The 288,358-nt window shown below is 36.1% G+C and overlaps 2 long non-coding RNA genes across 11 annotated transcripts; one reads left to right on the forward strand and one right to left on the reverse strand.

Annotated features, from left to right (window-relative positions):
- Positions 1–73,285: 73,285 nt before the first annotated feature.
- LOC129657087 (uncharacterized) lies at positions 73,286–97,011 on the reverse strand. 3 transcript variants are annotated; one of them, XR_008716545.1, is made up of 5 exons: positions 96,875–97,011; positions 95,769–95,812; positions 94,450–94,560; positions 79,945–80,079; positions 73,286–73,782 (listed from the first exon to the last, which is right to left on the reverse strand). It is a non-coding gene; the product is annotated as an uncharacterized LOC129657087 (long non-coding RNA). The 3 variants fall into 3 exon arrangements; XR_008716543.1 differs by lacking the exon at positions 73,286–73,782 and adding an exon at positions 74,128–75,915; XR_008716544.1 differs by lacking the exon at positions 73,286–73,782 and adding an exon at positions 77,636–77,763.
- Positions 96,200–206,461, forward strand: LOC129657101 (uncharacterized). Of its 8 annotated transcripts, none has more exons than XR_008716546.1 (6): positions 96,200–96,631; positions 96,913–97,181; positions 117,791–117,834; positions 126,851–126,961; positions 191,460–191,578; positions 205,411–206,461. It is a non-coding gene; the product is annotated as an uncharacterized LOC129657101 (long non-coding RNA). The 8 variants fall into 8 exon arrangements; XR_008716547.1 differs by having other exon boundaries at positions 126,856–126,961; XR_008716549.1 differs by lacking the exon at positions 191,460–191,578.
- The last annotated feature ends 81,897 nt before the right edge of the window (positions 206,462–288,358 follow it).

The raw sequence follows: 288,358 nt of genomic DNA on the forward strand, positions 1-288,358 counted from the left end.
AATATAATAAAGTTGCAGGATATAAAATCAACACACAGAAATACCTTGCATTCCTATGCACTAATAATGAGAATATAGAAAGAGAAATTAAGGAAACAATTCCATTCACCATTTCAACGAAAAGAATAAAATACTTAGGAATATATCTACCTAAAGAAACAACAGACCTATATATAGAAAACTATAAAACACTGGTGAAAGAAATCAAAAAGGACACTAATAGTTGGAGAAATATACCCTGTTCATGGATTGGAAGAATCACTATAGTGAAAATGAGTATACTATCCAAAGCAATCTATAAATTCAGTGCAATCCCTATGAAACTACCAATGGTATTTTTCACAGAGCTACAACAAATAATTTCACAATTTGTATGGAAAGACAAAAAACCTCACAAAGCCAAAGCAATCTTGAGAAAGAAGAATGGAACTGGGGGAATCAACCTGCCTGACTTCAGGCTCTACTACAAAGCCACAGTCATCAAGACAGTATGGTACAGGCACAAAGGCAGAGATATAAATTAATGGAACAAAATAGAAAGCCCAGAGATAAACCCACGCACCTATGGACACTTTATCTTTGACAAAGAAGGCAAGAATATACAATGGAGAAAAGACAATTTTTTTAACAAGTGGTGATGGGAAAACTGGTCAACCACTTGTAAAAGAATGAAACTAGAACACTTTCTAACACCATACACAAAAATAAACTCAAAATGGATTAAAGATCTAAATGTAAGACCAGAAATTATAAAACTGCTAGAGGAGAACATAGGCAAAACACTCTCTGACATAAATCACAGCAAGATCCTCTATGACCCACCTCCCAGAATATTGGAAATAAATGGAAGAATAAACAAATGGGACCTAATTAAAATTAAAAGCTTTGCACAACAAAGGAAACTATAAGCAAGGTGATAAGACAGCATTCAGAATGGGAGAAAATAATAGCAAATGAAGCAACTGACAAAGGATTAATCTCAAGAATATACAAGCAACTCCTGCAGCTCGATTCCAGAAAAATAAACAACCCAATCAAAAAATGGGCCAAAGAACTAAACAGACATTTCTCCAAAGAAGATATACGGATGGCTAACAAACACATGAAAAGATGCTCAACATCACTCATTATCAGAGAAATGCAAGTCAAAACCATAATGAGGTACCATTTCACGCCAGTCAGAACGGCTGTGATCCAAAAGTCTACAAGCAATAAATGCTGGAGAGGGTGTGAAGAAAAGAGAACCCTCTTACACTGTTGGTGGGAATGCAAACTAGTACAGCCACTATGGAGAACAGTGTGGAGATTCCTTGAAAAACTGGAAATAGAACTGCCATATGACCCAGCAATCCCACTGCTGGGCATATCCACTGAGGAAACCAGAATTGAAAGAGACACGTGTACCCAACTCTTCATCGCAGCACTGTTTATAATAGCCAGGGCATGGAAGCAACCTACATGTCCATCAGCAGACGAATGGATAAGAAGGCTGTGGTACATACACACAATGGAGTATTACTTAGCCATTAACAGAATACATTTGAATCAGTTCTAATGAGATGGATGAAACTGGAGCCTATTATACAGAGTGAAGTAAGCCAGAAAAAAAAACACCAATACAGTATACTAACGCATATATATGGAATTTAGAAAGATGGTAACGATAACCCTGTATGCGAGACAGCAGAAGAGACACAGATGTATAGAACAGTCTTTTTGACTCTGTGGGAGAAAGCAACGGTTTGATGATTTGGGAGAATGGCACTGAAACACGTATAATATCATATGTGAAATGAATCTCCAGTCCAGGTTTGACGCATGATACAATATGCTCCGGGCTGGTGCACTGGGATGACCCAGAGGGATGGTATGGGAAGAAAGGCGGGAGGGGGGTTTAAGATGGGGAACACGTGTACACCTGTGGCAGATTCATGTTGATGTATGGCAAAACCAATACAATATTGTAAAGTAATTAGCCTCCAATTAAAATAAATAAATTTATATTTTAAAAAAAGCACAGATCAATGGCCCAACAACAACCAAAAAAAAAGAAACTTTTTCAAAAACTCATACCAGTAAATAAGTTTTCTTCTACTCTAAATCTCCATAAGCCTACTCTGTTGACAGTCTACACTAAATAATTGATACTGACTAGTTAGATACTTCTATCAACAATGACTTTTCTGGAGCAAAGAAATCACAATATTTATATCCTTGACAAGTGTAGATTTTCCAGACCATGGAGAATGAAATGAACCATTTTGCCTAACATTTGTGGTTCCTAAATTATTGAATCAGAGTTTACTTTAATACTTAATCTTCTTTCCAATTCATTAAATAGGAGACTGTTAATATGTTCTAAGTTCAGATAAGGAAAATATTAGCTTTACTTTTATATAAAATGATCACTTCCCTTTTCCGTAATGTCCTTCTTATTTGATTCATATTCATCGTGTTCGTCCACTTGAACTTCATTGCTAGCAGTAAGAAATTATTTCTGTTGCATTTGATGGAGTCTGACCACAAGTAACTCATTTTTCTAACATAGAAGTGACTGGAATGGATTAAAGGAAAACTTCAGACTATAAGAAATGTTTCATGATTGCTTCTTTCTGACCTGAAGACATTGATATATGACTTCTTAGATGAAAGAAATTTCCTGTTCTCTCTACGCATGGACTTGATGCTTTTTTATTTGGAAGTATGAGTGGTTAATGTTAGTCCTCCAAAGCTTTGACACCTTATTTGAGGTTAGTGATGGTCAAAACTTTGGATATGTGTTCTCTAAACTTTCAATTGCCTAACCTTTTCTTAAAAAATATGTACTTATTTCTTCCTTTCATAACCATATGTGACTTTACTAAAAAGAAAAGATTTTCAATGTATTATAATAATCATAGGGGAAAATATTGATAAAGCTTCCTTGAAATTATACTGTGAATAAAGAGATTTGACAACATTATATTAAATATCAAGTATGGAAGAACTATTTTTACACTGATATGAGGGTCCTTACACCTTACATTTTAGAGTTTCTTGTCAATGTGAAGGAAATACTAAAGACCATTTGGGCAAACATTTTAACAGGAAAAGTAGTGATATAAAAAGTAAATGATTTTAACTCTTAGAAGATTCTCATACACTTGTACTTTGCCAAGACACAAGGAAGTATCAGAAGATTACATTGTTTTATGGTCATTTTCTAAAGTTAATATTGTTTATAAACCAATTATGTTTCTGGGACTGATCATTTGAGTTGAAAGAGCTGATCTGCCCTGGTAAGTGAATCATTTCTTTCTCCTTCAACACTTCACATTCTTATTTCTTAAATATGTACACTTCTTCTAAGAGACTGCTTCTGGGCAGATAAACCTATATTTTCTCAAGATACACAAAATTGCAATCTTCATTTTAAGAACCAAAATAAAATTTAAAAATTGATCTATTTTATACAAAGGCAAAATTATTAATTATTTAGGGTGTTATTAAACAATATATTAACATTATTGTAGTAAAATCAGTTTGGAATGTATAAGAGTTCTATCTCTCCTGATGTCGTTTCTGGTAAAATAAAATCAATTAATTATACTGTTAATAATCCTTCTTAGACTCAAAAAAATGATCTGTCTTATAAAACCCCTTTTTATACAGAGTTGATACAGGGACCTTCAGAAAAATAGTTTAAAACTGAAGACATATTAGATTGGTCTGTTAACTTATTAGGGTGCAACATTTTATAGTTAGGTTAACCCCAGGCAGAGAAGGCAATGGCAACCCACTCCAGTACTCTTGCCTGGAAAATCCCATGGACGGAGGAACCTGGTAGGCTGCAGTCCGTGGAGTCGCACAGAGTTGGACATGACTGAAGCGACTTAGCAGCAGAAACCCCAGGCACTATGACGAACAAACTATAAACAGGTGGAAGCTTAATATAATATAGTGTTATTTTATGTTCATGTAGTAGTCCAAAACATCCAGGCATTCCTAGATAACAAGAGACATTTTATGCTGTGAATCAAATATTTGAGCTCATTTGACATTATGGCTCCATCGTCTGTTAGAAATACATGGTAATCTGCCCCTGTTCTGTGGGAGAGCTCATGTTTGCAGTGGTGGTAGGGGTACACATGTATCTCAAAAATCTTGGCTCAAAAATTGGCACATCAAATATTGGTGCATATTTACTGCTTAAGTACAGTCATGATTCCCATTTAATTCTAAGGGAAGATAGACATAATTTTTAATGAAGAGTTAATAATACCAACCATAATGTGGAATCTTCATCTCTTTATCTATTTGATGATTTCTTTCAACATATAGAACGTCCTCAAATCCTCATACAAGGAAGACAATCTTCTAAAACCATTTAATAACTACATCCAGCTCCAAGTCTACTATTCGTTAGGGATACATATTCCAGATATATATGGTACAAGAACATAGATACTGAACAATATATCCTCAGTACACTCAAGATACAATAATGAAGCACCTCTGAAATAACTGCAATAAAATTTCTGTTCAAAAAAAGAGAAGAAAGGAAATAAGTAATCATGTATTTCATAGCAATTATGCTATTCCACTGGTCAGATAATATGAAGACCCCCATGGAATAGCTATGGAGAAGAGTCATTTATTAGAACTCGAGTCTTCCCTTCAGGAGAAATCTCCTGGACCATTACTCTTGTTACGTTAGAAAATGTGGAGGCCCTAAGATTTTATCCCACTTTCCAGATAACAGGTCAGTCTGACACAGTATTCTGACAGAATGTCATAGGACTCTTGGACCAGCCAGTCAAAACCTGCAGTCATAGCAGCAGTTTTCATTGGTTTTTCATGGACCAAATCTAATAGGCAATACAGTGTGGGTCAGATGTGACCTGCACAGATGGTGTTCAACAGAGGACAGGGAAACCAATTTTTAAAAGATACTCAGCTTTTATGGAGCTGTCAGCACATGACCCACTATCTCTTTGAAAGAGAGCACTTACTTAGCCTAGAATGTAAACACCTCTCTGTGAGGGAAGCAAAAAGGCTTTATCTTTACTATGTGGGAATAACTTTTTGGAGGTAAATCACTAATTCTTGGGAAAGCTATACTACGTCTACCTTCTAAGGCTGTTTTCCTTCAAACATGCCCATTTTCCTAAGTCCCAGACCTTGCAAAAACACAGTCTCCAACAATTCACCATGGAAACCTTTGAAATAGGTATTGGAATTAACTTCCCATAATACTGTAAAGCTTTTGTATTCTATTTCCTATTATACCAGTTTAGTGCTTTAGGATATTAAAGTTAGTACATTCAAAAACACTTTAGTTTCAAATCATGGTTTCTTTGGAAGTAGAACCCTCTAAAATATTTAGTAGTCATCCAAGAGATCCAACCAGTTCACCCTAAAGAAAATCAGTCCTAAATATTCATTGGAAGGACTGATGCTGAAGCTGAAACTCCAATACTTCGGCCACCTGATGTGAAGAACTGACTCATTGGAAAAGACCCTGATACTGGGAAATATTGAAGGTGGGAGGAGAAGGGGACAACAGAGAATGAGATATTTGGATGGCATCGCCAACTCAATGGACATGAGTTTGAGTAAACGCCAGAAGTGGGTGACGAACAGGGAAGCCTGGCGTGCTGCAGTCCATGGGATTGCAACGAGTCGGACATGACTGAGCGACTGAACTGAACTGAACTGAATATGTTTGCTTCTAGTTAATTCTTTGGGCCTATAACCACACCCATCGTTATGTCTTGAATTTAATTTTCCATCCGACACTATTTTCTCACTTACTCTATCCTTGGCACTCCTTTACTGGTGAGCTACATTAAGCCAGGGAGAACAACAGTGTTTGGTGTTCAACTAATTACCCATAGATTGATTTTGACTGAATCTTAATAGGCCCTTGTCTCAAAGACTTTGTCAGTTATATTTCTTACTTGGTAGGTACTGAAACAGTTGGTGTCACAAAATTGTGGATTCTTAATACCTTTAATATTTTTTTTATTTCAGCTTATAGGCAGTTCAGTTCTGCTTCTGCTGATCTTCTTCTTATAACGTCTTACTATAAAGTGCAAAGAACAAGTAACCTGTTATAAGAAACAAAGTCTGTTTAACATTTTGCCTGAAGTTACAGTCTAAAAACTGTAGGCTACTTCAGGTGACAAAGAATGTATTTATAAGAATTGTCCCTCCTAGAGAATGTATAGCATTGTAGGCAATAAAATCTGTTTTCAAAGTCCTGAAAGTGAAAATAAGAGTCTCTCATTTGTGTCCAACTCTTTGGGACATCATGGACTCTAGTCCCCCAGGCCACTTTGTCCATGGAATTCTCCAGGCAGGAATATTGGAATGAGTAGCCATTCCCTTCTCCAGGGTACCTTTCTGACCCAGGGATCAAACCTGGGTCTCTTGCATTGCAGGCAGACTTTTACCATCTGAGCCACCAAAGACTTACCTTTAAAAAATAAAACAATTATCTATATGACTAATTTTGCTAATTCTAGAATGTTAGCTCAATAATGGTAATATATATCTTGGCAATTTGTAATTGTTTTTACATTTTACATTACTTATGCTTCCGATATTGTCTTTCTAGTTCATTACTGTATTCCCAATACCCAGAAATGTATTCATCACCTAGAATGAAATAGTAAGTACCTGATGAATTAAGGAATAAATGCAGGTAATAATGTCAACAATATTGCAACATAATCTGCATTTCAAAAGTTTATGGATGAAGAAATTGGGAAATACAAGATTGATTGTTTAAAGTGAAATGGGTACTTTAAACAGTTAAGTCTAATTTGTGTTAATGAAAACCTTGTGTAATTATTTATAGAAATATGATGATATTTGAGATAGAGGTTACAGAATATGGATATATACATGCTTAAACATTATAAATATAACTAAATAGACTACCTGACTATTATTAGAAAAAAAGCATACATATACTTAGAATTATGGAGTAGAAAATGATTCTAAGATGACATTTGGTCTACCTATTTCATCTTAAGAAATGAACAGAAAGTATAAATAAATATGCTTAAAAACTTGTAACTAGCCTATATATATGTGTGTGTGTGTGTACATGTGTGTGTGTATATATATATATATATATATATAATTACTGTGTTTATCACTAGCAAGTTTAACTATTGTAACTGTTATATCCAAGTGCAATATCACTCTCATAGAGCAAGTGGCATTCCCAGGTAGAGCAAGCTAGCTCAAGGCACATATGCCAGTGACCCTGACACTTTTTTTTTTTACATTCTTGTACTCAGGTTGTACAAAATTCATCTTCAATAAAATGATGTGACTGGATTAGTTGTTTCAAAGAGAGTGAAAATCACTCCATTGTGTCCTACTCTTTGTGACCTTGTGGACTATACAGTCCATGGAATTCTCCAGGCCAGAATACTGGAGTGGGTAGCCTTTCCCTTCTCCAAGGGATCGTCCCAACCCAGGGATTGAACTGAGATCTCCCACATTGCAGGCAGAGTCTTTACCAGCTGAGCCACCAAGGAGTTGTTTCAAAAGTCTATGCAAATTTTAAATTTCTATGTTTCTACTTGGAAATAATAGCAGCATACATGTCTTTATGACTCATAGGTTGGAACCATGTTTAACAAAGTAAAATGTACAAGTATTTCAAAGATTTGTTAAGTGGATGGACTTTTAACGGTACTATTTATGGAAATAATCACATGCTCTTTGAAACTGGAAATTAAAAAAAAAGTCTATGCTGTCAGGCTGTGTGACAAGAATAAGTATTTATTACCCCTGTAAGGACACTTAGAATGCTAATAGAAATGTAATACTATCATATTTTTGTCGCTCCCATGTGTAATTTACTAGCAACTGAATTTAACAGGAATAAAAATAACCAACTGGATTACTAACAAAATTGAAGCAGATGCTATGTTTTAAGTCTTATGTTGCAACAAAATTTTTGAAATATTAATTTCTTATATTTTTGTCTACACATTTTTACTTTACTAAATGAAAGAAACAGCACATAATTTATTAAGGTAACATTTTATGAAGATAATGGAAATACCAGTATAGGAGCAATTTAATAACTTATAAAAATAACATTTCTAAGCCATGCCTGAAGCCTGTATCTATGACATGACTACATATCCTTTTTCTGATTATACAAATCAATCTTCCACTGAAATAAGAAGCTACCTCTAGTTACTTTTTTTTTTTTCTTCATAAATGCATTTGGAGTAGTTTTAAACTCTCCAATGAAATCACTATCATTCATAATGATGGCAAATACAATTTTTATAAAGCAACATACCAATGTATAAGTTTTATGCCTCTAATAGTGAGATCATCTTGAGGGCTGCTTTGAGGCAGTATCCAGTGCATTTTTTACAATAAGAATGCCACATTGTTCTTCATCAATATGACTTTTAAGCCACATTTATATTAATTTGATATTAATGAAATATTATTAAAGAAATGTAAGAAAATCACATTTTATTAATGAAATATAGTTTATTCTCTTAATGCAGAAAAGTGACATTAAAAGATGTCATCTAAGAGCACAGACCTTGAGCAAGATTGTCAAGGTTCAAATACAGACAAGTACTTATCATATAAAAATAGTCAGGGCTTTATATCACTTAGTATTTCAGATTTCCTTATATATAAAATGAGGACAGTTTTTATAAAATGTACCCACTTTATAGAATTGCAATGGTTATGTGATTTAAAATAATGCTTAGTGTATAGTAAATATTGATACTTCAGAAATGTTAGATGATATGAGTAGTATGTCCAAAAAATTACAAAAATAATATTTCTGTGATAGTTTCATAAGTCTGTGCTTGCATGCTAAGTCATTTCAGTCATGTCAGGCTCTGTGACCCATGGACTGTAGCATAGCAGGCTCCTCCGTCCATGGGATTCTTTAGGCAAGAATACTGGAATAGATTGTGTCATGCCTTCTTCTTCATAAATCTACAACCTTTTTTTATTTGCAGCAGTTTGAATCCATGGGGGAAAATAGATAATGTTCCTTTAAAGCAATTGCCTTATATTTGGAAAATATTTAACTCATAGAAAAACGATCTACTTTATGTAGTGGTGAATCTTAAAATGATTAAAGGAATTTTCAAAGACAAAATTTTATTTGATATTAACTTTTAATAGTGTCATGTGAGTGTATGTTCCTCGGTTCTGTCTCGTCACAACAAAGATTTGGAGTGATAGACATTAAAGCCCTCAGTGCGTCACAGCTCTCGGGTCTTGGACAAACCGTGTTATAGCTCTTAGACAAATCAGTGTTACAGCTCTATTTTATTTAGAAGATAGCAGGAGAATCCATCCTCAAAGTGTGAGGGCATGCCAACCCAAAGACGCGAAGAGAAGAGAGTGGAAGAGTGCTCCAGCGCACGGGGGAGGGAGAGAGAGAGAGAAAGAAAGAGAGAGAAAGAGAAAGAGAGAAAGACCGCAGGGAGAGAGAGAGTGAGAGAGAAAGAATGCATGCCCACTGTGGGGAGAGAGAGAGAGAGAAAGAACGCACTTTGGCTTCTCCTTTTATATGTTTTTTTTCCTCCCCCTGGGCCTGCCCTATGCAAATTGGGCTTAGCCAAGAGTGCTGTTTGTTCTTCCTGAGGTCTTTAATCCGGTCCTTGGACCTTCCTTTGACCTTCCTTTGTTCTATTTTCTTGTGCTTTTCCCTTCCCTGTCTTTTAGCCACCACCTTTTTGGACTCCTTTTCCCTATTCTAACTACCTAACAATAGCATGTAGGATCATTTCAAGACCATGAGCATCCAATATTGTATTACTATAGCATCTAATCAAGCTTGATAGTTATAAAGACAATTACATATATGAGAGAGCAGAATTGTTAGCAAAGTTGAGTGTTGGGGTACAGAATGCACTACCTTATTTACAGTTGTGTTTTGAAGGAGCAATTGGAATCAGCCAGGCTATGAAAAGTGGAAGAATTATAGAATATTCCAGGCAAAAAAAAATCTTCACACTATTACAAGGTAGGATGTGCAGGGAATTTTAAGATATTTGATTACTGTGGAAAGTCATGAGAAGGTGGCAGAGTTTTGAAGTATTGAATGTTGTGCTAGAGAAACTGGGCATGGCAACATGAGAGAGCATGTTTGAAGGACTGGTATGCCTTTTGACATAGGACTTAATCAGAAACAACTGTTCACAGTTTTATCTTCATCTTTTTATGTATTATTTCCTGAAAATCATCTTGGAGATTCACCAGCATTCAGCTCAGTCCAGATTTGCCTGATAAATATGTCCTAACTAATACAGTATTAACACATAGGGGAAAAAAAAAAAAACAAACAAACCTTAAAACTGGTTAGATATTTGTTGCACTAAGTAGCTTCAGTTGTGTCTGAAAAGGCATCCCTATGGTCTGTAGCCCTCCAGGCTCCTCTGTCCATGGGATTCACAAGGCAAGAATACTGGAGTGGGTCACCATGCCCTCCTCCAGGGATTGTTAATACTCAGAAATTCTCAGACTAACTGACAAAAATGCATTAGCTAATACTTCAAAATAAAACTATATTAATAAAAATGTCTAAAACTAAAAGTTCTCTAAGAAAACACACTTAATGGACTTTTGCACCCATGAATGGATAAAATAAAAGAATTAAAATTTAATTGCAATTTTGAATTAGAATAGCACTTTAAATAATGGCATATATACATATATTTTAGCTTAAAGAGAATTATTATTTTATGGTCAGCTTTGTCAGAGTATAACTGACAAATAAAAATTGTCTCTGTTTAAGACATACAAAGTGATGATTTGTTATAAATAGAAAATGTGAAATGATTAACATAACCAAGCTAATCAGCACAGCCTTCACCTCACATAGTTACTATTGTGTGTGTGTGTGTGTGTGTGGTGAGAACACTTAAGATCTGCTCTTGTAAGTTCCAAGTATAAAATATAGTTTTATTAATTATAATCACCATACTGAATATTAACCTTGTAACTTATTCACTTTATAAGTAAAAGTTTGAACTCTTTGATCAACATTTCCTCATTTCCTCCACTTCTCAGTCCATCACAACAACCATTCTAATCTGTTTCTGTGAGTCAGGCTCTTTTAGATTCCATATATACATAAGTTTACACAATATCTGTCTTTCTGTGTCTGGTTTATCTCACTTATTAAAGTGTCTTCAGATTCATTCATGGTGCCACAAATGGCAGTATTTTCTTCTTTATCTATGGCTGAATTTAAATATACACACACATATATATATATACACTCACATATACACACATATATATACATACATATGTATATAAATGTGTGTATGTGTGTATATATAGATACATATACAAATATATATACACACATATATATGTGTATACACACACACATATAAACACATATGTATATCGATATACATATACACACATATATGTATATGCATATATATCTATACACACACATGTTATATATATGTATATGTACACACACATATAAACATATATGTGTATATATGCACACACACATATATATACACATATACATGTACACACATATACAATTATATGCACACATATATGTGTGTACATATATACATGTATGTGTGTATATATATATATATATATATATATGTATGTGTGTATGTGTATGTGTGTATATATGCATGCTGCTAAGTCGCTTCAGTTGTGTCCTACTCTGTGCGACCTCATAGACAGAAGCCCACCAGGCCCCCTCCTCCCTGGGATTCTCCAGGTGAGAACACTGGAGTGGGTTGCCATTTCCTTCTTCAATATGTACATATGCATATGTATGTGTGTGTGTATATATATACACACACATATATACATATACACACATGTGTGTATATATACATATATATGTGTATACATAAATATATGTGCATATATGTATATGTATATTATAAATTGTATATATGTAAATTTTAATTGTATATGCATATACACACATATATGTTTGCACATATATGTATATATGCATGTATGTATTTGTATATATACATATATGTGTGTGTATATGTATGTATATATAAGCACTGCTGCTGCTGCTGCTAAGTCACTTCAGTTGTGTCCGACTCTGTGCGACCCCATAGATGGCAGCCCACCAGGCTCTGCTGTCCCCAGGATTCTCCAGGCAAGAACACTGGAGTGGGTTGTCATTTCCTTCTCCAATGCATGATGTGTATATATACACACGTATGTACACACATATACACACCCATATATGTGTGTGTGTATATATACACATGTGTATATATATATATATATATAGACATATATATGTGGGTATATATATATACACACATGTGTATATATGTATACGTGTGTCTATATAAATATACATATATATGTATATACACACACACACATATATGGGTGTGTGTATATACATATACACATCCATATATGTTTATATACATATACATATATGTGTGTGTACATGTGCATATATGTGTGTACATATACATATATGTGTGTGCATATATACACATGTGTGTATACACACATATACACATATATAAATCAAATATATTATATATACATGTATAAATCATAATATATGCATATTAAAATTCCAAAGTTATTTTTCACAGAAAAAAAAGAATCTTAAAAATCCACAGGGAATCACAAAAGATCCTAAATGGCCAAAGTAATATTAAGAAAGAAGAACAAAGTTGGAGGCTTTCTACTTCCTTTTTTAAAATAATGTCACAAAACTATAGTAATCAAAACATCATATTACTGACATAAAACCAATCTCATAAACTAGTGAAACATAATAGAGTCCAGAAGTAAACCACATTCATATGGTCAACTTAATTTTTGAATAGCTTTTTTTTCAGTGTATAGAAATTCAAGAGACAATTTTACATTTTTATTTGTATCCTGTAACTTTGCTGGATTTGTTTATTAGCTTTACCAGTTTTGTTTATTAGTTCTACCAGTTTTGGATTTTTTCTGCTTTTTTTTTTTTTGGTGGAATAATCAGATAAATCATGTCATATAAATCCTGTCATGTGTAAATAAAGACAATTTGATTCCTTCCTTTATGACTTTTATGGCTTTTATTTTTCCTCTTGCCTTGATGCTCTGGCTAAACTTCCTGTACTGTGTTGGACAAAAGTGGCAAAAATGGGCATCCTTGTCTTGTTCCTGATTCTAGAGTAAAAGCTTTCAGCTTCTCACCATGGTTTGTGATGTTATCTGCAGACCTGGAATGTATGGTCTTTATCATGCTCGGGTACATTCCTGCTACACTAATACTTTGAGATTTTATGATAAATGGATGCTGAATTTTGTCAAATTCTTTCTTCGCATCTATTTAAAAAATCATTTAATTTTTTTCTTCAGTCTGCTGATATTATGCATCAGATACTATTTGTGTATGTTGAACCACCCCAGGGATAAATCTCAGTTTAAGGTGTATTATTTGGGGCTTCCCTGATAGCTGATTTGGTAAAAAAAAATCTGCCTGCAATATAGGAGGCTCTGGTTCGATCCTTGGGTCGGGAAGATCCAGGGAGAAGGGATAAGTATTCTAGTATCCTGGTCTGGAGAATTCAGTGGACTATATGGACTATACAGTCCATGGGGTTGCAAAGAGTCGGACACAACTGAGCAATTTGCACATCCTTTTAATGTATCATTGAATTAAATTTTCTAGCAGGGATATTGCAAAAATATTTAATAGGCCTGTATTTTTCTTGTTTTGTCTTTATTTGGGTTTGTTATGAAGATAATGCTGACTTTATAAAATGAGTTGGAAGTGTTTATTTTTCAATTCTTAGGAAGAATTTGAGGGTTTGTCAGTCAGTCAGTCAGTTCAGTCGCTCAGTCGTGTCCGACTCTTTGCGACCCCATGAATCGCAGCACGCCAGACCTCCCTGTCCATCACCAACTCCCGGAGTTCACTCAGACTCACGTCCATCGAGTCAGTGATGCCATCCAGCCATCTCATCCTCTGTTGTCCCCTTCTCCTCCTGCCCCCAATCCCTCCCAGCATCAGAGTCTTTGTATTAATCCTTAAATGCCTATTAGAAATCACCAGTGAAGATGTGTGGTCCTGAGTTTTTTCCTCTTTAAAAAACTTTTGTTTATTCATTTTTGGCCACACTGGGTCTTTGTTGCTGCTCTCAGACTGTCTTTAGTTGCCACACATGGGGCTTCTCTTCATTATGGTGCAGGGGCTTCGCATTTCAGTGGCTTCTATTGTCACAGAGCTGAGACTCTAGCATGTGGGCTTCAGTAGTTGTAGCACGCGAGCTCAGTACTGGCAGCTTACCAGCTCTAGACAGCTTAGTTGCCCCTTGGCACGTGGAATCTTCCCAGACCAGGGATTGAACCCATGTCCCTTACATTGGCAGGCAGATTCTCAACTATTAGACCACAAGGGGTGTCTGGTCCTGAGCTTTTTCTGCTGATGGATTTTTGATTACTGACACAATCTACTCCATATTGGTATGTTCATATTTTCTATTTCATGATTCAGTCTTGGTAGGTTATGTGTTCTAGTAATTGGTTAATTTCTTTTAAGTTAACCAATTTACAGGCATATAATCATTGATAGTGGTCTCTTTTCATCCTTTGTACTTGTGTGGTATCAGTTGTAATGTCTTCACTTTTATTTCTAATTTTATTTATTAGAAACCTTTTTTTATTATTTTTTTCTTTTTTAGTCTAGCTAGCGTTTTCCAATTTGGTTTTTATTTACCTATTTTTTTAGAGCAACTTACTATCATTGATTTTTCTATTGTCTGTTTAGTCTCTATTTTATTTATTTCCTAGATTTCATCATTTTATTTTTGTGATGTGTTTGGGTTTAGTTTGTTCTTTTTCAAGTGCTTGAGGTATAAAGTTAAGTTGTATATTTGATTTTTCTTTTTTATTAATATAGATATTTATTGCTATAAACTTTCCTCTTAGAACTGCTTGCTCTGCCCTGTAAATTTTGGTATATTCTATTTTGGGTTGTTTCAAGATACTTTTTTGATTTCCATTGCTTTATCATCTGACGCATTTGTTGTTCATGAGTGCACTGTTTGATTTCTACATATTTAGGAATTTTTCAGTTTTGCTTCTGTCACTAGTTTATAGTTTCATACCATTATGGTAGGAAATGATACTTATTTGATGGAGTAATGTTTGCCTAAATCTTCATAATCTATATATCCTTGCATTGGTATCTGTACATTTGAGGGAGTAATTGTCATTTCCATTCTTTACAGACTGATTTCAGCAGGTAAAGAAAGACCTTCTCTTGCTGGTTCCCCTGGGCCAGCAATCCCTAATGTAATCCCATTAGGGACTGCCTCTGCAATCACAGTTCATTTGGGTTCAGGTAAGCTCCTGTGGCTGCTGCTGGGTATTTACTGGTTTGGCAAGACTGTGGCCAGTGCTTGGGCAGGTATGGATCCTGTCTGGTCCCTGGGCAGACTGGACTACTTCTAGGTCTATGATCAGCAGGGCTGGTGCTGAGACAAAGGTCTTCTTCAGGTCTGCATTTGATGGGCATATTACTAGGTGTGTGAATGGATGTGGCTCCACCTGGCCTCTGGGTAGGCTCTCACAGGGTCACTGATAGGGTCCCTTGGCAAGGCAAGATTGGAGCTGATTCGTGGCTGAGAGAGGCAGAAATCAAGTCAATGAATTACTTTAGGTTCTGGAGCTGGGGCTGAGGTTTGTAGGCCTTCTTCTGGGGACACGAATGGGCATGTTTCCTGCAAATTTCCTGAGCAAGCAGGATTGTCCCCAGACCATAGCTCAGATGGGTTGAAGTTGAATCATAGGACTGCTTCAGGATCTCCAGGTGGACCAAGATTAGTGGGCTGATATCTTGGGCAAAGGATGGTGTGTCTTCCAGTGGGCCACTTAGGCAGGCAGGATCACACCTGAACTGAGGCAGCTGAGGTGCTGGAGCTGGGTCTTAGACTGCTTCAGGGTACATGGCTGAGACCAAAGTTGGTAGGCCTGTTACTTGAGACTCAGGTAGGCGTGACTCATCCTGGGGGACTTGGCAGACCTTGCTGGTGGCAGAAACAATACAGGGCTGTAGGAAAATGCACACAGAGATTGGGTTGTTTCCAGGTCTGTAGCTGGGACCACAGTTGGCAAACTTGTCACCTGGACATGAATCTGCCTTCTCAAAACTGCCCTCCTTGGTCTTGAGTTTCAACAAGGTTCTGCAACCTTCCTGCCTGAATCCCAAAGCTCCCATAAAGGCATGCTTATCTATAGAGGACTGCCGCATTATTGTTGCTGTGTGGGGGATTAGCATCAGAGGATCTTTTATCCTGCCATTTTATTGACATCACTCTTAATATTTGAATATGCAAATTTGATTGAGGTCATTGAATTAATGCATTAGAAGGTAGCTTGTCACTTTAGACAAATTTCTTATTATAAGGCAGAAATTAAAAAAAAAAAAAGGCATTCCTTCCATAGTATGATCTGTGAATTAAGTTTAAGATGCATTAATATTTATAAAGAATAAAGATTCTAAAAATTATTATATTTGTGTACTCACTTAAAGCTATTATTTTCTGGTGCATTTTTAGCAGGTGTCTGTATCTCTTCATTAAAAAATATTATCAACTGAAGCATATTCTCACAGAAGCTTTGATACACAAAATCCATTGGTACCAAATTACCTGTAATGCTTAACTGTCAAGGTTAATTACCTAAATGCACCTTTTCTTGCAACAACTTTTTTAAGAAACAAATTGACTCAGCTGAGGCAATTAACATTTTAACAATAGCATCGAATACACAATAAACAAACAAAAAAATTCCCTGAAATCATACTTTTTAGCTTGAAAATTATTACGCCAAAACAGGTAAAAAACTGAGATGTATTTAATGTGACCTGTGACATATTACATTCAGTCCTATTATTAGACATTTAAAAATTAACTTTAGTATCCTGAGAACAAACATATCCATATTCTCTAAAACTTTGTTTAATATTTAGGAGATAGGATAACTTCATTAAGTCTCCTTTCTTCTAAAGACTTCAAGATTTTATCCTATTATTTTTTATTTTATTTTGCTTTTCCATTATTTTTCCATTCCTACGTTCACATTGGTCAAAGAGCTTACTGACATAGGTTTTCATTTTTTCTTGGCATTTTCAGGGTTCCTACATTCATTTTGTTCTTACAAATATCGTTGAGTCTGTAAACTGAAAGAATTCCTTAAAGTCATTGACATGGTAGCTAACTCAGAGCATTCTTAAATTTGTTCTGTGCAGTACTTGCCAGTGTATGGTGAAGTACCTGCTGCTGCTGCTGCTAAGTCGCTTCAGCCATGTCCAACTCCGTGCGACCCATAGTGAAATACATGCTGCTGCTGCTGCAAAGTCGCTTCAGTCGTGTCCGACTCTGTGCGACCCCATAGGCGGCAGCCCACCAGGCTCCCACGTCCCTGGGATTCTCCAGGCAAGGACACTGGAGTGGGTTGCCATTTCCTTCTCCAGGTGAAGTACCTAGTTTTATATAAATTCATTGCAACTTTCCAGCTTTCTTCTTTAGCTCACAATAGTTATCTAACTCACCATTGTTTCATTCAATGTACTTCACTTCTGGGTGGTTTCTGTCTGAAAAATATCTAATGTGTCTATGTCTACATTGCCAAGTAACAAAATCATTTAGTATTCTATTTCTTCTTCCAGATCCTATTAATTTCAGATTCAGATGGAAAACTTCCTTTTATTGAACCACATGAGATCATTCATTTTATAACAGTTTTTCTTTTTAAGGCTTAACTTCATTTTATATATTTGTCAATGAAAATTCTGTCCTCAAAAGTCTTTAGGTTATATTATTTCACTATTTAGGCTTTGTTAACTTGACTTTATGTTTAAAATGTGTCTTCTTTTTTTACAAAGTGATATAATTCTGCTGCTGCTGCTTCTGCTAAGTCGCTTCAGTCATGTCCGACTCTGTGCGACCTCATAGACGGCAGCCCACCAGGCTCCCCCATCACTGGGATTCTCCAGGCAAGAACACTGGAGTGGGTTGCCATTTCCTTCTCCAATGCATGAAAGTGAAAAGTGAAAGTGAAGTCGCTCAGTCGTGTCTGACTCTTAGCAACCCCATGGACTGCAGCCTACCAGGCTCCTCCATCCATGGGATTTTCCAGGCAAGAATACTGGAGTGGGGTGCCATTGCCTTCTTCCGATATAATTCTAACTCTATTTAAATGATCATATTTTGATTTTTATTTATAATGAAAAATGAGAAATGAGGCATAGAAGTGTTTGGGTAATGAACTGAATATTAGTTTAGTCCTTCAATAGGCAGTGAATTAATAAGAGGATATATATTTACCATAGTTTATATTTTAAAATACTCATTATTATCCCCTTTTTAAAAATTCTAACTAAACAAAAGAAATTCTATTTTCATAATTTTTTAAACTTTAAATCCCATGTAACAATTTTGATTCCAGCCCACCTTAAATAAATTGTATGTTAAAAATAAAGTGTGGTTGATTTTAGCTGAAGTTTCTATTAGCTTAGCAAAGAGATGGGAGTAACAAGAGTTGAATAAGACAGTTTTTGGTGTAGGAGACAGATTTACAGAAGGTGCAACCAGAGTAGTAAACCTATCTTAGATGGAAAGGTTAGTGAAAGGGTAACATATCTAAGATAATGGGATCAACCAAAGAAGATCCTCAAAATTCAAACACACAAGTTATTGCTATGAATAATCCCGGGAAAATGCCTGAATACAAGCTAGTAGATAATAGAAGAGCCATGCTAGAGGCAATCTGGAATAGGTATGGAGAAGGTGCAACAAGTTATCTATGGTATCGTTCCTAAACCTTTTTGCCTTAGGCTCTGGCCTTTGCTGATACCTGCATATCAGAGGAGGCTAGTAAATAAAAATAAATAAATATATAAGAAAACATGTTGGTGCTACATTACTCAAAACATGATATTCAACACTGGCATAATACAGTATGTAGTCAAAACATTGTCTCCTACCACTGCTGGGTCCTGAGGAAATCCTTCTCATTTCTTGCCACCATGTCTGGATTCCAAGAAGATTTGTTGATTGTTCCTCTGTGGCCATAGGAAAGAGACAGAGTTTAATTAAGAAAAAAGACAAATTAATAAATTTGACAAATTTTTATTAAGTTGCATGAAAAATAAGTTTTTACAAAAAATTGACTAATTTGAAGTAAATTATAAAAATTTAAGTTCAATATAGTGCTGAAGAAGTGATGCTGTAGAACTGTGGTGCTAGAGAAGACTCTTGAGAATCTCTTGGACTTCAAAGAGGTCAAGTCAGTCAATCCTAAAGGAAATCAATCCTGAATATGCATTGGAAGGACTGATGATGAAGCTGAAGCTCCAGTACTTTGGCCACTGATGTAAAGAGCTGACTCATTGAAAAAGACCCTGATACTGGGAAAGATTGAGGATAGGAGAAGAGGGAGACAGAGGATGAGATGGTTAGATGGCATCATTAACTCAATGAATATGAATTTGAGAAAACTCTGGGAGATAGTGAAGGACAGGGAAGCCAGACGTGCTGCAGTCCATGGGGTCACAAAGAGCTGGACGTGACTTAGTGACTGAACAACAACATGACTAAAGTAAAGAAATAATGACTGGAGTAGCATTACAGTATTCCCAGGGAACCTGAATGAGAAAAAACCATTTTTATGACATTGATTTATATTCAGACAACTTTCTGGCCATTATCAATCAAGGTAAATTTTTGATTTTTTTAAATTGAATAAATAAATTTATTTATTTCCTGATTTCTTTATAATACTGTAGTTTCAAAAAATGTAAAAATTCAAAAACTATTATATGACTTTATACATTGCATGAGCTAAGTAATAAAATTAATATGATGAAATGAAAGTATTTTAATAGCAGTGTGATGATAATAGTTTATTATATGAGAGTTCTTTATAATCATTGAATATTATATCTGTGGTTAATGTCTGAATCTTAGGATTCCTTAATGAATTCTATTGATAATTCCAGTTTTTCCTGTTTCAACACAGTGTCTTCAACTTGAATTTATTAAGACTATCAGATTTCAAGGAGACAGGAAACATTTTGCAGTACTGTCAGTTAACCACAAATTATGTTAGAATATCAAGTGTAATAATTTAATGTGGTTTATCTTAAGTATCAGTATATTTATAAATATTTATAATTTATGCTTATTACTTATTTGGACATCTTGGCTCAACAAAGAATACAAACACATGAACAATAATATTTAAATATATATCTGATAGTTTGCTGACTTTCAGTGATAAACATAGTTTTGCATGGATTGCTAAATTTTGTCTTATAGAAGTGTACTTTTCAAGGTAAGAGGATAGATGGCATATAATTTAACAATTTATTTGCTTCATTCATAACTTGTATGTTAGTCTGTATCAGAACCTCCCCAACCCCCTACAGGGGTAGATGTGATTATCTGAAAGAGTAATTTCTTTTGTTAGAAGCTTTTTAAAAAATATATTTACTTATCTCTTGGTCATTCTTTTTATAATCTTTTTTCTGTTATGAAAACAACAACAAAAATTAAATGTTTTAGAGATTTAATCATGGTGTGCATATTCATGTTTTTTCTCTTATCTGCTTTATCAATTTTCACTTTCATATAAACTCATACTCTACAATAGTAGGATGTATTCCATTTTGTTCCTATGTTCCTTTTGACTCTATGAGTAAACTGGCCTTATTTTTTAAACCAAATACATATGAATTACAAAAGAATTGCTGTATCTTATTTAAATTAATTGAAGCAAAATTATATCACATTATAAAACAGTTATGTACACTGAATAAATATATTTTTCTAAAAATAATACAATTTTATGAAATAACAATGGTGTTTTATAATTTGGAGATTTGGAGTTTTAACCCTGATCAAATAAAGTTTTTTTTTTTTTTTCCAAGTCAAACCAATTATTTAGGGTATGTAGGTGACTGTGAAAGATTTGAAGAAAAATTTTGATATAGTGACATTAAGTATACCTGTATATGGCTTTCCTGGTAGCTCAGTTGGTAAAGAATCTGCCTGCAGTGCAGGAGATCCTGGTTTGATCCCTGGACTGGGAAGATCCCTTGGGAAAGGAAATGCAACCCACTCCAGTATTCTTGCCTGGAAAATCTCATGGATGGAAGAGCCTGGGGGTTACAGTCTATGGGGTCACAAGAGTTGGCACGACTTAGCAACTAAATTACCATATCTGTATGTATCAGCACATAAAATCAGAGATAGTCTTTCTGGGAGTAAAATGTGATACAGAGGACATCTACAATGACAACTTGAACTGTGGCAGCTTTCATTTTCTTCTGATGAACAATGCAATGGTTAGAAATAATTTAATAATAATAATAATGATAGGTGGCAATAGTTACTTCTGCCCTACATATGAAACCTCTAAACTCAAATTTAAAATGTTTACCAATTTAAACTGAAAATATATTTTTCAGAATATTTTAAGAAAATGCAGTTAATGTAAAGTGTGTGTGTGCTAAATTGTTTCAGTCGTGTCCGACTCTACGGGACCCTATGGACTGTAGCCCACCAGGCTCCCCTGTCCATGGCATTCTCCAGGCAAGAATGCTGAAGTGCATTGCCATTTCCTCCTCCAGACACTTTAAAGTAATACCCACAAATTTTAAAGTTTGCAGTGAATTATCACTCTAATTCTAAAACTTTGATATTGAATCCAGGAATGGCTTTCCAAACTAGAGTTTCAAGTTGTAATCAGTAAAACAACCACTAATTCACTAAAAATTAAAACAAGAACATTGTTATCATTCAAGCATTTAATTAGAGCTTCAAAAATAGATTAATTGTAATTGAATAAGTAATAAAATATAGCTTGGCATTTTTTTAGAGAAATCTAAATTAACATGGTTAATTAAATCACTTTATTTTTTGCTTTGTCAGTAAACTTAGTCCTTCTCATGTCCTTAGAGTTGAAAAGCAAATAATCTGTAAAAATAAATGATCTTTTTTTTCTTTTAACCTCACTGAAATTGCAAAGTCTATTAAAGCAGGTTTCACTTTTTATAATAACTGCATTTTTAAAATGAACTTTTGATATCTTATTTGTTTTTATTTCTTTCTTTTGCCTACCAGAGATATTTCATTATATAGCATCATTTTTCTCCATCCTTCTTATCTTGATAAACTGACTAGAGAAAATTTTAAATCAACATAACTGTATTAATCTCTAAGTTAATGCCAAAATTAATGTGAATGATAGAATACATATATGTAACATGACCCAACTGATTTATTGTTTAATATATATTTTGGCCAATAGCTGCTAACTGAGCTGCTAATTTTAATCCATACAAAAAAATGTATCAGTTCTCTACTATATTCTAAGCCCTGTTCTAAGTATAGGACACAATAAGACAAACTTTGTCTCTGAACTAAGGAATACACATTTTGTTCTGGAAGCAGTGCATGAACTATAAGCAAGAAAAAAATCACACACAAAACAAATCAGTATCATAAAAGGATACATGTTTTGCTGAAAATATGAGACTACCTGTGATATTAAGTAAAAGAGGTTCAGTTCAGTTCAGTCGCTCAGTCGTGTCCAACTCTTTAAGTATCTTTAAATTGCCTGAAGGAGACTTGGTAGGAGGAGTGATTTTAGATAAAGCTAAAATACTAAGATTGTAATCACTTACAGTTCTGTGTGAGTATTGCAAGCAAAGGAACAGAAAATACAAATGCTCTGAGTTCTCCAAAAGAATATCAATTATATTGGTAGTAACTAAGTGGCAGAGATATGCAGATGACACCACCCTTATGGCAGAAAGTGAAGAGGAACTAAAAAGCCTCTTGATGAAAGTGAAAGAGGATAGTGAAAAAGTTGGCTTAAAGCTTGACATTCAGAAAACGAAGATCACGGCATCCGGTCCCATCTCTTCATGGCAAATAGATGGGGAAACAGTGGAAACAGTGTGAGACTTTATTTTTGGGGGCTCTAAAATCATTGCAGATGGTGACTGCAGCCATGAAATTAAAAGATGCTTACTCCCTGGAAGGAAAGTTATGACCAATCTAGATAGCATATTCAAAAGCAGAGACATTACTTTGCCAACAAAGGTCTGTCCAGTCAAGGCTATGGTTTTTCCAGTGGTCATGTATGGATGTGAGAGTTGGACTGTGAAGAAAGCTGAGTGTGGAAGAATTGATGCTTTTGAACTGTGGTGTTGGAGAAGACTCTTGAGAGTCCCTTGGACTGCAAGGAGATCCAACCAGTCCATTCTAAAGGAGATCAGCCCTGGGATTTTTTTGGAAGGAATGATGCTAAAGCTGAAAATCCAATAGTTTGGCCACTTCATGTGAAGAGTTTACTCATTGGAAAAGACTCTGATGCTGGGAGGGATTGGGGGCAGGAGGAGAAGGGGACGACAGAGGATGAGATGGCTTGATGGCATCACCGACTTGATGGACATGAGTTTGAGTGAACTCCGGGAGTTGGTGATGGATATTGAGGCCTGGTGTGCTGCAATTCATGGGGTCGCAAAGAGTTGTACTCGACTGAGCAACTGAACTGAACTGAACTGAAGGGGCAGAGGTCACGTCAAGATCATAGGTACTCATTTGTGGCTTCCCTCATAGCTCAGTTAGTAAAGAATCTGCCTACAATGAGGCAGACCTGGGTTCGAAATCCCTGGGTCAGGAAGATCACCTGGAGAGGGAAATGGCAATCCACTCCAGTATTCTTGCCTGGAGAATCCCATGGAGAGAGGAGCCGGGGGGGGGGGGGGGGGGGCGGGGGTCCACGGAGTCACAAAGAGTCGGACACGACGGAGCGACTTCACTCACTCACTCACTCATATATCAGTGCTTAACAGTTATCACAGAACAAACAACACAGTGGAAAGCTGAGAGCAAATTACCAAAGCTGATGGTAATGCATCACCCATTAATATGGTGATTTGTTGAAATGTTAAAAGACGAACAGCAAAGGAATGAAGAAATGTCACCCACGTTATGATGGTCTTGTTCCAATATTCTCACCAACTTCACAATACTGACAAAATCAATCTTACATAACTGAAATTGTTAAAAGATAGAATGAATACAAAGCTAAAAACCAGTTCAGTATATACTTGAGAGCAATTGTTCATTGACTTGAGTAATCCTGCCAAACTTCATGATAAAGAAGAACAAAATAAATGTAAAATCAAAATTCATCAGGAATTACAATAAAAAATAACACAGTTTAAACAAAGTTCAATGTCTGTATTATTTAACATATCATGGGCCAAATATCTCAAAGGACATGTTGGACAGGCCCAAAATTTAAGGACCTTTTTCATGTAGATCAAATGTCTCTGTTAGGACCAAATTTTAATAACTTTGGCAATGATACATGTTTGTATTATTCAACAAATCGTGGAACAAATGTCTCAATGAACATTTTGGACAGGACCAATTCTCAAGGGTCTTTTTAGCATGAACCAAATGTCTCACTATGGCAACCCACTCCTGTACTCTTGCCTGGAAAATAGAGGAGCCTTGTAGGCTACAAGGAGGTCCATGGGTCGCAAAGAGTCGGACACGACTGAGCGACTTCACTTCACTTCAAATGTCTCACTCAGGATTGAATCTCATAAAACTTTTGGCAAAGTTAAATGTTTGTATCATTTATCAAGTCATAGAACAAATGTCTCAATGAATGCTTTGGACAGCACCAAATTTCAATGACATTTTTCCCATGGACAAAACATCAATGGACTTTAGGACAGTACCAATATTAAGAAACTTTTGGTGTGGACCAAATACTCCAGTGGATGTTTTGAACAGAACCAAATATCCTTCAAACATAGTCAATTGTTCTTATGATGTTACAGAAACCAAAAAACCAGAGGTACAGATTTCAAAATATTGAGTAGAAAGAGACACGACCTCACAATGCTAAGATGAGTGGTCTTTCCTTCTTAAACTCAAAAAAATAAAAGAAAATATTATCAGGTATGCATGTTAAAAACTAAACCTTTTGTATACTTTCTTTCTAAAATGGAGCATATATATCTAATGAAGAAGAAAAAAACCAAAGGTAAGAATTAAATAAGGCAATTATAAACAATTAGAAGTCTGTTGAAAAAGCAATAGCAAAAATCTGTGGTTATTTTTGTCCATCAATAAAAAAAATGACTATATTAAATATTTCATGAAATAATGAAGAATTATCTGTATTTGATGTAACAGATCTTGAAGTTCTTTAAATAGATGAGATACAGAAAAAAATGAACTGCATTAAATTATTTTATTAACATATTATTCAAAATAATTTTAATTTAATTTTATCAACTAGTAAAATGTAGACTAAAGACATCTTAAAAAATTAAAAATATACATAAGACTGGAGAAGATTTATGAGTATACACAGAGCAACATATATATATATATATATACACACACACACACACACACACACACACACACATATAAGGAAAGATATACCCATTTGAATACAGAGTTCCAAAGAATAGCAAGGAGAGATAAGAAAGCCTTCCTCAGTGGTCAATGCAAAGAAAAAGAGGAAAATAATAGAATGGGAAAGACTAGAGATCACTTCAAGAAAACTAGAGATACCAAGGGAACATTTCATGCAAAGATGGGCTCAATAAAGGACAGAAATGGTATGGCCCTAACAGAAACAGAAGATATTAAGAAGAGGTGGCAAGAATACACAGAAGAACTGTACAAAAAAGATCTTCATGACTCAGATAATCAGGATGGTGTGATCACTCACCTAGAGCCAGACATCCTGGAATGCAAAGCCAAGTGAGCCTTAGGAAGCATCACTATGAACAAATATAGTGGCGGTGATGGAATTCTAGTTGAGCTATTTCAAATCTTAAAATATGATGCTGTGAAAGTGTAGCATTCAATATGCCAGCAAATCTGGAAAACTCAGCAGTGGCCAGAGGACTGGAAAAGTTCAATTTTCATTCCAATCCCAAAGAAAGGCAATGCCAAAAGCAATGCCAAACACCACACAATTGCACTCATCTCACACACTAGACAAGTAATGCTCTAAATTCTCCAAACCAGGCTTCAACAGTACATGAACCATGAGCTTCCAGGTGTTCAAACTGGATTTAGAAACAGCAGAGGAACCAGAGATCAAATTGTCAGCATCCGTTGGATCATCAAAAAAACAAGACAGTTGCAGAAAAACATCTCTTGCTGCTTTACTGACTATGCCAAAGCCTTAGACAGCATGGATCACAAGGAATTGTTCTAGACCACTTGACCGGCCTCCTGAGAAATCTGTATGCAGGTCAGGACTGGATGTGGAACAACAGACTGTTTCCAAATTGGGAAAAGAGTATATCAAGGCTATATATTGTCACCCTGCTTATTTACATATGTTTATTTACATATTTATTAATATATGCAGAGTACATCATGCGAAATGCTGGACTGGATGAAGCACAAGCTGGAATCAAGATTGCAGCGGAAATATCAATAACCTCAGATATGCAGATGACACCACCCTTATGGCAGAAAGTGAAGAGGAACTAAAGAGCCTCTTGATGAAAGTGAAAGAGGAGAGTGAAAAAGCTGACTTAAAACTCAACATTCAGAAAACGAAGATCACGGCATCCGGTCCCATCTCTTCATGGCAAATAGATGGGTAAACAGTGGAAACAGTGTGAGACTTTATTTTTGGGGGCTCTAAAATCATTGCAGATGGTGACTGTAGCCATGAAATTAAAAGATGCTCACTCCTTGGAAGAAAAGCGATGACCAACCTAGACAGCATATTAAAAAGCAGAGACATTACTTTGCCAACAAAGTCCGTCTATCCAAAGCTATGGTTTTTCCAGTAGTCATGTATGGATGTGAGAGTTGGACTATAAAGAATGCTGAGTGCTGAAGAATTGATGTTTTTTAACTGTGGTGTTGGAGAAGACTCTTTAGAGCCCCTTGGACTGCAAGGATATCCAACTAGTCCATCCTAAAGGAAATCAGTCGTGAATATTCATTGGAAGGACTGATGCTGAAGCTGAAACTCGAATACTTTGGCCACCTGTTGAGAAGAACTGACTCATTTGAAAAGACCCTGATGCTGGGAAAGATTGAGGGTAGAAGGAGAAGGGGACGACAGAGGATGAAATGGTTGGTGGTGACTGAGCGACTGAACCGAACTGAACTGATATTGAAGACACCAAGAAAATTTAAAAGTCAAAGCATAAATAAGATGATAAAATATATAAAAGACAGTTTTTATCCGTTTACACATTAAATTGAAAGAATTTAACTGTCAAAATAGAATTCTCCCTATATGAAAAAAGTAAAATCTGCATGATGTTTCAGTTCAGTTGCTCAGTCGTGTCCGACTCTTTGCGACCCCATGAACTGCAGCACAGGCCAGGCTTCCCTGTCCATCGCCAAGTCACGGAGTTTACTCAAACTCATGACCATTGAGTCGGTGATGCCATCCAACCATCTCGTCCTCTGTTGTTCCCTTCTCCTCCTGCATTCAATCTTTCCCAGCATCATGGTCTTTTTCAAAGAGTCAGTTCTTCGAATCAGGTGGCCAAAGTATTGGAGTTTCAGCTTCAGCATCAGTCCTTCCAATGAATATTCATGACTGATTTCCTTTACGTGTGACTGGTTTGGTCTCCTTGCTGTACAAGGACTCTCAAGATTCTTCTCCCACACCACAGTTCAAAAGCATCAATTCTTTGGTGCTAAGCTTTCTTTATGGTTTATAAGTTAAATAAGTGAGGTGACAATATACAGCCTTGAGGTACTCCTTTCCCAATTTGAACCATGGTTAAAATATGGTTTAAGTGGCATTAAAAATAATATGACAGCATATATGTTAAGCAAACAAACAGGTGACCATTTTACTGAATAAATTAAATGATATTTTCTCTTGAAAGTCTTCTTAAAGAATTTAATCCCTGCTTCATTTGAGTTTGTATACTGTACTAGAGACTTTTACATAATTTTATGATGATTAACTATTATTTTTTATAACTATTTTTCTAAATTATCCTGTGAATTAAGTACAATATGATCTTTACTTTAAACATATATAAAGTAAGTTAGTTTATTAATATTCTCACATCCATACATGACTCCTGGAAAAAATATAGCTTTGAATAGACAGACCTTTGTTGGCAAAATAATGTCTCTGTTTTTTAATATGCTGTCCAAGTTGGTCATAGCTTTTCTTCCGAGGAGCAAGCATCTTTTAATTTCATGGCTGCAATCACCATCTGCAGTGATTTTGGAACCAAGAAAATAAAGTCTGTCACTGTTTCCCCATCTATTTGCCATGCAGTTATGGAACTGGATGACATGATCTTCTTTTTCCGAACGTTGAGTTTTAAGCCAGCTTTTTTACTCTCCTCTTTTACTTTTATCAAGAGGTTCTTTGGTTCCTCTTTGCTTTCTGCCATAAGGGTTGTGTTATCTGCATATCAGAGGTTATTGATATTTCTCCCTACAAACTTGATTCCAGTTTGTGCTTCATCCAGTCTGGTAATTTGCACGAGGTAGTCTGCATATAAGTTAAATAAATGAGGTGACAATATACAGCCTTGAGGTACTCCTTTCCCAATTTGAACTATGGTTAAAATATACTTAAAACTAAGTGGCATTAAAAATAATATGACAGCATATATGTTAAGCAAACAAACAGGTGACCATTTTACCAAATAAATTAAATGATATTTTCTCTTGAGAGGTTTCTTAAAGAATTTAATCCCTGCTTCATTTGAGTTTGTGTACTGTACTAGAGACTTTTACATAATTTTATGATTATTAACTATTATATTTTTCTAAATTATCCTGTGAATTAAGTATAATATGATCTTTATTTTAAACATATATAAACTAAGGTAGTTTATTAATATTCTCCAAGATCATACACTTTAAAAATTATGGAGGTGAGATTGAAATCCAGGGCAGATGATTTCAGGGCCCAAGATTTTATTTTTAGTCCTCTCTATAAGGATAAAATTGTCATAAAATGTATGCCCCCTGATTATACTGCTTTTGGTTATAATTTGTAAGTGACAAAAAACAGAAGAAAACAAACATACCTCTTTCAGACATGAAAGAGGCATGTGTTATATCTAAAAACACATTTAGAAAACTGTAAACTATAATCATAACAAACAATAATTCAAATAATGTCAGTGGCACTTACAATTAAATAGATTAGTGAAAACTGTTCTGTTTTAATCCGTGCATTACATACTTTACAAATGTATTTTATAATCACAGCAATTTTTGCTGTAAGAAAAATAAAGCCCAAACCTCAGATGGAAATTGTAGTATTTATGCTGAAGCCAGTATTTGTATACAGAACTATTCTACTTCAAACCCCTTTATGTGAAAATATATTATGTCCTAATAAAATGACAAGGTGGTTTTTAAGATTTTTAAATTTAAATTTTTTTTGCAATTTTATTGAGATATTATTGACATATAACATATGTATGTTTAAGGTACACAAGATGATTTGGGACACAAATTGTGAAATGATAACAACAAAAATACTCGTTAACACCTCTATCCCTTTACATAATTACCTTTTTGTGTATGTGGTGAGAAAAAATAAAAATAAATATAATAAGTATTCAACTTAAGAAATTGGAAAAAGGATAATAAAAAGAAGTGTGTGAAACTATGTTAAAGCTAAAAATGTATTAAATTGAAGATAAAACACAAAATTGACAAATATATAAGATAAATATTTATCTGATTGATGAATAAAAGAAATAAACATCAAATAAAAGTCAATAAGATAATTTTTATAAAAGAAAACACATATAGAGGAAAGAGAATTTACAACAGGCATTTAACCTCAGGAAAAAAATATTTAAAAATTATTTAAAAGAAAGACACGTATATAGTAATAGTGCAAGTCGTTCTATTCAGAAAACTAAAAATTTTAGTAAAGGGAACAATTTTTGAGAAGAACACTACGTTTTCACTTTGACTACAGCATAAGTTAAATATTTAAAAATAATTTATTATTTAGAGATAAATGAATAAGTAAAAGTAATTGAAGTATTATTCCACCAAAGATGTTCTTGATGGACTGCATTGGAGCCTAGATCTATCACAAAGTGTGTAATTTTTTTGTCCTTAAAAAAGGAGAAAAATGAAAGTGAAGTAGCTCAGTCATGTCTGACTCTTTGCAACCCCATAGACTGTAGCCTACCAGGCTCCTCCCTCCATGGGATTCAGAGAAAAATACAAAAAATCTTTCATTTCCTGAAGTAAGTAAAAATCTGACACCAAACAGTAATGAAGGTATTAATACCAGGAAAATAACACAAGTATACTGCCAAACCAAACCACCATTCCAGATGGTGGTGGAATTCCAGCTGAGCTATTTCAAATCCTAAAAGATGATGCTGTGAAAGTGCTGCACACACTATGCCAGCAAATTTGGGAAACTCAGCAGTTGTCACAGTTGGACTGGAAAAGGTCAGTTTTCATTATAATCCCAAAGAAAGGCAATGCCAAAGAATGTTCAAACTACCTCACAACTGCATCATCTCACACTCTAGCAAAGTAATGCTCTTAATTCTCCAAGCCAGGCTTCAACAGTATGTGAATTGAGAACTTACAGATGTTCAAGCTGGATTTAGAAAAGGCAGAGGAACCAGAGATCAAATTGCCAACAACTTTTGGATCATTGAAAAAGCAAGAGAATTCCAGAAAAACATCTACTTCTGCTTTGATGAGTACACTAAAGCCTTTGACTGTGTGGATCACAACAAACTGGAAAATTCTTAAAGAGATGGGAATACCAGACTACCTTGCCTGCCTCCTGAGAAATCTGCATGCAGGTCAGGAAGCAACAGTTAGTACTGGACATGGAACAATAGACTAGTTCCAAATTGGGAAAGGAATATGTCAAGGCTGTATACCATCACCTTGCTTATTTAACTTAAATACAGAGTACATCATGTGAAATGTCAGACTGGATGAAGCACAAGCTGGAATCAAGATTTCACGGAAATATCTATAACCTCAGATATGAGGATGACACCCTTATGGCAGAAAGCAAAGAGGAAATAAAGAGATTCTTGAGGAGAGTGAAAAATTTGCTTAAGAGTCAGCATTCAAAAAAGAAGATCATGCTATCTGGTCCCATCATTGCATGGCAAATAGATAGGGAAACAATGGAAATGGTGACAGACTTTATATTTTGGGCTCCAAAATTACTGCAGATGGTGATTTCAGCAATGAAATTAAAAGACACTAGTTCCTTGGAAGAAAAGCTATGACCAACCTAGACAGCACATTGAAAAAGCAGAGACATTACTTTACTATCAAAACTCTGCATAGTCAAAGCTATGGTTTTTCCAGTAGTCACATGTGGATGTGCAAGTTTGACCATAAAGAAAGCTGAGTGCCAAAGAATGGATGCTTTTGAACTGTGGTGTTGGAGAAGAATCTTGAGAGTCCCTTAGACTGCAAGAATATCCAACCAGTCAATTCTGAATATTTATTGGAAGGACTGACACTGAAGCTAAAGTTCCAATACTTTCGCCACCTGATGCAAAGAACTGACTCATTGGAAATGACCCTTGATGCTGAGAAAGTTTGAAGGCAGGAGGAGAAGGGGACAAAAGAGAATGAGATGGTTGGATGGCATCACCGACTCAATGGACATAGGTTTGAGCAAGCTCCAGGTGTTGTGATGCACAGGGAAGCCTGGCATACTGCAGTCCATGGGGTCACAAAGAGCCAGACAGGACCGAGTGAGTGAACTGAACTGAACTGATACTTCTAAACACCAAAATCTTTGCCATCACTCCCACCACTACCAAATTTGCATACTTTGTGTTTTGCAACTAGAACCATGAAATAATTATTAGTTTGAATTTCTAATATTTAATAATAGTTCTTACAGGTATAGGTATAATGTGTACTTGCTTTACTTATTTCTGAAACACCCCATAGAAAATCCTCCGATAGTTGGTTCAGTTTCTTTTCTTTCCGGGTAAGGGTTAGAATCACTGAACACTAAAATATCCAAGTTTCATTTAGCATTTACTATCATATGCAATATGATCACATAGACCATTTCTTGAAATGTTAGATCCAAATATTAGATTTAATATTCAGTATCTACAGTTAAAAACAAATTCTTAATTGTCTTCTTTTGATGCAAAATCAGACAAAAGGTAAAACCCAGTCATCTTTGTATGTGTATGCTCAGTTCCTCAATCATATCCGACTCTTTGCACACCTGTGGGCTATAGTCCTCCTCGCTCCTCTTATCCATGTAATTTTTCAGGCAGAAATACTCGAGTGGGTTGCCATTTTCCTCCTCCAAGGTATCTTCCTACCCAGGGATTGGACCTACATCTCTTTCATCTCCTGCAGTAGCCAGCAGATTCTTTACCACTAGCGCCACCTGAAAAACCCTGATAATTTTCTTTAGTTGATCTTGTTGTTCAGTTGCTAAGTTGTGTCCAAATATCTGCAACTCAATGAAGAGCAGCATGCCAGGCTTTCCTGTCCTTTGTTATCTCCCTGAATTTGCTCAAACTCATGTCTACTGAGTCAGTGATGCCATCCAAGCATCTCATCCTCTGTCACTCCCTGCTCTCCTTGTGCTCAGGCTTTCCCAGCATCAGTGTCCTTACCAATGAGTCGGCTTTTCACTTCAGGTGGTGTCAGGAGCTGTGTTAGGCATTACTGACAAAATAAAGGCATGGCCCCAGACCCCTCTCCTCATTCTGCAGGCACGGACCCGGGATGAAGGAGTTAGGCCTTGTAATTCTTACTTGTTTTTTCCTCTCCTCAGTTGAGTTGCCTGAAAAGGAATATTAAGGTGCTTATTGTTCTTGAGAGGAGCATGAGAAGGCACAAAGACTTCTGCAGCTGTGCTCAGAGAATAATTCATAAAGTTAATCATTGACATTTGTTTAAGGACTTTTACAAAAGAGTGTTCCAAGATGAGTACATAGGCTGTAGCTTGAGGCCATGGGAGGGATTGCTATCTGAAGCCTATTTGTGAGGAGAATGTTTGTGGCAAAGGAGTTTACTGAATTTAGGGCTTAGCAATAATTAAAATAGTTAGAAGTTAAAGATTCAAGGAATGTTGTAAAGTTAGCATATTTTACTATAGCTTATAGAAGTTAGGAATTTTTAGAGACACTATAGCTAGAAGCTTTTTTAAGAGATAGTGAGCTCAGGATGTTATGGGCAAACAGGATTTAGGAAAATAAGTAGTAAACTGAGGAATGTAGCATGAGTTATAATGTAATCACAAGTTAACTATAGGACACATTAGAGGAGGTAGATGATAAGGCTGATTCCAAGAGAATCACTGAAGCAGGAACTCTGTTTGAAGAGCAACAATGATTTATGGAGATAATAAATCTGGGAGGGGGGAATTGAAAATGTCAAACCTCTGACCTAATGTTTTTGTAAAAGTATAAAAGAGAATCTTAAACTTGAAATAAATAGGCAGTCCAAAAAACTGAGATGCTGTCTCGTTCACCGACACTGTTCATCTCTTCAGGTTGAATCCCTGGCTGCTGGAGCTGGACTCCTGGAAGTGGCGCCCAGAACAGGGGACTCTGAAGAGTAAGTAATTTGAGATTGTAACGCAGGACAGTTAGGATTGTACCTGTGGGTGGCTGGCACCCCTCTGCAATTTAGGTAGGGTGAGGAGGGTACAGAATGAATTGGAGCTTCACCTTCACCATCAGTCCTTCCAATGAATATTCCGGGTTGATTTCCACTGTGTGATCAAGAATAGATATATTCTAAAAGTAGAAAAATTGGGTTTCACTGATAGTTTAGCGGGTAAAGAATCCACCTGCAATGAAGGAGACCATGGTTCGATTCAGGTCAGGAAGATCCCCTGGAGATGGGATAGGCTACCCATTCCCGTATTCTTGGACTTCCCTGAATGTTCAGATGATAAAGTATCCCCTGAAATTCAGGAGATCTGGGTTCGATATCTGGGTTGGGAAGATCTCCTAAAGGGCATAGCAACCCTCTCCGTTATTCTTGCCTGGAGAATCCCCATGGAGAGAGGAACCTGACAGGCTACAGTCCATAGGGCACAAAGAGTCGGACGTGACTGAGTGACTAAGTATAGCACACAACACAGTAAAAGTAGAAAACTAATTGAACCATGCTTTGGCATGTTTGTTCAATGAAAGGAAATGCTAACAGTTATTTATGGCAATAACCACCCTTATGGCAGAAAGTCAAGAAGAACTAAAGAGCCTCTTGATGAAAGTGAAAGAGGAGAGTGAAAAAGCTGGCTTGAAACTCAACATTCAGAAAACGAAGATTGTGGCATTCAGTCCCATAACTTTATGGGAAATAGATGGGGGAACTGGAAACAGTGACAGGCTTTATTGTCTAGGGCTCCAAAATCACTGCAGATGGTGACTGCAGCCATGAAATTAAAAGATGCTTGCTTCTCGGGAAAAAAGCTATGACCAACCTAGACAGAATATTAAAAAGCAGAGACATTACTTTGCCAGAAAAGATCCATCTATACAAAGCTATGGTTTTTCCATGTACAGATGTGAGAGTTAGACTATAAAGAAAGCTGAGCACCAAAGAATTGATGGTTTTGAACTGTGGTGTTGGAAAAGACTCTTGAGAGTCCCTTGGTTTGCAAGGAGATCCAACCAGTCCATCCTAAAGGAAATCAGTCCTGAATATTCATTGGAAGGACTGATGCTGAAGCTGAAACTCCAATATTTTGGCCAGCTGATGTGAAGAACTGACTCATTTGAAAAGACCCTGATGCTGGGCAAGATTGAGGGCAGGAGGAGAAGGGGATGACAGAGGATGCAATGGTTGGATGGCATCACTGACCTGATGGTATGAGTTTGAGCAAGCTCTGGGAGTTGGTGATGGACAGGGAAGATTGCCGTACTGCAGTCCATGGGTCACAAAGAGTCAGACAGGACTGAGTGACTGAACTGAACTGAATAATAATAATGTAAAAATCTATTTGCCTAGCATATTTCTAAATGCTTTGCATACATTAGACCTCATCTAATCCTTATGGCAACTCTATGTAGTAGTTTCCCAGATATAGGAACCAATGCCCAGAGAGGTTTAGTAACTTTTTCTGAGAACACAGCTATTAAGTACATGGATACACACCCTGATACTCTGGATTTGTATGGGTTGTGCTTGCAATCACAAAGCATAAAATATTAACAGTGGAAAGTTAAAGTAGAAATTATCATTATTTTCAAACTAGAAAACCATCTAGAGGAGCAAGTGCAATATCACACCTTCTCTAGCCCTAACTCATCCTGTTCTAAAACTTACAAAGTTCTGTCTTCCTTTGTCACTATTCCCCTTAATGGTGAAAGTGAAAGTGTTAGTCACTCAGTCCGGTTGGACTATTTGCAACTCCCATGGACTGTAGCCTGCCAGTCTTCTCTTTCCATGGGGATTATCCAGGCAAGAATACTGGAGTGGGTTGCCATTCCCTTCTCCAAGGCATCTTTACTACCCAGGAATTGAACCTGGGTCTCCCACATTGCAGGAAGATGCTTCACTGTCTGAGCCACCAGGGACCCATGTAGCCCCAAACAAGATTTATGGATATCTGTAGAGCATCTCGGAGAAGGCAATGGCACCCCAGTCCAGTACTCTTGCCTGGAAAATCCCATGGACAGAGGAGCCTGGTGGGCTGTAGTCCATGGGGTCACTAAGAGTCGGACATGACTGAGCGACTTCACTTTCACTTATCACTTGCATGCATTGGAGAAGGAAATGGCAACCCACTCCAGTGTTCTTGCCTGGAGAATCCCAGGGACGGAGGAGCCTGGTGGGCTGCTGTCTATGGGGTCGCACAGAGTCGGACACGACTGAGTGACTTCACTTTCACTTTTCACTTGCATGCATTGGAAAAGGAAATGGCAACCCACTCCAGTGTTCTTGCCTGGAGAATCCCAGGGACGGAGGAGCCTGGTGGGCTGCTGTCTATGGTGTCACACAGAGTTGGATACGACTGAAGTGACTTAGCAGCAGCAGTAGAGCATCTCACGCTCTTGGTAAGACTGCCCCTCTTTGGCCTGCAGTTAGTCAGCTTACAAAGTGTTCTAACAGATTAATTCTAATAAGGAAGCTATAATTAGAATTTATCACCTAATTTCCCCTAAGAAACCATCAGTACTAATCTATTTGTAGCCCTGTTTACTTCAGAAACAACTAAAATCCTAAATTTTCACAACCACCCATATGGCTCTATACATCCCCTAATTAGACCCAATGTCCTACCATTTCCTGACTCTCCACAGTCACTATACTGTTAATAGAAAGTCCTTTATACCTTTACAAGTTCTTTCTTAGTGTTTGAATATAATTCTTGCTCTTTCAAATTCCATAAATCCTGCTCAACCCCTGCTTTTCCCCTGCAGCATTTTCAAATGTGTCTGCATTTTTGCTTATGTTTTTTTTCTTTTCATGGTGCTCCTTCTATAATCCCTGTACACAGGTCTGGACCAAAGGGAGGGAATTCATTCCTCCTCTGCATAGCCACATCACTGTTTCTCCTCCCTCAGCAATTCAGTCATTCTCTTTGGTTTATACTATCCAGCCCATCTTATTCATGCAATGCAAAGTCTATACACAGTCCTGCTTTAACTCCTTCATTCATTGAAGATTTAATACCAAGCTCATCATCTTTTTATCACCATGGAAAATTGCAATATTTATATATACAGCCTTTCAAATGCCTGTTTCTCATTATTGGAAGTCCTATTTCCATAACCAGTTTGACTTTCAATGACATTTTCTCCTAAACTGCATTATTTCCCATTCCCACTGGTAATAAGTAACATTGAAAATGGGTCCTATCTAAAACAAGTTCTAAAAACTATGTATCAATGCTCATTGTTTGACCTTCACTTATATTTTTTCTTTTTTTATTATATATTTTTGTTAGGAAAAGTCTTAAAAAAATATTTATTTGTTTGGCTGCACTGGGTCTTATTTGCAGCACATGGGATCTTTAGTTGCAGCGTGGCATGTGGAATCTTTAGCTGCAGAACACGGGGTCTAGTTCCCTGACTAGGGATCAAACTGGGCCCCCTGTATTGGAAGCAAGGAGTCTTAGTCACTGGACCACCACTTTGCCACAGGGAAGTCCCTCCACTTACATTCCATTACCTTTTTCTATCTCACTTAGTCTACTAACCCATTTTCAGCAAAACCTATACATTTAGGGACCTCCATATCTTTTTGGTGGTTTAGTTGCTAAGTCAGGTCTGACCCTTGCAACACCATGGACTGTAGCCAGCCAGGCTCCTCTGTCATGGGATTTTCCAGGCAAGAGTACTGGAGTGGGTTGCTATTTCCTTCTCCAGGGAATCTTCTTGACCCAGGAATCGAGGGTCCTCCATATATTTGGGGTTTCTTGCCGGCTGTGGCTCACTACGTGTTTTTTTTTTTTTTTAATTTCCCTTGTTTTACAAAGTATATTCCATGAAACATTACTAGAACAACACTTTTGAACATACTGTCCACCATACTGCTCCATCTTCCCTCCATCCCATTCAAGCTTCACCAGTGTATCTGATTCTCTTTGTAGAGAATAGCTTCACAGTCTAATAGCTTCTCAGGTGACATTAATGGTAAAGAGCCCACCTGTCGTAGGAAGCATGAGACGCAGGTTTGATCCTTGGGTCAGAAAGATCCCCCTGGAGGAGGGCTTGGGAACTTGCTCCAGTATTTTTGCCTGGAGAATTTCATGGACAGAGGAGTCTGGTGGCCTACCATCCATAGGGTCACAAAGAGTTCAACACAACTGAACTGACTTGGCACATATGCAGGAGCTTTTTACAACCCCTTTGAATTGACCAACTTTGACTAATGAAGTATGAATAGACGTGGTAAATGCCACATTTTGGTACAAATATTAGAGAACCAGTGTGTGATTCCTCACGTTTTCTCAGTTTTACTGAGACAGACACAGAACTACATGTTAGTATGGAGGTACCTGACATCAAAGTGACACAGAATATTGAATTACTATAAGGCAGACAGTTGCCCTGGAGAGTTTTATGGATCCTCATCAGCCTTTGTATAAATTATGTTTCTGTTCTTTTATGCCAATAAGATAGTGGAATCAACTGGACTGGTACCTGGAAAATCCCTAACCTGGTTAATCTCAACTCAGTGTATTTGTGCTTCTAGCTGAGAAGCTAAAACATGACAGGAAAAAACTCACAAACTTGCTGACTGGTTTTATTTTAAATTGTGACCATACAACTTAGTTGTTCTTCCTATATTTCCTACTATCTTATCTCTACAATTCTTTAAGATGACCATTCATAATTTTCCCTCTCTCCCAAATCATCCAACTTACCCTATTCTCAGTGTACAGCCTGTGTTCTTATTTTATGAGTATTTAGAAGCTGTGATAAAGTAAATGTCAGATTCCTTCACTCCCAATACCAAATCTACCTATCTACCTAAATAAATACCTATATATTCTGTTTTCAATCATGTTAAAGTAGAACAGCTAATCTTGCTCCTCTCTAAGAAAATCACCTAAAAATACTTGGATCACAGACTCTTCTTTCTCCTGTTGAAAGGCTTTGCTTCTGAAGTTATCTCCTCTATTTACATAAATATAATTTCCTTTTATTGCCTGTTTTCTGGCAACATACAGATATGTAATACATATTGCTTAAAAAATAAAAATTTGACCACCTATTTATTCCCTTTTTACTCTCCTATAATAGTTCTAAAATAATTTATACCTTCACTCCACTGAGACATTTCTATTCAAGCTCACAAGGGAATTATATCTTACCAAAAGAAATGGTTGATTTCAGTCCTCAACTCACCCAACTAGCCAAATTCTTAATTGGATTTTACATATTTGCTCACTCCTTCCAGACACATGTTTTTTAAACTTATATTCAGGGACATCATGACCTTAGTCTCACTTCCAAATTGCTGTTTCTCTTCAGTTTCTGTAGATTCCTCTTTCTTTGCATGAACTCTAAATATTAGAGTATTATAAGACTTATAATACTTATAATACTCTAAATATTAGAGTATTATAAGACTCCTGTCTTCTCTTCTTCATGTACATGTGCTCCTCAGATGATCTCTTTCAATCCTGTGCTTTTAATACATCTATAAAACACTGATTGCTAAATTTTCATTTTTACCCTGAACACTTCCCATGAGTTTCTGAATCAGATACAGAATTTCCTGTTGTATTTCTACATTCAGGTACCCAATAAATATTTCAAATTTAATGTGTCCAAACCACTTTTCACTTATCATACGTATTCCTAAGTATTCATCTCTGCAAAAGGGGCCACTGGTTACACCACTGCTCAGATCAAAATCTGGAAGTCATCCTGATTTCTGTAATTCTCCTTGGACCAGCAAGCAAACCAAAATACTCTCTGATGATCGCAGTGATGGAAGAAAAAGAGTGCAAACTTATGATGCTTCCTAAAGACCAAGCTTGCAATTGGTATTCTGTTACTTCTGCCTACATACTCACCCAATTGTTTTTGGCCAAAAACCATTGATAAGCTTATAGTTAAGGAGTCAAAATTTGGGCCAACAATTTAACCTCCCAAGGAATATATCAACCATTGGTTAGATTGGTTCTGAGTTAAAATATTATTAGAATTATTAGAATTATAAACAATAATAAATGATTTTTTGGAGAAGTTTTTAAGTACTTAAAGCATTTTCACATGCATTGCATAGTTATCCATATTATTTCATTTTATCCTCAGGCAACACAGCAACACAATTTTATTAATGAGATACTAAGGATCATATACGTAAAATGCAACTTCCCAAATCACACAGTTATAAAAAAGCAGTGGAATCCACTACTTAGATGCTTAGATTCTAACCCTCTCTCCCCTCTTTCTCCGTGGCATCATAATGCCTCTATAACTTATTAAAACAAAACAAATTTGGAGTATAACGTACAAATTGCCTACATATGAGCAAATGGTTGCTACTAGTGACAAGTATGTATTCATGTTACCAATAAAACTCATCTTGTAAGTTTCACAGTGATTCTTATAGTCTGCTTTGATGGATGAGGCTGTTACTATTGCATTCAAACCTTTGACAACACCGCTGCCAAATCAATATCCTTTCCAATGGCTCATGTAAGAAGTCTGAAAAAGACTGCAAAATAAAAACACTCCATACTTTCAGAGTAGTATTATGATGATACCTGTGTCTAGAAAATACACAGAAAATGGGATTTGTGTGTGTGTATAGTCAGATGGCATATCAAAATATTAGACTTTGGTTTGCAAAACAAAGTTCTATTGTTATTCTGGTCTTTGTCTTAGTAATTATTTAGCAAAACTTACTGGGCTCCCTTTTTTTTTTTTTTTTTTTTTCCACCACTTGAGGAAGGCATATGACAGAATTTTTCCATAAAGGACATAATTTTCTAATGTAGTGAAAAATGGGAAGGTTGTCATGTTTTAACCACAAAGAAATATCTGTATTTATCATCAAGTCTGCAGCATCATGAAGAAGAGAAAAGGGATCTCTTATCAGTACACATACACTGCTGCTGCTGCTGCTAAGTCGCTTCAGTCGTGTCCGACTCTGTGCGACCCCATAGACGGCAGCCCACCAGGCGCCCCCATCCCTGGGATTCTCCAGGCAAGAACACTGGAGTGGGTGGCCATTTACTTCTCCAATGCATGAAAGTGAAAAGGAAAGGGAAGTCACTCAGTTGTGTCTGACTTTTAGCGACCCCATGGACTACAGCCTACCAGGCTCCTGCATCCATGGGATTTTCCAGGCAAGAGTACTGGAGTGGGGTGCCATTGCCTTCTCCATCAAGGGTGTTGGCCAAGACCTAAAGACAACTTACAACTGTGGCTAGAGACTCAATGGTTGAAGGCTTAAAAATTTGCCCCTAATATTCAGTTTCTTATTTTAAAGTTTTGCTTTCTCTTTTGTTTAAAGCAAACTTCATTCATCATGCCACAGCCTCAGCTCTGCTCCAGAATGCAATTCACAAAGTTTCTTGAAAATTCTTTTTAAGTGTAGTCAAATCCATGATTTGAAGTTTCAGTCATGTTCTGTTTCCTATTATTTTCTCATACCTACCAAGTGTCTGACACTTGGTAAGCAACCGTAAATGTTTAATGAATTAAATCAATTAACTTGTGTGAAGTTTTCATAAGGAATAAGAAATGAGCACAAATGTTGCATAAATTATTATGCTTTTATGAAAAAAATTCTAAAGGAAATAATTTAAGGTTTCAACATCTCTCTTAGATATCATGCATTACAAAAGTTAGAATTCTGAAATATATAAAAGAAATAAACAGTTTCCTTGAAAGAAAATGTAATTACTTATGAAACTTGGAAAAAGATATAAAACATATAACTCTCATAGCACTGTTGTATAAGATGACTCTAGCAGGAAAAAAGAAAACCCAGAAGAAGGAAAAAAAAAATCATAGATCTATTTTATAACAAAATCAATAATAAAGAAAAATGTCTGTAAAAGCAAAGAAAACAGTTTTGAGAGTTGAGTTAATCCATAACAAATGGGGAAAAATTGAAGGAAGCATCAACTTTTCACAGAAATATATATATATGTGTGGATTTACATCACACACAGATAAAATATCTTGTTTTTATAAAGAGATGAGTACTTAATGCTTGAAAACTAAGGCTTGGATCCTATATCAGACACTACTTGATTCAATAATTTATGACACATCCTTTAAAAATCATGAGCTAGACTTTTCTCATGTAGAAAATAAGAGTGAAACAATTAATTTCTAACCAAGATTATACAACTATACAAACCCTTACACAGATATAACTTCAAATTTACTTACTCATTTGAAGATTTCTACTCAAGATTATAATTTGCAGGTGAGATAATACATTTAAAAACAGAAACATGTATAATATTATATAAGAAATGAATCGCCAGTCCAGGTTCAAGGCAGGATACAGGATGCTCGGGGCTGGTGCTCTGGGATGACCCAGAGGGATGGTACAGGGAGGGAGGTGGGAGGTGGGTTCAGAATAGGGAACACGTGTACACCCGTGGCAGATTCATATTGATGTATGGCAAAACCAATACAATATTGCAAAGTAATTAGCCTCCAATTAAAATAAATAAATTTAAATTAAAAAAATTAAGAAATTCAGGAAGAAAAAAAATGTATTAAAATACCAGAAGTCATTTCACAGCCACAATGTAGCTTTATTATTTTGTTATTAAGTAAGAATATTTTAACCTCCATATTTTCAAAGAATGAAGGTGAGCTTTGTTTCAAGAAGCAGTACTATTATCATGGAGTTAAAAGGATAGTTGTCAATGGCTTCTGATTATTCTTTCAATAGAACCTAAACTCCCTACCTAATTTACAGATTCTTACATAATCAGACCCTGATTTCTCTATTTTTCAATTTATAACGTGTCTCTGTTGCTCTATACCTTCTAGAAAAAGTAGTCTTCTCCAGGGAGTCTAAATTATGCTTAACTTATTCCTACTTTAGGAACTTGCATTAGTGTTTTTGTTTTACCTTTGATGGCTGACTCCTACTCATCACCTCATCCCTGGAGAAGGGCATGACAACCCCCTCTATTCTTGCCTGGAGAATTCCAAGGACAGAGGAGCCTGGCAGACGACAGTCCATGAGGTTGCAAAGAGTTGGACACGACTGAGCAATTAACACACGCACACAATCACCTCCTCTGAAGTACCACCCAACAAATCTATCAAGTCATCTTACTTTAACCTTTTGTAGAATACACATCACCACTTGAAATTTTTCTGTGTCTTCATTTATTTATTTATTTTTCTTATTTATTGTTAACCATCTTCTATGATTTATCCTAGGAGACTTACCTTTGTTTTTTTATCACAGAATACTGTATTTAGAGCAGTATCTGGCAGAGTTGATTTTCAACAGATATTTGTAAAATAATCATAGACAACTTCCAAAATGAACACTACTATTGATAGGTTGGACAACAGTTCCAGAGATGCACTCTTTGTCCAGATACACAGCCAGTTTCCTGGATCTGGGTTCTATGACCTGTCTACTTTACCATGCTGATTAGTACTAATTAACTCTTATTGGTTTTCTTGCCACAATGCTTCAAATTTACAATAAGCAGTATAAAGCACGATATTTTTATAAAGTTGAGAAATATTTCCAGTGTTCTAAGAAAAGAGCAGGTGTCTTGCTGACCAAATAAAAAGGAATACTGATAAGTTGATCTGGATCAATCATCACCTCAAGAAACAGAAGCAAAAAGTATGTGTATAAAAGAAGTGCCATCAGCCGGAAGAATCCAAATGGCATCCAAAATTCCATATGGGGAAGTGACATTGGAAAGAGTTAGATCAAAAGGCTTATTGATTTTTATGATTCCAGAGTGTTGTTTCCGGTAGTTTCAAGACAGAAATTAAAAAAGTGAAAAAAGAATGCTCACAGTTTCTGATGGATATTTAAAGGCAAGGTAAAAGTCTATACTAAAAAGATATTGGCTAAATAGTTTAAGGAAAGCAGTCAGCTCGCATAAGGAAGAACCAAAAACAGAGGTATTTATTCATTCACTTTGAGTGTGAAGGATAAAAGGGAAGGTTAACAATCACTAAAATATTTTAAGTTAAGTCTACAAGAGTACTAAACTCTTTCTTTTTTTTTTTTTTGATATCTCATTGCCATTTCTTTTTTCTTTTTTCTATTATTATTATTTTTTACTTTACAATATTGCATTGGTTTTGCCATGCATCAACATGCATCCACCACAGGTGTACACGTGTTCAAACCAAATTATTGTTTTCAAGTTTAATACTTAATCTTTTACAAGTGGTATTTTTATTTCTCTTTTAAAAGATGAAGGTAGTCACTTCAGCTCTGATATATAAAGTTTGGACATTACCACTCCTGTCCTTATAACAAGAAAAAGTTAGTCAATAATAATAATAATAACTCTTCTTGGACCCATCAGAGAGCTAAAGTCATAGAACAAAGAACAACCATAAAACCTGGAGAGAGAGGCACATCCAGAGAGCTCTAAGATCCAAGATTTGCTTATATGGGACAGAATCTGCTGGGCACCACAAGCTGAGCGGAACAGTGGACAAGTACTTAATTAGTAAGTTTGATGAATTCTTGGAAGCTGAGTATAGATCACTGTGTAATTGCACAAATCCTGGGGCAACAATCACAGCTGGGCCCCACACTTTCAATAGTTTACCCTCAGGAACACCACTAGATTCTCACAGCCAGGATTCAAGGATGATCATTCTTGTGGCCCTGGCAGTGGGAAAGGGAGGAGCCAGTGTGAAAACCTCCCCAGTTTTCCTCCCTAGTAAAGGCCTACTTTTCAGGGGAAAGATGCCACCAGCGGGTGATACTGGAAATCCACCCCACTTAGGTTAAGGAAACTCCAGTCCTCTCTAACCTGATACAGTCTTCCCGACTCAACTAAGAGGAAAAAGCCATAATCAGCAATGGAGAGAGATTAAAGTAAATGGGTTAGGAATATTGCAGCTAAGAAAGGAGTGATGGGAAGAGGGTAGCAAAGCTAGACTCCTATGGTGGTGGTTTAGTTGCTAAGTCGTGGCTGGCTCTTTGAGACCCCAGGTGCTATAACCCGCCAGGCTCCTCTGTCCATGGGATTCTCCAGGTGAGCATACTGGAGTGGGTTGCCATTTCCTTCTCCAGGGGATCTTCCTGAGGAAGATCAAACCCAGGTTTCCTGCATTGCAGGCAGATTCTTTATCAACTGAGCTATGAGGGAAGCCACAGAAACAGTTGTGAAGGCTAAATTCCTGAAAACATTCCTCTCAAGAGATTGTGACTTAATCAGAGAATTATAGAAAACTCCTCCTCCCCATACTTCACCACCACATTAACAGTGACATGTTCAAATGATGTTAAATGATCTCTAAAATAGTAACAGTTCTACTTTTAATAACCTAAGGACTAAGTTATAATATTAAATGCCAATGGCAATCTTTACACTAATAAGAAAAAAAAGGGAAGAGGCAGAGGGAGCAGGAAGAAGATGAAGATGACAAAGAAGAAGACAGTAAATATATAAACTAAAATTATCAAGCAAATAAAATATATTCATAGCAGCTAAAGGTCTCATTTCTGTAACATGCCATAAAGACATGGTTTACATTTATCTTTTCATTCTTCTAGTATTAATTTGCCCTCTGTCAGAACTTCCGTTGGTCAGTCTCTTAACCTCTTGTAGTTATATGTATATACCATTTTTACTGGATGTTTTGAATACTCAGTAGTTTTGATGTTTTATGCAACTTTTAATATTTGATATAGAAGTACCCTGCATTTCAAATCTTATCTTTCCTTATACAACATTTCAAGTGGTAAGGAGGAGATACACATTCAATTGTTGGAATTTTTAATTTAAAAAAAAATTACTTTTTTATTGTTTGTATTCTTATCTTGTTCTATAGTTACAAATTTAAGCTTAAAGAAAGCAAAAACACTTTTAAAAACTAATTAATAACAAATGATATCAAAGGAAAAATAATCCAGTAGAGACCCTTTCTCTATCTAATCAAACACAGCAACATCTTCTCTTATATTGATTGAAATGCTATTTGTTTACATAAAGTGAAAGCTTTTTGCACATTTTTTACTTATATTCCAGAAAACTGAGCACAAAATTGCTGACATAATCTTTTTATTTTTGTTTTTCTTCCGTTTAAACATGCTTTTATGTGACAGGTCAAGACTACGGGTTATAGAACAAAATTCCAAATAAATAAAAAAAATGAACTATATACAATTTCAGTGGCCTCTAGAGGCTTTTCAGAATTAAGGTCAACCCCCAAATCCCATCTGTACTTATTACCTCCATCACCCGTTGTTAAAACAAGCTCACAATCTCCTTTTTTCTCTTCTTTCTGCCCTAGAGAGATTGCTATCACTGCACTTTCTAGTCCCTCTCTCATAACGTTATGACTTTGAGGTCCAAAAAGGAGATGATTTACTCCCTTCAACATCCTAAAAAAATCACAACAAGCTTTTCTGTTGGAACCAGTCTCACAGAACAAAGGTCCATCTTGTGTTCTACTGGTCATTCCTACTCTATGCAGCCATAAATTGCCATAAAAAAGAAGAGTAACATCTCCAAAGAGTGACCATAGCAACATGCGGGGGAAAGCAAAGTAAAACACACCCAAGGACAGAAATTAACTACATAAATTTTTGACCTTATATTTTCTAAATGCCTGGTAAGGTGCCTTGTAAGATATATTGGTTTAACAATACTTGTGGATAAGAATTGAGTTGAAATACTGTAGAGTGAAGCTAATAAGTTAATTTTTTCTAGTAATCTATTTCTTTTATAAGCAGTAGGTAAGGAGGAAGGAAAAGTTGAACAATAAAATCATGTAATTTTGTGATAGTCACACTTAAATTCACATAATTCAATCCTTTCAAATTGTGGCTGTGTTTCAACTTACTCTGTATTTTGCATATTTGATATGTCATATAAAAAGATTTATGAAAAATGTGTACCTTTTATCTAGGGCTGAATTTTCAAAATTACTTCACATAAAAAGTACACCCAGTGATATCAGCTTAAGTTCATGATGAAGAAAACATTCAGGCATTCATAAACAGTTTGAGTTTTTGAATGCAAGTTGATAATCATATATGGAGTGAATATTCATATATTTCTCAAAAAGCCTTTAGATGATAACAGCTGTGAGTTGATTGCCCTAAGAATAAGAAGGGTGAAAGGAGTTAAGGAAACACATTAATTACTTTTTTTTCTTTTTATTTTCTTTTTATTTTCTTAGACAATCTGAATGAAGACCCTCTTTCAACAAGTGGTGCTGGGAAAACTGGTCAACCACTTGTAAAAGAATGAAACTAGATAAATCCACACTGGATTCAATCCCTGGGTTGGGAAGATTCCCTGGAGAAGGGAAAGTCTGCCCACTCTAGTATTCTGGCCTGGAGAATTCCATAGACTTGTGTAGTCTACGGACTCCCAAAGAGTTAGACATAACTGAGCGACTTTCACTTTCACTTTTCACATAGTCACCTAATCTATGACAAACGAGGCAAGAATATACAATGGAGAAAAGACTTTCTCTTCAATAAGTGATACTGGGAAAACTGGATAGCTACATGTAAAAGCATGAAATTAGAACACTTCCTAACACCATACATAAAACTAAACTGTAAATGGATTAAAAACTTAAATGTAAGACTGGACACCATTATATTGGATCTCAAATATCTGCATTGCTATTAGTGAGCCAATTTCAATCACAGCTTCTTCTGCCTTCAGCTCTGGTTTACAGAAGACAGCCAACACTGGACTCCACAGTGATGTTAATATTCTTCTCACCAGTGAATTCCTGACCACCTAGGTGAAAGTTTGATTTGGGGACCTGTCCATGGACCATAGTCCTCTGCTGATTCCTCTTGCCTCACATAATATACACATTCCAGCTTGTCTACTTCACTCAGCCTTTTAATTCCTTTCTCTAGTGTATTTGACTAGGCAATGTTAAGCATTTCAACCTCACTCAATATGAGTCATTGCCTTATCTAGGCTGTAGGAGCCATCCTAGCCACAAGTTTGCACCATCTTCTGGGGCTGTTGTTACAAGGTTAAATCCTGTACCCCAAACAAGTGTCCCCAAGTCAATAAACTCTCCAATTACCAATCTTAAAAAAAAAAAAAGAATGAAACTAGAACACTTTCTAACACCATACACGAAAATAAACTCAAAATGGATTAAAGATCTAAATGTAAGACCAGAAACTATAAAACTCTTAGAGGAGAACATAGGCAAAATACTCTCCGACATATATCACAGTAGGATCCTCTATGACCCACCTCCCAGAATATTGGAAATAAAAGCAAAAATAAACAATTGGGACCTAATTAAACTTAAAAGCTTCTACACAGAAAAGGAAACTATAAGCAAGGTGAAAAGACAGCCTTCAGAATGGGAGAAAATAATAGCAAGTGAAGCAACTGACAAACAACTAATCTCAAAAATATACAAACAACTCCTTCAGCTTAATTCCAGAAAAATAAATGACCCAAACAAAAAATGGGCCAAAGAACTAAATAGACATTTCTCCAAAGAAGACCTACAGATGGCTAACAAACATATGAAAAGATGCTCAACATCACTCATTATCAGAGAAATGCAGATCAAAACCACTATGAGGTACCATTTCACACCAGTCAGAATGGCTGCGATCCAAAAGTCTACAAGTAATAAATGCTGGAGAGGGTGTGGAGAAAAGGGAACCCTCTTACACTGTTGGTGGGAATGCAAACTAGTACAGCCACTATGGAAAACAGTGTGGAGATTCCTTAAAAAAACTGGAAATAGAACTGCCCTATAATCCTGCAATCCCACTGCTGGGCATACACACTGAGGAAACCAGAATTGAAAGAGACACGTGTACCCCAATGTTCATCACAGCACTGTTTATAATAGCCAGGACATGGAAGCAACCTAGATGTCCATCAGCAGATGAATGGATAAGAAAGCTATGGTACATATACACGATGGAGTATTACTCAGCTGTTAAAAAGAATACATTTGAATCAGTTCTAATGAGGTGGATGAAACTGGAGCCTATTATACAGAGTGAAGTAAGCCAGAAAGAAAAACACCAATACAGTATACTAACGCATATATATGGAATTTAGAAAGATGGTGACGATAACCCTATATACAAGACAGCAAAAGAGACACTGATGTATAGAACAGTCCTTTGGACTCTGTGGGAGAGGGAGAGGGTGGGAAGATTTGGGAGAATGGCATTGAAACATGTATAATATCATTTTTGAAACGAGTTGCCAGTCCAGGTTCGATGCACGATACTGGATGCTTGGGGCTGGTGCACTGGGACGACCCAGAGGGATGGTATGGGGAGAGAAGAGGGAGGAGGGTTCAGGATGGGGAACACGTGTATACCTGTGGCAGATTCATGTTGATATATGGCAAAACCAATACAATATTGTAAAGTTAAAAAATAAAATAAAATAATAAAACAAACAAGCAAACAAAAAAAAAAAGACCCTCTTTCAAGAAATTTACTCTAACTAGTGGGAAAATATATACATATTAATGATGTATCAAGAGAGTCACTTCTTTTTTTTTAAGGAAATATTTGATAAAATTATGGAGATGTACTCATGATATATCTCTAGCACCACCAATGTTATGCCTTTCTAACTAGGTGTTTTCTTTAATTTCCAGGAATAAATATTGACCCGTCTGCTTTTTGAATCTTCCATAAACATTCAATAAGGTGATCTTTTTTAAAGGGTCTTTTAAATTAAGATTGTTCACAACTTTAAACAATAATCATTATTGCTTTTCACGAAAAATTTGTGGTTCACCTTCTGGGCCGATAGTAGAATTGTTCCCAGTGTAATGGAACAAAAGTGACTCGTGAGACTCCTGGGTAGGGACTTTAAGAATGCATGCATGGATATGTGATTATAAACTTTCCTTTCCTGAGATGCAGTCTCCTGTTACCTGGATCTCTTCTTGGTACAGTTGACCCTTGAGCAACATGGGTTTGAACTGTACGAGTCCACTGATACCTCCCCCCCCCCCCCCAGTGGTAAATACTACAATATGGTTTTTCCAGTGGTCATGTATGGATGTGAGAGTTGGACTGTGAAGAAGGCTGAGTGCCGAAGAATTGATGCTTTTGAACTGTGGTGTTGGAGGAGACTCTTGAGAGTCCCTTGGACTGCAAGGAGATCCAACCAGTCCATTCTGAAGGAGATCAGCCCTGGGATTTCTTTGGAAGGAATGATGCTAAAGCTGAAACTCCAGTACTTTGGCCACCTCATGCAAAGAGTTGACTCATTGGAAAAGACTCTGATGCTGGGAGGGATTGGGGGCAAGAGGAGAAGGGGATGACAGAGGATGAGATGGCTGGATGGCATCACTGACTCAATGGACGTGAGTCTGAGTGAACTCCGGGAGTTGGTGATGGACAGGGAGGCCCGGCGTGCTGCGATTCATGGGGTCGCAAAGAGTCAGATACGACTGAGTGACTGAACTGAACTGAACTGAAATACTACAATACTACACAACCTGTGGTTGGTTGACTCTATGGGTTTGGGACCTGGGATTTAAGGAACAGCAGATGTGGAGGGCTGACTATAAATTATACTTAAATTCTCAACTACAAAGAGGATAGTGCCTCTAACCTCTAAGTTATTCAAAGATTAACTGTATAGACAGTAGAACTTACTGCCACTTATTTTGGGAACATAAATTAAGAGGAAATACATTTTGATTGTATTAAGTAACAAAAATTCAGAGGCTTTATATTTCCAAAATATAGCCTAATCTATTTCAACAGGCATACGTAAAAATCCAATTTGCTTGTTTTCTTTGGAAAATGTTGAAGTAAAAAGGCAGTTGATCATTTTCTGTACCATATGTTTTGCATTTTGGTTAAAAATGAAGGGTCAGGAAGTTGAAATAAGATGAAAGAAGGGAGAGATACTGGAGCCAATAAAGAAGTATATACAATATTTTCTGTAACATCTGTGTTCTAGTTAGTGAGAGCTGATGTGATCTACTGTGATTGTGACGACTAGAAAAGCCTGACACAACATTCAACCATCATTTCCAACCCCTTTCTCCCCTTCCTTTCTTCTTCTATGGCTGTTTCCACTGTGCATGCTTTTTGAACATGTTTAAATCTTTCCATCTTAATGACAGTGATAATTGGATCCAGAAGCACTTTGTAATACACATCTCAGGTCTCCAAACAAAAGACAGTGTTGATAAGGTTACTAGACATGGAGAATGCAATGTCTTCTCAGGACAAATGACTCATGTTTATTTTGGAAGCTTATACCAGCTCCCATTCTCCTGCAGGGAAAGAAAGGGAGAATTTGCTAGATTATAAAAATATTAAAGCAATGCCCAGTAGAAGAATAAAAGTCAAGTTGGAAAGAAGTCTTTGCTGAAGCTGAATCCAGCATAGATGTGATAGCTTTACAAAATGGGGAACTAGCAATAAAATAACCAAAGGAGTCTAAAGAATTTTACATATGGTAATCTCTTCATTGCAGCAGGATTCCACCCACATCCCTCATTTTCTCCCTGTTGGATTTCTGTTTCTCAAATCTGCCACTGCTGAAAGGACACAGCAATAGCTGTTCTTGTATAGATTTTCCACCTCCCAAATTTAATCATTGCCATTTGTTTACAGTGTGTCTAGTAAGCATATTTACTTTCTAATTCTTTCCCTTAAGATATTGTTCTTAGATTTTAGCTCACTGAGTAAATGTTAAGTTATTGATTGAAATAAACACTAAGTAATATTATTTTAAGCTGCAAAGCAGTGAATTATAAAGGTCAAAAGAGCAGTCTCTTTTGTGTTAAAACTGTAGTTGAATGCCTGTTTTAACACTTTAAAACCCTGTACTTTTCACAAGGACTTAAACTTTTTAAGTTTTAATAATAAATTGTCTTTAGGATGATTATGAAAATGATAATGATGCTACTAATATGTACCTCAGTTTTTGATAATAATAAGTAAGGTGCCACACATATGACTAGAGTTGTTAATTAGAACAGAATTAATAGCTGTTAAATTTGAATTTCAGATAAATAATGAATAATATTTTAGTATAAGTACACTCCAAATCTTTGAGAATACTCACATTATACACTAATACAAATATTAATATATGTATATATATATGCACTTTTTAGACATTTTTGTCTGAATTAAAAATTAAGAGAAATTCACTCTATTTTTATATTCTAAATTTGGGAGCTACGTATATAACCTCAACAAAATTTGTAATGTATAATATTAGCAAAGTGACAACTGCTATCACTATTATTATACCAATCCCTTGGAGTGTTCCTAGAATTTTGTATTTTGAAACAAGAAAGATTCAAGATTACCAGAAATATAATCAAGTACCCTCTTCTAAGGCAAATTTAATTCTCAGTTCTTCCCACCTGTTTCTCTACTTAACTATTTGCTCTTTGTATTTCACTTAGAGGTTATCTTCTTTAATACTATCTGTGGCAGATCAACTTCCAAAGTGACCCTCATGACCCTCCCTCTTCACGTTCATGTCCTTGTATGATTCCTAACCTTGAATGTGGTGGGATCTATGACTTGCTTCTCACCCACAGAGTATGGCAAAGATGACAAGATATATGTAATGGTGTGACTGATTAGTATTATGTAAGACTGCAATGCCCACTTTGGAGAAGACAGTGGCAACCCATTCCAGTACTCTTGCCTGGCAAAACCCATGGGACGGAGGAGCCTGGTAGGCTGCAGTCCATGGGGTCGCTGGGAGTCGGGCACGAGTGAGTGACTTCACCTTCACTTTTCACTTTCCTGCATTGGAGAAGCAAATGGCAACCCACTGCAGTGCTCTTGCCTGGAGAATCCCAGGGACGGGGGAGCCTGGTGGGCTGCCATCTCTGGGGTCGCACAGAGTCGGACACGACTGAAGCGACTTAGGAGCAGCAGCAGCAGCAATGCCCACTTTACAGGAATCTCTCCCTTGCTGGCTTTGAGGGATATGTCGAGGGTGCTCACATTCCAAGGAATTGTGGGCAGTTTCTAGGAGCTAGGAATGCTCTCCAGTCAGCAGCCCTTAAGAAAGTAAAAACCTCAGCCTTAAAACCACAAGAAGCTTTATTCGGTCAGGGATCTAGGCACTCTTCCCTGGCTCTCCCTCATTAAGGCATCAGATGAGACTGTAGTCCTGGCCAGTACCTTAAATTGCAGCCTTGTGAATTCTAAAGACTCTCCGCCACAAAAGTAATAAATAAACATAAAGAAGACCCAGACAAGCTATGCCTAGATTCCTGATCTACCGAAACAGTGAAATAGTAAATGTGTTTTTGTGTAAAGTCACTAAATTTGTGGTAATTGTCATTCAGCAGAAATAGATAACTAACATGTTATATTCCAATTGCTTTCCTTGTTCTCTCATCTGAAAAGACCGTATCTGAATTTTCACTGATTGATTTACTTTGTGTTTGGCTGTGCTGGGTCCTAATTGCTGCACGGGCTTTTCTCTGGTTGAGGTGCAGGGTCTTCTAACTGCATGGCTTCTCTTGCACAAAGCACAAGTTCTAGAGTGCGCAGACTTCAGAAGTTGTGGTTCCTGGACCCTAGAGCACGTGGGCTCAGGAGTTGTGACCCACGGGCTTAGTTGCTCCGTAGAATGTCGGATCTTCACAGACCAGCGATCAAACCTGTGTCTCCTCCATTGGCAAGCAGATTCTTCATCACTGAGCCTCCAGGGAAGCCCTGAAAAGACCAGATTTGAATGCTAACACTTGAATGCCTTGGTGAAGTTTTGTGTTAAATAAGGAATCAACTCTTCCTTTGTTCTTAGATAACGTTTGACATACATTATTCTAGTGTTTATTTTGTTTATTTGTATTGGTTTTCATGTTCACATATTATTTTGTCTAATCTATAAAACAGGGATTCTAGCATATATTTTGCTGATTGCAATGAGATATATATATCTAACACTGCCTGGCAACCGATAAATGGCAATGTGTTTCTGTATATTAATATGACTTCCTTGAGGATGAGGACTTCTGGTATATCCAACTTTATATCCTCAGCTCATGGCACATACTAGGTAGTCAAAGTGTACTGTTGCTGCTCCTGCTAAGTCACTTCAGTCATGTCCGACTCTGTGCGACCCCATAGACAGCAGCCCACCAGGCTCTCCCGTCCCTGGGATTCTCCAGGCAAGAGCACTGGAGTGGGTTGCCATTTGCTTCTCCAATGCAGGAAAGTGAAAAGTGAAAGTGAAGTCGCTCAGTCATGTCCGTCTCTTCACGACCCCATGGACTACAGCCTACCAGGCTCCTCTGTTCATGGGATTTTCCAGGCAAGAGTACTGGAGTGGGGTGCCATTGCCTTCTCTGCAAAGTGTACTACTTTAATGAAAATATATTTCTCTAGCTCTCATTGGTTAATACTTTTTAAAATGTGGTTAGATTTTTTTCCCAAAGATTTTCACAACTTTCCTAGCCATGAATCTTTTAACCATAAATCTGTAAGAAATATGGACACACATTGGAGGGAGGGGAGATTTGCAAAATGCATTGCAAACTCCATATCTTTGGTTCTACTATAAATATATTTCATTAATATTTATATCAAATTAAACAAAACTACATATGACTTTATATTGTATGCTAAGAAACTTTCCTCATATTGCTATACACATTAATGAAGAGTAAAATACTTAACCATCTTTGAGTTTTTGCAAGTTTGAACCAGAACAAAATACATCAGTAGAAAGGAGGTGGGTCAAAGCAGAATGCTTTCCAAACTCATTTCTTTCTGTTCCTTTCTTGACTTAATTTCATCTATCAAATCACTTAGCCACCGAATATGAATACATTTTAGTTAGAGGTTATTTTGGAATTTACAGCTTTTACTTGTGGGAAAATATTAGGGAAAATGTTAAAAATAGGATGAAGATACTGATAAGGATTAAATAGTAAGTATTACAATATACCAAGTATGTAAATCTTGTAGAGGATCCAACTACAATATGAATGACTATCCAAGTTATAAATAAAATTAAAAGTAATGTAAGTCACCATTATTAAATATATTATCAGTAACATGACTTAGCAGTGTATTTTAGGTCTCTAGTTAGCAATCTAGTTTCCAATGTCTAGAAACATTACTATTTTTAATGAACAAGACTTTGAGAAATACAGTGATGACATTATACTTTAACAGGTGGTTTGGGATAGCAAACTTGAGTGAGGCAGTAGCTTAATTCTACTGCTGTTTTTCTTAGTTGATTCTTTTTAAAAATGAGCAACAGCAGTCATAGCCATTTTGATCACCTCTTTTCTTTTCCTTCAATGCAATCATCAAATAGATTTTGTGTACTGTCATTCCAATGTTATTAGGCTCATTTTGTATGACTTTTACTTTTTGGCTCAAATTCTTTTTTTGAAATCAGCAGCTTTATCATTTCACTTCATTCAAGAAGAGAAAAAGCATTATTTTACAGAGTTGGCAGCTTTTTTGCTTCAAAGATTCTGTAATTTAGTTGTTTACTCTAATAGGATTAGATTTCATGTATGCTGAATACACCCTTTATGCTTGTGTTACTCCTTAGAGAATTCACAGACAAAATAAAGCAGTTTATTGCATAAGAGATAGCAATTGCATTGACCATTAACCTCAATAACTTGCAAAGTCTGTACAGAAGCTTATAAAACACTTTGTAGTCAAGTTTAAAGTGGTACAAGATGTTTGTTCAAACCAAAGCACTGATAAATAAAGGAAAGTCTTAAATTCTCTCTCCCAGTGAGCAGACCTATCATTTCAAACTTAAGTGTATTTTGTAGGTGTTTACAGGAAAGGGAAAAATTTTTACTAGTTTTTCTAAAGAATTTCAGCTTACAATACTTACTTGCAGTGTATGTGAAAAATATTTATTCCCAGGGCACAATATTGTATTAGATTTTCAGAGTTCTAATTAATAATGAAAATAAATTTTACACAAATAGTAAATTGCCTCTGTTAAGTTTTAAGGCAACTATGTTAAAAATACACAAATGCATGCATTCTTTATATAACTGGAAAATCAGATAATTATCACCAAATAAATATATCATTTATACTTATTCAGCATAAAATAAGAAACCATTTAAACTACACTTTTCTTTAGATTAATAATGTCTAATTAATTTCTGCTTTGCAAGCAAAGGCACATATTATGTTCCAATTGTTTTATATGAAAAACTATTTAAAATTATAATTTTTTAAAATTACACACTTCTGAATATAATATGTATTGATACTAACAACATTTACTTTAAGAGCTATGTTAGAATAGCTTCAATACAGAACTTAAATAAGACTTTAAAATACTGATTAATAAAATAAACCATTAGCAAAAGCAGATTTAATAGGAAGTTAATTTGTAAGTGGAGACGTGTTGGCCAAAAGAAAATGAAAACCACATACTTTCAAATGTGCATTATATAGCATCATTATATTTTAATTTATAAATTAGTGTATGCCCCCCAAAATAGAAACTTAGTAACCTGAGAGCTTTCTAAACAGCATTCTGATTCTTTTTGGTTAGAAGTCACAGAATCATTCATATAATAGAAACTTTATACCATTCTTTTTAGAAGAAAAATTTGAATTTGGCAATAAGATATAAAGGTACAGAAAGGGGATATAAGTAAATCAATATTGTATATATTATTCTAATGTATAATTGTCAAATCTTAATTTCCTCAGAAATGTGATTAAAATGTGACATATAGCAAAGAGGGAGCAAGAAACCAAAATGAAAACATAATATATAGCCACGTTTGCTGCTGCTGCTGCTAAGTCACTTCAGTCATGTCCGACTCTGTGCGACCCCAGAGACGGCAGCCCACCACCTTTAGGATACTTTTAAAGAGAACCTTGATTTTTAAAAGCTGCTCTGAAGAAAAAATGCCTTGGTTTTTAAAGGCTGCTTTGTGAATAAAAGACAAGACTTTGAAACCAAGAAAGGTTTTAAGTCAAAATTCAGAACTCAACATAAAGTTAATTTGCTCAAAGGTCTCTCTGTCATAGATGAATGAGGTCTCTTCATTCATTGAGGAGACCATAAGATCTCCTCAACTTGCAAGAAGATGACAAGAAAACCGTCTGTTCCAGGCTTACCAGTAAATGGGTAAAAAGAAAGTTCCTTTGAGATATAATCCTCCTTTATGTGACTTTGAAGGTTTCATGAGTACTCTCAGTATTGTAAAAGGAAATCCCAAGCAAAGGAAATAATTCAACATATTTTCATATCTATTGAAAAGTAAGCTCCACAATGACCAGATTTTTTGATGTTGTGGTTACTGATATTCATTGATACATCCCTACAACATAAAACATTCTCTGCCACATGGAAGATGCTCAATAAGTATTCAATGAATAAATGAATGAATTTAGTCCTTAGTTAAGAAGACAAGCACTGGAAAACTGAATGTATTTTTAAAAGAACACAATCTTTAAAAATCTCTTATTCTCACAGAGGGAGCATCAACACATCTATTTTTAAGTCCAAATTTATTTTAAATGTAAATAAAGTTGCCAGTATTCAGGATTAAAACATCTGATGACAGAGTTGTTAGATAATAACCAAATCTGCATGATTGAAATGTGTAAAATTATGAAAGGTAAATTCAAAATGTAAGAAAGAAATACACAAACAAAAGAAAATTAGAAAATATCTTCTAGATACAAACAAAAAATAATTCTCATAATTAAAACTGGAAAATATCATGGAATGATCATTTTGAAAAATACTTTTTCAGACAAAGAGGTAAGCTTGATAGAAGACTAAAAACTTATCAGTAAGACGGCATTGTAGATTTAACAAGTCAGTGAAAAGTTAAAGTTTAATTTCACTTCAAGCACACATGTAACTAGCTTAGAAGTCATCATTCCCATTTTTACAAGAAAAAGCAGAAACATTGAAAATTGATTATTTTTACTGGATGCACCATTCTATAGGAGTCTTAGTGCAAATAACCACCCTGAAATCTCTAGAAGGCAGGCAAATTGAGTCATAGTGGAGACGGCTTAACTACAAAAGAAGCCAATGGAGCAATAAAACTAGGAAGGAAGATAGGAACTAGATGGGAAGTTAAATGGTAACTTGACAGACCTTTCGAGGCTGCGTATGCACTAGCATGAGATTGGGAACTCCTGAGGCTTTAATTTTTACTGTGGGGAAGGCAAAGTTTTCTCAGTTCCACCTCCAGGAATCTTACCATAGTCTCATGACGAGCAGCAAGCAAAGATGTCCTCTTAAGAGGAAACCGGGAAGAGTAACCACTAGGAAATATACCCGAACGTCTCCAAAAGAAAACTTAGTATTCAGGGTTAAAGACTTCAGAAAATCAGCTCCTGTTTAGGGAAGGATAATTTTTCCCACTCCTGACCTCTCTAGACTTTCTATGGCACTTAATGTTGGGCAAGGTGGAACTATAAAACCCTTGTGAAAATCACAGCCCAGGGACACAGGCCCACTAAAATATAAGATTCACTCCAAAGATTAAATGCTGCTGTCCCACACAGTTTACCACCACTCAAATATGGCTCCAGTAACAAAAATGAATTACAGCTGAAAGAGCTTCAAGACACAAACTCTGAGGAAGAAGACCAACATGTCAACAGGAGAGATAAAAACATTATCCTTGAAAATTGTGTACCTAGGGTCCTTCGGTTCAGTCGTTCAGTCTCGTCTGACTCTTTGCAACCCCATGGACTGCAGCACACCAGGCTTCCCTGTCCATCACCAACTCCCAGAGTTTACTCAAACTCATGTCCATTGAGTTGGTGATGCCATCCAAACATCTCATCCTCTGTTGTCCCCTTCTCCTCCTCCTCAGCTACAGCAAACATTAAATGCAATCCAACTCCTAGTCAGATTAACACAAATCATCACCTGCTTAAAACAGAACTTTATTCTTTCACAGTTCAGGAGGCCAGATGTTCAAAGTCAGGGTTTGGGAGTATTGATTCCTTTTTGGAAACTTGGAGGAAGAAGCCGTCTCATGCCTCTCTTCTCTGTAGGCATGTGCTATGAATCTTTGCCTCAATCTCTATGTGGTTTTATTCTCTGTGTATCCATGTGTGTCTTTTCTCTCACTTACCAGGGTGTTCTTATTGTTTACCAGTAGGTATACTAATAAATATTGCAAATAATGTAAAGGTGGATAGTAAATATTTGTATTTATACAAAAATCATGGATTATAGGATGGGGAAAAATATAGTTATTAGACTACTATATTTATCACATAAGGACAAGCAGTGTCCCATTCTTATTCAAACTGAAAGTCATGAAGCTCCTATAGTAAGACATCTATGATTCAAATCATTCCATTTATCTTATTGCAAAATTATTTAGAATTAGTTTAAACTGTTTATCAGTTCAGTCAGTTCAGTTCAGTCGCTCAGTCATGTCTGACTATTTGCGACCCCATGAATCACAGCATGCCAGGCCTCCCTGTCCATCACCATCTCCAGGAGCTCACTCAAACTCACGTCCATTGAGTCGGTGATTCCATCCAGTCATCTCATCCTCTGTCGTCCCCTTCTCCTCCTGCCCCAAATCCCTCCCAGGATCAGAGTCTTTTCCCATCAGTCAACTCTTTGCATGAGGTGGCCAAAGTGCTGGAGTTTCAGCCTTAGCATCATTCCTTCCAAAGAAATCCAGGACTGGTCTCCTTTAGGATGGACTGGTTGGATCTCCTTGCAATCCAAGGGACTCTCAAGAGTCTTCTCCAACACCACACTTCAAAAGCATCAATTCTTTGGCACTCATCTTTCTTCACAGTTCAACTCTCACATCCATACATGGCCACTGGAAAAACCATAGTCTTAACTAAACGGACCTTTGTTGGCAAAGTAATGTCTCTGCTTTTCAATATGCTATCTTGGTTGGTCATAACTTTCCTTCCAAGGAGTAAGCGTCTTTTAATTTCATGGCTGTAGTCACCATCTACAGTAATTTTGGAGCCCCCCAAAATAAAGTCTGACGCTGTTTCCACTGTTTCCCCATCTATTTCCCATGAAGTGATGGGACCAGATGCCATGATCTTCGTTTTCTGAATGTTGAGCTTTAAGCCAACTTTTTCACTCTCCTCTTTCACTTTCATCAAGAGGCTTTTGAGTTCCTCTTCACTTTCTGCCATAAGGGTGGTGTCATCTGCATATCTGAGGTTATTGACATTTCTCCCAGCAAACTTGATTCCAGTTTGTGCTTCTTCCAGTGCAGCGTTTCTCATGATGTACTCTGCATATAAGTTAAATAAGCAGGGTGACAATATACAGCCTTGACGTACTCCTTTTCCTACTTGGAACCATTCTGTTTTTCCATGTCCACTTCAAACTGTTGCTTCCTGACCTGCATATAGGTTTCTCAAGAGGCAGATCAGATGGTCTGGGGTTCCCATCTCTTTCAGAATTTTCCACAGTTTATTGTGATTCACACAGTCAAAGGCTTTGGCATAGTTAATAAAGCAGAAATAGATGTTTTTCTGGAACTCTCTTGCTTTTTCCATGATCCAGTGGATGTTGGCAATTTGATCTCTGGTTCCTCTGCCTTTTCTAAAACCAGCTTGAATATCTGGAAGTTCATGGCTTACGTATTGCTGAAGCCTAGCTTGGAGAATTTTGAGCATTATTTTACTAGTGTGTGAGATGAGTGCAATTGTGCGGTAGTTTGAGCATTCTTTTGCATTGCCTTTCTTTGGGATTGAAATGAAAACTGACCTTTTCCAGTCCTATGGCCACTGCTGAGTTTTCCAAATGTGCTGGCATATTGAGTGCAGCACTTTCACAGCATCATCTTTCAGGATTTCTAAGTCTTTCTAATATATAGCAAAAGACTAACTTTGGTAATTAGATACATTTTTCCTTAAGATTGAAGAAAATAAACTGCAACTTCCATCTTATTAAAACAATTTTGTGCAAATTGTAAGCTTTGTAATAACATAAGTTTATATTCTACATCTTTCTACTGAAATTAATCTTTTGGGGTACCTATATTATATAAAGCTTGGGATCAATTTCTTTAACACTCATAACAAATTTTAAATCAGTACAAATTAAGTATAGTAAGAGACATACAGTGTTAACCTATTTGTTTGAGTAGTAGTAACTCAGAACTGATGAAAGCATTTTTTATGATTATGTACATATATGTAACAACTAGCTTGTACCTATTTGTGTGATGTGAACAATTTGAGTGGAGACGCACTGGTCATTAACATTTTAAGGATTGTTATGTCTAACAATACTAAATCAGAATTTTCCTATAACAAATTGTTAGAAAATGCTTATTTTCTACTCTAGTTTGGAGACAAATATATTTCTCTCACTCATTTTTAATTAATATTTCTTTTCTTCAAAAAAGTATAACAAAAAGGGAAAACATGTTATGTACCCCTAAAATTCTAAGGTGGGATATATTTGTTTAGTCAACATGCTATGCAACGCTATGCTAAGTAGGTTGTCATGTCTGACTCTATGCGACTCTGTGAACTCTAGCCCACTAGGCGCCTCTGTCCATGGGATTCTCTAGGCAAGAATGCTGGAGTCGGTTGCCATGCCCTCCTCCAGGGCATCTCCCTAACCCAGGGATCAAACCCAGGTCTCTTATGTTTCCTGCACTGAAAGACAGGTTTTTTACCACTAGAGCCACAAGGGAAGCCCATAACCAATATATATATATATATATATAACATATAAATATATTTTTTATATATTATAATATATATATTTAATTTATAAGTATGTTTGGTATATGTTTTTAAGTCTAACATGGATATGGCTTTCTCAAGAAAACCTTCTTCTTAAGCTTAAATTAAGTTGCTTATAATTTAATTTAAATTCAATTTTATATACATTATTGGTTTTATATATAAAGCCAATAAAAAAGCAAAACAAGAGTCTAATGATTTTTTTTTTTTACAAACTAATAAAATTGTCACATTTTGCTAGAGTAAAGCTCATATTTTACTGGTGTAGAATGTATTTATTAAAAAGAATAAATAAAAAAAAAACAAAACCTCCAAATTCCATGTACATCAACATGCAGAAACCTTAGCCATCTTTCTATTCTTATCAATTATTTTATCAGTTATTAGCACTGAAAAATTTATGCTTTAGAATTGTGGTGCTGGAGAAGACTCTTGAGAATCCCTTGGGCTGCAAGGAGATCAAACCAGTCAATACTAAAGGAAATCAATTCTGAATATTCATTGGAAGCACTGAAGCTCCAGTGCTTTGGCCAGCTGATGTGAACAGCAGAATCATTGAAAAAGACCCTGATGCTGGGCAAGACTGAAGGCAAAAGAAGGTAGTGGCAGAGATGAGATGATTAGATAGCATCACTGACTCAGTGGACATGAATTTGAGCAAACTCCAGGAGATGGAAGACAGAGGAGCCTGGCATGCTACAGTTCAAGGGGCCACAAAGAGTCAGACACAACTTAGCAACTGAACAATAACAACATTCACTATTAAATTTTATCATATAAAATCTTCCCTTATTTTTTGCACTAATTATCTTTCAGCAAAACAATTTTGCTATTTTATACATATTCAAAATATTAATCAGTGCTGTCCGATTTCTGGACCTTAATATTAAAAATGAGATTATGTCCATCTTTTCTTCTGTAAACTTATTTCCTTTAAACACAGATTATCCAAATTCATCCAGTATCCTAATTTAATGTAAATATCAAAATGCTATTACATTTCTAGGAACCATTTTTAAAAGTTTTGTTTTCTTTTAAGATTTTTCATATATAAAAGCTGCATAGTCTCTACACAGAATTAAACTCATAAAGAAAGGCATTGAACTATTTACCAGGTCTCTGTATATTTACCATATCCCCAGTGTAAGCCACAGAGCTTCCCTGGTGGCTCAGACAGTAAAGAGCCCACCTGCACTGCAGGAGACCAGGGTTTGATTCCTGGGTCCAGCAGATCCTCTGGAGAAGGTCATGGCAACTCACTCATGTGTTCCTGCCTGGGAAATCCCATGGACAGAGGAGCCTGGTGGGCTACAATCCTTGGGTTGACAAAGAGCCAGGCACGACTGAGAAACCAACACTTTCTTTCACTTTTCCACTGCAGGCATTCTTATATTATGATCATCTATATATTTCTAATAATTTTTTCTTCTGACTTGACCTAAAAATGTCATATGTTGTTCAGTCCAATGCACTGATGTTGCCTAATTTAAAAGTTAGTTAATAATTCAAGAAGATAGAAGTTAGATAAGCATTATAACATATACATATCAAATTTCTGTGCTACTATTTAATATGAACAATAATAGACTTTAGAAAAACAAAGTTTTTTATATGTTTGACTAATTGAAAATGAAGAAAACAATACAAAATGTCATCTAAACCCTCTGTAGTATTAAAATTCAAGAGAGATTTGGAGGAGCCAAGATGGCGGAGGAGTAGGACGGGGAGAACACTTTCTCCCCCACAAATTCATCAAAAGAGCATTTAAACATCGAGTAAATTCCACAAAACAACTTCTGAATGCCAGCAGAGGACATCAGGCACCCAGAAAAGCAACCCAACTCTTTGAAAGGAGGTAGGAAAAAATATAAAAGACAAAAAAAGAGACAAAAGAGGGAGGGATGGAGTTCCGCCCCAGGAAGGGAGTCTTAAAAAGAGAGGTTTCCAAACACCAGGAAACCTTCTCACTGCCGAATCTGTGCCGAGCTTTGGAAGCACAGAGGGCAACATAAAAGGGAGAAAAAAAAAAAAATAAACAATTAAAAATCACAGATTGTGAGCCCTACGGTAACCCCCCCAGTGGAGAAGCAGCGCAGATGCCTGCACACGCCATTAGCAAGCGGGGGCTGGGCAGGGAAGTGAGGCGCGGGCTGTGTCCCTTAGAGTAAGAATCGGGCCCGAAAGTCCTGAGTGCTATCTGAGCGAAATAATTTGGGCTAGCAAACCAGACTGTGGGATATCTACCACGCGAAAAGCCAGCCCCAGCCTAAGACACCACCAGGCCTGCATACGGAACAAAGGACTGAACAGAGATAGCCGGCTGCAGACCTTCCCCCTCCGGTGACAGGCAGCCAGAGCCGGAAGGGGGCAATTGCAGCCCCAGAGAGACACTATCTATAAAACTGTAAGCAGGCTTCTTTGCTAACTAAAACTTCTTGGGGGTCTGGACGGTCAACATCTGCCTGAGAAGGTGCGCCGGTTTTACACCCAGATATCCGAGTGGTGGGGAGGCGTTAAGTCGCAGCATTGGCGCTCACCAAACACCTCATCACCTGAGCTGCTCGGATCTGGGAAGAGCACAAAACGCAGACCCAACCGAGTCTGCGCCTCTGAGGACTACCCAAGTGCCTGAACCTGAGCGGCTTGGACCTGGGAGCTCAGCCCAGGGCCGGCCTCTGATTGTTCCCGGCGGAACAACCTAGAGCCCGAGCAGTGTGGGCAGGGAGGCTACACGCGCCGTGAGCGGGAGCAGACCCAGTGTGGCTGAGGCACTGCGAGCGCACGCCAGTGTTATCTGTTTGCAGCATCCCTCCCTCCCTCCCCACAGCGCGGCTGAACAAGTGAGACTAAATTAAAAAAAAATAATAATAATAATGATGTCCTCAACCGTCCCCTTTGTGTCAGGGCGGGAACCAGACACTGAAGAGACCAGCAAACAGAAGAAGCTATAACAGAGGGAAACGCCTTGGAAGCTACAGGCCATAGATTAAAACCCTGTGGTTACTAAGGACTACATAGGAAGGGGCCTATAGACCTTGAGAAATATAAGTCGGACCAAGGAACTAGCCAAAAATGAACTGAACCACAATACTCACAACAAAACCAGAGAAAGACCTGTATATATTTTTACTATTTTTACGATCAATCTTTCTTTCTTCTTTTTTTTTTAATTTTTTTAAAAAAATTTTAAGTGCTCTATTGTCCTTTAATTTTCACTTTTATAACCTATTACTTTGCAAAAAAAAAAAAAAGACCCTATTTTTTTTTTTCTTCTTCAGCAAACTTCATATATATATTTTATAATTTTTTGACCGTGCTTTGTTTTTTTTTTTTCTTTTTCTTCTTTTCTTTAACATTGTATTTTTGAAATTCCAAACTCTAGATTTTTAATTTTAGCCTTTTGGTATATGTTATCAAGTTTGTACCTATAGTTTTTTTTATAATTTCTGTGACTTTTTTTTCCCTCTGTTTCTTTCTCTTCTTCTTTTATATAACATTGTATATCTGCAATTCCAAACTCTACTCAAGATTTTTAATTTATGCTTTTTGGTATTTGATATCAATTTTGTACCTGTATTTTCTTTATAATTTTTGCGACATTGTTTTTGTTGGTTTGTTTGTTTTCTCTCTTTATTTTTCTTCTTCTTTTTTTTAACATTGTATTTTTGAAATTCCAAACCTACTCTAGATTTTTAATTTTAGCCTTTTGGTATATGTTATCAATTGTGTACCTATAGTTTTTTTTAATAATTTCTGTGACTTTTTTTTTTCTTTTTTCCCCCTCTGTTTCTTTCTCTTCTTCTTTTATATAACATCGTATATCTGCAATTCCAAACTCTACTCAAGATTTTTAATTTATGCTTTTTGGTATTTGATATCAATTTTGTACCTGTATTTTCTTTATAATTTTTGCGACATTGTTTTTGTTGGTTTGTTTGTTTTCTCTCTTTATTTTTCTTCTTCTTTTTTTTAACATTGTATTTTTGAAATTCCAAACCTACTCTAGATTTTTAATTTTAGCCTTTTGGTATATGTTATCAATTGTGTACCTATAGTTTTTTTTAATAATTTCTGTGACTTTTTTTTTTCTTTTTTCCCCCTCTGTTTCTTTCTCTTCTTCTTTTATATAACATCGTATATCTGCAATTCCAAACTCTACTCAAGATTTTTAATTTATGCTTTTTGGTATTTGATATCAATTTTGTACCTGTATTTTCTTTATAATTTTTGCGACATTGTTTTTGTTGGTTTGTTTGTTTTCTCTCTTTATTTTTCTTCTTCTTTTTTTTAACATTGTATTTTTGAAATTCCAAACTCTACTCTAGATTTTTAATTTTTGCTTTTTGGTATTAGTTATCAATTTTGTACCTGTAGTTTCTTTATAATTTTCGCGACCTTGTTTGTTTTTCTTTGTTCGTTTTTTCTCTCTTTCTTTTCCTTCTTCTTTTCATTAACATCGCATTTTTGAAATTCCAAACTCTACTCTAGATTTTTAATTTTTGCTTTTAGGTAATTGTTACCAATTTTGTACCTTTAAGAACCCAATCTTCAGGACCCATTTTTCACTAGGGAACGAGATTACTGGCTTGACTGCTCTCTCTCCCTTTGGACTCTCCGTTTTCTCTACCAGGTCGCCTGTATCTCCTCCCTAACCCCTCTCTACTCTACCCAACTCTGTGAATTTCTGTGTGTTCCAGACGGTGGAGAACACTTAGGGAACTGATTACTGGCTGGATCTGTCTCCCTCCTTTTCATTTCCCCCTTTTATCCTTCTGGCCACCTCTGTCTCCTGTCTCCTTCTTCTCTTCTCTGTATAACTCCGTGAACATCTCTAAGCAGTCCAGTTGTGGAGTGCACATAAGGAAGTGACTACTGGCTAACCCACTGTCTCCACTATTGATACCACCTCATCTCATTTGGGTCACCTCTAACTCCCTCCTCCCTCTTCTCTTCTCCATGTAACACTGTGAACCTCTCTGAGTGACCATCACAGTAGAGAAACTTTTCATCTTTAACGTAGATGTTTTATCAATGGTGCTGTATAGAAGGAGAAGTTTTGAAACTACTGTAAAAATAAGACCGATAACTGGAAGTAGGAGGCTTAAGTCCAAACCCTGACTCCAGGGAACTCCTGACTCCAAGGAACATTAATTAACAGGAGCTCATCAAACGCCTCCATACCGACACTGAAACCAAGCACCACACAAGGGCCAACAAGTTCCAGGGCAAGACATACCAAGCAAACTCTCCAGCAACAAAGGAACACAGCCCTGAGCTTCAAGATACAGGCTGCCCAAAGTCACCCCAAAACCATAGACATCTCACAACTCATTACTGGACATTTCATTACACTCCAGAGAGAAGAAATACAGCTCCATCCACCAGAACATCGACACAAGCTTCCCTAACCAGAAAACCATGACAAGCCACCTGTACAAACCCACACACAGTGAGGAAATGCCACAATAAAGAGAACTCCACAAAATGCCAGAATACAGGAAGGACACCCCAAACTCAGCAATTTAAACAAGATGAAGAGACAGAGGAATAGCCAGCAGATAAAGGAACAGGATAAATGCCCACCAAACCAAACAAAAGAGTAAGAGATAGGGAATCTACCTGATAAAGAATTCTGAATAATGATAGTGAAATTGATCCAAAATCTTGAAATTAAAATGGAATCACAGATAAATAGCCTGGAGGCAAGGATTGAGAAGATGCAAGAAAGGTTTAACAAGGACTTAGAAGAAATAAAACAGAGTCAATATATAATGAATAATGCAATAAGTGAAATTAAAAACACTCTGGAGGCAACAAATAGTAGAATAACAGAGGCAGAAGATAGGATTAGTGAATTCGAAGATAGAATGGTAGAAATAAATGAATCAGAGAGGATAAAAGAAAAACGAATTAGAAGAAATGAGGACAATCTCAGAGACCTCCAGGACAATATTAAACGCTACAACATTCGAATCATAGGGGTCCCAGAAGAAGAAGACAAAAAGAAAGACCATGAGAAAATACTTGAGGAGATAATAGTTGAAAACTTCCCTAAAATGGGGAAGGAAATAATCACCCAAGTCCAAGAAACCCAGAGAGTCCCAAACAGGATAAACCCAAGGCAAAAAAACCCAAGACACATAGTAATCAAATTAACAAAGATCAAACACAAAGAACAAATATTAAAGGCAGCAAGGGAAAAACAACAAATAACACACAAGGGAATACCCATAAGGATAACAGCTGATCTTTCAATAGAAACTCTTCAAGCCAGGAGGGAATGGCAAGACATACTTAAAATGATAAAAGAAAATAACCTACAGCCCAGATTATTGTACCCAGAAAGGATCTCATTCAAGTATGAAGGAGAAATCCAAAGCTTTTCAGACAAGCAAAAGCTGAGAGAATTCTGCACCACCAAACCAGCTCTCCAACAAATACTAAAGGATATTCTCTAGACAGAAAACACAAAAATGGTGTATAAATTCGAACCCAAAACAATAAAGTAAATGGCAACGGGATCATACTTATCAGTAATTACCTTAAACGTAAATGGGTTGAATGCCCCCAACCAAAAGACAAAGACTGGCTGAATGGATACAAAAACAAGACCCCTACATATGTTGTCTACAAGAGACCCACCTCAAAACAGGGGACACATACAGACTGAAAGTGAAGGGCTGGAAAAAGATTTTCCATGCAAATAGGGACCAAAAGAAAGCACGAGTAGCAATCTTCATATCAGATAAAATAGACTTTAAAACAAGGACTGTGAAAAGAGACAAAGATGGTCACTACATAATGATCAAAGGATCAATCCAAGAAGAAGATATAACAATTATAAATATATATGCACCTAACACGGGAGCACCGCAGTACGTAAGACAAATGCTAACAAGTATGAAAGGAGAAATTAACAATAACACAATAATAGTGGGAGACTTTAATACCCCACTCACACCTATGGATAGATCAACTAAACAGAAAATTAACAAGGAAACACAAACTTTAAACGATACAATAGACCAGTTAGACCTAATTGATATCTATAGGACATTTCATCCCAAAACAATGAATTTCACCTTTTTCTCAAGCGCACATGGAACCTTCTCCAGGATAGATCACATCCTGGGCCATAAAGCTAGCCTTGGTAAATTCAAAAAAATAGAAATCATTCCAAGCATCTTTTCTGACCACAATGCAGTAAGATTAGATCTCAATTACAAGAGGAAAACTACTAAAAATTCCAACGTATGGAGGCTGAACAACACACTGCTGAATAACCAACAAATCACAGAAGAAATCAAAAAAGAAATCAAAATTTGCATAGAAATGAATGAAAATGAAAACACAACAACCCAAAACCTGTGGGACACTGTAAAAGCAGTCCTACGGGGAAAGTTCATAGCAATACAGGCACACCTCAAGAAACAAGAAAAAAGTCAAATAAATAACCTAACTCTACACCTAAAGCAACTAGAAAAGGAAGAAATGAAGAACCCTAGGGTTAGTAGAAGGAAAGAAATCTTAAAACTTAGAGCAGAAATAAATGCAAAAGAAACAAAAGAGATCATAGCAAAAATCAACAAAACCAAAAGCTGGTTCTTTGAAAGGATAAATAAAATTGACAAACCATTAGCCAGACTCATCAAGAAGCAAAGGGAGAAAAATCAAATCAATAAAATTAGAAATGAAAATGGAGAGATCACAAAAGACAACACAGAAATACAAAGGATCATAAGAAAGTACTATCAACAATTATATGCCAATAAAATGGACAACGTGGAAGAAATGGACAAATTCTTAGAAAAGTACAACTTTCCAAAACTCGATCAGGAAGAAATAGAAAATCTTAACAGACCCATCACAAGCACGGAAATTGAAACTGTAATCAAAAATCTTCCAGCAAACAAAAGCCCAGGTCCAGACGGCTTCACAGCTGAATTCTACCAAAAATTTAGAGAAGAGCTAACACCTATCCTGCTCAAACTCTTCCAGAAAATTGCAGAGGATGGTAAACTTCCAAACTCATTCTATGAGGCCACCATCACCCTAATACCAAAACCTGACAAAGATCTCACAAAAAAAGAAAACTACAGGCCAATATCACTGATGAACATAGATGCAAAAATCCTTAACAAAATTCTAGCAATCAGAATCCAACAACACATTAAAAAGATCATACACCATGACCAAGTGGGCTTTATCCCAGGGATGCAAGGATTCTTCAATATCTGCAAATCAATCAATGTAATAAACCACATTAACAAATTGAAAAATAAAAACCATATGATTATCTCAATAGATGCAGAGAAAGCCTTTGACAAAATTCAACATCCATTTATGATCAAAACTCTCCAGAAAGCAGAAATAGAAGGAATATACCTCAACATAATAAAAGCTATATATGACAAACGCACAGCAAACATTATCCTCAATGGTGAAAAATTGAAAGCATTTCCTCTAAAGTCAGGAACAAGACAAGGGTGCCCACTTTCACCATTACTATTCAACATAGTTTTGGAAGTTTTGGCCACAGCAATCAGAGCAGAAAAAGAAATAAAAGGAATCCAAATTGGAAAAGAAGAAGTAAAGCTCTCACTGTTTGCAGATGACATGATCCTCTACAAAGAAAACCCTAAAGATTCCACCAGAAAATTACTAGAACTAGTCAATGACTATAGTAAAGTTGCAGGATATAAAATCAACACACAGAAATCCCTTGCATTCCTATCCACTAATAATGAGAAAACAGAAAGAGAAATTAAGGAAACAATTCCATTCACCATTGCAACGGAAAGAATAAAATACTTAGGACTGTACCTACCTAAAGAAACTAAAGACCTATATATAGAAAACTATTAAACACTGGTGAAAGAAATCAAAGAGGACACTAACAGATGGAGAAATATACCATGTTCATGGATTGGAAGAATCAATATAGTGAAAATGAGTATACTACCCAAAGCAATCTATAGATTCAATGCAATCCCTATCAAGCTACCAACAGCATTCTTCACAGAGCTAGAACAAATAATTTCACAATTTGTATGGAAATACAAAAAACCTCGAATAGCCAAAGCGATCTTGAGAAAGAAGAATGGAACTGGAGGAATCAACCTACCTGACTTCAGGCTCTACTACAAAGCCACAGTTATCAAGACAGTATGGTACTGGCACAAAGACAGAAATATAGATCAATGGAACAAAATAGAAAGCCCAGAGAGAAATCCACGCACATATGGACAGCTTATCTTTGACAAAGGAGGCAAGAATATACAATGGATTAAAGACAATCTCTTTAACAAGTGGTGCTGGGAACTCTGGTCAACCACTTGTAAAAGAATGAAACTAGAACACTTTCTAACACCATACACAAAAATAAACTCAAAATGGATTAAAGATCTCAATGTAAGACCAGAAACTATAAGACCAGAAACTCTAAAACTCCTAGAGGAGAACATAGGCAAAACACTATCTGACATACATCACAGCAGGATCCTCTATGACCCACCTCCCAGAATATTGGAAATAAAAGCAAAAATAAACAAATGGGGCCTAATTAACCTTAAAAGCTTCTGCACATCAAAGGAAACTATTAGCAAGGTGAAAAGACAGCCTTCAGAATGGGAGAAGATAATAGCAAATGAAGCAACTGACAAACAACTAATCTCGAGAATATACAAGCAACTCCTACAGCTCAACTCCAGAAAAATAAATGACCCAATCAAAAAATGGGCCAAAGAACTAAATAGACATTTCTCCAAAGAAGACATACAGATGGCTAACAAACACATGAAAAGATGCTCAACATCACTCATTATCAGAGAAATGCAAATCAAAACCACTATGAGGTACCATTTCACACCAGTCAGAATGGCTGCGATCCAAAAGTCTACAAGCAATAAATGCTGGAAAGGGTGTGGAGAAGAGGGAACCCTCTTGCACTGTTGGTGGGAATGCAAACTAGTACAGCCACTTTGGAGAACAGTGTGGAGATTCCTTAAAAAACTGGAAATAGAACTGCCTTATGATCCAGCAATCCCACTGCTGGGCATACACACTGAGGAAACCAGAAGGGAAAGAGACACGTGTACCCCACTATTCATCGCAGCACTGTTTATAATAGCCAGGACATGGAAGCAACCTAGATGTCCATCAGCAGATGAATGGATAAGAAAGCAGTGGTACATATACACAATGGAGTATTACTCAGCCATTAAAAAGAATACATTTGAATCAGTTCTAATGAGGTGGATGAAAGTGGAGCCTATTATACAGAGTGAAGTAAGCCAGAAAGAAAAACACCAATACAGTATACTAACGCATATATATGGAATTTAGAAAGATGGTAACAATAACCCTGTGTACGAGACAGCAAAAGAGACACTGATGTATAGATCAGTCTTATGGACTCTGTGGGAGAGGGAGAGGGTGAGGAGATTTGGGAGAATGGCATTGAAACATGTATAGTATCATGTATGAAATGAAAAAAGAAAAAGAGACCATTAAAAAAAAAAAAAAGAAAAAAATAAAATTGAAGAGAGATATTCTATGTAGTGGGCTTAGGGCAGGAAAGATTTTGCAAATTCACCCACAGTGGGGGAGGGGGAAATATATATATATATACACACATACACACACACACTATATAATACATATCTGCATATTTAATATATATTTATATAGTAATGTTTGCATACATATGTATAATCATTTATATGTTTATACATATGAATATGGGTATATAATACATAGTGAGGATTAAATTTTTGTAATCACACATCACACTGAAAAAATTTTAAAGTTAATTTTTAATATATTAAGATTTCAAAAAATTCTATTCAAAATCAGTATCTATTCTACTACTAGAATAGTCATATAAAATTTTAAGTCTATACAAAATTACACTCTAGCTGCAAGTGTTGTTGCATATGGTGGAATAGTTTCAGTAAAATTCATATATTTAACTCAAGTAAGGGCATTAATATTTTCTTTAAACACCAAGTTATGTCACACATAAACACATGTATACAGACAAATACAAGCTGCCACCTACAGAGAATTGTCATTATAAGTATTTCAATAAGGTTATATATGTGGTCTGGCCTTGTTTACTTGATAAGCACCCTTATTAAGAAATGGAGGCAATATAAAGATGAATCTTTGATTGTGGCTTGTTTCTAATGGAAGACAAATTATGTTTAAATTGTGAAATGATATCTATTCTGGTTATAATTTTAAAACTTTAAAAAATTACTTAAATAAGACTAAAGTGAAAAAAAGAAGTTTGGTAAGGCCGACAGCTGTATCAATTTGATAAGCACCGAAAAACAGAAATCACAACACAGGAATTTTGCTATTTTTGCCTTAATACTCCAAGTGGAGAAATTCATTTTGTGGCAATAGGCACTGCAGAAAACTTACTCAGTTTCTCTGCCAATATGACAATTTGCATAACATTACCCACAATGCTTCATGTTGTGATTTTGCTTTGAAAACAGTTTTAATTGAGTCTTGCTGAGCTGCATTAATGTGTCTGTTTAAATTGAACAAACCTAATTATCTCACATGAAAGTTATGCTACCTCTGGTGTGGCAAAGCTGATGCAGTTAAAGTCAGCCAGATGTATTAATTGAGTATTGTAAACACTCAGTGTATCTGGTAAAGAACAGTTCATTATACATTAGTACTGGACAATTTGTAACATATCCACACCAACAACAATATACCTGTCCAATGCAATATTATCTTTGGAATAAAATCCATAAACACCAGAATGTGAGGACCACCATGTCTTGTGTAGATTTACGATTTTCTATCTCACACATTTTAGTTCTATACTTTGAAAACTGAATTTTCTGAAGCATTCATAAGATTTAGTCTTTACCTCTTTGTATTCTTTTAAAAAAATTAAATCATAAGAAACTATGATTTTGTATTTCTGCTCCACAGGTAAGGATCTTAAAAGTTGCCACTCTATTCTAACAAGGAAAAAGTTAAACAACTTTTATAGGATTTATTAAAAACTTGGACAATTGCTGCCCCAAGGTTTGAAAAGTAGACCTGAATACAAGAAGTAAATTTACAGAATCAGAGACTCAACATTGGGAATCATTGTAGGAACAAGTGCCAGGATAGAGGAAAATCTGAACTGTAATCAATAAATTTATGGAGGCTCAATATGGATAAATATGAGAGTTAAATACTCCAGAGACACCCAATCTGGGAGGTGATGGTGGTGGTTTAGTTGCTAAATTGTGTCTGACTCCTGGCGACTCCATAGATTGGAGACTGACAGGCTCCTCTGTCCTTGAGATTTTCCAGGCAAGAATACTGCAGTGGGTTGCTATTTCCTTCTCCAGGAGATCTTCCCCCACAATTTTGTGATGTTTAACTCAAGGAGATCAACCATGTCCTCACAGGAAGTTATCTGAGAAAAATCCCTTTCTGCCTGGGTAAGGTGAGGATAGAGAGGAGTCATTTTGACATGTACCATTCCACTCTATTCTTGTTAGCAAGAGATGTCCTCAGGAGGAGCTAGTTAACTAGTGTCTTGCCTTTGGGGGTCTTATCAGAGCCTAATACACCTGGAAGAAGAGATCTATTCAACTCCAGCTCTCTCTAATCATCATATCCTACCTAAAAGAAGAGGAAAAATAGGGTAACACCTGTGAAGTTCACAGTCCAGACATGGCAGGTTTACTAAAAAGACTAAAACCTAATCATAGGAATATAGAACAGTTCTTTTCCCCCAATACCTCACTCCCACATTACTAAAGATCTATTACACTTCCTTTTACTTGGTAGATCGTGTTAAATTTTCAAGAAAAATGTTGCAAAGTTTACCTGAGTCCCAAAACCACAATTTGAAGAGACAGTGCAAACATCTGAACCAGACATGACAGAGATGTTGAAACGAGGGTGGAAATTTAAGACAACTATTATTAATATGCTAAGAACTGTAAACAATAAACAGCATACAATAAGAAATAACAATGTAAGCAAAGAGATGAACATCCTACAACAGACCCAAAAATAAATATTAAAGAAACACTATAATAAAACTGGAGAATGTCCTTAATGTGCTTATTAGTAGACTGATCACAGTGAATGAAAGAAACTCTGAGCTTAAAGATATCTCAATTGGAACTTCCAGAACTGAAAAAAAAGTGAACAAAGGATAATAATAAAAACAGATAGCCTGTGGAACGACTATAAAATATGTGCACATTATAGGAATACAAGGAGAAGAAAAAGGAAAAAATACAGAAGGAATATTTAAAATATAGGAATAAGGTTCTCCCAAACTGATGTCAGACAACAAACTGCAAGTCTAGGAAGTTAAAAGAACACTAAACAGAATAAATGCTAAAAAGCTACATGTGGCATATCACTTTCTACAGAAACCAGAAAACTACAGAAAACTGAAGGTCCAGAAAAAAAATCCAAAAAAAAGAAAGAAAAGAAAAAATACTTATCTAGAATAAAGATAAGATTGCATCTGACTTCTACTCAGAAATTTTTCAATCAGGAGGAAACAAGTGAAATATTTAAAGTGCTGAGAGAAAAGAAAACAAACAAAAGTATCCTGTAAAATTATCCTTTAAAAGTAAAGGAGAGATAAAGAACAAAGTTGAACTTAACAACACCATCCAACAACTGGATATAACTGGCATCCATAGAATACTTCTGGAGGAGGAAATGGCAACCCACTCCAGTATTCTTGCCTGGAAAATCTCATGGATAGAGGAGCCTGGCAAGCTACAGTCCATGGAGTTACAAGAATTGGACATGACTTAGCAATTAAACCGTCCTATAGAGTAATTCATCCAACAACAGGAGAATACATAATCTTCTTAAGCTCAAATGGAACATTCAGCAATCCATAAACTTAAGAATGAGGGGCTATTAAAAAACACTCTTTCAGCAAATTTAAAAGAATAGAGATCATACAATGTCTGTTCTAAGTTTACAGTGGAATTAAACTAGAAACCAATATCAGAAAGATAACTTGAATATTCCAAAATATGTGGAAATTAACAACATAAGTTCAAATAACGAGTCAAAGAAAAAAATCTCAAGATAAATTTAGAAATATTTTGAACTAAATAAAAATGAAAGCACATAAAAATGTTTGGGATGCAATGAAAGAATTGTAACACTGAAAGCAAATAGGAAAAAAGATAGGTCTGAAATCAACAATCAAATTCTAACCTTACAAAACTAGGAAAACAAGATTAAGTTAAATGAAAAAATATGCAGAAGAAAAGAATAAGAACTAAAGCAGAAATAAATAAAATTGAAAATAGGCAATCAATAGAGAATATCAATAAAGCCAGAAGCTGTTTCCTTGAAAAGATTCAGGTCAATCAGATCAGATCAATCGCTCAGTCATGTCCGACTCTTTGCGACCCCATGAATCGCAGCACGCCAGGCCTCCCTGTCCAACACCAACTCCTGGAGTTCACTGAGATTCACGTCCATCAAGTCAGTGATGCCATCCAGCCATCTCATCCTCTGTTGTCCCCTTCTCCTCCTACCTCCAATCCCTCCCAGCATCAGAGTCTTTTCCAATGAGTCAACTCTTCGCATGAGGTGGCCAAAGTACAAAAAGATTAATAATATCAATAAACCTCTATTCAGGCTAAATAAGAAAAACAAACAATACAAATAACAAATATCAAGTATGAGATAAGGGCATCACTATGTATCCCATGGACATTAAAGGGATAAAAAAGTACTATGAACAACTGTATATGCACAGATTTAATAACTTGGATAAAACAGGTCAATTCCTGGAAAGAAACAGTTGCCAAAACTCACACAAGAAAAATTAAGCTAAATGAATAGGCCTATATCAATTTAAGAAATTAAGCAAGAAATTAATAATCTTCCAAAACAAAAAGTACCAAGTCCAGATGGCTTCACAGTAAATATGTTCTTTCTAAAATAGGAGAAAACCAAGCTGACCTTAGATATGGTGATAACTTTTACTTATAACTCTAATGGCATGACCCATGAGAGAAAAAATTGATAAACTGCACTTTATTAAAACTAAAAACTGCTGTTCTGCAAAAGGCAATGTCAAGAGAATGTGATGACTGCGGAATTTACTTTTAAAAGGCATATCTGATAAAAGATTTTTATCCAAGTTGTATAAAGAAATCCTAAAATTAAAAATGGCAAACTGAGAAAACAGATAAAAGAAAATTTAAATAACAATGTATATTTATTCACCCTTTATCTGTTGTCAGATTTAATACATCTGGCAATATCAAATGTTTCTGCAGATGTCCAAAAGTTATTAGGCACTTTCTCCTCCAAATAATATTCAGGGAAAAAGTATGATGTATTTCATTTAGGGTCAGTAAAGCAATATGCAATTCTATTTAAAATGTGCCTCATTATACAGCAACTTGGCATTTAGGAATATAAAGAGAAACATTTGGACCATGGCTTTGCAGTATATTTATCATATATTGTTTGAAAGAGCAAAAGTGAGTAACAATCAAAATGTTCTTCAGTAGAACTGGTCAATAAAGTAGAGTATACATGCACTTGGAATGTTAAATGAAGTTGATATATCAACATGGTTATATCTCCAAAGCATAATGTGGAACTAAGAAAAAAAACCCCATAATAAATCAGATAATGTGTCCATACATTAATGAAAATCAATATTAAATATAAACATAATAGGTTCAAGGTAGAAGAATTCACCACAAACTCATGAGTTAGCTTCTATAAAAAAGTACCAATAGGTGTGTGAGCGGCTGGGGAACCTCCAACTACATGAGCAAATGCATGAACAAATGTAGTACTCTACTTGTCAAAAAGTACTTGGTTTTCAGGCATAAGGAAGATATTATGCATATATTTCTTGGCTAATTTTTTAGAATAGACTATTGATAAGAAAATGATCAGAAGAATGGATGTTAAACTATTTAACCCCATGGACTATACAGTTCATGGAATTCTCTAGGCCAGAATACTTGAGTGGATAGACTTTCCCTTCTCCAAGGGATCTTCCCAACCCAGGGATGGAACCCAGGTCTCCGGTATTGCAGGCGGATTCTTTAACAGTTGAGACAACAGGGAAGTCCAAGAATACTGGTATGCATAGCTGATCCCTTCTCCAGCAGAACTATTAACCATTTTTAATAGTAGATGGGGGAAATTCATGTCTATAATCTATTTTATTTCTAATATATTCAAAATTTTCATTCAAATATATTCTGAACTAGATGTATATTAATTACATTCTAAAAATGCTGAAGTTTTATTTATATTTTAAAAAATGTTTATTTTTATGTTTGGCTGCACCACATATTAGTTATGGCACAAGGGGTCTGCAGTCCTCATTGCAGCATCGGGATCTTCAGCTGTGGCATGTGGGGTCTAGCTCCCTGATCAGGGGTAGGACCCGGCCCCCCTGCATTGAGAGCATGGAGTCTTAGTCTCCAAACCAGCAGGGAAGTTCTGAGCTTTACCTTAATACCTAAAGATCAACCAATGATTTTTAGAAGAAAATTTGAGTGGAACATATTTATAATGGGAGTTATTAATTTCAAAGGAAATTGAAGTGCAGAGTAAATGGAAATGTCCCTCTTTACTGCACACACCTCTGTATTATTTCTAATATGAGAGAGGGTTTATATATAATACGTAAAATTAAAATACAATAAAACTATATAATAAAGAAGAAAAACCACTTAAGTTATGTCAGAAATGTACAACATAGACAGAAGTATCTAGTGCTTCTAGAAATGAGGATAATGCTGCTTGACATAATTTTATACATATTTACTTTGGGAAAGCCCTATTTTTAGCAATGTGAACTTTAAAAAGATAAGGAGATCAACTCTATAACTAAGAATGCCTAATAAGCTAGACACTTTAGAGAAAGTGTCTAAAGCCAATAACTAATAAGCTAAAACCAAATTCAATTGCTTGTGATTGCATCTTTTCTTTGTTAAAAAAAAAAAAAAACAGTTAAAAATAACTTTGGAAGAATCCTCATAAAGAGAACTATTTGCTTTGTACTGGAAGTCTGCACTTAACAAACATTTCACTGATACTTGAAAGTCATTGATTTTGAAGATGTGAAAGTGAATGAATGACTTAACTTTCACAAAATCCTTTATGAATATTAAAGCAGTTGTAAGGAGTACTAATTAGATGCCTTCTCAAGATAAAATACATGTGGATAAATCAATAATAGGCACTATATTTGATCAATGCTTCTTTCTACAGGTTTCAAGATAAATGGATATACCTTATGATAAATAAATGAGTCTAATTGATATAAATGAAATATAATTGTATAATATCTACACAAAATAATCAATTTTTCCTTAGAAATGATAATTTATGGTCTGTTATGTGGACAATAATTACACATCAAGTCCATCTGATTATTCAATCTATTGTTAAAATGAATAAAAACTATTAATCACAAATAAAAATTATTTATCTTCCTCTATTCCACAGCAAAATGAGTTTAAAGTTATGACAACTGGTAACTTATTAAAGATTTTTTCCAATGTGGAATGTGAAAGCATAGCCATGAAATTTTCATAGTCTATTCTGCTATATTTTATATTTAGAATAGGCCAGGTATTGATGCATGGCTTTGGATCTTGATGCTTTGTTTTTTTGAAAATATTGATATACTGTTACACAAGTATCACAAAGATTGAGGCATTTCTTATCAAACACTATTGGTTATTTTCCTTGAAATGACAGGCTATCGTTATTCACTTTAGAGAAAGCGTCGACCAAATACTCTGTCTGAATAACCACAGTGTGTCTGTTGATCTCTTTTTCTTTTTGCTAAAATTATGTTGCATGCATAAAGCAGCTAGTCAGCTTATAATTTAAAAAAACTGTGTAAGTGATTTTTATCAGGACAAACATGGTGGTGTGGTACTTTTAAGACCTGCTTTCTGTACATTTTCTATTTTTAGCACAGAATATTACATGTAGATTCAGGGGATGAGTTTTAACAAAATTGTATTTTTAATGCTTCATCAAGGACATTTTAAAGTCAAGACAGTTTTTTTTTTTTTAATTGTGAGTGTATAGCAGTAAAAATAGGACTAAGCACTAGTACCGCTATGTTGATTCCTACCAGAGCCAGTAGTTTTACTTACTACGGCTTTTCTACCATCAGTGCAAATGTCAACTCAGAGAAAGAGGTTATTAATATCTTAGTATTACTATGAGAATAATTTTAACTCCATGAACCTCTTGAAAGTGTCTCAGAGGACCCAAATATTCTGCAGATCACTCTTTGAGAAATCATTTCAGGGGGCAGCCACAGTTAGGCTCCAGAAACTTGCTGCCTTGAGGTAACACAGGCAAAAAACAGCTAGAAATTTAGCTTATAGCACAATTAGGATTTTAACAGAAATAACGACACTTCTACAATACTATTGGCAACTAATTGAACTTAATAGGAGGTGTGTGCTCAGCAGCTGCAAGATAAGTAGATCTTCTGCACCTGCCTGCCATATGATCCTGGACAACATTTTATATATGGAGGCATAACTTTAAACTTTTATATGGAGGCATGAACTGGGTTCAGTCAAGTATTTGGTCTAGATGGCCTTACCAACACCTTGCTGACTCAAGGCGATTCCTTAAAACACCTCCAGCTGTGGAAATGTTGGGCAGAAGGAAGAATCCAAAGATGAAGAGATCCAGCTCTCAGATCAACTGATAGCCACAGTCTCTTGTAGACCTCCTCCTACAAAATAAAATGCAGCATTGTAATACAGGTGAGAATATTTGAATCAGATTTGAACTAGTGCCCCTGCTGGCACCTATTTCAGTTCAGTTCAGTCGCTCAATCGTGTCCGACTACTTGCAACCCCATGAATTGCAGGACGCCAGGCCTCCCTGTCCATCACCATCTCCCGGAGTTCACTCAAACTCACGTCCATTGAGTCAGTGATGCCATCCAGCCATCTCATCCTCTGTCGTCCCCTTCTCCTCCTGCCCCCAATCCCTCCCAGCATCAGAGTCTTTTCCAATGAGTCAACTCTTCGCATGAGGTGGCCAAAGTACTGGAGTTTCAGCTTTAGCATCAGTCCTTCCAAAGAAATCCCAGGGCTGATCTCCTTCAGAATGGACTGGTTGGATCTCCTTGCAGTCCAAGGGACTCTCAAAAGTCTTCTCCAACACCACAGTTCAAAAGCATCAATTCTTTGGCGCTCAGCTTTCTTCACAGTCCAACTCTTGCATCCATACATGACCACTGGAAAAACCATAGCCTTGACTAGATGGACCTTTGTTGGCAAAGTAATGTCTCTGCTCCTTAATATGCTATCTGGGTTGGTCATAACTTTCCTTATAAAGAGTAAGTGTCTTTTAATTTCATGGCTGCAGTCACCATCTGCAGTGATTTTGGAGCCCAAAAAATAAAGTCTGACACTCTTTCCACTGTTTCCCCATCTATTTCCCATGAAGTAATGGGACCAGATGCCATGATCTTCGTTTTCTGCATGTTGAGCTTTATGCCAACTTTTTCACTCTCCTCATTTACTTTCATCAAGAGGCTTTTCAGTTCCTCTTCACTTTCTGCCATAAGGGTGGTGTCATCTGCATATCTGAGGTTATTGATATTTCTCCTGGCAATCTTGATTCCAGCTTGTGCTTCTTCCAGCCCAGCATTTATCATGATGTATTCTGCATATAAGTTAAATAAGCAGGGTGACAACATACAGCCTTGATGTACTCCTTTCCTGATTTGGAACAAATCTGTTGTTCCATTTCCAGTTCTAACTGTTTCTTCTTGACCTGCAGTAATCTTGCCTGGAAAATCCCATGGACCCTGGAGCCTGGTAGGCTACCATCCATGGGGTCGCAAAGAGTCAGACACAACTGAGCGACTTCACTTTCACTTTCAAGTATCATCACACTCAATCACTTAAATGAAAATCTAGCATTTCTAATCTACTGTAGCACATATTTTTTCAGTCTCATGCAATATTTATCCTATATTATCATGGGAAAGAAAATTTAGAATAATGATGATGTGTAATGTCATTGAGAAAAGAAGTGAATCTCTATAAGTTACCTAAATACAAGTTGCAATTCAATTTAATTTCTTTCCCTCTTTTTTATTTTGGTCTTTAAATCAGAAATAACATCGACATTTTCTTGAGACATCACTTCTATGAAAAAAATTCCTTTTCCCTCTAAATGTCTATGGACTTCTAACTTAGTAGTTACATAATTATGATAACATTATAGTTTACTGCCTATCACATTTCACTTTTTATAAAGTAATACATGTGAAAAATATCTTCCTTTGAGACTTCTTAGGGTCATGTAAACTGTCATCTCATTTTAGGCTACCAGACAACAACAAAAAAAATCCTAAAAGGGCAAGAGTAAAGCCACTAATCTTAAATGCTTACCTGACATACCAAGCACTCAGGTAGGTATTAAGATATACATTATTTTAATTAAACTTGAGAATAACATGTGTAACCATTATTTTCCTTCTTTAAAAATAAAAGGGCTTTACATTATCATTTCTAGAAAGATGCTGCTGCTGCTGCTGTCACTTCCGTCGTGTCCAACTCTGTGTGACCCCCATAGACGGAAGCCCACCAGATTCCCCCGTCCCTGGGATTCTCCAGGCAAGAACACTGGAGTGGGTTGAAAGCTATTGTACTAAAATTAAAATATTGAACAGAAAATAATTCAAACTAAAGAAAATCTAAAAGTGAAAGTACACTGAGAAAGAAATGAAAAGAGATAAGACCCATTAATATGCTTTGTTTCAAGTAAATATATCTAAAATTGTGTTAAATGAGATAGGCTTTGCCACTGTATATCAGAAAAACATTTTCTGAGGTAGGGAAAATTAGAACACTTGGAAACCAGAATGTTTTAGATTTTCATGAATTTCCCTTCCTAACACTGCTGATTACAAAGATATTTGCATGTAAATAGGAATTTTCTACTCTGTAATCAGCAGGCTGTTGCTTCAGTTTGCTGTGCATACTCTCACCATGTGTCCTTTTTTTTTTTTTTCCTTTCATCAGTAATCAATTCAAATACCACAGACACTGGGTTGTGACATCATCAAATAATCCAAGATTAGAAACACTTATAAGATCAAAAGGGGGAAAACACTTTTTGTGCAATAGTCTCAAAACTCTGCAAATAATGGTCACTCTAAAGTAAGGGAGATTTTAATAGTTTAATAATGCTTAATCTACCATAAGATGTGCAATCAAAATATTGATAATAATGTCAATATGTGGATTTGATGCCTTGCCCAAGTCCAATAACTTCACTGCTAATCTCAATGAATAGTTTATTCACATTTACCTTTTATCTTCAGACCTCTTATAGAATCTAACTGCACTTTCATATAGAATTTCTCCCTTTGGAGGAATATATGTGTCAACACACACTAGTCAGATAATTAGTATAATGTAAAAGTAGTTATTTTTAATACTCCAAGGCATCTACTTGAGTATCTGGCCCATGACACATGGTAAATAATTACCTGCAGATTAAATTAACAGAGATATATAATATCAAACAGCTCAGTGGCTCAGTACAATTTAATATGATACCTGTTTTCCCATTAGAAGATGGCTATTCCACAAACATAAAATGTGTTTTCAGAAACGAACAGGGAAATAATTCTGGCAAATCAAGTTCATGTGAAGAGCTGAATGAATAGCTGAATACAAACATACTATTTTTTCAATACTAAAGTATAAATTTTCAGAAGAGCCAGAATAAAGGCATAAGCATTTGAAAACAATCAATTGTATTTTTAAAAAATTTCATATTTAGAAAATAAGGGTGATTTTTCAGATGAGCATTTTATGCTATAAAAAGAAATTAAAGAATGATAGCTGCTTATCTTTTTAAGAAACCAAATTCTCATATTTGAGCAACATCAAAAACAATATATTATGTTGAATTACCTCCCACCAATTTTAGATATCCAGGCTTGATTTTTATACTTTTGACTATCCGTTTACTCATCCAACTACTTTCTTGACATCCTGACTTGAATACATAATAGGCACTTCAAATAAAATTATCCTCTCCCAAAACAGAATTCATGACATGTTCCCATATTGGGGTAGGTAGGTAGAATAGGAAAAAAGAGTCCAGAACGGTGGTGGCTAAAAGACAAGGAAGATAAAAACCCAGGAAAATAAAACAAAGGAAAGTCCAAGGACCAGAGTGAGAACCTCAGGTAAAACAAACAGCACTCCTGGCCAGCCCAATTTACATAGGGCAGGCCCAGGGGGAGGAGAAAAAATACATAAAAAGAGGAGCCAAAATTGGGCCAGGGGCTTCTTGTCTCTTCATGTCTTTCCAGTTGGCCTGCCCTCATGCCTCAAGGTTGTATTTTCCTTTACTTTCTAAATGAAACTGAGCTGTAACATGGAGTTGTAATTCTGGGCCATCTGAGGGCTGTAACGCTGGTCCATCACTTCAAATTTTTATTGCAACGAGACAGAACCGAGGAAATTACACACTTTCCCGACACTTGTTTCTCCTCCTAAGAAAGAACTATCATCAAAAGTTCAGCTGGTCATACCAAGAAAACATAAGAGCTATTGTTGATTCTTGTCCTACCTTTCATTTTTAATTCATCATACACATTTACATATATGTATGCATACTTTTGGGAGAAGGCAATGGCACCCCACTCCAGTACTCTTGCCTGGAAAATCCCATGGACAGCGGAGCCTGGTAGGCTGCAGTCCATGGGGTCACTCAGAGTCAGGCATGACTGAGTGACTTCACTTTCACTTTTCACTTTCATGCATTGGAGAAGGAAATGGCAGCCCACTACAGTGTTCTTGCCTGGAGAATACCAGGGACGGGGCAGCCTGGTGGGCTGCCGTCCATGGAGTCACACAGAGTCAGACACGACTGAAGTGACTTAGCAGCAGCAGCATACACACTTCTGAGTGTCCCTTGGACTGCAAGGAGATACAACCAGTCCATTCTAGAGGAGATCAGCCCTGGGTGTTCTTTGGAAGGAATGATGCTGAAGCTGAAACTCCAGTACTTTGGCCACCTCATGAGAAGAGTTGACTCATTGGAAAAGACTCTAATGCTGGGAGGGATTGGGGGCAGAAGGAGAAGGGGATGACAGAGGATGAGATGGCTGGATGGCATCACCGACTCAGTGGACTTGAGTTTGAGTGAATTCCGGGAGTTGGTGATGGACACGGAGGCCTGGCATGCTGCGATTCATGGGGTCGTAAAGAGTCGGACACAACTGAGCAACTGAACTGAACTGTACTGATACATATATTGTGATTCTATCCACTTATCTGTTTCTACATTCACCCCTTTAATCACGGCAACATAATCCTGAGAGTTTCCTCTTTTGAACAATTTTGGGTAGTCTTAGATTTCTTTTCATTTGTATGTTATAAATTTCACAAAATGACTATTAATTTTAGTGAAATTTATATTAAAATAAGTTATCCCACTAGAAAAAAATACACAGATGCATAACAGAAAAAGAGATTTGCAAATGCACATGTGAGTAGGCATCATGTTTTTGTAGAGCATGTCACTGGCTATAGAGAAGTAGTTTGAGTTTTAAAATAATTCACTGTGACTAGTCTATGTGGATGGAGGGCTGTGAGAGAAGCATCTTCAGATTTTTTCAAAATAACTTCTTTATATGTCTTTTATTAAACACACTTACATTGATTGCTGTGCAATTTACATGGCAAAAGGAAATGATTCATAGTCTTCATGACTGCCTGAATTCATTTTTTTTTAATGTTAATTGTAAACAGAATTGGGGATTTTTGCAGCTGGCTTTTAGTTTTATGATGGTAGACTCTTCACCTAAAGTGAAATCAAGGTTTTGAGATCAGACAAGGATGAAGACAAATTCAACTTTTGGACAATATGTCTGTCTGTCTGTCTGTCTGTCTCCTTTCCCATTTTATTCCCTTCCTTTTTTTTTTTTAAATTCCTTCTTTCTTTTTGTATAAAAAAGTATTGAGCTCATTATGTAATAAGACCTATGCCAGGAACCAAGTATAAAGAGACAAATAAACACATTCTCAATGTCCTCAACGATTTCTAGTTTAGCAGGAAAATCAGATAGTTAGAGGAATTTTAAACATATCAGGAGATAAATAAGATTAACTATTCTTATAAATGGAGAAGGCAATGGCACCCCACTCCAGTACTCTTGCCTGGAGAATCCCATGGATGAAGGAGCCTGGTGGACTGCAGTCCATGGGGTCTCTAAGAGTTGGACACGACTGAGCGACTTTACTTTCACTTCTCACTTTCATGCATTGGAGAAGGAAATGGCAACCCACTCCAGTGTTCTTGCCTGGAGAATCCCAGGGACGGGGGAGCCTGGTGGGCTACCGTCTATGGGGTCACACAGAGTCGGACACAACTGAAGTGACTTAGCAGCATTCTTATAAAATGTCAGAGAAAGTTTCAAAAGAAGAGGAAGCATTTGACCTCAATTTGACCTATCAAAAGATGTTATCTCCCTGATATACATGATTGGATTTCATGAATATTTTTTCTTAATTATTACTTTTCCTCTCTAAGTAACATATTATCCTGGGAGATTTTCAATATTTCTTTCATGAAAATCAGGTTTCAAATTAAATCTAAGAAAATCATGTTGTAGCAACTTAATTCACCGCACATTCCTGTGTCTACACTTTTAGGTAATGAGGGTAATGCAAACACTGACTACATGTGCCCAGCAATCTTTCCCTGGTGGCTCAGAAGGGAAAGAATCTGCCTGCAATACAAAAGACCTGGGCTCGCTCCCTGGGTTGGGAGGACCCTCTGGAGGAGGACAGGGCAACCCACTCCAGTATTCTTGCCTGGAGAATCCCCATGGACAGAGGAACCTGGTGGGCTACAGTCCATGGGGTGACAAAGAGTCAGACACGACTGAGCAACTAACCAGCAGCAGCAACAATCCAAAAACTTGCAGTTTATTATGTAAAAAAAAAAGTGAGGAAACATGAAAGTAACCTTGTTAGCTGGCAGACTGGAAAAAATTATATTACAAAATTATAAACAGTACTATGCAATCACAGAAAAAGAAAGACTAATTCCAAATGAAGGATCATAGAAGCTTTCCAGAAATGATGGTCAATTGAGTTCCTAAGTTGTTCTTAGGTGAGTAAATATGCAGGTAGAAAACTTATCAGTTCAGTTCAGTTCAGTCGCTGAGTCATGCCTGACTCTTTGTGACCCCATGAATTGCAGCATGCCAGGCCTCCCTGTCCATCACCAACTCCCGGAGTTCACTCAAACTCATGTCCATCGAGTCGGTGATGCCATCCAGCCATTTCATCCTCTGTCGTCCCCTTCTTCTCCTGCCCTCAATCCCTCCCAGCATCAGGGTTTTTTCCCAGTGAGTCAACTCTTTGCATGAGGTAGCCAAAGTACTGGAGTTTCAGCTTCAGCATCAGTCCTTCCAATGAACACCCAGGGCTGATCTCCTTTAGAATGGACTGGTTGGATCTCCTTGGAGTCCAAGGGACTCTTAAGAGTCTTCTCCAACACCACAGTACAAAAGCCTCAATTCTTCAGCACTCAGCTTTCTTCACAGTCCAGCTCTCACATCCATACATGACCACTGGAAAAACCATAGCCTTGACTAGACGGACCTTTGTTGGCAGAGTAATGTCTCTGCTTTTGAATATGCTATCTAGGTTGGTCCTAACTTTCCTTCCAAGGAGTAAGCATCTTTTAATTTCATGGCTGCAGTCACCATCTGCCGTGATTTTGGAGCCCCAAAAAATAAAGTCAGCCACTGTTTCTCCATCTATTTGGCATGAAGTGATGGGACCAGATGCCATGAGCTTAGTTTTCTGAATGTTGAGCTTTAAGCCAACTTTTTCACTCTCCTCTTGCACTTTCATCAAGAGGCTTTTTAGTTCCTCTTCACTATCTGTCATAAGGGTGGTGTCATCTGCATATCTGAGGTTATTGATATTTCTCCCAGCAATCTTGATCCCAGCTTGTGCTTCATCCAGCCCAGCATTTCATGACGTACTCTGCATCCAAGTTAAATAAGCAGGGTGACAATATACAGCCTTGACGTACTCCTTTTCCTATTTGGAACCAGTCTGTTGTTCCATGTCCAGTTCTAACTGTTGCTTCCTGACCTGCATATAGGTTTCTCAAGAGGCAGGTCAGGTCGTCTGGTATTCCTATCTCTTTCAGAATTTTCCACAGTTTATTGTGATCTACACAGTCAAAGGCTTTGGCATAGTCAATAAAGCAGAAATAGATGTTTTTTCTATTCTTCTAAAAGCAAGGAACTCTCTTGCTTTTTTCATGATCCAGCGGATGTTGGTAATTTGATCTCTGGTTCCTCTGCCTTTTCTAAAACCAGCTTGAACATCTGGAAGTTCACGGTTCACGTATTACTGAAGTCTGGCTTGGAGAATTTTGAGCATTACTTTACTAGTGTGTGAGATGAGTGCAATTGTGCGGTAGTTTGAACATTCCTTGCCATTGCCTTTCTTTGGGATTGGAATGAAAACTGACTTTTTCTAGTCCTGTGGCCACTGCTAAGTTTTCCAAATGTGCTGGCATATTGAGTGCAGCACTTTCACAGCATCATCTTTCAGGATTTGAAATAGCTCAGCTGGAATTCCATCACCTCCACTAGCTTCATTTGTAGTGATGCTTCTTAAGGCCCACTTGACTTTACATTCCAGGATGTCTGACTGTAGGTGAGTGACCACAGAATCATGATAATCTGGGTCATGAAGATCTTTTTTGTACAGTTTTTCTATGTATTCTTGCCAACTCTTCTTAATATCTTCTGCTTCTGTTAGGTCTATACTATTTCTGTCCTTTATCAGATAGTGAAGTGAAGTCACTCAGTCGTGTCCAACTCTCTGCGACTCCATGGACTGTAGCTACCAGGCTTCTCAGTCCATGGGATTTTCCAGGCAAGAGTACTGGAGTGGGTTGCCATTGCCTTCTCCAGGAGATCTTATGACCCTGGGATCGAACCCAGGTCTCCTGCATTGTAGGCAGATGCTTTACCCTCTGAGCCACCAGGGAAGCCCACCTTATCAGATAGAGGTAACATAAATTGAATATATCCATAGATATTTGAAAGTGGGGCAAAGAACAAGAGGAAAAATGAATCCAAGTTTGGGGGAGTCTCGTGCTTATAAACCAGGAAAAGGATCCTTAAGATAAAACAAAATTAAAATTACAAATACAAATTATGTATGAATGTGAATTTTTATTTATAATAAGAAAATTGTTATTATTTTAATATATATTATATACAATATAAATAGACTTCCCTAGTGGTTCAGACAGTAAAGCATCTTTCTACAATGCAGGAGACCTGGGTTCGATCCCTGGGTTGGGAAGATTCCCTGGAGAAGGAAATGGCAACCCACTCCAGTATTCTTGCCTAGAAAATCCCATGGACGGAGGAGCTTGATGCAGGCTACTATCCATGGGGTCACAAAGAGTCAGGCACAACTGAGCGACTTCACTTTCACTTTCACAATATAAATAATTATACAATTGTTAACAATATATAATTGTTATATATATAATATATATAATTGTTATACATGTTACATATACAATATATAAATAACTGATGAATATCACTTTTAAAGGAAAATTGCACTGGACACTTATTAAAGAAAAAAAAGAATTTTTTTTTCAAGACCACTGCATTTGGAGAGAGCAATTTGTCACTGTGGAGAACAAAATGCAGGGATATGATTAAATTCTGAGGTGAGCTGGTGAAAAAGTGGGGGAAAGTTGGTTAGTGTGATAGTTCAATGTATTTGCTAAGTGTTGCTTTGGAAAGTTAGGTTCCTACATTCCCAGAGGGATTGGGAGACAGGAACTCTACCTTTCTTGACTTTTACATTACAAATGAATGACACTCATTTCACTTTTAGAAAGACATTTCTAGATGCAGAAGATTTCTAACTCAAAGAAGCAGAGAAAGAATTAATTACTTCAAGTTTTACAAAGTAAATGCTCTAAGAGAAGGGAGACAGAAAGAAACCTGTGTAAAGTATAGTCAAGCTGAAGAAATGGTTGTCTATTATGTTCACTACCAAAATTATCAAATCCTGAGAAATACTTGTAAATTTCTTACACATTTATATATTAGTTTTCTTTTCTGTAATCATTAGATACACTATATTTGATTATATCTTCATGTAGCAACAATATTCTGATATCATTTCTTATAGAAAAATTCCATTTTCCCTTCAGCAAGTTTGGCTAAAATAAATTTAAATTTAAAGAAGTTTATCTCAGATTTACTACTTATGATTAATAGTATCAATAAAATTTTAGGAAGAAATTACTTCCAGATTTGTTTTATATGTGTGCTCTAAAATTTCATAGAATTGCACATTTTTTTGTTCAATAACTAATCATAAATATTCTCTGAACTAATCACATCCATCCACCAATCTGCCAGAAATTTCCTTGCTGTTGTTGTATACTTTGTTTACATTAATTTTGTCCGTGTTAGTATTTCATGTCAAATAAATAAAAAGTTAATAAAAATCTGAATAGTGTGATTAGGTAAGGCAAACTCAGATATGTGGAATAGGCATGAGCAAGGTGTGGTCTGGTAGAACTCACTTTGACTACTGTTTGGTGTGTAACCTGAGCACCAGTTTGCAGAACACTAGTGAAGCATTAGGAAAACTGGGCAGAAAGGGGTCAGGCATGGTTGATTCACAACAGAAATGTATATAGTATGTTCATAAAGCTAAACATAAGATCCCCTCTATTTTTGGGGGGGGGTTCATATCATACAGCATGTAGAATTTTAGTTCTCCAGCCAAGGGTGGAACCCATTCCCCCTGAAGTTGGAGCACAGCCTTAACTACCAGAATGCAAGGGATGTCCCCCTTCTACCTGTGAAATCTAAACGATGGAACCGAACATCATTTGGCTATTTTTGTAAAGACAGTGATTTCTTTCTTCTTTCAAAAATACAAATAAATTGCCAGATGAAAGTGATAAAACTGGAAAATTTTTGTTAGAATGACAAATTTTGTAACTGAGTTTTTTTTTGTTTAAATTTCATCAAATAAATTGTTGCAGTTATATGGAGGACAGATAATAGGCTTGCCTTGCTGAGCAAATGGAAGAGAAAGAATCAAATAGAAGAGAAAGTTAATTGAAAGCTGATCTAAGAGTTAACTTGAACAGAATCCCATTACCAGCTCTATAACTATGCCTTTGCATATATATAGGGAAAATTTTTCAAGGACAGTATAAAGCAAAATGTGCATTACATGCCATCTAAAGTAAGTTCCATTTCTGTGCTTGAATGGATAAAATGCTGCAAATTGAACACTGCTTGAAAAGACCTACTGAGAGACTGGAAATGATATTTTAAAAGGCCTTCAATGTCATGGAGGTAATTACTTTTCTTATGAAATAAGTGCTATCCTATGTTAGTAAAAGGAAAAGATGACACTGTTTGTCTTGTTCATTGCTGCAATATGATTTATCACAGTTCGTTTATGAGAGCCTCATATTTCCTTGTCATATTTTGATTATGATTTTTTTCAGGGAAAATAATATTTTCACTTTTCAATTTAAATTTAGTGTACAATCATAGTTGTCTGAAAACATATTGACAATCACAACAACACACTTGGAAAAATTAGAGTTCAATTCAGCTTTCCTTTTTTACTTTAACGAAACTACACAAGAGAAAATAAGAGAAGACTGAAACAACTTCACATTTGTCTGGAAAAAGTTGAACACATTTAGAAAAAGGATGACAGTGTTTTAACCATATCAAGTTCATAGTAGTCTGATTTTCAAAATCAATGTGGCTTATAATGATATACTTTAAGTATCATCTGGAAAATTAAAATAATTCTTTCCAAATTATTCTTTGGAGAATTCTTTCTACATTCTCTCCACTATGTTCATACATAAAAGAAATTGCATTTCTAATCAAATAAGGAATAATTTCCTCAGATATATAAAAATAATATGACATTAGGTTAGTATACACCCTTTGAAATCATTGACTTGTCTAGTCTTCATGTATATTCTTTCACAGTTTGAGGTTGTTTATAAGTTTATTCAGGAAGGTTTTAGTGTCATTTCTGTGTTACACTTTAAAGTACATTTTCCTTTGAAGTGGACAAAGACTAGAATGTCATATTTTGCAAGCTAAGATGATTTATAATTAAATCACGTTACATAAAAAAAAAACTTTAATTGTAAAATCAAATTTATCCAAGTCCTTCCTAACAAGAATTATTAATACAATAAAGTATGAATAGTACCATTGGGTCTATTAGTTGGTAAAACCTTCGTAGAGGGACAATTTCAATCCACATATAATCAATTAAAATGTACTTACTTATATGCCAGCAATTTCATTTCTATGAATTTATAACAAGGCAAAATTCTCTCCATTCCAACATTTTAAAGATGTCAACTATTTGATAATACCAAAATGTTAAACAATGGTGAACCTTTCAAATTTGGTCTTACTTGGCAATAATTAAAAATGATATTGGTGATATATATAGAAAATATGTTCATAATAATTCAAATGATTGTTCTCTAAGTCACTAAGTCATCTTTGTGACCCCATGGACTGTAGCTCATCAGGTTCCTCTGCCCATAGGATTTCCCAGGCAAGAAAACTGGAGTCGGTTGCAATTTCCTTCAAGGGATCTTCCTATCCAGGGATCAAACTCATGTCTCCTGCTTCAGCAGATAGATTCTTTACCACTGAGTCACCAGGGAAGTCCATTTAAAGATCAGATCAGATCAGATCAGATCAGTCGCTCAGTCGTGTCCGACTTTTTGTTACCCCATGAATCACAGCAGCCAGGCCTCCCTGTCCATCACCATCTCCCGGAGTTCACTCAGACTCACATCCATAGTCAGTGATGCCATCCAGCCATCTCATCCTCTGGCGTCCCCTTCTCCTCCTGCCCTCAATCCCTCCCAGCATCAGAGTCTTTTCCAATGAGTCAACTCTTCTCATGAGGGGGCCAAAGTACTGGAGTTTCAGCTTTAGCATCATTCCTTCCAAAGAAATCCCAGGGCTGATCTCCTTCAGAATGGACTGGTTGGATCTCCTTGCAGTCCAAGGGACTCTCAAAAGTCTTCTCCAACACCACAGTTCAAAAGCATCAATTCTTCGGCGCTCAGCTTTCTTCACAGTCCAACTCTCACATCCATACATGACCACAGGAAAAACCATAGCCTTGACTACTATATATAAATTATCAACATTATATTTCATTATTTTACTTTTTGAATGTGGTTTAAATGTACATAGAAGTTTTGGGAAAGGACAGAAACCAAAATATCCACCAATGATTGATATCTTATTTAATAATAAAACTCAAAATTCATTCCCAATACATTATTTGCACTGAAAAATGTTTGTGACTAAATGAATAAGTCAATGAACACCATCAATTAAGAAAAATAAAAATAATAATTTGAATAATAATATAATAATAATAATAATATGGATGTATATTCTCACCCATAATGTTGGACATTTTTCAATGACATTCTTGGAAATGCAATAAGGGAAAAATCACCGTTAGAAAAAAAAGAAACAAAAATTAGAAAGGAGGAAAAGAAAACTATAATTATTTGCAAATGATAGTATTTTATAAGAGAAAACAGAAGAGAATTAATTAAAAATTTAAAACTGTATACATTTTAAAGAGTGTGACTAGAATTAAATCCAAATACTACATACAGCAATAAAAGAAAATTAATGGAAAAAAAGATGCCGACACTCAAAATGGAAATAAATAATGAAATGCCTGGAAATACATTTTACAACTTGAATCTATGAGCATATGTAATTGTAACTACATAATTTTTTACAATACATAAAAGAAAATGAATAAGTTAGGCTATTTATCCTTACTATGAATGAGAAGATAATATTTAAATATACCAATTCTTAAGCTGATCAAAATATTTAAAGCAATCTTGATATTTCCAATGGTGACATTTTTGGACTTGAACATGAGGTCAATATGAAGGAACCAAGTCAAAATAGTAAAAAAAAAAAATTAGAATAGAAATAAAATGAATGGGACCAAAAACAAGTAGACAATTTGCTACACTATACTTCAAACCCCAAATTATTTTTAAAGCATAGTGCAAATTCAAGAGCAGGCAGATATATTAAAACACATGTACAGAGAACATATAAAGATACAATTAATATATAATGTGGTATGTAACAAAGTTTGCATTTTTATGTGAGACATGATGGATTATCAGTAAATGAAGATGAGGTAGTAATTTTTAAAGTATGAGGTTGAATTATTCCAAATCTTATATCAAAGAAATTCCAAATGGATGAATATCAATATTTAAAAAAATCAGAGAAACCAAAACAAAGCTAGAAAAAATATATAAATGAATAATATCCCATACTATTGAAACCAACACAAACCATTTTACCATAACTGAGGAGGTTAATATATATATAATATACATTTATTATGCATATCATATATACATGTATTATGTATATTATATATATATTTATTATGTATATTATATATACATTTATTATGTATATATACATATATACACATATTATTATATGTATAATCTATATACATACAATATATATACATATAATATATATTTATTATGTATATTATATATATAATAAAAAGATTAGGAGGGGAAAGAGAGGAAGAGAAAGATTGACTTTTTAAATGTTAAAATATTTATGCCATTATCACATAGAATTCATTGTCTTTTTTAATTTATAGAAGAAAACAGCAGTAGACTTTCTGTATTTTCTAAATATATATAATTTGCATCATAAGAACAAGAAATAACTAATTTCACTTTTTAAAAGTCCATATTTGTTCTATCAGTTTTATTTCTGGCCAAGTGCACCTTAAATGGGAGAAGGCAATGGCACCCCACTCCAGTACTGTTGCCCGGAAAATCCCATGGATGGAGGAGCCTGGTGGGCTGCAGTCCATGGGGTCGCTAAGAGTCAGAAACGACTGAATGACTTCACTTTCACTTTCCACTTTCATGCATTGGAGAAGGAAATGGAAACCCACTCCAGTGTTCTTACCTGGAGAATCCCATGGACGGAGACGCCTGGTAGGCTGCAGTCCATGGGGTCGCACAGAGTCGGACACGACTGAAGCGACTTAGCAGCAGCAGCAGCAACACCTTAAATAACCTGTCAAGAGATATGAGAATACTATGTATGTATACATCATATTTTTTCAGGAACAATCATTCCAGCTATATTTACAATAATAAACTGTTTATGCAATCTGAATTTAACACACCCAGGCATTCATCGCTATAGAAAACCATTCATACTTGTAAAATGAGGCAGATAATCAAACAAATATATTGAACTGAAAATATTTAATTGGTCTTAACTTCACTTAACCACAAAGTATGAATGTTTTTCCATAGCAATGAATGCCTGACTGTCTCTCTTGTGTTCATTTCACAATGGCAACCATTTTTTCATCTTTCAGATGTACCCTACCTCCAATCCCTACTATATTTAGCTCACTATTTTCCAGGCAATGTGTCTTTTAACACAAACACTTTAGTTTTGGGATATCATTTGGCATCTTACTATGAAAAATGAAGATTTAGTTTTCTTACATCCTCTATACACAGAGATACACAATACACATAGCCCATAAACATGCTTTTCATTAGCCCATTCTATCAATATTGTCAGATTTGGCTAGACAAATATTCAGTATTTATATTCTTGGAACTGTATTATTTTCCACTCAGACATGTGAAATACTCCAATTGGGTTTCATTTATATAATAGTTTTTAATCAATAAATAATTGCAATAGTTATAGATTTTAAAAGTTATTCAGCAATGTATAAGAAGTAGTTATTTCTACTTATTTCTCTTACAGACTTACAAGCATTTTTCGAGTATCTTGTTTTTAAATTAATGTAAAAACATATGCATTTGTAATAAATATTTAGGTAAAATAAACTTTAAGAATAAAGCTATAAAAACACAGTGCTAAAAGAGAGCACATACTGATCTATGACTTAAGTAGAATTAACACAAATACAGAGTAATGAAAATGACTTTTTTAATGAGTGAAAACGTACATTTCAATACTAATTTTAAAAAGAAAGAAGGAAATGCTTTCTAATACTAGTGTAACAATTTACGTTATGTTGCCATCTGTTTTATTTTCTTATCTACAGACAGAAAGAAACATGATAATGGTATTATTATAGTTGTTTTCTTCACTACTTATTGATCTTTACCTGTTTTCTAGGTCTCCAGCTATGAATTTTATGTGCTATATTAATTTTGCATTTTATAGAACAAAATATTTGATATTAAAAAAGCTGTTTTCTTCCAATTAAACTGCATTTCATTAAGTCTAATTACCATATCATTGGGCTTCCCAGGTGTCTCAGGGGTAAAGATGCCGCCTGCCAATGGAGGGAGATGTCAGAAATGAGAGTTCGATCCCTGGGTCCGGAAGATCCCATGGTGAAGGAAATGGCAACGCACTCCAGTGTTCTTGTCTGAAAAACTCCATGGACGGAAGAACCTGGAGTGCTACAGTCCATGGGGTCTCAAAGAGTTGAACACAAGCTGAGTGACTGAGCACACATCATTATGTCATCATTAAAATTTTCTTATTTAACCCATTTAGTTATGTAATAATTTCCAAACTTTGTTTGTCTAGGCTCAAAGTCTTTAACTTTCCCCCAAACCTGCTTCCCCTACCTCTGTCATGAGCAAAGGCCATTAAGACACCCCAGGATACGAAAATGGAATCTGGGTAATAAAGTAACACTAACCGTTTTTTTTTTTTTTTTTTTTTTCCCCCTTTGTGCATCATCTAGTTTGGTCCTAGAGTGCTGCACGCAGATGTCTTATTTCAGGCTCTTCAGACCAGCGTCCCCAGCGCAAAAAGGGCTGCGACCTCTAATGGCTGAAGCGGAGGATGCTTCAGCTCTGCCGGCCATGCGCAGAAGAGCTGGCAACTCAACCCTCTGTGCAGAGACACCGCACTAAGTACACTTCGCCCGGCACTGTCATCTGGAGTCGAGCAGCGCAGCTGCCTAGGACCCACAAGAACCCTGATCTCTTCTGACTGGCAAGAAACTAATGAAGCAGCCTGTTGTGGAGAGAGTAGACTAGATCGACTGGAGCAGGAGCTCGCACCTTTGCCAGCTCTAATCAATCAAGCTTTACTTGCTTCCTGAACTGTACTCAGTCTATTGCTGCACCAACTCAGGAGGGTAGGTAATGCCCCCTGAATCTTTTATCCTCAGTTAATGTCAGTGAATATTTGCAATTGCTCAAGCAAAAATCCTGAAGTCATTTTTTACTTATTTCCACTCACACATCAATCCTGTTGCCGCTACTCTCAAAATGTATTCTCCACCTAACCAGGGTCTCAATGTTTCCCTAAACCACAGGAGTCCATTCCCCGGAATCTCTTGATGAATCTCTTGAATGAATCTGAATTCAAATGCACTGACCTGTTTTATAATAAGCACTGTGCTTTATTTTGTTGAAGGAGGCCGTGAAGACTATGTGAGCTCTGGCTGAACTGCCAGCTGGAAGGAGAAGTTTGAAGTGCCTCTTGCTTTCCCTTTGTCCCTGGACTGTATGACCCATGTATTCTTTCTGAGTGAGGAGCTTTTCCGAGGATGCAGCCTTGAGAGAGTAAGGCAGTGTTGAGATCATCTACGCTGAATACACAATTGAAACCGAGTTAAAGCCTCTACATAAGCTTTTAAGATCCTCGCCGGCAGGTGTGCAGGCTTCACGAGACAAGTCTCTTATGTAAGTTCCCATGTTTATTTATTTATTTTTATTTTAAATTCCTTTCAAGACACAAAACCATATCCTCACCACAAAGCTTTCTCACGTGGCAGTTTAGGAACTTCACCCACTTCCCTCCCATTACTACTGCTCCTGCCCCTTTTGTGTCGGGTAGACCCTGAACTGAGTCCCTTCCCTACCAGGTGCCGCTCCCACTAACACAGAGAGAGTAGGTTCGGCAGAGCAGGACGGGAAAATTACCTGCTGATTAAGGTATGGGGAAGGGAGTGCTCCAGCTCTAAAGACTCCTTCTCCCAGAGGGAGGGAAGTGGGATACTTTTAAGGGGTAAGAAGTAGAATGGGTCATCAGAACTGAGGAAAAGGGGATGATTTTCAGCAACAGCCAGAGCCATGAGCAGTCCTTCTGGTTCCCTTGCAGAGGGGCTAATTGTGCCTAACAAAGTGCAAGTACCACTTTGGGCAGCGATCCTAGCATGGTAATGAAGCAAAGGCAACTTTCAGACACTTTGGGTGCTATCTCTGCAGGCACTGCCCACCTGGTCAGGTTGGAACCGGTTCTGGGTGGTTGACGGTCTCCATCTTGGGCCTCTCTGGCTCGGGCTGGTTCTGGGGTTTTATTTACATGGCAGCTACTTTAGTCTTGGTTTCTGTTAAGCAGGCACAGCTGTGGGATTGGACTAAGATTTGTTGTGAAAATCAAAGGAAAGTAGGTGGAGCTCAGTGCAGGTGTAAGTCCTTTCCCAGTGACATTGCCTTCTCCTTAACCCTGGCAACGATGAATGGGTTCTCTATTCCCATACTTTTATTTCAAAAATATTGTATAAATGATATCATACAACATGTAACCTTTAGAATTTACTTTTTTTATGCAAAATAATTCCCTGGAGACTATCTAAGTTGTGTGTAGCAATAGTTTGTTTCTTTTCATTGCTGATAGTATTCTATGACATGTATGTACCATAAATGTGCTTAACTATTCACCCATTGAAGGGGTTCTGAGTTGTTTTCAGTTATTGGGATAATGCTTCTGTGTATAGGTTTTGTATATGTTTTCATTGTTTTGAAATAAATGACTACCCAAGAGTGAAATTTATGGGTGGCATGGAGGTTGCATATTTAGTTTTATTAAGAAATTGCCAAAGTGAGGATGCTATACCAGTTTACATTTTCTCCAGGAGTGTATGTTTAATTTAGTATTTCTGCAACATTGTTAGCATTTGGTAGCATTTTATATTTTAGCCATTCTCCTAAGTATGTGGTGATATTATGGTTTTAATTTGCATTTCCCTTATGGCTAATGATGTTCTCTTTTGCCATCTGTATATTATTTTCAGTGAAATGTCTATACACCTCTCTGTTACATTTTCTCATTGAATTGCTTGCTTTTTGGTTGTTTGTTTGTTTTACTATTGAGTTTGAGAGTTCCTTTTATATTCTAAATACTAGACTTTTGTCAACTATGTGGCTTGCAAATATTGTCATCATATCTACAGCTTGACTTTTCTTTATCTAAATAGTGTCTTTCATGAAGATTTAAAAACTTTCCCCCAGTTTTATTGAGATACATGTGACATGACATTAGTGAATTTTAGATGTAAAAATGCAAAAATTTTTTTTCATGTATATTTATGGGGAATGGTTTTTTAGCTTTGATGAGGCTTAACTTGTCTGTTTCCTTTTTTCCCTAAATGGATCATGCTTTTGGTGTTATGTCCAAGAGCTTGTTGCTTAATCTCTGGTCAAGAGGACTATCATCTAAATTTTTTATAGTTTTACATTTTACATCTATATCTATGGCACAATTTGAGTTAACTTCATATGTACTGGAGAAGGCACTGGCACCCCACTCCAGTACTCTCGCCTGGAAAAATCCCATGGATGGAAGAGCCTGGTAGGCTGTGGTCCATGGGGTCACAAAGAGTTGGACATGACTGAGTGACTTCACTTTCACTTTTCACTTTCATGTATTGGAGAAGGAAATGGCAACCCACTCCAGTGTTCTTGCCTGGAGAATCCCAGGGACAGAGGAGCCTGGTAGGCTGCTGTCTATGGGGTCACACAGAGTCAGACATGACTGAAGTGACTTAGCAGTCATATGTACTATGAAGTGTAGCTTGAGGTTCATTTTTGGGCGAAAGTATATCCAATTGATTCAAGATTGTTTGTTGATCACTGTTTTTTTCTGCATTGATTTGCCCTTGCAACCACAACAAAAATCATGTAGAAATTTTTTGGGGTGGGGTCTAGTTTTGAGTTCTCTATTCAGTTTCATTGTCTTTGTGTGTTTGTAATCCATCCTTCCATCAATACTATTACACATTGCTTCTATTACTGTAGCTATTATAGTTAGTCATAAAACTGGCTAACATGATTCCCTCAGTTTAGTCTTCTTTTTTCAAAATTGATTTAGATATCCTAAGTGCTTAGACTTTTTCAAATAAATTTTAGAATCAAATTTTCTGTATCTAAAAAAAAAAAAAAGGAACACTTGCTGCAGTTTTGACTGGAATTTGATTAATTCTGATTAGGGGAGAATTGACCATTGTTAATACATATACAAACTAGTATTTTACTGATTTGCTTGTATTTATATAAGAATTATGGAAGAAAGTGAAGAGGAACTCAAAAGCCTCTTGATGAAAGTGAAGGTGGAGAGTGAAAAATTTGGCTTAAAGCTCAACATTCAGAAAATGAAGATCATGGCATCCGTTCCCATCACTTCATGGGAAATAGATGGGGAAACAGTGGAAACAGTGTCAGATTTTATTTTTCTGGGCTGCAAAATCACTGCAGATGGTGACACCAGCCATGAAATTAAAAGACGCTTACTCCTTGGAAGGAAAGTTATGACAAACCTAGATAGCATATTGAAAAGTAGAGCTATTACTTTGCCAACAAAGGTCTGTCTAGTCAAGGCTATGGTTTTTCCTGTGGTCATGTATGGATGTGAGAGTTGGACTGTGAGGAAAGCTGAGTGCCGAAGAATTGATGCTTTTGAACTGTGGTGTTGGAGAAGACTCTTGAGAGTCCCTTGGAATGCAAGGAGATCCAACCAGTCCATTCTGAAGGAGATCAGCCCTGGGATTTCTTTGGAAGGACTGATGCTAAAGCTGAAACTCTAGTACTTTGGCCACCTCATGCGAAGAGTTGACTCACTGGAAAAATCTCTGATGCTGGGAGGGATTGGGGGCAGGAGGAGAAGGGGACGCCAGAGGATGAGATGGCTGGATGGCATCCCTGACTCGATGGACATGAGTCTGAGTGAACTCCGGGAGTTGGTGATGGACAGGGAGGCCTGTCGTGCTGCGATTCATGGGGTTGCAAAGAGTCGGACACAATTGAGCGACTGAACTGAACTGAACTGAAATACATTAAACAATGTAGTTCTCATTAGCTTATGAAATCTGCTGCCTACCAATCTGGAGTTATCTGCCTGTTTCTTTGATTTCACTGTTCTTCATGTATGTGGACCAGTTCTGAATTCTACCAGGTGAATACCTGTGGTTGGGAACCAACAAGTCCCTCTTTCCTCTCTAATTTTTCTATCTCAAAGTAGATGCCAAGTTTTTTTTGCCCCTTCCTTTTCTAGTTACTCTTCAGTCTTTTCTCCTACTATATTTTTCTTTGCTCATTCCACATAATTGGCTTAATGAATGAATGCAATATTGAGATTATTTTAATTCAATTTGTACTAATTTAATAAGCATTAAAATATTTAGTTTTATATTTCTTTTTAGTAGTGAAGTTCATTATTTTTAATGATATACATGTTCATGCTTTCTTCTGAGAAATATCTGCATATGGTCTTTTTTGTCTGTTAGAAGCTGGATAAATATCTTACCATTTGTATAAATTCAGTTTTTAATAAATAGTTCTTTGTCCTATTTCTGTTTTACTTTTAATTTTAAATTTTGACATTGTTTTAAGGAGTTTTGCTTTTTAACTTGAATATTACTTAAAAGTTTTTATCTATTGGGTGAACTTTAATATAAAAAAAATTACTTCAAATAGAGTCCAAAGCCCATTTTCACTGCAATTAAAATTTATGTCTCTTTTAGAAAAATATTGCACCAGTATGGAAAACTTTTGTCTGTATACTATGAGGTATGAATCTGAATGTGTGTCTTTTCAATTTGTATTATTTTGCCACTAACTTTTAAAAAAATTTTACCTATATCATCATATTGGTATGTTGAATTTGTATGAGTATATGTGAACTTGCCTGTATATAATAATGGTTTTTGTTTTAGACTATTCCTATAAATATTAGCAATTACTTTTTAATTTATAACAGTATCTATTTTTATTCATATCAAATATAATTATCTTACTAACTAAAATTTTAACAGTTGGTAGAGAATAATTAGTGTGTCATTTTGAAATATTTTGCTTTTATATATTTTCTTTTCTGGATAAATTTATGATCCTGCTGAAATTTTGATTTGAATTACTTAGCACTGGAATTTTAATTGAAAAGTAATTTGCAGAGAGTTTTAAAATTCCTGCTATTAAGTTTTCTAAAGAAGAACCATTGATGGCCTGCATCCTATTCAAGTTTGTATTTTTTAAATTTAGTGATTCTGAATACATCATTAAATATTTTATTTTTGATGAAAAGATTTATTACTGTCATATTTTATTGTATTTGCAATCACAATTGATTTTTCAGGATGATTCTTTTATTTATTCAAAGATGTCTATATATTTATCAAATAAATATTTATTTTTCTCAGACTACATATTAGTCACTGTTCTTAATATTGAGGATATTGCATCCCACTTGGGGACAGATGAAAGATACAATGCATAAACATCATGGTACCAGATAATAATAATGGTAGCAAGAAAATGAAGATGGTTATGAAGAAGATGATTCCAGTTAGGGGTATTATGAATACAGTGATCAAGGAACAACTCTCAGAGGTTTTCACAGTTTGAATTTCATTTCTAATATTTTAATTGAAATTGTTTATAGTTTTAATCTCTTTTTTCCTAGTTAATGGGCTTCCTTGGTGGCTCAGATGGTAAAGAATCCTGATGCAATGCAGGAGACCTGGGTTCAATCCCTGAGTCAGGAAAATCCTCTGGAGAAGGGAATGGCTACCCACCCCAGTATTCTTGGCTAGCACTTCCCATGAACAGATCTATCATCCTGCATTTAAAGTAATTTTTATGCCACTTTAATTCAAAGCTCAACTCTGTTCAAACACTGGATAAAGCTTAGAGGTTTTTGTGGTTTGTTTTCATTTTTGTTTTTGATACTGGGCTATGATTATCATCTTCATGTTTGGTTAATATGCTGATATAGTTAATGATCTTCATCTTATTTCAGTCACCTGTAGCTCTTTTACATGATCCAGATTATTTCAGACTAATTAGTGTGATTTTTAGTAGTTAATTTACCACCTATCCCTAAAGTGAAGCAGGATTCTTAAATTATGCTGCTCTTTTTTCTGAACTTCTGTCTTTGATAATTTTTCTTAAAATGCCTATCACTTTATTATACTGAAGATGTACTGAAATGATAATAATAGTGTCTACCAATGATAATTTATGTATTTGTTAGACATGCTTTTGTGTGTTCCACCTACTTTTTAAATCATGTAGCCCATGAAATAGATTAATGGATGGCGTCATTATTCCAGATTTACACATGAGGAACCCAGTCACAGAAAAGTGAAGTAACTTAAGATAGTATCACAGCTTCTACACTATTGTGGATTTTACATGTCAAATGAAGCATTAACACCTGAGAACATTATTTTTAGCTTCACTCTATACTTCCTTTAAAAATACAGACTATTTGAAAATATAATATTTTTAGGACTTCTGATTTAAAATTGACTCTAGAAACAAGACACTTACACAATTTAACATTCACTTAAATAATCATTAAGATAGAGTGAAATTAAGGAAATGAAAATAAGATAAATAATGAGCTCAACAATAGTAAAAATGAGGAAGAGAGAATCCAAGAAAATACCTGGTAACTGTAAAACCAATCAAACTACTAAGAACTGTATACCCATTTTGCTTTTTGACAGTATTGAATTTCACCTTATAAAATGAATTCCCCTAAAAATATTTTTTAAAAGGTTAGGAGAGGACTAAAGCACTCTTCACATCCCTAACTTAAAAACTAATTACTCAAAACAAACAGGAAAGTTAGCTTTTCTAACTTTTCTAAGTAGCTGTTCCTCACTGTGTGGGTGTAACATTTTGATCCATGTGAAGTCTTCCTCTTTCCTGTGTCTTTCTGCATCTATTTATGTTTTTAATTCCCAGAAAACAATGGTATAAAATGGAAGTAGATAGAATGACTGGCATGACGTATTACATCCTGGGAAGAGTTCCAGGTAGATTGCATATTCTAGGAAGGTAGAATTTTTGTCTGCTTTATTTACTTGTAAATCCCCATTATTTATCATGTGGAAGACACTAACTAAAATTTTGAATTTAAGGTATAAAGCAGTGTAGGTCATGTTGGAAACTTGTCAACTGTAGACACTAGAGAGTTCAGATTTCTTTATTCTGCACTGGAATATAAAGCCAGCAGCACTAGAAGCCTTCATTCTTGTACAGCAGAAAAGGAAAACAGTCTGGAAGCCTACACCCAACAACTCTCCATATTTAAATTATGAAACAATTTTTATTTCTTTCAACTCAGCCAATTCTCATACCCATTTCTACAGACCAACTGTGCCTAGTTCACTGATCAAGGTCAAGTAACTAATACTAAAAGCTAGACATAGTTAACGAACGAACTATGAAAAAAATTAAAAGAGAAAGCTATGTTGAAAACTCAGAAGACCATGCATATTGAATTCTATGAATTAAAATAAGTTTTTTCATAGTTTAATATTTTGTAACTAATTTATTTTTTAACTGAAGGATAATTGGCTTACAGAATTTTGTTGTTTTCTGTCAAACCTCAACATGATTCAGCCATATCCCCTCCCTGTTGAACCTCCCTCCCATCTTCCTCCCCATCCCACCCCCTAGGTTGATACAGCGCACCTGTTTGAGTTTCCTGAGACATACAGCAAATGCCCATTGGCTATCTATTTTACATATGGCAATGTATGTTTCCATGTTACTCTTTCCATACATCTCATCCTCTTCTCCCCTCTCCCCATGTCCATAAGTCTGTTCTCTATGTCTGTTTCTCCATTGCTGACCTGTAAATAAATTCTTCAGTGATGTTTTTCTAAAGTCCATATATATGTGTTAGAATATGATATTTATCTTTCTCTTTCTGACTTACTTCACTCTGTATAATAGCCTCTAGGTTCATCCACCTCATTATAACTGACTCAAATGCACTTTCTATGGCTGAGTAATATTCCATTGTGTATATGTACCACAACTTCTTTGTCCGTTCATCTGTCAATGGACATCTAGGTTGCTTCCATGTTCCAGCTGTTGTAAATAGTGCTGCAATGAACAAAGGGGTGCGTGTGTCTTTCAATTTCTGTTTCCTCAGAGTATATGCCTAGGAGTGCGATTGCTGGGTCATATCAAGGTTTTGTTCTTAGTATTTTGAGGAATCTCCATGCCATCTTGCATAGTGGCTGTATCAATTTATATTCCCACCAACAGTGCAAGAGGGTTCCCTTTTCTCCACACCCTCTCCAGCATTTATTGGTTGTAAACTTTTTGATGATGGCCACTCAGACTGGTATGAGGTGATATCTCATTGTAGTTTTGATTTGCATTTCTCTAATGATGAGCGATGTTGAGTATCTTTTCATGTGTTTGTTAGCCATCTGTATGACTTCGGAGACATGTCTATTTAGGTCTTTTCCCCACTTTTTCATTGGGTTGTTTGTTTTTCTGGTATTGAGTTGTATGAGCTGCTTGTATATTTTGGAAAGTAATCTCTTGTCAGTTGTTTCATTTGCTATTATTTTTTCCCATTCTGAGGGTTGTCTTTTCACCTTGGTTATAGTTTCCTTGCCTGTGCAAAAAGCTTTTAAATTTAATTAGGTCCCACTTGTTTACTTTTTATTATTATTATTATTTCCATTACTCTAGAAGGTGGATCACAGAGGATCTTGCTTTGATTTTTTTCAGCAAGAGTTCTGCCTATGTTTTCCTCTAAGAGTTTTATAGTTTCTGGTCTTACATTTAGGTCTTTGATTCATTTTGAGTTTATCTTTATGTATGGTGTTATGAAGTGTTCTAATTTTACCCTTTTATATGTAGCTGTCCAGTTTTCCCAGCACCATTTATTGAAGAGGATGTTTTTTCCCCTTAGATATTCTTTCCTCCTTTGTCAAAAATAAGGTACCCATAGGTGCGTGGGTTTATTTCTGGCCTTTCTATCTTGTTCCATTGGTCTATATTTCTGTTTTTGTGCCAGAAGCATATTGTCTTGATGACTGTAGCTTTGTAGTATAATCTGAAGACAGGAAGGCTGTTTCCTCCAGCTCCATTCTTCTTTCTCAAGACTACTTTGGCTATTTAGGGTCTTTTGTGTTTCCATATGAATTGTAAAATTTTTTATTCTAGTTCTGTGAAAAATGCCATTGGTAATTGATAGGTATCACATTGAATCTTTAGATTGCACTTGGTATGATAGCCACTTTTACAATATTGATTCTTCCTACCCAGGAACTTGGAATATCTCTCCATCTGTTTATGTCATTTTTGATATCTTTCATCAGTGTTTTATGATTTTCTGTGTATTCTATCCTTGGGTAAGTTTATTCCTAGATATTTAATTATTTTTGTTGCAATGGTGAATGGGATTGATTCCTTAATTTCTCTTTCTGATTTTTCATTGTTAGTATATAGAAATGCAAGTGATTTCTGTGTATTAATTTTGTATCCTGCAACTTTACTAAATTCACAGATCAGCTCTAGTAATTTTCTGATGCTATCTTTAGGGTTTTGTACAGTATTATGTTATCTGCAAACAATGAGAGCTTTACTTCTTTTCTGACCCGGATTCCTTCTATTTCTTTTTCTTCTCTGATTGCTGTAGCTAGGACTTCCAAAACTATGTTGAATAATAGTTGTGAAAGTGGACACCCTTGTCTTGTTCCTGATCTTAGGGGGATCCATTTCACATTGAGAATAATGTTTGCTGCAGGCTTATCATATATGGTCTTTACTATGTTGAGGTAGGTTTCTTCTGTGCCCATTTTTTTTAAGCATAAATGGGTGCTGAATTTTGTCCAAGTCTTATCCTGCATCTACTGAGATTATCATATGGTTTTATCTTTCAATTTGTTATTACAGTGTATCACATTTATTGATTTGCATATATTGAAGAATCCTTGTATCCCTGGAATAAACCCAACTAGATCATGGTGTATGAGCTTTTTGATGTGTTGCTGAATTCTGTTTGCTAAAATTTTGTTGAGGATTTTTGCATCTATGTTCATCAGTGATATTGGCCTATAGTTTTCTCTTTTTGTGCTGTCTTTGATTTTGGCATCAAGGTGATGGTGACCTCATAGAATGATTTTGGAATTGTTCCTTCCTCTGCAAATTTTGAAAAAAGTTTTAAGAGGATAGACATTAACTCTTCTCTAAATGTTTGATAGAATTCTCCTGTGAAGCCATCTGGTCTTGGGCTTTTGTTTTTAGGGAGATTTTTTTTTTTTTAATCACAGCTTCAATTTCAGTGCTTATAATTGGGTTTTTCATAATTTCTGTTTCTATTTCTTCTCTATCCTGGAGAATGTTCCATGTGCATTTGAGAAGAAGGTGTATTCTTCTGCATTTGTATGCAATGCCCTGAAGATACTGAGATCCATCTCATCTAATGTATCATTTAAGACTTGTGTTTCCTTATTAATTTTCTGTTTTGATGATCTATCCATTGGTGTGAGTGGAGTGTTAAAGTCTCCTACTATCATTATGTTACTGTCAATTTCTCCTTTTATGTCTGTTAGTGTTTGTCTTATATATTGAAGTGCTTCCCTGTTTGGTGCATAGATATTTACAATTGTCATGCATTCCTCTTGGCTTGATCCCTTGATCATTATGTAGTGTCCTTCCTTATCTCTTGTAATCTTCTTTATTTTAAGGTCTATTTTGTCTGATATGAGGATTGCTACTACAGCTTTCTTTTGTTCCCCATTTGCATGGAGTATATATTTCCATCCTGTCATTTTTAGTCTATATGTATCTTTACATCAGAAGTGGGTCTCTTTTAGACAGCATGTACATGGGTCTTGTTTTTGTATTCATTCAGCCAGTCTGTGTCTTTTGGTTGGAGCATTTAATCCATTTACATTTCAAGTAATTATTGATATATATGTTCCTATTGCCATTTTCGTAATTGTTTGGGGTTGATTTTGTAGATCTTTTTTCTTCTGTTGTATTTCTTGACTATATAAGTCCCTTTAACATTTGTTTAAAAGCAGGTTTGGTGGTACTGTATTCTCTTAACTTTTGCTTGTCTGAAAAACTTTTTATTTCTCCATCAATTTTGAATGAGACCCTTGCTGGGTACAGTAATCTTGGTTGTAGATTTTTCCCTTTCAGTACTTTAAGTATGTCCTGCCATTCCTTTATGGTCTGCAGAGTTTCTACTGAAAGATTAGCTGTTAAGCGTATGGGTTTTCCCTTGTATATTACTTGTTGCTTTTCCCCTGTTGCTTTTAATATTCTTTCTTTGTGTTTAGTCTTTATTAGTTTGATTAGTAGGTGTCTTGATGTGTTTCTCCTTGAGTTTATCCTGTATGGGACTCTTAGCACCTCTTGGACTTAATTGACTATTTTCTTTTCCATGTTGGGGAAATTTTCAACTATAATCTCTTCAAAAATTTCCTCATACCCATTATTTTTTCTCTTCTTCTTCTAGAACCCCTGTAATTATGTATATGTATGTATATGTGTAAATTATGTAAAGTTATGTATATGTGCTGTCTAGGGAACTAATTTTTCTGCATATTGAATTTGCTAGCTCTCAAATAAGTGTTGAGTGTTGGTGTGTTTGGTATTGTCCCAGAGGTCTTTGAGACTATCCTCAGTTCTTTTCATTCTTTTTGCTTTATTCTTCTCTTCAGAGGTTATTTCCACCATCTTATCTTCCAGCTCATATGATTCATTCTTCTGCTTCAGATATTATGCTATTGATTCCTTCTAGAGTGTTTTTAATTTCAGTAATTATGTTGTTTGTATATTTATTCTTTAATTCTTCTCAATCTTTGTTAATTGATTCTTGCATTTTCTCCATTCTGTTTTCAAGGTTTTTGATCATTTTTTACTATCATTATTCTGAGTTCTTTTTCAGGTAGTTTGCCTATTTCCTCTTCATTTATTTGGACTTCTGTGTTTCTAGATTTTTTTTCTTCATTTGTGTGGCATTTCTCTGCCTTTTCACTATTTTTTTTTTTTAAACATTGTGTTTGAGGTGTCCTTTTCCAAGTCTTCAAGGTTGAATTCTTTCTTCCTTTTGGTTTCTGCCTTCCTAAGATTGGTCCAGTGGTTTGTGTAAGCTTAGTATAGGGTGAGATTTGTTCTGAGTTTTTTGTTTTTGTTTTTCCTCTGATGGACAAGGCTGAGTGAGGTGGTGATCCTGTCTCCTGATGATTGCATCTGTATTTTTGTTTTGTTTATTGTTTAGATGAGGCATCCTGCAGAGGGTGCTACTGGTGGTTGGGTGATGCTGGGTCTTGTATTCAAGTGGTTTTCTTTGTGTGAGTTCTCACTATTTGATACTCCCTAGGGTTAGTTCTTTACTAGTCTAGGGTCTTGAAATAAATGCTCCCACTCCAAAGGCTCAGGGCTTGATCTTCCATAGTGGGAACTGGCAGGTTCCTCAAGCTGGGCAGGGAGCATGTGGAGGCAGCTTGAGGACTGTAGCAGCTCCTGAGATTGGCATTTGAGAAGCAGTGGGCAGAGAGGCTGGCAGTTAAGTGCTTCCTCCTGACAAAGTTGAACTTGCAGGTGGAGGAAGTACTGGCTATGAGTTGTCAGTACCCATGATGCTTCACACATCACAAGAGAGCAATTCACCTTTTTTCCTTTGTATGCAGAAGCCTTGCACTGTTCATTTCAGTGCAAAACAGCTGTGCAGACATCTCAGCTTGGGACCATGTCAAACTTTTTCATATCTTTAAAATAATGTTTGTCTTCTCTCAAACAGAAGCAGATAACTATAAGAGAAATTCAATCAAAATAGTGGGGAGCTAAAAATGCATTGCAGAATTAAAACCACTTTAGAAGTACTAAAGCATCAAGTTGGCAAACTTGCCAGTTTGAAATAGTGCTAGAGAAAGAATATCTTATAGAACATACTAAAACATAAAAATAAAAGTACTTCAGAAAAAAGAGAACAAAATAATAAATTTAGAGACTGTGATTGAAACTGAGGATACTCGGTAAAGTTATTTATATGTGCTGTCTAGGGAACTAATTTTTCTGCATATTGAATTTGCTAGCTCTCGAGTAAGTTCATCTCCTCATGTGGTTAGTAGACTTTGCTCATGATCTTTTCTTTACTATGGTTGATTGCATGTCTATATGTGTGTGCATGTGCTCTCCTGGGAGTGTCTGTGAGTATGTATTTTTGTAGGAGTTCCCAGCTGAAAGTGAAGTTTTTATTTATTTCTTAAGCATTAGGCTTTGTACATATTCTAGCCAACTTTTAAATTAATTCCTTGGTTTACCTATAACAATCCATGTAGAAACCTGGTATAAATTCAGACTTTGTGCGACACCTTTTCATGACACAGAGCAAGGCTAATTGATGGCGTTGTCAGGTCAATTTATTTCTCTCCCTTGGTTCTTGTCTCATCACAATAAAGATTTGGAATGACAGACTAAAGGGTTTTAAACAACAGACAAGTTACAGCTCAAACAGACAGAACGTTTTTTAAACATACACCCTTGAGACATGGGATCAGGCTGACCTCAAAGAAGTTGTGACAGTTCCTCTTGGCTTACCCTTTTTATTCTTTCCATATCCTCTTGCTTCTGTCCTATGGAAAATAGGGCTTGTACATTCCATTAATCAGGAAGAAAAATAGAAATGAACATACTCTCAAAGCCAATTGACAGTTGCAAGTTACATAATAGGCTTTACTGCATATGTCTTCCCATAATTCAGTCAGTTTTAGTTAGGAGTATGTATGCATAGAGCATTTATGACCCCGTATATCAATAACCTCAGATATGCAGATGACACCACCCTTATGGCAGAAAGTGAAGAGGAACTCAAAAGCCTCTTGATGAAAGTGAAAGAGGAGAGTGAAAAAGTTGGCTTAAAGCTCAACATTCAGAAAATGAAGATCATGGCATCTGGCCCCATCACTTCATGGGAAATAGATGGGGAAACAGTGGAAACAGTGTCAGACTTTATTTTTGGGGGCTGGAAAATCACAGCAGATAATGATTGCAGCCATGAAATTAAAAGATGCTTACTCCTTGGAAGGAAAGTTATGACCAACCTAGATAGCATATTCAAAAGCAGAGACATTACTTTGCCAACAAAGGTCCATCTAGTCAAGGCTATGGTTTTTCCTGTGGTCATGTATGGATGTGAGAGTTGGACTGTGAAGAAGGCTGAGCGCCGAAGAATTGATGCTTTTGAACTGTGGTGTTGGAGAAGACTTTTGAGAGTCCCTTGGACTGCAAGGAGATCCAACCAGTCCACTCTAAAGGAGATCAGCCCTGGGATTTCTTTGGAAGGAATGATGCTAAAGCTGAAACTCCAGTACTTTGGCCACCTCATGCGAAGAGTTGACTCACTGGAAAAGACTCTGGTGCTGGGAGGGATTGGGGGCAGGAGGAGAAGGGGACCCCAGAGGATGAGATGGCTCTATGGCATCACCGACTCGATGGATGTGAGTTTAAGTGAACTCCAGGAGTTGGTGATGGACAGGGAGGCCTGGTGTACTGCAGTTCATGGTGTCGCAAAGAGTCAGACATGACTGAGTGACTGAACTGAACTGAACTAAATGGGCTTTTGGCTGCCTAAGTTTACTTGAGGAAACCCCTGTTGTTAGTTTGTGTCCACTGTGAGCCTAGGGCTCATGTGCAGGATTTAGAGGACTCTTTGTGATTATTTTGAAGCATATTTGTGAGCTCTTCCTGGCATGTTTGGGATGGGATTAAGAGATCAGCTTGCATCCTTTTCAGCTAGGCCACCTTTCATCACTCATGCCTAACTTCCTACCTAACAACATTCATTAATCTAATTTCTATTACAGAATGGGCTCTCAATTTTCTATGATGATTGTATATTTTATTTATAATGAGTTTAATAAGAAATATTATTTTGAAATATCTAGATTTACCTATGATTTTATAAATATTTTCAAAAAGCATATAATAAAAAGTAGTCATTTCTGGTAGTATGATTAGAAAGTATCTAGTGCATTTTTCATCAGTTCCAAATGTATGTATACACTTCAATGAAATATTTGAAAATTGTGCCAAGAATTGATTCATTCAGCAGATATTTATAGAGATTTATTAAATGGTGACCACTGTGATAGTAGCTGAGATACAGAGCTAAAGAGGTGACACAAAATCTTTATTCTCCAAAGATTCTGAAATAGTGGCATAAAAAGTTAATGGATGCAAATAAGTATTCAATTTAAGAGTATAAAATAGGGCTAAATAATTAGGCCCAAGACTCATCTATACTTTCTTTCAGGATGTCATTTAAACTGACACTTGATGTATGAATAGGAATTTACCAGGAAAAGTCAAGTGGTCTAAGCTCTATTTTAAACTATTCCTTTTCGAGTAAGTTACCTAAAGTTCTAAAGTCTCTAAAGTTCTGTGTCCTAATCTGTAAATGTACCAATCCCTCACAGATATGGAGGAACTGACAATTTTAAACACTTCAAAATTATTTTTTCTCATTATTATTTCTGTGGTATTAGGGCTCCACCCTTATGACCTCTTTTAACACTAACCCTAAGGTTTAGGACCTCCTTAAAGGCCATATCCAATACAGTCACATGAAAGATTAGGAGCCCAACATATGAATTTTGGGGCAATATAATTCAATAGTGATCACATTTTCTTTTAACTAATAGATTGGAGAAGATTGTGTAAGATTTCTGAAAGTTTTAGCTCCTATTGAGCTGTTGGTAGTTAGGATAATCCCAGTGGAGGTGTTGCTATATATAGCCGGAACAATGCATGTGAATGCCCTTTGGTGGGAAGGAGTTTGGCCAATGTAATTGGAAAATGGTGAAAACTGGTATGTCACTTAAGAGAATGGAGAGGCAATTAGGGGCCAGTTCAGGCAGTACCTGGTAGGACCTGGAAAGATTTTGAAGTGTCTACAATTATCAGTTCTTCCATATCTGTGAGGGATTGGTTAGAGGACTAAAAGTGTATACCAAAACCCAGGATGCTCAAGTCCCATAGTCACCCCTGTATCACATTCAACAAATGGCAGATCTTGCAGTACAGTAGGCATTTATTTGAGAAGTTCCACATATGTGTGGGTCCACCTAACTCAAACTTGGTTTATTTAATGGTCAAATGTCAGTGGTCAAATCTTGTGGGAAATAGACAGCAATTAGGGAAGGAGCAGCATCAAGACTGAAATAGGAGATGACTGACTAGCTTTAGGAAATGTTGAATGAGGGGGAAGCATTTATGCCATCCGGCAAAATATAAGGAGTAACGGTGGGGATTCAGGATAACCAGGGAGGAAATGAGGCATTCCTATGATGAAAGAGACAATCTAAAGTTTAGCCATTGAGGAATGGCTTTATCAATCTTACTATATCCAATTTTAACTTATATATATATTTTTTGTGTGTATTTTAAAGATGATTTTTAGTAGTATTTTAAAATACTTTAAATACTTTAAATACTTTAAAATAAAATTTTAAAAGCTTTAAATACTTTAAAATAAAATTTTAAAAGCAGAAAAATTTTCACAAAGCCATGTTAAGTTGAAGAGATTTAAAACAATGATTTAAGTTTTTAAATGTCTTCATACATATACAAATGCTACAGGTGCATAGCACATGTAAAATATAAATATTTATTAATAATATGGCATACTTAAAATGAATAAAATATGAATATAAAATATTGCATATTTGATATTTTCAATTTGAAAGTAGCTCTTAATCAATAATTCTTATTTTTGGAAAGACTATAATAATATTTATTGTTTTTTGTGCATCTCTAAATGTTTCAAGATATATGATTTAAAATTTTTATGATGTTTATGCATTATATGTCTAAACAGAAAAATGATACAAATTTGATACATAAGGTTATAAACTTCAGATTGAAAGATGAAATAGCCTGTTCGGTAACCATGAATGTTATAAATGATATTATTTTTTCTTATTTTTAGAATGAAAAAATCGTTAAAATTTTTATTTTGATGCACAGTATGAGTAATGAACTCTTAAATCAACAATTTTATAGAAAATGAAAGAGCAAATAAATTAGACCCATGTTCAAATATAAGGTCAATTCAATGTCCAAACTTAAGGATATAATAGCCACAGATAAACTTCAGTTCTATATTCTTCTTCAGGAAGTCAAAGTCTTTCAAACACAACTTTACTATGATCTTTACATAATATATATTACTATATATTACACATATTGTATGGGATTCCACCTGCAATGCAGATGTGGGTTTGATCCTTGGGTCAGAAAGATCCCCTGTAGAAGGAAATGGCAACCCACTCCAGTATTCTTGCCTGGGAAATCCCATGGATAGAGGAACCTTGGCAGGCTTCAGTCCACGGGGTTGCAAAAGGGTTGGACACTTTTGCACACAACTAAACAACAACACACCTATTGTATATCTGTTTTGCTTTTATGGTCTTGATGAGACTAATGAATTTCAAAAGTGAAAGAAACAATAATGCAAACAATAATTTTTCTTAAATTGTGATTTTTACATTTTTACTCTGATTACATTATTGCAATCCTGAAGCTATGAATATCTCACAAAGGTAAAAATAAAGCCAAATCCCTTATATCTTTTAGAAATAAGGCAGGAATTGTATATAAGTGCTATATATAAATGTGGTGAAAAAGAAGCTCAAGGTTTAAAATGAAAACAATTTTAATTGATTCTAAATGTTCTACTAGATAGGCATGGGATTTTTACCAGATTTATTAGCATCATTTTCGTTATCAGAGAATAAATGAGACAGAAAGCTCCACTCTACCTACTGCATGTAGGTGTTGTATGGAAGATGTAAAATAATGTGTGAAAGTTATTTGAAAATTGTCTAAAAATCCTTATTTTGACAATGAAATTCATAATCACAGGAAAACAAAGAAAACAATAAATAGGTTATATTGAAAACTTGAAAGATTATATTGAAAATTTGAAACAAATAATTAAGCAGTGTATGAGGAAAGCCAAATGCTAAATAATTTTCTTTGGGGTTAACTAATATCTCATACTCATGTAGGTTTAATAATCACTAACAAATTAGTTAACTTTCTCCCTAATGACTTGAAAAACACAGGCCATTTGATCAAGGACTTCATTAGTAGATTTTAAATTACTTTTATTGTAGCACAGTATATTATCAACTCAACGTAAGTAGCCCGGAAATAAACTAAATCTACTCAGCTTAGATCTTAATCACACCCATAGTTATTCATAATTAATAAAATTCATTTTATTAATAATATGCTAAATATATGCAAATATAATGTGTACAATTATAGTGGATATAACAGATGAAAAGAATAGTTTAAAAATTTATCATAAGGAAAGGGCATTTAAGTAACATTTATCTTTTAGTCTTTTGATATTTGGAGCAAAATTTAAAAATTAATTAGTATCATGCATTTTCTGTTGTTAATGACAATAATGTGTGGCTTTAAATTGGTCTCTTCAAGTCTCTCATAATCATACAATGTTCTGCCAGACTTCTGAAAATATGTGTGTAAACTCTTGGATTTCTCTTTCTACTAAGTATATTTAAGAACGACAGGACATTTTCTTTGTAAACTCATACAGATCAGTAGTGTTAAAAAAAAAAAAAAAAAAGCATGTCTTGTCTTTGCATCATTTGCTGGCCTGTCATGCCCTTTTCTTAGTTTCTTTGTTAATCTTTCTGGGCCCAGCCTAACGCAAAACTCCTTCAGAGGCTTCAGAATGACTTTGGCAGGGGACCGTTTATTCTCTGTAGCCTATTTCAGACTTAATAGCCCTAGTGCTTTTGAGAGGCCTAAAGTAGTTTCTTTAATTTGTTCATGGTCAATCAGGCACAAATCTATACATGGCTCATTTTCTGCATGATGAACAGCATCAGATTAAGATATCTAAATGCTATAAGGATTGAAAAAATATAGATCCCTTTTTTGTGTGACATTATAAAATAAACAACTCCAGAATGAATTTGAAGAAATACCATATCATGTCTTTCATATATTACTTACCTCATTTTGAAAAAATATCAACTATCAAATTCTTTAAAATGTTTCTAATTTTTATACTGATTATTTTAAGTGGTTCACAGGTAAATGCTTTCTATAACAAATAGGTAAAGTCCCATGGGTTAGGCTATTTACAATTGTATCTCTATTAATTCCACCATGGATTTCTCACCATATCAACATATGCATTTGAGAACCCGCTCCAGTATTCTTCCTGGGAAATCCCATGGACAGAAGAGCCTGGAGGGCTACAGTCTATGGTGTCGCAAGAGTCGGACACGAATGATACTAAATGGACACTAAACCAGTACCACCAGCGGTGTATTCTTATGCTTGTGACAACACCTAATTTTTTCTAAAAAAGAGTTTTGAACAGAATATGGAGAATCTACTTGCAGTAAATGAATATGTTACTCCCATAAACAAGTCTTTAAAGATATGCATTTGATGATTGATATAAAACATCATTGTCAAAATATTTAATAGTTTTTTTTTTTTTTTTTTGCAAAGTGCTAATCATTCAGTTAGTAAATTTTAATGTAGTGACAGGAAGATTTATGAATTTGATTTACTTTAAATTTTCCCACTGTATGTAGTCAAATTTATTTCTTTTGCCACACTTTTTCTTCTGGAAATGGAAAAGTAAAAAACAACAACAAAATATTTTTGAGTTATATATTATGGTAACCTGATGCAAAGAGTCAACTCATTGGAAAAGAGCCTGATGCTGGGAAAGATTGAAGGCAGGAGGAGAAGGGGACGACAGAGGATGAGATGGTTGGATGGCTTCACCGACTCAATGGCCATGCGTTTGAGCAGGCTCTGGGAGACGGTGAAGGACAGGGACGCCTGGTGTGCTGCAGCCCATGGGGTCACAGAGAGTCCACACAACTGAGGGACTGGACAACAACAACGTGCTTCCAAGAGCCGTAGCGTGGGGAAAAACACACACACACACAAAGTGGTAGACTGTGACTGTATTACTCTTTTAGTAATAGAACCTACAAACCATTTAATAATACAATAAAATTTCCTACTTTCAAAGATTTAATTTTCTATTCAAGTTTGATTTTAGCTAATTAGTTAGGTTTATCTGGTTGAAATATGCCTTTCCCCCTTCCTTTTCTGTGTGCTATATTGCATAGAATTCAGCTGAAACATTTTAATATCATGTAATTATTACAGAGCTGGTGTATTTAGTCAATTAAAAGGGTACTGAGAGATATGTGATTTTTTTTTTTAATCTGTTCACTTTTCAACCAAGAAAAAAGGGTAAATAATTGTCTTCAAGGTATTTGCTGGCTATCCTATGACTCATAAATTAAGAATTAATTTAGACAGAATACAAACTTATGTTTTCCCAAATTATATATTAGTTCTTCACCAGATATTTTTAATATTAACAGCAACCTATTTAAATTTATGATTTGTAAGCCATAAAATCAGAATATCTGTTATGAACATGCAAACAAAATAACATCCTTTTTCTGAAAGAATGGGAAATATAAAACCAACAATTACTTATCTACTTTCAACACTTAGTTCTACCAGTTTCATAATTATAGCTAATATTTATCGAGCTCCGTTGTGCTGGTCATGATGCTATGTACAAAATCTGATCATTTTGCTTAATGTTTGTAGCAATTTGATAACAGTGTTACTAGGCTAGATTGTTATCCTTGTTATACTCATGAAGGGACAGACACCTGTAAACATAAAATAGTTAGTCTAAGATCACTCAGGTCAGAAGTAGCTTAGGTAGCTGTTCTAGAAGACCCTTTATAATTTATTTTTATTATTTTTAAATTTTATTAGAGTATAGCTTGTTTTCAGTGTTGTATTAATGTCTTCTATAAAGCAAAGTGACTCAGATGTGCATATATATATTTATATATGTATATGTGTGTGTGTGTGTGTGTATATATATATATATATATATATATATTCTTTTTCATATTGTTTCCATTATGATTTCTCACAGGATATTGACTATCATTCCCTGGGCAATATAGTAGGACCTTATTGTTTATCCATCCTATATACAAAATTTTGCCTCTGCTAATCCTAAATTCCCAATCTTTCCCTCCCCTATCCACCTCCCTCTTGAAAAACTCTAAGTCTGTTGTCTATATCTGTGCGTCTGTTCTTCTTTGGTAGATATGTTGATCTGTGTTGTAGTTTAGATTCTATCACAGAAGTGATAGCATGTGGTATCTGTCTTTCTCTTTCTGACTTATATCACTTATTACTGTAATCTCTAGGTCCATCCATGTTGCTGAAAATGGCATTATCTCCCTTTTGATGGGTAAGTAATATTCCGTTATATTTAGGAACGACACCCTCTTTCTCCATTCACCTGTCAGTGGACACTTAGGTTGCTTTGTTTGTCTTCACTATTGTAGATACTGCTACTATGAACATAAGGATGCATGTATCTTTTCAAATTATGGGGTTTGGGGGGTATATGCCCAGGAGTAGTTTTGCTGGAAAAGTGAAATTGCTCAGTCATGCCCAACATTTTGCAACCCCATGGATTGTGGCCTAAGAGGCTCCTCTTTCCATGGGACTTTTCCAGACAAGAATCCTGGAGTGGGTTGCCATTTCCTTCTCCAAGAGATCTTCCCAACCCAGGGATTGAACCCGGGTCTCCTGCATTGTAGACAGACGCTATACCATCTGAGCCACCAGGGAAGTTTTGCTGGATCATATGGCAATTTTATTTTTAGTGTTTTGAGGAGCTCATACTGTTTTCCATAGCGGCTACCTCAATTTATATTTCTACCACAGTATAAAAGGGTTCTCTTTTTCCCACATCTCCACTATTTGTTGCTTGTAGACTTTTTAATGATGGCTGTTCTGACTGGTGTGAGGTAATATAGCATTGTATTTAAATCTGCATTTCTCTAATAATTAACAGTGTTGAGCATCTTGTGCCTGTTGGCTATCTGTATGTCTTCTTTGGAGAAATATCTATTTAGATCTTCTGTCCATTTTTTGATTGGATTGTTTGGATTTTTATTGTTGAATTATATGAGCTGTTTGTATGTTTTGGAAATTAAGTCTTTGTTAATCACATCATTTTCAAATATTTTCTCCCAGTCTGTAGGCTGCATTTTCCACTTGTTTATGGTTTCCTTCACTGTGCAAAAGCTTATGTTTTATTAAGCCTAATTTGCCTTTTTTTGTTTGTTTGTTTTTATTTCTATTGCCTTGGGAGACTGACCTAAGAAAACATTGGTACAATTCATGTCAGAGAATGTTTTGCTTATATTCACTTCTAGGAGGAGAAGACTCTTTGTTAAATTCTCCTGAATATACCTAAATCATTCTTAACACTTGCATACAATTCCTGAGAATTAAGGAGAGAGATATCCAATTGATATGTTGTTACAAAAGCTATGGTTCCCAGAAACATTTTCTGGTTTCTCCCGTATGGCAACCATTAGCCACACATGTCTTTTAAACACCTAAAACTGAAATGTGTTTCAAATACTTCAAGAGAATACTTGAAGTTAAGATATGCTTTAAGTATAAATACATACTGAATTTCAAAGACTTAGTATGCAAAATGGAATAAATCAGCAATATTTTAAAAATCTAATTACATGTTGCAATAAAGACATTTTGGAAATATTCACTTAAGCAAAATATATTGGTAAAATTTAGTTAATATATTAGATATTTTGGTGGCTGATTTTTACAATTAAATTGATTCATAAATATATTACCTCTGCATATACTTTTGTACTGTTGTATACATTTTGATTTGTTCCAAACATGTTAATTTTTAAAGAGCAGAAAATATGCATTTTATTTAATCTTTAATAGTTCATCTGCTGGACTGAAATACTAAAGACTGGCTGGCTGGCACATGACTGTGATAAACCGGCTGTGGGTGCTAGTCACTTCTTCCTTGGTGGTGGTAATCTTATGATTATATTTGGGCAATCCTTCCTTTTCTAAATAACCATAGACAACCAGTCATAACAATTCCATTTTCCTTAACAGTGATATGTTTATATATGAGCCAATGATGCAGTGCAGTCCGAAAAGCATTTTTGAGAACAAGTCTGCTGAGATGATTCTGGGATTTTTTTCTTTTTAGCATAAAGAGATTACTATGGTGTAATTCTTCATTGATTGATATTTATTTGAATAGCATGCCCGGAGCTGTGATGGACACCCTTCTTCTGCATCACAGTAAGGATAGCTAAATTGACAGATAAGACTGAAAGGAACCTAGGTTTCTGATGGCATTAGCTTTATTTTCTTTCTTCTTTATTTGTTCATTCATTTATTAGTCATCTTCTTTATTCTTTATATACCTGTACATTGTCATGGATGAAAAAAAGATGAAAATTGAGCAGTTTTATCTGGTGATCAATATTATCTAAAAATGATAGGCCTTGGATTTACTGTAAATTGTTATTTTAAAAAGTATAAGATTATCTCTTTCATAGATTTCATCAGTCCTAATAGTCAGATATTTTATAATTCTATCCTAAACATGCAATAGCTTCTGACCCTGTATAGATCCCAGTTGCATCTAATACCATCTTGTCTTTATATGTTTTATGGTGTACTTCCTGATAATTATTCTTATTATAGTCTTATTTTATTCCTCTGTCATTCATTTGGAATGTATTTCTTTATTACATATATGCCTTTTTATGTCCATGCTTTTAGTCTGTCTAAATATTTACATAAAAATGCATATCTGAAGACTTAAAAAGAAATATATTTTTCCCCTGAACTATAATATAGATTCACATGATTCTGGGGTTGAAAGTATAGGAGATATTTACTCTACCTCATTTTATAAGTTGTTGTTCTTGTGATTTAGTTGCTAATTCATATTCAACTCTTTCACAACCCCATAGACTGTAACCCACCAGACTCCTCTGTCCATGGGGTTTCCCAGACAAGAATACTAAAGTGGATTGCCGTTATAATAAGTACATTGTTACAAAGGAGACTGAAGAGCTGGTTCTAGCAATGTTAGGATTAAACAAAAAAACAAACAAACAAACAAAAAAACCAGCTCCTGATATGGCCAATAATGACCAAATCTTGGTCAATAATGACCAAATCTTGGCTATCTTTCAACTGTATATTTTCTATTTCTAGACTATCACAAATTCTAACATCATGTACCCAAATATATGGTACCCATATCCTATAAATTCATCAGTCTTATCTCTTTCTCATAAGTTATCTCTATGACAGTTCTGTTTTTGACCAGGACTCCCCTATCTTTCCACATAGACAAAGTTCATGAAGTGCTGAGGTAAGGCTGTGTCCTCAATGTTTTATTTATTAGTATAATTTCATGATCCAGGCTCAGAAGATTAGAACACTTTTTAGGAAAGGTGGACAGAGATATGGTAATAAAGATGGATACAGAATCCACCTTGATTGTAATTAATAAGTGATGAAACTAAAATGAAATAACTTTGACACCCCAAAGGAGTGGGCTGTTGACCTTAGGAAAGCTTGTATTACAGATAGCAGTGATACATTGATTTCCTCAATATATCAATTTCCTTGATCATCTTCACTACCTCTGTTTAAGAGCTATTTGTTTCATTTGATAGGCTTTGATGTCTATTCCCCAGTCCCTTAATAATTTCCAGTCAGTGATCATACTTTTGCTTTACATGCAAAGAATGTTAAGCTTCTTTTGCTTATTTCTTATTAACAAAAATATTTTACCTTTACAAAGTGAGCTTATGACATGTGCAATACACACAGCAAATAAGTCTGATAAAAATATGGCCATTGAGGAAGAAGGAAGGAATCTTTTCTATTCCTCTGCTGTAATCAGATTTTTTTGGCACAGATTATCACATTGGTTTAGGAAGTCAGACCATTTCCAACAATCACAATTCCAGAGTCATTCACTGTAGACAAACCTGAGAAAGACATTTAATGTGAAGATATACCATAAAAATATAAACATCCTCCTAAGTTTATCTCATTGCCTCTATTCTTGTATAGCATCTAGTCTGCTCATGTACTATAGAGCTAGGATTCTAAAAAATCAAATTCAATTCTTTCTTTCTATCTTTAAGACATTTGCCATTTTTCATTGATTTCATAATAAAAATGAAAATCATATTTTTAAATCCAAGGAATTTCATGATCTGAACCCTTTTAATAAGTCTAGCATCATTTTTCAATAATCACACTCCCTGGACTCTCTAACTTTGCCAGCTTCAGTGGGTATTAGAAGTTCTTGCATGGCGTTTGTAACAATTCCCCAATCCTGACTATTCATGGTTATGCTTTATTCATTTTCTGTACTCAAGTGTGGCATCCCCTTCACAAATCATTCCCTGAAATGATATGAGCAGTGTAGTTCTTTTATTTCTACACAAAACACCTTCTATTACACAAATGTACTTCAGCCAGTATTGAGGGCAGAGTTCATAAAATAGCTATTTATTGTTGTTTTTTTTCCTATTATTGAACTGTTTATTTAAGCAACTTGAGTGATATTTAAACAGTTAAATTCAACTGCTTTTTTTTCTTATTGTTTTTAATTACTTTCAGAGAGAACAATTTACATTTAAACTTTTCAAAGATATTATTTCTAGTAGCATAATCATCCTGCACATAATAATTTGAATGATAACTTTTAGGAATTCATATGTAAGAAGTGTAAACTAGACTGACATTAAGTCAGAAGTTTTACCCTGGCTTAATGGTAAAGAATTCTCCTGCTAATTCAAGGAGACACGTGTTTGACCCCTGGGTTGGGAAGATCCCCTGGAGTAGGAAATGGCAACACACTTCAGTAGTCTTGCCTTGAAATCCCATGGTCAGAGGAGCCTGGCAGGCTACTACAGGCAGTCCATGGGATCACAAAGAGTTGGACATGATTTAGCGACTAGACAATGATAAATATTTTTCTGAGTTAGGGCCTGTGCCCCAAGAGTAGTTTACAGATTTTGATATTGCACTGGCATTGGAGCCTCCGTTCTTCTGGAGGAAGCTGGAAAGGGGAAACCTGCCCTCTGTTCTTCCTTATTCTTGGAGAATTTTAGGATCACTGGGATGAGGTGGCCCAATCTGCATAAGGTTCAGTGAGTGCCCTGGGAGGAAACGTTACAAGAATTTCACTATACCACTGTTGAGATCCAGTTTCATTAGAACATAACCTGGTGCATTGATATGATCTGGTCCAGGAACATCTAAAGAGGAATTTACCATAAAAGAGAAAGGAACCATAGAAGATTACGAAGAGCCAGGCATTCTGGAACTATAAGTAATTATGTTGTAAAGAACATGGTGGAATGTGTCAAAATGTAAAAACTGAGAGAGTTGTATCACTAAAATAAGATACCTTGGAGTCTCAGGACAATTCCTTAAAGTGCAAATAGTAGTCAATTGCTCCTAAGCAATCTTTCGAACTATATGTAAACTAGATTTAAAATAAAAATATGTGGAACAAGAACAATCAGAATTGATTCTTTAAATAGGATATATAGAAATAAAATACTCAAATATAAAAGTCTCTAGTTTGGGTGGCAATGATACTTTTCTCTACCACAGTGAACAGACATAATTTTTGTCTTATCAATTGTTACATATCTAGTGCCTACACAGAGTCTAGATCTGAGTAGATACTGAATAAATATCTGTGAAAACAATGAATGGTGTAATATATTTTCTGGAATCTAAGATGTCTTAGAATTTTTAAGAGGACTATAATTAAACTATAGCATCGATGAAAACAAAACTAAATACTGTCACATAAGATGTAGTTACAAATTATATATATTCCCTTTAGAAAAAATATATGTCATTGATAATTAAGAAAATATGCTAAGTAATTTGACTAAAGTAAAAATTTCTGGTATGTGGAATAAATGACACAAAAATGCAAGTCTGGTAACAACTGTTTCAGAACTGAAATATGACCCATCACTTACAAGTTTTATAAATGTTTAAAATCCCATTTGCATCGTCGCATTTCAGTTTATAAACTAGATAAAGAAAAATGAGACTCGGGGGCCTATTTTATGAAGTTTGTACATTTATCTAGGTATATATGGAAGTGAAAATATGATCTCTTTCATTTGAGTAATTTCTGAATTCCCCAGTTGTTTCATAGAACAGACAGATTTTTTATCAAAAGAAATTTATGCTTAACTTTTTAAATATATGAAATAGTTTAGAAATTATACTCAGAGACCTCAAGAACACTGGAGATGGGTGTTTTCTCTCCGTGTTTGTGGAGATGAAAGATGGTCTTCTCCATATCTTGCAAAAATTTTATGCAGAAATTATTAGAGCCCATGTGCTAGAGTACCTCAGAGCATCTACCCATCAATTTATATCATCATTGTCTACCTATGATGTAATTTGCTAAGAAAATATCATTGCCTATTATGTAACAGAAAGACAAATTGGACAAGGCTCATGCTTGCAAGAAGTATAACAGACTAAATATTGATAAAAAATGTTTTAATGGAGAAATGTCATCAGCAAGATGGTAGAATATGAGTTTTCTACTGCCATTTCCTCTCAGAACATTGATTTTCACTACCACCCACAAACAAGAGTACCTCTGTGGGAGTCTGGGAATTTCGAAGAGAGGTTCCATCACATTGATGGGGCAAAAAAGTCAGAATAGACACACTGAAAAGGGCCAGAAGAATGGTTTCCCTTTACTCATGTCACCCGTCCTTCAGAGCAGCACAATTCAGTGTCAAGCCTGTGCTTTCTCCCAAGCGGGAAAGTGACAGAGGAGCCAGTTAAAGCTCAGCATCCCAGACACGTGGAGTTCTGGTCAAGAGGTCATGTTTTTCTTTCCTCAACAAAAATAATGAGGTGAGGCTTCCCTGGTGGTTCAGTAGTAAAGAATCCATCAGCCAGTATGTATGAGACAAGGGTTTCATCCCTGGTCCATGAAGATCCCACATGCCAGGGAACAACTAAGCCCATGTGCCACAGTTACTAAGTCTGTGCTTTTGGGTTCAGGAACCACAACCGCTGAGCCCAGATACCACAGCTTCTGAAGCCCGCATGTCACAGAGCCTGTGCTCCACAACAAGACAAGCCACCCTTGTGAAAAGTAGTGAAGGGTAGCCCATGCTCACAGCAACTTGAGAAAAGCCTGCACAACGAAGACCCAACACAGTGAAAAGTAAATAAATGCCTTCTCCAAAAAAGAGTAATAAGGCAAGCCATGAATAGCATGGCTGTGAATTGAAAGAGGCTAGGAGAACCAGGTTTAGATAACATCTGTAGATCCTACTAAACACATCATGAACCCAATCAGGGAGCTTAACCACAAACTGCTTGCCCGTGGACCCCACTATTAGGCTATAGAAACCCTAAATGCTATGAGTGTTTCACCCACCATTCCACCTCTCACCCACGGAAGACTTTGATCCACTACTGTGGATATGTTGAGTCTTGGCAGATGGCTCCTGAATATAGGCAGAAAGCCAGCCCACTCTGTGGGATCGGTGAAGGCACAAAAAAATAAGAATTTAAAGGGATTACCCCAGCAAAAACAAAAGCCTCTGAACCTAGCCTGGCCTTGGGGGATTGAGAAAAAACATACAATCTTAAGAATTCTGCCAAAGGGAGTAAGTGTTGTGAGATGAGTGAATCCATAGAAGAGGCCTGAGAGATGGTCACAATCTCTAGCTAGCCTGAAGGTAATTTTTCTCCCAAGGGAAAATCAGTAAGACTGGAAGAGATGACTGTTTCTTTAAATGTGAAGACAGCAACCTTAGATTTCAAGGACCAGGAAATATCAAGAAAATATGACATCACCAAGAGAACATAATAATTTCCCAATAATGGATCTAAAGTAATGGGGATCTATAAATTACCTGACAAAGAATTCAAATCCATTATTTTAAGGAATCTCAGCAAGCTCCAAAAGAACACAAGTAGGTACTGAAAATAAATCAGAAAAACAAAATAGGGACAAAATGAGAATTTGGATGAAAAGATAGAAATCATAAAAAAAATAAAACAAATTCTGGAGTTGAATACAGTGAATGAAATGAAAAATACAATGAAGTATATCAATAACAGATTTGATCAAGCAGTAGAAAAATCTCTGATCACAAATGCAAATTACTTAAAATTATAAAATCAGAGGAGAATTAGGCAAATAAAGAAATAAGATTCATACAATTCAGAAAGGAAGAAATAAAATCATCTCTTTGTAGATGGCATGATCTTATACATAGAAAAGCTCAAAGACTCCAAAATACGCTGGAACTAATTAATAAATTCAGTAAACTTGCGGGATACAAATTTAACTTACAAAAATCTGTTGCATTTCTGTATACTATAAACAAAAGTTAAATTGCTTATACTGTTACTAATGTCACAATTTATTTCACCATCTTTCCAAAGAATTTTTCAAAACCTAGATATTTCCTGAATTCAATAGTGACCTATTAAAAACATCTGTATTCTCTTTCTTCTTTTTCCTCTCTGTCTCAGACACACACACACACAAACACACTTACACACAAATACATCTCCATTACTTTTGGCATTCAGAATCCAGAATGCCAAAGATAAGTCAGGATAGTTGCACCTAATGCCAATTAAGTTGAGCTTGGGTTTCCAGAATGTGATTGCTACCCTTGAGTATACTGTGTAGAGTATGGACACATACAGCTTTTATTTTAGTGTTTGGGTGAGTTTAGCTTTCTTCCACCAAAAATGAAAGGACATTAGAAAAGTCCATGAATTGTATCAACAAAAGCTGAAAGTTCTTAGTGATACGGTGACAACGGTATTATGTTTTGTGTAACACAATGAAATGAAATTTAATTGGATAAGCCAGAATAAAACACCCAGAAAATAATGCCCTGTTTGAATATGAAGTAAATTAAGATATGAGATAATTGTGACATTTTAAGTAAATGTGGCTTATGGCTTTTATTTTCTGACAGATAAAACCTGTTATATAGTGAGCACTTGATAAATACCTGTTAAAGTACTTAATTAATTAGTTAAATTTAAATAAATTCATTTGACATTGCGCACATATATATATATTGTTGAAGAGACTTTCTGCTACTCTATAGATGGAATTCCTGGTTTAGCAGTGAATCACGTTTGCATTGTCAAAGCATTATAAATAATGTATATTGTTAGGCTTCTAGTTTTACACAATGATCCATAGACAAGACATAGAGTATGGTATTAGAATTATAGAGTTGATTGTAAATGTTTTAAATTTATCAGTAATGTAAATGTGAAAGAATGGAAATTTAAAATTCTATTAATAAAACTAAAGCTGCTTCTTACTTTAATTTGTGAACTGATGGACCGTTGCTCAGAGCAGGAGAGAGAAGTACAGAGGAAGAGGAATGCGAAGACCCCGGTTTCCTCTTCTCATATACTGGCACATCAAGCAATGTAATACACAATTCATTAGTCATGATACACAGGTATGTACACATTATAAAAAACCTATACAATGTTTTGTTTGTGTGTGTATGTATGTATGTATGTGTGTATGGTTTCTTGTTAGTTTCCTTGTTTGTTTTTTGCTTTAGCAAATTATCACAAACTTAGTGGCTTTCAGTAGCACAGGTTTATTCATTTGAAGTTCTGTGGGTCAGAGTCTAGAATGAGTTCCGTAATGCTAAACTCAAGCTTGGCAGCAGGGTTATATTGCTTTCTGGGAAACTCTAGGGAAAGAACTGACTTTCTTGTTTATTCAGATTGCTGGCAGGCCTAAGTTCCTTACTGATGGAAATGACCATGGTCATTGTTTTCTTGGTATCTGCAGGCAGTGTACAATTTACAAACTGTTGTATTCTTGTGGTCTCAGTCCTTCATTTTCAAATCCAGCAATGGTGCATTGAGTTCCACTCACATTACATTGGCAGGAGGATTGTTTACCCACTGCTGCCATCTGTGAACCCACTACTCCAACAAAAATTCATTTAAAAATAAATAACTGTTATTCCTCTTCTTTAGTGTCATCTCTCTGACTGAAGCTTTCTTCTATTTTTGAAAGTCAGAATCACATTTAATCTACCCATATTGTCCAGGATAACTTTCCAATTCATGGCCCATAGACTTAATTCTATCTTCAAAATTCTCCTTGTCATGTAACTTAACATATACAGGCATAACATCAAGATTAGTATGAGAATATCTTTGGGTGTCTCACAGGAGATTTCAGTTCAGAAAAGTGCAGCATGATTAAGCCGCTGCTGTGAATAATTGATTTTGTTGTTGTTGTTAGGAAATGAGCAGAGGTATCTACCTCATTTGAGGAAACAGTCATCATGATTCTAGCATCTAGTTCCCAGAATTCTAGCCAAATACCCAGCCACAGTACCCACATGTGTTTGCTAGAAAAGTGCAGGTATCTGTTTTGAGCATAGCTCCTTCATGGTCTCTGAACTGAGCTATTTCCTGCCATACTAATGCTTCATAACCATCAACTCCCAAATTCCCTTTTATTGTTCTCTCTTGTTTTGAGGGTTCTGCTGAGGTAGAACTGCTTTAGACTAGGCCATCAATTTTCAGTCTTAGGTCTCCTCTACAAATTTCTCATTTGAAAATCCAGAGTTAAGGAACAACAGCTAACTGGGTATGCTCTTTTCATAATGATTGGTAGAAGTACCACCAGGCTGGAAGAGAATGCGTGTCAGTTTGTTTTGATCTTTATTTTAATTTCTATTTGTTTTTAACTAAAACCTTGAATAATACAAAGGATACATTAAGTGATTGAAATAGTTTTCATTGAATGATTTTTTGGAACAAACTATTAGTGCTTCTTTTAGGTTATTCCAGTTGAAAAGAATAATCCATTAGAGATACTGCTGAGTCAGATACTATTTGAAGAAGAAGCAACTTAAAGATATGTGTGTGTTTTTTTTTAAGTATGATCTTAGAATCCCTTTCCTCAGAATAACATATGGTAGTGATTTTTGTTTATTTTAATTAATTTTATTGGAGTAGGGGCTTCACAGATGGCAGCAGTGGTAAAGAATCCTCCTGTCAAAAAAAGAGACACAAACGACCCAGGTTCAACCCCTGAGTTGAGAAATCCCCTGGAGTAGGAAATGGCAACTCACTCTAGTCTTCTCCCTTGGAAAATTCCATGCACAGAGGAGCCTGGCAGGATACAGTCCATGGGGTCACAAAACACTGGTCATAACTGAGCATTCACAGATACAAACACACACACAAAGTTGATTTACAGTGTTATGTTGCTTTCTGCTGTACAGTAAAGTGAATCAGTTATACATATACATATGTTCACTCTTTTTTAGATTTTATTCCCATATAGGTCATTAAGATTATTGAGTATAGTTCTTTATGCTATACAGTAGGTTCTTATTAGTTACATATTTTATATATCAGACCAGATCAGATCAGTCACTCAGTCGTGTCCGACTCTTTGTGACCCCATGAATCGCAGCACGCCAGGCCTCCCTGTCCATCACCAACTCCCGGAGTACACTGAGACTCACCTCCAGCGAGTCAGTGATGCCATCCAGCCATCTCATCCTCTGTTGTCTCCTTCTCCTCTTGCCTCCAATCCCTCCCAGCATCAGAGTTTTTTCCAATGAGTCAACTCTTTGCATGAGGTGGCCAAAGTACTGGAGTTTCAGCTTTAGCATCATTCCTTCCAAAGAAATCCCAGGGCTGATTTCCTTCAGAATGGACTGGTTGGATCTCCTTGCAGTCCAAGGGACTCTCAAGAGTCTTCTCCAACACCACAGTTCAAAAACATCAATTCTTCGGTGCTCAGTCTTCTTCACAGTCCGACTCTCACATCCATACATGACCACAGGAAAAACCATAGCCTTGACTAGACGAACCTTTGTTGGCAAAGTAATGTCTCTGCTTTTGGTTGTTGTTTTTTTTTTTTTTAATTTTATTTTATTTTTAAACTTTACATAACTGTATTAGTTTTGCCAAATATCAAAATGAATCTGCTTTTGAATAGGCTATCTAGGTTGGTCATAACTTTCCTTCCAAGGAGTAAGCGTCTTTGAATTTCATGGCTGCAGTCACCATCTGTAGTGATTTTATATATTGCTGTGTGTATATGTCAATCCCAATCTACCAATTTATCTCTTTCTCCTTGGTAACCATAAATTTGTTTTTGACATCTGTGACTCTATTTCTGTCTTGTAAATAGGTTCATTTGTACCATTTTCCAGTTCAGTCAGTCCCTCAGTCATGTCCAACTCTTTGAGACCCAATGGACTAAAGCATGCCAGACTTCACCAATGCCTACGGCTTGCTCAAACTGATGTTGATCGAGTTGGCGATGCCATCCAACCATCTCATCATCTGTTGGCCCCTACTCCTCCTGTCTTCAAACTTTCCCAGCATCAGGGTCTTTTCAAATGAGTCAGCTCTTTACATCAGGTGGTCAAAGTATTGGAGTTTCAGCTTCAGCATCAGTCCTTCCAATGAGTATTCAGGACTGATTGCTGTCCAAGGGACTCTCAAGAGTCTTCTCCAACACCACAGTTCAAAAGCATCAATTCCTTGACGCTCAGCTTTCTTCAAAGCCCAACTCCCACATCCATACGTGACTACTGGAAAAACCATAGCTTTGACTAGATGGACCTTTGTTGGCAAAGTGATGTCTCTGCTTTTTTATTATGCTGTCTAGGTTGGTCATAGCATTTCTTCCAAGAAGAAAACATCTTTTACTTTCATGGATGCAGTCACCATCTGCAGTGATTTTCAAGCCCCCAAAAATAGTCTCTCACTGTTTCCATTGTTTCCCAATCAATTTGCCATGAAGTGATGGGACCAGATGCCATGATCTTAGTTTTCTGAATGTTGAGTTTTAAGCCAACTTTTTCACTGTCCTCCTTTCACTTTCATCAAGAGACTCTTTACTTCTTCTTTGCTTTCTGCCATAAGGGTGGTGTCATCTGCATATCTGAGGTTATTATTATTTCTCCAGGCAGTCTTGATTCCAGCTTGTGCTTCATCCAGCCCAGCATTTCTCATGATGTACTCTGAATATAAGTTAAATAAGTAGGGTGACAATATTCAGCCCTGACATACTCTTTTCCCGATTTGGAACCAGATTCCAGTTCTAACTGTTGCTTCTTGACCTGCATACAGATTTCTCAGGAGGTCTGGTGGTCTGGTAATCCCATTGCTTGAAGAATTTTCCACAGTTTGTTGTGATCTACATGGTCAAAGGCTTTGGTGTAGTCAATAAAGAAGAAGTAGATGCTTTTCTGGAACTCTCTTGCTTTTTCAATGATCCAGTGGATGTTGGCCATTTGCTCTCTGGTTCCTCTGCCTTTTCTAAATCCAGCTTGAACTTCTGGAAGTTCACGGTTCATGTACTGTTGAATTCTGGCTTGGAGAATTTTGAGCATTACCTTGCTAGCATGTAAAATGAATGCAATTGTTCAGTAGTTTGACCATTCTTTGGCAGTGCCTTTCTTTGGGGTTGGAATGAAAACTGACCTTTTCCTGTCCTGTGGCCTAAATGGTCCTGTAACATTTTTAATAGTTATTATTTATTTTTTTAAAATCACCAAAAAGCCTTTTTTGCCCTATTGAAAATCTCCTTTATAAGACTATGTTTTTGCTATATCTGTGACTCTGATTTCAAATTAGTTTCTCAATGTCAATTTCCATGCAGCCTTTAACTACTCTTCAACTAATATGCATTTAATTAAGTTACATCATTGATTTCTCTTAATGAAAGCAATTGGTTCCTAATCGTCTAACAAAATCTTTGTTAAACCTTACTATTCATTCTTCAGTCATAGCGAATTATTTTAGATCATTCTAAAGTGTTCAATATGTATTAATACATTTGATCTCATGTTCTCTACTCACAACAGTCCTCTGTATTAGGCAGAATAAAGAATAGTGGATCTATGTTCTTCTACTTTAAATCTCAAAACCAAGTATCAACCTATACTGCCCAGATTCTTTAGAAAAGATTATAAATTCTTAAGCTTTCCTTCAAAACACAGTACTTAACTTTAAAAGTACCTAATAATTTTTCTTTGAAAATTGTTTTTATAATAGAGTTTAATTAATATTTAATCTAATTTAGATGGTAAATTATGATATGTAACAGAGAGATGATTGCCTATTTTTAAAGAAATATCTTTAAAATTGCTATGATGGTGTAGTGGTTACATGCAGGCTAAACATTGGCTTAAATCCCAACTACTTTAACTCACTAGCTATAGGGATTTACTTGATTCTAAAAATTTATCCTTTTTTCATCAAAGGAGATTAAAATAGCTATAATATTTTAAGAATTACTCAACAGCAGTCATGTAAGCATTTAGCACATATTCCAGCCTCTCAACTATTATTCCTGTAGCTCTGACATTGTTTTCCCATTAGTGACATAGTATGCCATTTAACCTGAATGGCTAAAAATAATACTTTTGAAATAAAAAAAAATAATAGTTAAAATCTGAGTATCTGAGTTTGGTTCCATACTTCAGTCTAGATTTTAAAGGTGTTATAGTATATTGCTTCATACTGTGGATCCCAGAATCACAGTTTCTTGTTGAATTTTTTACTTTTTAACCTAAAGGATACTAAAGTAATCACTTAATCTTTTTAGTCCTTGGTTTCTGCATCTGTGAAATTAAAGTGGTAATAGCATAAATTAATTTGCAAGGTTATAAATCTTACATAAATCTATGTAAAGCCTCAGGAGCATGTCTTACTTAAGTTAGTCATTCATGTTAAATTGTTCTGCATTTTATAAAGTTTGTATGAGGGAAGTATTTACTTTTGTGTGATGTCAACATTTGACATTAGATATAATGTTGTAGTCTTGCCCTGCAGGGATGGGAGATATAAGAAAGTACTACAAAAAATCTTATTAAATGTACTTTGTATATAAATGGTTTTATGTCACTGACAAGTATATTTTGAATATACAATTATGCTTATGATTTATGAACTCTATGAGACCAATGACAATATTATTGCTATAATTTTATTTTGCATTTGCATAGCCCTTTAAAGTTTAGAAAGTTGATTCATGTACAAAATTGTGTTTAATATTTACAAGAGTAATGTGTGAGGTTTACTTAAACAGGATTACTGATAAGAAAACTAATACTTAGAGACATTAAATAATTTGATGAAAGTTAAGCAAATTGAAAGTATAGGAATTTGAATTTAAATCCTGGTCTTCTGACATTCATAATAGTGAGTTTTTCCTTGGAATCAACATAAAATATTTTATTTAGGGATAGGTGTTATTTCACCTTTTAAGACAGGAGTAGAATCTCACCATGCTATCTTTATATAAGCCAAAAAAAAAAAAAATAAAACTTAAAAAAAAATTTTTCCCCAAAGAAACCTGATAACTAGCAATTATGTCCTAAAGTGAAACTATGCAGTCTCCAAAAATTAAGCCATTTCCTTTGTGATTTTTTAAAGCTGGTTTTTCCCCTTGAGATGAAAAATATTTACACTTATAGCCAGAAAAATTTGCTTGTAATTTTCACCAGTGCCACCTGGGAAATCCTTCACTTTCGTAAAAACATGGGCCATGTGGTCCATTTGACTCTGTGATGAAACCTCACATTCATGTAAGTTACTTATTTTATAGATATTCAAAGCAAGTTTTATTTACTTATGTCATGGATGAGAAATCTAGCCTGTCACATTTAGGGAAAATATACAAGAGATCTGGACATGTCAATGAATAATCCATGTTAAGAAATATATTACAGTATTTAAAACATTTCAAAAGCAGAGGTACCAGACACATTTGCTGTTGACAAAATAAAACTTCTTCCTAAAAAAAATGTGTGTATCTTCTCTTTCTACAAACATATATATATAGATACACACATACATATATATGTATATATATATATATATTTTCTTTTCTCCAGGGGAAGTCAAACTACAGTCAACATACGGTGAAATTAATCAAGCATCTCATTTATTGTGTCTGATTGAATTTTAATAGAGCTGATAATCCAGTTTGACAATTTGCTGAATTGTTATCAAATATATTAAAAAATCTCTTCTCATTATGTATGACAGATAGTTAAGTGCTATAAATTATGGGATTCTGTAGGAGTAGGCTGTGTTATGAAGCCAAATGACAAGCACTTCTGGAGAGGGAGGAACTATTCTTAAGTGACCTCTGATAATAATTCACAGAGCATTCACAGGCAATTCTACACAGCCTCTTTTATTCTAGTCAGAATAACTGTTTCTTACTTGAACAAGAAACAAGTAGATAGATGGATAGATAGGTAACAGATAGATAGAACTGTTGAAAATAAGGCAATAGAAACTTCCTAAGATGAAATGAACAGAAGGAATGAAAAACAGATAAATAAATGGACACAACATCCAAGAACTATGGGACAATTTCAAAAGTATGACATATGCATAATTGGAAAATCAGAATGAGAAGATAGAGAAATAAGATGAAAAGTTCTGGATAGGATATTTGTAGCTAAATAGAGAATTTTCTAAAATTAATGATGGACCCCAAACCATCTCAGGGAACATAAAAAAGGCACTTCCAATAAAACAAAATAAACAAACAGTAAACCCTCTGTGTATCCTATCAAATTTCAGGAAACCAAATTAAAAACAAAAAAAAAAACAAAAAAAAAAACAACTTAAAACTGGAGGAAAAACAGGTTTCCTATTCTTGTCAGAAACCACCCAAGCAGAAAATAGAGTGAAATATTGAATATGCTGGAAGAAAAAAATGAAGAAATTTAGAATTGTATATAAAACAAATCATCCTTGAAAAGTAAATGAGAAATAAAGACTTTCTCTTTGAAAAATGAAAGTAAATGAAAATAAAACTAAAGGATCTTGTGACTAGTAGAGAAATGTAAAAATAAGTTCTTAGGACAGAAACAAGCTTGGATTTATATAAAGAAAATTAAGGTGTTAGAAAAAGGAAGAAAAATGAAGGCAAATTAAATATTGGTGTAAAATAATACTGTATAAAGAGATAGAAATAAAAATGCATTGGTTGATGATGACATGTGTTGAAGTTAAATAAATGACAGAAATAGCAAGGGAATGAAAATGCAGAATTGGAAATAATGTTAAAGGTCCCTGCATCATATGTGAAATAGTATGCTGCTATTTGAAGACAAAAAATGAAGGGCAATGACTAAGAAAATGACTTTAAAAAGTCCCAAAATAAATTTAAAATATTGAACTAAATAAAAATAAAATGAAACATTATAATGTGTGAGATGTAGTTAGTGTAGTGCTTTAGAGGGGAGATTTATGACATCAACTAATATATGTATTTGGAAAGAAGAAAGACCTAAAATCAATACTAAGCTTTCTCCTTAGGAAAATGAGAGATACACATGCTTAAATCAAGCAGAAGAAAATAAATAAAAACCTCAGCAGAAATCAATGGAATTGAGAAAAAGGAAAACAGTTGAGAAAATTGATCTAACAAAATGCTTGTTCTTTTGAAAAAAAAAAAAATCAGTAAAACTGACAAACTTTTAGAAAACCAAGAAAAAATCAAAGATGTACATATTACCAATCTCAGAGGACTCATCACTACTGATGTCATGGATATTAAAATAAAACTGTAAACAACTTTCTGATAATAAATGGAAAAACTTACATGAAATGGGCCACTTCTTTGTATGACACAAAATATCAAAACTCAAACAAAGAAAAGTGGTTAATACAAAGAGCCATATATCTATTTAGAATTTAAATTGGAAATTACTAACCTTCTGTAAGAAAACATCAGACTCAGATAATTTCATTGGTGAATTCGACTGAATTTAAGGAATAAATTTAACTAATTCTTCCAAAATTCTTCCAGAAAATAGAGGAAGAGGGCATACAACTAAATCATTCTGTGAAGTTGGCATTACTTTAATATCAAAATTATATAGTAAGACAATAAAAGAAAGCTACAAACCAATATCTCTACTGGACAATGATGAAAATATTTTTCAACCAAAAATTAGCCTAACCACAAATATTTAAAAAAAAATTATCTGCTAAAATCAACTGAGTTTTTCATAAATGCACAGCTATTTCAAAACTGAAACTGATAAAATTTACTACATTAACAGGGTAAAGGAAAACAAATATATGATCAAATAAATTGGCACCAAAATCTTTCAGTTGAGTTCAGTCGCTCAGTCATGACCAACTCTTTGCGACCCCATGAACCGCAGCATGCCAGGCCTTCTTGTCCATCACCAACTCCTGGAGTCTACTCAAACTCATGTCCATTGTGTTGGTAAGGCCATCCAGCCATCTCATCCTCTGTCGTCCCCTTCTTCTCTTGCCCCCAATCCCTCCCAGCATCAGGGTCTTTTCCAATGAGTCAACTCTTCTCACGAGGTGGCTAAAGTATTGGAGTTTCAGCTTTAGCATCAGTCCTTCCAATGAACACCCAGGACTGATCTCCTTTAGGATGGACTAGTTGGACCTCCTTGCAAGCCAAGGGACTCTCAAGAGTCTTCTCCAACACCACAGTTCAAAAGCATCAATTCTTCGGCACTCAGCTTTCTTCACCATCCAAATATCACATCCATACGTCCTACTGGAAAAACCATAGCCTTGACTAGATGGACCTTTGTTGGCAAAGTAATGTCTCTGCTCCTTAATATGCTATCTAGGTTGGTCATAACTTTCCTTCCAAGGAGTAAGTGTCTTTTAATTTCATGGCTGCAGTCACCATCTGCAGTGATTTTGGAGCCCAGAAAAATAAAGTCTGACACTGTTTCCACTGTTTCCCCATCTATTTCCCATGAAGGGATGGGACCAGATGCCATGATCTTCGTTTTCTGAATGTTGAGCTTTAAGCCAACTTTTTCACTCTCCACCCTCACCTTCATGAAGAGGCTTTTTAGTTCCTCTTCACTTTCTGCCATAAGGGTCGTGTCATCTGCATATCTGAGGTTATTGATATTTCTCCCAGCAATCTTGATTCCATCTTGTGTTTCTTCCAGCCCAGCGTTTCTCATGATGCATAGAAGTTAAACAACTGCATATAAGTTAAATAAGCAGGGTGACAATATACAGCCTTGACTGACTTCTTTTCCTATTTGGAACCAGTCTGCTGTTCCATGTCCAGTTCTTTTTTTTTTTTAATTTTATTTTATTTTTAAACTTTACATAATTGTATTAGTTTTGCCAAATATCAAAATGAATCTGCCACAGGTATACATGTGTTCCCCATCCTGAACCCTCCTCCCTCCTCCCTCCCCATTGCTTCCTGACCTGCATATAGGTTTCTCAAGAGGCAGGTGAGGTGGTCTGGGATTCCCATCTCTTTCAGAATTTTCCACAGTTTATTGTGAACCACACAGTCAAAGGCTTTGGCATAGTCAATAAAGCAAAATTTAAAAAGAGTTTAAAAAATTTTTAAAAAGAGGCAAATATTTGCTTTAATTATAAACTCATTCATAACAAAAATTGAAACTAGGAATAGAGAGGACCTTTCTCAACTTGACAAAGAAAATCTACAAAACCTATAGATAACATCATACTTAATGATGAAAAACTAAACATTTTCTTCCTCCAATTGGGAACAAAACAATGATATCCTTTTCACTGCTTCTTCTTTTTTTTTTTTTTTAAATTTTATTTTATTTTTAAACTTTACATAACTGTATTAGTTTTGCCAAATATCAAAATGAATCCGCCACAGGTATACATGTGTTCCCCATCCTGAACCCTCCTCCCTCCTCCCTCCCCATTCCATCCCTCTGGGTCGTCCCAGTGCACCAGCCCCAAGCATCCAGTATCGTGCATCGAACCTGGACTGGCAACTCATTTCATACATGATATTTTACATGTTTCAATGCCATTCTCCCAAATCTTCCCACCCTCTCCCTCTCCCACAGAGTCCATAAGACTGTTCTATACATCAGTGTCTCTTTTGCTGTCTCGTACACAGGGTTATTGTTACCATCTTTCTAAATTCCATATATATGCGTTAGTATACTGTATTGGTGTTTTTCTTTCTGGCTTACTTCACTCTGTATAATAGGCTCCAGTTTCATCCACCTCATTAGAACTGATTCAAATGTATTCTTTTTAATGGCTGAATAATACTCCATTGTGTATATGTACCACAGCTTTCTTATCCATTCATCTGCTGATGGACATCTAGGTTGCTTCCATGTCCTGGCTATTATAAACAGTGCTGTGATGAACATTGGGGTACATGTGTCTCTTTCCCTTCTGGTTTCCTCAGTGTGTATGCCCAGCAGTGGGATTGCTGGATCATAAGGCAGGTCTATTTCCAGTTTTTTAAGGAATCTCCACACTGTTCTCCATAGTGGCTGTACTAGTTTGCGTTCCCACCAACAGTGTAAGAGGGTTCCCTTTTCTCCACACCGTCTCCAGCATTTATTACTTGTAGACTTTTGGATCACAGCCATTCTGACTGGTGTGAAATGGTACCTCATAGTGGTTTTGATTTGCATTTCTCTGATAATGAGTGATGTTGAGCATCTTTTCATGTGTTTGTTAGCCATCTGTATGTCTTCTTTGGAGAAATGTCTATTTAGTTCTTTGGCCCATTTTTTTGATTGGGTCATTTATTTTTCTGGAGTTGAGCTGTAGGAGTTGCTTGTATATTCTCGAGATTAGTTGTTTGTCAGTTGCTTCATTTGCTATTATCTTCTCCCATTCTGAAGGCTGTCTTTTCACTTTGCTAATAGTTTCCTTTGATGTGCAGAAGCTTTTAAGGTTAATTAGGTCCCATTTGTTTATTTTTGCTTTTATTTCCAATATTCTGGGAGGTGGGTCATAGAGGATCCTGCTGTGATGTATGTCAGAGAGTGTTTTGCCTATGTTCTCCTCTAGGAGTTTTATAGTTTCTGGTCTTACGTTGAGATCTTTAATCCATTTTGAGTTTATTTTTGTGTATGGTGTTAGAAAGTGTTCTAGTTTCATTCTTTTACAAGTGGTTGACCAGAGTTCCCAGCACCACTTGTTAAAGAGATTGTCTTTAATCCATTGTATATTCTTGCCTCCTTTGTCAAAGATAAGCTGTCCATATGTGCGTGGATTTCTCTCTGGGCTTTCTATTTTGTTCCATTGATCTATATTTCTGTCTTTGTGCCAGTACCATACTGTCTTGATAACTGTGGCTTTGTAGTAGAGCCTGAAGTCAGGTAGGTTGACTCTTCCAGTTCCATTCTTCTTTCTCAAGATCGCTTTGGCTATTCGAGGTTTTTTGTTTTTCCATACAAATTGTGAAATTATTTGTTCTAGCTCTGTGAAGAATGCTGTTGGTAGCTTGATAGGGATTGCATTGAATCTATAGATTGCTTTGGGTAGTATACTCATTTTCACTATATTGATTCTTCCAATCCATGAACATGGTATATTTCTCCATCTGTTAGTGTCCTCTTTGATTTTTTTCACCAGTGTTTTATAGTTTTCTATATATAGGTCTTTAGATTCTTTAGGTAGATATATTCCTAAGTATTTTATTCTTTCCATTGCAATGGTGAATGGAATTGTTTCCTTAATTTCTCTTTCTGTTTTCTCATTATTAGTGTATAGGAATGCAAGGGATTTCTGTGTGTTGATTTTATATCCTGCAACTTTACTATAGTCATTGATTAGTTCTAGTAATTTTCTGGTGGAAAAGAAGAAGTAAAGCTCTCACTGTTTGCAGATGACATGATCCTCTACATAGAAAACCCTAAAGACTCCACCAGAAAATTACTAGAACTTTTCACTGCTTCTAAACGTATCAGAAACTACCAAGATTTCTTTCAATATATGAATGAACAAACTGAAGTACATCCATACAATGGAATACTGTTTGGCAATGGAAGGGAATAAGTTATTAAGAAATGAAAAGACATAGAGGAAACCAAAATATATATTGGTAAATGAAAGAAACCAGTTCTAAAAAGAGAAGACAATAAATGACTTCACTGATTTGACAGTCTGGAAAAGTCAAAACTATAGAAGCAATAAATAAAACTGTGGTTTCCAGGTACAAGGAGAGAAGGAAAGAGTGGGCATTGAACAGTTAAACACACAGGAGATTTTAGAGTGGGAACACTGTTTTGTGTAATACTATAATGGTGGATGCATGACTCCATTGGTCAGAAATCACATGTATGAAACGAGTTCCCAGTCCCGGTTCGATGCACGATACTGGATGCTTGGGGCTGGTGCACTGGGACGACCCAGAGGGATGGTATGGGGAGGGAGGAGGGAGGAGGGTTCAGGATGGGGAACACATGTATACCTGTGGCGGATTCATTTTGATATTTGGCAAAACTAATACAATTATGTAAAGTTTAAAAATAAAATAAAATTAAAAAAATAAAACATGAAAAAAAAAAAAGAAATCATAGAACTTTACAGCACAAAGACTGACCTTAAATGTAGCAAATTTTAAAAATTATTTAAGAAGTCAAGGGAACCCAAGATGAAATGCAAAATAATACAGATGAATTAAAATTTTAATATTAATTTTAATACAGTAAAATGAATGATAAAGTTAGAACTGCACTCTCATTAACAATATTGTATCCCATAAAAATCAGTTCAGTTCAGTCGCTCAGTCATGTCTGACTCTTTGCAATGCCATGAATTGCAGCACACCAGGCCTCCCTGTCCATCACCAACTCCTTGAAAACACACAGACACATATGTGCACATATATGCACACTATCATTGAACAGTTTTAATTGATGGATGGTAAGGATCAGGTTTCTCACTCTTGCAATAGGGATTTGAAGATAAAGAGAGTAAACTAGCATGATTTATGTGGTAATGGATTAGAGTCTGAACCATCAATATGAACACATTTTCACTTAATATAAATACAGATAATTATATATATAGTTATTTACAAATTTATATACATGCATAAATTAGTATACACATTTAACATTTCCTAGCTCTCTCAGCTGAGAGAGCCTCGGAGCAAAGACACCTAAGTATCAATAAGCATCAATCAGTTCAGTTGCTCAGTCATGTCTGCTCTTTGCGACCACGTGGACTGCAGCCCACTAGACTTCCCTCTCCATGACCAACTCCTGGAGCTTGCTCAAACTCATGCCCATAGAGTCAGTGATACCATCCAATCTCATCCTCTGTCATTCCCTTCTTCTCCTGCCTTCAGTCATTCCCAGAATCAGGGTTTTTTTCTGAGTCCATGTTTTGCAGCAGGTAGCCAAAGTATTGGAGTTTCAGCTTCAGCATCAGGAATGATTTCCTTTAGGATTGACTGCTTTGACTTTGTTGTGCAAAGGAACCTGAAGAGTCTTCTCCAGCATGACAGTTCAAAAGCATCAGTTCTTTGGCGCTCAGTTTTCTTTATGGTCCATCTTTATGGTCCATGTATGGACGTAACAGAATCCATACATGACTACTGGAAAGATCATAGCTTTGACTATACAGACCTTTGTTGGGAATGCCCCTGCTTTTTAATATGCTGTTTAGGACTGTCATAGCTTTTCTTCCAAGGATAAAGTGTCTTTTAATTTGATGGCTTCAGTCATCATCTGCAGTGATTTTGGAGCATAAGGAAAAAAGTCTGTCACTGTTTCCATTGTTTCCCCATCTATTTGCCACGAAGTGATGGGACTGGATGCCATGATCCTTGTTTTTTTAATACTGAGTTTTAAGCAAGCTTTTTCACTCTCCTATTTCACTTTCATCAAGAGGCTCTGTAGTTTCTCTTTACTTTCTGCCGTAAGAATGATGTCAGCTGAGTTTGTCTTCTAATACCATTCTCAAGTAAAAATAACCCTTAGGGTTAGGGTTAGGTTTAGGTCAGGACACTTTAGAAAACTAGCTGACTTTGAAACTGGGCCAGGAAACACCTAATAGGACCCTTGATTATCTTGTAGTACCAAGACAACAAGGATGTGCCCCCACTCAAAAAAAAAAAAAAAAAAAACTTCAGTAATTATAGTAAGGCAAATGGACACACGAATAAAACTAAAGAGCTCCCATCAGCCAAAGCTAGAAAATTTTCAACAAAAATAGAGCAGTATTTTATTGAAATATCAATGAAATGTTGTTCAGTTCAGGTCAGTTGCTCAGTCATGTCTGACTCTTTGTGACCCTATGGACTGCAACATGCCAGACTACCCTGTCCATCACCAACTCACAGAACTTGCTCAAACTCATGTCCATCGAGTCAGTCATGCCATCCAAATATGTCATCCTTTCTCCTCCTGCCTTCAATCTTTCCAAGCTTTTTCACTCTATTCAGCTGCATTTAGAAAAGGCAGAGGAAGCAGAGGTCAAATTGTCAACATCTGTTGGATCATTGAAAAAGCGAGAGAGAACCAGAAAAACATCTACTTCTGCTTTACTGACTGCTGCTGCTGCTAAGTCGTTTCAGTCGTGTCCGACTCTGTGCAACCCCATAGACGGCAGCCCACCAGGCTCCCCCATCCCTGGGATTCTCTAGGCAAGAACACTGGAGTGGGTTTCCATTTCCTTCTCCAATGCAGGAAAGTGAAAAGTGAAAGTGAAGTTGCTCAGTTGTGTCCAACTCTTAGCGACTCCATGGACTGCAGCCCACCAGGCTCCTCCATCCATGGGATTTTCCAGGCAAGAGTACTGGAGTGGGGTGCCATTGCCTTCTCCGCTTTATTGACTATGCCAAAGCCTTTGACTGTGTAGATCACAACAAACTGTGGAAAATTCTGAAAGAGATGGAAATACCAGACCACCAGACCTGCCTCCTAAGAAACCTGTATGCATGTCAGGAAGGAACAGTTAGAACTGTACATGGAAAAACAGACTGGTTCCAAATTGCAGAAAAAGTAGGTCAAGGCTGTATATTGTCACCATGCTTATTTAACTTATATGCAGAATACATCCTGAGAAACGCTGGACTGGATGAAGCACAAGCTGGAATCAAGATTTCTGGGAGAAATGTCAATAACCTCAGATATGCAGATGACACCACACTTATGGCAGAAAGCAAAGAAGAACTAAAGAGACTCTTGATGAACCTAAAAGAGGAGAGTGAAATTTGGCTTAAAACTCAGCATTCAGAAAACTAAGATCATGGCATATGGTCCCATCACTTCATGGCAAATAGATGGGGAAGCAATGGAAGCAGTGAAAGACTGCTTTATTTTGGGGGACTCCAAAATCACTGCAGATGGTAACTTCATCCATGAAAGTAAAAGATGGTTGCTCCTTGGAAGAAAAGTTATGACCAACCTAGACAGCATACTGAAAAGCAGAGACATAAAGGTCCATCTAGTCAAAGCTTTGGTTTTTCCAGTAGTCACATATGGATGTGAGAATTGGACTATAAAGAAAGCTGAGTGCCAAAGAATTGATGGTTTTGAACTGTGGTGTAGGAGAAGACTCTTAAGAGTCTCTTGGACAGCAAGGAAATCCAACCAGTCCATCCTAAACGAGATCAGTCCTGGGTGTTCATTGGAAGGACTGATGTTGAAGCTGAAACTCCAATACTTTGGCCACCTCATGTGAAGAGTTGACTCATTGGAAAAGACTCTGATGCTGGGAGGGATTGGGGGCAGGAGGAGAAGGGGATGACAGAGGATGGGATGGCTGGATGGCATCACTGACTTGATGGACATGAGTTTGGGTAAACTCTGGGAGTTGGTGATGGACAGGGAGGCCTGGCATGTTGTGATTCATGGGGTTGCAGAGTCGGACATGACTGAGCGACTGAACTGAACTGAACTGAATGACCTTCAAAAAGCACAGTTTGAAGAGAGGAAAATAAATCAGATAAATATTACAGTGGCGAACCCTGAAAGACATTACTTTAAACCAGTTGATGAAGGTTAAACTCAACAAAGCTGATAATATGTAACCTTGATATGATACAATGAGCATGGCACTTCACTTCTGTGATCTTCCTCTCGAAATACTATATAACTCCATTGTAATCATGATAAAGATATCAGAAAAATCTTGAAATCTTGAACGAAGGACATTCTGCAAATTTCCTGGTAAATATTCCTCACACTTAAAAAAAAAAAATTTGAAACCTGTTACATCTGAGGGGAGTCTAAGGTAACTTGATGTCTAAATATAATGTGCTATTCTGAGTAGGATCCTGGCACAGAAGAACATTCTGTTAAAAGAAACAAATAAGCAAAATGCCTGTGGATAAAGTATGAACTTGAGTTAATAATAATGTATCAATAGTATTTCATTAGTTGTGATTCATTTGCCATATTAATGTGAGATGTGAATAATAGCAAATACTAGGTATTTCAGTTCAATTGCTCAGTTGTGTCCAACTCTTTGCGACCCCATGAATTGCAGCACACCAGGCCTCCCTGTTCATCACCAACTCCCAGAGTTCACCCAAACTCATGTGCATCGAGTCAGTGATGCCATCCAGCCATCTCATCCTCATCAGGGTCTTTTCCAATGAGTCAACTCTTCATATCAGGTGGCAAAAGTATTGGAGTTTCAGCCTCAGCATCAGTCCTTCCAATGAACACCCAGGACTGATCTCCTTCAGGATGAACTGGTTTCATCTCTTTGCAGTCCAAGGGACTCTCAAGAGTCTTCTCCAACACCACAGTTCAAAAACATCAATTCTTTGGTGCTCAGCTTTCTTCACAGTCCAACTCTCACATCCATACATGACCACTGGAAAAACCATAGCCTTGACTAGACAGACCTTTGTTGGCAAAGTAATATCTCTGCTTTAATAATAGAGTGTACTTAAATATTTGTGTTATTTTTGCCACTTTTTTATGAATCTAAATGATTCTTTTATAAAAAGCTTATTAAAATATAATATATTCCAATTATTTACATATATATTATTAAAAGATACATATTAGGCTATCTTCAATGTTTTACTGCTTTTTTTGTCTTTTACTTTCTGTTTTGCTGTACAGAATTATTATCTATACTTGAATCTGCCTGAATGTTTCAGATTTACATGTTTTTTTGAGAGTCAATATTATTTTCACTAATATTTTAAACTGAATTTTAAAATATTTGATAAGATAGATATTAGCATATTTTGGAAACACAGTCTTTTTTTTTAATGGGTCAAAAGTAATATAAAGAGAAGGATGACTGTTGCATGACATTGCCTTATCTATAAAGTTGGTGTAAGTGTGGTATAAGTTCTTCAAAGAAACATTTGTCTCATTCTTCAGCATTAAGAAATATTTGAGAGAAACTCAATATCGAATCTTCCATGCAACCTGGGAGATAGTATAGGAATTAAAATTCTATATAGCCTAAAATTGAAATATTTACATGGATGTGATTATTCTATTCAGGATATGTGTGTGTGTGTTTGAAGATTTTTTTTCTATTCCTTGTAATTCTTTCTCTTCCAATTGTTTTCAACTTGTATAAATAGAATAAACAGTGCAAAATTGCTCATACCCTCACATATGTATGGTTTAGGAGGAATTCTCAGAGAAAGAAATTTTTAGCTTCATTCCACAAAAAGGATGCTGCAATTCCATGTAAAAATTACATTTTGATGGCTCTGATTGTGTACCTTCATGGAAAAAACAAAATCCTATAATTTCAAAACACATCTACTATAGCACTTCTCTTTTATGATAATCCTTAATTCTTGAGAAGTATACATTATCAATCAGAGAAGGCGATGGCACCCCACTCCAGTACTCTTGCCTGGAAAATCCCATGGACGGAGGAGCCCGGTAGGCTGTAATCCATGGGGTCGCTCAGAGTCAGACAGGACTGAGTGACTTCACTTTCACTTTTCACCTTCATGCATTAGCGAAGAAAATGGCAACCTACTCCAGTGTTCTTGCCTGGAGAATCCCAGGGACAGGGGAGCCTGGTGGGCTGCCGTCTATGGGGTCGCACAGAGTCGGACACGACTGAAGCGACTTAGCAGCAGCAGCATACATTATCAATAATGAAGTGTGATTTGTAACTAAATGTGCTTTTAAAGCAAGAAGAGATATATGTGTGTGTGTAGGAGGAGGGAAATTTAATAAAATAATAAAATTTACATAAATTATTTGTGGAGGGGAAAGAAGGGTGATTTCATAAAACAATAAAAATATATAATATTATATATACCAGAAACATATCAAGCAGGAAGAAAGGTGGAACCTAATGCTCTGTGGCAGGCAGTGAATGTTTCTGCACCATTCTCTATGCATTACATAGAAATTAAAACTCAGATTACATTATCTGTCGAAATTACTTTGTATAGTATTTTGCCAAAAACAGCCCCTGAAATGCTATTGTTATATACCTTTATTTTGATTTTACCATATATGCTTGTGTTTCCCATGGTAGATTTTCATATTATAATGAAAGTTTTTATCCTGTCCACTTACATTTGAATTTTATCTCTTCTCGCTTTATTTTTTTTTTTTTTTTTAATTTTATTTTATTTTTAAACTTTACATAACTGTATTAGATTTGCCAAGTATCAAAATGAATCCGCCACAGGTATACATGTGTTCCCCATCTTCTCGCTTTAAAAGCACATTTAGTTACAATTCACACTTCATTATTGGTGGCACATTTATTTTCTATTATATCTAATTTCTTCTTGCCATATATTAATTCTTAACTTTGAAAGTTAATAAGTGTGTTCTCCCATGGTTCCCATTCCTTGATTTTTATCTTTTTTGTATTATTTGGTGTGGGCATGTTAAGTTTCTGTGTTTTGATGATATATTTTTCAGTCTAATTTTGAATGACTTTTTCCTCTACCTGTTTACATTTATCTGTTGTTGTTCAGTCACTAAATCATATCAGACTCTTTGCAACCCCATGGACTGGATCATGCCAGGTTTCCCCGTTTTCACTATTTCCTGGAGTCTGCTCAAATTCATGTCCATTGAGTGGGTGATGCTGTCTAACCATCTCATCCTCTGCTGCCCTCTTCTCCTTCTGTGTTCAATCTTTCCCGGCATCAGGGCCTTTTCCAATGAGTCGGCTTTTCCCATCAGGTGGCCAAAAGCATTGGAGCTTCAGCTTCAGCATCAGTCTTTCCAATGAGTATTCAGTGTTGATTTCCTTTAGGATTGACTGGTTTGATCTTCTTGTAGTCCAAGGGACTCTCAAGAGTTTTCTCCAGCACCAAAATTCACAAGCATCAATTCTTCAGTATGCAGCCTTCTTTATGGTCCACCTATCACATCTGTCAGAGAAAGCGATAGCAGCCCACTCCAGTACTCTTGCCTGGAAAATCCCATGGATAGAGGAGCCTGGAGGGCTGCAGTCCATGGGGTCGCAAAGAGTCAGACATGACTGAGCGACTTCACTTTCACTTTTCACTTTCATGCATTGGAGAAGGAAATGGCAACCCACTCCAGTGTTCTTGCCTGGAGAATCCTAGGGATGGGGAAGCCTGATGGGCTGCCGTCTCTGGGGTCACACAGAGTCGGACACGACTGAAGCGACTTAGCACATGGCTACTAGAGAAACCATAGCTTTGACTATAGTTTTGTTTTACTATGACCACTGATTTATTTACTTATTTGTCTGCTATTTCTTTCAACATATAATGCTTTTTACTTTCTTTTTTCACTTTTTATGTATACCGTTTCTCCTTGTAGCATGTAAGTTCTAGCCCTATTAATGGGCTAAACTGTGTTCCCTGTCCGGCAAATTCAGATGTTGAAGCCCTAACTCCTACTATGTCAAAATCTGACTGTATTTGGAGATAGAGCTTTTAAAGAAGTGATTAAGTTAAAATGAAGCCTTTAAAGTGAGCCTTAATCCAATTGGACTGGTGTTCATGTATGAAGAGAAGATTCAGTCTCAGGAGAGAAACTTTTGCATGCACACAGAGAACAGACTACTCGATGCTACAGAGTGACTGACGGCAGTAATCTGCAAGCCAAGAAGAGCCCTCCAAAGATACCAGAGTTGCCAACATGTTGATGTTAGACTTTGGCCTCCAGAATGGAAGTGTTAAGTTTTAGCCATTCAATTGTGTCCAACTCTTTGAGACCCCATGGACTGTAGCCCATCAGGCTCCTCTGTCCATGGAATTCTCCAGGTAAAAGCCATTCCTTTCTCCAAGTGATCTTCCTGACCCAGGGATGGAGCTCGAGTCTCCTGTGTCTCTTGCACTGGCAGGCAGGCTGTTTACCGTCTGGGCTAGAATGTGTGAGAACAGTGGTCCCCAGCTCTTTTGGCATCAGAGACTGGTTTTGTGGAAGACAGTCTTTGCACAGACTGAGGTGGAGTGGATGGTTTGGGGATGATTCAGCATTCCACTGTACACTTTCTTTCAATTATTATTATATCAGCTCCACCTCAAATCTCGGGCACTAAACCCCAGAGATTAGAGATCCCTGGTTTAAGCCACCAAGTTTGTGGTATTTTGTTTTGGCAGCCCTAGAAAATTATTACAGCCTCTATTAAGAGTAGTCCTTTCAGCTCTTAGATATTTAACATCCATCAGATCAGATCAGATCAGTCGCTCAGTCATGTCCGACTCTTTGCAACCCCATGAATCGCAGCATGCCAGGCCTCCCTGTCCATCACCAACTCCCGGAGTTCACTCAGATTCATGTCCATCAAGTCAGTGATGCCATCCAGCCATCTCATCCTCTGTCGTCCCCTTCTTCTCTTGCCCCCAATCCCTCCCAGCATCAGAGTCTTTTCCAATGAGTCAACTCTTCACATGAGGTGGCCAAAGTACTGGAGTTTCAGCTTTAGTATCGTTCCTTCCAAAGAAATCCCAGGGCTGATCTCCTCTAGAATGGACTGGTTGGATCTCCTTGCAGTCAAAGGGACTCTCAAGAGTCTTCTCCAACACCACAGTTCAAAAGCATTAATTCTTTGGCGGTCAGCCTTCTTCACAGTCCAACTCCCACATCCATACATGACCACAGGAAAAACCATAGCCTTGACTAGATGAACCTTTGTTGGCAAAGTAATGTCTCTGCTTTATAATATGCTATCTAGGTTGGTCATAACTTTCCTTCCAAGGAGTAAGGGTCTTTTAATTTCATGGCTGCAGTCACCATCTGCAGTGATTTTGGAGCCCAGAAAAATAAAGTCTGACACTGTTTCCACTGTTTCCCCATCTATTTTCCATGAAGGGATGGGACTGGATACCATGATCTTCGTTTTCTGAATGTTGAGCTTTAAGCCAACTTTTTCAGTCTCCACTTTCACTTTCATCAAGAGGCTTTTGAGTTCCTCTTCACTTTCTGCCATAAGGGTGGTGTCATCTGCATATCTGAGGTTATTGATATTTCTCCCGGCGATCTTGATTCCAGCTTGTGCTTATTCCAGTCCAGCGTTTCTCATGATGTACTCTGCATATAAGTTAAATAAACAGGGTGACAATATACAGCCTTGACATACTCCTTTTCCTATTTGGAACCAGTCTGTTGCTCCATGTCCAGTTCTAACTGTTGCTTCCTGACCTGAATACAAATTTCTCAAGAGGTGGATCAGGTGGTCTGGTATTCCCTAAATTAATTTTTGATATTAATAATTAAATGCTATCATTACCTACTTTTCCATAACAGCAATGGCTTCAGCACACTTTTATTTGGGTGTTTTCCCTTCTCCCTAATCTGATGGAGATGTTAATACAGATATCATGCTTTCCTTTTTTTAATAAATGCTTCACTTTCTTAATGTCTTATTATTTTCATGAAGCTTCATATGTGCATTTTCAGCTATTGTTGAGATTCAAATATATTTTAAAAACTTTATTCCTAAAATATCTTTCATTTCTCACATTCATAAATTTATGTTTCCTTTGGCTAAAGTACTTTATTTATTAATGGCAACATTATTTTTTAAGAAAAATGGATGTGACTGGCATAATTTGCTTCAGCCTTTGTCACAAAATTGTTTTTATTTAAATCTCACACAGAGTATCTTGCTTAGATCCAGAATTTTAAGGTAGCAATTTTATCCTTCACAGTTATGTAAATTCTGATAAATTCTAAAGGTTGTATGTATACTCGGTCACTCAGTCGTGTCTGACTCTGAGATCCCAGGAACTGTAGCCCACCAGGCTCCTCTGTCCATGGGATTTTTTAGTCAAAAATATGGGAGTGGATTGCCATTTCCTACTTCATGGGATCTTCCTAATCCGGGATCAAACCCATGTCTCCTCATCTCCTGCCTTGGCAGGTGAATTTTTACTGCTGAGCTACCTGTGGTATTGGTGGCTCAATTGGTATAGAATTTGGGTAGCTCCAAATTCTAAAGGTTAGAAAGCTGAAAAAAAAAAAAAAAAGGAAATCTGGTCTTAACTACCAGATTAAAAATATTAAAATTTTTAAAAATCAAAATTTAAAAATTTTTATGTCTTTTTTTAACTTTACAATATTGTATTGGTTTTGCCATACATCAAAATGAATCTGATATTAAAAAAACAATAATAATTCTTTGTGATTACTGTCTCTATATCAAAAATGTTAGATAAATGTTTAACTTGAAGTAAAAAGGATTTTAATATTATGACCATATTTTCCCTGCTACTTTTTATAAATTATTGTCCCTCTGATGTGTATACCCACATGAAATGATTTTTTTTCTTCATCATATTTTCATTTCATTGTGTACCACAGAAATCTTTTCCTAAGTAAATTAATAAGAATGAAGTAAATTTCATCAAATTAAATCTGACAAGAGTGATGACACAGTACTTCTTTAAATTATGGTTAATAGATGTAAGTATGTTGATTGCATGATAATTAATTACAAAGTGTAGAACACTAAATATTAAACAACTTAACTTATTGACTATAATAAATTAATGTAATTATAGTAGTCACTTAAAGGAGACTCATGTTTACATTGCTATAAGCTAAAAAATAATTCATAGATTTTAGAATATAGATAGAAATGTTTATTTACATAATAAATATTTCTTAATGCAAATAAGAATTTATTTTATTAGTAGATTATTTCTTTAAAATGTCCAAATCTATGTGCGGAAAAAATGAAGTACTTCTTTCCTTTTATAATGTTTTGAACAAATGAATATTAGACTTTAACTTGCCACTACACACTACCACTACATACATGTGAACACACACACGCACACAAACATCTTGTAAGCACTCAAAAAGTCTATTTCACTAAAATTTTAAGACTTGTTTAAACCAGTAATGAAAAATGCCTATATTGAGGCAAAATGAATCATACTGAGAGATACCTGTAAACTTTCCATTACTGTTAGTGTCAGAGAAACCCATTTGGCTTCTGCACTAGCTGACGTTTTTAATGAGGCACAGCTAAACCATAAATGGGCAGGTTGGGATTATTCTATCTAAATGCACATACTAAGAAATGAGTGTCTTTATAAATGTGTTCTCAACCATGGAACTAGTGTCAGAAACATCAAATTATGTTTCTTTTACAAGAGTGCTTACATTCTGGAATTAGAACTTAATAAACCCTATACACCTCACCTTATTTAACTGGACTATTACCATAACACTGAGCAGATCCACTCAGAATTAGATGCTAAATTAAATTTGTTCTTTGCCCTTTCACAATAAGTATTTAAATGACAAAAGGCAATTATCAGGAAGTGTGGAAAATTCAATCAAGAAATTTATAGTGAGATTTTATATGCTTCAGTAAAAATGGTAAGACACTAATGGATTTTGTTCTAAATTATTATATTAATACAAATGAACAGAATTTATCTAACAAGTATTCCTTTTCTTAGAAACTTTGAATATCAGTAGCTGTTCTAGTCTTCAGTTTTGAACATTTTGAAATCTGGCAGCAGAATTCTGGTGCAGAAAAGAAAGTTCAACAGGGAGTTTCACTGAAAATATTGATAAAAGAATGATCCAAATATTAAAATAACTTAATCTTCAAAATCAAATCTAATGAATTATGGGAATGACTCATAAGTTGAGAAACCCCTAACTGAATGTCTGGTTTTCTAGTCAACTACAGTGACCTCATTGGTTCTATTCTGTGCACTTACTCTACACAAAATATTTAGCTAACTTAAGTTTGCAAAATCCATTGCCAGTTTCACAGGCCTAATGTATTCATTAGAGCCTCAAAGAAATATTGATACCATGTTAAGGTATGGTTTTAGGTATTTTCAATACCTCCTTAATATCCTATGGTATGATCAAAATAATAGTCTCATCCCAAACACAATGCTTGTTATATTTTTGACATATAAATAAAACATATTGTGTGTATGTAATTCTCCTAGGAGAAAAATGAAGCAAGTTGATTTTGAATAAATTTTTTTTTGAAATATGTGTTACTATATAATCAATTATATTTTATAACAAATGTAATACAAATAAATGGAAACTTAAGTCAACAAAATATAGATCACCACAAACCAGTATATATATATTTTCTGTATATAGGCAAGGACTCTGACACAAACCAGTTTATGTTCAAATTCTAATTTTGCTGAGTAATAAGGTGTATAACCTTATTTTCTCTAAGTGAAGAGATAGCAGTATATTCATAATTATTTTCTAAAATAATTTTGTTTCTTAGAATAGTGAGAAAAGAAAATCATAATTATTTTGAAATGTGCTTTTTCCATTTAACACAGCATGAATTAATTTCCATACCATAAACATACACCAATGTGATTTTATTTTTCTTTTTTCTAGTTTGTTGAGGTAAAACTGATATGATACTGTATTAGTTTTAGATATAAAATGTGATAATGTGATACAGATATATATTGTGAAATGCTTACCATAGTAAGTTTAGCTAACATCATTCACCTCACATAGTTACACATTATTTTATTATGATAAGAACTTTTAAGATCTACTCTTCTAGAAACTTTCAAATATACAATAGAATATTGTTAACTTTTGTCACGAAGCTATACATTATATCTCCAGAACTTATTTATCTTATAACTGGAAATTTGTCCATTTTGACCTAAGTTTTTTAATGGCATTCTATTATACAAAAATATCATGCTTTAGTTTTCAAATGTGTTTTTAGCAAATTTGTTATTTATCAGTAATTCACTGTATTTAGGTAAGATTTGGTTGGTTGTTTATTCTTGGATATTTGCTGAAACTCTAATTTAATAAATAACAATTTTAATAAATATTATATATGTGGTAGAGATACATATCTTTATTTGGCAAAAGGAAAATCTTATTTTTTAATATTTTTCAGCTTTATTAACATATAAGTGATATATTGTTGTTATTGTTCAGTCACTAAGTTGTGTCCACCTCTTTGCAACCCCAAGGACTGCAGCACTCCAGGCTTCCCTGTCCTTGTCCATCTCTTGGAGCTTGCTCAAACTCATGTCCATTAAGTCGGTGATGCCATCCAACCATCTCGTCCTCTGCCACTCCCTTATCCTCTTCCCTTCAGTCTTTCCCACCATCAAGGTCTGTCCCATGAGTCAGCTCTTCACATCAGGTGGCCAAAGTTTTGAAGCTTCAGCTTCAGCATCAGTCCTTCAGTGAGTATTCAGGATAGATTTCCTCTAGGATGGACTAGTTTGATCTTGCTGTCCAAGGATAGTGTGCACATTTTAACAATATTAATTATTCAGATCTATTTAACATGGGACATCCTTCTATTAATTGATATATTCTTCAATTTCTTTCACCAATGCCTTATAAATTCCTGTGCATAGATTATTCAAGTCTTTCATTAAGTTTTTTCTTAAGTGTTTTTAGTTTATGATACCATTGTAAATCAAATTATTTTATTTCTTTTCAAATAGTTCCTTGTTAATATACAGAAATGTAACTGATTTTTGCATGTTGATTTTGTAGCATGTATCAGTGCTAAATTCATTCATTAGTTCTAACAGTTTTTGGCCTAGTCTTTAGAATTTTCTATACGTAAGATCCTATCACCTGCAGGCAGAGATAATTTTACTTATTCCTTTCTGATTTGGATGCCTTTTAAAAATTTTTCTTGCCTAATTGCTCTAACTAGAACTTCTGCTGCTGCTGTTGCTGCTAAGTCACTTCAGTCGTGTCTGACTCTGTGCGACCCCATAGATGGCAGCCCACCAGGCTGCCCTATCCCTGGGATTCTCCAGGCAAGAACACTGGAGTGGGTTGCCAGTGCTCTCTCCAACTAGAACTTCTACTTTTGTTGAATAGGGGTCATGTAGTTGAGCAGCTTCATTTGGACCTGATATGCCTTTGGATGTTTGATGTGTTCAGTTACTAAGTTGTGTCCCCATCAACTGTGGCCCACCAGGCCCCTCTCCCCATGGAATCTCCAGGCAAGAATACTGGAGTGGGTTGCCATTGCCTTCTCCAGGGAATCTTCCCAACACAGGGAACAAACCTGTGTCTCTTAGTCTCCTGCATTAGCCAGCAGATTCTTTACCACTGGGACACAGAAGCCTTTGGAGATTTCTGTTAAATTCTTCAGGTCTGTCACTATATTCTTCAAATATAGAATTTTTGCTTTTTAAAAATTATTTTTCTTTTCAAAATTTTCATGTTCTTTATGCATTTTTAATGTTGTTTAGTCATGTTTAGTCTTTTTTTTTGTAGTTGGCTGAATTTATTTAATAGGATTACCTTGAATTATTTATCAGTTCATAGATACTCATTTCCTTATGATGACTTTGCCTGGAAAATCACATGGACAGAGCCTGGCAGGCTACAGTCCTTGGGGTCATAAAGAGTTGGACATGACTGAGTGACTAACACTTGAATGAATGTCTGTGACCATTTATTGAAACTTTATTAATTTCCTATGGTGGCATTATGTATACCAGATTTTTTGTGATCTTTGTATTTTTGCATTGATATTGGTACATTTGGGGATGCAGTGTCCTTTTCTCCAGTTTACACAAGTTCAACTTGGCAGGGAAAAATCTTTATCATTCAGCCTAGCTTGGGATTCTGAATGAGTTAGCTGGTAGTATCCACAGGCAAGACGGTACTGCTGCCAGATTCTCTGGTTAGGTGGCATCATTGCTGATGCTCTGAGGTTGGGGGTGTCACTCTTTTGGCCTCATGATTGGATGGGCCTGCCAGCTATATTCTGTGTTCAAGTAGGACTGCCAGGCACACTCTGTGGTCAGGTGTCGACACAAGTGGGGCTCTGCAATTACTTTTGTTCCTATGGGGCTGCAAGCTGTCTTACCCTGCAGGGCAGTGCTATGAGTTGGACTCCGTGATTGGCCAAGTCTTTAATCTGGGTTCCTGTTCAGGTGAGACCTCCATATTCCAGATGGTGCTGCTGCTTGGAAGCAGAACTGCAGTCTTTGCTCTGAATTTAGCAAGGCTACTGCAGTTGAGCAAATTTCTGTCTTTGCTCTGCTGTTTGGCAAAGTCATTGACTGGGTTTCTGGTTTAGGTGGGACTTTCAGCTGTACCCCACAGTTGGATGGGGCTTCATCTGTTTCCAGTTGGACTGGGTAGCTGTCCAGGTTGTGTGGGACTGTAGGCTATCCTCTGTGATTGGGAAGGGTCTCTGGCTGAATTTCCTGCCTGGGCAAGGATGCAGACTGCACTCAGCAATTGAGCATGCTATAGGCTGTACTCTGTGTCTGGGCAGTATAATTGGCTGGACTCTAAGACTATCTGAGGTCACTGTTCAGGTTCTCTGATCAGGTGAGCCAGAGGTCATGCTCAACAGATGGGCCTGGGATGGTTATAGGGTGGGCTTCACTGCTACCTGGCTTCTATGGCCAGGCTTCCTGATTGGGCAGTGCTGAAGGGCACGTTCAGTAATTAAGCAGGGCTGTGAATTTGCTTTCCTGCCTGGGTGGGCTGAAGGATGTACTTGAGGCTTCCCAGGGTCTCAGAGCAGACTTCCTGCTTGAGCAGACCTGGGAGCTATATTCAGCGGTTTGTCAGGGCTGCTGATTTGCTTCTCTACTCTGATGGGCTATAAGGTGTGCTCTGAGGTTTCTAGGGACTTGAGGCCAGGCTTCCTGGAGGGTGAGGGTGAAAGGTATTCTCAGCAGTTGGTCCAGGCTCTGAATTTGCTTCCCTGCCCAGGCAGGGTTGTAAAATCAGTTACTGAGCAAGATTGGCCCCTAAGCTGGGGACCCAAGCCAATCAGAACTGCCAACTGAGCTCCCTGTCCAAATAAGACCATCAGATCCCCTCTTAAAATGAAGAGAGCTGCTAGCTGGCATCTCTTCATGGGAGCCACTGCCTGTATAAATGACTGTCCAAAACTTGAGTGCTGGTTGCTATAAGCCCCGCCACCTTATCCATCTCTGAGCACTTGTGGCCCAGCCCTAAAGATTTCCTTGCATGTATGTGTGCTAAGACACTTCAGTTCTGTCCAACTCTTTGTGACCCTTTGGACTATAGCTCACCAGTCTCCTCTGTCCATGGAATTTTCCAAGCAAGTATACTGGAGTAGGTTGCTATGCCCTTCTCCAGGGTATCTTCCCCATCTAGAGCTCAAACCTGCGTCTCAATGTCTCTTGCATTGGCAGGTGTGTTCTTTACCACTAGGAAGTTTCCCTTAGTGATTCTAATATAGTAAGACCCAACAGGGCCTCTCAGGAAGTGTCCCACAATGCTGCAGAAGCTAGATGTCCATGTCGGCTCTCCTTTCCTACTGGAGAAACAGTATGATCAGGAGGGGTCTCTCAGTACAGTACCATGCTGGCCTATGGGAGCAGCAATGTGGTCAATGTGAATCCACTCTTCTTACCCTTCTTCTGTTCCTTCTAGGTCTCTGTGGTCCAGGTGTGTGCTTCAGCCTCATCTCTAGATTCTGGGATTTTCACAAAGGTGTCTTGTCTATGTTAGTTTCCAACAAGGTCCTCCTGCCCAGTGTCATTCTAGCCAATCAAACCGTGTGCTCTAGAGTATGGCATCTCCAAAACAGGCCAGTGGCAGGGCTGCTTTCTAGGGATGTAGTCAGCGGGCAGAGAGTGGAGTCCTCAGGGATGACAGGCAGCTGTGCAGCTCACACCCCAGATCTTGCAGTGTCACATGCAGCTTCTCTGCACGTGGTCTGCCGCTGCCATGTTGAATTCCATATGCTGTGTGGCTCTTCTGTGAATGACCCACTAAGGTGAAGCATCAGTTTAGCCATTGGAGATAGCAAGCATTTTGCAGTGGGAACGTTGGTTTGAAGTACCTGGGACAAGACCTCTGCATGTGGCACCCAATGAACAAGTGGAACTAGACAAAGCACAAAGGGGAGAAAAAAAAGGCTGCACTTTATTTTATACCCAGATTCTATTTGTATTTCTTGGGAATTGTCAATGAGCTTTCTGGTGACATATAGATAGAGTTGTCTATATTGAGCCTCTAGCAATTTGTCAGTTCCAGTTCCAGCCTTCCTACCCTGGCACTGGTTCCTGCAGAGGTTTCTGCTTGTAAATCTCTGCTCTAATAAGCCAAGACTCCATATACTTGCCTGTCTCTCTCTCTAGTCTTAGAGGGAGCAGGTTGTCTTGAATCCTCCCCTCCCATCTCTTATGGATCCAGGACAAGTTGTTGATTTTTCAGTCTTTTGGCTTTTTACTTTTTAGGATGCAGTGGCAAATTGCAAGCTCTTGACATGCAGAAGTGAAAGCCACAAGTATCTCTTCACAAACATGTACATGTTAATATACACTGAAGTCTAATTAGTACCCTCCCTACTCCCATTCTGGAGAAGGCAATGGCACTCCACTCCAGTACTCTTGCCTGGAAAAGCCCATGGATGGAGGAGCCTGGTAGGCTGCAGTCCATGGGGTCACTGGGAGTCGGACATGACTGAGTGACTTCACTTTCACTTTTCACTTTCATGTATTGGAGATGGAAATGGCACCCCATTCCAGTGTTCTTGCCTGGAGAATCCCAGGGACGGGGGAGCCTAGTGGGCTGCCGTCTATGGGGTCACACAGAGTCGGATACAACTGAAGTGACTTAGCAGCAGTAGCAGCAGCAACAGCAGCCATTCCCATTCTGCATAGACTTACTCTGTTCTTTGTTTTCAAGATGCTTGCTCTTCACCTTTTTCAAACCTCCTAATCTCTAATCGTATCTGTCACCTTTACAAAACTACAATATTGTTCCTATCTCCACTGTTAGCATAGCTCATTTCCACTGATTTTCTCTCCTCTAAGTGTTATCCTGCTTGTTTTACATATCTACATTTTTGAAAAGCTGACCTTTTGTGGATACTGGAAATTAACCATAACATGACAGGATAAAGAAGTGGTTGAGAGCCAGACTTTGGGATGAGTCAGAGAGACATTGTAAAACTTCCACCAATGAGACAATCAACAATTATGACCAAATTATTTAGTTTCTCCATTCTATAAGCTGATAAAATATAGCCCTTACCTCGATTTTTCACTGAGACTGTATTTGTAAAATACTAAGCAGTTAGTCTCTCTGAAGTGTGAATAATCAGCTCCTTGCCTCAGCAGCACCCAGCACCTAGTTGAATGTTTCTAACACTTTTTTAAGCACTTCCTTGTGCTCTTTCTGTAAGTGTTGAGGAATCCCCGCTCAATAATTGTATGGGGAAGTTCTTGAGAAATGGGGAATGAGAGCTATTATAGAAAAGCTTTTGTTTCCAATTTCTTCAGTAAAGCTCTTTTATAAGAGTTGCTTCTAAGTTCAAGGCAAAACTGGCACCATTCACTCCCAGTAATCATCTTTTCATTAGATTTACATCTTCCTCATTTTGCTACCATTCATGCTCTTTGAACATTCACTTTTCCTCCCTGTGGAACATTCTATACACACAACCTGAATATTATTTTGGGGTCTCTATTTTGTGAGTGTGTGTGTGTGTCTGTGCTTTCCAGACATCAGTGATGTACTTCTCTTCATAGGGGAAGTATATGGGGAAAGTTACATTCAGTAAGTCTTTCCAAAAATCTGAGAATTCTAGGAAACTGAATTATAAACTAAAATTTTACCATTCAACCAGTTGACAATAAAAATTCAATTCCAAAAGTCTTTTCCTACAGTTTTATAATTCAGTAGATTAACTACTTTTGTTTTTTTGCCCCCTTGAGCTCCTGAATGTAGAATATAATTTTGCATTAAAGTATATTTTGTCAATATTCACTATACATAAAACTAATCATATGGTAACACACGATTCCAGATCACACTAGAAGCTGCTAGACTATAACAGTTCTATACTTTGCAAATTTTTATTAGTGGACTAATATTGCACTAATCAGTGATGTGACAAACTATTATTGTTTTATTTTGCATTTTTTAAATACATTTATTTATATGTCTGGAAAAGGCCAATACCTCCGGAGTCAGGTAATGAAAGTGGTTGCATATGGACATAAAATTCATGATTAAGTGATAAATTCATGACAAATAACATAATTATTTCTTTTGAAATCTGTATCTACCACAAAATATTTAATAATATTAACATCATTTTAATATATTAATATGGTATCATACTCAATGATATTGTAATGCAATAATTCAATCATAAGGATTAATCATTTAAATATGATGGAGATTGACATCAGTAGAGGATAGTCAATAAAATTAGTAATTAATTTGAGAGGTGATAGTGATACACTATAATACAAAAAATCAGGCATGTAATGTGTGTTTTTCCTGTGTAGTACATATTATACTAGGGCTTCCCTGGTCGCTCAGTGGTAAAGAACCTGCCTGCAATACAGAGACATGGGTTCAATCCCTGGGTCAAGAAGATCTCCTGGAGAAAGAAATGGCAACCCACGCCAGTATTCTTTCCTGGGAAATCCCATGGAAGAGGAGCTGAGTGGACTACAGTCCATGAGGTTGCAAGAGTCAGACATGACTTGGCAATGATACTACCACCACCTCACGTTGCATCTGTAATAAATGTGTAATGGAAAACAATACATTACATGTCTACTTTTTGTTTTGTGGTCAGCTGTTTTGTACTTCTCAACCTTATTTTTAATTTAAAACTTGGGGCTGTTGCACTGGGACAACCCAGAGGGATGGTACGGGGAGGGAGGAGGGAGGAGGGTTCAGGATGGGGAACACGTGTATACCTGTGGTGGATTCATGTTGATATATGGCAAAACCAGTACAATATTGTAAAGTTAAAAAAAAAAAAAAAGCACTAAACCAATCACGTCATCTTCAGTAGCAAATAAAATTCTAATGACCAAAAGTTTCCTCAAATGTTGAAAAGAATTTTTTTTTTATCTTTCTCTTTAATTTTATAAATTTAATGTTCTTTCATCTTTGTTTTGAGGAACAAAGTAAATATAAGTAATTTTTGAAAAGAGAAGCGTTTAAATTAACCATACTTAAAAGCCCATGGTTCCCAAATACTTTAATTTATGATGAATAACTGTTATCATCCTAAGCTTGCAAATACACTAGATATACTGTGTAAACAGGTTTTCCATACTGAGCATCAAGTTGTCCACTAATTTGTCTTTGAAATACATCTCGGCAAGATGTGCTCTGGAAATTGTCTAAATTAATCAAGCTTCTTTATTGTGCAGATGAAAATGTCTTTATAGTATATTCGAAGTATATTACATTAAAGGCATTGAATAATCCTAGATTATCAGCACTTGTGATGACTGTTATCTTGCAATTTATTAATACAATATAAAGGTAATGATTCAACTTCTTAATGCCTCAGCCTTCCATATCCAAGTCACTAGAAGTATCCATCCAATTGCTCAAACCAAAATGATTCAGTATTCCTTGACCAAATTCCTAATATGATAAAGCACTTAGTTCATGGAGTTTTCAGTGAGTGTTCTTTGGTTATTCTCTTTTCCTCAAACTCTAACTCAATCTGTGATCAAGTACTGTTGACTCATTCAGAAAAAAAATCTACTGTATCTTTCCAACTTCACTGCTACAATCTCAGCAGCTTTCACTGGAATGACTTAAATATCCTCCTAACTTGTCTCCCAGCTTCTATTATTAATGTCCAACAGAGCAGTTGAAATTATTTATTTATATTTAAGCCATACTTATTGCTTCTAATTTTATAGTTTAATATGCTCTGATTGCAATAAGAATAAGTGTAAACTCTTTTTTGTTTTAATTTCATTTATCTTTCTCTCATGCTACCCTGCATCTTACTAGCTACCGTATAACATCTATTGGCCTTTTTTCTATTCCTTGAACCTGACTAATTTAACCCTCTTAGTGATTTATCCCACTGATCTTCAAATGGGTGTTTTCTTTTATTCATATATCCATTTATTCCTGGCTATAGAAGGCTATCACAACTTTTGAATGAATACACCTAGTATATAATGCAATATTGCATAACAAACCCTTTGGTGGCACAGGAAAGAAAAAAGATAAGAAAATTAGGCATCAGCAGTAACTATACAATCAATATTACATATTCTTATAAATTCTTATAAATTGCAATTCTGTTATTTTTTTTTCTCTCCTGCTAATATAAACTAATGTATGCAGAGAACATAATCCTATTGATAATAGTGGTAGTGGTATAGTAAATTAAGATAATAATAAACATAAGTAAAAATAACCCATATAATAAAACATATAATGACAGTTGACCACATGAAAGGCACTGTCTTGGTCCCTAAGGACAAATTAGCTTTCGCTTAATCTGTAACAAATGGCCAAAATGAGGACAAATTAACTTTCTCTTAATATGTGACAAATGGCCAAAATGATTAGTTTTTTTCCTTTTAGCATCAGAATTTTAATTCTTTGTGATGATTTTAAGGCAATGGCACCCCCCTCCAGTACTCTTGCTTGGAGAATCCCATGGATGGAGGAGCCTGGTGGGCTGCAGTCCATGGGGTCGCTAAGAGTCGGACATGACTGAGCGACTTCACTTTCACCTTTCACTTTCATGCGTTGGAGAAGGAAATGGCAACCCACTCCAGTGTTCTTGCCTGGGGAATCCCGGGAATGGGGGAGCCTAGTAGGCTGCCATCCATGGGGTCACACAGAGTCAGACACGACTGAAGCGACTTAGCAGTAGCAGTAGCAGCATGATTTTAATGGCCTAGAATTTGTCTTTCTTTCTTTCAAATTTATTTAAACAAAAAGATGAAAATGCCTGGTCAATAATATAGTAAAAATGTTTAGACAAAATTTATTCTTGAAAAAAATGTTTATCTATGTTTAAATCTACACGTCTATTTTTAAAATTTTGTTGTTTTATTTTACTATTCCTTCTCATGTATTATTATGAACCAAAATTATTTTATTAGCCAAAATCAAGAAAAATTTTTAAGTAAGAGTAATTAATAATAATAGCAAAAGATACATTATTAAAAACAATAAATGTTAGAGTTACTTATGAAATTAAAACCGAGAAGGCTTCAGTTCATCTTTATCAAAACCCAATAGTTCCAGATTTACCTAAACTCACCTCCCTCCCCACTAGAAATATTGTGTCCATCTGCATAATTTGGGGGATAGTATGATTTACCCTTAAAAAAGCAAATAAGTTTCTATTAGTAAAGTATGAAACAAAAATTAATTGACTTAATAAGTTTCTCAGCAAATGTTTGTTAACTACACAATTTGTTCCAGACATTAGGCTATGTACACAGAGCAATTACCAAGAGAAAGAAAACATGAGAGAATATACAGGATATTATTTTAAGCAACAGAATGTGATATTTCAAACATTCATTCCACTTATGTTATCTTATCTTATTCATTTCACCACTCATAATGCTATAGATTTCTGGCTGAAAGCAGCTAGCATTTATCTTTTTTTTAGTGAATCTAAGCTTATAGTTTCTTATGTGATCAGCCACTTAATTGAACTACATTGCAAAATCGTCTCCACAGAGAGCCCATCTGAAGTATTTTTAGAACCTCTAATGAAAAATATTGCCCTCAAAGGATTAGAATTTTAAATTGAGGAGAAAAGTGTCTATTCTATTCCAATTGAATTGTCTAAATAATCATCTGAAATCATTATTTTAATTTTAAGTCTAAGCATGACCTCTTTCATGCAATATTGTATATTTTAAACATCAGTATTATTAATATCATTAGACACTCTGTCTAGTACAAACAAACAGCAATGAATGACTTTATTGTTTCATTCCAGTGCTTTCTGGTTGAGGAAAATGGGTGGATCTAGGCTGGTAATATTCACATGGCTGTAAAGAGTTCTCTTTAGATCACCTTGATTTCTACATGAAAGCTTTGAATAAGTTAATCAAATTATAGCATTTTCAATTGAAAACCCATTATTGTAATGTCTATAGCACATTCATTATGAATAAAGAGGCTTATATGCACATGGGTACATTAAAGACTTTCAAATAGAAGTTTACCAATAATAATTTGAAAACACATTGTTTCTCTATGATAAAGATTATAAACTGTTTTATCTATAAAATATTGGTATAACTTATAAATAAATGCACTTTTAGTGTGGTATTATGTAAATGGTTATTTTCATTTGTTTTTTTTACCTCAAAAGCTGAAAACTTATATTTAGATGTGTGAAGGGTCTTATATGATGTGGTCTCTAAAATCTAGAAATAGATTTTTCTTTGAACTACTCTTTTCTCTTAATAATAAACTTTGTGAGAGTAGCTGTATATTTTAAAACATATTTCAGTGTTTTCTTCGTGATGAGGATGTACAAAGTCATTAGAGACAGATGCTTCCATTGTAACAACGATAACAAGCTGAGGAAGCTAACATAGCAGATATTTTTCAACACATAAGAGAGTTAAAGAAGCAAAGAACCTTGAATTAACTACATTTCAGAAAGTGATGTATTTTCTTAGAAGGTTTTCACAGTTGCCTTCATCTCCAGTAGAGACAGGGAACTTAAGGGACTGTTCCACTTAAGTTACAAGAAGAAACATGCCAAGTTTTGAGTGAACTTTTGATATCAGTGCTATGACAATGTTCTTTAAAAGATACAGGTCCTGAGCATCGTGGGCATAAGGCATGCCACCATGTTTTCCCACAGGGCTCATCTAGTTCATAGGAATCGTGTACAGATGGCATCACCGACTCAATTCACACGAGTTTGAGCAATCTCCGGGAGATGGTGAAGGACAGGGAAGTCTGTTGTGCTGCAGTTCACAGGGTCACAAAGAGTCCAACATGCTTGAGAGACTGAATAATAAAAGTGTACAGAGAGTTGGGGCCCATCAAGAGAACTGCAACTTGAGGGCCTTATTCTAGTGCAAGGCAGAAGTCTTCCAAATGTTGAGTGCATCTACGAAAATATTATCTGCTAATAAACATTGTATTCGTTTAGATTAAAACTAACCCCATTAGATCAGAACTAACCCCAATAATTCCATTCTCACAGCTTCTATTCTACATTTTCTTTTTCTGGAATCGTAGCTGGCACAATAGGAATGATAAAATTAGTAAAATATATAAAAGCTAAAAAAAAAAAAAGAGGAAATAGTAAAACTTTATTTCTTTTCCATATGTTGTTATTAGCTGTATGGAAACACAAGTAATTTCTGTATGTTGATTTTGTATCCTGCAACTTCTCTGAATCTGTTCATTAGTTCTGACAGTTTTTGTATGGCATCTTTAGGTTTTTCTATGGGGTTTCCCCATGGCTCAGTGCTAAAGAACCCAGCTGCAATGCAGGAGATGCAGGAGACATGGGTTTAATACCTGGGTCAAGAAGATCCTCTTGAGGAGGGTATGGCAACCCACTCTAGTATTCTTGCCTGGAGAATCCCATGAACAGAGGAGCCTGGCAGGTTACAGTCCATGGGGTCAAAAGAGTCAGACACAACTGAGGTGACTGAAAACTTAGGATTTTCTATAGGGATACCTTGGAGATATCACAGGTTTGGTTCCAGACCACTACAATAAAGTGAATATGACAATAAAGCAAATCACACATTTTTTTTGTTGTTTTGTCAGTGTATATAAAAACTATGTTTACACTATACTGTAGTCTACTAAGAGTACAGAATCATTACATCTAAAAAATGTATATAACATAATTTAAAAAACACATTCTTGCTAAAAAACCATACCATCATCAAGGCTTTCAGTGAGTCATAATCTTTTTGCCAATGGAGGGTTTGAAATATTGTAAGAATTAGCAAAATGTGAAGGAGGTCCCTGGGGGCTCAGATGGTTAAAGAATCTTCCTGCAATGCAGAAGACCTGGGTTCAATCCCTGGGTCAGGAAGATCTCCTGGAGAAGACCATGGCAATCCACAAAAGCATTCTTGCCTGGAGAATCCCATGGACAAAGGAGCCTGGCAGGCTATAGTCCATAGGGTAACACAGAGGCAGACATGACTGAAGAGACTTAGCACGCAGCGAAATGTAGCACAGACAAAACGTGAACAAAAGCTGTTGGGAAAATAGTGCCAGTGGACTTGCTCAGTGCATGGTTGCCACAGACTTTCAAGTTGTAAAAAGGTAATATCTGCAAAGAGCGGTAAGGCATAGTAAAAAATGAGGTATATTTTATACATTTTTGAAAGATCTTGTCATTCACAAGCAATTTTTCTTCTGTTTTTTTCAACTTGAATACCTTTTAATTTTGTGCCTTGTCTGTCTGCTCTGGGTAGGGCTTTCAGTAATATGTTAAATAAGAGTGGTGGGAGTGGGCACTCTTGTTGTTTTCCTGAAATTAGAGGAGAAATTTCTAACATTTCACCATTGAGTATGATGTTAGTTGTGGGTTTATCATATATGGTCTTTACTATGTTAAGGTATGTTCTTTCTACACTCAATTTGTCCAGAGTGTTTATTATAAAAGAAAACTGTATTTTGTCAATTGCTTTTTTCTGCATCTATTGAGATGATCAAAGCCTTTGATTGTGTGGATCACAATAAACTGTGGAAAATTCTGAAAGAGATGGGAATATCAGACCACCTGACCTGCCTCTTGAGAAACCTATATGCAGATCAGGAAGCAACAGTTAGAACTGGGCGTGGAACAACAGACTGTTTCCAAATAGCAAAAGGAGGACGTCAAGGCTGTATATTGTCACCCTGATTATTTAACATATATGCAGAGTACATCATGAGAAACGCTGGGCTAGAAGAAGCACAAGCTGGAATCAAGATTGCTGGGGGAAATATCAATAACCTCAGATATGCAGATGACACCACCCTTATGGCAGAAAGTGAAGAGAAACTAAAAAGCCTCTTGATGAAAGTGAAAGAGGAGAGTGAAAAAGTTGGCTTAAAGCTTAACATTCAGAAAACAAAGATCATGGCATCTGGTCCCATCACTTCATGGGAAATAGATGGGAAACAGTGGAAACAGTGTCAGACTTTATTTTTCTGGGCTCCAAAATCACTGCAGATGGTGACTGCAGCCATGAAATTAAAAGATGTTTACTCCTTCGAAGGAAAGTTATGACCAACCTAGATAGCATATTGAAAAGCAAAGACATTACTTTGCCAGCAAAGGTCCGTCTAGTCAAGGCTATGGTTTTTCCTGTGGTCATTTATGGATGTGATATTTGGACTGTGAAGAAAGCTGAGTGCTGAAGAATTGATGCTTTTGAACTGTGGTGTTGGAGAAGACTCTTGAGAGTCCCTTGGACTCCAAGGAGATCCAACCAGTCCATTCTAAAGGAGATCATTCCTGGGTATTCTTTGGAAAGAATGATGGTAAAGCTGAAACTGCAGTACTTTGGCCACCTCATGTGAAGAGTTGACTCATTTGAAAAGACTCTGACGCTGGGAGGGATTGGGGGCAGGAGGAGAAGGCGTCGACAGAGGATGAGATGGCTGGATGGCATCACCGACTCGATGGACGTGAGTCTGAGTGAACTCCGGGAGTTGGTGATGGACAGGGAGGCCTGGTGTGCTGCAGTTCATGGGGTTGCAAAGAGTTGGACACGACTGAGCAACTGAACAGAACTGATTGAGATGATCACATGATTTTTATCTTTTTTTTTTTTTTGGAAGTTATTTTTATGTTTTATCCTATTAATTCTAACTATTAATGTGACCTGTCACAATTATTATGGATTAAAGCATCCTTGCATTCCTAGCATAAGTCCCTTTTGATCACAATATAAGATTCTTTCAATATTTATTGAATTTGCTTTGCCTTTTTAAAAAAAAAAAATTGTATTTATCTTTATAAGCACTATTTGGCTGAAGTTTTCTTTTCATATGCTGCACTTAGTTGCTCAGTTGTGTCCAACTCTGCAACCCCATGGAATGTAGCCTGCCAGGCTCCTCTGTTCAAGGGGATTCTCCAGTCATAAATACTGGAGTGGGTTGCCATGCCCTCTTCCAAGGAATCCTCCCTAGCCAGGGATGGAACACAGGTCTCTCGCATTCCAGGCAGATTCTTTACCATCTGAGCCACCATGGAAACCCTTTCAGGTACCAGTATCCTTAATTGACTTTGGTGTCAGGGTAATACTGACCTCATAAAATAGACTTGGGATTATCCCCTCTTCTTCAATTTTTTGGAGGAGTTTGTGAAGGGTTGGCATTAATTCTTTAAATATTTGTTAGAATTCACCAGTGAAACCACCTGGTCTGGGCTTTTCTTTGTTGCAGGGCTTTTGATTACGGATTCACTCTCTTTATTCATTATTGGTTTGTTTATATTTTCTATTTTTTCATGATCCAATATTGGAAATTGGGTTGATCTAATAATTTATGCATTATTCTTATTATCTTTTGACATAGAAATGTTCAGAGTAGTTTCTTATGATCCTATGCCTTCCTAGAGTATCAGTTGTATGTTCCCTATGTCATTTCGGATTTGTTTACATTTTGTATTGGCATATAGCCAATTAATAAAGTTGTGATAGTTTCAGATGAACACTGAAGAGACTTGGCCATGCATATGCAAGTATCCATTTTTCTCCAAACTCCCCTCCCATCCAGGCTGCCATGTAACACTGAACTGAGTTCCATGTGCTATACAGTAGGTCCTTGTTTGTTATCCATTTTAAATATAACATTGTTTACATGACCATCCCTAACTCCCTGTCATTTCTGATTTTATTTATTTAAATCTTATTTTTCCTTGGCTGGATTAGCTAAAGGTTTGTCAATTTTACCTTTATAGAAAATCAGTTTTTAGTTTAATTGCTCTGGATAACTCTTTGGATATTTCTATTAAAATAGAATATATGCATCTTCTTAACCCAGCAATTTCACTTCCAAATATGTTAAAAAAAAAAAAAAAAAAAAAGTGATGTAGTGACGGTAGTACAACCTGAGGAAGGTATTTGATATCATTCAGTTGTATTCCTACAATGGTTAAAATGCTAACTTTATGTGTATTTTGCCACAAAAAAACCAAAAATGGAGAAAAGAGCATAAAGGAAATATCTACTAAATGCAATGTTGGATCTTTTTTGAAACCTGCCTTGAACAAATCAACTGTAAAAGGCCATTTTTGTGGTAATTCAGGAATTTTGAATTTTGAGTGACAATTAGATGATGTTAAAGGATTATAGTTTCAGATTACCACATGAACCCCAATAGTTAAGGATCAGATCACATCAGATCAGTTGCTCAGTCGTGTCCGACTCTTTGAGAACATTAATTTCATCATTAATTTTGATTGCTCAAATTTGATATTACTCAAATGTCCATCAACATTATAATGATGACAAATAGAATATAGCAACACAAATGAACAATGGGTAAAGCTCACACACACAAAGCAGAGCTAAAGAAATCACAGAGAAAAATATTCATAATAAACTGATTTCATTTCACATAAAGTTTATCTTTTTGAAGGCCAAACTAAGTTATATTGTTAGAATTCAGGAGAAGAGACCTTATTTTAAAAGTTACAATTTAGAAAATAGAAGTACAGGATGCCAAGATAAATTTAAATTTTAGGTAAACAATGAAAATGTTTACTATATACTAAATATTGCATTTTGTATTTTATCAACAGTACTCCAAGGAAACTGTAGATGATGTGAATAGGGAAGGGGTTTGAGAGGGACTTGCCTGATGCTAAAACATTGTTTTTGTTATTAGAGTATGTTACATGTGATTCACTTTTTAATGATCCACTGAGTTTTAGCTTATGAGCTATGCATTTATATTTTGTACAATTTTGCTAATGTATATTTTACTTCATAAAAACAGCTATTCATGTTTAAATGTAACATGTTCACTGGAAATAGTCAAAATAAAAATGGATTTTTCAGGTAAATTAAAGAGAGGGTTCAAACATGAGATGATGGTAGAATTTGAGGAAATAAAAAGTCCATTTTAGTGCCAAGAATCTATGTCCCATGATTTCTTAAAAATGTTTGTAATAGAGAAATTCTAGTAAACTTTGGCTGTCATTTTTCCATAACTCGCCAGAAGCACTAGGGTATTCTGTCTCAAGAACAAACTAACTTCAGAATTTACTTATTTTGGCAAATGAGTTTTAAATATATTAACATATCTTGTAATAAGCCTGTATTGTTTCTCAGTCAATATTACTTTTTAGCAAATTTTGGTAAGCTTGACAAAGTCAATTCTCTGTTCTATAGAAGTAACTAACTAATCAGAAGTGCTATACCTGCTAATTACACTTGACTAATTAGTTCACATAATACCCATGTGAGGTAGGAAAGTAAACATTTTATTTCCAATTTTACAAATGAAGAAACAGATATAAATGTATTAGACTATTTTCCTGAAGCCATTCAGCAAATCAATTGGAGAAACAATATTTAAATTAAGTTTCAATTCTTTTACTAATTTTCTATTGACTTGCTCTTGTCAGGCTGTTTTCAACACATAAAAGCTAAAAGTCAAAATTATTTTGTAGTACAAAAAGCATTCTGTATTCACATGAACAATTAAAATATTCAAAAATTATTCAGGCAAAACCAGAAAGCATTTTCATTTTTATACATATGAATGAATGCTCATTTTCTTATATAATTTCTGAATCAACATGAATATGAAGGTAAGATGTCATTACAGATTTCACTGCAGATTATATTTAAAACACTGGATTTATAATTTAGTATAGCAGACTGGGTTCTGGTCACTCCTCTGGCAGTTTCAAAGGTTTTTTAATTAGGCAATTATTTAATCATGTGGAGTTTTAATTTTACCATTTCTAAAAAAAGTAGAATGGGAACAATTGAAATGTTTATTTTGCTAGTTTTCATGAAGATTAAAGAATATAGTTTTTATACTTTTATGAAAGTACTGTAAAATGGATATCTTTGCATTTTTCAGTACTTTAGCAAGAATTTTTAGAAAAAGAAAAAAATTTACCTAAAAATAATCAGTAGGAAAAACAACTTCTGTCGTCATTTTTCCTTTGTGCATTTATCTAAACTACCTTAGTGTTTTAATGAATCTGTTTTCAAGTAAATTTTTGTAAAGTAAGAATACTTTTGGGCTAAAGCTTTCCAGGTGATGCTAGTGTTAAAGAACCCACCTGAAATGCAGGAGACAGAAGAAACTCAGATTCTATCCCCAGGTCGGGAAGATCCCCTGGAGAATGAAATGGCAACCCACTCCAGTATTCTTGCCTGGAGAATCCAATGTACAGAGGAGCCTGGTGTGCTACAGTCCTTAGGGTCATAGAGTCAAACATGACTGAAATGATTTAGCATGCACAAATGCTTTTAAATTATGAAAAATAGAACTTTATATATATGAAATGTTAATATAGGCACTTGTGTTTTTTTCAGACTATTTAAAATATTTGACAAAGCAGCTGAATAGTTTTCATAGCTGGAGTTTACTGAGAACTCACTATTTTAAGATATTTTCATCTCTTTTATCATTTGATCATCTCCACATCACTATTTCATACAAAGATAAAGATGGGCACAATAAAGGACAGAAATGGTGTGGATCTAATAGAAGTAGATGATATCAGGAAGAGGTGGCAAGAATACACAGAAGAACTATACAAAAAAGATCTTCATGACCCAGATAATCATGATGATGTAATCACTGACCTAGAGCCAGACATCGTGGAATGTAAAGTCAATCGGGCCTTGGAAAACATCACTACGACCAAAGCTAGTGGAGGTGATGGAATTCCAGCTGAGCTATTTCAAATCCTAAAAGATGATGCTGTGAAAGTGCTGCACTCAACATGCCAGCAAATTTGGAAAACTCAGCAGTGGCCACAGGACTAGGAAAGGTCAGTTTTCATTCCAATTGAGAGGGTAACAGGCAGAAGGCCAGGGGTCTCCAAACGGAGGAAAGAGCCTGCAAGTGTCAGACATTTTTATCTCTCTTAAGCCACAGGAGGAAACAAACGTGATTTTTTTTCCCTTCTCTATACAAATTTAAAAGAAGATTTCTCTTAAAATACTGTGTTGCCATAATGACACCTGGTTTCACCTGAAGTTAACTATTCTCAAACTTTGAGATAACCAATGCATTTTTCTTATGGAAATATTTGTCTTAAGCTATGCTAATGTACTATGCATTTACCTCACTCTGTCTTCAAGTCGTTTCGCCTAATGGCTTAGAAACTGCTTGACAAACCAGTATGTTATACTCAGATATTGTTCCCCTAATCCAAGTAAACGAAACTATTTGTATGGTAATCTGCCCTTTTACAAGATTCAAGTCAATTGTTTTATGGCCTGGGATGAATCATCTGGTGCCAAGATCATCCCAAAATGCATCTTATGGGTGAGAGGCCTGGTGCCATTCTGAGTTTTAAGACATTCCTTTCTTTCATTAACAGACTGCTAGTGACTATATAACATCCAGCTGAAGACTAGCAGGGGGGTACTCTTTCTCCCCCCTTCTGATGCCTATGTCAGAAGCTTCAGCTCCTTTATACTTTAATAAAATGTTATTACACAAAAGCTCTGAGTGATCAAGTCTCATTTCTGGCCCCGGATTGAATTATCTTCCAGAGGCCAAGAACCCCTCTGGAAAAGTCATCTTTTTGTTCAACAACAACCTTTCACAATACCAAAGAAAGGTAATATCAAAGAATATTCAAACTACTGCACAATTGCACTCATCTCATAAACTAGCAAAGTAATGCTCAAAATTCTCCAAGCCAGGCTTCAACAGTAAGTGAACCGTGAGCTTCCTAATGTTCAAGCAGGATTTAGAAAAGGCAGAGGAACCAGAGATCAAATTGCCAACATCACTGGATCATTGAAAAAGCTAGAGTTCCAGAAAAACATCTACTTCTGCTTTATTGACTATGCCAAAACCTTTGACTCTGTGGAAACCGTGGACAGTTCTTAAAGAGATGGAAATACCAGACCGCATTATATGGCTGCAGAGAAATCTGTATGCAGGTCAAGAAGCAGCAGTTAGAACTGGACATGGAACAACAAACTGGTTCCAAATCGGGAAAGGCGTACTTCAAGTCTTGTCACCCTGTGCGTATTGTCACCCTGCTTATTTAACTTATATGCAGAATGTGAAGTGAAGTGAAGTCGCTCAGTTGTGTCCTACTCTTTGCTACCCTGTGGACTGTAGCCCACCAGGCTCCTTCGTCCATGGGATTGTCCAGGCAAGAATACTGGAGTGGGTTGCCATTTCCTTCTCCAGGGGATCTTCACGACCCAGGGATCGAACCCAGGTCTCTCGCATTGCAGGCAGACACTTTAACCTCTGAGCCACCAGGGAAGCCCTAATACATCATGCAAAATGCTGAAGTTGGATGAAGCACAAATGGAATTGTGACTGCCAGGAGAAATATCAATAACCTCAGATATGCAGATGACACCACCCTTATTGCAGAAAGTGAAGAAGAACTAAAGAGTCTCTTGATGAAAGGGAAAGAGGAGAGTGAAAAAGTTGGCTTAAAGCTCAACATTCAGAAAGCTAAGATCATGGCATCTGGTCCCATCACTTCATGCCAAATAGATGGGGAAAGAATGGAAACAGTGAGAGACTTTATGTTTTGGGGGGCTCCAAAATCACTGCAGATGGTGACTGCAGCCATGAAATTAAAACATGCTTGTTCCTTGGAAGCAAGGCTATGACCAACCTAGATAGCATGCTAAAAAACAAAGACTTTACTTTTCCAACGAAGATCCATCTAGTAAAAGCTATGGTTTTTATTGTAGTCGTGTATGGATGTGAGAGTTGAGCTATAAAGAAAGCTGAGCACTGAAGAATTGATGCTTTCGAACTGTGGTGTTGGAGAAGACTCTTGAGAGTCCTTGGACTGCAAGGAGATCCAAACCATCATTCCTAAAGGAAATCAGTCCTGAATATCCCCTGGAAGGACTGATGCTGAAGGTGAAGCTTCAATACTTTGGCCACCTCATGCAAAGAACTGCCTCATTAGAAAAGACCCAGATGCAGGGAAAGATTGGAGGCAGAAGGAGAAGGGGACGATAGAGGATGAGATGGTTGGATGGCATCACTGACACGATAGACATGAGTTTGAGTAGGCTTTGGGAGTTGGTGATGGATAGGGAAGCCTGGAGTGATGCAGTCCATGGGGTCACAAAGAGTCAGACGTGACTGAGCAGCTGAACTGACATCACTATTAGTGTTACTATTATTTTCTCCATTGTCCTTATGAAAATATTGAGGCTAGGAAATTTAATGCTTAGTTTTAATCCTCTGATTCAGTACCTAGCAGCTGAGTAATATGAGCCAGTTTTAATGTCTCAGGTCCTCATTTGTATACCTGGAGTAATATTTTACATTGTGTAAAGTGTTTGCTTTTATTTAAGACTTCTAAAGAATTGACATTTTCATTTGAAGTAGCATGTCATCAATTAATATGAGCTATTGTTATGCTATATAACATATAAAACAAAATACTCTTAATGAGATGTATATTTTGCAATTCAAATTTATTGTGACCCAGAGAAGATATTTATTTTATTTTATAATATTGGGATGGTCATCCAATGTCAATTTCTCACTCTTCCTCAATAACAGAACCTCAGATTTGCGTAGTGCAAGAATATTCTGTACACCCATGGTGGGTTCATGTCAATGTATGGCAAAACCAATACAATATTGTAAAGTAAAAATAAAAAATAAAAAAAAGAATATTCTGAGCCCAAGTGCTATCTTTTTCATGGTTATTTAGCTAGGGGACCAATATGACACACTTCTGGCTAATGTAATGTAATCTGAGGATTTCTAGCAAGTTTTTTCCCCCAATCTGGGTTCAATACTTATTTGCCCTCTTTTATCATTTTTTTTTTTCTACCTGCATCTTCAATGTAGGATTTAGAACAGCAATAGCTATCTGGAGACCATTACACATTAAACATAGGAATAGAAGTTTGCACACCATTGAAAAAAATGAAAATATTGTGGGTCCCACTTGTACCGGTGAGCTTCACAATATAACTGCTGGACTCTGTGTCTCCTGACTTCTTTTTGGTGATTCATATAAACTTCCACGTTCTATTATTTCTGGCTGGACACATTAGTAACTGCATCACTGAGTATACTAGCTAATGACTTAAGAATCACCAAGCTATATTATTAATTTTTTTCCTTTCCCTTAATAGACACACATAGGTAAATCTGCAATCATATTTAAGTTAAAATAATGACTGATGATATGATTTGGGAGCAGTTCAAGTAATTAATAGATTAAGTGTGGGTGCACAATTAGTAATTAAATTACTCAAGGGAAGTTATCCTCATCTGGAGAAGCTCCCATTTGGAAATCAGCACTGTCGTGTGCTGCAAATGGAAGCATATGATGCCTTGTTTAATAAGGATTTTAGAATTCTGTGGAGCATCATGTGACATACAAATTGCAAATGCACAATTGCTTGGCCTCTTTGCCAGTTTCATGACAATATTATCCTTATAGCCAAACTCATTCACCTCCAAAGCTTTAAAATTAATTCTAAGAAAATAATAGCCATTTTTGAATCAGTGTTATTTAGAAAAAAATAATTTTATAAAGAAACATTTATTAAAATTATAGTCTTCCAAGGAAGCTGTCCCCAAATCAGAGTATTAAATACTCTATGAATTACTTTCTACAAGGTTGTAAGTACAAAGAAGTTCATCTTCCTAACTTGAAAATCAAACAACTTTTTAATACATATTTTCGAGTGAAATTATTGCTATCATATTTCAACCATGTAAAAATGTGTGTATGAAGGTAAAAAATTTCTTTAACCCACTGATTTTTTTTTCTGTGCTTTCTACCAACATTTCATTCAAAAGGAGGGTTTTTTTTGTTTTTGTTTTTTTTTTTTTTAGTTTTAAAATTTTGGGACCAATGTAGCGACATACTCATATTTATATTTGTTAAAGACCTTATTTTGTTAAAATAATACAGATAGAGTTGTAACTCCTATATATACCACTATCTGAACATATTTTATATACCTTTATTTGTTTTTATTATCCTAAATTCAGAAGTGAAGTTTCTGAAGCAAAAGATATTATTTACTTACAGCCAATAATTGTACTGCTTTCCTTTTGTCCCAATTATTATACTTCAAGTGCTACAATGAGAACCAGATGTCATTTTAAATGTAAGAGGGTCTACAGTAGGCAAGAAAATGCCAAAAAAAAAAAAAAGAAAAAAGTCTTGATGATTACATGGGAGAGAGAGGTAGCTGTTACCCTCAGCTTCTAAGGAAATACCCTTGAAAACATGACAAGAATAATCCTGGGTCCTATATACATCTTAGAAAGTATTTGTGTGCTTAATCTCTCTGTCTTGTCCAATTGTTTGTGACCCCATGGACTGTAACCCACCAGGCTCCTCTGTCCATGAAATTCTCCACACAAGAATACTGGAGTGGGTAACCATTCCTTTCTCCAGAAATGTATAGGTGCATAGGGCTTTTGTACATTAGAGGTGAATTACAAATACTTAAAAATATCTTCCTTGATATTTTACAACAATCTATTGTTGTTGGAGCTTTAGAGTGAAAAATTTGTGAAAATTAGAAGTACTGAAGACTGAGGTCAGCACAAATGAGAAAAAGACAAAGAAAGTAGTTCTTATCTTTACATTAAAAATGTCTCTTTTCCTCTTACTCCTTCTTTTCCCTTTTTATTTTTTTTTACTTTTCTTTTCCTTTCCTCTTCTGTCCTTTCTTTTCTCCTACTTTCTTCATCTTTATCTTTTTCTTCATCTTACTTCTTAGATAATGAATTACTTTTGACACTGTCATGCTTGAAGTAATTCATATTTATTATCTGGAACTAATGTACTAATGAATCATATGACACTCATATAGAATAAAAATGAAGACACTATTTAAATTTTTTAAACGAAAAAATCTAGACCCAAGTCGGGAAAAAACTTTTATGTTATTTTACTTTATTTTAGTAATTGTTCCAGGAACTGGGGTTTCTTTGTGAACATGATACAGATTCTATCACAGGAGCTTATAAAATAGTGACAAAAGATAGACATCCCTACATATTATGCTAAATTAGAATAAGGAAGAATTGATTACAAGTAAAGCGCAGTTGGTGCCGCCTCAGTGGCTCAGTGGTAAAGAATCTGTCGGCAATTCAGGAGCTGTAGGAAATGTGGGTTTGATCCCTGGGTTGGGAAGATCACCTGTTGGAGGGCTTGGCAACCCACTCCAGTATTCTTGCCTGGGAAATTGGGGACAGAGGAGACTGGTGGGCTATAATCCATAGGGTCACAAAGAGTTGGACATGACTGAGGCAACTTAGCACACAGGCATTCAAGCACTCACAAAACACAGTGGAAGTGCACTTTTTTGAAGTTTTGTTTCTAAAAGAAATGCTAGTCAACAATGTATAAGCTAAGACATGAATGATGCATTGTGAAGAGCTAAACAATGTGGGAGTATGAAGAGGAAAGAGAGTTTTTCACATAGAGTAAATGGCACTCATTTATTCATGCATTCAGGCATCAATGCATTCATTCAATAACAATTTATTTTCAGTGCCTACTATGTCCTATACATTGTTCTGGGCATTAGGGATCTAAAATTTGAGGAGAAATACCATGAAGTCCCTGCCATTACAGAGCTTACAACTTTGTAGCAGATTATAAAAGAATAAAAGTGATGTATGTATAACTGTATCTGTACTATGTACATTGTGCTATTAACAAATATAGATATGAGCAAAAACTTAAGAATGGGATTTGATAGACAAACGCCCTGGTTGTTGTGGTGGTTGAATGGGAAGTAGTGTGAGGAATATGGCACAGCATATTCAGATGTGTTGTAGTGGAAGTGCAAGTCAGGGTTATATTTTTGCTTCCAAAAAGATTAATGAGTCTAGAAGAAGGCAATATAATTGAAAAAGATCCTGTGCTGATTATTGCAGAGAGGAGATTACTGAAATAATTTTGTAATGGTTCTATGTTTGAAAGTTATACAAATATAATTGAAAAGAAAGAAAATATTTAGAAAATGCTCAAGTGTTAAAAATCACCAAGACTGGCCATTATTTACCAAAATCAAACCTATATTGTAATCCAGAAATTAGAATCATAAATAAAGTCAACAGAAATATATGTAAATGTGGGCATGAAAAAGACACAAAATATGTTAACACTAAACTTATTTTATTTTATTTTATTTTATTTTTAAACCTGAAATACTGTATTAGTTTTGCCAAACATCAAACAGCCAAAAATTTTGAAATTAATGAAACAGGCATCAACAGAATAATGGATAATTAAATTTTGTATATTCATACAATGGGATAATACACAGAAATGAAAAAATGATGAAGCACTGCTGTAGACAAAAATATGGATGGATGAATGTTCTAAACATAATATTGAATCCAAAAAGAAACATACAAACAAATACATAATATATGAATCCATTTTATAAAGTTCAAAATTACTCAAAACTAAAGCAGGGTATTAGAAATCAGGATAGTATTTTGTTTGAAGGGAAGATAGAGGGACAGTAAGTAGGAAGAGGCATGAATAGATTTTTTCCAATGCTTTATCCTATTAATTGTAGGATAATTTACTGAGCTATATACTGATGATTTATATTCTTATATTTATATGCATTGTACTTTAAAATAAAAGTTTTAAACAAATAATTAAACATAAATAGTTTGCATAAAGAAAGGGGGTAAAGTGGAACTGAGGAAGGCACTGGTGTTCTAGAATTACATACATATATATATATATATATATTTATGGTATTAATTTAGAGGGTATCAGAGGAAGCCTGGGTTCAGGCACAATAGAAGTGATTATTTTTAGTTTTGATATTTGGATCTCACTGTGCCTTTTTCACATTTGAAGGGAAATGTAAAGGAGGCAGGATACAAGGTATAAGTTTCACAGATCATATAGTTCTCAGCTAGAGAAACAAATTTGTAATTTCATGTGCATGTAGGTATCCAAATCATGTGAACACCTAGGATTGGCAAGTGAGCAAATTTAGAGAACAAAAGTAATTGAATATGGAGTTAGTGAGAGATGTGTATATAGACCTAAGTTTTTCAGCAAAGTGTGTCTTGATGGAGAAAAGAAAGCTAAAAGTGTCTGGAATGGAATAGAGAGAAGGCCAGTGGTAAGAATTGTGATCAGGTTTGTTATTGGTGGGATCTCATTTAAAACCATGGTATTGCACAAAGGGAAGCAAAAAGAGAAGGGGGAAAAAAATGCTAGATGACAGACCCTGGGGCAATCTATCATTTAGAAGTCTGCACTGAACATATCTCAGGTAAGACAAAAACCAGTCAGTTTTGATATATAGAAGAAGGCAAGAAATACTATGTTCCTGTCATTCAGAGGTTGAATATATTAAGACTAAAGGGGGAAAAAAAAGGTTTAAAAAAGAAAGAATAATTAATAGTGGAGGATTTTTCAAATGCTTGGAATAGATTGTCTCTAAAGCACACAGGAAGAGAGAGGCTTTCCCTGTGAGGCAGGACTGTGAATAAAATAAGATAGTAAAAGATGCATGCTTGTAGGCAGGTTTTTAGTTCTACTTTTGTGGTTTTTTTTAAATTTTATTTTATTTTTAAACTTTACATAACTGTATTAGTTTTGCCAAATATCAAAATGAATCCGCCACAGGTATACCTGTGTTCCCCATCCTGAACCCTCCTCCCTCCTCCCTCCCCATTCCATCCCTCTGGGTCGTCCCAGTGCACCAGCCCCAAGCATCCAGTATCGTGCATCGAACCTGGACTGGCAACTCATTTCATACATGATATTTTACATGTTTTGGAAAAAAATAAGGAAACTCACTTTTAATTTCTACTATTGTTGGGGATGTGGTGTGGTAGACAAACTTAGAAGTAACAGAAATTTGAGACTAAAATAAACCAATACAGCTGAAGCCTGGGCTTCCCTGGTAGCTTAGGTGGTAAAGAATTTGCCTGCAGTGTGGCAGCCCTGGGTTCCATCCCTGGATTGGGAAGATCCCCTGGAGGGGGCATGGCAACCCACTCCAATATTCTTGCATGGAGAATCCCATGGACAGAGGAGCCTGACAGGCCACAGTCCATAGGGTTGCAAAGAGTCGGACATGACTGAGTGACTAAGCAGAGCACAGCTGAAGCATAAATTTTGGATTGTTAGGAGAAAGAACAAGGGCAAGATGTAATGCTTTTTATTGGAATGAGGGAAGAATAAGCAAGATCCAGAGGAGTAAAGAACTTGAATAACATGAGGAATAGTGTGTTTATTTATAAGCAACATTGTCTTATCTACGCACTGGAGAAAAAATTAAAATGCTTGAGAGAATGAACATATTGAAGGATATTGCCTTTTCCTGTATTTGTTCTGTATGTTTGATGCAGAAATTCATTATGGCTTATAGAACCAATATGTGCATGTTTTGCATACACCCTTCTCCACCACATTGTAGTTTTTAAAAGAATATAAATGGGCAGTGTTTCCCTGGTGATCCAGGGGTTAAGAATCCACCTGCCAGTGCAAGGGATACCATTTCAATCGCTCTTCCCGGAAGATCCCACGTGCCATGGAGCAACTAAGCTTGTGTGCCACAACTACTGAGCCAGCATTCGAGAGCCCGTGAGCCACAGCTACCCAGCCTTCATGCCACCACTTCTGAAGTCTGCACACCCTGGAGCCAGCCAGTCATAACTACTGAGCCTGCGTGCTGCAACTGCCGAAAGACACACACCTAGAGTTTGTGCTCGACAAAAAAGAAGCCATCACAATGAGAAGCCCGTGCACTGCAAGAGGAGTCGTGGCTCACTGCACTGAACGACGCCTTCATGCAGCAAAGAAGTGAAAAAAGAATATGTGAATGTAAGCTGCTATTTATAAAACTGATATTTTTCATCTCTAATTGGTATGTGTCAGTTGAGGAAAAAGAAAGCTAATATACTCAATTCCTATATGAGAAAGAACTAAAAGCCAATATAATACATGTTAATAAAAAATATATATATATAGAAAAAAATGCATATCCCAATATCATAGGGAGCACTGATCTGATTAAAAAAAAATCATCTTCAGAAGTAATTCTGATAAAAAAAGTGAGCAACCAAAAAGTGAAGAATTGCTGATTCTGTCAGCTACATATTGTACAGTTCTGGAGTCAAGATAATTATAGGTATATTACTATTTTCTCTCTCTTTCTTCTCTTATCTTCCTCTGTCTTCTTTCTCTTTCTCAAAATCTTGTTTGTTTGCCTGACTAATTAAGAAGCAAAAAATGGAAAAAAAAATAAGTACTTCTCATAAACAATATGTGGAAAACATATACTAAAAATATGCAAGCATCTAAATACTATGACTAAGTCCCTGTTAATGAAAAGTAGCAGAAATAGTAAAGAACTCTAACAAACCAAAATATACTTCAGTATGGGAAATATCAGACATAACTTACCTAAAATAATGCCTTACCACATACAAAGATATGTTTTTAAAAACTCTGGTAAGGACTAAAATTTTTCCAAAAGTTATCCTTCTATTTAAGGAAAATAACAGCCTTCTACAAATATATGTGTCTAATAATTAAAATAAAAATTTCCAATGAGTTTAATATCAGATTAGACAGTAACACAAGAAAAGGAAAGTGGGAGTCTAGAAAATTGATCAAAAGAACTTTTAAGGATGGAAAACATAAAAATGAAAAGATTAAAAGTAAAAGCAAGAGTTAAGAACTAGGGATTAGATAAGATCTAACATATCTAATTAGGTTTTTTAAAAATAAAGGAGAGGAAGAATGGGTAGGTTTAATATTTACAGGGAATGAACTTATTATTTTTTTTTTACTTTACAATATTGTATTGGTTCTGCCACACAACAACGTGAATCCACCAGGGGTGTACACGTGTTCCCCATCCTGAACCCCCCTCCCACCTCCCTCCCTGTACCATCCCTCTGGGTCATCCCAGTGCACCAGCCCCAAGCATCCTGTATCCTGCATCAAACCTGGACTGGCAATTCATTTCTTATATGATATTATACATGTTTCAGTGCCATTCTCCCAAATCTTCCCACCCTCTCCCTCTCCCACAGAGTCCAAAAGACTGTTCTATACATTTGTGTCTCTTTTCCTGTCTCGCATACAGGGTTATCGTTACCATCTTTCTAAATTCCATATATATGTGTTAGTATACTGTATTGGTGTTTTTCTTTCTGGCTTACTTCACTCTGTATAATAGGCTCCAGTTTCATCCACCTCATTAGAACTGATTCAAATTATTCTTTTTAATGGCTGAGTAATACTCCATTGTGTACCACAGCTTTCTTATCCATTCATCTGCTGATGGACATCTAGGTTGCTTCCATGTCCTGGCTATTATAAACAGTGCTGCGATGAACATTGGGGTACACGTTGTCTCTTTCCCTTCTGGTTTCCTCAGTGTGTATGCCCAGCAGTGGGATTGCTGGGTCATAAGGCAGTTCTACTTCCAGTTTTTTAAGGAATCTCCACACTGTTCTCCATAGTGGCTGTACGAGTTTGCATTCCCACTAACAGTGTCAGAGGGTTGCCTTTTTCTACACCCTCTCCAGCATTTATTGCTTGTAGACTTTTGGATAGCAGCCATTCTGACTGGCGTGAAATGGTACCTCATTGTGGTTTTGATTTGCATTTCTCTGATAATGAGTGATGTTGAGCATCTTTTCATGTGTTTGTTAGCCATCTGTATGTCTTCTTTGGAGAAATGTCTATTTAGTTCTTTGGCCCATTTTTTGATTGGTTCATTTATTTTTCTGGAACTGAGCTGCAGGAGTTGCTTGTATAGTTTTGAGATTAGTTGTTTGTCAGTTGCTTCATTTGCTATTATTTTCTCCCATTCTGAAGGCTGTCTTTTCACCTTGCTTATAGTTTCCTTTGTTGTGCAGAAGCTTTTAATTTTAATTAGGTCCCATTTGTTTATTTTTGCTTTTATTTCCGATATTCTGGGAGGTGGGTCATAGAGAATCCTGCTGTGATGTATGTCAGAGAGTGTTTTGCCTATGTTCTCCTCTAGGAGTTGTATAGTTTCTGGTCTTACATTTAGAGCTTTAATCCATTTTGAGTTTATTTTTGTGTATGGTGTTAGAAAGTGTTTTAGTTTCATTCTTTAAGAAGTGGTTGACCAGTTTTCCCAGCACCACTTGTTAAAGAGATTGTTTTTTCTCCATTGTATATTCTTGCCTCCTTTGTCAAAGATAAGGTGTCCATATGTGCATGGATTTATCTCTGGGCTTTCTATTTTGTTCCATTGATCTATATTTCTGTCTTTGTGCCAGTACCATACTGTCTTGATAACTGTGGCTTTGTAGTAGAGCCTGAAGTCAGGTAGGTTGATTCCTCCAGTTCCATTCTTCTTTCTCCAGATTGCTTTGGCTATTCGAGGTTTTTTGTCTTTCCATACAAATTGTGAAATTTTTTGTTCTAGCTCTGTGAAAAATACCATTGGTAGCTTTATAGTGATTTCATTGAATCTATAGATTGCTTTGGGTAGTATAGTCATTTTCACTACATTGAGTCTTCTGATCCATGAACATGGTATATTTCTCCATCTATTAGTGATCTCTTTGATTTCTTTCACCAGTGTTTTATAGTTTTCTATATATAGGTCTTTAGTTTCTTTAGGTATACATATTCCTAAATATTTTTTTCTTTTCATTGCAATGGTGAATGGAATTGTTTCCTTAATTTCTCTATTTTCTCATTATTAGTGTATAGGAATGCAAGGGATTTCTGTGTGTTGATTTTATATCCTGCAACTTTACTATATTCGTTGATTAGTTTTAGTAATTTTCTGGTGGAGTCTTTAGGGTTTTCTATGTAGAGGATCATGTCATCTGCAAACAGTGAGAGCTTTACTTCTTCTTTTCCAATTTGGATTCCTTTTATTTCTTTTTCTGCTCTGATTGCTGTGGCCAAAACTTCCAAAACTATGTTGAATAGTAGTGGTGAAAGTGGGCACCCTTGTCTTGTTCCTGACTTTAGGGGAAATGCTTTCAATTTTTCACCATTGAGGATAATGTTTGCTGTGGGTTTGTCATACATAGCTTTTATTATGTTGAGGTATGTTCCTTCTATTCCTGCTTTCTGGAATGTTTTTTTTGTTGTTGTTGTTGTTGTCATAAATGGATGTTGAATTTTGTCAAAGGCTTTCTCTGCATCTATTGAGATGATCATATGGCTTTGAATGAACTTTTAAAATTGTCTGGAGTTGGGAAAAACAATCCATAAATGCAAGATAATCAATAAATCACAAAAAATAATACATACAAAATACCTCCAGACTCCTGAAAGAGAGCTTGGAAGTCACCACTCTTTTCCTAACAACAAGTAAAAAGCTGAACAAATGGAAAAATCAACAATTTATCTTTGCTTTACCAGAGAAATGAGGTCACAGAACATATCATTGCCTCCAAAATTGAAGAGACAGGGGGATACACAGAATCACAACTTGCCTAGAAGAAACCCACAACCTGAAATCTCCCCTGAAAGCAATGCTTGGGTAGCAAAATCTGAACTATAACTGATGAATTTCTGGAGGCTCAGTGTGACAGTGTGAGAGAGGAGAGGAGCCCACAGTTTTGTGAGCAAACCCTCATGTTCTACCAGGTTGTTACAGAGAATATCAAGACAAAAATCCATTCTGGTTTCTATCATGGCAGAAAGTGAAGAGGAACTTAAAAGCCTCTTGATGAAAGTGAAAGAGGAGAGTGAAAAAGTTGGCTTAAAACTCAACATTCAGAAAACGAAGATCACGGCATCCAGTCCCATCACTTCATGGGAAATATATGGGGAAGCAATGGAAATAATGAGAGACATTATTTTGGGGGGCTTCAAAATCACTGCAGATGGTGACTGAAGCCAGGAAATTAAAAGACGCTTGCTCCTTGGAAGAAAACTTATGACCAACCTAGACAGCATATTAAAAAGCAGAGACATTACTTTGCCAACAAAGGTCCATCTAGTCAGTTTTTCCAGTGGTCATGTATGGATGTGAGAGTTGGACTATAAACAATGCTGAGCATAGAAGAATTGATGCTTTTGAACTGTGGTGTTGGAGAAGACTCTTGAGAGTCCCTTGTACTGCAAGGAGATCCAACCAGTTCATCCTAAAGGAGATCAGTCCTGGATGTTCATTGGAAGGACTGATGTTTAAGCTGAAACTCCAATACATTGGGCACCTGATGCGAAGAACTGAGTCATTGGAAAAGACCCTGATGCTGGGAAAGATTGAAGGCGGTAGCAAAAGAGGATGACAGAGGAACCACTGACTCAATGGACATGAGTTTGTGTAAACTCTGGAAGTAGGTGCTGGACCGGGAGGCCTGGCATGCTATAGTCCATGAGGTCGCAAAGAGTCAGACATGACTGAGCAACTGATTTGAACTGAACTGAATCAAAAAAATTCTCAGAAGACCTAAATAGACATTTCTCCAAAGAAGACATATAGATTATCAAAAAGTTCTTGAAAAGACACTCAATGTTATTAGTTATTAGATAAATGTAAGTCAAATCTACAATGAGATACCTCACACCAATCAAAATAACCATCATCAAAAAGTCTACAAACAATAAATGCTGGAAAGGGCCCAGCAAAAAGGGAATCCTCTTACACTGTTGGTGGGAATGTAAACTGATAAAGCCACTTTATTCAAAAGCAGAGACATCACTTTGTTAACAAAGGTCCATATAGTGAAAGGTATGGTTTTTTCAGTAGTAATGAACAGATGTGAGAGGTGTAACCTAAAGAAGGCTGAGCACCAAAGAACAGATGCTTTCAAACTGTGGTGCTTCTGAAGACTCTTGAGAGTCCCTTGGACTGCAAGGAGATCAAATCAATCAATATTAAAGAAAATCAACCCTCAATATTCACTGGAAAGTCTGAGGCTGAAGCTGAAGCTTCAATACTTTGGCCAGCTAATGGGAAGAGCTTACTCGCTGGAAAAGACCCTGATGCTGGGGAAAGACTGAGGGCAAGAGGAGAAGGGAATAACAGAGGATCAAATGATTGGATGCCATCACTGACCCAATGGACATGAATTTGAGCAAACTCTGGGAGATTGTGAAGGACAGGGAAGCCTGGTGTGCTGCAGTCCACAGGGTCATGAACAGTCTAACAGGACTTAGCAACTGAGCAGCAGCAATAACAACAGCCACTGGGGAACACTGTGGAATTTCCTTATAAAAACTAAAAGTAGAGCTACCAAATGATCCAGAAATCCCACTCTGGGAATATATCTGAAGGAAACAATAATTTGAAAAAGTGCATTCATCCCAGTGTTGATTGTAGCACAGTTTACAATAACCAGAACATGGAGGCAATCAGAATGCCTATTGACAGTTAATAAAGAAAACCTAAATATATTTTGAGTGCAGACAAGCCTAGTCATTTCTGACTCTTTGCAACCCCATGAACTGTAGCCAGCTAGACTCTCTGTCCATGAAATTCCCCAGGCAAGAATACTGGTGTGGGTTGCCATTTCCTACTTTAGAGTATCTTCCTGATCCAGGAATCAAACCACATCTCCTGTGTCTTCTGCATTGGCAGATGGATTCTTTACCACTGTGCCACCTGGGAAGCCAGATAGGTGGGCCACAAATTCAAGGTTTCTGAAGCCGGACATTTGAGGTAGAACTCATAAATACTAGCCTTGAACAGCTCCCTAAGTAAGATTGTTAATCCATGGACTACACTTTTAAGACTACTGCTCCATACAAAATTAATACTCACTCTGAATGGCCCCCTCCTGCCCCTGCGAAAATACACATTCACACACATATACCTGTACATTTCATTATTGTTTACAAAAGCTGGAAATGACACAAAATGAGTAAATAAATTCTAGTACAGTAATAAAATGGAATTCAATATAGTAATAGAAATGAAGTAATCACAGTTGCGTGCAACAACATGGATAAATATTTTTTAAAAATCTAGAAAATGTTATTCTGAGTGAAGTAAGGCAGAAAATGAGAAATATAATATGACAATCTTTATACATGGACTATAAAAAGAAATGATACAAATTAACTTATTTACAAAAAGAGGTACGGACTCAATGACTTAGAGAAGGAACTTACGGTTTCCAGAGGGATACTTATGGGCCAAGGGATAGTTAGGGAGTTTGAGATCGACATGTATACACTGCTGTGTTTAAAATGGATAACCAATAAGGACCTACTGAATACTGCATGGAACTCTGTTCAGTATGGTAGCCTGGATAGGAGGGAAATTTGGGGGAGAATGACTACACATATTGTTGTTGTTGTTGAGTCGCTAAGTTACGTCCAACAGACTCTTTGTGCTCTATGGACTGCAGCACACCAGACTTCCCTGTCTCTTCACTGTCTCCCTGAGTTTGCTCAAATTCATGTCATATGAGTAGATGATGCCATCCAACCACACCATCTTTTATCCTCTTCTCTTCTTGCCTGCAGTCTTTCCCAGCATCAGGGTCTTTTCCAATGCATTGACTCTTCACATCAGGTGGCCAAAGTATTGGAATTTCAGCTTCCAAATCAGTCCTTCCAATGAATATTCAGGGCTGATTTCCTTTAGGATTGACTGATTTGATCTCCTTGCTGTCCAAGAAACCCTCAAGAGTCTTCTTTAGCACCATAATTCAAAAGTATCCATTCTTTGGCGCTCAGCCTTCTTTATGTTCCACCTCTTACATCTGTACATGACTACTGGAAAAAATCATAGCTTTTGAGTATACAGACCTTTGTCACAAAGTGATGTCTTTGCTTTTTGATACACTGTCTAGGTTTGTCATAGCTTGTCATACACGTATATGTATGGCTGAGTCCCTTTGCTATCCACCTGAAGTGTCCAACATTGTTAATTAGCTGAACTCCAATATAACTTAAAATTAAAAAAAAAAATCTAAACTAGATTACTAATGAAAGTATGATGGGAGTAAATTATTCTAAACAATTAAAGATGGTTATCACAAACATCATAATATTGGTTAATGTAGAGAAAGGAAGATTCTCATAAGAGGCTTCTAAGAGGTTAACAGTGTTCCATTTCTTAACCTGAGTCATATAGTTCACAGATTTTCACATTATAATTAATCTTTAAATTGCATATATCTATTTCATTTGCTTTTATTTTTGAGCTATCTGTCTCATAATAAAATAGAAATAAAACAGATGAACGGCACAGATAGTCTCTATAGTGAGACATCTAGAGAAAAGGTTAATTCCAATATAAAATCTCTGTTACCACCTACTGCAACTATTCGTACTCTTATTAAGTTTCCAAGAGTCACTTCTCAGAAATTGCTTCTCTCCTAAAGAGAATGTTAACGCCAGTCAAGTATTTCATGGATCCGTGGGTAGCTGAACTTTTCCTGCTTTCTAAAAGACTTGGAATATGATATAAAGCTTTTACAAAGCCATAGATTTTCTCTGCACTATTGCCAGTGGAAATTCTCACAGCACAACATTCCCCTACTAATTCAACACTAGATTAAGTAGACTTGTATATTTGTTGGTTATTTCAGAATAATTTCAAATAATTGTCCTTTAAGTTACTACATCAAACTCACTACTCATTTTTATCTAGAAAGGTTAAAATGTGATTAATTTTACACTTTTTTTTTTTTTTTTTTTTTTTTTTTTTTTTGCTGCATCACACAGCTTGTGGGATTTTAGTTCCCCAACCAAGGATCAAAACTGGGCTATTTGTAGGAAGCTCAAGGTAACATAACCACTAGGAAATTTGCCAAAATTGCTTAATTTTAAAGAATTCCCTGTGAAGTCCCTGGTAGCTCAGTTGGTTAAGAATCTGTCTGCAGTGCACAAGATATGGGTTTGATCCCTCAGTTGGGAAGATATGCTGGAGAAGGGAATGGCTACCCACTCCAATATTCTTGCCTGGAAAATTCCATGAATAGAGGAGCCTGCAGGCTACAGTCCATGCGGTGGCAAAGAGTAGGTCAGGATAGAACAACTTTCACTTTCCCTGTAAAGTAGCTATATTTTCACCATTTCTTTGTGCTCCCCCTCCTTTTCAATTCATTCAGTCACAAATGTTTCTACTAAAGTGTGTGATCAAATGTGTAGGAAAATATATGTATAAAAAGATAACATGCAGTGCTTTAGAATGGATACTCAACAAGTTAACATAACTTATGACAATCAAAGCAGGTCATTTCTCTAACATAAATGAATGTGTATTCACTTATAAATGTCTTGCAGCTGTGTGGGAGCTAATAATTTATCCAGCACATCATGAATAAAATACCTATCAGATCTATTATACAAATGCAAACAAGCCATAGCACATGGACTTGTTCTTTAAAAAGATTATCAACCACATGTAAATCATGTTCTGCACTTCTTTGATGGGATTAAATTGTTAGGATGGGAAAGCTTGAGATATTTATTTACTTATTTCTGACATCACTTGCTTCATGTTGCACTGCTTCCCATAGGAATTGCTGCTGGCTGCCACATTCATTTGGATCTCTTTGCATGACAAAAAAGCTAGGCTCCATTAAAGTATCATTTGCAATGAATTTACATCCTTCCTCAGGGATAAATCCTGCTATTAGACATTATGCAGAAAGACTGACTTTTATAAAAGACTGCTATTCTTTGGATTCCAAGCTGGATTCAAAAATAGTCAAGGATAAAACAGAAATATTTGACAGAGAAAATGAGATAAATTAACTTTCCCAAGATCTTGAGAAGCCACTTTCAAATTTCAGTTAAAATACTAGAGAAAGTCTGAGATTTAGGAGATAACTTAAAGGCTGTCACTTTATATTTGTGCTTGTGTTGTTCTTACAAGAAACCTAATGTTCTAGCATTAAATAGAAATTAAATTAGCTTTAAAGTTCAAGAATCTATCAAAGGTTCTATCTTTAAGATCAAGTTTACAGTTTCATATAAATATAAATAAATATATATCTTTCTATATATTTATATATACTTTTTATATATTTATATGTAATACTTTTAGGACAAATTAAGCTTTGTTGATATGATTGTTTCCCTTATAGAAAGTGGAGATATCAATTCAATAATGTGAACAAAAGCAAAATAGTAGTAACTAAAACACCATAGCAGGACCTTCTGTTATAGAAGTGTAATGCAACTATAACTCCCATTTTCTTGGCCTAAACTACCAACTCATTAATCTAAAACATGAGTGCATGCATGCTAAGTCGCTTCAGTCGGTCTGACTCTTTGTGACTGAATGGACTGTAACCTGACAGGCTTCTCTGTCCATGGGATTATCCAGGCAAAAATACTGGAGTGGGTTGCCATACTCTCTTCCAGGGGATGTTCCCAACCCAGGGATCGAACTCGTGTCTCTTATGTCTCTTTATTACTAGCACCACCTAGGAAGCCCTGCTGCTGCTGCTGCTAAGTCGCTTCAGTCGTGTCCGCCTCTGTGCGACCCCATAGACGGAAGCCCACCAGGCTCCCCCATCCCTGGGATTCTCTAGGCGAGAACACTGGAGTGGGCCGCCATTTCCTTCTCCAATGCATGAAAGGGAAAAGTGAAAGTGAAGTCACTCAGTCGTGTCCGACTCTTAGCGACCCCATGGACTGCAGCCTACCAGGCTCCACTGTCCATGGGATTTTCCAGGCAAGAGTACTGGAGTGGGGTGCCATTGCCTTCTCCATAGGAAGCCGTATATGGAAGGATATGCTTTAAAAGTAGAAGACTTCAGTTTGTAATGTAAATTGAGTGCATAATTAGCAGCATTAAAGTTTTTCATTATTTTAAATTCCAAAACATGGATTTATAGTTGAGGGTCCCTAAAATTAAGAGGTTTAAAAACAGTTATCCCAGGAGACATAAAGTCTTGTTATACCAGTATTTATCAAGGCTAAGGCTGAACAAGACTCGCTTTGTTACAGTCTGTTCTGGGTTGGATTTTTGGAGTCCAACATCTTGTAATATTCAAGGTTCAATAACTCAGACTCTGAGAACTGTGCTTTAGCACAGTTTAACAAGGGGGTTAAACACATTCTATGATAAGACAAGATGTTTTTCTTGAAAACAATGGATACTCCTGCTATAAATTATCCTTGTGAAGAAACTAACAAAGTAGTGACTAGGTTTTGAAAATTGAAGTCTGAACATTGAAAGTAAGGAATATACCTCTGGAAACTCTATTGGGATTGGGTTCAGCAGCTCTATTATTAACAAGTATAGGAAAATAGGTAGAGATCAGACTGTGAAATTTCAGAGAATTTGACCACTAACATTAACACACGATAACAGTGTACTTGGTCTTCTCGGTTGTACATCTCTTTTTCTAACCCCTATCCAAATGTTCAGAAAGAGCAGTTTACTACATTGAATCAAATATTTTTAATGATTCCTCAAATTTTCATTTATTACAGAATATTACATAATTTGGAATAAGGTATTTGAATTAATGGTTCAGTATAAATTAGCATGGATGAGGAAAAGTAGCATGGGGAGAGACAGGTTATTTGCAGTTTAAAGAAGGCATTATTGCAGGATTCTCAATCTTGCCAATATTATATCCAAACTCACAATGAGTTTGAATCTTTTAACCTATTTGTCTGGCCAGCGAGTACTTGCAGAGTATATTTCTCTCATTAATTTAAAATTTTCCAATCAGCTCTGACTCACCCAGAGTGGAAAATCAATATTGTTGTGAATTTTTGAGAAATACCATGAGTAGTAATACACCAAAATCGCCAGAATTAAGTTTTTATGGAGTGGTCATTTGCTTAATATTTGATCAGTTTTGTTATGCTGCATCTACCAGTTCCTATTCTTTTTCCTAAGATCATTTACAAGATGGAATAAATCTTCATTTTTTTTTGCTCATGGAGAACAAGAAATGTACACCCCAACAGCAAAATGCATCTATCTAGTCAACATTTCATTTAAGTTATTTGAAGCCGAACTCTTGCTTCTAGAATCCAGACAACTGAAATGTAATTATGGAGAGGCAGAGACATTGCTCACTCAGTTCATAGTAGTTAATATTGCTACACATATCAAGATAACGGATTGCCTTAAAATGCTATTAAGAGAATGAACTGAAGCTGAAAACGTAGGAAAGTCAAAGTCTAACAGTTTCTGAAAATAAATTATTTATTCTTGAAATCAGTGATCTTTCATTCAGGTTAGTACTAAGGACATATCTTCTATAGGTTTCAGAAAACTCAATAGAAGACATATTCAGAAGTTTTAAATTCCTCTGTTTAAAATCTTTCCAAATCTTAATCCTATGTCTGTTTTTTTATATTTTAACTTTTATTTTCAAGCTGATTCTTACTAGCATAAAGAAATATAGTTGATTATTACATGTAGAACTTGATCCAGTAACACTGTTAAATTTACTTATCAATTCTAATATTTTATATATACATGCTAAAGACTTCCTGACTTAAATTATTAAATGACTATCTTCTGTAAGTAATTTTAAAATTCTATTTTCCAAGTTACTTTTCTTGGTATATAGAAATGTGCTAGATGATGTATTAAATACAGAGTGTAGATCACCATTCTTGGATCCTCTATTTAAGTTGATCTGGAATTGATTCTTCATATTTTAAAATACAATTTTATTTTATTATTTTTGTTTGTTTAAGGACCTCAGGAATTAAAAAACAAAGAGATACTTTCATCCTTCTCTGATCGTGGCTTGCCATCATGATTCATCCAGACAAAACTCCTTTTAAAGTTACATTTTCTGCTTATCTCCCACCCCAATTTTGATGCTTTAAATCCCCCATAGAAAATTACTGTAGCATATGCATTATACTTCTTTCCACATTGTATTTAGTTATTGATGGATCCTAAAAAAGAATATGTGTAGGTACTATTTTAATTTTAATTATGTGTGTGCTTGCCAAGCATCTTCAGTCATGTCTGACTCTTTGTGACCCCAACCCCAGGTACTGTAGACCGACAGACTCCTCTGTCCATGAGATTCTCCAGGCAAGAATACTGGAGTGGGTAGGGATTGAACTTGCGTCTCTTGCATCTTCTGCACTGGCATCTCCTGCACTGGCAGGTAGGTTCTTTACCACTAGCAACACCTGGGAAGCCCAGATATGATTTCCATACCCTGTAAATATAATCATTTTATTATCATATTTTTTTAAATTTTATTTTATTTTTAAACTTTACATAACTGTATTAGTTTTGCCAAATATCAAAATGAATCCACCACAGGTATACATGTGTTCCCCATCCTGAACCCTCCTCCCTCCTCCCTCCCCATTCCATCCCTCTGGGTCGTCCCAGTGCACCAGCCCCAAGCATCCAGTATCGTGCATCGATTAATTTGGATTTCTTTCTAGAGGAAGCACCACATTTGTCTATATTGATTAGTAATTAACATTTCCTCTTCTTTAAATTTCACATTCCTAATGTTTGCCCATCTTTTTTCTTGCTTTTTGTCTTCATTTCCTGTGTCCTTTCTCTGGAGTGGATGCTCCATGATTTTTCAGATATACTCCCTTGCTTATTTTATACTTTTTAAACAGCTACTTGTATTAGTTAACCATTAGTTAATTGGATCTAGTACTTTTTATGAAACAAAATATTTAATGTGAATTTTAAAATTTACAGATTTTAAAGTTTTCAGATTTATCAACCTTTATATTGTTTAAATATTATATTTTCTCTTTTTTCAATGTTATTTTTAGCATGCAATAAGATGGTATACAACTTGATATAATCAGATTTTTTAATGTATTTTAATTTTTGTTTTCATTTTCCATACAAATTTAGTTTCAAGATAATTTGCACATTTTTATTCCTACTATGTATAGTTTTTGTGTGTGTGTGGAGGTGGATTTTTGCAATGACTCAAATGGTAAAGAATCCACCTGCCAATGCAGGAGACACAGGAGATTCAGGTTCGATCCCTGAGTGGGAAAGATCTTCTGGAGGATGAAATGGCAACCCACTCCAGTATTCTTGCTTGAGAAATCCCATGGACAGAAAGCCTGGCAGGCTACAGTCCAGGAGGTTTCAAAAGAGCAGGACAAAACTGAGCAACTGAAAGAGAAAGAGATGTATAATTTTCAGATTTCTGTCCCTGTTTTGTAATTGGTTATTGTTGATATATGAAAGCTATGGATTTTTTTACATTGTTCTACTGAAATCCCTTCTGTTATTTCAAACGTCTGTCAACTGATTTATCTGTTTCTTTAGTATACAGTAATGATGTTACAGTGATGATATTATTTGTAAATAATGACACTGTTTCATTTTGTTCTTTAGACATCCTGTTCTGTTTCTTATCTTAATATGTTGCTCAGGTTGTGTACAGCTGTGCTGAACAAAATTAGCGTGTGTCTTGTGTATGTCTTTTTAGAAGGATAGGTTTAAAATTTCTCCATCAAAAATGTTTCTTATTGAATATTTTTACATAAAATTTTGTCATAGAGTTTTTTTCTAATATTTATTATTTTATGAACTTTACATTTTCTTAAATCAATATTGTGTCCTATCTAAAATATTCCAGAATTTATCAAAATAATATAAATAGTTTGGTGGATGGGGTCCTCAAGGTGAAAAGACATTCTAATATTGTTAGATTGCTTGTTGTGGTTTATTAATTTTGTTATTCATGTGCTCTATATATTTTAATAACACCTGAATGGTCTATCATCCTCATACAGATGCATTAAAATTTGTGATTCCAATTATTTATTCTTATATTTTTCTTAGAACTGGTGTCACTTTTGGTAGAGATTTTTTTTTTCCCATTTGTTGTCTTTCTTTAATAATGTTGGTCCTTCTTAAACATCATGTCATTTCCCTTGATAAACACATTTCTGGGTCTATCACCTATTTTAGCTAGGACTGTGTACAACTAATACTGCCTGAAGTCATCTTACATGGCCCTTCCCTCACACCCTCCCAAGAACCTAGGGTGGGTAATCTGCTTTCATGACATATGGAAAATGCAGAGGAAACACAATGTCACAAGGCAATTTATAAATCTTCCTAAATTCGGCCTCATCTCTGTTTACTACCCATTGCACTGTCATTGATTGTAAACAGTCATTTCCCTCCCAAACTACACCCTCCCAGGATTTCTCACAGTGTGTGTTTACTTACGAATCCAATCAGGTTCCCTCTCCCTCCCATGATAACCCTAAAGGTAGGAAGGCAAACAGCCATGCTGCTTTCTCATTTTGTCAGGAATTGGTAAACACGTCTGTATTATTTTAACAATATCCCAGATGACTTTGATTTGAAGACTTATTGTTTTAACATAGTTCTCTAAAATACCCACAATTACATCTCAGCCTTAAACAAGAGGCTGTAAATAAATACAATTAAGGCATCAAAGAATGACCGTTACATAGATGTTATTTACTATGAATTGAGATTCAATGCATGTGAGCATTTGTTAAAAAAATATTTGAAAAATCACATCCTCATCTACTGAATTAGAAACTTTTGGAATAAGGATGATGAGTTTAATTCCAGCATTAATACTGGTGATTCTTATTTAGAGTGGAATTTAAGAGCTTTAATTCCTGAGTGTAAGTATCATCATCTATCATTTGAAATTTATGTGAAAATTGTTAATTTTATTTGTGTTCTGATCTTACAGGAGATAACACCATTTATAAATGAATGTAGTTTAATAGTCAAAACTTTAAAAATAGCAGCATAAGAACTATTACATTATGTATAAGAAACTTGATTAATATCTTTTATATCAACAAATCCCACAGTTTAAAGTAAAATATATATTTTATGATATATATTATTTTATAAATTATATTAACTATAAGATATAGAAAAGTTAGAAACAAAAATAAGTAATTTAAAATTCTAGGTTTATAGATGTGTAGGGAGACAGATATAATGATATAAAGATAGATACATCTATTTTTTTATCTTCTCACATCACAAAAATATTACCCATGTTAATATGTGCTTTAGAGTGATGAAAACTTACATTATTTGGCAAATAAAATTTACAAGATTTTGCTTCAAGCAAATCGTCATTCATTATAGTTGAATATTTTATAATTCTCCTTAGTATAGACTTTACTAGCAATTTCCAGGGGGGAAAAAAAAGCTGTGTAAAATTTCCACTTCCACATGTGAAAAATATGGATAATAATGATAGTACTGACCTTGTAGGTTATTCTAAGAATCAAATTAGTTAACAGAAATATCTGAGGATATTTGCCCTGAGATATTAAAACTGCATTGTAGGCAATATCTTGCAGCAACTCTGTATTCTATCTTATGATTCTTTCTTTGTTCCCTTGTTCCAGTAGATCATGAACTTGCCTAGACTTAAATTACTACAAACTTTCTCTTCCCTATGCTAAGTAGTTTCTAATAACTTTGTGTTTATGAATTCTTACCGCTACTATTTTTTAACTGAATCTCTTCTCTTATGCCTGCATAATTTGTTGGTTAGCCAAGGATTGAAACTCAAATATTTCACTCATATTTGGGAGCTTTCTTTTTGGCTCTATATTTCTAAGACTTCCATATTTCCAGTTGTTCTGCCATTTTCTGTCTTGTGTAAGCTTGGGAAATGCACTCAGTTAAAAAAGCAGGAAACTCACAGGTTTTATCAACTTTTATTAACACCCTCTTTCATCTGTAAAAATTAGGAGGTAATACCTACATTTACCAAACAAAATTAGGAGGTGAAACCACTAGGTATCTTGGACTCCCCCTTGTTGTCGACATAATTTAGCTGCCATTCTTGGATTTAAACAGAGTTGATGTTAAGATATTTGGTTTCATGCCAAATTTCTCTTACATCAGTAACTTGCAGCTTTTGTTATTTTCTACTATCATGTTGGGCTTCCTAAGTCATAATAGTGGTAAAGAATCGACCTGCTAATGCAGAAAACTCAAGAGATGCGGATTCAACCCCTGGGTCAGGGAAGATCTCCTGGAGAAAGGAATGGCCACCCACTTGGAGAATCCATGGACAGAGGAGCCCAGCAGGATACAGTCCATCGGGTCACAAAGAATTGGACATGACTGAACATCTGAGCACACCATCATAACCAGAAAGCCACAGACTAACAATTTTCACCCCTTCTAGTTGCAATTTTTCCAAAATAAACTTTCCTTGAGCTTCTGTCTTTTCTTGGATGTTTTCTGGTACCTTTACATAGTTTTGTTTTTCTTTAATAATTTATTCTGTTTTTATAATTGTCATTTGTGGGAGAGTTCATACAACCACTTAACTCTAATACATTCTTGTCCACACTTGATATTTTTTATTTTCTGAACACTTAATGTTTTTATAGACAGCACACTCATAAGTATAACTTTAATAGAATGTATTTTTGTTTGATATAGATCAAGTTTTGTCACACAGTAGATTCTCCAAAGTCAAAGTTTATACAAATATCTTAAAATTTACAACACTAAGGAAACTGCTTGGCTTATAGTGGTTTTGTTTGTTTGTTTTAATATATTTTTATTGAATGATGAATTGAAGAGAGTTTTTATTTGCATTTACTTAGGGTTTTTCATTTTATGACCAATATTGCCCAATATTTTATATTTTGTTCCGTTTTTGTGTTTCATTGTATTTATATTACACTATGTGATGTCATACTCTGTCAGAGAAAAGATCACAATGTGATTCTTGGTGTTTTGAATCATTTTTCATCATAAGAAACCTCCAATAGTCCATGAGATGCTCACTTTTATTTATTGCTGCTCACAAAATTAGAAAGCAATTAATGTCAAATTTAATTAAACTCTAAGACTTTCCCTAAGCAATTATTCACAGATTACAATGAAAGACTACTTTGACTGAGACTCCTGACTAAGGCAAGATGACAGAGGCAAGATGGAAAATAACAGAACTATCATGCAGATGAAATAAGAGTTGGAAGCAATAAGGACATTGAAACATTCCCAAACAGAAAAGTACATAAAAATCTGGAGGACAGAGATAACTATAAAAATAGAGAGAACAAAAAGTCTCTACATTTGTCAAGATTTGAAAATGATGCTTTACAAAGTACCAAGCAAGGTATTTCGCACAGATTCATCACAAAATTTTATTTATGTTATCTCAAGTTTTAGTAGGATTTTAAGAAACACAGGTGCAAAGTCAACATAAACTATATCACAAACAGTAGAGTTAGGGAAATTGAGAAACAGGAAAATATAGAAGGAATGGATATATGGCAGGCACAGTATGAAGAGTATCATGCTAATAAACCAACTTGGTATTTGGAATTTCAGACATTCTTACCCTGATGAGAATCCATGCTTAGCAAGACCAAGACTGGTTGGTGGTACATAAGTGATGAAAAACAGATTGAAATGTAGTATTAATTCCTAGGTAATGAATGCTACCTCAGTTTCCTAAGTTAACTGGATTATCTTCTGCCACCTGAATCTGCTAATGATTTTCTATAGGTTTAGATTAGATTAGAACATTTTCAATGTTAGTCAAGGACAGATTCAAAAACAAAAAATAATCAAAAGATTAGCCAGCAGTTGTTCAGTCGCTAAGTCGTGTCCTACTCTTTGCAACCTCATGGACTGCAGCACACTTGGTTTCCCTGTCATTCACTGTCTCCTGGAGGTTGCACAGACTCATGTCCATTGAGTCGATGATGCTATCTAACTATCTTATCCTCTCTTGCCCCCTTCAGCTTTTGCCTTCAATCTTTCCTAGCATCAGGAGCTTTTCCAATGTGTCAGCTGTTTGAATCAGGTGACCAAAGTTTTGGAGCTTCAGCTTTATCACCAGTCTTTCCAATGAATATTCAGGGTTGATTTCCTTTAAGATTGATTGGTTTGATATGCTTGCAGACCAAGGGGTTCTCAAGAGTCTTTTCCAGCACCACAATTTGAAAGCATAAATTCTTTGGCACTCAGCCTTCTTTAGGGTCCAACTCTTACATCTGTACATAACTACTGGAAAAAACATAGCTTTGACTATACAGACTTGTCAGCAAAGTGAACTCTCTACTTTTTAATATGCTACATTTGTCTTATTTCCCTTCCAAGGAGCAAGCGTCTTTTAATTCAAGGCTGTAGTCATCATCCACAGTGATTTTGCAGCCCAGTAAAATAAATTCTGTCACTGTTTCCACTTCTATTTGCCTTGAAGTGATGAGACTGGATGCCCCAATCTTAGGTTTTTGAATGTTGAGTTTTAAGCCAACTTTTCACTCTCCTCTTTCACCCTTATCAGGAAGCTCTTTAGTTCCTCTTCACATTCTGCCATCCTAGTGATATCATCTGCATATCTGAAGTTGTTGACATTTATCCAAGAAATCTTGATTCCAGCTTCTGATTCATCCAGCTGAGTATTTCACCTGATGCACTCTGCATATGTTAAATAAGCAGGGTGACAACATATATGAACTCCATGAACAGTGTGAAAAGCGAGCAGTAGCATTTAGAATTACATTGTGTTCCTAGCTAATTCTGGTGATCAACAAGATAGGGAAGAACAAGTAAAAACATTTTTTAGTCTCTCTTTTTGTGTTAGCCCAGTTTATATGACTTCATTTTCACATTGCATCCCATGCTATAGTCTGTCTCTTTATCCAACTACCTTGTGATAGACTGCTTTTAGGTATGAGGTCACATAAAATCACAGTGTTCAATACATTTGATATTAATAGTTTATGTGGTTCAGTCGTTTGGCTGAACTATACGTGTGTCATACATAGCCTTTAAAAATCTTATCTTCTATAACCTGTGTTATTTCCTCAGCCCTTCTATTCTACTCAGCTTGGTTTGTAGCATTTAGAGTCATTATCCTGGCTATCATTAGCCAATTAACTTGAAATGTTCAGTTAATGTTTAAAGCTTTCTTTCAAATTTCGTGTTTGGGGCTTATGTTTTATGTTTTAGAGTAAGGAGAACCACACATTTTCTGCAGCCTCAAAACCTGGCTTGGCTCTTGTATTATTTGGTTGACTCTGAGAAGTCAGCAACACTTTATTCCAATTATGCAGGACAATTTCAGGGGTATAGTTAAAGGGAAAAGAGGAAGGTGAAGAAACTCTAGGTTTGAATGCCTTTATATTAAGCACAATTTTATTTTATCTTACTTGTATTAATTTCCTGGTGCTGCTGTAACGAAGTACCACAGAATGAGTGGCTTTTAAAAAAATCACATTTTTTGCTTCAGTTTTGGAGACTAAACTTCTAAAAATCAAGTTGTTGGCAGGACCATGCCCTGTGGAAGGCTATAGGAAAGAATCTATTCCATGCCTTTGTCTTAGTTCCTGGTATTACCAGTAATTCCTGGAACTCTTTGGCTTGTAGTTGCATAACTATTATCTCTACCTCCATCAACACTTGCTGTTTCTCCCTAACTCTTTGTATCTTCACACAACAATATTCTTATGCAGACACCAGCCACATTAGACTAGGAGCTCACTCTACTCAAGTATGAACTCATCTTAACTAATTGCATTTATATATTTATATCAACTTTATTTTCCAATAAGGTCACACTTCAAGGTACTGGTGATTAGGTCTTCAACATATCTGTTTTTGAAAGAGAATCAACTCAATCCTTCTACACTTATGTGTTGACCAACAGGTAGAATTATTCAGGATAATTTTTTTTTCCTTAAAATATTGAAAGGGTCTAAATGACGTACAGATAGACATCATACAGCATTTCTTGTGCATTTAATATCCTACAAAGTAAAAATATATTGTTGGCTCATCATGTTGAATGGTCTTAAAAATAAGTAGGGATTAATGTTAATATTGACCAAGATAAGCTCAAGATAAGACTTTCTGATTGATTTTCAGTAACTAAATATTTTGTACAAGTTGATCATTCTTTTTGGCAATGTAGTTTAAGAGATGTGATAATTTCTCAATAAGAAATAAAACCAGAAACTCTGAGTCTTATTTATAAATGGCAATGCAAGCCAACATTTTAGTGTTGGCTGAATTCTAGCTTCCATCTATGTTCCCAAAGGAATTACAATTTAAATGAATCTGTCACACAGGCAAATGACATGTTAAATAAACCCATTGCTTTTTTTGGATGTGAAATCTTCTGCTTGTCTTTACATCTTCAGACAGTTTTCTTTGTACTTTTGTGTCACAATGATTGCATAATGGAAGAATGCCTCATTTTCTGGTTTTTAGAATTTAAATATCTGGTTACCCTCCTGGTCTTACCCAATGACATATTTCTTGGAGGTATGGTTAGGGTTAACTCCTGTTCTTCAGGCTTTTTTAATGTCTAATTACAGAAGTTATTTATTTATTTTTCAACCACCAAAGTAGATATTTTGGGGAAGGAGGACCTTTGGTCAAATATTGTGTTTTCTTCCTTCAATTTATTGCACCTAATGGATCTTAGGGCACCATTCATGTTGACAGTAAAAATAATAGCTTTACAAAATCAGGAACGTGTAGCTACATATTGCAGTTCTGAAAAATGGAAACCTTGGTTTAGGTCACATCTTTTTATTGAGCGACCACCCTCTATAATGGAAGATATAGGTGAGAAAAGAACATTTCTAATCAAAGTGCACTCAGATAAGGAGGGTCAATTAATCTTTGTCTTTGAAAACTGAGGATAGGAATTAACTTCCGTAAACTAGGGTGACGGCAAAGTTCAAATACAATTTACATTATTAAAGTTCTTTGTGACTCTTCTTTTTCAGCCCGTGCAAATTACTTTGCACTTGTGTCAGCTCATGACTTAATACAGTTGCTAGGGCCTGGTTGGTTTCCCGTGCTAACAACTATTGAAAGCCATACATTATTTTGGCAGTGGTTATTATCTAAACCTAAATGACTGGGTTGCATTTAGATGAGCTCATCTTAGCTTGTTGTTATCTTTTGGGAGTTTCACCTTAATGCTACTGAGTGGGAAAGCAAAGCCTAAAGTGAAACTTGAGTAAATCCAGCTCTGCCTGCTTGCAGGCTCTGAATGTGTAAAGGGATTAAAGTATACAGAGCACATTACCAGATCCATAACTTGATCTAAATATATCTTGTCTTTTGTCAGAACTGACCTTTGGGAACTGCTGATTCTTGGGAGATTGAAGAATTCTTAAAATTTACACATTCCAGCACTATCTACTGGGGTCTAGTTCATATTTCACTGTATTTCCATGCTGATAGAAATTAATAGATACCTCGTATGCTTTCTATACTGATCCTGACTATAATTAAAATGCTCATGATGATTACAGTTTAAGCACTGTTAATATTTAGTTCATATAATAGCTACCAGATTTGGGAGTATAGTGGATAACAGGGCACAATATATATGCCAGGAATCATGAATTATGTCCTTATGGATACTATATTAAACAGTAGAAAATATGAGGGATAATTTATGTGATTACACATAAATTATGTGATTACAGGAAATGCATTAAGTCGACTTTACTATGCACAACTTTGCTACATTGAAAAAATATGAAAATGTTAATCATTCAGTCATGTCCAACTCTTTGTGACCCCATGGACTGTAGTTCACCAGTCTCCTCTGTCCATAGGATGTCCCAGGAAAGAATACTGGACTGGGTTGCCATTCCCTTCTCCAGGGGATCTTCCTGACCCAGGGATTGAACCTGGGTCTCCTGCACTGCAGGCTGATTCTTTACCGTCTGTGTCACCAGGGAAGCCCACAGACATTGCACCGTAATTAATTGGCTGTAAGACAATTTTCCTGTGAAAGAAAATAACTGGTTGACAGTTTTTAATTCACTAGTCTGACTTTAGCTGGTTGAAATATATTAGCATTTCTTTCTGTTCACATTTTCTTGATGGCCTCATTGAGCTGATGATACATGATGATGATTCCCCCTAACAATCGGTTTCTTGCTTTTAAACACTCTATATTAGAGGAGAATGAAGTTGAAGGCCTCAAAAGTTCAAAGTTGAGCCCATATCTCCCAAAGAACTTTGGAAAATCTATCAGTGAGCATGTGACAAGATGCCAAAAACACACAACACTAGAGGTTTTCACAACCAATACAAAGTTCAGTTACAAATATGCATAATAGTGTTTGGAAACTGATGCCTCTATTACTAAAGAAAAAAAATTAGCAAAAAAGAAAATGTATGATGCTGAAGGAGGAAATGAATCAGCAAGCTATGTATATGTATATATATATATATATATGCGTGTGTGTGTGTGTGTTCATATGAATGAAAGACAAGTGCTTAGGTACAACCCACAGTATAACATCAGTTGTTTGTTCCATGAATCTACACACATTTTTAACTGTATTCAAATATTTGTGTATTTCTCAATGAAGTCTTTTTAATTTTTTGAATTTTTTGTCATGTTTCATTGTGTCTTTTTTAATGTCCTTCTTTTATTTTTCATTATTTAATCTTTGACAGAAAAATTGCCTTGTGACCAACTAGCTATGCTGTGAACAAGTTAGTAGAAAATTGTTTGTGGCAAAGATATGTATGTGTTAATTGCTCAGTTGTGTCCAACTTTTTGCAACCCCATGGACTGTAACCTACTAGGCTTCTTTGTCCATGGGATTCTCCAGGCAAGAATACTGGAGTGGATTGCCATTCCCTTCTCCAAAGGATCTTCCTGACCCAGGGATTGAACTCAGGTCTCTTGCACTGGAGGCAAATTCTTTACTGTGTGAGATACTGGGAGGTCCAGATATGACAACGATGATTATGGCAAAATTACTGGATACAGAATGTATCAAACGGGAAGTTTCACTATGGAAAAAAATTCTCAGCAAAGATTTTCATTGCTTTTGAACAAAAATGAAGCATCAAAAAATGTTTATGTAACAGACTGTAGAAATACAGTGTTCTGTATTTTATAAATGTTGTTATAGATAAAATCTACTTCAATGAGATCATCCCTGTAATAGCATAGTATTTTACTGACATATACTGGCAAAACATTTAAATTTGTAACTGATAAATAAAGTTATTAGCTGTCAATACCATTAGCTCACTGATCTTTCTGTTTTCAGTTGCCATATTGACACCAAAATTACTATTTCGGTGACAGATACTTCACATTATTTTTTTTCATGTTCAGCATAATTTTATTTTAATTATGAATTTAAAGAATGTTGAGGCTTCAAATATGCGATAAGCCTTAGTCAGCGTGATGCCACTCACTAATGGATCACAATAGGTTTTTTGTTGTTGTTGCTGTTGGTTGACAATTGTCAATTTCCAGAAGCATGTTCTGAATAATAATAGCTTATCCAATTACTGATTTTAACTGTTTTTTAGAAACATGTTTTGAGCAGTAATCCTACTTTCACTAAACATCTTTCTGACATATCAAAACCCTTAATGAGAAGTTACATAGAAAGCTGAAATAATGTCTCTTAGGTAACTAAAATTTTTAGGAGGACTTACCACTTAATCGCTACCAAAAATAATGTTAGCTCTTCTTTTTGGGATAAATTATCTCACAAAATAACAGTGAAGTCCTTATGTTTTCTGCTTTTTTTTTTTTTTTTTTTTTTTTTTTTGCCTTTTTCACATCCCTAGTAGATACCTTAGTGAAGAGAAGACTCTGGCAGCACACTCGGCTTGCATGTTTCAGAGGAACTTTGGTCTCAGGCTGATCAAAGATGTTTTTTCAAAACAAAAAATCACTCAATGCACATGTAATTAATTTGGCAAGAGACCATTTCTAGCATATTTTCCCTTAAGTGTCAAAGGGATATTGGAATTCTGTGAAAATATATGTTGCTCTGTTCCTGCCTACCTCTAGCCTTGATTCTCATGAAGACTTTTCTCTAGAAAGAAAATAACTTCATTTTATGTAATGACCCTGAAAATGTCTTATTGTTCATGGTAAAAAACAAAATTAAGATGCTTTTGCTGAGATCAACAAGCTGTTGAAAATCTTGACGTCATCTATTCATTGTTTTCTGTGTTGAAAAATAATCAATAGATGGTACTGCTTTTTTGTGACGGAAAATATTAATGATTGACATGTGGTACATTTTTAATTGGCTTGGGATCAGGACTTATATATTTGTCACCTTTCAGCAAATCTGGTGGCTTTCCAGCATTTGTATACCCTTAGTTGAGAATGTGGAAATTAAGAGTGATAAAATAAGTCAAAGCATTTAGGGTGACTGCAGCTGTTAGGCAGATAAAGAAAAAAACTCCAAGAAAAAACAACTTCGATGATTTTTTCATGTAAAAGTGATTAAAGAAGTAATTTTAGTTAGATGTTTTTATCATTCAGAAAAGTAAATGACAATTTAATTTTACATATAAACATGTAGAAACAAAGAGTATCATAAATTTATTTTCCCTTCCTAATTTGAGACTATCTCATCTTGCCTCACTGACTCAATGGACATGAGTTTGAGTAAACTTTGGGAGTTGGTAATGGACAGGGAAGCCTGGCGTGCTGCAGTCCATGGGGTCGCAAAGAGTCGGACATGCCTAAGAGACTGAACTAAACTGAACATCTTACTTGTCAGTACATATTATTCCCCAAAGGATGTGGTTTATCTTTTATCAAGTTAAGCTAGAGTTTGTAAATAATAGCTTCCATTTCTTCCCTGGAGAGAGTATTATACACTCATTATCATTAAGAAGTTTTTTGCTGGCATTGGCCTAAATGTTTGTTTTTATTCTGCTACTCAGGGTTCTGATACCTTAAATAATGTCATTTTAGACTTGATGTTTACACTTTCAACACTGGTTTTCCATTCACTTAATTCTGTCTGTAACTTGCTTTCCAGCATCTATGTAAATGTTGTCTCTCCCATGCTGGGAATAAATACTAATGAAGATGCACTTGCTGTTAAAGGGCAAGAGAGCAGCTGAGTCAAGGTCTATTTTATTCCGTCTGCTATTTTACTGAGCAAGAACTACTAGGCTAAAATGAAAGTCAGGGCCGATGTGTAACTCATGTTGATGTATGGCAGAACCATTACAATATTGTAAAGTAATTAGCCTCCAATTAAAATAAATAAATTAAAAAAAAGAATGAAATGAAACTTAAGTTTTAAGCAATTGATACAGAAGGTTATGGGGAAGAAAGCTTTGGAGAGGAGAACTGAGTTGTTTCAATCACTGTTATGCATGAACCTCTCTTTTCTGATTTTCCTTTAATATAAAGGCATGTCTTTTTTTATTATAGTTAGTCTTGCCCCAGATATTAAAAAAATGCATTTCAAATATATCGAAAATCACTGTACCCCTGATATGTGATTTTTATGTCACCAATTTGCCTTCCAAATACTAACTTGAATTGAATTCTCGTCCGTCAAATGGAAGGTTCTGACATTGTTAGAAATCTAGATAGAATTTAAATAGAAGAAGGACTGAGTTTAAGAAGTCATGTTGGTAACTCTAAACTGACCATGGGTTCTGGCTTGCCTAGGACAGTTCTGATTTATATTTTGGAAAAAAGGAAAACATAAACAGAGATATAGTGGGAGTTACTCTGAGTTCATTACAAAACAAGACACGAAAACCTGATTAGAAAAAAAAGAAAGATTGGGCTGAGAGAAATGGTACCCATAGATTAAATGTCAAAAACGAACTTAGAGAAAACTGATAAAGCAAGATGATAGATAAATAGACAGATAGAATTTATAGGCGACAAGTGTGTGTGTGAGAGAGAGAGAGAGAGACAGAAACCTTTGAATCCCAGTCTCTGTGACCAAAGACAAGACTGAGACTTATAAAGGCAAAAGCCCCAGAGGCTACACACGGGAAGGTGAGTGATGAGTTTGAACAAGTCTTTGTCTTGTCGGTTCAGAACTTGTTGGCTCTAGTGGGTGCCAGGGCAGGCCACTTTTGTCCATTGTTGAATGTAGGATAATAGAACTGTGAATTCACCGTGACCAGCATCACCACCTTTCTCTGAATTCTGATCAGTTGTCTGAAAATAGTTGTTCTTGTTTCTTCTGTTTGCAGACTGCTTACTGTCTCCTGCTGTTCAAATTCAAGAGCACACTGAGAACATGTCTGCATAAGCACACTCAAAGATCCCTGATTTATTTTCTTCAATCAAAATGTGGTCCCTAGGTCTTGTCCTATATATCTTTTTCATGGATTTTTTAATTTGTTTAAAAAAATAATTTTGTAAACAGTCATATCAAAAATCTAGTGGGTGGGAGGTGGTTGCCAGTGTCTACTTTTACTTCCAATCTCTGCCATGGCTCCATTTATAAGCCATGAAATACATGATTTTCATAGAATTTTAATCTGGTTAAGTCTGAAAGACCCCAAGACCATCCAAAGCACAGCTCTTTTTACTAGAACTTTCTCAAATACATTCTAACACCTTTATCCTAAATACAATATGCAGAATTTTTCAAGAACAGTAGTAATAAAAGCTAACCTTTTCTTATACGAGGAGTGTCCAACACATGCCCCTTGCTGGACACCAGCTGTAATGTCCACCTGTGCTGAGGCCAGTGTCTGACCTAAAAGATGCAGTAACATATCACAGAATGGTACCAAGATGGGGGAGGCACAGATTGTCCCTGGTGCAGATAATAGGGGAGTGTGTTATGCATAGGAAATTTTTAAAAGAATAATAATGTTGACTTATAATTGCCAATTTTTACTGCTTTGTATTGCTATCATGCTCCAGAAATTCTAAACAATACTGTGACAAAATACTCCACCCAGCCAGGGCTGAACACTCCACTGCCAACCCCTACCCTCTTTGGGGCTCCAGTAGATATGGCCTCCAGCCTTAGGCAGTGGAAGAGAACACAGGAATGGTAATTTAGGTGTATAAGAAATTTGTGCAGGAAACTGATAACTAGTGCCAGGGACCTTGTGGAAAGTAGTCTGAATGTGTGTGTTGTTCTGTAAGTATTAAATCATGTTTATAAGTGCTTTCTACACTAGTGAACTAAAAATAAAAGTGCATGTTTAATTTAAAAATACACACTAAATGTCCATTTTTCAAGAAAGTTTTTTTTTTTTCATCCACAATAAGAAACTTGGTGTTACCCCCGACTGCATAAAATCAGGACAAATAAATCTGCTAAAGAGACATCAGCATTTATTTCAGAAGTTAATGGGTAATTTGGGAAGACTGACCCTCTTCAGAGTTGATGTTAAATATAGGCAGCTGAATAAGGTATATTTGCAATGTCATTCCATGAAATCATATATTTTATTTAAATAAAGTGACACTTCATCTAAATTATTTTTATTTATTTTCAAATCTAAGTTTTCCCCTGCATATAGAAAGCATTACACAATGACTGTTAATATATTGGCTCTATCTACAAAAGAAAAATTTGCAAGTAGATAAATACCAGCTTTTATATTAGTGAGATCAGATTCTCCAAAGAGAGAATCACTTAACATTTATTGCAAGAGTGTTTTTTCTTTGTTGTATTGAACTGATAAAATGTATATAAAGCTTTTGAAAATTCTTTGTAAAAGATGAACTACCAGAAGTAACTGGAAAATCTCCTGTAACTTCAGATTAAAATTTCAATGGAAACAGTGACAGACTTTATTTTCTTGGGCTCCAAAGTCACTGCAGATGGTGACTGCGGGCATAAAATTAAAAGACACTTGCTCCTTGGAAGAAAACCTATGACAAACCTGGACAGCATATTAAAAAACAGAGACATTACTTTGCCTACAAAGGTGCATAGAGTCAAAGCTATGGTTTTTCTAGTAGTCATGTATGGATATGAGTTGAACCATAAAGAAGGCTGAGCACCAAAGAATTGATGCTTTTGAATTGTGGTGTTGGAGAAGACTCTTGAGAGTCCCTCCAAGATCAAGCCAGTCAATCCTAAAGGAAATCAGTCCTGAATATTCATTGGAAGAACTGATGCTGAAATTGAAGCTCCAATATTTTGGACACCTTATGCGAAGAGCCTACTCATTGAAAGGACACTGTTGCTGGGAAAGATTGAAGGCAGAAGAAGGGGATGACAGGTGATAAGATGGTTGGATGGCATAGGAGACAGGAAGAATAAAAGAAAAGCTGACCCTGGCAAGGGCCACAAAAGAAATGTATAGTTATTGATAAACTGGATGCTATAAGGCATGAGACTTTCAGAACAAATCCAGAGGGAACAGTTCATAAACTTGAAAACAAGATATGATCCAGGGGTCAGAAAACTGACCCCAGACTGTTTCTAAACTGGCTTCTCAGAGTCACATGTTTTACGTATCTGGTGGAAAATCTATAGATAAGAATATTAGTCTTAGTTATGATTTGTTATTGATTACTGTCCATTCTAAAGGAGATCAGGCCTGGGTGTTCTTTGGAAGAAATGATGCTAAAGCTGAAACTCCAGTACTTTGGCCACCTCATGCGAAGAGTTGACTCATTGGAAAAGACTCTGATCCTGGGAGGGATTGGGGGCAGGAGGAGAAGTGGACAACAGAGGATGAGATGGCTAGATGGCATCACCAACTTGATGGACATGAGTTTGAGTGAACACCAGGAGTTGTTGATGGACAGGGAGGCCTGGCATGCTGCGATTCATGGGGTCGCAAAGAGTTGGACACAATCCCTTATGATTATACAGTGGAAGTGAGAAACAGATTTAAGGGCCGAGATCTGATAGATAGAGTGCCTGATGAACTATGGAATGAGGTTCGTGATGTTGTACAGAAGACAGGGATCAAGACAATCCCCATGGAAAAGAAATGCAAAAAAGCAAAATGGCTGCCTGGGGAGGCCTTACAAATAGCTGTGAAAAGAAGAGACGCAAAAGCAAAGGAGAAAGGAAAGATATAAGCATCTGAATGCAGAGTTCCAAAGAATAGCAAGAAGAGATAAGAAAGCCTTCTTCAGTGATCAATTCAAAGAAATAGAGGAAAACAACAGAATGGGGAAGACTAGAGATCTCTTCAAGAAATTTAGAGATACCAAGGGAATATTTCATGCAAAGATGGGCTCAATAAAGGACAGAAATGGTATGGACCTAACAGAAGCAGAGGATATTAAGAAGAGATGGCAAGAATACACAGAAGAACTGTACAAAAAAGATCTTCATGACCCAGATAATCATGATGGTGTGATCACTGACCTAGAGCCAGACATCCTGGAATGTGAAGTCAAGTGGGCCTTATAAAGCATCACTATGAACAAAGTTAGTGGAGGTGATGGAATTCCAGTTGAGCTCTTTCAAATCCTGAAAGATGAGGCTGTGAAAGTGCTGCATTCAATATACCAGCACATTTGGAAAGCTCAGCAGTGGCCACAGGACTGGAACAGGTCAGTTTTCATTCCAATCCCAAAGAAAGGCAATGCCAAAGAATGCTCAAACTACCGCACAATTGCACTCATCTCACATGCTAGTAAAGTAATGCTCAAAATTCTCCAAGCCAGGCTTCAGCAATACGTGAACCGTGAACTTCCAGATGTTCAAGCTGGTTTTAGAAAAGGCAGAGGAACCAGAAATCAAATTGCCAACATCTGCTGGATCATGTAAAAAGCAAGAGAGTTCCAGAAAAGCATCTATTTCTGCTTTATTGACTATGCCAAATCCTTTGACTGTGTGGATCACAATAAACTGTGGAAAATTCTGAAAGAGATGGGAATACCAAACCACCTGACCTGCCTCTTGAGAAATCTGTATGCAGGTCAGGAAGCAACAGTTAGAACTGGACATGGAACAACAGACTGGTTGCAAATAGGAAAAGGAGTACGTCAAGGCTGTATGTTGTTACCCTGCTTATTTAACTTATATGCAGAGTACATCATGAGTAATGCTGGACTGGAAGAAGCACAAGCTGGAATCAAGATTGCCAGGAGAAATATCAATAACCTCATATATGCAGATGACAGCACCCTTATGGCAGAAAGTGAAGAGGAACTACAAAGCCTCTTCATGAAAGTGAAAGTGGAGAGTGGAAAAGTTGGCTTAAAGCTCAACATTCAGAAAACAAAGATCATGGTATCCGGTCCCATCACTTCATGGGAAATAGATGGGGAAACAGTGGAAACAGTGTCAGACTTTATTTTTTGGGGCTGTAAAATCACTGCAGATGGTGACTGCAGCCATAAAATTAAAAGACGCTTACTCCTTGGAAGGAAAGTTATGACCAACCTAGATAGCATATTCAAAAGCGGAGATAGTACTTTGCCAACAAAGGTCCGTCTAGTCAAGGCTATGGTTTTTCCTGTGGTCATGTATAGATGTGACAGTTGGACTGTGAAGAAGGCTGAGTGCCAAAGAATAGATGCTTTTGAACTGTGGTGTTGGAGAAGACTCTTGAGAGTCCCTTGGACCACAAGGAGATCCAACCAGTCCATTCTGAAGGAGATCAGCCCTGGGATTTCTTTGGAAGGAATGATGCTAAAGCTGAAACTCCAGTACTTTGGCCACCTCATGCGAAGAGTTGACTCATTGGAAAAGACTCTGATGCTGGGAGGGATTGGGGGCAGGAGGAGAAGGGGATGACAGAGGATGAGATGGCTGGTTGGCATCACTGACTCAATGGATGTGAGTCTGTGTGAACTCTGGGAGTTGGTGATGGACAGGGAGGCCTGGCATGCTGCGATTCATGGGGTCGCAAAGGGTTCAACACGACTGAGTGACTGAAATGGAACTGAACTGAGCAACTGAACTGAACTGAATTATTTCTTAGTTACTCAGTGGTTAATGATCACTTTGTTCTTTGGCCCTGAAGGCCACATTAGTTATAGTTTAACTCCCTGCGTATTTTTTCCTTCAAGGCTGAAAATATAACAAAGCTGGCGTGGATTCAGTTTCGGCACCTTCACCTTGGAGTGGTGTTGGTCCCCCGATCCTTGCTTTTCTCTGAATTCTTGTGTCTTGTTTCTCTTTCTCTTGCCATATCCCGCTTTCAGAAATTCTGCTTGTCAAAGCAGGTCTCAACAGGATGGTGTCACTGACTCAATGATATGAATTTGAGGAAGCTCCGGGAGATGGTGAAAGACAGGGAAGCCTGGCATGCTGCAGTCCATGGGGTCACAAAGAGTTGGACATGACTGAGTAACTGAGCAACAACAACAAAGTCGAAGATAAAATTAATTATTATATTAAAAATTTTTAATAGGGCAAAGCTTTTCATTAGAAAATTTCTTAATTAAGAAACCAAAGATATAATCTGTAGTAGATAGTAAAACAAATTCTACTTATAATTGTTTCCAAAAATGTTATAAAATTTTAAAATCAAAATACAAACTGTAATTGTATTTAAACACTGATAGACTTACTGAAATATAAATTTTTATTAAAAGATGATGTTGAATGTTAAACAGTACATCAGCATTGTGGTAATACTTTCTATGTGGTTCATCATTAATTGGAGTTTAGAAATGTTTGAACTTTTCAAAAGATATATTTAAAATCAGACTAAGTGTCCTAAAATTGTATTGGACTTTCAACAGTAAACCCTTTAAATTGTAGTTCCATAATGTTCAATAACAGTTTGAAAAATTTAATCAAGCATTCTTCAAATGGAGCACTAAAATGTCAGCATTTTAAGCTTTCAGGAAATTGCGCTCATAGGAAAAAAATGTGTGCGACAGAATGATATTGGGATGAACCACTACAAAGACAGGGGAAGAAAGGAACAAATCAAAGCAAAGGTAACACATTCAATCAAATTTACCTTTGAAATTTTATATTCATACTTTGAAATACCTCAAATAGGGAGAATGTGCTTTAGTGGAGCTGCTAATTTATTTAAAAATAATTGAAAATGCTCCTTGAAAAAGTATATTTAAAATGAGAAACAGAATCAAAATAGTAACATTATGGGATAAGTTGCTTTTATCTTTCATTATTCAGGATAATTATTCAGCTAGAGATCACACACATAGCAACGTATTTTCATACCTCATGCATTTAGACATTCACCTATAATACACACGTGGATATGCTTACTTGCATTTTCAAGTAAACACATCTATTAAAAAAATAAATAAATAAACACATCTATTTATGCAAATATGTACTTATATTAGTATATTTATGCAAGCATAACATTTATATGTGGTGCTGCATGTATATCTATATGTATAGGTTTGTGTGTATATATAGCAAAATACCTTCAAAAATAAGAAAACTTTATTCCTTCATTTTGGCCTCTTGATATGATCTAATATACAACCAAATTTAAGTATCTGGAAAGACTCCTCAGTCTTTGCACATGTGTTCAGCTTTTCCCAAAGTTTATTTTCTCAAATTTTCTAGATGAAAACATTGAATATTCTGCTGTTACTCGAGTCAGATTTACATAGGATAATTTCAAGAATGTTTCTTGTTCTTTCATAACTCTAAATTTTATTTAGAATTTCTTCATACATGCTTATTAGAAAGCATATCATGAAAGTTCTTGAAACTTCACTGTGTCCATTCCTTCTACCATTCTCAAAGCTAGCCACTTAGGACTATACCAGAAATCATCAGCTTTGTGTTTAATTGTGCTTGGAAAGAATGCTTTACAAGATTCTTTTGTAGTGTTTTTTGGGGGCACATACTTATGATATGCTTGTGAAAGTGAAAGTGAAGTTGCTCAGTCGTGTCCAACTCTTAGCGACCCCATGGACTGCAGCCCACCAGGCTCCTCCATCCACGGGATTTTCCAGGCAAGAGTACTGGAGTGGGTTGCCACTATCTTGCCTTAAATATGGTGATACTTAAATATTTTAGTCTTCTACTGCTGTTGTCAATTTTACATTTAAGACATCCTTGTGTTGGTGATGGAGAAGACAAAGAAATCTCTAAGTGAGTCTCATCTTGTTTCATCCAAAATACTAATTAGGAAACCAAGGGTGATTTTAGTCTCTCCATGAAAAATTAGCAAATAAAATGTGTCTTATCTCAAAGATCTTATTAGCAAAAAACTACTAATCAAGTTTATTTTAAAATGTTTGAAGCTATGTTATAAAATAATGATTAAAAATGAGGATATACCAATGATAAGATTAATCAAATATATTGATAACGGAAAAGCAATCCATTAAAAACTATTTCAGTCTGTTTATTGTTATATGAAAAATTATAGTCAAATTGTAGTCATATACTTGGCAGAGTCTGAACTTTCCAATTACTACTGACTCGTTTACCACTTCAGACTCATTCAAAGCTGTCAAAATCAAAATAAAATCAAATGACTGATTCATGTCAACGTATGGCAAAAACCACTACAATATTATAAAGTAATTAAACTCCAATTAAAATAAAAAAAAAGTCAAATGAATCCTATAACCTCTCACATTCAGAAAAGCAGAGGAATTTTAGAAAGTTCTCAAAAATGCTTGGTAAACATCTGGCATGTACCATACATGGTGTTTAACACTGAGGGCACAAGCATACATGTGAAGTGTCTTCTCTTTTGGTCTAGTTGAGCAGTCTGATGGAGAAAACAGACATACAAGCAAATTGAAACACAACATGAAAGCACTAAAAAGTAGGCATAAACTTCTGTTTTATCAAACAATTGTTTGTTGAAAACCCTTTCTATTCCAGAAAATATTTAAGTACTCTTCATGGACTATTATCTTTGAATGAGTTAAAGATAGAGGGGAAAACAGACTGGAAAAGATAATCCAAGTAGCCCTTCAAAATGTATTCAACTAAAAAGCCATTAAGCCAGGTAATAAAAATGAAAAAAAATTTTTTTTTTTGCTCAATTCCTACATGCAATTGCTTTTACATTATTTTGTTTTTCTACTTCATGCTCTTTTCTGTCTCTGCCTTTACTTCCACTTGTAACATATACTTCACCACTTCATCAAGTTCTTTTGTATTTTGAAAAGACAGCACAGAGTGTGATTTGTGGATCAGTTCAGGGTTTTATAAATTTTAAGCATACTCTAATCATGAATGACAATTTTTTTTTTTTCCATTGAGTGAAATCGGTATTTTTAAACTGAAGTGTCTGTTAGGTGTGAAAAGCAAAATAACAGTGAAGTAATTTATTAGACCTCAGTTCATAGAAAAGTTCATTTGCATTGTGCTTTAGAAAATGTAAGAGTAAACAAAATTGTGTGTATGTTAAATGAAAGAATACTTAATTAAACTTACCAAAATGAGAGTCTTGATGAATTAACACATTATAGTATTCAACTATTTAGAAACAATTGCTGAGTTTTCAATATGTTTAGTAGGCTCATCTGTTTAACTTTCCACATTAATATTATTAGCCTTGGAATTAGTCATTAGAATTAGACTCCTGATGGTCACTGAGGAGTGACTATGTTGATCTTCATTAGCATCATTATCTTTACAACACTTGAAGCAAAGCATGAGTTATGATCAACTTAATTACATTCTCCTCTGTGTGAAGGGAACAGCTTCATGTAAGCTTCTCAGACTCAGTGCCAGGTATAGACACTATGTTTGATATCTTAATCTACAGGACACTGAAGTAACAAAAAACTGACTTCAAATCAACAGAAATGAATGTCTGTGGCAGTGAAATTGTGGCTTCTTCTCACATCTTTATTTCTCACATATTTAGTTTCTTTATTGAATTTGCTTCCTCTACCAGAGATATGGTATCTCCTGGAAGACTGACATGGCAGCTCTCCCATTCATGATTAATTGGGTAAAGCCAGTCACATTATCAAATGGAATTTGTCTCCAATAAGCAGGGGTCAGTAGGAAGGAGCAGTAAATATTTCAGCAATAGTCCATTCTATCTCAGGGGCAAAGAGTAGAAAATATCTGGTTGGCCCTTGTGCCTCTTTGTGTCACGGGCCAGTCTTCTCCTGGAAGAATTATAATTTTTAACCTATTCAATTACTCTATTAATTTACTGCAGATGTGTGGATCACAATAAACTGTGGAAAATTCTGAAAGAGATGGGAATACGAGACCACCTGACCTGCCTCTTGAGAAACCTATATGCAGGTCAGGAAGCAACAGTTAGAACTGGACATGGAACAACAGACTGGTTCCAAATAGGAAAAGGAGTACGTCAAGGCTGTATATTGTCACCCTGCTTATTTAACTTATATGCAGAGTACATCATGAGAAATGCTGGGCTGGAAGAAACACAAGCTGGAATCAAGATTGCCGGGAGAAATATCAATAACCTCAGATATGCAGATGACACCACCCTTCTGGCAGAAAATGCAGAGGAACTACAAAGCCTCTTGATGAAAGTGAAAGTGGAGAGTGAAAAAGTTGGCTTAAAGCTCAACATTCAGAAAATGAAGATCATGGCATCTGGTCCCATCACTTCATGGGAAATAGATGGGGAAACAGTGGAAACAGTGTCAGATTTTTTTTTTTTTTTCAGGCTCCAAAATCACTGCAGATGGTGATTGCAGCCATAAATTAAAAGATGCTTATTCCTTGGAAGAAAAGTTATGACCAACATAGATAGCATATTGAAAAGCAGAGACATTACTTTGCCAACGAAGGTCTGTCTAGTCAAGGCTATGTTTTTTCCAGTGGTCATGTATGGATGTGAGAGTTGGACTGTGAAGAAAGCTGAGTGCGGAAGAATTGATGCTTTTGAACTGTGGTGTTGGAGAAGACTCTTGAGAGTCTCTTGGACTGCAAGGAGATCCAACCAGTCCATTCTGAAGGAGATCAGCCCTGGGATTTCTTTGGAAGGAATGATGCTAGAGCCAAAACTCCAGTACTTTGGCCACCTCATGCGAAGAGTTGACTCATTGGAAAAGACTCTGATGCTGGGAGGGATTGGGGGCAGGAAGAGAAGGGGATGACAGAGGATGAGATGGCTGGATGGCATCACCGACTCGATGGACGTGAGTTTGTGTGAACTCTGGGAGTTGGTGATGGACAGGGAGGCCTGGCGTGCTGCGATTCATGGGGTGGCAAAGAGTCGGACACGACTGAGCTACTGAACTGAACTGAACTGAACTGTCTTTAGTTTTATAATTATCTATTCCACTCTACTTTTGCAAATATTTTGAAAAAAATTATTTAAAATGAATAATCTTTTAACAAAGAGCATACATTTTAATTCCGCTTTTATAAAAAAATCATCTAAATTTTACTTCAAACCTTACTCCCACTTTTACATTGAGTAACAAATATTCAGCATACAAAACTTTACTCCTCCTTCCAATACTATGTATTACCATAAAAATCAATGTTAGAATTATTTTAAGCATTCTGAACATGAGTTTTCAATTATCTTAAGATAATATTTCAAGTGACTGTATCAACCAGGTAAGGTTAGCACTCAAGAAAGATTTTTTACCTTTCTTGCTTATGTTCTTAGTATCAATTAAAACAAACAAACAAAATCTTTTCACAACTCTCTCCATCACTCCTTACCTTCTAGTGAACTAGACTGCATCCCTTTTATCCTCCCTTCCCCTGGGCCCAGACACTTCTAGTCCTGAACTCCTTCTTTGCTCTCAATCCACACTGCATGTATGACCTTGCTTTCTTCTCCAATAAGCTAAACTCCTTGATCAGTAGCTTCCCCTGGATTCAAAATTGCGTGGGACTAGGAGTAGGGAAGGCAGTTACTGTCCACTGCTTCTGTCTCAGCACAGGGTCTTCTACTACACTAACTCCTCTGGCCCTCTCTGTATGCTTCACCCATCTTTACATAGAGAGTAAGAGTGAATTATTCCTGAAACAATTTAAGGTAATAAAATCTTTGAGATATATTTAAGAGAAAATGCTGAGCATGCTTACCTCAGTTTCTTCCCTTTTGGAAGCCAGTCTATTTATAGAGATTTTGCATAATTACCTATTGCCTGTCATATGGAAGGAAGTCTGCCCTTGAAAGGAAAGATGAGCAACTAGCTAATCAACTGTTCAGTGATGGGTAAGCATATTTAACTCAGGGATGAAATTGGCAATTTTGTTTGTTACAGAAGGAAAGTCATATTCTGCAATCACCTTTCATAGGAATTAAGGTGAGACTTTGTTTTTATTATTCATACTCCTGCACCCTTTTCTCAACTTGCTCCATTCTTGAGTAATAAAGCATGTGTTATTTATTTGAATTTCATAAAACCTAACTCACATTATCTACATCCTTTTTCCTGGCAGTAAGTTGCCCTGTAAATTTCAATTTCCTTCTTATATCTGGGTTGCTTAATATTTCTGGGAGAAATAACACAGTTCTGTGCATGGATATAATTACTCCTTTATAATTTTTATAAAGACTTCCCAGGTGGCTCAGTGGTAAAGAATCCACCTGTCAATGCAGGAGATGCAGGAGACTTAAGTTTGATCCCTGGATCAGGACGATCCCCTAGAGGAGGAAACGGCAACCCACTTCAGTATTCTTGATGGGAAAATTCCATGGATAGAGAGGCTGGTGGGCTACTGTCCATGAGGTCACAAAGAATTGGACACAACTTAGTGACTGAGCACACAGCATGTATGCGCTCGCGCACACACACACACACACACACTCTTTATAAATCCCATATCAGCAAGACAATCAGTATTTAGTAGAATGGCTAGGAGAGGAGTTAAGAGCCTGAGCTCTAAGATGAACACTGCCTTGGCTCTTCTATATCCAACATAGGAACTTTAGGTCGGGAGCATGTTACTTAAGGTCTCTCTGCCTCAGATTCCTCATTTGTAAACTTCAAATATAGCATTGACCTCATGTGATGGCAAAGATTAAAATAACACATGCATAATGTTCAAAACAGTGCCTGGAAACAGTCAGTTATTATAATCTTGGCAATTATTTTTTTTGTGTTTTGTCCCTTGCCTAGTCCATTCAGGACACATAACAGATATATTCTTCAATTTTGTCTTTCTTCATATGTATACTAAAGCTTTTTCTTAAAGTGCTGTCTTAACTTAGTATTGAGGCCTTGCCCCAAGGCTAGTCAGTTTTCCTTAAAGAGCTAATTGTGGTAGTCCACACTCAACCTCTTCTCTTATCAGTGTCTCACATTTCCAACCACCATACACCATTTCCAGTTGCCAGTGGGCCCAGTATCAGACAAATAGGGACAGACTCTATGGCTCAGAGCCTAAAAAGTTCTTCACATTAGCTAAAGGGTCGGGAGGCCTTGAAATCTAGCTAACCCTTCCTCACTTGCCAGGTATAAGCTATCCCCTGTAATTCCAGCTCACTATTAGCATGTTCCCAAATTGTGTTACCCTTTACGGTACCTTTCTCTCATTTGCAGCCATAAGTAACAGACAGTTCTGCCTTCACATTTCAGACTTTCAACGTGTTGTGCTTCTTAAAGAATGTTTAAGTCTTATAAAGCTTATAAAGTGATATGTTCCTCATGTAAATGATAACATATGATATTTGTCTTTGTCTGACTTACTTCACTCAGTATGACAAACCTAGGTCCATCCACATTGCTTCAAATGTCATTATTATGTTCTTTTTTAAGGCTAAGAAATATTCCACTATATATATGTACCATATCTTCTCTATCCATTCTTCTGCTGATGGACATTTAAGCTGTTGCTATGCCTTGTTATGAATAGTACTGCTAGGAATGTAGGGGTGCATGCATCTTATTGAATTATGACTTTCTCCAGATAAATGCCCAGGAGTGGGATTGCTGGATCATATGGTAATGCTATTATTAGTTTCTTAAGGAACCTCCATACTGTTCTTCATAGTGGCTGTAACAATCTACATTCCAACTAACAGTGTAGGAAGGTTCCCTTTACTCCACACCATCTCTAACATTTATTGTTTGTAGTTTTTTATAATGGCCATTCTGATCAGTATGAGGTGATACCTCATTGTAGCTCTTATTTGCATATCTCTAACAATTAGGGAGGTTGAGCAACTTTCCATGTGCCTTTTAGCCACCTGTATGTCTTTCTTGGAGAAATGGCTATTTAGATCTTCCACCCAGGTTTTTTTTTTTTTTTTAGTTAGGTTTTGGAGTATTTGTTGTTGCTGTTGCTATTGTTCACTTTCGTTTCTTTCTTTTTTATTTTTTTAAGCTGCATGAGGTGTTTGTGTATATTGGAAATTAATCCCTTGTCAGTCAATTCATTTGCAAGTATTTTCTCCCATTCTGAGGGTTGTCTTTATTTTGCTAATGGTTTCCTTTGCTCTGTAAAAGCTTTTAAGTTTAATTAGGTCCCAGATGTTTATTATTGTTTTTATTTTCATTACTGTGGTATCTAAAAAGATTTTTCTGTGTTCTGTGTCACAGAGTGTTCTAAGTTCTCTTCTTAGAGTTTTATAGTATCCAGATTTAATTTAGGCCTTTAATCCATTTTGAGCTTATTTTTGTGTATGGTGTTAGGGAGTGTTGTAATTTGATTCTTCTCACATGTAGCTGTCCAGTTTTCCCAGAACCACTTATTGAAGAAACTATCTTTTCTCCATTGTATGTTCTTGCCTCTTTTGCCATAGATGAGTAGGTTTAGGTCATGGTGGGTAGGTTTATCTTTGAACTTTCTATCCTGGTCTGTCCATCTATATTTCTGGTTTTATGCCAGTACCATACTGTTTTGATTACTGTAGCTTTGTGATATAGTCTGAAGTCAGGTAGCCTGATTTAGACAGCTTTCTTTCTCAAGATTGCTTTGATTCTTCAGGGTTTTTAATGTTTCCATAGAAAGTATAAAAATTTTATTCTAATTTTGTGAAAAATGCCGAGCAAAAAGTCTTATCCAGCAAGCCTTTGGGGGTTCTCCAGATGATCTGATGCACCTGGGACTGAGACACACGTTGAAAATAACTTCCTTGTAAGGTAAGACATGACTTCTGAAGTCAAACTGACCAAACTTACCCCCAAGCAACCACTCTTTAACTGAGTGAGCATGAGCAAGTGAGTTAATTTCTCCAACTAAAAGATTGGTGTAGACAATGAAATCAATGTTTACTTGGGGAAGTCAAACTTTCATCACCTTCTCCCTTCCAGTGGTCTACTTCTGTGAATAGGACCAAAACATCAAAAACATCAGTGTTTGTGGAGTTTTATGGAATGTCTTTAACCATACCCACATTTTACATGAATGTAAGTGTACCTACTGCTATAAAAATAAATTTCTACACCAAAAGTTTTGTGATTAAGAATTACTCAGTGTGAAATTGGTAGTGATATCTCAAACCATCAAGGCACAGAAAGAGAATTCTTGCAAAGAGGGACAAACTAAATTATTTTCTAACATAATGCCACTTTTTAAAAAATGGCTTGAATACTTAACACTTAAGGATTTTAAAGACATTCAAAGTTATTCTATGTTCTGGAAAGATATTCACAATATATTATTATACGAAAACTCAGATTAACAAATTAAGCATTTTTAAAAAACACAGAGGACAACATGTTCCTCACTCTACCTCAACAGAAAGTGTTTTTCTCGCCTGAATTTAAAAGTGAATTGTCCAGCATATACTTCTGGGAAGTCTATTATTACAAATTTTTTTCTGAAGTCTCAAATCAAAACCACAATAAATTATCACCTTACATTTTAAAAGATGTCTATTATTTAAAAAGAAAGATGATAAGTGCTGACAAGGTTCTTGGGAAATTGGAACCCTTGTACACTGCTGTAAAAGTATAAAGAGGTGCTGTCAGTATGGAAAGTAATATGGAGATTGCTCAAGAAAAAGAAGAACAAGAGCTACCATGTATAAATCCTCTATGTGAAGCATAAGTAAACAGTGAAATGATGGTTGCCAGGAAACAGGGGTAGGGAGATATGGGGAGTTGTTCAATTGGTATAAAGCTACATTAATTAGTGCAGTTTTTTACACCAATTAAAGCTGGGGGAATTAAATGGTTTATCAAGGGAAAGGTGGTTTTTCTTAAAAGTTCTTTTCTTACTCCACGTTTGTACACTGGAATCACCAACAATGAGGGGATATGAGGGGATATGAGGTCAGCAGCTTTGATTCATATTTTGAAGAACATATCACTTCTATAGTTAATAATAACCAAATACTTATATAATTACAGGTGGTGAAAAGTATAATCTGGAAATATGAGCCTTTACAGAAATGAATCTCTGAAATAGAGGCAATATTAAAGTGATGTTCTTTGATCAGTTACAACTTAACTTACATTTGCTATAAGAATTCTGGTTAACCAGGAAGGTTAACATATATAATGATGCATGAATGAGATTTTTTTTTTCTCTGTTTGGGTACATTGTAGCATCACAGTATGGTATACCATAATGAATTCCTAACTAAAATTATATTTCAACTCACATTTAAAAAGTCAGAAATTTTCCGTTAATACATTGATTGGGAGATAAGGTGAAACTCTTTGTAAGGACAAGGATTTTATAGAGAAAATGCTTGAATTCAAGCTTCACATACCACCAGCTGTGGAGTCTTGAGTTAGTTACTCAGCCTCTCTGGAGCACATTGGTATTTAATTTGATAACAGTACCTTTCTCAAAAGATGACTAAATGAATTAATTGTTGTAAAGTCTTCAAAGAGAATCTGACATATTAAGCACTCTATAAGTCATCATACAAAAACACAGCTTTTCTTTTTTCTGTGTTTTCTTGTTTGTCTTTATATGCTCATCTGATTATTCTTTTCAGTATACTGTACTAGGAACTATGATAGATACTAGAGGAATTTTTTTGTTTATTTTCTTGATTCTTTGTTAGTTTGGAACTTGCATATTTTATATTATGGTGGTAAAACTAATCTGAAATCTCAAATACCCCTATGATATCATTAGCACCCCCTCAAGTAAGCAAATGACTTATATCTTATAGCTGTAAGGAATATTAAAAATATGTCAGTATACATAATATTATTATTATTAAAACTTTTAATAAAAATTCTGGGTCAATGAAAGTGAGTACATTAGCACCAAATAACATAAGTATAATTTATTGCATCATTATAGATATAAAGCAATTAACTTAAACTAACCAAACTATGCTAACAAGCTAAGCAACTAAATATTTGAATCATAACCATTGAACTTAGTTAATAGAATTCGGACTAGAACATAAGTTTTAAATATTTTATTTTATATCTTAAATATTTTCAAAAGAGTCTCTTGATAATCTCCCTTACCTCTCCTACTCTTTCATTCCAACATTCATGTATATATTTATGTTAAACTAGAGATTTAGTGAAAAAAAAATCAGCAGACATTTATCAATATCAACAGATATTTATAATAGATATTTATCCATTCAGATAATAAAATTAAAAATCCATTTGTTTCTAAAATTAAATTATGTGAATGAATTCTTTTTAACCTTAGATATTCAATATCACTGTAACAGGGAGGGTTAGGATTTTCAATAATTAAAGCATTGCATGTGTCATCCCAAATAAACTCTGCTCATTGCTAAATTTTTAAGTGGTAGCAAGGGTAAGTAGTTTATATTCAATATTTAAGAGACTTGTTCTAAATGCTTTATTATTCTTCATTTAGAATCATCATCCTAAGCAATTATGGTTAATTTTTCAGTACTGGTGTTTTATAGATTTTTTTCTTCTGTAAACAATACAGAGCCCACTAACAGAGATCTGTGAAAGTGTATTTTAAAAGAAACAAACAAACAAACAAAAAAAGATGGTCACAACTGATCTCCAATAAAGCACAGCAAAATGCAAAATTTACAAGGGGTCATTAAAAACATTTTAGCACATTGACTACATTTAGCTCAATTTTCTAAGATTCTTAGAAGAATTTTTTTTCTGTCAGAAAAGTCAAAATTCACAACCTAACTTATTATGTCTATCAGCTGAACTTTGGTGTCTGTCACTCATGCATAACAGATATATATATATATATATATATATATATATATATATACACACACACACACTAGGTTCTGTGTTACCATCCATCACTGTGTATAATATCTTAAACTTTTAATTTTTTAACCCAAAATGAAGAGTAATTTCAAGGTAGCAATCCCTTTTATATACTTGATTACTATCCAGAGACTTCAATGTACAAAAATGCTTAGATATAGACATATGCTACTTTAGAAGCTAAATGAATAGAAAATAAAATTCATATAAAAATTAGAAAATTGTTAATACTAGTAAAGTTTAGAGAAAGAATGTCATTTTGTTCAGAGTTCAAGGTGTTTCAAGCAGCATGGGAGAAAACCCTCTGAACTATTGGTCCTCATTGCTAATAGCTCCCTAGCTAATCCATGTATCCTTAAAGTGGGTTTCCAGTGTACTCCTGGGGAAATACACATTATCCATGGTTCACAGTCATGGAGAGCCTTAGGGAAAGTCTAAACATGTATGTATTCTTCTTTAAACTGTTGTATCTGAAACTACCTACCTTTTGCCAATTTCCCATCTCTCCTTTCACTTTGGAGCTTCTCCTATCATACAAACAGAAGTCCCGCCTCACATTATCCCAAACCTGTCTATGGTTCTTTGTTCTGAAGTTTAAAATTTTTTCTTATTTTGCAGAAAAAGAAAAAAAAGGAAGTGACATTTAGATAGACATTAAAAGGATGAGTCAACTGAACAAGTAGAATTAAGGACTACTTTGTACACTGCGTGTTAGTTCTAAAAGGTCTTGTAGGTCTTCACAGAACCGTTCAACTTCAGCTTCTTCAGCATTACTGGTTGGGGCACAGACTTGGATTACTGTGATATTGAATGGTTTGCTTTGGGAATGAACAGAGATCATTCTGTCATTTTTGAGATTGCATCCAAGTACTGCATTTTGGACTCTTTTATTGACCATGATGGCTACTCCAAATCATCTGAGTTAAATTCACCCATTCCAGTCCATTTTAGTTCACTGATTCCTAGAATATTGACATTCACTCTTGCCATCTCTTGATTGACCACTTCCAATTTGCCTTGATTCATGGACCTGACATTCCAGGTTCCTATGCAATATTGCTCTTTACAGCATTGGACCTTGCTTCTATCACCGGTAACATCCACAGCTGGGTATTCTTTTTGCTTTGGCTCCATCCCTTCATTCTTTCCAGAGTTATTTCTCCACTGATCTCCATTAGCATATTGGGTACCTACTGACCTGGGGAGTTCCTTTTTCAGTTTCCTATCATTTTGCCTTTTCATACTGTTCATGGGGTTCTCAAGGCAAGAATACTGAAGTTGTTTGCCATTCCCTTCTCCAGTGGACCACATTCTGTCAGATCTCTCCACCATGACCTGCCCATCTTGGGTTGCCCCATGGACATGGCTTAGTTTCATTGAGTTAGACAAGGCTGTGGGCCTATTGTGATTAGATTGACTAGTTTTCTGTGAGTATGGTTTCAGTGTGTCTGCCCTCTGATGCCCTCTTGCAACACTTACCATCTTACTTGGGTTTCTCTTACCTTGGGCATGGGGTATCTCTTCACGTCTGCTCTAGCAAAGCACAGCGGCTGCTCCTTATCTTGAACGAGGGGTATCTCCTCACCTCTGCCTTTCCTGACCTTCAACGTGGGATAGCGCCTCTAGGCCTTCCTGCACCCATGCAGCCACCGCTCCTCAGGTGTGGGGTTGGTCCTCCAGGCCGCCGCCCCTAGCCTCGGGCATAGGGGCATGAGGTAGCTCCTCTTGGCCACCGCCCCTGACCTCGAGACCTCAAGAAACACCTGGAGTAACAGGCAAATTTGGCCTTGGAATACAGAATGAAGCAGGCAAAGGCTAATAGAGTTTTGCCAAGAAAATGCACTGGTCATAACAAACACCCTCTTCCAACAACACAAGAGAAGACTCTACACATGGACAAACCACATGGTCAACACTGAAATCAGATTGATTATATTCTTTGCAGCCAAAGATGGAGAAGCTCTATACAGTCAGCAAAAACAAGACAGGAGATGACTGTGGCTCAGATCATCAACTCCTTATTGCCAAATTCAGACTTAAATTGAAGAAAGTAGGGAAAACCACTAGACCATTCAGGTATGACCTAAACCAAATCCATTATGATTATACAGTGGAAGTGAGAAATAGATTTAAGGGCCTAGATCTGATAGAGTGCCTGATAAACAATGGAATGAGGTTCGTGATATTGTACAGGAGACAGGGATCAAGACCATCCCCATGGAAAAGAAATGCAAAAAAGCAAAATGGCTGTCTGGGGAGGCCTTACAAATAGCTGTGAAAAGAAGAGAAGCAAAAAGCAAAGGAGAAAAGGAAAGATATACACATCCGAATGCAGAGTTCCAAAGAATACAAAGAAGAGATAAGAAAGCCTTCTTCAGCGATCAATGCAAAGAAATAGAGGAAAACAACAGAATGGGAAAGACTAGAGATCTCTTCAAGAAAATTAGAGATACCAAGGGAACATTTCATGCAAAGATGGGCTCCATAAAGGACAGAAATGGTATAGACCTAACAGAAGCAGGAGATATTAATAAGAGATGGCAAGCATACACAGAAGAACTGTATAAAAAAGATCTTCACGATCTAGACAATCACGATGGTGTGATGACTGACCTAGAGCCAGACATCTGGAATGTGAAGTCAAGTGGGCCTTAGAAACCATCACTACGAACAAAGCTAGTGGAGGTGATGGAATTCCAGTTGAACTATTTCAAATCCTGAAAGATGATGCTGTGAAAGTGCTGCACTCAATATGCCAGCACATTTGGAAAACTCAGCAGTGGCCATAGGACTGGAAAAGGTCAGTTTTCATTGCAATCCCAAAGAAAGGCAATGCCAAAGAATGCTCAAACTACTGCACAATTGCACTCATCTCACACGCTAGTAAAGAAATGCTCAAAATTCTTCAAGCCAGGCTTCAGCAATACGTGAACCATGAACTTCCAGATGTTCAAGCTGGTTTTAGAAAAGGCAGAGGAACCAGAGATCAAATTGCCAACAACTGCTGGATCATTGAAAAAGCAAGAAAGTTCCAGAAAAACATCGATTTCTGCTTTATTGACTATGCCAAAGCCTTTGACTGTGTGGATCACAAGAAACTGTGGAAATTCTGAAAGAGATGGCAATACCAGACCACTGGATCTGCCTCTTGAGAAACCTATAATGCAGGTCAGGAAGCAACAGTTAGAACTGGACATGGAACAACAGACTGGTTCCAAATAGGAAAAGGCGTACGTCAAGGCTGTATATTGTCACCCTGCTTATTAACTTATATGCAGAGTACATCATGAGAAATGCTGGACTGGAAGAAACACAAGCTGGAATCAAGATTGCTGAAAGAAATATCAATAACCTCAGATATGCAGATGACACCATCCTTATGGCAGAAAGTGAAGAGAAACTACAAAGCCTCTTGATGAAAGTGAACATGGAGAGTGAAAAAGTTGGTTTAAAGCTCAACATTCAGAAAATGTAGATCATGGCATCTGGTCCCATCACTTCATGGGAAATAGATGGGGAAACAGTGGAAACAGTGTCAGACTTTATTTTTGGGGGCTCCAAAATCACTTCAGATTGTGATTGCAGCCATGAAATTAAAAGACGCTTACTCCTTGGAAGGAAAGTTATGACCAACCTAGATAGCATATTCGAAAATAGAGACATTACTTTGCCAACAAAGTCCATCTAGTCAAGGCTATGGTTTTTCCTGTGGTCATGTTTGGATGTGAGAGTTGGACTGTGAAGAAGGCTGAGCACTGAAGAATTGATGCTTTTGAACTGTAGTGTTGGAGAAGACTCTTGAGAGTCCCTTGGACTGCAAGGAGATCCAACCAGTCCATTTTGAAGGAGATCAGCCCTGGGATTTCTTTGAAAGGAATGATGCTAAAGCTGAAACTCCAGTACTTTGGCCACCTCATTCAAAGAGTTGACTCATTGGAAAAGACTCTGATGCTGGGAGGGATTAGGGGCAGGAGAAGAAGGGGACGACAGAGGATGAGATGCCTGGATGGCACCACTGACTCGATGGACATGAGTCTGAGTGAACTCCGGGAGTTGGTGATGGACAGGGAGGCCTGGTGTGCTGTGATTCATGGGGTCACAAAGAGTCGGACACGACTGAGCGACTGAACTGAACTGAACTGAACTTATACACTGGAATGGAAGCAGAACACCATGGAATGTGTTAATTTAGAGCAACTAATATTCAGTTCAGTCACTCAGTCGTGTCCTACTCTAGGTGACACCCTGGACTGCAGCACGCCAGGCCTCCCTGTCCATCACCAACTCCTGGAGTTTACTCAAATTCATATCCATTGAGTTGGTGATGCCATCCAAATATATCATCCTCTGTCGTCCCCTTCTCCTCCTGCCTTCAATCTTTCCCTGCATTAGGGTCTTTTCCAATCACTCAGTTCTTCGCATCACGTGGCCAAAGTATTGGAGTTTCAGCTTTAGCATCAGTTCTTCCAATGAATATTCAAGACTGATTTCCTTTAGATTGAACTGGTTGGATCTCCTTGCAACCAAGGGACTCTCAAAAGTCTTCTCCAACACTGCAGTTCCAAAGCATCAATTCTTCAGCACTCAGCTTTCTTTATAGTCCAACTCTCACATTCATACAAGACTACTGGAAAAAACATAGCTTTGACTAGATGGACCTTTGTTGGTAAAGTAATGTCTCTGCTTTTTAATATGCTGTCTAGGTTGGACAGAATGTGGTCTGACAGTATGTGGTCTTACAGAATGTGGTCCACTGTAGAAGGGAATGGCAAACCACTTCAGTACTCTTGCCTTGAAAACTCTATGAACAGTATGAAAAGGCAAAAAGATAAGATATTGAAAGATGAACTTCCCAGGTCAGTATGTGCCCAATATGCTACTGGAGATCAGTGGAGAAATAATTCCTGAAGGAATGAAGGGACAGAACCAAAGAAAAAACAACACCCAGTTGTGGATGTGACTGGTGACAGAAGCAAGGTCTGATGTTGTAAAGAGCAATATTGCATAGGAAACTGGAATGTTAGGTCCATGAATCAAGGCAAATTGGAAGTGGTCAAACAGGAGATGGTGAGAGTGAATGTTGACATTCTAGGAATCAGCAGACTAAGATAGACTGGAATGGATGAAATTAACTCAGATGACCATTGTATCTACTACTGTGGGCAGGAATCCCTTATAAGAAATGGAGTAGCAATCATAGTAAAAAAAAGAGTCCGAAATGCAGTACTTGGATGCAATCTCAAAAAAGACAGAATGATCTCTGTTAGTTTCCAAGGCAAACCATTCAAAATCGCGGTAATCCAAGTCTATGCCCCGAGCAGTAATGCTGAAGAAGCTGAAGTTGAACGGTTCTGTGAAGACCTACAAGATCTTTTAGAACTAACACCCAAAAAAGATGTCCTTTTCATTATAGGGGACTGGAATGCAAAAGTAGGAAGTCAAGAAACACCTGGAGTAACAGGCAAATTTGGCCTTGGAATACGGAATGAAGCAGGGCATAGACTAATAGAGTTTTGCCAAGAGAACACACCGGTCATAGCAAACACCCTCTTCCAACAGCACAAGAGAAGACTCTACACATGGACATCACCAGATGGTCAACACCAAAATCAGACTGATTATATTCTTTGCAGCTAAAGATGGAGAAGCTCTATACAGTCAGCAAAAACAAGACCGGGAGCTAACTGTGGCTTAGATCATGAACTCCTTATTGCCAAATTCAGACTTAAATTAAAGAAAGTGGGGAAAACCAGTAGACCATTCAGGTATGACCTAAATCAAATCCCTTGTGATTATACAGTGGAAGTGAGAAATAGATTTAAGGGACTAGATCTGTTACAGTACCTGATGAACTATGGGTGGAGGTTCATGACATTGTACAGGAGACTGGGATCATGACCATCCCCAAGAAAAAGAAATGCAAAAAAAGCAAAATGGCTGTCTGGGGAGGCCTTACAAATAGCTGTGAAAAGAGAAGTGAAAAGCCAAGGAGAAAAGGTAAGATATATCCATTTGAATGTTTTGTTCCAAAGAATAGCAAGGAGATATAAGAAAGCCTTCCTCAGGAATCTGTGCAAAGAAATAGAGGAAAACAACAGAATGGGGAAGACTAGAGATCTCTTCAAGAAAATTAGAGATACCAAGGGAACATTTCATGCAAAGATGGGCTCAATAAAGGACATAAATGGTATGGACCTAACAGAAGCAGAAGATATTAGAAGAGGTGGCAAGTATACACAGAAGAACTGTACAGAAAAGATCTTCAAGACCCAGAAAATCTCACTGTGTGATCACCCATACTCACCTAGAATCAGACATCCTGGAATGCGAAGAAGTCAAGTTCGCCTTAGGAAGCATCACTATGAACAAAGCTAGTAGAGGTGATGGAATTCCAGTTAAGCTATTTCAAATCCTAAAAGATGATGCTGTGAAACTGCTGCACGCAGTATGTCAGCAAATTTGGAAAACTCAGCAGTGGCCATAGGCCTGGAGAATATCAGATTAAGGAACACTAAAATAATAGGCTAATGAGTTTGGGTGTAATTTGTTAGGCAGTGGGAGCTTATGTGTAATTTTGTGCATAGAAGTAAATAAAGGAAAAACAGAGGGGTAGAACACAAATTGGAATTGGGCATGCCTGCGTTTCAGTCCCAACTGTTTAAATGGAAAAAACCTAGCTTCAATTTTCTCATATGTAATACTGACTGCTAAATTATATTTGGGGGACTGATGTGAAAATTAGATGAAATACTATCTATAAATCACCTTAGTGCTAGACAGATTATTAAATTATTAATTATTAACTTTCAATGAATAGTAGCTATCCTAACAGCAAGCACTCTGGGGAACAAATTTGTTTTTGAAGATACTTCACACAGTTGATTAATAATATTAACTAGAGGTAATAAAATTCTGATAAAGTCTGTTGCAGTTGGATTGGGAAGTTGAATATGATAAAGGGATACTACAGACTAGAGATGGAAGCTCTCTAGAATATGAGATGTCTATATGGATAATGAAGAGAAGAATGGGAGATTATACTGTCATTTTGAAATTTATCACCTAGGAAATGTTTCTGTCACACAATAGTAAGTAATTCAAGAATAGAAATAGATTTAGGGAATAGAGGATTTAGTTTAGAACCTGTTTATTTTGTGGTTGATTTCACAGTGTCAGTGAAATGCCCAGGAAACATCTGTGGAGTTGAAGGTTAGAAGAGAAATCAGAGCTCAAGATAAATTTAGGGCTGTAGCTGTTAGGGAAGAAAAACAACAACAACAACAACAACAAAAACTGGACAAAGAACTAAAAGGCAGAGGTTAAAATTAAAACTTTGTTTTATTATTTTCTTAACTTTTACAAAGTCCCATAAGCTTCAATTTTATTTAAAAAATAAGTTGTTTCAGATTATTATACCAAAGATGAATGATATATTGAATATTGAGTACTTTGTAAAATGCAATGTACAAGTAATAATGTTAAAAAATTATTGAACTCTTATTAATAGAATAAGCACACATGCATAGAGAAATAAATGGCTTGGGGCACAAAAAGCATAAGTAATGTGTCAAAGTCCTCATGGTTTAGAAGTGGACATGCTGGGCTAGGTACTTAGGCAGATCAGGCTCCAGAGAACTTGCATCAAACTACTACTGTTTTCATTTTCAAGTTATCAAGTATTACAATAAAACTTTATTTTTAAAGAAAACATATTTTACCTAATTGTATCTTTGTATCCCCAGTACTTAGCAGATTTGTTCATTGCAATGGCAAATGAATGTTCAACAAATTAATTGGTGTACATGTAGGAGACATATAAAGCCATAAAAAGTAAAGTATATCAAAGGAGTTGCATATGGAGAAGAAGAAAGGAACAAAGGGAAATGAGAGAATAGACTGAAGAAGGAAATCATCTAGGATTAGAAATTTGTGCACTGTCATGGTCTTTGTAGACCAGGACCTGGGGACTGGAGTCAACAAGAAGAGAGACACAGGCGACCCAAATCTCGAGTGAAACAAGGGTGCTTTATTTGCAGTAACACATGTTTATATATTATCATACAAGGCAGCTTTAGGCAGTAAAAATTGAGCAAAAACAAAGCCAAGCAAATAACAATCTTCAAAGGGCCAGAAAGCATTCAATATCCTGAGTAAGAGGAGCATAACTGAAAAGGTCACTGAAGGGAGTCACTGAAAGGAATCCAAGCAGGTGCCCTTTCTCATGATCTCAGTCCTGAGAATTGTGTGCAGCTCTCCTTGTTCCTGTTTTCCAGGAACGGATAAGGAATAGAGAGTCCTTGAGAAACAGCACACAAAAGAACATATTGGATCCATTAAAGTTCAACATCCCCTGACTGTACCTTCGTAGGACTCTGGCTTTTACCCTGATCTTCACATTTGAGAAATCTACCCGGTAATAATTAGTCTCCTTTTCCACCTCTCATTCACTTTTTCCCAATAAAAGGAAGGATGATTATCTGATTATAAATTTGGGAGAAGAACTTGAACATGTTCACTTAAGAATCTTCATCAAATCTTTCCTGTTTCATAGTTTTTCAGAGATAAGTAATATAACTGCTTCAGAAGCCCTGAAGTTGTTCACCTGCATCAGTAAATCTGTATATTTCAGAGGTTAAAATACCAAAGTCCACTGGAACTGTTTCTTCTTGGATATGATTTCTACTCTAGCTTCTGCTGCTTCTGCTAAGTCTCTTCAGTCATGTCTGACTCTAGGCACAAGGTTAATTTTTAATGTCTGACTCTTGAGTCTGTGTCCAGTTGATTCCAATTTAAGCATTGAAGAGAGATTATTTATTGGATCCTTTCAAACTCCAACTATATATATATATATATATATATATATATATATATATATATATTTCTTGCCCACCATGATTGAAATCCATTCTTTACTGGCTGGATATCTCAGCTCCACAAAATATTTCTGGCCTTCTTCCCCAAGAATGGTAATGTCATTTATCTAAACTCTTGCTTCTTATTTTGTGACTGTAATGATTTATCCCTCTAGAAATACCCGACCTAATAAAGAGTAGTTACCTTAGCAAACCAGGTCAGGTTTAAAGTCCTAGCCTCCTCCCATGATGGAGTTTCACAATTTATGGGGAACTGACTAGGTCTGAAAGTATCTACAGGACTAGTTCAAAATAAATATTATGTTTCCTATGCCAGCTTCCCTGGTGGATCAGACAGTAAAGCATCTGCCTGCAATGCAGGAGACCCGGGTTTGATCCCTGGGTTGGGAAGATCCTCTGGAGAAGGAAATGGCAACTGCTCCAGTACTCTTGCCTGGAAAATCCCATGGATGAAGGGGCCTGGTAGGCTACAGTTCATGGGGTTGCAAAGAGTCAGACATGACTGAGCGACTTCACTTCCCTATGTAGCTAAGGGAAAGACTAGAAGTGAAGTGAAGCGAACTAGCTCAGTCGTGTCTGACTCTTTGTAACCCCGTGGACTGTGGCTGGCCAGGCTCCTCTGTCCATGGGATTCTCCAGGCAAGAATACTGGAGTGGGTTGCCATTTCCTTCTCCGAGGGAAAGACTGGAGCTATATAGAAATTCAGAGGCTGAAGACTCATGTAGGATCCGACTACACCTGTGGTGGATTCATTTTGATATTTGGCAAAACTAATACAGTTATGTAAAGTTTAAAAAAAAATTAAATTAAATTAAAAAAAAAAGACGCACAATCATCTTGAAAAAAAAAATAATAATAATAATAAACATGCGGGTTGTAAAACAAGAGTAATGGTTCAGAGCAAATACTTAAAAAATAATTGCCAAACCTGAATTTATTATTTTAATTGTATACATTAGACACACAGACAGATTTAAAGTCTTAGCTCATTCCCCATTGCTCATGCAGAGCATTCTAGAATATATTATAGCTCAAGACAATTATGAGATCTATGGGAACATTTGAGAAATAAGTATTATGAGAGATTTAGAAATAGAAACTAGTGGAGGAGGGAGTTGGAGGTGAGAAAGCAGGAAGAAAATATGCATTATTTCTCTTTCAACTTGGATGCTAATAGAAAGAAGGATATTATAGGGATGAAAGAGATTTATATTTTAAGCAATATAACACCCATATAGAAAGATGTACTAATCATGTATGCACAATTTAACAAATTGCTAGAATAAATAGTGCCAGGTCAAGAAATATAGAATCACCAGATCCCATTAATCTTTTCATGTTCTCCCTCAATCACTAACCCCTTCATCCTTTCCAAAGATAATGACTATCTTTATTTCTGTTGAAATTGTTTATTTAAATCTGCTTTTGAAGTTACCTATACATTAAATTATGGGATTCCCAGGTGGCACTACTGGTAAAGAACTTACCTGCCACTGCAGGAGACTTCAGAGACAAAAATTCGATCCCATGGAGGAGGTCATGGCAACCCACTCCAGTATTCTTGCCTAGAGAATCCCACAGACAGAGGAGCTTTGCAGGCTACAGTCCATATCATCACAAAGAGTCGGACATGACTGAAGCGATTGAGCATGCATGCATACAATAAATTATATCATGTATTCTTTTACATATGACTACTCTAGTTTAACATTTTTACGTGTTTATATTGCTGTAGTTAAATAATCATCATTGCTGAATAACATCCCATTGCATTAATGTACATGATAAGGATTTATGCTTTCTGTTGGTAATGGCCAATTCTGTTTACTATGAAATAAGTCCTGATAAAAATTGATCAAAATTAACAAATTTTAGTGTACATATAGAAGAACTCCTGTAAGATAGATCTAGAAATGGATTTTTAGATCATTGTGTATCAGTTCAGTTCAGTTCAGTCGCTCAGTCGTGTCCAACTCTTTGCGACCTCATGAATCACAGCAGCCAGGCCTCCCTGTCCATCACCAACTCCCGGAGTTCACTCAAACTCACATCCATCGAGTCAGTGATGCCATTCAGCCATCTCATCCTCTGTCATCCCCTTCTCCTCCTGCCCCCAATCCTTCCCAGCATCAGAGTCTTTTCCAATAAGTCAACTCTTCAAATAAGGTGGCCAAAGTACTGGAGTTTCAGCTTTAGCATCATTCCTTCCAAAGAAATCCCAGGGCTGATCTCCTTCAGAATGGACTGGTTGGATCTCCTTGCAGTCCAAGGAACTCTCAAGAGTCTTCTCCAACACCACAGTTCAAAGGCATCAATTCTTCTGTGCTCAGCTTTCTTCATAGTCCAACTCTTACATCCATATATGACCACAGGAAAAACCGTAGCCTTCACTAGACGGACCTTTGCTGGCAAAGTAATGCCTCTGCTTTTGAATATGCTATCTAGGTTGGTCATAACTTTCCTTCCAAGGAGTAAGCGTCTTTTAATTTCATGGCTGCAGTCACCATCTGCAGTGATTTTGGACCCCCCAAAAAATAAAGTCTGACACTGTTTCCACTGTTTCCCCATCTATTTCCCATGAAGTGATGGGACCAGATGCCATGATCTTCGTTTTCTGAATGTTCAGCTTTAAAGCCAACTTTTTCACTCTCCTCTTTCACCGTCATCAAGAGGCTTTTTAGTTCCTCTTCACTTTCTGTCATAAGGGTGGTGTCAACTGCATATCTGAGGTTATTGATATTTCTCCGGGCAATCTTGATTCCAGCTTGTGTTTCTTCCAGTCCAGCTTTTCTCATGATGTACTCTGCATAGAAGTTAAATAAGCAGTGTGACAGTATACAGCTTTGACATACTCCTTTTCCAATTTGGAACCAGTCTGTTGTTCCATGTCCAGTTCTAACTGTTGCTTCCTGACCTGCATACAAATTTCTCAAGAGGCAGGCCAGGTGGTCTGGTATTCCCATCTCTTGAAGAATTTTCCACAGTTTATTGTGATCCACACAGTCAAAGGCTTTGGCATAGTCAATGAAGCAGAAATATGTTTTTTCTGGAACCCTCTTGCTTTTTTAATAATCCAGCGGATGTTGACAATTTGGTCTCTGGTTCCTCTGCCTTTTCTAAAACCAGCTTGAACAACTGGAAGTTTGGTTTGAAATAGAAGAGATTTATAGTTTCTTTCTCTATTCCAGACCGGTTGTACCAATTGGATATTAGGTGGTAATAAAGTCAATAATTTCCATGAAATCAATCCCTTCACGTAAACTCCACAGTTATTATCATGTAGAGCTCTGTGTTTTTTCCCCCTGAAACTTTGAAGAATATTTGCAGATGTCATTATACTTTACCATGAATATATATCTTCAAAGAATATGAATATCCTCCTATATAGCTAAAGTATCCTTATCACACTCTTAATATAGTTAATAATATTTTCAAAATAAGAATATCCGTTTATATTCAAATCACCCCAAGCATTTTACAATTGTACATTTTAAAGTTTTTGATTCAGAATGCTATCAAAGTATTAGCATTCAATTTTTGCCTTCATATTGAAGGATATTTTCACTCTGTATAGAATTTTGAGCTGAAAATTTAGTTTTTCTCCATGTACTTAAAGATATCATTCCACTGTCTTCTGGTTACCATAGTTTATGGTGATAAATAGTAATTTGCATTGTTGGTGCCTCTTTGGTATGTGTCAGCCTCTGTTTTCAAGATTACCCTTTTATCTCTATTATCCAGCAATATACCTATAATGTGCATAGGTTAGATACTATTTTATTTTATCAATTTTGGACTCACTGAGATTTTTGAATCTGTAAATTATACCCTTCACAAAATTTGGGAAATTATTGATTATTATTTCTTCAAATAGTGTTTTGTACCATTCCCGCTTCTCTTCTTGGACCCCAAATTCCACAAAGTTAAGAGTTCTTAATATTGTCCCTCATTTATCTATACATTTATTTAATTTTAAAAAATATTTGTGCTTCTTTTCTACATATCAGATGATTTCCCTAGATCTATCTTCAAGTTCAACATTTTTTCTATTATCTCTATTCAGTTTTTGAGCTTATCTTGTGAATTTTTTATTTCAATTATTGTACATCCTAGAGCTAAATATTTCATTAGTTTTGTTTATAATTTCTATCTTTCTGGTTAGTTTTCCAATCGTTGCATTCATTCTGACCATATTTTTTCTTTCCTTAGTTAGTATGTTATATTAACCACGTATCCCTTTCTGACAATTACCACATCTGAATCACCTTGGGCTTGGTTTTCTTTTCCCAACAAAATTTGACATATTTTCTTGTTTTATTTTTTCTATGTTGAGTAATTTAGCTTTAATTTTAGTAATTAATTAAGTTGAGATTAATTTTAGCTTTCTATAAGTTTTAAATACTTTGGTAGCAACTCTGGATTCTGATACTGTCATCTGAAGGGTGTTAATATTTTGTTTCAGCAGGCATTCATCTTGGAAGGATCACAAACATTTGTTTGAGATTAAAAATCAAATCTTAATCTTATATTGTTTATTTTTAGTGAGCTGCTTGGAGTTTAACCTGAACATGCATATTTCAAGGGTTAGTCCAATATTTAATTTTATATGTAGAAATTACTCTGCCCTATGGTTTGCTCCCTTTAAAACTTTACTCTCTGGCATTTCAGGCCCAAAAGACTGAAGTTTTTCTGTTGGTTCACCTACTCCATATAGAACTGACTGCAAATTTTCTCTCAGATTAAAAGTCATAAAAATATGGGCATGGATAAAGTAATTCCATGCCCATTCTTTTGCATTGGTTTTCTATCTTTAAACATCATTTCATTATAAATTTAGTGGCTTAAGCAAGAGACAGTTATTATATCACAGATGGGTCAATAGTCTGGACATGTCTTCTACTCAAGGTCTCACAAATCTGAAACTTAGTTAACAGCTAAGAAATACGTTCTTCTGGAGTGTGGAGTCTTCTTCTCCTATCACTTGAGTTATTAGCCAAATTTAGTTTCTAGCAGTTGTAAGAGCGAAGGCCTCATTTACTCAACTAGTGTCCTGAGGTACATATTTGGACAGTTTTAATATTTTACAAATCCAAATACAATTTTCTTTTTTTTTAATTGAAGTATATTGGGCTTATAATATTTTATTAATTTCAGGCAAACTATATTGGAGTTCCCTCGTAGCTCAGTTGGTAAAGAATCTGCCTGCAACACAGGAGATATGGGTTCAATCCCTGGGTCAGGAAGATGAAGATCCCCTGGGAAAGGAAATAGCAACCCACTGTAGTATTCTTGCCTGGGGAATCCCATGTACAGAGGAGCCTGGCAGGCTACAGTCCATGAGGTTGCAAGTCAGACATGACTTAGCAACTAAACCACAACCACCACATAGTGATTCAATTTTTTCTAAATTATACTCAATACAAAGTTACCATAAATTTTGGCTATATTTCTTGTACTGTATATAATATATTGTGACATTTATTTTATATACAGTAATTAACAAATTACTCTTAACATCCTACCTCTATCTTGTCTCTCCCTCCTAATGGTTAGGAGGGAGAGACATTAGTTTGTTCTTTTTGTATATGAATCTGTTTCTATTTTGTTATATTCATTCATTAGTTTTACTTTAAAAATTCCATATATAGTGATAATATACAGTATTTTTCTGCTCTATCTAACTTTTCAGTAAGTATAACACGGTCTGGATCCATCCATATTATTGAAAATGGCAGAATTTCTTTCTCTTTTTATGGGTGAATATATATATATATATATATATATATATATATACATACACCGATGGCACCCCACTCCAGTACTCTTGCTTGGAAAATTCCATGGACAGAGGAGCCTGGTAGGCTGCAGTCCATGGGGTTGCTGAGGGTCGAACACGACTGAGCGACTTCACTTTCACTTTTCACTTTCATTCATTGCAGAAGGAAATGGCAACCCACTCCAGTGTTCTTGCCTGGAGAATCCCAGGGACGGGGGAGCCTGGTGGGCTGCCGTTTATGGGGTCTCACAGAGTTGGACACGACTGAAGTGACTTAGTAGCCACATGGACAGACACCATGTATGAAAAGAAAGTGAAAGTGAAGTCGCTCAGTCGTGTCCGATTCTTTGCGACCCCATGGACGGTAGCCTACCCACATACGAAAGAGTAAAGAAGACATGGTGTACTCTACTCTTTCATATGTGGGTTCAATGGCTTGGCTAGTATAATAATGTCATAAATACTGGGGTGCACATATCTTTTGAAATTAGTATGTTCATTTTCCTTGGGTATATATTCACGAGTGGTTTATTTCACTTAGGTTTATTTCTATATGAAATTTTTTTTTCCAAAAGTACATTTTAAAATCAAGAACGTTGTTAAAGTTGAATGGATTTTTGAAGGACTCAACTTCTTTCAACAAATTTGAGCTATGATGGCTGAACACCCATATAGTATAAAAGACATCATACTACTGTTTTAATCTTGACATATTTACTAATTTGTTTAAACAGTTTGGATTTTCTCTTTAAACTTTGCTGTTAAAACTGAATCACCCATCTCTTAAACATTTATTTATTATAAAAGAAGAAATCAAAATTACTGAATTTTCCATAAATAAAAAGGTAATATCTTCAAAATTAATTGTGAAGAATTATATAAAAACAGCTCTTAAAATACTGAGATATTTTACATATAGAAGGGAATTCAGATCAGTTTTTCTGATAAAATCACATCAGATAACAAAAGCCATCTGATGCCTTTTCTACTTTAGTCTTAATAGCATTATCATAGCTTTGTTTGAAACAAAAATGACTTGAGCCAAAATGCTACATTCTTTGTAGGCTCTATTGCAGCTTTGTCATATAAATAAGTTTTTCCTGAAACACACAGATGATAATTGGAGCTTGAGCTATACTATGGTTTAGGATGGAACCTATGTACCATAATGGTGCAGGAAAAAATAAAATTTTACTGTCTATAGAAAGTAAAAGGACAGTGTAGCCATTATACCAGGTTTCACTGCCCCTATGTCTGGAGTTATAGATGGACAAAATACATTCTATTTTGTTAATCAACTATTTTTTGAGGCTTTGGTTCTATGATACAAATACATGCTACTAGCTGATAGATGAAATTTATGCCAAACACTGAAAACATTGTAATGATGAACTTCAGAATTTTAAAAAATAGTCTAAAATTAAACAGAAATTAATTTAAATGGTTCAGGATTTGATCTGATCCAAGAGTTAAATATAAAATAGATTTTAGCTGTCCAGTTTACCTATCAACACTATTGATGAGACTATCTTTCCTTCATTTTATATTCTTGCCTCCTTTGTCATAAATTAATTGACCATAAATGCATGAGTCTATATCTAGGTTTTTTATCCTGTTCCATTGATCTGTATATCTGTTTTTCTGCTTATACCATACTGTTTTGTCTACTGTAGCTTTCTAGTATAATCTGAAGACAGGATTTTGATTACATCAGCTCCATTCTTTTTTCTCTAGATTGTTTTGGCTATTTTTTTTTTCATAAAAATTATAAAATATTTTGTTCTACTTCTGTAAAAAGTGACATTGGTAATTTGATAGAGGTTGCAGTGAATCTGTAGATTGCTTTGGATAGTATGGTTATTTTACAATATTGATTCTTCTAATCTATTAACATAATCTGTCTTTCCATCTGTTTGTGTCATCTTCTTTAACTTTCAGCTACATTTAGTTTTCAGAGTATAGGTTTTTGCATCAAATTATATAATTAAATTAGAACATTCTTTAACACCATATACACAAAAAATTCAAAATGAAATAAATACCTAAACGTAAGACTGACCACTACAAAATTTCTAGAGGGAAACACAGGCAGAACATACTTTGACATAAATCACAGCAATATTATTTTTGTATCTGTCTCCTAAATTAATGGAAATTTAAAAAAAAGTGAGCTTTTGAGGCTATTTTTTTTCCAGCTCCAAAGTTATGGGAGTTCCATCTCCAAAACTAAAATGGCATGTAGGAAAAATCTTTAAAAACACAAACAGTATTGAGCTTAAGAGAATAACTTTATCATAATATTTTTACTCAATTTCTATAACATGTATTCACCTTCATATTATCTCAGTGAGAAAGATTCTATACAGGTTTTATCAAAATAAGTTTGAACCTGAAAGCAAAGCAATTATGATTAAAAACATTCAGTTTATAATAATACATAGAAAACCCAAAAGACTCCACCAGAAAATTACTAGAACTAAACAATGAATATAGTAAAGTTGAAGGATATAAAATCAGCACCATAAATCCCTTGCATTCCTATACACTAACAATGAGAAAATGGAAAGAGAAATTAAGGAAACAATTCCATTCACCATTGCAATGAAAAGAATAAGATACTTAGGAATATATCTACCTAAAGAAGCTAAAGACCTATATATAGAAAACTATAAAACACTGGTGAAAGAAATCAAAGGGGACACTAATAGATAAAGAAATATACCATGTTCATGGATTGGAAGAATCAATATAGTGAAAATGAGTATACTACCCAAACCAATCTATAGATTCAATGCAATCCCTATCAAACTACCAACAGTATTCTTCACAGAGCTAGAACAAATAATTTCACAATTTGTATGGAAAGACAAAAAAAATCTCAAATAGCCAAAGCAAGCTTGAGAAAGAAGAATGGAAGTGGAGGAATCAATCTGCCTGACTTCAGGCTCTACTACAAAGCCACAGTCATCAAGACAGTGTGGTACTGGCACAAAGACAGAAATATAGATCAATGGAACAAAATAGAAAACCCAGAGATAAATCCACACACCTATGGACACCTTATCTTTGACAAAAGAGGCAAGAATATACAACGGAGAAAAGACAATCTCTTAAACAAGTGGTGCTGGGAAAACTGGTCAACCACTTGTAAAAGAATGAAACTAGAACACTTTCTAACACCATACACAAAAATAAACTCAAAATGGATTAAAGATCTAAACATAAGACCAGAAACTATACAACTCCTAGAGGAGAACATAGGCAAAACACTCCCTGACATAAATCACAGCAGGATCCTCTATGACCCACCTCCCACAATATTGGAAATAAAAGCAAAAATAAACAAATGGGATCTAATTAAAATTAGGACCTAATTAAAATTTAAAAGCTTCTGCACAACAAAGGAAACTATAAGCAAGGTGAAAAGACAGCCTTCAAAATGGGAGAAAATAATAGCAAATGAAGCAACTGACAAAGAACTAATCTCAAAAATATACAAGCAACTCCTGTAGCTCAATTCCAGAAAAATAAATGACCCAATCAAAAAATGGGCCAAAGAACTAAACAGACATTTCTCCAAAGAAGACATACAGATGGCTAACAAACACATGAAAAGCTGTTCAACATCACTTATTATCAGAGAACTGAAAATCAAAAACACAATGAGGTACCATTTCATGCCAGTCAGAATGGCTGCTATCCAAAAGTCTATAAGCAATAAATGCTGGAGAGGGTGTAGAAAAAGGGAACCCTCTTACACTGTTGGTGGGGATGCAAACTAGTACAGCCTATATGGAGAACAGTGTGGAGATTCCTTAAAAAACTGGAAATAGAACTGCCTTATGACCCAGCAATCCCACTGCTGGGCATACCCACCGAGGAAACCATAATTGAAAGAGACACGTGTACCCCAATGTTCATCGCAGCACTGTTTATAGCAGCCAGGACATGGAAGCAACCTAGATGTACATCAGCAGATGAATGGATAAGAAAGCTGTGGTACATATACACAATGGAGTATTACTCAGCCATTAAAAAGAATACATTTGAATCAGTTCTAATGAGGTGGATGAAACTGGAGCCTATTATACAGGGTGAAGTAAGCCAGAAGGAAAAACACCAATACAGTATACTAACACATATATAAGGAATTTAGAAAGATGGTAACGACAACCCTGTATGCGAGACAGCAAAAGAGACACAGATGTATAGAACAGTCTTTTGGACTCTGGGGAAGAGGGAGAGGGTGAGATGATTTTGGAGAATGGCATTGAAACATGTATAGTATCATATATGAAACAAATCACCAGTCCATGTTCAATGCAGGATGCAGGATGCTTGGGGCTGGTGCACTGGGATGACCCAGAAGGATGGTATGGGGAGGGAGGTGGGAGGGGGTTCAGGATGGGGAACACACATACACCCCTGGTGGATTCATGTTGATGTGTGGCAGAACCAATAAAATGTTGTAAAGTAACTAGCCTCGAATTAAAATAAATAAATTGATATTAAAAATAAAATAAAATGATTATTTTACTTATTAAAAAATAACACGGTAATTTAAGTATCTTGAGACTGTAGCAATCACTGTATTTGAGAAATATGACTTATCTTGAACATAAAAAAAAGAAAAAATATAAGTATTTAGCTTCTTGTCATTTGAGTCTAATTATTTCCCCTGGCTAGAATTTAGAATGATTTTTTTTTTTCTGAGCACTAATAATTAAGTCAATTATCTCCCCACACATTTACAGAAATCCCAGCATCCCAAAGCCAGGTTTACCTGTCAAGTATATTCAAAATGTATACTTTAAAAACGAGTTACTAATAGCTACAAAAAAGGCCCCTTAAGCCAAATTTATAGCCAGTACAATCAATACTAAATTAGATAAACTTTTAAAGTTATGTTTTCTTCTGTACTCTGCCCCTTTTAATTTTTTTCCAATGATACAATCTGTCACTACAATTCTCTAAATTTTAACATCTATGAGCCCTATCCCAAGACACGCTTCTAAATCTTTTATCCTCAAATTTTCTGTGTTGTGAAATCTCTATCCTGTTAAAAGTTCCTAGAGATCTCTTCTATTTTTCTTTCTTTCTTTCTTTCAGAACAGATCCTTTGTGAAAGTTGTAAAAGTGCCAGGACATTTTCTTGCTGCCCTCTTGCTTTCCACTATACCTTAGGTTTCACAGTCTGAGGAATATTGGCCCTGAACCTGTGAAGCAGAGGTGTTAGTTGCAACCCCATGAACTGTAGCCCACCAGGGTCCTCTGTCCATGGAATTCTCCAGGCAAGAATACTGGAGTGGGTTGTCATTCCCTGCTCTTTACCAGCTGAGCTACCAGGAAAACCCCCAAGGTAAATTAGTAGGTCTTAAATGATAAACCCATTCAAATATTTTAATCTCTATAAGTCTTTGAGTCTCCTCTTCTACAGTAACCATAAGAAATTGGATATTTCCAGTTCATGCACAGTGGATTACCTTTTGACTCAAGTTTCAACTAACCAAACAAGAAAACTGTTGTCGACCTTCCTAACTCCCTTTCCAACTGCAACATTAAATGCAGAGTCTCTGTTTAGTGGCTCCATATCAAGAAATTCAGCCAGATCCATTTTTATGTTCCTCCCATCATTATCCCATATGCTTAATAAAACCATTCCCAACATATTCTCTGGATTTCTGTCTGTATAAATTTGAAAATTCAAGTAGTTCTTTTGGAGTGAAACATATTCCTCATGGATCATAATTTATTCCTCATCTTTAGAGGCTTACTCTGGCTTCCCTGGTGGCTCAGATCTTTAAAAATTTCCCTGCAATGCAGGAGACTCAGGATCAATCCCTGAGTTGGAAAGATCCCCTGGAAGAAGGCATGGTAACCACTCCAGTATTCTTACTTAGAAAATTCTATGGGCAGAGGAGCCTGGCAGGCTACAGTAGTCCATAGGGTCACAAAGAGTCAGACAGAACTGAAGCAACTTAGCACGCATGCACACTGACTTGAATGGAGTTATAGGTACAGAAATAAAAAGAAGTGGTCAGGGATGGGTCCTGAGAAAAATCAGGATAGATTTTCAAGTCAATGGACTGGTTCAAAATCGGAAAAGGAGTATGTGAAGGTTGTATATTGTCACTCTGGTTATTTGACTTACAGTGTTCAGTTCAGTTCAGGTCAGTCACTCAGTTGTGTCTGACTTTTTGCAAACCCATGGAATGCAGCATGCATCACCAAATACTGGAGTCTGCTCAAAGTCATGTCTATTGAGTCAATAATGACATCAAACCGTCTTATCCTCTGTCATCCCCTTCTCCTCCTGCCTTCAATCTTTCCCAGCATTGGTCTTTTCCAATGAGTCAGTTCTTTCCATCAAGTGGTCAAAGTATTTGAGCTTCAGATTCAGTATTAGTCCTCACAATGAATATCCAGGCCTGCTTTCCTTTGGGATTTACAGATTTGATCTCCTTGCAGTTCCAGGGACTCTCAAGAGTCTTTTCCAATACCACAGTTCAAAAGCATCAATTCTTCAGTGCTCAGCTTTCTATATGGTCCAGCTTTCACATCTATACATGACTACTGGAAAAACCATACCTTTGACTAGACGGGCCTTTGTTGGCAAAGTAATGTCTCTGCTTTTTAATATGCTAACTAGGTTTGTCATAGCTTTTCTTTCAAGGAGTGAGTGCCTTAATTTGATGGCTGCAGTCACCATCTGCAGGGATTTTGGAGCCCAAGAAAATAAAGGCTGTCACCGTTTCCATTGTTTCCCCATCTATTTGCCATGAAAAGATGGGACCGGATGCCATGTCTTTGTTTTTTGAATTTTTTGAGTTTTTTTTTTTTGAGTTTTAAGCCAGCTTTTCACTCTCCTCTTTCACTTTCATCAAGAAACTCTTGAGTTCCTCTTCACTTTCTGCCATAAGTGTGGTGTCATCTGCATCTTAGAGGTTATTGATATTTCTCCCAGCAATCTTGATTCCAGCTTGTGCTTCATCCAACCCTGGCATTTTGCATGATGTACTCTGCATATAAGTTTAAATAAGTAAGGTAACAATATATAGCCTTGACATACTCCTTTCTCAATTTGCAACTAGTTCATTTTTCCATGTCAAGTTCAACCTGTATGCAATGTACATCATGTGATATGCTGGGCTGGATGAAGCACAAGCTGGAATCAAGATTGCCAGGGGAAACATCAATAGCCTTAGATATGCAGATGTCACCACCTTCATGATGAAAAATGAAGAGGAAATAAAAAGCCCCTTAATGAAGGTGAAAGAACAGAGAGAAAAAGCTGGCTTAAAGCTCAGCATTCAAAAAATGAAGACTGTGGCATCCAGTCCCATCACTTCATGGCAAATTGATGGGGAAATAATGGAACCAGTGACAGATTTTATTTTCCTGGGCTCCAAAATCACTGCAGACAGTTACTGTATCCATGAAACTAAAAGACACTTGCTCCTTTGAAGAAAAGCTAGGAGAAACCTAGACAACATATTAAAAAGACGAACATGAAAGTATTAGTTGCTCAGTCATGTCTGAATCTTTGCAACCCCATGGACTGTAGCCTGCCAGGCTCCTCTGTCCATGGGGATTCTCCAGGCAAGAATATTGGAATAGGTTGTCATTCCCTTCTCCAGAGGATCTTCCTGACACAGGGATCAAGCTCAAGTATCCTGCATTGCAGACATTCTTTGCCATTTGAGCCACCAGGGAGGCTTTGCCAACAAAGATCTGTATAGTCAAAGCTATGGTTTTTCCAACAGTCATATACGGATGTGAGAGTTGGACCATAAAGAAGGCTGAGTGCCTAAGAAATGATGCTTTCAAACTGTGATGTTGGAGAAGACTCTTGAGAGTCCCTTGGACAGCAAGGAGATCATCTAGTCAATCCTAAAGAAAATCAACCCTGAATGTTAATCGGAAGGACTGATGCTGAAGCTGAAGCTCCAGTACTTTGACCAGCTGATGCGAAGGGCCAACTAATTGGAAAAGACCCTTATAATGGAAAAGATTGAGGGCAGGAGGAGAAGGGGATGACACAGGATTAGATGGTTGGATGGCATCACTGACTCAATGGGCATGAGTTTGAGCAAGCTCCAGGAGATGGTGAAGGACAGGGAAGCCTGATGTACTGCAATTCATGGGTCACAAAGAGTTGGACATGACTGAGGGAATGAACTCAGCTGAACTTGTAAAGAAATAGTCTCAGGGAACCTTGTTTAGCAAGAATACAACCCCAGGCAATGCAGGATTAATCTCAGATGGGAGAAAGAGAGCTACTTCCACTGGAGATGGAGAGTCTTCTCACAATAGGAAGTAGAAAGTTTATTTCTTCTAGCAAAAGATTATCTAAATTTTGGGCTGCAGTGTTTGAGCTTTGTCAGGGTATTTCCACATGTCCCATTCCAAATTGTAGGATTCAATTATTATTATTATTATTTTCCAATTACTGCCTTCACTTTAACAGTAGACACCCTTTGAAACTGTGAATTCAACTTGCATTGTAATTCCACCACTGGCAGGATGAGATTCTGGTTTTGGTTTTCATTCATGTCAGTCCTGAGGCCCCAAGGAAATAAGATATCTTTGTTTGTGTGTGTGCTCAGTCACGGTCGATTCTTTGGGACCCCATGGGCTATAGCCAGCTACGCTTTTCTGCCCATGGAATTTTCCAAGCAAGAATCTGGAGAGGGTTTCCATTTCCTACTCCAGGGGATCTTCCAAACCCAGGGACTGAACCCACATGTCCCTATGTCTCCTGCATCAGCAGGTGGGTAAGGTGGATATAAAATCTTTCAGGTCATGAATAAGGTATTTCAGCTAAAAATTAGAATTCTTGAGCTCATTTTTTTTTCTCCTTCCATTTCATGACAGGAACAACCAGTCAATATCATTATATTCTTTAGTTTGACTAAAATATCTCAAAGTTTTATATGCATGATCATCCAGATCCTTGCTTCCTATAAGTGTTGTATTAAGAGTATCCAATGGTAATATCCTGTATATCTTACTGCCAGATAATGCCCTGGACTATTGGCTTATTTTTTTTTTTTTTAACTTACAGAAATAGAGTATTTAGTGTCTTTAAAGCTAATGAGATTAGACAGTCAATTTCAGAGCCCTAGAATCAAATCAGAAGATTCATTAGTACAGTTCTCTTCCTTTAGAATCAATCTTGGGATCAAAATTTGTATTTGTCAGTGTTCTCAGAAAAACACACCAATAACATACATGTAGATTTGTAGGTAGATATATAGGTAGGTAGGTATGTAAATAGATAGATAATAAGGTATTAGCTAGTGTGGTTATGAAGGCTGGTATGTCCAAAGTTTAGAGTGTGGGTGAGTAGGCTGAAGAAGAGGGCTGCTGATGGTGTATGTCCAGTATGAAAGCCAATACACAGAGAAACAGGAATGCCAATGGGGTAACTCTATATCAAAAACAGTATGCTATAGAGTTTCTTCTTCCTCAGAGGAGACTAGACTTTTTATTCTATTCAGTCCTTCATCTGTGGATGAAGGCCAATCACATTACTGAAGACAAACTGCTTACTCAAAAATTATTGGTTTAAAGGTTAACTTCATCCAAACCATCCTCCATGTTGACATATAGAATTAACCATCACAGATGCAATAGCCAATTTATATATCTCACACTCACTTCATCTTCCCAATTTAGTCTTTGTTATTTGTTGCCTAAAGTGTGTGGCATCCTTGGAATCACTCATAATTTACAGCAATCTTTGTCCAAATATGTTTCTATGAAATTTCATCCCTTTGTATAATTTTATATATTTTTATTCTTTGTGAATTTGTTAATGTTGTTGGTCACCTACAGACATATTTTTTCATTTTCCAGTAATGCCATAAATTTATTTGTAAAAAGTCTGTCCTGATAGTCCAAGAGGAAATACATATTTAACCTCAATCATTATCTTGATACACTCATTTATTTCTTGACATGTTCTATGCTCTAAGAATTACTTGATATTTTGTTTTCTAGTTTTTGCTTCTATAGCTCTGATATGTTGCTCTCTAACTCCTTGGATTCTTTTTCTTTTCCTCAGAGTCATTTTCTTGATACTTTATTCTTCTTATTTAACAATTTTTCTTAAATGAAGTTGAGGTAAAGTATTGGAAGAACTACATAAAATATTCCAAAGTATTGCAATCTCAAAACAACAGAATGAGCTCTATTTGTTTCCAAGGCAAACTATTCAGTATCACAGTAATCCAATCTATGCCCCAACCAGTAACACTGAAGAAGCTGAAGTTGAATGATTCTATGAAGATCTACAAGACATATTAGAACTAACACCCCAAAAAAGATGTCCTTTTCATTATAGGGGACTGGAATGAAAAAGTAGGAAGTCAAGAAATACCTGGGGTAACAGGCATATTTGGCCTTGCAGTACAGAATGAAGCAGGGCAAGGCTGATAGAGTTTTCCCAAGAGAATGCACTGGTCATAGCAAACACCCCCCTTCCAACAACACAAGAGAAGACTCTACACATGGACACCACCAGATGGCCAATAGCAAAATCAGATTGATTATATTCTTTGCAGCCAAAGATGGAGAAGCTCTATACAGTCAGCAAAAACAAGACCAGGAGCTAACTGTGGCTCAGATCATGAACTCCTTATTGCCAAATTCAGACTCAAATTGAAGAAAAAGGAGAAACTACTAGACCATTCAGGTATGACCTAAATCAAATCCCTTACAATTATACAGTGGAAGTAACAAATAGATTCAAGGGATTACATATGATTAACAGAGTGCCTGAAGAACTACGGATGGAGGTTGGTGAGATTATACAGTAGGCTTGGATCAATATCAACCCCAAGAAAAATAAATGCAAATAGGCAAAATTGTTGTCTGAGGAGGCCTTAGAAAGAGCTGTGAAAAGAAAAGAAGCAAAAGGGAAAGGAGAAAAGGAAAGACATATCCATTTTAATGTAAAGCTTCAGAATAGAAAGGAGAGAAGAAAGCCTTCCTCAGTGATCAAGGCAAAGAAATAGCAGAAAACAGTAGGATGGGAAAGACCAGAGATCTTTTAAAAAAAAATTAAAGATACCAAGGTTATATTCCATACAAAGATGGGCACAATAAAGGACAGAAATAATATGAACCTAACAGAAGCAGAAGATATTAGGAAGAGGTGGCAAGAATACATAGAAGAACTATACAAAAAAAAAAAACTTGATGACCCAAATAATCACAATGGTGTGATCACTCACCTAGAGTCAGACATCCTGGAATGGAAAGTCAAGTGGGCCTTAGGAAGAATCACTGCAAACAAAACTAGTGGAGGTGATGGGATTTCAGTTGAGCTATTTTGAATCTTAAAAGATGATGCTGTGAACGTGCTACACTCAATTTGCCAGCAAATCTGAAAAACTTAGCAGTGACAACCACAGGACTGGAAAAGGTCAGTTTTCATTCCAATCCCAAAGAAAGGCAATGCCAAAGAATGCTCAAACTACTGCACAATTAAACTCATCTCACACTCTCATAAAGTAATGCTCAAAATTCTCCAAGCCAGGTTTCAACAGTACCTGAACCATGAGCTTCCTGATGTTCAAGCTGGATTTTGAAAAGGCAGAGAAACCTGAGACCAAATTCCCAACATCTGCTGGATCATCAATAAAGCAAGAGAGTTCCAGGAAAACATCTACTTTTTCTTAATTGACTATGCCAAAGCCTTTGACTGTGTGGATCACAACAAACTGTGGAAAATTCTGAAAGAGATGGGAATACCAGACCACTTGACCTGCCTTTTGAGAAATCTGTATGCAGGTCAAGAAGGAACAGTTAAAACTAGACATAGAACAACAAATTGGTTCCAAATCTGGAGAGGAGTACATCAAGGCTGTATATTGTCACCCTGCTTATTTAACTTATATACAAGAGTACATCATGAGAAATGCTGGGCTGGATGAAGCACAAGCTGAAATCAAGATTTCCAAGAAATATCAATAACCTCAGATATGCAGATGCCACCACCGTTATGGCAGAATGTAAGAGTAACTAAAGAGTGTCTTAATGACAGTGAAAGAGGAGAGTGAAAATTGGCTTAAAATTCAACATTCAAAAAACTAAGATCATGGCATCTGGTCCCATCAGTTCAGTTCAGTTCAGTTCAGTCGCTAAGTCATGTCCGACTCTGAGAGCCCAGCACGCCAGGCCTCCCTGTCCATCACCAACTCCCGGAGCTCACTCAAACTCATGTCCATCGAGTCAATGATGCCATCAAGCCATCTCATCCTCTGTCGTCCCCTTCTCCTCCTGCCCCCAGTCCCTCCAGCATCAGGGTATTTTCCAATGAGTCAACTCTTTGCATGAGGTGGCCAAAGTACTCAAGTTTCAGCTTTACATGATTCCTTCCAAAGAAATCCCAGATGTGATCTCCTTTTGAATGGACTGGTTGGATCTCCTTGAAGTCCAAGGGACTCTCAAAAGTCTTCTCCAATGCCACAATTCAAAAGCATCAATTCTTCAGCACTCACGCTTTCTTCACAGTCCAACTCTCACATCAATACATGACCACTGGAAAACCCACAGCCTTGACTAGATGGATATTTGTTGGCAAAGTTATGTCTCTACTTTTCGATATGCTATCTAGGTTGGTTATAACTTTCCTTCCAAGGAGTAAGCGTCTTTTAATTTCATGACTGCAATCACCATCTGCAGTGATTTTGGAGCCCCGCCCGCCCAAAAAAAGTCTGACACTGTTTCTACTGTTTCCCCATCTATCTGCCATGAAGTGATGAGACCCAGATGCCATGATCTTCATTTTCTGAATGTTGAGCTTTAAGCCAACTTTTTCACTCTCCTCTTTCTGTTTCATCAAGAGGCTTTTTAGTTCCTCTTCACTTTCTGCCATAAGAGTGCTGTCATCTGCATATCTGAAGCTATTGATATTTTTCCTGTCAAACTTGATTCCAGTTTGTGCTTCTTCCAACCCAGTATTTCTCATGATTTAGAGTGACAATATACAGCCTTGATGTACAGCTTTTCCTATTGAGAACCAGTCTGTTGTTCCATGTCCAGTTCTAAATGTTGCTTCCTGACCTGCATATAGGTTTCTCAAGAGGCAGGTCAGGTGGTCTGGTATCCCAGTCTCTTTCAGAATTTTCCACAGTTTATTGTGGTCCACACAGTCAAAGGCTTTGGCATAGTCAATAAAGCAGAAATAGATGTTTTTCTGGAACTCTCTTGCTTTTCTGATGATCCAGCAGATGTTGGCAACTTGATCTCTGATTCCTCTGCCTTTTCTAAAACCAGCTTGAACATCTGGAAGTTCATGGTTCTGAAGTTCACTGCTGAAGCCTGGCTTGCAGAATTTTGAGCATTACTTTATTAACCTATGAGATGACTGCAATTGTGCAGTAGTTTGAGCAATCTTTGGTATTGTCTTTCTTTGGGATTGGAATGAAAACTGAACTTTTCCAGTCCTGTGGTACTGCTGAACTTTCCAAATGTGCTGGCATATTGAGTGCAGCACTTTCACAGCATCATCTTTCATTATTTGAAATAGCTCATCTGGAATTCCGTCACCTCCACTAGCTTTGTTCGTAGTGATGCTTTCTAAGGCCCACTTGACTTCATATTCCAGGATGTTTGGCTCTAGGTGAGAGATCACACCATCGTGATATTCTGGGTCATGAAGATCTTTTTTGTATAGTTCTTCTGTGTATTCTTGCCACCTCTTCTTAGTATCTTCTGCTTCTATTAGGTCCGTACCATTTCTGTCCTTTATTTAGTCCATCTTTGCATGAAATGTTCCCTTGGTATCTCTAATTTTCTTGAAGAGATCTCTAGTCTTTCCCATTCTGTTGTTTTCCTCTATTTCTTTGCATTGATTGCTGAGGAAGGCTTTCTTATCTCCTCTTGCTATTCTTTGGAACTCTGCATTCAGATGCTTATATCTTTCCTTTTCTCCTTTGCTTTTTGCTTCTCTTCTTTTCACAGCTATTTGTAAGGCCTCATCAGACAACCATTTTGCTTTTTTGCATTTCTTTTCCATGGGGATGGTCTTGATCCCTGTCTTCTGTACAATGTCACGAACCTCCGTCCATAGTTCATCAGGCACTCTGTCTATCAGATCTGGTCCCTTAAATCTGTTTCTCATTTCCACTGTATTATCATAAGGGATTTGATTTAGGTCATACATGAATGGTCTAGTGGTTTCCCCTTTTTTCTTTGATTTAAGTCTGAATTTGACAATAAGGAGTTCGTTATCTGAGCTGCAGTCAGCTCCCCATCTTGTTTTTGCTGACTGTGTAGAGCTTCTCCATCTTTGGCTGCAAAGAATATAATCAATCTGATTTCGGTGTTGACCATCTGGTGAAGTCCATATGTAGAGTCTTCTCCTGTGTTGTTTGAAGAGGGTGTTTGCTATGACCAGTGCATTTTCTTGGCAAAACTCTATTAGTCTTTGCCCTGCTTCATTCCGTATTCCAAGGCCAAATTTGCCTGTTACCCCAGGTATTTCTTGACTTCCTACTTTTGCATTCCAGTCCCCTATAATGAAAAGTACATCTTTTTTGGGTGTTAGTTCTAAAAGGTCTTGTAGGTCTTCATAGAAGCGTTCAACTTCAGCTTCTTCAGCATTGGGGCATAGGCTTGGATTACCGTGATATTGAATGGTTTGTCTTGGAAACGAACAGAGATCATTCTGTCTTTTTTGAGATTGCATCCAAGTACTGCATTTTGGACTCTTTTGTTGACCATGATGGCTACTCCATTTCTTCTGAGGGATTCTTGCACACTGTAGTAGATATAATGGTCATCTGAGTTAAATTCTCCCGTTCCAGTCCATTTTAGTTAGCTGATTTCTAGAATGTCGATGTTCACTCTTGCCATCTCCTGTTTGACCACTTCCAATTTGCCTTGATTCATGGACCTGACATTCCAGGTTCCTGTGCAATACTGCTCTTTACAGCATCGGACCTTGCTTCTATCACCAGTCACATCCACAAGTGGGTATTGTTTTTGCTTTGGCTCCATCCCTTCATTCTTTCTGGAGTTATTTCTCCACTGATCTCCAGTAGCATATTGAGCACCTACCAACCTGGGGAGTTCCTCTTTCCGTATCCTATCATTTTGCCTTTTCATACTGTTCATGGGGTTCTCAAGGCAAGAAAACTGAAGTGGTTTGCCATTTCCTTCTCCAGTGGACCATATTCTGTCAGATCTCTCCATCTCTGGTGGCCCCACATGGCATGGCTTAGTTTCATTGAGTTAGATAAGGCTTTGGTCAGTATGATCAGATTGGCTAGTTTTATGTGATTATGTTTTCAGTGTGTCTGCCCTCTGATGCTGTCTCTCAACACCTACTGTCTTACTTGGGTTTCTCTTACCTTGGACGTGGGGTATCTCTTCACGGCTGCTCCAGCAAAGCGCATCTACTACTCCTTACCTTGGACGAGGGGTATCTCCTTACGGCAGCTCCTCATGACCTTGAACGTGGAGTAGCTCCTCTCAGCCCTCCTTTGCCCACGCAGCCGCCGCTCCTTGGATGTGGGGTTGCTTGTCTCAGCACTTCATGACAAATAGATGGGGAAACAGAAAGAGGGACAGACTTTATTTTGGGGGGGGGGCTCCAAAATCACTGGAGATGGTGACTTCAGCAATGAAATTAAAAGACGCTTGCTCCTTGGAAGAAAAGCAATGACAAAACTAGATAGTGTATTATAAAGCAGAGACATTACTTTGTCAACAAAGGTCCATCTGGTCAAAGCTATTGTTTTTCCAGTAGTCATGTATGGATGTGAATGTTGGACTGTAAAGAAAGCTGTGTGCTGAAGAATTGATGCTTTTGAACTGTGATGTTGGAGAAGACTCTTGAGAGTCCCTTGGACAGCCAGGAGTTCCAACCAGTCCATCGTAAAGGAGATCAGTCCTGAATGTTCATTGGAAAGACTAATGCTGAAGCTGAAACTCCAATACTTTGACCACCTGATGTGAAGAGCTGACTCATTTGAAAAGACCCTGATGCAGGGAAAGATTGAAGCCAGAAGGAGAAGGGGGTGACAGAGGATGATATGGTTGGATGGCATCACCAACTCAATGGACATGAGTTTGAGTATTGTCCAGGAGTTGCCTATGTACAAGGTGGCCTTGTGTGCTGCAGTCCATGGGTTCACAAAGAGTTGGACATGACTAAGTGAATGAACTGAACTGAACTGAATGTATTGTATCTTTAAACAACTACCTCAGAGTTTGTCCAGAGATTACTTGTTATTTGCTTCAGAACATGGGCTATTTTCCAATTTCTTTTTTTTTTTTTCTATCTTAAAAGTAATTCAATAACTAGAATATCTGTAGCCTCCAAATCCATAGAGCTAGCTTAGCCAAGGATTTCATGTTATCAAAAATACCCATTCTATTTTCTGGGTAGTATGACTAGGGTTACTAATATTGGGGAAGATAAATATTTTCACAGTTCAGTTTTTCTGCAGTTGTGGTGTACAGTACAGAAAATATAGTATGTGCATGTAATTGTGTATGTTGCTAAGTATACTGGAAATGTTTTACCTGTTCACAATGGGAATGCCATAGTATGTTCTGCCCAAATAAGGCCATGACTTATTTACTCTCTTATAGTAATAGTTCTTCGATCTCTCACTTTCTCTATTCATTGCCATGTGTCTTTGCTAACAGCTAGAAAGCTGACTTGGAAGTTGCCTCAATACAAAATCAAGTTTTGTAGGGCCTCACGTCCTCAGTTAAATATTATACTTTCACTTGACTATTTGTTCTTCTTTGGTACCAGCCTAAGCATGGCAGATAATTTTCATCTTGAAAGCGAGTTCTCATTGTTTCACAATAATTGCCTGGAGTGATACATTAAAAAGAGTTCTAAGTTCAAATATGTGCTCTTTTGGAAATAATGCCATCAATTTGCAATATTAGCCATGGGTAATAAGAGGAACAAATATTACACCTGGTACAGATTTTTCATCAAATTCCCTGAAACTGTCAAGTGTTTTGTCACATATTTATCTGGCACATTTTTTCCTTGATTTCTTCCAATGAAAATTATGAACCTAAATCTATTCAAAAATATTTACTAAATAGTCTCATGTTTTATTTATGTAATTTGTAAAATGCTTTATCTCAATTCTTGTTTTCAATAAATCAAAACCAATATGGTTTCTTTCTTATTACACTCTACATTTGAAATTTATAGACAGTAGTTAAGATATATTTTCTGATAGACTTCAGGAAAAGAATATCCATGTCAAGAGTAAAAAAAAAAAAAATAGACAATAAACAAAGGCATGCTCCTATCTTACAATATCCTGTACTAATTCTCAATTTTACTCCAGAATGAAAATGCATACTGACATATCCATCCTGATCTTACTTTGACCTTATTGATAGAGCACTATATTAATAAAATTAAAGAAAATGACTAGAATTATGCAAAATCACCAAAAAAAAATTACAATGTCTTTTAGAAAAGAGAAGTTTCTATAACATCACAGTGATTTGAGGATTAAGGTGTTGACAAACGCTTGTACCTGGTATGCTGCTGCTAAGTCACTTTAGTCGTGTCCGACTCTGTGTGACCCCAGAGATGGCAGCCCACCAGGCTCCCCCGTCCCTGGGATTCTCCAGGCAAGAACACTGGAGTGGCTTGCCATTTCCTTCTCCAATGCATGAAAGTGAAAAGTGAAAGTGAAGTCGCTCAGGTTTTCTACTTGAAAGTTACACAGTCGTGTCCAATTCCTAGCAACCTCATGGACTGCAGTCTACCAGGCTCCTCTGTCCATGGGATTTTCCAGGCAAGAGTACTGGAGTGGGGTGTCATTGCCTTCTCTGGTACCTGGTATACCAGTACACAAATAAGAATTTGCATTGGTATACCAGTTTACTTAGTCATCATACTTACCAGATTCCAGAAATTTTAGATAAATAATTATAATTTTACAAGTTTCCTCTAGTTTTATCTACAACTCTCTAACCCAGATGTATTTCATTTGAACATCTATTAAATTTATAATCTGTGTCAATCTAAAGTTACATGTGGATTTGCTTCAATACATTTTTAGTTATATAATTTAGTTTCATTTCCCTAATCAGAGCCAAGGTGTCTCAGGGATATTTAAATTAGGTGCTTATGAATAGCTGTCAATTTTTAACTAAGTCTTTCTAGGACATTTTCAGATGACTAGATGTCATCAGCATTGGTTCAACTTTATTTAAATCAATTTCATAGTTGATCGCTCTTAACCAAAGAAGGATACTGGGTAATAAATTTGGTAGAAAATATGCCTAATCTTAACAGTGCTTATTTGCACTGGACAAGCACCTTCTTTCCTGAGTTAAGTTACTTGGGAAATAAAATAACTAGAGGGCTCCCTAATATAAATGGATTCTACTTGAAAATATTATCATTTTGTTTCCTGTGGAGTGACTGTTTATTATAAGTATCAGCAAGTCATACAGACTAGAATGTTTCTTTATACAGGCTGGTATATGCACTTTCCAATAGTTCCTTGACAATAACAAAGCCAGTTTGCAGTCCAAGTTGTTCAACACTATTGTTTGAGAAACTTTAGTATCTCACTCTTCATCCTGCCATAGTTTCTTAAGATATTATAATTCTCAATTTGTAGGTTATTTTTATTGAGGGAAAAAGATCAACAAGCTGAATCTATGCTGTCATTTGCTTCTGTTCCTTGTTCATATATTTCTATAAATATATGCTTTATGCTCTGTTACTTACCAGTTAAATTTGAACAAGAAAATTTAGTTTGTATCAGTGAAATGTATATTGAGCAGTAAGAAAGTTTTAAAAGTTCTGAGATGGAATCATACTACAAATAAAAATTTTATATAAGTTTTATATGCTTTTTTCATTATATGGAAATCAATATAAGGTACATTTTATTTAGTTGTGGATGAATAAAAGCAAATGATTTTTTTTAAAGATGCTAACAGTGATGTCCTAAATTATTTAGGTAGAGAGATTGCTACTTAAAAAAAAAAAATTAGCCACTTTACTTTCTACAAAAGAAATTTTCTTTTCTTGAAAAAGAAAAAAAATCTATTTTTTTAACCTATGTTTTAAGATTATAACAATAGTTAAAATTCTTAAAAATCAAAATTGGCAATAATTTTTTCATGATTTCAATATAATTTATCATATTTTTTACATTTTTTTAAATTTTATTTTATTTTTAAACTTTACAATATTGTATTAGTTTTGCCAAATATCGAAATGAATCCACCACAGGTATACCTGTGTTCCCCATCCTGAACCCTCCTCCCTCCTCCCTCCCCATACCCTCCCTCTGGGTCGTCCCACTGCACCAGCCCCAAGCATCCAGTATCGTGCATCGAACCTGGACTGGCGACTCGTTTCATACATGATATTATACATGTTTCAATGCCATTCTCCCAAATCTTCCCACCCTCTCCCTCTCCCACAGAGTCCATAAGACTGTTCTATACATCAGTGTCTCTTTTGCTGTCTCGTACACAGGGTTATTGTTACCATCTTTCTAAATTCCATATATATGTGTTAGTATACTGTATTGGTGTTTTTCTTTTACATTTTAAAAGAAGAAAAATATTAATAAATATATAAAAGCTTTATCTCTTAGGGTTATGATACAGAAAGACCATTATGTTTTCTCAACAATATATTTTTAGACCTTTGATTTCCTAAATTTTGACAACAAATTTCAGAATTCCCCCTCATGTTTAATTGATATTTTATATTTCTTTCTTAATTTTTTTTTATATTTTAAGAGATATTTAAGTGATTGAGCACACATACAGCAGATTACTGTGTTGGTGATAACCTTGCCAAAATGCATGACACAACTTTCCAAAAATGACTCTGGGATCCCCTGGATTGTAGCCTACCAGGCTCCTCCATCTATGGCATTTTCCAGGCAAAAGTACTGGAGTGGGTTGCCATTTCCTTCTCCAGGGCATATTCCCAGCATGGGGACTGAACCCATGTCTTTTACATTGCAGGCAGACACTATACACTCTTAGCCATTAGGGAAGCCCATAAAACAACTTAGAAGTGCATTATTTGATAAAAACAAAAGGATGGCAAGTACTATGTATTTTCCAACATACTACATGAAAATTGATAATTTTTATTTTTTTCTTTAGAGGCAAAAATTGAATGTATATACATTAATTTATGTTAATGGACCTGGAATTAATAAATAGACTTGGAATGTTAGGTCAATGAATCAAGGCAAATTGGAAGTGGTCAAACAGGAGATGGCGAGAGTGAACGTCGACATTCTAGGAATCAGCAAACTAAAATGGACTGGAATGGGTGAATTTAACTCATGACCATAATATCTACTACTGTGGGCAGGAATCCCTTAGAAGAAATGGAGTAGCCATCATGGTCAACAAAAGAGTTCAAAATGCAGTACTTCGATGCAATCTCTGAAATGACAGATGATCTCTGTTCGTTTCCAAGGCAAGCCATTCAATATCACGGTAATTGAAGTCAATTCCCTGATGAGTAATGCTCACGAAGCTGAAGTTGAACAGTTCTATGAAAACCTACAAGACCTTCTAGAACTAATGCCCAAAAAAGATGTCCTTTTCATTATAGGGGACTGGAATGCAAAAGTAGGAAGTCAAGAAACACCTGGAGTAACAGGCAAATTTGGCCTTTCAGTGCAAAATGAAGCAAGGCAAAGGCTAATAGAGTTTTGCTGAGAGAATGCACTGGTCATAACAAATATCCTCTTCCAAAAACACAAGAGAAGACTCTACACAAGGACATCACCAGATAGCCAACACCAAAATCAGACTGATTATGTTCTTTGCAGCCAAAGATGAAGAAGCTCTATAAGTCAGCAAAAACAAGACTGAGAGCTGACTGTGACCCAGATCATGAACTCCTCATTAGCAATTTCAGACTTAAATTGAAGAAAGTGGGGAAAACCACTAGACCATTCAGGTATGATCTAAATAAAATCCCTTATGATTATACAATAGAAGTGAAAAATAGATTGAAGGGACTAGATCTGATAGACAGAGTACCTGATGAGCTATGGCTGGAGGTTCGTGAACATTGTACAGGAGACAGGGATAAAGACCATCCCCATGAAAAAATGCAAAAAAAGCAAAATGGCTATCTGAGGAGGCCTTACAAATAGCTGTGAAAAGAAGAGAAGCAAAAAGCAAAGGAGAAAAGAAAAGATATACTCAGTTGAATGCAGAGTTCCAGAGAATAGCAAGAAGAGATAAGAAAGCCTTCCTCAGCAATCAATGCAAAGAGATAGAGGAAAAGAACAGAATGGGAAAGACTAGAGATCACTTCAAGAAGACTAGACATACCAAGGGAACATTTTTTGCAAAGATGGGCTCAATAAAGGACAGAAATGGTATGGACCTAACAGAAGCAGAAGATATTAAGAAGAGGTGGCAAGAATACACAGAAGAACTGTACAAAAAAGATCTTCATGACCATATAATAATGATGGAGTAATCACTCACCTAGAGCCAGACATCCTAGAATGTGAAGTCAAGTGGGCCTTAGGAAGCATCACTACAAACAAAGCTAGTGGAGGTGATGGAATTCCAGTTGAGCTCTTTCAAACCCTGAAAGATGATGCTGTGAAAGTGATGCACTCAATATGCCAGCACATTTGGAAAAACTCAGCAGTGGCCACAGGACTGGAAAAGGTCAGTTTTCATTCCAATCCCAAAGAAAGGCAATGCCAAAGATTACTCAAACTGCCATACAATTGCACTCATCTCACATGCCCGTAAAGTAATGTTCAAAATTTTCCAAGCCAGTCTTTAGCAATAAGTGAACCAGATGGTCAACCTGGATTTTGAAAAGTCAGAGGAATCAGAGATCAAATTGCCAACATCTGCTGGATCATCAAAAAAGCAAAAGAGTTCCAGAAAAGCATCTCTTTATGCTTTACTGACTATGTTAAAGCCTTTGACTGTGTGGATTCCAAGAAACTGTGGAAAATTCTGAAAGTGATGGGAATATCAGCTGCCTCTTGAGGTCAGGAAGCAACAGTTAGAACTGGACATGGAACAACAGACTGGTTCCAAATAGGAATTGGAGACTTGTGCTCAATATTCAGCAAACGAAGATCATGGCATCTGGTCCCATCACTTCATGGGAAATAGATGGGAAAACAGTGGAAACAGTGGCTAACTTTATTTTGGGGGGCTCCAAAATCATTGCAGATGGTGATTGTGACCATGAAATTATAAGACACTTACTTCCTGGAAGGAAATTTATGACCAACCTCGACAGCATACTAAAAAGCACAGACATTACTTTGTCAACAAAGGTCCATCTAGTCAAGGCTATGGTTTTTCCAGTGGTCATGTATGGATGTAAGATTGAACTGTGAAGAAACCTGAGCGCCAAAGAATTGATGCTTTAGAACTGTGGTTTTGGAGAAGACTCTTGCGAGTCCCTTGGACTGCAAGGAGATCCAACCTATCCATCCTAAAGGAGATAAGTCCCGTGTGTTCACTGGAAAGACTGATGTTGAAGCTGAAACTCCAATATTTGGCCTCCTGCTGTGAAGAGCTGACTCATTGGAAAAGACCCTGATGCTGGGAAAGTTGAAGGCAGGAGGAGAAGGGGCCAACAGAGGATGAGATGGTTGGATGGCATCATCGACTCAGTGGACATGAGTTTGGGTGAACTCCGGGAGTTGATGATGGACAGGGAGGCCTGGCGTTCTGCGGTTCATGGGGTTGCAAAGACTTGGACATGACTGAGTGACTGAACTGAACTGAACTGAACTGAACATTAGTTGAAACTGGAAGTAATTATGTTATTATAGTCAACTGAGGTCTAGAAAGCAAAGACATTAGTGTATGATAATAGTTTAATTGTAAACTCTTTTACATTTGAAAGCTTTTCACTTACATTACTCATCTTATTTGAGCCCATCTGGAGAAAGGAAACACTACCCATTTCAGTATTCTGGCCTGAAGAATTTCATGAACTGTATAGTTCATGGGGTCACAGAGTCGGACACGACTGAGAGACTTTCACTCACTCATAATCTTTTACATTTTTATTGTGGAATTTTTCTAATATACACAAAAGTAGGAAGTATATTTTAATAAACCTGGAAATAACTAATATCAACGTACTAGAATTATTATTTTTTTAATCTTGTAGTTTTAGTCTATTTCCTTCTTTTACCTTCCCTTTTGATTAAAATATACTATTTTAGCATACACTTAAAATACATATTAATTAAAATTTTTCCTGCATGAAAAAGCTAAGTTATATGAAACTCATTATGGGGCATTTGTATCAGAGGTCTCCATATGTTGAGATATATTCTGAATACATAATTTGTGGTCAAATAAATAGAACAGTTCTTCAATAATTCAAATCAAATAGTAAATCTATATTAAGTTGGACAAGTATTCCCCTAACATTTGGCTAATTGCCTAAACGATGATGATGCAACAATGGTGAGCAGTATCCTTAAATTAACTCAATTGCTCTCTGCAACCTCATGGACTGTAGCCCGCCAGGCTCCTCTGTCGATAAGAGTCAGTTGCTAAGCCCTCCTCCAGGGGATCTTCCCGACCCAGGAATAGAACGGGGGTCTCCTGCACTGCAGGTGGATTCTTTACCAGCTGAGCTACCAAGGAAGCTCCAGCAGTCACTATATTGCAGCCAAATTATTTAGAAAAATAACTGGAAATAATAGACCATTTTCTGGAAAGGATGTGTTTTATTTAGTCTGATAAGATATATATGTTTGTTTTAAAAAGCTGATTGAAAGAAAAATCATTAATTAATGCATTTTGTCATATTAGAAATGAAAAAGTCAAGGGAAAGAAGGCCCATTTTCCATGCCTTTTCCTGCCTCATGCAGATGAATCTTTTTTACCCTGGAGTTAGAAGTCTCTTCTTTGGAGTATTTCTACATTCTGCCAATTCTTTTGCTTTATTTTCAAAGTACACACAATCTTTACTCTTCAGTGTCCTTTAGCCATTCTGAAATAAACATAACTTGAATTCATATAGTGCCTATCAGGCACACACCCCATGGCATGTCATGGATATTAATTAATAGAATCTCATGGTCCATATGGTGATATATACTGTCTAATTCAAGAGGACCTACTGTCTTTAAACACTAGTAACTTGTAGGAAATCTAGACTCTTAGCTGTATTATTTAGATTTTATTGGGTTTCGAACGGCAGACAGGCTAACCTAAAAACTTAAAAAATGAAAAAACCAGAATTTATTGTTTTATTTTTCCTCCTAAATTTACATTATTGATATCAAAAGCTTTGACTTTCATATAGGCTGCTAAGAGTCTTATGGATTTTTCTTATTTTTCAATACTATTGCCAAATATGAGTCATTCACTTTATGTTTTATGTAGCTTCTTGAGATAAAGAAATGTCATTTCAAAGTTAGCGAAAATCTTCCTTATTATTCTATACCACAAAAACTAAAATAAGATATATTTTCCAAATATAAATGCCTATGTTTGATAATTTTATATGATGTTATGGATAAACAACCAGTCCTCTCTTGCCTTAATCACTCATGCGTATGTCAGCATAGAGCATTTATAAACCTCTATTCTTAATGTTCCAAAAGATTTGAGGAAGAGGTTTTGCTTTATGTTACAGTTCTGAAGATAGAAAAATCCTAATTCATCCCCATTCATGAAATGCATTTTTTGTTTGTTGGCATGGTCATTGATTCCTTCTTCCTCCTCAGAAGTGCTTTAAAAACAGAAATAAAAACAGAAATGAGTTTTTTTTTTTTTAAGTTATAACTATTTGAAAGTCTGGAATGACATACCAAATCCCAAAATGGAGATAGTTACATGGTGGGAGCTGCTTATCTTTTTAACTTTTCTGTTTTTCCCTTCAATAAACCTAATTTTCCTTGGTAATAATAGCTAACATTTAGTAAACAATGTGTTTGGTATTTTGCTGAAATCCTTATACATTATCTCATCTCATTTTCACAGCAATCCTATGCAGTAGGGTGTTTATTGATTAGGGATTAGAAGACAAGAAATAAAGCACTTTGCTTATGATGACAAAATCAGCAGAGAGGTTATAAGTATATAGATAGGTTGATAGGTAGATAGACAATAGGATAATGGACTGTTAGGTGTTTGTTTTGTTTTCCATTTGTTTCTATTTTCACTTCCCTGGCATTGCAGGACATCCAGCCCCTCCTCCCTTGCCTATTACATGTCAGATGGACTTCCCCAGTCACTGTAAAGACCAGACCTTCTTGGTCTCATTAGATCCCAAAAGCTTCTCCAAGGGGCAAGACCAACTTCGCTAATTGTTGCCTCCAGAAAAGAATTCAAAACACTCTGAGGCTTTTATTTCTGTCTTTTCTCCTCAATTTGCACTTTTAGGGTTTGAGTGGTATGTAGGGAAGTAAGAGAAAAATAATAACTAATCCTGAAATAAGCCTTTAGTGATAAACTTTAGTGGTAAAGAACCTGCCTGCCAATGCAGGAGATATTAGAGATGTAGGTTTGATCCCTGGGTGGAGAAGATCCCCTGGAGGAGGGCATGGCCACCCACTCCAGTATTCTTGCCTGTAGAATCCCACGGACAGAGGAGCCTGGCGGGCTACAGCCCATAGGATTGCACAGAGACAGACACGACTGAAGCGGCTTAGTATGCATAAACTAAGTCAAGCATTCCTTCCTTAACACTCCAAGGCAGATGTACCTGCACCTTCCTTTGGGACCAACTCTGTGTCATCCAAATTGCTCTCACACAACTTTTCAAACTGACAACAATTCACTTGTGTGCATTTATGTGTTCTCCACAAGAACAAAAGCAAATTCATTCATTTTCACTTTTTTTGTTTGTTTGTTTTCCCCTAGGCGATCTTCTGAAGAAGGAAATGTCAATCCACTCCAGTATTCTTACCTGGAGAATTCTATGGACAGAGGAGCCTGGCTTGCTAGTCTATGGGATCAAAAAGAGTCGAACATGACTGAGCAACTATTACATTTTCAGGAGCTGAAAATGTTTTGGAATGATCTCAACCTCTTTTTTGAAAATATCTTGATTATGGTATAATTGGCATACAAAGAATACATAATAAACTCTATACTTTAATATATTGGGCATGTGTATGCATCCAGGAAGTTGTTTCACAATCAAGATAGTGAACAAATCCATTAGACCAAAGTTTTCCCATTCCCCTACATGCCTCTCCACAGCCCACTCATTCCAAAGAAACAGCAACAACCAGTCTACTTCTTGTCACTATATATTGGTTTGCATTTTCCAGAAATATATGCAAAAGAAACTGTGCTATACATAATATTTTGTTCTGAATTATTTCATTCAGAATAATTATTCTGTGATTCACCCCTGTTCCTTTATATATCAATAACTCATTTTTTAAATTTTTAAATTAAAAATATTATTGCAGCATAGTTGATCTACAATGCTATATTAGTTTTAGATGTACAACATAGTCATTTGATGTTTTTATATATTATACTTCAGACAAATTTAATTAGCTCATTATTTTTAGATGATGACTTCATTCTATTACATGGATATAGTATATTTTACTTGTTCATTCTCTATTTAATGAATATTTGAATTGTTTTCTCTTTTAGACTAACGATCCTGTATCTTGCAACCTTGCTAACTGGAGAAGTCAGCTTTAAATCATGCTTTTATACTTTGAAGATAATATGTTATTTTATTTCTCTGCTTTTAATAGTTTTCTTTATCTTTGTTTCTTTCATATTATGCTAAATATATATTATAAAATATTGTTTCACTTAAATGTGCATGAAAGTTTAATGTAGTGGCAAGAACTCAGGTTTCTTTTCTGAAAATATGGAAATTGACAGGTTTATAAAAACATCACAATGTTTTCCCTCTTTCAGCTTCTCTACCAGTAACAGAAATATCCATATTTTTTTTGGTGTCATAATAAATATATGATTAATTTTCAAATACTGCAATAATCTGAATATAAAGCAATCACTATATCAGAATTATTAAACTGTAAGATTCTTATGGCAAGGTCTCTGTTTTATTTTTCATATACTGAATTAAGCAGTCTTCCCTACCTATTAAGCAGACAACATAGAGTTAAATGAATCCATTTATAAATAGCAAAATTGCTATCATGTGTAGTAGCTAAATGTGGATTTACCTTACACATGAGAATGATATGAATATATTATTAGCAATACGCAAAAAACTGTTCATATTTTTCCTGTAATATAAGCAATAAATTTTCACTTATCATTTGTTGGCTTTGAAAACTATTTGATGATATGGACATTTGGAAGGACTTGTTGATTTTTATTTTTTGTTTAAAATGAAATTACTCGTTTAAGATTTAAATTAATATTACATATTTCTTTAAATTTTAGAGAATAGTGTCAGAAGATAGAAAATATACAAGATAAGCAGTAAGAATGGGAACACTTTCTGGGCTTGGCATTGTTTTCTTAGGATTTCTAATCAACAAAAGTATTCTGATATAATAAAAAGTGAATATAGGCAGTAATCTCAGGTAAACTCAATATCAATATATTTCAGGTCTGGGAATCTCTGGTGCTCTCCTCTCACAGTGCATAACAGAATTCCTTGTTCTTGCAAAGCCAGGTCAGACTGTGGCTACATAAGACTGACAATTTAATATTACTTTACATATTATCTTTAATTTTATGTTTCATCCATTTTATAATATCTACCATTCTTCTGGCATTTAAAAAATTAATAAATAGAAATTGAATTGTGGAGACAAGCTGAAGAGCATTTTGTCTGAATCATTCCTGTATTCAATATACTTTTAATGAAAAAGAACTGAACATTCCAAATTATATGAAGGTGGTGTTAGGATAAGGACACAGGGACTTGCTTTATAATTCTTATAATACTTTCTTGTTTCCTGGTTTTAAAAGGGATCAGAGGTCTTTCTGCCAGCCAATAGGTTGTTTGTTCCCAGTATCTCAAGCATTGTGCAAATATCAGCGAGGTTGATTCTGGCTAGAACATCAAAGGGCTATTGGAGTAAAAATCACAAAGCTGTAACGCTGTATTTCTTTCCCTTTTCTACATCAGTTTAATTATGGATAATATTTCCAAAATGTATTAAAATTAGATAATTACACACTTATAAGTGAAATTAGATTGCTGAAAGGCAGTTTATTTGAACATTAATGACAGAAACAAACGCATTTACCATTGAAACTGACTTTAGTTATATGAAGTATCATATAACTTAGAAGTTAAATTTAGTAGTGGTATACAATATAGAAATCTCTGTAATTCACAACTTTTATTCAGAATCTACACGTGTTTAGGATTTGTAATTTTTATCTCCTGCTAAAACTGAATATTTACTTCTAAAATTGTTTGTTTGTTTGTTTGTTTCTTTTTTCTTAACTGTTTTTGTGAATGCCCCTTTTCATTTCTTTCTTTGGAAATAAAATATTTATGTGTTCTCAATAATCATAGTTTAATGCTTTACTCTAAATGAAAGTTAATATAATGATACCTTATTGATTTCCCACAAGGATTTTTATAAACTTTTTATATACATATTTTGATAAAATGTCTTATGAATTTATATTTATTTTCCATCAGATGCTAATTGCTATCAAAAAATGTTCTATGGAGAAGAGTAAAATCTGATTAACTTATTTGGTAAAAGGTAGAAAGTTTCATCTCTTTAACATTGGTCATAATCTCTCATATAAATGAAATTTTTTTAATGAAAATAAGCAGCCAACAAAAACCTCAGAAATTTAATGATCTTAGAAAAAATATATTTTCACATTTCTAGTTATTGTTGCACTCAAAGTTAAAACCACCCTTTTGACTGATAGTCAATTCAATTAGCAAAACTTTTTTGAGTCTCCACCATGTTAGAGAGATGGGGAGAGTAATTAATGAATAGCTGACTATCTTTTTCCTAGTAATATATTTTTATACATATAGTAAATAAAAATTCAATGTTTTACACGTGTTCCCTATCCTGTACACCCATGGCAGATTCATGTTGATGTGTGGCAGAACCAATACAATATTGTAAAGTAATTAGCCTCCAATTAAAAGAAATAAATTTAAATTTAAAAAATTCAATGTTTTACACTATTATTTTTTAATGATATCATTTTCCTGAAAGCAAGATTCATAATTATTTCACAGCAGTAGTCTGCTTCTTGTTTATCTCTGCCACAAAGAGATAAATATATTTTTATTTCACAAAGGTTATATGTCTGCAAAGTCAGTAGCTTCTTTTCATGTTTCATGAGGAAAAACTTGATAGATTCAGGTGAATGCTGCATTAGCTAGCAAGGTGTAAAATAGAGGGCAAGTCAAACCAAAATGTTATAAGTAATGGATTCAATGGATACATCTTTCATTATTTATTGAGATTGGAAAGTTCAGCATTTACATCTTTAAACCATGGTTCAAGTGATTATAATCATTACTTCTCCAGTGGGCTTCACTTCAACCCTTTAGAATGTGTCTGTCAATATGTAAGTCATGCAATGACATCAATTAGACTATGAGGTATCATCATTAGTGGGTGTTATTGAACATGAATTAAATATAATAATTATCTCTTCTCCTAATATTTTAAAAACAGATATGTAATTCCTAAGCAACAGTCATGAGCAATCAGTAAGTCACTTAGCCTGTTTACTATGATATAGCTATTAAAAGGTAGGTTTTAAAAAGTTGGAAATTCCCTTGCCAAATTTTTATTAGTCAAAATTTATTGTTGTTGGTTCAAATGTACTATTTTAAATGTCTAAGATAATGATCTGGAACTTCCATAGTTTGAAGTGCTATTTAACTGGTGGTACATTGAATTATGTTGATTTATCCATGACCATTATATCTACTACTGCGGGCAGGAATCCCTCAGAAGAAATGGAGTAGCCATCATAGTCAACAAAAGAGTTCAAAATGTAGTACTTGGATGCAATCTCAAAAACAACAGAATGATCTCTGTTCGTTTCCAAGACAAACCATTCAATATCACAGTAATCCAAGTCTATGCCCCAACCAGTAATGCTGAAGAAGCTGAAGTTGAATGGTTCTATGAAGACCTACAAGACCTTTTAGAACTAATACCCCCAAAAGATGTCCTTTTCATTATAGCGGACTGGAATGCAAGAGTAGGAAGTCAAGAAACACTTGGAGTAATAGGAAAATTTGGCCTTGGAATACGGAATGAATCAGGGCAAAGGCTAATAGAGTTTTGCCAAGAAAATGCACTGGTCATAGCAAACAGCCTCTTCCAACAACACAAGAGAAGACTCCGCACATGGACATCACCAGATGGTCAACACCGAAATCAGATTGATTATATTCTTTGGAGCCAAAGATGGAGAAGCTCTATACAGTCAGCAAAAACAAGATGGGGAGCTGACTGTGGCTCAGATCATGAACTTCATATTACCAAAGAGAAAGTGAAGTCTCTCAGTCATGTCAGACTCTTTGTGACCCGTGGACTGTAGCCCACAAAGCTCCTTCATCCATGGGATTCTCCAGGCAAGAATACTGGAGTGGGTTGCCATTTCCTTCTCCAATTATTACCAAATTCAGATTTAAATTAAAGAAAGTAGGGAAAACCACTAGACCATTCAGGTATGACTTAAATCAAATCCTTTATGATTATACAGTGAAAGTGAGAAATAGATTTAAGGGACTAGATCTGATAGATAGAGTGCCTGATGAACTATGGAATGAGGTTTGTGACATTGTACAGGAGACAGGGATCAAGACCATCCCCACGGAAAAGAAATGCAAAAAAGCAAAATGGCTGTCTGGAGAGGCCTTACAAATAGCTGTGAAAAGAAGAGAAGCGAAAAGCAAAGGAGAAAGGAAAGATATAAACAGCTGAATGCAGAGTTCCAAAGAATAGCAAGAAGAGATAAGAAAGCCTTCCTCAGTGATCAATGCAAAGAAATAGAGGAAAACAAAAGAATGGGAAAGACTAGAGATCTCTTCAAGAAAATTAGAGATACCAAGGGAACATTTCATGCAAAGATGGGCTTGATAAAGGACAGAAATGGTATGGACCTAAAAGAAGCAGAAGATATTAAGAAGAGGTGGCAAGAATACACAGAAGAACTGTACAAAAAAGATCTTCATGACCCAGATAATCACGATGGTGTGATCACTGACCTAGAGCCAGACATCCTGGAATGTGAAGTCAAGTGGGCCTTAGAAAGCATCACTACGAACAAAGCTAGTGGAGGTGATGGAATTCTAGTTGAACTATTTCAAATCCTGAAAGACGATGCTGTGAAAGTGCTGCCCTCAATATGCCAGCAAATTTGGAAAACTCAGCAGTGGCCACAGGACTGGAAAAGGTCAGTTTTCATTCCAATCCCAAAGAAAGGCAATGCCAAAGAATGCTCAAACTACCACACAACTGCACTCATCTCACATGCTAGTAAAGTAATGCTCAAAATTCTCTAAGCCAGGCTTCAGCAATACATGAACCTTGAACTTCCAGATGTTCAAGCTGGTTTTAGAAAAGGCAGAGGAACCAGAGATCAAATTGCCAACATCCACTGAATCATGGAAAAAGCAAGAGAGTTCCAGAAAAACATCTATTTCTGCTTTCTTGACTAAGCCAAAGCCTTTGACTGTGTGGATCACAATAAACTGTGGAAAATTCTGAAAGAGATGGGAATCCCAGACCACCTGACCTGCCTCTTGAGAAACCTATAATGCAGGTCAGGAAGCAACAGTTAGAACTGGACAAGGAACAACAGTCTGTTTCCAAATAGGAGAAGGTGTACGTCAAGGCTGTATATTGTAACCCCGCTTATTTAACTTATATGCAGAGTACATCATGAGAAATGCTGGTCTGGAAGAAGCACAGGCTGGAATCAAGATTGCCGGGAGAAATATCAATAACCTCAGATATGCAGATGAAACCACCCTTATGGCAGAAAGTGAAGAGGAACTAAGAAGCCTCTTGATGAAATTGAAAGTGGAGAGTGAAAAAGTTGGCTTAAAGCTCAACATTCAGAAAACGAAGATCATGGCATCTGGTTCATCACTTCATGAGAAATAGATGGGGAAACAGTGGCTGACTTTATTTTTGGGGACTCCAAAATCACTGTAGATGGTGATTGCAGCCATGAAATTAAAAGACACTTACTCCTTGGAAGAAAAGTTATGACCAACCTAGATAGCATATTCAAAAGCAGAGACATTACTTTGCCAACTAAGGTCCATCTAGTCAAGGCTATGGTTTTTACAGTGGTCATGTATGGATGTTTGAGTTGAACTGTGAAGAAAGCTGAGCACCAAAAAATTGATGCTTTTGGACTGTGGTGTTGGAGAAGACTCTTGAGAGTCCCTTGGACTGCAAGGAGCTCCAACCAGTCCATTCTGAAGATCAGCCCTGGGATTTCTTTGGTAGAAATGATGCTAAAGCTGCAACTCCAGTACTTTGGCCACCTCATGCAAAGTATTGACTCATTGGAAAAGACTCTGATGTTTGGAGGGATTGGGGGCAGGAGGAAAAGGGGACGACAGAGGATGAGATGGCTGGATGGCATCACTGACTCGATGGATGTGAGTCTGAGTGAACTCCGGGAGGTGGTGATGGACCAGGAGGCCTGGCATGCTTCGATTCATGGGGTCACAATGAGTAGGACATGACAGTGATTGAACTGAACTGAACTGATCATTTCTGATACCCAGTCTTAAAAAAATATTTCTAATCTTTTATCTCCTTCCATGGAAGTTCAAGTTTCTGAAAAAAAACAAAACCATTATGGTATTTGTCAGGTCAGTCTCCACATCAAGCACAATTCTTATGCACAATTTCCCAGAAAATGGACTTAATCGAAATTGATAATTAGTAAACCTTAAACTCATCCTTAAATTTTCAAGTTTTATATGATCTCAGCATAAAAAGAAAACTAAACGTAAGTTCAAAGTAAACTTTAATTAGACCTGCTGAAGTCATTGTTTAAAGTGCAGGCATGCTCAGGTGTGTACAACTCTTTGCGACCCTATGGACTATATAGCATGCTAGTCTCCTCTGTCCTTGAGATTATCCAGGCAAGAATACTGGAGTGGGTTGTTATTTCCTCCTTCAGGGGATCTTCCCAACCAAGGGATCGAGTTCATGTCTCCAGTATCTCCAGTGTTGGCAGGCAGATTCTTTACCACTGAGTCACCTGAGAAGCCCAAAGGCACCTAGAAAACAGAATAAAACTGCTTAGGTTTTAGTAGTACCTACTGAAAGATTTCAGTAAAGAATCAGATGGACGAGGGCAAATAAAAACATAATTAAATACAAAGCAGAATGCAATGGGAACTCAAGGACAAGTAAAACATAAGGCAACAAGCTCTTGGGTAACAGAGGGAGAAGGTATAGATATAGATGTATCCTAGCTTTAAAGGAAAGATCTGATTTTAACTGGCTTCCCTGGTAGCACTACTGGTAAAGAATCTGCCTGCAATGTGGGAGACATGGGTTCCATCTCTGGCTTGGGAAGATCCCCTGGAGAAAGGCAAGGCAACCCACTCCAGTATTCTTGCCTGGAGAATCACCATGGAGAGAGGAGCCTGGCTTGCTACGTTCCATGGGGTCTCAAAGAGTTGGACACGACTGAGCAACTAAGTACATTTTCTCCATAAACATGAGGCTTCCCAGGCGGCTCATATAGTAAAAGAAAGAGTATGCTCGCAATGCAGGAGACCCAGGTTCAATCCCTGGGCTGGGAAGATTCCCTGTAGAAGAGCATGGCTACCCACTCCAGTATTCTTGCCTGGATAATTCCATGGACAGAGGAGTCTGGTGGGTACAAGTCCATGGGATCACCAAGAGTCAGACATGACATGAGGCAACTGAGGTCAAATAGCTTGGTGAAGTTTCCGTGAACACATAGAGTATAGAAAGAGGACTGATTTGACCAGATTTCTGATTGCAGAAGAAAGAAACAAAAAAATAAAACATAAAATACTAAAGGTACTGTGTAAGTATTGTTGTGAGAACAAAGATTTAACTTGTCAAATAATTGTTACTTGCTGCATTAGTACATGGCCATGAGAAAACTCAGGCTCTGCCTGGAAAATATTAACCAGGTATCTGCAATTTAGGTTAAAGAAAGTTAAAAATTTTAAGATTAGATTATCAGTCAGAGCACTATATATCTCTCTTTCTTTTTTCATTGTCACTGCCTTAGGACAGACCCTTATCTTTATCTCTGTGGACTACAGAAATATTCTCAGAACTAGTCTCTGTAGCTCCAGCTTCTTCTTTCTTCAATGTATAGTTCTTATTGTTACCCATGAACTTTGTTGAACACACATACTTTTATATAACTCCTGTGTTTTAGGTTTTTTTTTGTAATGGCTTGTCATCACACTCAGGAAAAAAAAAAAAAAAAGAGATAACCCTTATAACTTATAAGACCCTTATAACTTCAAGGGTCTTTATAATTAAAAGTTTTCCAGCCTTTTCCCTCACCTGTCTCCAACCTTTACCCTCCACTCCATATCTCTATTTAAGCATACCAAATGATTGTTTACAAATTTAGAATTTCCTGAGTTACAACACTTTATGTGCTCTGTAAACCTAAAATGTTCTTTTGCAAATTTTTCATCTGATAAAAGTTTCCATTCTTAGAGACAACCTCAGTTTCACTGAAGCCCCAGTTCAAGAATACATTCTATTCTCTGAGCTTTCATTTAGCATCTCTACCTCCCATTATTGAACATTTGTCACATTTTATTTGAGTTATATGTTTATATGTCTATTTTATACAGTTGATAAAACCTAGAAACAAGGTACACCATCTATGATGATAATTACATTTTGGAAAATTCTTCCATCAATAAAAATGTTCTACTCAGCTTGTATTATATATTATATGTTGTATTATATATTATCCAGGAACAAAAGAAGGAAAAATTCCACTCCCTTGTACATATCCAAGAAAGGATGACACTTCAGATCATGTATACTGATCAGCCAGATACTCATTGACAGTCCATTAGGTGAAGTCCACATAGCAACAAAGCAATTAATCATCATTTAAAGAAAATAGTTAAGAATAATGATGTTTTTATTATAGAATCAATTCAACCACAATGGCATTCATAGTGTAAAACTCTTCTGATTCTTTTAATGATGTTTAGGACAAATACTTCAGAAGCTGTGGGAAAAGTAGTCCTTTCTGGAAAAGTTCCCATGGAAGTGGCTTTGCCAGGTCAGGGCCAGGTTGGGCTGATTTTGAGAATTTGAAAGAATATTTACTTAGAGGAGCAAATGAAAATAATAGTTTGGAAGAAGAGTGAAGGTTGACATCAGTTTGAACCATATTAAATAAAAGAGAAGTACAACTAGAATAACGCAGATATCCTAGTTCAAGAAGGAATGAAGCAAAAGAGTGAAGGTAATTTGCAAAGAACAAACCAAGAGTAACAACTGGTTTTCCTTACAGAGTGCTCTTGTATCATGAAGGTGCATGTAGGAGTTTCATTAAACCAAACACTTCTTTGATGCTGGCATCCTGAGGTGCCACACTGAAATACTTCCTTATTTTTAAACAGATAAATCACATAACACACACACACCAGTTATTTAAAATTATGTAAACTATATTAAAATATAAAAATTCACAAGAGATGCCATCAAATGATAACATAACCCAGAATTTGTTTATTGATGGATTAAATAGTTAAGGTTATTAGCTTATATATGCACAAAATCATCTAAGGCATTTATCCAAAGCTTATTCATTATGGATGTACATTTAGTAAATTATCAGCTCCCAGTTTTTAAAAATAAATTACTCTAAGGGCTTGGGAATATGAATGCAGCCTCAAACAGCAAACTATCAGTATATACACCCCTTTTAGCAATAGTTTCAGCCAGATAATATTAATAAGGAAACTCTTGTAATTTTGATCTAAAATAATAGTATTCACAGCTACTCTGCTTCTCGGGTGGCTCAGCAGTAAAGAATCTGCCTGCAATTCAGGAGATTTAGTAGATGTGGGCTCAATCCCTGGATCACGAAGATCCTCTAGAGAAGAAAATGGCAACCCACTCCAGTATAAGAATACTGGATAATTCCCACCAGGACAGAGGAGCCTGGTGGGCTACAATCCATGGGATTGCAAAAAGTCAGACATGACTGGAGAAACTGAGCATGCACACATTCACAGTTTCTACTTACCAAATACACATTTTTGAAGAAAAATGCATACTGGTCAAAGATTATAATGCATAAAACATATTTTAGCAAATTTCCAGCACTTGGGCATATCAAGAAAAAAAAGTACCACAGAATGGTGAAAGTGGAAAATATCCCATCCTTTACATAAACTATACCCATTCCAAGCCAATATATAGGAATAGCTCTTTTTTTTTTTTCCTTTTTGTGGTAGTGATCTATTTCTACACACCTCTCCATCCTTACCTCATTCCCATGTTCCTACATATCTCATCCTCTGTGAAACCAATAGTTAGAAAATGTATACACCTCATGGTACCTAAAGCTAAAACAATTATGGAGCAAGGGAATGGGGAGGCTGTTTGAGAAAATAATATAAGATTTGCAGCAGGTATTAAAGTGCATATTTAACTAGAGTGCCTGGTTGAAGCACATAAAATTTTTAGTTTTTAAAAATCTTACAAATAAAACAATCATAACAAAATTCAGAAGATAACCTAATGCCCATACCTTATCTCCATATTGCTGTTGTTATTCAGTTGCTAAGTCGCATCCAGCTCTTTGTGGCCCCATGGACTGCAGCACACCAGGCTTCCCTGTCCTTCAGTATCTCTCAGAGTTTGCTCATACTCATGTCAATTGAGTCGGTGATGATATCCAAACATTCCATCCTCTGTCATCCCTTTCTCTTTTTGCCTTCAATCTTTCCAAGCATCAGAGTCTTTTCCAATGAGTTGGCTCTTCTCATTAGAAAGCCAATGTATTGGAGCTTCAGCTTCAATATTAGTCCTTCCAATGAATATTCAGGGTTGATTTCCTTTAAAATTGACTAGTTTAATCTCCTTGCTGTCCAAAGGATTCTCAAGAGTCTTCTCCAGCCCCACAGTTTAAAAGCATAAATTCTTCAGTGCTCAGCCTTCTTTACAGTCCAACTTTTGCATCTGAACATGACTACTGGAAAAACCAGAACTCTGACTATACAGACCTTTGTTGGTAAAGTGATGTTTCTGCTTTATAATACATGATCTAGGTTTGTCATAACTTTCCTTGAAAGAAACAAGCATCATTTAATTTCATAACTGCAGTCACTGTCCACAGTGATGTTGGAATCCAAGAAAATAAAATCTGTCACTGCTTCTATTTTCCCCTCTTCTATTTGCCATAAAGTGATGGGACCAGATGCCAATGTTGAGTTTTAAGCAAGTTTTTTCACTCTCCTCTTTCACCTTTATCAAGAGTCTCTTTAGTTTCTCTTCACTCTCTGCATCAGAGTGGTCAGATCAGTTCAGTTCAGTTGCTCAGTCGTGTCCGATTCTTTGTTACCCCATGGACTGCAGCACGCCAGGCCTCCATGTCCATCACCAACTCCCAGAGTTTACTCAAACTCATATCCATTGAATCGGTGATTGCATCCAACCATCTCATCCTCTATTGTCCCCTTCTCCTCCTGCCCTCAATCCTTCCCAGCATCAGGGTCTTTTCCAAAGAGTCAGTTCTTTGCATCAGGTGGCCTAAGTATTGGAGCTTCAGCTTCATCATCAGTTCTTCCAATGAATATTCAGGACTGATTTCTTTTAGGATGGACTGGCTGGATCTCTTTACAGTCCAGGGTACTCTCAAGAGGCTTCTCCAACACATCAGTTCAAAAGCATCAATTCTTTGGCACTCAGCTTTTTTTATAGTCCAACTTTCACATCCATACATGACTACTGGAAAAACCATAGCTTTGACTAGACAGGCATTCGTTGGCAAAGTAATGTCTCTGCATTCTAATATGCTAAGTTGGTCATGACTTTTCTTCCAAGAAGTAAGTGTCTTTTAATTTCATGGCTGTATTCACCATCTGCAGTGATTTTGGAGCCCAAGAAAATAAAGTCTCTCACTGTTTTCACTGTTTCTCCATCTATTTGCCATGAAATGATGGGATCAGATGCCATGATCTAAATTTTCTGAATGTTGAGTTTTAGGCCAACTTTTTCACTCTCCTCTTTCACTTTCATCAAGAGGCTATTTAATTATTCCTCGCTTTCTGCCATAAGGGTGGTGTCATCTGCATATCTGAGGTTATTGATATTTCTCCCAGCAATCTTGATTCCAGCTTGTGCTCCATCCAGCCCAGCATTTCACATTATGTACTCTGGATATAAGTTAAATAAGCAAGATGACAATATACAGCCTTGATGTACTCCTCTCTTGATTTGGAACCAGTCTGTTGTTCCATGTCCAGTTCTAATTGTTGCTTCCTGACCTGCATACAGATTTCTCAAGAGGCAGGTCAGGTTGTTTGGTATTCTCATTTCTTGAAGAATTTTCCACAGTTTGTTGTGATCCACACAGTCAAAGGCTTTAGCATAGTCAATAAAGCAGAAATATATATTTTTCTGGAACTCTCTGTTTTGATGATCCAATGGATGTTGGCAATTTGATCTCTGGTCCCTCTGCCTTTTCTATATCCAGCTTGAACATCCAGAAGGTCACGGTTCACATATTGTTGAAGCCTGACTTGGAGAATTTTGATCATTCCTTTATGAGTGTGCAATTTGATAGAGATAGTTTAATGCTCTGTTAAATTGCACTCTGAGATGAGTGCAATTGTGTGGTAGTTTGACCGTTCTTTGGCATTGCCTTTCTTTGGGTCATCAGAGTGTTATCATTTCCATATCTACGGTTGTTGATATTTTTCATGGCAATGTTGATTGCAGCTTGTGCTTCATCCAGCTCAGCATTTCACATGATTTACTCTGCATATCAATTAAATCAGCAGGGTAACAATATATAGCCTTCTCATACTCCTTTCTCACTTTGAACCAGTCACTTGTTCCATGTTGCAATTCAATATGTGTCTATACATTTGACAGTAAAGCCCTTGAATGTTATTGCTACACCAAAATGACTGGCAGTTACTTAACGATGTGCAGAAGTGATTTTAAGTCTCATATACCTACAAACGGCATAAACTCTCACTTAGTTCCCAATAGTCAGATAACAATGGCTACAGCCCCTCAGTTGCCGCCTGGCATTAGAAAAACTGTCACAGCAGAGATCAGATCAGATCAAATCAGTCGCTCAGTCATGTCTGACTCTTTGAGACCCCATGAATCGCAGCACACCAGGCCTCCCTGTCCATCACCAACTCCCGGAGTTCACTGAGACTCACATCCACCGAGTCAGTGATGCCATTCAGCCATCTCATCCTCTGTCGTCCCCTTCTCCTCTTGCCCCCAATCCCTCCCAGCATCAGAGTCTTTTCCAATGAGTCAACTCTTCGCATGAGGTGGCCAAAGTACTGGAGTTTCAGCTTCAGCATCATTCCTTCCAAAGAAATCCCAGGGCTGATCTTCAGAATGGACTGGTTGGATCTTCTTGCAGTCCAAGGGACTCAAGAATCTTCTCCAACACCACAGTTCAAAAGCATCAATTCTTTGGCGCTCAGCTTTCTTCACAGTTCAACTCTCACATCCATACATGACCATAGGAAAAACCATAGCCTTGACTAGATGAACCTTTGTTCACAAAATAATGTCTCTGCTTTTGAATATGCTATCTAGGTTGGTCCTAACTTTCCTTCCAAGGAGTAAGCGTCTTTTAATTTCATGTCACAGCAGAGAAGTCATAGTCAAAAGAGACAGTGACCATGCCTAGTTCTATTCATACTGTATCAATTTTGTAATTTTTTAAAAATATAGGCCCACGAGAGTATGCTGTAGTATCTCCCAGCTTCCTGGAAGGAGCCTATGCCCACAAAGTTCCCTGAATTACAAAGTTTTCAGTTCAAGGAAATTACATCTCTCCCTCTTATCTAACCATCCCCAAGTTATTGTCATTTCAGAAACATGCCATGTGCCTCCTGCTCTGGTGTTTATGCCTTTGCTTCTCTCTCTGCTTTCAATTTGTGTCTTATTCAAAATTCAGGCTTTTGAGACTGAGTTCAACTCATTCATTCTATTTAAATTGTATAAATTATTGTTGTTTTAGAAATTATTCTGATGGTAACATCACATGTCTTTATTCCCTTACTCTACTGCTCTATCTGTACATAGTTTTCATGGTTCCTGGAACATAACATCTACTCAATGAATATTTAATTTATGTATTGTTGAGCATTAAGCAAGGCAAAGAGAAAAGATTAATTTAAAAAGAGAAAAGAGAAATAATTGAACTGATTGCAAAGTGTCCTATTCAAGTCTGAATAGTGACACTACCACGGCCTCTCTGAAATTTGATAGAGATAGTTTAGTGCTTTGTTAAATTTCTAAAAAATCCTGATTTCTTTAAAAGTAAAAGTATGCAAATATTATATTAATATATAAAGACTATATCTTTTCTAGTGAGGATTTTTACAAGAAAATGCTTTTCTGTTTGGAAAGTTTAATCTTCTTAAATCTAGTTTAGGATGGAGCTTACAAACTACTAATGTGATGAATCCAATATTATATTTTTAAATAGTTCTCTGATGTTTTTCAAATCAAGTTGAGAAACTTTCTGAAACTTTATTAATGTGATTTGGCAGTTGGGGAAAATACTTAATCAAAACTGTTTCCAAAATATGTAGCTTCATTAAAGCTGTAAAAATGACTGTATTTCCATGTTAAAGACACACTAATTAAGAGAACTATGTTCCTTACATGCCTTTGCCACTTATTATTTTCTTTTTATAGCTTCTTTCACCTTTACCAACTAAACTGAGACATAAATAAAACTATTTAAACTTCTTCAAATTGTAAATGAAATGACTTTTCAGTATATAACTTTGTTAATAGCTAGAATTTATTGATTACTAAATGAAAGATGTTTAAGAAGTATTATTAATACTTCTTGGAACAATGTTGTCATGATTATCTCCATTTCAAAACTCTGAAACTGGGATTTAGAAATATTATATCATTTGCTCAATTTACACAAATCATACTTAGAATAACAAGGATTTTAAAAACCAAAATTTTCTATTTGTATTAAAATTTTTGCCCCTTTCAAATTGACTTCCCATATAAGTGTTTTGTGTATTGCGTGTTTGTATCATGTGAGTGGGCATAGATAAAAAAGAAACGTACTTATATATGAAAAGCATTACACTTAACTACACAATTACTAAAAAGAGTGAATACTTGTTTCTTCATCAGATTCATAGGCCAGGAGTACAAAGCATGCAAGAATCAAGAGTTCATATATTCCAACTTAAATTAATTCATGAGAATGTATTTCTTAATCTGCATCTTGTTATCTCACCATATCCTTGTAATTACAGTTGGTTAGGCAATGTCAAGACCATTAGACTCCAGACACACTTAGATTTGCCTAAGTAGGTCGGCCTAAGTATTTAGTTAGAAAAAGAAATTTAACCAGTCAGATTCTCAATTTTTTATTGGAAGACAGATAATAATATCTTTTTATAATACAGTTTTTAAACCAATAATGTAGCATATAAAACATCAAAATAATTGCCTAGAATAATTCAAACTAACTTCAAACTAGGATGAAAGTAGACTGATATTTTGCATAAAAACAAAGGTACTAATTCTCTCTAACAAAAATGAAAGACTTCATCTGTTTATACTTAGACTGCATTTTCCCTAGCTAGGCAAAATCAATTACTGGTTTCAAGAAACACTATAAAAATATGATTTATGAAGGTAGTCTACAAAGATATTCTTGATAGTTTTCTGTGCCATAAAAAAGAATATCTAAGAGCTGAGACTCCACTAACTTCAAAGGACGTGCATACTTACATTAGCTGAGCAATGTGCAGGACAAGATAAGCAATGACCCCTTTGATTCTATTAATATAAATAGAGACTTCTAGCCAGTTTCATGTCTGAACTTAATCCATCTATTTTTTGAAAAATGTCATTGATGAAAAATGTCATCTGAAGGTAGCTGCCTCATCCAATACCTTGCTTCTTCTTGAATTGATGGAGATACAAGGGTGTTGATATAAAATATATAAATATTAATGTCACAAAAAATCAATATGTTTAAATGTGTCCCCAAGTGAACAAAATTAAGAAGTTTAAGTAAATAAGTTCAAATGGCTTTTTCTATTATATATGAATTACAGATGTCATGAAATGTTTGGTATCATAAAAAGTACTATTGCTGATAAAATCTTATGTGGATGAACTGAAATTATTAAAGTTTCCTTTCAAAAGTCGTATGTGTAGAACTCTTTGACTTGGTTGAGTTTTTGCATATTCGCAAAAGGTATAGTGAGGAATTAAAAGTGTGAAATGATCATTTCTGAAAGACAAGAGTGAGTCCTTTAGAAAAAACTACGCTGCTCTCTCATAAGATATATTGAAATGCTGACATTAATAGTGTTTTATTTTTCCGCTCCTCAATTACAAATTTAAAAGAACAGGAGAAATACATATATATATATATGTATATGTATATATATATATATAGAGAGAGAGAGAGAGAGGGATTATATTTATATTAATTATATACACACATATATATAGAAAGTTTCCATTTAATGCTTATACTTTCTTCTTGATCTTTTTCTACATTTTTAATGTTAATATGTTTTCTTTTGGGGGAATTATTTTTTAACACAAAGTATTTATTGAGTGAGTATGTTTGTTTCTTTTAACATTCCTACTTGGTTCAGTAAAACATTTGCAAACTTGTACTCTATGTTTAATATATATGAATCTATAAAATGTATCAATTTGGTACATGCAGTGGAAGCTCTGGCACAACACCTAAGTCCACCATTCAGAACCCAGGCACTCACTCCTTGACCTGCCAGGCATATTGCCAGGGCTATTCACAGCTGAGTCCCTCTCCAGGAATTTCTCTGAAGGGAGCTGCCTCACCCAATACCTTGCTCCCTCCCCAAGAGCCGCTTGTACCCAGTGACTAATCTATTTTGGGCTACAAATGCCTGGGTCTCTTTTCAGGACTGAGAACAGTTCTGGATGTCTATACCTGCTCAGTAGTCCCTCATAGGATCAGTCAAGATCTCTGCTAAAACTGTCTTGGAAAGGCATCACAGTTTCCCTTTTCTCTCTAACAGTGCAGCTTCTCACACAATTATAGGTACTGCCCCAGAGAAAACTCCCCAATAACTGATCTGCACACAAATCTTATTCTCAGAGACTTGTGTTTCTAGGACAGATTAACTTCAGATATAAGCACTATTTTAGAGGTTATTCCAACCATGGCATTAATGTCAATCAATATTACCTTGAACAATGCCAGGCAATATTCAATTATAAAAGTAATAATTATATTCTTGATATATAATATTATATGATCACTTGTACCTTAAGTTAAAAAAAAACTTATCAATAAGAGATCCATCACAAAAAGCAAAAGGCAACCTAACATTTGTGTCTTGACTTCACATTATAACTTAAGGTGTGACTATGCATTGGGCAATAAGGACCCTTGGAAATTATTCCTACATCAAAATGACTGGTAATAACAATATGCACAAGTGATTTTCATTCTCATGAACATATTCCACTATGACCAAACAGTGTAAACTCTCACTGTGGTTTCCACTAGTCATATAAAAATGGCAATAGCCCTCTCCAATGCCATCTGGCATGAGTAGAACTGTCCTAGAGGAGAAGTCATAGTCAAGAGAGACTGGGTTAATAACTAGTGATAATGAATGTGAACTTGTAAATAAGGTCATGATAAATAAATAGCAAATAATAAGATAACATTTATCAACTACTTCCTGTATGCCACATGATTGTACATTATCTTTATCCATTGCTCACTACAAATATGTACTGATAAATAAAATCAGAGGTCTAGGTTATTTACTCAACATAGTTTAACAGGACCAACCTTCAAGTCAGCATCTGTCTTATCCTGAAATCTTTTCATATTGTGAATTTTCTGCCATAAAGGCTGCAAGACTAGCTAAGACCAAATCACTGGGGACTTGGTGGTAACACTTTTGCAATCTGAAAAAAATATTGGATAAGAAAAATGGATACAGCTGTCTTAAAGGAGCAGTATCTATGAGGAAAGCCTTTCTAAAGAGTTCCAGGAAAAAAGTTTACATACTTAGAGTGATCCCCATCAAAGGAAAGCAATGCAGATCACAATAGCTTCAAACATAGAACCATTATTAGTTTTAGGGGGTTAACTAGAAGTTGAAGCAAATCATGAATACTTTCATAACTTACGTTAATTAGTGTTGTTTGTCTGCAATTGCTTTAATATCATCTTAGTTACTTTATTGGCAAAGAGTTTCCAGCAGAAAAAGAATCGCATTGTTAACAGAAAATGTTTCTCAGATTTGGGGGATGGTGTCTGAAGGAAAAGAATAGCCCAGACATGAAGTGAAGTGTTAGTCACCCAGTCATGTTCGAGTCTTTGCAACACTATGGACTGTAGCCCCCCCCAGGTTCCTCTGTCCATGGGATTCTCCAGGAAAAAATACTGGAGTGGGTTGCCATTCCCTTCTCCTGGGGATCTTCCCAACCCAGGGATCGAATCTGCATCTCCTGCATTGCAGGCAGATTCTTTAACACCTGAGGCATCAGGGAAGCAACCCAGACATACCACAAATATTTTTAAAGTGTCCTTAATGACTGTCAGCCTTGATATGAGTCATGGGTGTCACTTTGGTGTCCTCAAAAAGTTGTGAGAATTTGCTTATTTATGGCCTTATTATATTTAAAACAGTAGTAAGAAAAATATTTTTCTATGTAATTAATTCAAACTCAACTTCTCCATAAGATATTTTTGGAAGCATTTTCATATAAACATAATGAGGGAAATGCTCAACAGGGGAGTAGGGGGCAGGTATCCTCTGAAGTTTCTCTGCACTTTTATTAACTAATCAAGCATGAACAAAATGTCCTACTCTCTGTTAGGTATTTGTTATAAAAGTGTTTCACATTTAATTTTGATGAAAGTACTTAAAAGAAATCTCTCTTACAAACATGAATACTTATAACACTTCATTTAGACATGAGTGTCTATAATAGTCAAAGCTGAACTGCATGAGGAAGCACTTGGAAAATATTTTTATAAATTACATGTTGCTTTTATAAAAATTATAGTAAAATCTGTAAGATTTTTAGCCTATCTCTGAAATACCAGCAGTACTTGCTCAAGGACACACTCAAGTATGAGCTTGAGAATGAAGATATTTGTAGAGTGTGAAACCTGTAGTGAATTGATCAAAAGTGCAATTCTGCATATTAATGAGATAAATTTTTGCTTTGGAGGCTTTGCCAAAGTGACTGTGAGGAATAGTTCAACAAGAAAATTAGTTTATAGAGATGTGGAAATAAACTGATCTGAAAGAAAGGTAACTTAGAATAGGACTTGGTCATTTTTGTAATTACATTTACAATATACTAAGTGTTGAAACTCTAAAATCTTCAGGTGTTTCAGAGGGAGGATATAGTAGAAGACTTTTGATAGCTAGGAGAAGGGAGAGTCTGAGAAGTAATTTTCTAGAATGAATATATCCTTAGGTAATGGAGTAGACTTTTTGTAGAGGAAAGGAATCATTTATAACTGGAGTATAAAAGGACTGGATACTTCCAGCAGGATCAGAGGGAATCTTCAACACAAAAGAGTTCTAGATCTGTGGACATGTGATATACAGCCTCAGATAAGTGAGAGGGACTTTTCAGCGAGGATGAAACTAGGAATGAGGGAAAGAAGGGAGAGACTCGTCAGAAATTGCTGTGTAATTTAAGATGAGAGATTAAATGCAGCACTTAGATTCATTCATTCACATATTTGATCATTCAACAAGTCTTTATTGCGTATCTCTTACTTGTTGGGCACTATTATGAAATGAGACACAAGGAAAATTCTCTACCTTGATGGAGATTAACTCTTAGTTGGTTGTTGTTGTTGTTCAGTCTCTCAGTTTTGTCCGACTCTAAGACCTCATGGACCAAAGCATGCCATTCTTCCCTGCTTGCACCATCTCCTAGAGATTTCTCAAAATCATGTCCATTGAGTCAGTGATGCCATCCAACCATCTTGTCTTCTGTCGTCCCCTTCTCCTCCTGCCTTCAATCTTTCCCAGTATCAGGGTCTTTTCTAATGAGTCAGTTCATGGTATCAGGTAGCCAAAGTATTGGAGCTTCAGCTTCAGCATCAGTCCTTTTAGTGGGAGTTGGAGAAAAAAAGTGAATGTACAATAATATATGGTGTCCTGTGCTGTGCTTAGTCGCTCAGTCGTGTCCAACACTTTGTGACCCCATGGACTGTAGCCTGCCAGACTCCTTTGCCCATGGGCATTCTCTAGGCAAGAACTCTGGAGTGAATAGTCTATCCCTTCTCCAGGGGATCTTCCTGACCCAGGAATCTCACCGAGGTCTCCTGCATTGCAGGCAGATTCTTTACCAGCTGAGCTACCCAGGAAGCCCGTATAATTATATATACATTTTGTTTAATTATAATAGATGGTAACAAGTAAAGTTTGGACAGTACATAACAAGTATCATGGGGGGAATGCCTTTTTAGACTGGATTGTCAGAGAAGGTGCCCTTTGAGCAAAAGTCCTGAAGAAATTGGGATAGAGAACGATGCAAACATCTGTGGTAACAGCAATCCAAACTCCATTAGGTAGGGGAACATCTGGACAGTGTGACCACAAAAGGATGAGAGAAGCCTGGAAGAGTAGGAGATATGATTGAGGATAGATAGCTCTATTTTGTTCTTATGGATGATGATGGCGATGTTAACTATTCTAGAAAAGTAAGTAAAATATCAGTGAAATGTGTGATTCAGTGCAAGCAGAACTGAATTCTCTGCATCTCGTATTTTAGGTATCTATGTCTGAAGATCATTTTCTGTTAAGACACTCCTGTTAGGCTCTCATCATAATCAACAGTCCATCAACTACAAATATCCTCTGCCTGTGATTCAATAAATAGCTGAGGAACAGGATACCAAATGTCCTTATCTCCTTAACATGGAGTTTTCTTTCTCCTATAATTCATTGCTATTAGTTGTTTATCTAGATTCTGACAACAGTTCTGCTTCTGTGTGCCAACTTTATGACCTTTGGTAAGTACCCCAGTCCCTCCATCTGTAAAGAAATTAATAATACATGTATAGTTTTGAGGATTAAAATGATGAGTATGAGAAGCAACTGCATTTCTCTTATACAGTGAATTTCAATTAATGCTATTATTCTCATATCATCATTATTAAAGCATTAGCAAATCAAAATGTCAGAAATGTACATATATGCAAATAATATGTGCCATCTTTTAATTACCTTTCCTACTGCCAGCATATTCACTTGATTCCTGGCATGTTTCTGAAAAACAAAAACAAAACAAACTTAGACTGATAGTGAACTTTTGTTGATTCCAAGTTCCTTTGCAATTGGTAACAGTCTTGCCTATATCTGTTAAAGATATATTTCTTGCAAGCTCCTCTTCCACACATTTATTAATTCAGACAGACTTCCTCTGGTTTTTGCCCTGTGTGTATCTTCGTGTAAGCAGAGCTACAGATGGTTATGACAAGTTCATGTTTGTGCATATCAGAGGGCATGCTGTGTGGCAAATTGCACTCTTGTTTTTCTCAAGTAGATTCAGTGAATTTTCTTTCTGTTTCATTTTTCCCCATGATAGGGCATCATATGCTCCATAGTGAAGAAATGCAAATCTGAAGTAGCATGGGCACAAAATAAGGTGCTAATAAGATAACATTTCTATTGTATCAAGCTTCATTAAGGCTTGTAATTAGTTTTGGGTGCCAAACATATGGGTCAGTGAGAATAACGTTCCAAATAGATTAAACGCAATTCAGGCAGCTATATTAAGAACTCAATGTGGTGAGTTTACTGTTACCTTAGAAGTAGAGGTGGTATGTCCCTGATGTCGGTGTCCTATCATCTGATCTGAAGCCTTAATCTGTGGTGAGAGCCAAAACTGAAGAACTAACCACAAGTTTATAAAATCAACATAATTTTATTGTGGAAATGAAACAGTAGAGACAAATTTATTCACAATCTTACATTTATGATACAATAATTACTAAATTAACTCTACCAATAGGAAAATTGAAAAGTGAGTTAACCCAGAAGTCTCCATAGAGTCACAATAAACGCTAGATTCGAGTGTTGAGTCACCAAGTAACTGTTATTAAAAGGGCTTGACTTTAGTTTTTGCTACCAAAGAAGGGTTTAAAAATTTCTGTGGTAGGAACTCCTTCCCTTTACTTGTCCTGCTTCCAATACTAGTAGTAATATCCAAGTAGATTATTCCAAAGAGGGCTTATATTATATTGGACCCAGAAAGTATTGTAATCAGCTTTATGGGAAAACAGAATGAAGATTTTATTACCAGGGGACTATGCAGAGTGCATGTAATAGAGTATCTGAATTTAAAGTAATCTGTGTAATCTTGTTCTGTGATTCAAGTTGATTTCCTTAATACATTTTAAACAAAATTAATTAAAGTTCAGTAAAGTTCATATACATATGAATTCTTTGAAAATTATCAATAAAATAGCTACTCACATTTCACAACAGTGCAAGGTACCAAACTGATTATTACCCGCCCCCACCCTCACTTTTAAGAACTGGAGATTGAGAAAGCAAAGCTAAAAGAAATTGACAGCAAAGATCACATTAAATTCAGAATTTCTAGCTATTACTTTGTATTTTGTCTACTAATTGGCAGTGCTATTCACTAGAGAATTGAACAAGAGTTCATAATATATCCTATAAGCTTACATATGTATATAAACGATCATAACATACTCATCTAAACCACCACCAAGAACAATTTGGGCTTCCCTCACAGCTAAGGCGGTAAAGAATCTGCCTGCAATGCAGGAGACCTAGGTTTGATCTCTGGGTCGGGAAGATACTCTGGAGAAGGAAATGGCAACCCACTTCAGTATTCTTGCCTGGAGAATCCCATGGACAAAAGAGCCTGGCAGGCTATAGTCCATGCGGTTGCAAAAGTTGGACACAACTTCATGTCTAATCTATCATCATAACTTCCAAAAAACTTGAATAATTTTTATAAATTTATCTTGATCTTTTTCTTTCACAATAAGAGCTCTATTCCTATCAAGATTCAGGTTTATAATTTTAGTTGCTCTTAAGTGAGCACAAATATATGCTGGGGGGAATTTTTATCAGAATAAAAAAATTAACTTTGTTCATTCTCAAGTAAGTACAAGAAAAAAAAATGAAAAATTCATTTTGTCTAAACTTTCCAAAATATTCACATTTAGGCTGAGTTTCACCTTTTCTTTTAGAATCAAAGACAAAAAAAAATCAGCTCAGAAAGTTTTTTGATGACATTATAAGCTATTGAAATAGATATTCAAGCTCTAAATCACTTTCAACTTTGTGTGTTCACTATCACAAAGGTTGACATCATAGTGTCAACACATACTTTGTGTTGATCTCAGAAATGATAAAAAGAAAAAAAAAAGGTAATCCTAGTAAAGCAAAAGAAAATATGAGCTAACATGATTTTTTTTGCAAAATATAATATACAAAGTATGATCTTTTTTTTTTTTGGACTGTGCTAGGTCTTAGTTCAGAGAAGGCAATGGCACCCCACTCCAGTACTCTTGCCTGGAAAATCCCATGGATGGAAGAGCCTGGTAGGCTGCAGTCCATGGGGTCGCTAAGAGTCGGACACGACTGAGTGACTTCACTTTCCCTTTTCACTTTCATACACTGGAGAAGGAAATGGCACCCCACTCCAGTGTTCTTGCCTGCAGAATCCCAGAGACGGGGAGCCTGGTGGGCTGCCATCTATGGGGTCACACAGAGTCGGACACGACTGAAGTGACTTAGCATCAGCAGCAGCAGCAGCAGGTCTTAGTTGCTGTGTGGGTTTTTCTCTAGTTGCAGAGAATGGGGGCTACGCTCTTGTTGCAGTGCACAGGTGTGGAGCATGAGCTCTATAGCCCACAGACTTCAAAAGTGGCAGCACATGGGCTCCGAGGTTGTGGCTCCCAGGCTCTAGAGCACAGGCTCCAGGTTGTGGTACGTGGCTCAGTTGCTCTTTGGCATATAGGATCTTCCCTGATCAGAGATTGAACCTCTGTCTCCTGCACTGGCAGGCGTATCCTTTACAACTGAGCCACCAGGGGAGACCCTATTTTTGAAAAATATCATGGAATTTAGATGAAAATATGTATTTCTGGAATAAAATATCTCATTTCAGTAGGAATATATGATAAATAATTAGTTCACTTGTCAATTTTCATTCAATAACTGAAAAATCTCATATAATATTTACTGATTGCAAAACACTGGAAAAAAAAAAACACCAAAAAACTCAAAAGTGTAAGTCATTTACTCTGGCAGAAGTTTTGCTGAGCAGGAGATTTTAGGGAAAATGAATAAAAAATGTAACAACCATTGTTTTAAAAATTAAATAACTGTAAAGTATCACATTCACAGATCTATGAATAATAAAATTGAAAAGGACTTCAAAGATACTCAAGTTCAAAGCTTCTTAATACAGAGTTTTTTGCACTTTGTCCAGGACATGATCATTTTCATAGGTTAGGAAACTAAGCCATTATAAAGCTAAAAAAAAATTGATGCTAAATATGGAATCATTGATAAAGCAAAGTCATCTTGCACATACCAAAATTTCCATAGCTTGGCATCTCTTATTTAAAGCCACAGTAATCCAAGTCTATGCCCCAACCAGTAACGCTGAAGAAGCTGAAGTTGAATGGTTCTATGAAGATCTACAAGACCTTCTAGAAGTAACAGCCAAAAAAGATGTCCTTTTCATTATAGAGGACTGGAATGCAAAAGTAGGAGTCAAGAAATACCTGGAGTAACAAGCAAATTTGGCCTTGCAGTACAGAATGAAGCAAGGCAAAGTCTAATAGAGTTTTGCCAAGAGAACACACTAGTCATAGCAAACACCCTCTTCCAACAGCACAAGAGAAGACTCTACACGTGGACATCACCAAATAGTTAACACTGAAATCAGATTAATTATATTCTTTGTGGCCAAAGATGGAGATGCTCTATACATAAAGCAAAAACAAGATTGGGAGCTGACTGTGGCTCGGATCATGAACTCCTTATTGCCAAATTCAGACTTAAATTGAATAAAGCAGAAAAAACCACTATACCATTCTGGTATGACCTAAATCAAATTCCTTATGAGTATACAGTGCAAGTGAGAAATAGATTCAGGGGATTAGATCTGACAGACAGAGTGCCTGATGAACTATGGATGGAGGACCTTGACATTGTACAGAAGGCAGGGATCAAGACCATTTCCAAGAAAAATAAATGCAAAAAGGGAAAATGATTTTCTGAGGAAGCCTTACAAATAATTGTGAAAAGAAGAGAAGCAAAAGGCAAAGGAGAAAAGGAAAGATATAGCCATTTGAATGCAGAGTTCCAAAGAATAGCAAGGAGAGATAAGAAAGGCTTCCTCAGTGATCAA

This window comes from Bubalus kerabau, chromosome 1 (assembly GCF_029407905.1).
Source record: "Bubalus kerabau isolate K-KA32 ecotype Philippines breed swamp buffalo chromosome 1, PCC_UOA_SB_1v2, whole genome shotgun sequence".
NCBI classification, from domain to species: Eukaryota; Metazoa; Chordata; class Mammalia; order Artiodactyla; family Bovidae; genus Bubalus; species Bubalus kerabau.